The sequence below is a fragment of the Canis aureus genome, chromosome 24, assembly GCF_053574225.1.
Source record: "Canis aureus isolate CA01 chromosome 24, VMU_Caureus_v.1.0, whole genome shotgun sequence".
Taxonomy (NCBI): Eukaryota; Metazoa; Chordata; class Mammalia; order Carnivora; family Canidae; genus Canis; species Canis aureus.
Window position 1 is genome coordinate 32,183,405 of NC_135634.1, and position 288,358 is coordinate 32,471,762.

Consider the following 288,358-nt stretch of genomic DNA (forward strand, 5'->3'; position numbering starts at 1 on the left):
AGGTATCTTGCTAACTGTATGATACATGATCAACTTCCAGAGGAGCATATAAATCTCACCTTGGTTCAACACTAAACTATACCTTCAATTTCCTCTCTACCCTCCTATTTTCCAGCCACAATGACCTTCCTGTTCTTTCCAGAATATATTTTTCATGTGCCGGTTTCTGCCATTTCCTTACAGGCACACTCTTGATCCCCTTTTGCACTTGTTGGACACTTACTCACCTTTCAATATATCACCTCTTCTGTGAAAAATATCCTGATGCCATCTGGCAGAACAAAAGTTCTAAATAATGTGGCCCCATCATATTTCACACACGCTTCTCCGATAAATGATTAATATGGTATAGTGACGGTTTCTCTGCAAGCAGGGAACTTGGGAGTCAGGAATAGGATTCACTGCCATGCACTTGGCACACTGATAGGCCCTCATGTATTTGAGGAACTTAGTAATGGAAAACTTCTGTGTGGGCAGGTGAGGCCTCATCCCTAAACTCCCACGCAACGCACGTGACATAAAAAGATGCTGACAGAAAAAGTTTTGTGAGAGCTTTAATGGCACAAAATGTTTATAGCTACAAGTTATACATGTCTTGTAAACTGTATATAATGATACAAAGTGCTAACTAAATAGATGAAGAATGCATAATCACTTTGGCTCAGTTAATTCCAATAATTTCAACAACTGGTTCATTTAGAAATGCATCCGACTGGCTAAGTCTTCAATTTTCACTTTTTTAGAATAGTAAATACTTTTACTGCAAAATAACTTGTTGCACTTTTCAATGTGCAAGTTTGTGCAGTTTTGCTCATGATTTTATTTACAAATATTTTTAGCCAGTTTTCATCAATCAAGAAAAATGAAGCCTGCCTTTTCGTCCCCCAAATTGTAAACAGGTGTAAAGCTTTAAAACATTAATCTTAAAATGTCAACTATTAATTGTTGAAGTCTCCTTTCCAATCATGCAATCTGTTTCTGTTCAACACAAATCTGGGTAGGAGCATAAACATGTATTCCATATGTTAGGGCTATCAATAAATACTGCATGATTTCATCTTAGGAGAAGTTTTACTGTGATCATGTACTCATGTTTTAAGTAATAGTCCAAAATTTCACAGATATTTTAAGAAAAAGGGAAGAACTAAATTTATTTTCAATGTTGAAAAAAAATCATAAATATACCCAAGTTCAACCATACTAATAGAATTGCTACTGTAGTTCAAAAGAGGGCAATGTGTTGCCAGTAAAAAAAGTTGCTCTTATTTTTAAGGTTAATTTAACTTTTCCCTCCCAGGATACCAACTGTAATACTAGTTGCATATTTAGCAGTTTAACAGTTTAGTTCTTTCAACTTTATCAGCCTTTCCAATTTTACTCAGGCTTTTCAAAATCAGCGGGCCGTCAGATTCACTTTCTTTCCAAAGAAATCCAAATATGAACACTTGAAATAAATAGATTACAGAAGGCAAATCAAGTGTTACCAGGTTTGAGAATAAGATAGAAACAAGATATAATAAAAAGATATCTAAAATCATTTAGACATCAAGTACTAGAAAGAAAACATAAAATAATTCAGAAAACTATTTTGGATATATCATCTTTCTTAAAGATAACCAGCTATATTCTTGAAAAAAGATAGTCAGAAATTAAATTTTTTGTTTAACCTGTAGATTATTTTTCACTATAACACATCCATTTTACAAAACTTGATGTGAAAGACAACAGAGTTAGTTTCTGCAAACTGGCAAAGCTGGTTGCCAGTGTTCTTATCCAAGGCATATCTGATGTGCTTTATTTAATGAATAGATGGCCAGTTTTAAAATTAACAATGGTTCTCTAGTCAATAGTAATGTCTATATCATAAACAGTAATTATTTATATATAAAACATATAATAGTATCCCCTTCAGAGCCATGCTAGGTGTTCCAAAATCCACCAAATCTACTTAGAATAACTGGTAATCCTGCTGTTTTCTAACAGTTTGGTCCTAAAGCTTCACATTTTAGAAATGAACAAACAAAACAGAAACAGTCTATTATTGAAGGAAGCTGCCGAGCACTCTGGAACTGCAGGAGTCGAACACGACTGATCAGACGGCCCCGGAGAACATGACCGGTGCCCGCACGGTTGCGGGCACCACCTTGGGAAGCTTGTGCAGGTAAACATTAAAAAGGGAGCAATCCAAAGAAAATAAATGGCATCTTTTTAGAACTTTGTCAACTGTTCCCACAACCCAAGTCTGTTTTTCAAAGTTGCATAAGGGCTTGGAATCACTCTGAAACAATTATCTTCAGAGTTTAAAGGCTTCAGAGTATAAGCGGGGCTTCCTAAAACAAGAAGCCTGTATTTATACCACAAATTGGAACTCATTCCAAAGCCCCTTCTTAAGAATTAAAACAAAAAAACAAAACTTAAAGTCATGAAAAATTCACATGCAGCTAAAGCTAATATGAACGTAAAAATACAAACACACACAAATACCCAAAGCAATTTCATATGTTTCTAGGCCTGAGACGGTTCCTTAGGAGAAATAAAGATTTTACACCATAGAAAAGACAGCATTACAACATACTAGAATTAAAATCTGCTGATGTAGTTTAGTTCTTATTCTACTTCATACCCATCACTTATGTAGCCCGCCTCCTATAAATTAAAAGGCGCCATTAGGAGGCTGTTTAGACAAAAAGTGGCTCCAAAGCTTGTTTAAAATAATTTTTTTATTGCCCAGGATATTTTTTTTTCTTGTGTCTTATTTTGTTTGTTTGTTTTCTTTTTAAACAACTATAAATTCAAGCTTAGGGAAGCTTGCTTTGTCTTGGAAAAAAAAAAACAGTAATGAGAAAGCTGTTCTATCATTTGCTAACCTTATCTCATTTTAAGAGAGAGATGGTAGTCATCTTGCAAGAGTAAAATTTATACCATGAACGATGCAGGTCTAAGTCTGGTGGCACTAAAAGGAGACAATAGCATTGTTGACAAAATTATAATCTGCTGGTGGCATTTGCGGAAAAGAAGCCCTTGCAAATTTCTAAATAACAGTAAACTCTGTTAGGAAATTCTAAAGTGTCTTACAGGCCAAAAAGGGAATGAGGTTAGTAAAATGCCTCAACAGAGTTTGAATAAAATACTGGATTGGAGAGTTACTGGAACTTGGATATGTAAAAATAGGGTGGTAGGTTGGGTCATGCTTACAATGGTCTCAAGTTCAAATAAACTACTGTGACAATACACCACTTCACAGGTCACACGCTTTTCCGGGGCTGTTCTTTCCTTTCCTTCAGTAGGTGCTGGCAGAAGGTGTGCTCAGTCGCTTTCCAATATAGATGCTGAAAGGAAACAGAGTGCAACGTGTCTCATTGGTTTCAACGGCTGCATACCAGATGTCCGCAGGCTGAACTGTACCTAACAACTCTAAAGGTATATGCGCACAGTTCCCTAACACCCTGAAATCACTGCTGACTTACTTAAAACAAGTCACCAGCCAGCCAAACTGGTTTCATGTAATTATGTTTACTCATTAGGCAGGACTGGACAGTATAGGAGCAGTGATCAGACAAAGTAAAACCAGAGAGAACACATCCCTCCAAAGAACAAAGCACAGCCAACTTCCTTTGAGATGCTCCCTTAGAGTGGGCAGAAAATTCTACTGATATTTCACATACAAAATACAGTAACATGACAAATTACAAAGCTGCCAGTGCTTTATAGTAGGCTCTTAACTAACCATTTAACTCTTTAGGATGAAGGCCTAGTATTACTCTTCCATGCCACGCAAGTATTTTTCTTAAATAACATAAACAGAAGGAAAGGTAAAGCAAATAGGAAGCTAGTCTCACACCCAGTGTCATTAAAACCAACCTTCTCAAATCCTTTTTTTCTACATTCATCTATAACAATACTTATTCCAGCAAGGGAGAAGATCTGAAGACTCATGAAAGGAAAAGATACTCGAGGTACAAAAAGCAAGTCCTTGAGGGCAAATGAACTACCTGCAGTCAATACTTAAGGGGCATTTAAACTCCTCCCCCTGCCTGCCCTCACACCAACCCCATTCAATACTCACACGCTCCCTGCCTCTACAAACCCCTTCCATCCACTCTGCTGTTTGTGATCACAGCCTTCACCATCACAAAAATAGATCAAGTACCCAGAAAGACAAAAGGAGTCTATGGGAAAGTCATGTGTATGTTTCCACATTTATGACTATAAATCTCTCTCCCATATGCTGAGCTCTCTACAGGGGAAGTAAGGGGTCACATAGCTTTCGCATATTATATAGAGAAAATGACTCTTTGCACATGCTTACAGTCTTTAAAAAAAAATAACACCTAGTATTTAACTCCTAAAATCTTATAAAAATGGGTTTCCTCAATTGTTCCATCAAGAGAAAAAAGAATTTAAAAGACATGCCAGAAAAATTCATCAGTTACAGGTAAATGTGGGGTCACCTTTAGAAGAATAAATGAAAATGCTACAAAGAAAAAAAACAGGATCCCAAACTAACCTACCAGTTTCACTCAAAGACTATTCAATAAAACGGTGTATTTTCCCATCTGGGGGAAAAATATTCTAATCAACCTCAAATTTATATACTTAAAGGTTTGTTTACTTTAAAACTTAGCTAATCTTGGGATGCCTGGGTGGCTCAGCCATTGAGTGTCCACCTTCAGCTCACAGCATGATCCTGGGGTCTGGGATTGAGTCTCACATTGAGCTCCCTGTGAGAAGCCTGCTTCTCCTTCTGCCTACGTTTCTGCTTCTCTCTCTGTGTCTCTCATGAATAAATAAATAAAATATTTTAAAAAGTGTATTAAAGAAAAAATTTAGTTAATCCTGATGAATCACTAAATTCTACCCCTGAAACCAATAATACACTATATGTTAACTAAATCAAATTTAAATAAAAAAGAAAAAAGAAAAAATAAATAAAAATAAAACTTAGCTAATCTTGAGTAATTATAAACAAGAATAAAACACAAAAGGAAAAAATCAAGCATGGAAGAGCCCACCTAATGATGATCACTGAGAGGATTAATCTGAACAACTTATTTTCAAATAAGAAAAATCAAACTCCACTGTTAAAAATGCTTACCAGTATAACAACAGTGTATCAGCTTCAACAACTCTTTTAAGCTCTCCCTATTTGCACTAAAACATTAAAAGCAAAACAATATAAACTGTTTCATGCATATCCCTTACATGTGGAAACAGAACAGGGGAATGAAAGGAAAGAAAAACCCGTCAGGAGGCCACCAGTACTTACCCTAGCCCCAAAGCCAAAACATGAGAGAGGAAGAGAGACGGAATGAACACCTTAAGGAATTCTGCGGAGAAAATACCCCCTTTCTTCATGGCCCCACTTTTCCTCATGCTTAAAGAGACGGAGCGTTTGGGATGTCTGAAGTGGAACTCCCTGGGGGAAGAAAGGCAAAGGAAGAGGTCAGAATTGCACTTGCTGAGAACTTCCTGGGACCAAGCAGGTCGACAGCCTATGAGTGTTCACCGAGGAGACATGTGCAAGGACTTACTTAGGTGGAATGTTTTCAGGTCTACTGGACCAGTCGGACACCCAGTCTACACTTTTCTTCAAAGCATCAACCTCTTTCTCTCCTTCTGCAGCTTCTTCTTCTGACTGCAAAGAAGAATTACAACTTTAAAAAAGAAAAAAAGGAAGACCAACTGTTCCTACTACTAAAGACAAATCTAGACAGAAAATGTAGGAAAACCCTAAGGCTGTGTGTCAGCAATGTTTATGTAAGAAACACGCCAGTTTTCTAAAAAGGCTGACCAAAGGATTTGTGATCAGGGCGTTCACTATCTTAAAAGGAACCTGAGTGGGCTTCATTGTTGTTCTATCTAAGCAAAGGATGTGAACCTAAAAAATGTGTATTTGGGCTGCAATGGTAACTAAAATGTGGAGAGTATTAATAACTGTTGCATCTGGGTGATGCTTACACAGAGGCCCTCTGCCAACAGTCTCTTTACTTTTGTTTGCACTTAAAATTTTTCATTAAAAAACAAAAAAATCTCCAAAAGTACATGCTAACCAATATAAAGTGATAAGAAAAGTAGGAGATATGATGGGGTAATAAATAATAATAGTATTTATTAATCATTCATCAAGAGACAAGCATCATTCTAAGCACCGAACATGCATTAATTTTTACCTGCAACAACACTATAAAAATGAAAATTGTTAATATTCCATTTTACAGATGAGGAAATGAAGAGAAATTCAGTAAGTGCCTGAGGTTCAGTAAATAGTAAGAGACAGGGCCAATATTTAAACCTGGGCAAACCGTCTCAAGAGCACCCAACTCCTAAGCGTTGTTTTACTGCCTGGAAGGAGATTATATTCTTTAGGCAAATCACTATCTAAACATTTCCCAGGGGGATCCCTGGGTGGCGCAGCGGTTTGGCGCCTGCCTTTGGCCCAGGGCACGATCCTGGAGACCCCGGATCGAATCCCACGTCAGGCTCCCGGTGCATGGAGCCTGCTTCTCCCTCTGCCTATGTCTCTGCCTCTCTCTCTCTCTCTATGTGACTATCGTAAATAAATAAAATTTAAAAAAAATTAAAAAAAAAAAACAACAAATAAACATTTCCCAAAGTTTATTCAAAACTACTTAAGCTAAAAATTTTTGGAATCATTTACTTTATACTGACTTAGAATTTGACATTTTTTACATCAGATAAATGACAAAGAGGTCCTTATTCTTGCTAATGATAACCTACAGTTTCAGGGTGAGAACAAGCAAAATTCCCAATAATAGCTTCTCTTTTACGAGAACCCACAGGAATGAGGTGTTTCTAAAAAATAACAGCAATATTCCCTCAGCTTTAAGGAATGTGATGCTAGGACCTCAAACCCAAGGATCTCAAAGCTAAGAATTGTTTTGATCTGTTACTTTGTTTGAATAGGATTCCTTCTTTGACCAAAGGTTTCACTCTTTTCCATAGATAACTATGAAATGCAGGGCTTGATACAGCCATGTGATTCTTTTTGACAGGGCTAGTTCTCTATGAGCTACGTGCCCCAGGAAGGCAGTTCAGAGAGTAAAAGGGGCTACTCTGTATCTAGAGACTATCAAACCGAAAGTAAAATCCCTGTGGATTTTTGCTACTCTGGTAGTATCATTCTTATTTAGTTCTGTCAGACTTGGCAAATTCCACTGAATGACACAATGTAGCCTTTAGGATTAAGCTTTTTCCATTGGGTATTGAGATTACTCAGAATCATGAGTTGGCTCTTTGTGGATTACATCTGAAAACATCCTAAATAAAAAACAATAGGTTGTTAAAATTTACTTATAGATCAGTTTGTGTACACACAATATCTAACTATATTCATCACACTACATGTCACTTCTGCTTAGTTTCCAACTCTGGCCTCACATGCCTCTCCTCAAAACTGCTCAAAGACCGAGGTTTAAAATTGTGAACAAGTTAATATTTCCTATTTTCCAAGAGGATGAAAATGTAATAAGATTTTATGTTCTAATTTTTTTTTTAAGACAATGTCACTTTCTCTCAGTTGAGTGAAGCAAAGTTATCTTTGGACTACTAGTAAAAAATTCCCCAAATCAGTTTAGAATGCTTACCTTCAGAACCAAGAATCCTACGCTATATCCTCATTTACTACTGCTGTGTGCTTCCATTAATCTTAAATTTACCAGTTTCAAGTTTTAAATTACCTTCCAATCCTGAGAAAAATGCACTTAATATGGTAAAAATGCACTTAATCTAATTAAATAAGATTCATGCTTTTAATTAAATCAATAACCCTTTCTCTACACCTACATCTAAAGAGTCTGATCACTTTAGCCTGTTCTCTGTCCCCTACCTTCAAAGCACTTACATTTTCCTTCCCTGGTCCACGTCAAGTTCTCTAGGTCTCTATGTGTGGCTATGCACAGAATAGGGTCCATGGACAGATAAACCCCAGTTTTACAAGGGGAAAACGGTAGGTCATTTTCAGTCTGTATCAGTGACAGTGATATCCAACACTGTGTTGGCCTCTTCAGTCCCAGAAACACACTGCAAAAATGACTTCAAGAGACCTCTGAAGTCTATTTGGTGCCTTAAAACGGAGGCTCCTGAGGACTATGGTCATAAAAGTATAGTCTGAATGACCCTTTCCTAAATGTATTACACCTTAGGCTTCCTCATACTGTAACTCACCAGGAACATCTTAGTTCATTCTCATGACCTTGGGAGCTCTCCTGAAATCAATCCCGTGCACCAACTTATTTTAGTACATGGCACAGGGGCTACAGGCTCAGACAGCCCTGGTTTCGATCCTGGCTCTATCATCCACTGGCCTTGTGATCTCAGATTAGTAATTAAATGAAGACAAAGCCCCACTTCTCCTATTTGTTCTTGGAGCTAATATCATCTCTTTCACTAGACTGAAAACACTGAAAGTGGGAAAAATCTTTTTTAAAAATAAATTTAGCATCTAAAATATATCTAATATATATTAGTGTCTTTCCTTCCTTCTCTCAGAAAAGGCTGAAAATGTCCTACATTCCTTGTATAGACATATGTAAAAATGTTCGGTAAGAATAAGTCCCATGACAGAGTCCTGTGGTAAATGCTTCTGTTTGGTAATCCTAAATTTGCTTCTCATTTAAGAAAAATATCCACTCTCCCAAACCCTAATGTTAATTTTTATTTTATTTATTTTTATTTATTTATTTTTATAGATTTATTTATTTATTCATGAGAGACACAGACAGAGAGGCAGAGACACAGGCAGAGGGAGAAGCCCTTTTTGAAAGTTTAAATAAATCACACTATGGATTTCTCTCTTATTAAAAGTCTTACTCTAAAAAAACATATTTTTCTTAAAGGACTTAAGACTGCTTTCCCAAAGACTTAACTGTTTAAATGGACTGCTTTGTTAATATCGCTTACCAACAACGTTGATGATAACTAACGTTCCTTTAGGTACCGGTTTCTGAATTGGGACCACACTAGCAATATGACCATAATCCAACATGGAAGCCAAACATTTTACATTTTCTCTCCTGAATTTCACAAATTCTTTTGGAATTCTAGGATGGATGCAGTCAGCTCTACGATTCCATTTAAATTCAATCATCAGTTAAGGCTAATTGTTCACTGCCACTCCATGAAACAGGATAGCACTTATCAAAGTATTCCATTAGGTTGTTAGGGGAAAAAGTATGTGTGGAAAGGGAGGGAGGTCTAAGATCAAATAAGCTTGGGCAACACTTGGTTTAAACAGATTATTCCAGTGCTCACTTCGGCAGCGCATATACTAAACAGATTATTCTACTACAGAGACTGTCAGAGCCTTTAATGTGCTATGTGCTGTAGCTACTGGCAGGACAGGGGGAGCAGGGTGAAGGAGCCCAGGGACTGTATTATTTCCACTTAACTTGACTTCAGAACTATCACATGGAGGAGCTTCCCATTAAGCAAATTGTTCCTCAAAACACATTCAAAAGAATGCTAATTTAGATTTTCAACTTGTGTGTACAAAGGGCAGTATGAATTGAGGACATCTTCCTAAGGGAAGACTATAACAAAGAATTAATTTCATTTCTCTTCCCTGGAATTCCTTAGTACACTTTTGCCATGGAAACTATGTATTTTCTTCTTCACTAGTTACAGCTTATGCACATGGCAAAACCGACATACATTAGTCAGCAATTCAACAGCAGTCAGAACATCTCCCTACATGTGAGCCTCCTCTATGATACAAAGCTCATCATTAAATAAATTTATATTCAATCTGTAGATTTTCTAGGTTTCAGAGAACAGTATAAGTAGAATATGGGAAAAGCAGGGAGGAACTGTGCAGCCCCATGAAACAGAAAAAATACTGGGTGGACCCAAAATATTATGCACAATATTTCTAGTGCGAAGGCAGAACAGGACATTGTATAGAGCAAATCCCACAGAACAAAGTTTCTGTCCGAATGCATTTAAACACTCCTTTAACAAATACTCTGCTAGCACATGAACTCGGTAGAAAAAGGCACTGGTTCTTGTCCTCATGAATTTGCACTCTGGCACTTTTAGGTGAGCTGACACATCACTAAAGTCAAGGGCTGGCCATGAGCATTCTAAATTGTTAACTACAGGGACGCCTGGGTGGCTCAGGGGTTAAGCATCTGCCTTCAGCCCAGGGCGTGATCCTGGAGACGTGGAATCAAGTCCCACGTCGGGCTCCCCGCATGGAGCCTGCTTCTCCCTCTGCCTGTGTCTCTGCCCCTCTCTCTCTCTCTCTCTCTGTGTCTCTCACGAATAAATAAATAAAATCTTTAAAATAAATAGTTAACTACAAGTACTTACTTATCATAAATTTCAGAATATTAATCATTGTAGGCTTTTAATACTATTATCCATCCATTTTATTAACAATGTCAACTCCTAGTAAGCTACATTTATCTTCTTTAAGGAACCCTGTAAAATTTAGATGAATTTTATCTCTAGCTGTTGAAATTTGTCTCAAGTCACTGTTTTGATTTCAGATGCATAGAAAGTTTTCATGCCGGGTTCTACAACTTTCCTTTTCATTCATCTTGTGAGCTTAAATAAAATATCTGTTCAGCTATTTATAAATTCAAGAAACTAGCCTGGGATACTGGAATGAAATATTATAGACAAGAATTTTCCAATTCTTTTAGAGTGATAGGGCCCTAACCTCTCAGGCGTAAAGGAGTACAATAAGGGCTGTATCATCCTAAGTAAATTCCACAATCAGAAACTGAAAACAGCTTCAAACTACTTTTTAAAGTCTTCTTATTCTTTACTTTAGTAAAACATACTGATTTAGAAGCTCACTCTTTTCCTAATTATCTAGTGTACATTAGAAAAACAAGCACAGACACCCCATCTGCATGTGCGCGCACATACACACACCATCTGTGTGTGCACACACATACCTGAGAGCTATGGTCCCTGCTGGTGTGCATCTCCACATCAAACATAATCTGCCCATCTTCTTGTGGGGAAGGGCTAGAAGACAAAGAATTTAACCATTAGTTTTAATTCTCATTTTGTCAAGTAAATTAACCTCCACTGGAAATTAGAAAATTGAAAGTTACAGTAGTATGCCTTTGAAAAAGCAGCAAATCAAAAAGTATTATCTTGACCCTAAAGAAAAAATGAAATTGAGCACTCTTATTCCCAAAATGTTCTGGAATTTTACGATGGTGATAAATTCCTTTGCAAGGATAAATTTTCTTATTTTTACTCTTTTTCCAATAAAGGTACAATGATCTTCAAATTCAGAAACCTAGTTGGGTTTTTTTTTTTTTTCCTCAAAGTTCTTTCATCATTAAATAATTCATCATCAGTGAGTCTTAAAATGTGAAAGCAGTTTTCCTGAGAGTTCAGCTGGTTGCCAGCCTCCTGAGCTTTCTGAGTATAATCTGAAACCGGCCCCTTTATGAGGGCACAATGAGAGGGAAAGAGGCAGACCATTCCAGGGTGGTAGGTGGCAGCTTTAAAGAGCAAGGGAACTTATAGACAAGGCTTGTCTTGGAGTGACATTAAGGTGAGCAGACCACACAAGCCTGCCAAATCTTAGAAGTTTATAGAAAGGCCTTAATTGAGTTTAGTCACATATACCATTCAAAAAGTCTCAACACCACATTTCTGTCTCAAACCTGTATTCTTGAGGCAGCTTCTGGGAGCAGGGAAGGGAGTGGAACGCACATTCCAAGGACAAAGGAGGGGATGGGGAGCCTCTAATTGCCCAAGTCCAGCTCCAGGGTCAACCTGCGATCACATATTCTCAAACACCTTCCCCCAACACTCTTTCAAAGGGTCTTCATGGTTAAACTGTTTTCATGATACTATTATGATTTATTTGCCTTTTTCATTCTTATTGTCATATCTGTCATTCTTATTCTATGTACAGTGAAATTTTCCAAAGGCTACATGTGTTTTATCATTACAGACTGAATGCAAAAGCAAATGAGAATCTAGCTGTTATTTATTAAGTTAGATAGAGAGATTTGTAAAAATGTAAAATAATGCTGCCAGTTCAATTTTTTTTTTTTTGGTTATGAAAAGGTTATTTTTCATTTCAAAAAGTTACTTATACTGAAATGTAATGGGTTCATTACTGTTGAATGAATCGTATTTTTAAATTTTGTTTAATTTCTAGTATAGTTAAATATCAAAATAACCACATAAACAAAAGATCTTTGGGGGTCCTAGTAATTTTTAGGAATGTAATGGAGTACTGGAGACCAGAACCACTATTCTACTTATTTCAGAAATATCTGCTTTGAAATATTTCAGTTATTATATAAGCTCATATATGAATACAAGACCTTCAATGAAAAGTATAGGATATATTCCCAGAAGTGATAACTTACAGATAAACTTTTAGATAAGAACACATGCTCCGAAATACACTTGATGTGATAGATGAATACAACATGCTAAGTTCTATGTTTAATGTTATTAATGATTTCTTGTGTAATCACAGTAGGTAACTAGATTTTCCACTACACACCCCACCCTGCCAAAATCTAAGACCAAAGGAAGGATGAAAATGCTCCAGGCTTAACTGGTTTAAAGGAGTAGATGTTATCTGTTAAAGCTATCAAGAGTACGTGTACAATGTTAACATATAGAGATGATGTAGAGACAGACTCCAAAATAAATAAGATCATCCAAAATGTGTCAGACTGATTCGGCCTAGGAGCCTCAGACTATTCTAACTGACATACAAGAGCCCCAAATCGGGATAGCAAAAGAGAGAAGCTGGTTCTGTATCATATAAATACGTTAGCATATTTAGAAAATTTTTTCTTGAGGTAGAAATCTCAGGCGAGAGTACAGGAACCACGTGGAAGGAGGCACTCTTGTCCTCAGTTTACGGTCGTTATGCTCATGTATCACTGTTTCGTTCACAGCCAGAGATCAAGTTAAGGGCCAGCCTCACATAGTCAGGAGCAGGTCAGGGCAGCAGAATGACATGGTCAAGAACCCTACAGATGCACTGCTCTACTTCTATATTCTTATTTATCACTGGCACCAATCTCACTCAGAGAAATACTAAACATTTCACTGGTAAACGGTTTACTACTTCTAACAACTGGGAATGCATTAGAGTTTCAACCCTGGCTCATGTTAGAATTAGCCAGGGAGCTTTTAAAATATCCTAATGCCTCTACCCCACCCCTGACAACAGACTAAGAATCTCTAGGGATGTGGCCTGTGCGCTGGTATTTTTAAAAGCTCCCTGGGTGTATCTAGTGTGTAGGCTGAGAACTCCTGCAATAGGGTAAAATGCAAAACAAAACACATAGGGGATATGATGGAAATATACCTCTGGAATAATTTTTAAATTAAAAATAAGTTTGACCCTTGAACAATGCAGGGTGCCAACCCTACCCTGCACAGTCAAAAATCTGTGTACAACTTCTGACTCCCCCAAACCTTAATTACTAATAACCTACTACTTTTGACAAGAAGCCTGACAGATAACAATTTACACATATCTTGTATGCATTCCTACAATAAAGTAGGCTAAAGGAAAAAAATGTAAAAAAAAAACCCTTAAGGGAAAGAAACGACATTTACCATAAAATACTGTGCTTTATGGAAAACAATCCACATGGCTGTGCAGGTCAGACCCATGTCATTCAAGGGTCACTGTATATATAAACTAGCCTTGGGATGAATATCCAACAATCCTAAAAATGTTTCCACCTACAAAAAACATTTCTCAGCGACTTCAGATATGGAGATGCAAGCCCATCCAAATGATATGAATTTTGAAGACATTTTAAAATGTTAAGATGTGTTAGCATAGGAGAGTATTACTGAGTTGGAGTCACAGGCCCTCTCTGAAAAATGACCAGGAACCCAGATCCTAAACATACATAAAGTGAGGGACAGGAAAATGTTCAAAAGCACATGCCACGCCTCGCTTCAGGTGTTTAGAAACCTAACTTAAATGTGGTCACGGGAAGGTAAATTCGTATTTGATCACAAGTATAACTACTAACCAGGAATGAAATGAGACGACCAGAAAAGCAAGCAGGTGACTTTTTCTCTGCTCAATGACAACAGCAAGTGAACAACAGGTTAAGAGACACACTGATACCAATGCTCAAGGGTCTTGTACTTGAATGCATAGTAAGAGCCTCATAAAGAGGCCTAGAACAAGCAGAAAACTTCAGAAACCTATTACAAGTCCCAAAATATAAATGTAATATAATATAAACTTCATTCTGAAAGACAGACGAATGCTGTTGCAACTGGAATCAATGGCAAGCTGTTCAGCAAAGAGCCATCTGCTCTGCTTCTGCTTAGAACAAGAGCCATCCCAGGCTACTAAGAAGCACAGGGACAAAGGCAGGGATGAGATGGGGTGGCGGGGGTGCACAGTGTGCTAGAGCCAGCAAACCAATCCTCTGCTTCCTTGGTAACATCACTGGATTATAAGATATCCAGGAACTTCAGACATGACCGAACTTCTGTTTCTCTTTTTAAATTTATTCTGACAAATAAAATATGCTATATATGCAATTTTTACAAAGTACAAAAATATTCAGAAGAAAAATATCCATAATTCCATCTCTTAGGGATAATCACTTTTATTTTTAGTATACATTTTTAAGTGTTTCCTTAGTCTTTTTCCTTATGCATCTGCATTTTCTACATGACTAATGTCAGTTAACTCTTAATTAACCAGATCATCCTTTATCCCATAGTGCTAACAGTATGGCTGTCATCAGACTAAGTGGTGTCAGGTATACCACCATGTATTTAACACCTATCCCTCAAGAAAAAAACAAAGCTTACACTGAAAAACAAATGAGCAATTCGGTTTTATTCCACTCATACATATCACTGTATCCTTACTCTTTCACCAAAAGCAGCCCTTCATCAATGGAATTACTTTCCCCAAGTCAAAAGTAGAAAAATGAGGTCTGAAAATAAGGTTCCGCTGAAGAAACAGGATGGTCTTCCAAATTAGCTATCTTTACAGACCTTGTGTGGTCTGCATACACCATACAAATACTGCTGTAACTTGAATCAACCACCAGTTCCTACGACTCAAACATGTTACTGAGGGTCTGCTACACACCAGTACCATGACTGTCAAGGGTACACAAGAGATGCAACATGCCTTTTGGAGCCTCATCGTCTGGAAGGGGGGACAGAAACATAAGAGATAACTGACAGAATGTCATCTGTGAAACAGGGTCACAAAGGAAAATTGGAGAAAGTTTGTTAATTCTACAAGTAAACATTTATGCCATTGACTTTTAAACTGATAAACATCAAAAAATGATACAATCTGAATAAGGAAATTGATTTAATCTAGGGAAAAACACCAGGCACTCAAATATTTGCCAATTAGCTATCTGATTTAAATATACATGCTGCAGTAAATCAAGAGTCCTTTTTTTAAAAAAAGATTTTATTTATTTATTCATAAGAGACACAGAGAGAGAGAGGCAGAGACACAGGCAGAGGGAGAAGTAGGCTCCATGCAGGGAGCCCGACGTGGGACTCGATCCTGGGTCTCCAGGATCACGCCCTGGGCGGAAGGCAGACACTCAACCACTGAGCCACCCGGGAGTCCCAGGAGTCCTATTTTGTCAAATGAGAATGAAACCAGATTTATTTTTTTTGGTGAGAATTAACCTTATAACCCATCTGTATGGATCTCACTTACCTGTCACAGTGAGAACTGGCTCTTGAACTACTCTGTCCTGATTCATGCTGTGCATCCAAAAGAATCTTCTCCATGTCTCCATTGTGGATAGAGGATGAGGAAGGTACATGTTCTAGCCCCCCATTTTTCCCATTGCCATTATCATTGCCATTGCTGCTGTTCATGGGTAGCTCCACCCAGGAACCTGTTGGACAAGTCAGATAGCTTAAGTTAACCACAGCAGAACCAAACTCTGTCATGTGCACACAGATGCGAATGTGGTGAATTCTGATAAGAGTTCTGTCTCGCCTCAAAGCAAATCCAAGAGTATTCCGAAGAAAATAAATAAGGAGCAACAGAAGTCTAAAAATACATATAGTTTCTCTTCCTGAAGTGGCTCACGCAATCAACCAATTTAGAAGAAGCTGGAACTCTACAACGAGGATCTTAGAAATGTGCCTTTCAGCCAATTTTCTCTCTAGTTAAAGCTTAGTTTATATCACTGAAAACTTTGAGAGTGCTTTTCAAAAAATAAATGGTTACTTTATTATTACTTATCTTTAATATTTTAAACATATGTTTAAAATAATATATACCTATTTTTCTCACAGTTTACTTCAGCTAGTTAGTTGTATCCTCCCCAGATGAAATAAACCAATGGCTTAGAAACTTTATAAAAAAATATCTAAAGAAGTTAACAATTGTCCTAATTAGCACAATTGACAATCTCCTATAGAACTTAAATTCAATCATAAAATTTTCAATTTGTGTACAAATGTGCAGCACAAAATTAATGCTCTTAATTTTATTTATTTATTTTTTTAAATGCTGTTAATTAAATCCAGGGATAACACCAAAAATTTTGAAAAAAGCTTTCTCTCTATCCCACAAATTAGCTTCTTCCATTCCTTTATACCTCACCTCATTTCTATCCTCTCCCTTATGCACTAGCCATACCTTGTAGATTTGTCCTTTCTTCTCTCCCACGACTTCCTATTTCCTAGGTTTCATTAAGCCTTGTTGGTTTGGGGGGAGAAACTCACATCTGTACAGGAGACAGGTTTTCTCAGGCCAACGGTCAAAGAGGGTGGAGCCACAGAAAAGGGGATGTGGCCCTGGTAATTTGGATAGCTCTTGAAAATATTTCTTATTGGCTCAATGAGTTTGCTGATCACATTAAGGTGCTTTAATTTTAATAAAAATTGATAACAGTAGCCACCAGACCAACTTCACAACAAAGACAGTGGAGGATTTTCTTCATAATTTCCATTCCTTACAACAAATTTTGTTTTAGAAAATATCACCGAGCAGTTTGGGAGGGCCATTCCTCCAAACTCTCAAGAGAAGTGTAGAGTTTTGTGACTGAACAGCCCTCCACCAGTAAATCAGAAAAACCACCCAGAGAGGCTCAAAACCTAAATGCACTCTCAATGAGGTAAAGACTATTCTAGATCCAAAGTGAACTCAACATCATCCTCATATAAAGGAAAAGCTCAAAGGGAGACCTGGCTGGAAATCTGACTCCACCACCTACTCTCTGCCTGTCTGAGCTTCAGTATTCTCATTTGTTAAACAGATATAAAAATACAGACCTCTACCTCTCAGAGCTGCTCTGAGGATTAAACATAGGACATAGGTAAAGTGCCCAGTAGGTAGGAGATATTCAGCTACCCACTAGTTAAACAAGTTTATATTTGTCAAATACTTAGAACAGTGTTTGCTAAATAAAAATGAGGTTACCCTTTCCTTCCTTTCCCTCAAAGGCAGTTCCAGTGGGTGTCACAATCCCATAACTGCCACCAAATCTCTGGGACTGTGCTGCCAAACAACACAGTTGTAGGACATCTGTGTGACCTCATTCTATACACAAAAATGGACACACACAAGACAGAACTTAAAAGGGATTAACAAATTCAACTAGCAAAGCTAAGACAGATTTTTAACAGTAAAGGTAATTTAACTAAATAACTTGGGAGTGTCCCTGGAGTATATAAGAAATATGCCAAAAGCATCCCTAAATTTAGAGTTCTACAAGCATTTTAACTGGAAAGACAGAAAAAGAAAGAGGTCTATGATCAATTTTTTCGTACTCATAGTGTTTTCTAGAATTTTCAAGCTCTTTTTAAACCAACAAATCCGTTCTTGTACAAAGGCCCAAAGTGCAAAATAAAACAAACAAAAGACCTGAGCTGCTCTGAGTAGAAGAACTAAGGAACCAGGAGTTCCCTGATGGGTCTCTGGGGAAGCCAGTCTTCCCAAAAATATTATTCATGTTCAGTTCGAGTAGCTGATCAAAGAGAAAACCCACTGTAACAGTATCAGCTTTTCCAGACCTTACTTTTTTGAAGGACTTCCAGACCAGTATCCAAATTCTACTTTCTGCATTAAAAATATATGAGCAATCATCACCTCAGGGACTTGAGAAGACATAACTTGGAAAAGCTTAGTAAAAGTGATCTCTGTAACTGGCTTTACATTCAGCATAATTGAGGCCATTTCTACTTAAGGCAGACAATATTAATCTGGCACATATTAATACGGTGATTAAGAGCACAGATGGAAGGCCAACTCCCACTCTATGACTTACAGCCTAGACAGGTTACTTAACCCCTTAACAGTTTTCTTGTCTGTAACTTGGGGATAATAATTATATCTACTTCATAAGGTTGTTAGAAGGTTGAAATGAATTCAGCATGGAGAAGAATAAGGAAGGTCACTAGTACATGGTAAATGCTACATATTACCTGCTATTATACTCTTTGGTTTTAAAGAAATTTTTCTTGTTGCAAAAATGTGTTTCTTGAAAATAAACCCATGTAAAGGACAAATACCTTTCCTCTCAATCTCCTATTCCTACTCCCAAAGAAATCCACTTTTAAGAGATTCATATGTAAACTTTCAGAGCTTTTTCAATTAAATATAGTTCAGTTTCTTGCTGTTTACAAAAAATTGAATTGTATTATACATATTTTTCTGTAAGAAGTGCTTCTTCCCTAACAACTTATAAATGTCTTTCAATGTCAATGTATATTATCGTACTTTATTCTTTTAAATTGCTTTGCACTCAACATAAGGATATGCCATAGTTTAACCATTATCCAAATGTCAATGGTTAACCATTACACAAACTATTTCTAATATTATGTTACTACAATCAGGTCTTCAATGGAGGATAATTTGACAATATGCATTAAGACACCTAAAAAGGGGAGGCCTGGGTGGCTCAGTGGTTGAGCGTCTGCCTTTGGCTCAGGTCGTGATCCCAGAGTCCCAGGATCCAGTCTGGCTCTGCCTATGACTCTGTCTCTCTCTCTCTGTGTCTCTCATGAATACATAAATAAAATCTTAAAAAAAAAAAGACACCTAAAAAGGTATAATTCCCCTAACAATTCTCTTCCAGATAGATCATCTATGGAAATAAACATTATTGCAGAGAAAGTTATTCACACATATATTAAAAGTTTCATCTTTTGACTACACTGGGGTGGGGGGAAACTTGTCTTCCTCAAGAGATGGACTACACATGCTTTTCATTACCTACTTCATTCCTGATTTACAGCTTCAGAATTTCTTAATGTTCTAACTCTATCAAATCTCACAAAGTCCCCTTCTACTTGGAAAGGAAACAAGACAAGATATGAGGATTGTGCTGTTCAAGCAATACAGAGTAGAAAAAAATCTGAGTAAATTTCCTTCCTAATAATTAGGCTTAAAATGAGAAATGGCAGGCTCTTCCTGTTATGTTATTTTAAAAGATTTTATTTATTTATTCATGAGAAACATAGAGAGAGAGGCAAAAAGGCAGAGGGAGAAGAAGGCTCCCTACGGGGAGCTTGATGTGGGACTTGATCACAGGATCCTGAGATCACAACCTGAGTCAAAGGCAGACACTCAACCACTGAGACACCCAGGTGCCCTCTCCCTTAAAGATTTTAATATACTTATTGATGAGAGACACAGAGAGCGAAGCAGAGATAACAGGTAGAGGGAGAAGCAGGCTTCCTACCGGGAGCCTGATGGGGGACTTGATCACATGACCCCGGGATCATGACCCGAGCCAAAGGCAGACATTCAACCACGGAGCCACCCAGGTGCCCTCTACCTGTTACATTAAAAGATGACTTACAAAGTGAAAAGTGTTTTTATGCCAGAATCTATATATATACAATACATGAGACATTTTCTAGTTTAAGTCTTTAAGAATTGCTAAGAGAGTCAAAATTGCTAAGAGATTCACACTTCCACATTTTGTAATATAGCACATCGTGAAGGTTGGTCCAGTAATTGTAATCATTATATTCATGACTGTATGTTGTATATACTCTGTATAGTTTTATAATCACTAGTTTAATCCTCTTGCAAGAAGGGGAGTGGGAGAGCTGAGGGATAGAGGAAGAGAAAGAAGGAAGAAGTCTCTCATTTTTTCCTACAACTTTCCAAGGTCCCATGTGTAACTCTTCTCCTAACCAGGGTAACACATTTCATTATGTCTTATATTCTTTCCTCAAAGCCTTTATTTTATTTCAAGCACCTGATGCTCCAATCCAGACCAAGAACAGTCACTGACATTCTTCTTTAAAAAAAAAAAAAAAAAAAAAAGAAGTTGGTCATTTTGCACAAGTGGGTACTTACACCCAGTAACTTAGGTATTCAAAACAGTATCATGAAGCAATGAAGTTTCACATGCCATAGCCTTAAAAGCCTCCTCACCATACTGGGGAAGCCAAGTAATCATGGTTGAAGATGTGTTAAAAAGGAAAAAAGAAAAGAAAAAAAAGTCTGTACTTCCTACATTAAATAATAAGAATTTTACTACTGCCTTGATTTTTTTTTATTACCTACAGGATTATATAGCATTAATGCCCTATATAAATATTCTTAAGTAACTTGATAGCTTTCTCAAGAATAAAACTAAGACTGGAAACTGGAAAAATATCATTTTAACTTTGCCAGTTCAGATATTTGTCTACTGATTTGTAAGGAAAGTGAACAGTTCCCCTACAATGGGGAACTAAAAAAAAAAAAAAAAAAAAATTAAATTAAATTAAAAACTCAGAAAAATATTTCACTATTCCAAATATTTCCATAATTTGCTGTTAAAACTCTGTTTTGACTCCTGAACTGAAGAAAAATCCCAAACCACAGATAATCTGTACAATGAGTTCATCTCCTGTGTTTCATAGTTGTGCAACTTTACCCAACAAAGAACTTCAACTTATCAGCAATTTGGGTAGTATTAGATGTCTGAATAAGTTGTTTTGCCCAGTGCCCAAAAATCACTTGAAGGAATCAGGAAAGCTTCTTGTTTTGTTTGAACCACTGTTGTATAATGAACTGGGGGAAAAAAAAAACCAAACAAACAAGCAGAATAAAAGGCTAAAGGGGAGAAATTAAATATGGCACTGCCTAAAAGCTTTTCAGTAACTTTTCAAAGCTCACCCTACCCAAAATAAAATACTTTATATCTATCTAGATTTCCCAAAGCAACATTTTGATATCACACAGAGACTGAGTGTTCTTCCACTTTTGTTAAGAGCTAATATAAACGTAGCAGCAACTGATTGGCCAAAAACATCAAATACTTCACAGGTCTGTCAGACACAGAGATAAACATCACATACAGCTCAACAAATCCCATTTGTTGCTGTTTTTGTTAAATGGTCAAAGGAAACTAAAATTCCTTTTTTTTTCCTGTGCAATCATGTAATCATACCAACCAAATAGCTAACTTGTAAGTACTGCAGGAAAACAGTGAGTACAAGTAAACAGTACTTTTTACTCAAGTAAAAAGAGCCAGATAGGCAGATCACCTCTGTACATTAGGTAAAATAACATACTGAGGGAATAGGAAACACACGTAACCAGGAGATTCTGAGCTACTGACGTGTCCTGAAAAGTACACTAGATCTTTTGAAAGTAAAAAAAAAATCTCAGCTCTCGATCCTAGCCTGCTGTGAACATGGACAACACACTTTTCTCTCGTTCTCTTTACCTGTAAATAACAGAGACAAGCTACCTCTAAAGTCTCTTCCCATTCTAAAAAATTCCATGCTTCTAAAAGAGTATGCTAAAAACGGGTAAGTACTGTTTTAATTGCACATTAACAGATGAAGCAAATAACGTTTGAAGATACAGAAATTATTCCTTACTGTGGGAAATAACATCTTACATTCCAGAACATAAAAAAGACACTCGAGTTTCAAAAACTCAACATCTAGGAAAGTTATCCATCAAAAGATGGTACAGTAGCAACAAACAATGAATCTTAAACATCTTGAAATACTCAAATTCTGGGTGGCTCAGTGGTTGAGCCTCTGCCTTCAGCTCAGGGTGTGATCCCCCGGTCCTCGGGAGGGACCAAGTCCTGCATCAGGTTCCCCTGCAGGGAGCCTGCTTCTCCCTCTGCCAGTGTCTCTGTGTCTCTGATGAATAAATAAATAAAATCTTAAACAAAAAAAATAACAAAAAACCCCCCTCAAATTCTAACCCCATCTTGTGGGGACAGGAACTCTTTTCTCTAAAATAATTTTTAGGCCATGTTGGAACACCTCCTTCTTACGAAGGAGGTTGCAATGCCTTTGAATGCTATTTAAGCATCCAAATGATTTTTAAACGATTTCATCTAGCCATATGCTAACTGTCCCAACTGCCTCTTTCAGGAGATCAATTACAGAAAGGTTAGGCAAGAATCTTTGCAGACGACTGAGCTTTCAAGACAACTGGGAAGAACCTTATGGACAAGATGTCTGAGCACCAGAATGTTATGATAAGCAACTGGAGTTGGTCGTAACTCAAATACTGCATATTAACTTCCAAGAGCCCGACGGGATCGGTGTGGTTTTAATCCCGTTCCTGAATATTCCCTGCCCCAGATTCCACGATTTATGCTATCTTGGATCGTTCAAGAGGCTGTTCACAAAAGGTTTCCAGGGCACACAACTCCATCGTTTCAAAAACAAAGCAAAAAACAAAACAAAACAAAAAAAACACCTGACTTGGGCCAACCCTAAAAAAAAAAAAAAAAAAAAAAAAAAAAAAAAAAGTAGCAGAGTCGCCTGACCCCCCCCCCCCCCCCCCCCCCGCGCAAGGCGATACAAGTGACCACCAAATTACCAAATGATTTTCCTGACCCGCCTGTGGTTAACAAAGGAAGGGGACAGGAGGGCTCAGGTTCCGAGCCCCAGGGGAAGGGCGAGCGGGAGAGCTGGGGTCGGCCGGGCCTGAGCACCGCCGCACACCTGAGCCCCGCGCGTCCCCCGGCCGCCCCCTTCCCTAGGCCCGCGCCCGCGTCCATCCCCCAGCGTCCCCGCTGCACGTCCCCATCCCTGCCCACGTCCCCTCCACCGCCCGCTCCGCCCACCCCGCTCCGCGCGCCCCGAGGCCCGCCCCCCCGGCGCTCCGATTGGCTCTGCCCGGGGGCCCCCACAGGTGGGAGCGGCTCGCCCCCCTTCCCCTCCCACCCACCTGCCCGCTCAGGCTCGAACCCAAGCAGCGCCCCCACCGGGACCCCAGGACCGAGGGGAGACAGGGCCCGAGGAAGACAGGAGCGCCTCCTCCTGACAGGTGACGGGAGCTGTCAGTCACCCGCACATCCTCAGCGCTGGCCAATGAGCTGCCTTCTCCTCCCCCCCCCCCGCCCTCCCGCGCGGAGCTGGCGGCGGCGGCGGCCGGAGCAGCTCCTCCTCCCCCATCCTCTTCCCCGAGCCCCCCCCCCCGGCCCAGCACTCACTGTTGAGCCCGGCTGGCGGGGGCAAAGCCTGTTCACCTTCCTCGCAGTTGTTGTTGTTGTTGTGCGGGGGCGGCGGCTGCTCTACTAAATGAGACGACATCGTCGCGCTGCTGGAGGAGCCGCGGCCGCAGCAGGACCGTCTCCGGTTCTCGGGCAGCAACACAACAAGCCGAGTCCCCCGCCCCCTTTTGTGCGCCTGCGCAGTCCCTCCCCCGCCTCTGACGTCAGGGCCCGCTCGGGCCACGTGATGACAACACAACAAGCGGCGGGGCGGGGAGGAGGCGTTCCCGGGCGAGCTCGGGACCCCGAGACGCGGGAGTCGCGCTGACACGCGCGCCTGGAATGAGTTCTTGCGTGTCATCTGTACAGGCCTGGGGGAGTGACCAACGCGGCTGGCACGGAGATAGAGGTTGGGGAGAAGCGTGTAATGAGGAGGCGTGGAGGTAGGTGCTCCTGTGTTGGCGCCCACATCCCCTGCAGCATCTCCTCCGCCGTCTCCTAGCCAATCCCGGAGCGTTTCTTTTCCCACGTCCAGAAGGACTCATTTCTGTGATAGGTATCCTGGTGACACAAAGGAAGCAAAATCCCCGGCGCCTCCCTGTCCTACACCTAAAGCAGAGCTGGCGGTATATGAATGCTCTGATGGGGGAACAGTGTCAGGCAGGCCACAATTTTTACTTCTTAAAGATTTTTTTTTTTTTGTAAGTTTTAGATTACACGTGTAACACGTGATCCTTGTTAAAAAAAAAAAAAAAAAAAAAAAAGGAAAGTTCCAGGAAAACATACAGAAAAGAATAACCACCTGAATTCCATCAGCCTATTTCTGGGGCTTGACATGGGAAGCCATGTTCCCCATACCTGGGTGACGGTAAACTGCTTTATGATCGCCAACACTCCACCTATTTCATATATCCATGTCTTTGTCCTTTCCTTGGTCTGAGCGGCATGCATTTCTCTCAGTCACTTGTCTTTTAACTTTGCTTCACTCTGCACAAGTTCAAAATTTTCATGCAATCAGCTCTATTATTTTCATGTAATCTGGGAAACACCCTCACACCAACATTTCAAATCTGTTCCTTACAGATTTTTCTGATCTTGTAGGCTTGATTCTTATATTTAGGCCCTAAATCCATCTGAAATTTATTTTTGATATGTTGTGAGCTAATTAACTTCAATTCTTCCCAATTGGGTAATCAATTGACCCAACAACGTTTACTAATTTTTTTTTTAAGATTTTATTTATTTATTCATGAGAGACAGAGAGAGAGAGGCACAGACACAGGCAGAGGGAGAAGCAGGCTCCGCGCAGGGAGCGCCACGTGGGACTCAATCCCGGGCCTCCAGGATCATGCCCTGGGCCAAAGGCAGACGCTCAACCGCTGAGCCACCCAGGCATCCCTTATTACTATTTTTTAAGATTTTATTTATTTATTAGAGACACAGAGAGAGAGGCAGAGACACAGGCAGAGGGAGAAGCAGGCTCCACGCAGGGAGCCCAACGTGGGTCTCGATCCCAGGTCTCCAGGATCACACCCTGGGCTGAAGGTGGCACTAAACCGCTGAGCAACCAGGGCTGCCCCATTTATTAATTTTTAAGTCATCCTTTCCACACTGATTTGAAATTCTATCTTTATCACGTTCTAAATTTATTCAAAAATGTGAGTCTATTTAAGACCTCTCTATAATAGCTCCATTAGAAAAAAGTAAGAGAAAGCTTGTCCTCCTTTGTCTTTTCAAATTTTTTCATGACTACTTTAATCATTCTTTAGATGAACTTAAAAATTGGCAGTCCAAGATTGACCCTGTGTTGGTACTTACTGAAGCTATTATTCTAGTTTTGAATACATTTGAAAAATTCCATACAAAAATATGTTTTTTTTAAGGATTAATTTGTCAAACAGCATTGCAAATTCTTTTAAGATTTTGGTCAGAAATGTAGTCAATTCATACATAATTTGGAGGATAACTGACATATTTACAAAATTGCCTTCCCACTCAAGTCTATTGTCAATCATTAAAAGAAAAAGGTAAACAGTATAGCCAGCAAAATTGAGTTTATTCAGGAATAGCAGAGGAGTTGCAAACTATGATGAACCATAGGCAAGTCTGAAGAAGAAAGAAGAAAGTGATTTTTAAGAAGGAAGAAAGAGGTTGGGAGGGGTTATTTTGAACAAAAATTCATTAAGGAGAGCAAGAGTTTGAGGTTGCAGCAGCTTCTCATTGGGTGAGTTGTTGCCAAGCCAGAGGAAACTCTTCCTTCTTTCTGGGGATGTAAAGTAAGCTTATTCCTCCTGAAGTATGTAAGGTAAGCTGCCAGGAGTAGTACCTGCATAAGAACCCTTCCTTCATTGAGGCTTTTCTCCATTTTGAATTAGATTTCCTTTATTCATTTTCACATTTCCCTCTTTTGATCAAGATCTTTCCTTGAAAGCATTGCTGCTCACGCATTTGGTTGGCTTTTTATTTACTAATTAAGCATTTTTGTCTGTGCCACTGAGCGGCAGAAAGGAGTTCTTGTCCCATGTTGCAGGGAGAGCATGAGGTGATGGAAACCATATTTGCGCAACAAAGACAGTAGAAAGAGTTTTCAGGTATTTTCCACTCTTGGGGTCATATCTTGTCTGGATTGTAAGCTTTGGAATCATCTCAAAGTGTTGAGCAACATCATTCTATCTGGTGCATCACTTCTGTTGAGATTTGACAAGCAACAAATTTAAAAATAATTATGGGGATCCCTGGGTGGCTCAGCAGTTTGGCGTCTGCCTTTGGCCCAGGGCGCAATCCTGGAGTCCCGGGATCGAGTCCCACGTCCGGCTACCCGCATGGAGCCTGCTTCTCCCTCCTCCTGTGTCTCTGCCTCTCTCTATATCTATCATAAATAAATGAATAAATCTAAAAAAATAAAAATAAAAATAATTATGCAAAACAGAATTAAAAGTAATGTAACAAATCCCATATGCATAATCGTTCAAAACCATGACCCAAATCTGAAGGTAGCCAACTAAACTAGTCAAAGGAGCAGGGAGATCAGGTGCAATTTGTTGTAACCAGTGTACTTATTCCCCATCTTGTGTAATTGAGTTTCTACCTCTCCGGAGGCATTTAGCCAGGTGCAGCAGGTGGTGTTTGCTATTGCACAAACGCCTTCTTGTTCAGCAAGTAACCAAGGACTATGCAATTGTCCAAAACTATCTTAGCCAGAGTCAAGTGATCATTGTTGGGCTGCTACTGCTTTGATGTGGAATTGGCTACCTCTCCTAATATTAGGGAGAGATTTCTGATCATCTGTTCATTGGTATTTACACCAATCCAAGGAAGAAAAACTTTCCCTATGGAGTCATGGATGTCTTTTAGAAGTTCCCATTTAAGGCAGCCACGGAGTCTCAGTGGATGGACAAATGAGAGGCTTCTGATTTGTTAGGCATGTTAACAGGGATGGTTAAATGTCCCAATAAGCTTTGGCCTCCAATTCACCAGCTATCTAAACATTCATATGCCCATAAAAATGCCATCCACTGAAGACAAAAATTAAAGCAGGGGGAGCACAGAGGACTTCAGCTGTCTGGTTATTGACAGATTCATTAGCTAGAATTTCCTACTTGAAATTTTCAAGCCAGAGATCTTGAGGTACCATCCCATCCTAAAGCTGTCTTTTCCAAAAACCTTGCAAAGAGGAGTTAGCCCATTTGTATTTCCCTTGGGTACAGAGAACAGATCATATTTCACTTAGGAAAAGACATAGATTGGGAGGAAGCAAAGATTGTATGATTGGCAAAGGTGGAGGTGTCTAGTTGAGCTAGCATGATTATGATTGTGGAAAGTATGGGAACACCTGGCCGTAATACCCTGCCCCATATAGGTAACATTCAAAGGCTTGTGGTTATAATTAGTAGTGGTATTTGAGACTAAGGAAAAATTGATTACAGGGAAGACCAAGGGGTCTCTGACATTGTGAATAGATTGGAGTTTCTGGTGATGGGTCCAACAGTCAGAAAGATTTGCCCCCCCCCCCTTTTTGCCCCTTTTGCAATAGATTGGGAAAGGTGAATAACAGCATTGTCTTTCCAAGGAAGAAAGAAAATAAGGTGAGAAACAATAGCAAGAAAAAAATATACAGGCCTAGTCCAATCATCTTGGGAAAGTTGTCTGCCTTGGTTGTCATTTGCTTCAAATCCTGGTCAGGTCCCTTCCAGACAGCAAGGTTGGAGGGAATCTTTCTGAAAGGGTCTTTTCTAGGTGATGAAATCTCCAAGCTGCAGATTATGATGGTGTCTAATGGTTTTGTCTCCTGGGAGCACCATGGAAAGATTGTTCTACTAAGTATAATAATTCTCTAAAGATTTTATTAGACCTTTGCAAAATTGAAGTATATCCCCTTTTATCAGCTGTAGATCAAAGGAAGCAGGGGCGAGGTAGGTGCATCGGGCATACTGTGATTATCTCAAAAAGGGAGCTTACCAGTGGGTAAGGGTTGGATCTGAGATTCAGAAGAACCAGTGGCAGTGCTTTTGGCCAGGGTGTTTCAGGGGTTTCTACAAATTTTGCTAATTCAGTCTTAATGATGAATTACCAACTCAACTGGTTCTGAAAATTGGGGGTGGTAGGCACAGTGAACATGTTCTAAAACTGGCCAAACAGCACAAGTCTGTTGAAGCACCTGACCAGTAAAGTGGATTCCTTGATCACTAGGAAGTTCAAATGTGGGAAGGGGGGTGGTTTCCCAAGTAGGAATGATCCTTTCTAATAGGATCTTAGCCACGAAGGAAGTGGTGGCCTTTTTACAAGAACAGATTCTTATTGAACTCATGCAAATAATTATACTGTCATGAAAAAAAGTACTCAAGTTTCTGAATTATGGAGGGATCATTTAGGAAGAAAAAAATCATTTCATCTTTTTTTACAAAGATTTTACCCAATTGTTGTAAGCCATAGATCACTTAAGAGAAATTTTCTTCAACCCAGTTCAGTTATATGATCCTAAAGCTATCAGAGACCTATATCCTTGGTACTTGTCAGAGTCCTTTTCATGAATTTCTCATTAGATAAAATACATTTGCAAAAGCATTAGAGTAAAACAATAACTGTCTATAAATGACAAAAGACTTAAAAATGCCCATTTTTAAAGATCTGCTAACAGTTCATTACAACAGAATTGACAAGAAAATTTGCTTATTTCTATGACATATATTTTAAAATTATGACTAATATATCAGGACACACCTGAATTTTAGGAATTTCATATAAATTTTGCAGCACCTAATCACATACACATATACAAATATAAGGTAAAGAAGGTTTAGCATTACTTCTTACTTGACAAGCTTCTCATGTAGTTTAACATACCATATAAGCCTAATAAGTTTAACATTTCCCTTTTTGTAGGGAGAGAGAACAAATATTTTGAGATATTCTAGGAACCTCCTGGAAAAACTCAAGATAGTTCAAGGTCAAAAAGATTTCACCCAGAATTTGAATTTTGGCAAGTTTGTAAAAAATATAAAATTTTTTGAACACTTGACCAAATGGATCACAGAAAATTATGAAACAAGACTTAATTATTTTAACTAAAGTGACAAAAGCATTTTAAAGGCAAATACAGAAAGTTCTGTAGTTGCAAAAAGCCTTAGCTCCTTAGCACTTTTTAATAGGGAAGACTCTGTTTTTCTAAGTAATCAAAGACCTTATAAAGGTAAAACACAGAATCTTTGTTTCCTAGGCAGATTACATTAAAGGTAAAGAAACTTTCTTTTACAATTTCTTACTAAGAGCAAACAAATAATCTAAGAAAACTTTGTCATTTTAATAGAAAAAGTAAATTTTAATTCGGTAGAAGTATACTTTTTTTTTTAAGGATTTTATTTATTTACTCATGAGAGACAGAGAGAAAGAAGTAGAGACATATGCAGAGACAGAAACAGGCTCCATGCAGGGAGCCCAATGTGGGACTTGATCCTGGGACTCTAGGATCACACCTTGAGCCAAAGGCAGACGCCCAACCACTGAGCCACCCAGGCGTCCCTTTAGCAATATATTTTTTATATGAAAATTCTTTCTCTTTTTTTAAATTTAAGTAAACCCATTTCAGTTTTAGCTGGACCACACAAAGAATTTCTTTCTAAAGATTCATTTTTCACAAACCTACAACTTAACAAATCTATTCAGCTTTTGTTCTATGTTATTCCTTATTCTTGTAATCATTTTACGTTAGGATAAAATCACTATCTTTTTCCTCAACAAAAAGATGAATTATCTATTCCTAATACTTCGTGTTACTGAAAACATCCTACTTTTCTTGCCTACCTTTCATATACAATCATTTTCTTTTTTAAAAAGTATTTTAATTATTTATTCATGAGAGACAGAGAGAGAGGCAGAGACATAGGCAGAGGGAGAAGCAGGCTCCATGCAGGAAGCCCTATGTGGGACTCAATCCTGGGTCTCCACGATCACTCCTTAGGCCGAAGGCAGTGCTAAACCACTGAGCCACCCAGGCTGCCCCAAAGTAGATACATCTATGTTCAGTAACTAATGTTTTAATATTTGATCTTGATGGAAAATGATCTAGATATTCAATGAAATTCCATCATTTAAAGTTTCAAGTTACCAAAATGATTTGGGGAAGTTATGTTTTAAGCACATATACCATAAAACATAATTATGGCACTTTAAAAGATTCTCATCCCACTTTTATCTATCTAAATAATTTGTTCCTCAAAACTATGTCTAGATTACTCACAAAACCTAATGAGATATTTGACAAAATCAGCCATCATCTCAAGTGAATTTTCCTGCTGACAAATTTTGCAACAGAAATAACATGAACTTATCTGATTACATTTAATGTTGATAACTCTGAAGACATGCTTGTTTTTATGAAACCAACAAACTTAAACTAGCTTTTAGTTTATCTCAGACCCTGTGAACTCAAAAAACATTTGGTTCACTCTATTTAATTTATAGGACTTATTTTTTAAGCCAATTAAGTAGAATTTTTTACAAATTAATTTTGGCAGTATCATCCAGAGATAGAAAATGTATGTATGTCTACATACATACATGGATATGTAACATCCATACATAACATATAGATAGACACAGAGATCTTATAACTTTTGTTTTAAAAATTTTAAAATATAGACCTACATAACATATAGATAGACACAGAGATCTTATAACTTTTGTTTTAAAATTTTTAGTTATGTGTCAGGTACAAAACTTGAAAGAATAGTTGGATCCAAATTATGTTTCTGGTAATGGCCTAAGTTAGGTTTACCTCTTCAGATGGCCAACGTTTTTTACTAAATATTTTTTTATTGGTATACTATAAGGATCCTTTTAGAGTTATTTTTGGAGCCATTTTGTTTTTCAGGACCTTCTGCATTCCAATCTAAGAATGCATTCCATTGTCACTGAGATGTTTGGAATCTTCTCTTTTAAGGCATCCCTTTAAGGTGGATTTATCTAAAACAAAGTTTTCCCAGAATGGTCATTACAATTCCAAAGTATCCAGAAATTTACCCAGTTTTCAGAAAGGTACAAGAATCTGGTCCAAGGATTACATGGAACCCATTTTGCCTTGGATTCTCTAAAACATACCATGAGGGGCCCTGTTTTCCAACAGCTGTTTTAAAACACTGGGAATCACGTGTATTCCCACATTTTGAACAGGATGGGTGAGTTACCAAGAAGCTTCAACAAACAGAAACAGAAACAGAGGAGAATAAACAAAAATAGAGACCAAGTATGCACAGTAACATTGGAGAACTGAGAATGCAAACAAAACAAAACAAGCAGAAATTTAGAAAACAAAACATACTCACCAGAAAGGGTGACACTTTCATAAAAACAGACCCCAAGTAAAATCCAAAAGCTTCACCAAGAGGAGAAAGCTTGAATGGAGAGGAGACTCACCCAAACCAAAATCGAAGAAGACTATGCACCTTGTGAAGAATACAAGGGGTTCAAGTGGATACTGTGCATAGTCCTGGCCGTTGGTAGTTCCTCAGAGGTTTGTCTCCTTTGGATCCAACCTGTAACACCAAGAAATGTCAATCATTAAAAGAAGAAGGTAAACAGTTTAGCCCCGCCCCCCCAAATCGACCTTATTTGGGAATAGCAGAGAACTCAGAACAAGCAAACCTTAGCTATCCCTAGGCAAGTTCAAAGAACAAAGGAATAGAGCACCCTTTAATAGAGGAAAGGAAAAAGTTTGGAGGAGTTTTTTTGAACAAAAATTCATTGGAGGAGAGCAAGAGTTCAGGATTGTGGTGATTTCACATTGGTGGAGTTGTTGCTGGGCAAGGAGAAAAACCTTCCTTCTTCTCACTGATGTATGTAAAGGAAGCTATGACTAGCAGCACAGAAGTGAGAACCCTTCCTGGCTTCCTGTCTCCATTTTGAATTAGTTTTTCTTTATTCATTCTCTTACTATGATACCCCTCCTTGCACTATTTCTATTAATTTTTTAAAAAGGTGCTTCTTCAAAAAAGTCTTAAACATTTCTAAATCTATTCTGAGTTTTGGCATATTTTATAAACACTTAATTGGAAAGTTTGCTTTTCTGTGGTCTTAAGTAGATACAACTGAAATTACTTTTCCTTAAGGGTTTGGTACAATTACCCTAAGGAAGCATCCAGACCTAGTGTTTTGAGGGAGGTTAGCTTTATTTCTGTAGGATGGTGCCTTTATTTCTTATTTTGTGTTAAATGTCCTCTATTTTTTCTTGATTATATTACCTAATGGTTTATCTATTTTATTGACTTTTAAATCTCATTTCTTCTTCCTAGCTGTATTATTCTTAAATCCTTCTTTTTTAATAGCTTAATTGAGATCTAATTCACATACTCTACAATTAATTCATTTAAAGTTCACAATTCAGTGTTTTTATTATATTCACAGTTGTGCAACCATCACCACAACCTCATTTTGGACTTTTGTCACTCTATACTCAGCCACCCCTCTTCATCTTTTCCTAACTTCTTGCATTTGATACTTATTTTATTCTTTTTTATTCACTTGGTTATTTAAGGCTTTTTCCTGATCACATTATGTTTTTGTATTATTTTTAGTTTGGAGATTTTTTTTTTTAGGTTGTCTTTGAAACCTAATTTATGGCTTCTTTTGGAGAATATCCGTTAGTATTTGAAAAGAAGTAATCATTTCTGTGTTCAGAATATCAGGGTTGATGTATCTATTGGAATTATCTTAATAATAATATCATTTAAGGGCACCTGGCTGGCTCAGCAGTGGAACATGCAACTGTTGATTGTGGGATTGAGTTCAAGCCCTGCATTGGGCATGGAGCCTACTTTAATAATAATAATAATAATAATAATAATAATGTCATTTAAGTTTTTAAATTTTCCCCCTCTTTATGTGTCATGGATTTCAAGAGGTCATTTAATCTTTCCCACTCCTAATATGATTATATTTTTTTCTGTCTCCTTTTTTATACTTGATGCTTCAGTAGTTGATTCACAGATATTCATAACTGTCTCTTTATCAATCATGAAGTGGTCATAACTGTCCTCAGTTCAAATTTTTCTGATGCTAACATCATAAACTTGGCTTTTGTTATTGTTGTGGTTTCTGTTTAGTTGCAACATTGTAATATGCCTTGACCTACACTTTTAACTTTCCACTTTTCTGAATCACATTCTATTAGGTGTGTCACACGACAACAGCAAAATGTCTTTGCTTTAAGACCTAATCAGAATTTTTTGATACAGTAGTTTAACACATTTATATCAGATAATATAAATGTATTTGGATTTAATATTGTTATTTTATATCATGCTTTCTGTTTGATATCTCAAGATATCTTTCATTGTAGGTCTCTTTGTTTTATAATATATTTCATCCTATAACTTAGAAATTTTATTTTTGTTCAATAAGTTCCTTTTACAACTATATATTTAGATAATTTCTTTAATCTTCCATTTCTTCAGTTTCTTTTAATACCCAGAAAGGAACAATAATGAAATTAGTATAATTCTCTTTTCCTTCTCCTTTTCCCTTTACTACTCATTTTAAAATCATATTCTCTTAGTATTTATCTTTGTAGTTTTAGATATAGTTGTATATCTAGCACTTGATTTATCAACTTAATCTAATAAATTTTGACAAGTAGAAATAAAGTAGCATACCTGCTCTATTTCTTACTTTTCTCCCTTTTCTCTACCACCACTACCATTTGTTACCCACTTTGATAATGTTAGCTTCTACATCACAGTATATGTATGTGTTCAATAGCTATTACTAGTCATGCTGCATAATGAACCGCCCCAAACTCACTGGCTTACAGAAGAAACATTTATTCTCTCTCATGTACCCAAAGGATCATTAATATAGACTCAGCTCTAGTGGATTTGGTTTCAAGATGAAAGCAGATCCTGCTCTGCTCCCCTCTCTGTCATCTTCCTTGGTCCATGGGTTGGCCAGGTCATGTTCCCCTCATAATGATGAAAGAAATTCAAGAATAATGAGCAGATGTGGCTCTGTACTAATCATTCTGTACAAATTCCATTGGCCAAAGCAAGTCAGAGAGCCAACTGCAAAGTCACATTGCAAAGGGAATGAATTCTAGGAGGCTAAAAAAAAAAAAAAAAAAAAAACTGGAAACAATAGTATAATCTACAAAAATATGTTAGCATAATTCCCAGATTTGTTTTAGCTCATTTCTATAGTTACAGATTCACTGCTCATTATGGATCCTATTGCCACAGTTTATGCAATTATCTCTGGCTTGCTGAAGTTTTCTCCCTGAGAATAGTATCCCCTAAGATAATTCATGTTCTAAAATGTTGGCCTGTTGAGTGTGAATTTTTTTTTCTTGAAACATTTTTTGCACAATAATTAAAATATAACAAATCACATGTTTGTAAGTACACAATTTGATAACTTCGAACTTATGTATACACAGTGAAACCATCACCACAGTCCAAGATAGTGGACGTATCCCTCATCCTCAACATTTCCCTCCTGCCCTTTTATTCTGTCCTTCCTGCCCCTCCCCTCCTTTCACTCCCAAGTAATCAACAGTCTGCTTTCTGTCACTATAACTTGCATCATCCAGAGTTTTATATAAATGAAATAATACATTACATACGTTTTGCCTGGTTTCTTTCACTTGATATAACTATTTTGAGATTCATTTATGTAGTTGTGTATATGAATGGTTGCTTTTTATTGTTAAGTAGCATTACTTTGAATGGATATACCTAATTTGTTTCTCCATTCATGAACTTGTGGAAAATTTAGGTTGTTTCCACTTTGGGGCTATTACAAATATGGCCACTATGAGCATTTATGTACAAAGCCTTGTATGGACATATATTTCCTTTTCTCTTGGGTAAATACCTAGGAGGTAAATGAATGGATCATATGGTAGAAGTATGTTTAACAGAAACTGCTTAGAATATTTTCAAGAGTGGCTTTATATTTCCACCAGCAGTGTTTGAAAGTTGTTTCTTCAATAACCTTGTTAACAATAGGTATTGTACTAATTTTAATTGAACTTTAGTTATTCTTAAAAGGGTGTAGTGTTGTTTTGTTATGAATTTAATTTGCATTTTTCTAACGATAAAGCTATTGAGCAGCTTTTTATATCCTTATTATCCATATATCTTATTTGATGAAATGTCTATTCAAATCATCTACCCATTTTTTAAATTGAGCTGCTTTCTTATTTTTGAATTATGAGAGTTCTTTTATATTCACAATACAAATATTTTCTTAGGCATATGATTTGCAAAGATTTTTTCCTCTCAGTACACATCATTGTCTTTTATTCTCTTAACAGTGTCTTTTGAAGAACAGAAGTTTTCAGATTTGATAAAGTGCAGTTTATCAATCTGTTCTTGTATGTATTGTCCTTTTGATGCCATATCTTACCTAATTCAAAATCACAACGATTTTCTACTAGGTTTTCTTCTAGGATTTTGATACAATTGTACTGAAGATGTAGATTGCATTGGGTAATACTAGCATTTTAAGAATATTATCTTCCAATCCATGGACATGGGATGCCTTTTTATTTATTTAAATATCCTTTCAGGGGGATCCCTGGGTGGCTCAGCGGTTTAGTGCCTGCCTTTGGCCCAGGGAGCAATCCTGGAGTCCCGGGATCAAGTCCCACATCGGGCTCCCTGCATGGAGCCTGCGTCTCCCTCTGCCTGTGTCTCTGCCTCTCTCTCTCTCTCTCTCCCTGTGTCTCTCATGAATAAATAAAATCTTTAAAAAAAAATATCCTTTCGTTGCTTTCAGCAATGCTTTATATTTTTCAGTGTACACATTTCTCACTTTCTTGATTAAATTTATTCCTAGTTATTTTATTTTGTGTGCAATTGCAAATTAATTATTTTGTAAATTTTGTTTTCAAGTTCATTGTTTATATATAGAAAGACAATGAATTTATTTTAAAGATTTTATTTATTTATTCATGAGAGACACAGAGAGAGCTGAGAGGCAGAGACACAGGCAGAGGGAGAAGCAGGCTCCATGCAGGGAGTCCGACGTGGGACTCGATTCCAGGGCTCCAGGACCATGCCCTGGGCTGAAGGCAGGTGCTAAACCACTGAGCCACTGGGGCTGCCCGACAATCTTACCTAGAAGAAGACATAAATAAAATCTTTAAAAAAAAAAAAGAAGAATTTTTGGATCTACATTAATAAAGAATATCAGTCTGGATTTTTAAAAATATTTTATTTAATTTATTCATGAGAGAAAGAGAGAGGCAGAGACACAGGCAGAGGGAGAAGCAGGCTCCATGCAGAAGCCTGATGTGGGATTCGATCCCGGGACTACAGGATCATTCCCTGAGCTGCAAGCAGGTGCTAAACTGCTGAGCCACCCAGGCATCCCTGTCTGTAGGTTTTTAATGGTATCTTTGTCAGCCTTACTTTGGTGTTGGTGTAATACTTGCTTCACAGAATAAGTTAGGAAGTCTTCCTTCTATTTTTTGGAAGAGTTTGAGAAGGATTATTTTTCATTCTTTCTTAAATGTTGGGGAAAATTCGCCAGCAAGGCCATCTGGACCTGAGTTTTTCATGTTTAGAGGTTTATGATTACTGATTCAATCTGTATACTTGCTAGAGTATACTATAGGCCTACTTGGATTTTCTATTTCTTCTTGAGTGGGTTTTGGTAATTTGTATCTTTCTAGGAATGTGTCCATTTTGTGTAGGTTTTATAATTTGTTGGCATATAATTGTTCTTAGTATTCTCTTATTATTATTATTCTTACTTCTGTAAAGTCAGTAGTACTATCCCCACTTTTATTTCTGATTTTAGTTATTTGCTTGTTTTTCCTTAGTCTAACTAAAAGTTTGTCAATTCTGTTAATCTTTTCAAAGAACCAACTTTTGGTTTCATTGGCTCTCTCTGTTGTCTTACTAGTTGTTTATATGTTTATCTCTAATCTTTAGGATTTTAATATATTTATTTATTTTAGAGGGAGAGAGAAAAAAATCTCAAGCAGACTCCATGGTGAGCCCTGACCCTGATATAGGGCTCAATTTCACAACCCTGAGATCATGACCTGAGCCAAAATTAAGAGTCAGACACTTAACCGACTGAACCACCCAGGTGCCCCATCTCTAATCTTTATTATTTATTTCCTCTGCTAGCTTTTGGTTTAGTTTGGCCTTCTTTTTTCCAATTTCTTGAGTTGTAAAGCTAAGTTATGGGCTTCCAGTTTCTTCTTTTTTAATGTAGGCATTTACAGTAGTAAATTTTCCTCTGAGCATTGCTTTTGCTGCTTTCCATAAATATGTTATCTTACTATTCTCTTGCCTCTGTGGTTTTTGATGAGAAGTCAACTTTTGTCTAGATTTTCTAGATTTTCCTTGTGTCTGGCTTTTGAATGGAATATAACTGAATTGAATTGAATATAATGTATTGCTGTGTAGATTTCTTTTGTTTATCATTTTGGTTTAATTTATCAAATTGATTTCCAAATTTATCAAATTTGAAAAGTTTTGGCCATCATTTCTGCAAATATTCCCTAGGACTCCTATTATCTATAAGGTAGTATGTTTGATGGCATCCAATAGGCACCTTACACTCTGTTCACTTTTCTTGTTCTTTTTTAAAAAATAGACTTCAATTTTCAGAGCAGTTTAGGTTCACAGCAATATTAAGCAGGGACAGAGATTTTCCATATAACAACTCATGTGCTCTCCCATGCATGGCTTCCCCTGTTATCAGCATTCCCCACTGGAGTAGTTAGTACATTTGCTACAATTGATGAACCTATATTGATGCATCATTAGCACCAAAGCCCATAGTTTACATTAGGAATGACTTTTTCTGTACATTGTATGGCTCTTGGCAAATGTGAAATGAATGTATTCATCATTATGTTATCATACAGTATTTTTACTGTCCTAAAAATCCTCCATGCTCCTCTTACTCAGCCTGCTCACCCCAACCCCTGGCAACCACTTTTTTTTCTTTTTAAGATTTATTTATTCATGGGATCCCTGGGTGGCGCAGCGGTTTAGCGCCTGCCTTTGGCCCAGGGCGCGATCCTGGAGACCCGGGATCGAATCCCACGTCGGGCTCCCGGTGCATGGAGCCTGCTTCTCCCTCTGCCTATGTCTCTGCCTCTCTCTCTCTGTGTGTGTGACTATCACAAATAAATAAAAAATAAAAAAAAAAAGATTTATTTATTCATGCAAGACACAGAGAGAGAGATAGAGACATAGGCAGAGGGAGAAGCAAGCTCCCTGCAGGGAGCCTGATGCAGGAATCAATCCCAGAACTCTGGGATCACAACCTGAACCAAAGGCAAATGCTCAACCACTGAGCCACACAGGTGTCCCATCACTGATTTTTTTTTTTTTTTTTTTTTTTTACTGTCTTACAGTTTTGCCTTTCCGAAAATGCCATATAATTGAAATTGTGTAGTATGTAGCCTTTCATATTGACTTTTTTCACTTAGTAGTATGTGTTTAAGATTCCTCCATGTCATTTTTGGCTTTATAATTCATTTAAAAAAATCACTGAATAATTTTTCATTGCCTGGATGTACCACAGTTTATTTATCCATTGGTGAATGGATGATGGAATGGTGATGGAACCTACCAAAGGACTGCTTAGTTGCTTCCAAGTTTTGGCAATAATGAATAAAGCTGCTATAAACATCTGTGTGGATTTTGTGTGGACATAATTTTTCAATTATTTTGATTAAATGCCAAGGAATGCAATTGCTAGACCATATGCTACAAGTATTTAGCTTTGTAAGAAACTGCCAAACTTCCAGTACAAACTGGCTGTACTATTTTGCATTCCCACCAGCAATAAATGAGAGTTCCTGTTGCTCCACATCATTGACAGTGTTTGTCAGTGTTTAGGTTTTTGGCTATTCTAATAGGTATGAGGTGGTATCTCATTGTTTTAATTTCAATTTCCCAGATGATGTATGATACAGAGCATCTTTTCTTTTTTTTTTTTTTTTTTTAAATTTATTTATGATAGTCACAGAGAGAGAGAGAGAGAGAGAGGCAGAGACACAGGCAGAGGGAGAAGCAGGCTCCATGCACCGGGAGCCTGATGTGGGATTCGATCCCGGGTCTCCAGGATCGCGCCCTGGGCCAAAGGCAGGCGCCAAACCGCTGCGCCACCCAGGGATCCCCCAGAGCATCTTTTCATATGTTTATTTGACATCTGTTTATGAGGTGTCTGTTAAAGTCTCTGGCTAATTTTTTAAAAATCAGATTGTTTATTTTCTTAGTTGGGTCTTTTTTAAAACAAAATTTATGTATTTTTTCATGAGAGACACAGAGAGAGGCAGAGATATAGGCAGAGGGAGAAGCAGGCTCCCCGTGGGGAGCCTGATGCAGGACTCGATTCCAGAACCCTAGGATCATGACTTGAGCCAAAGGCAGATGCTCAACCACTGAGCCACCCAGGTGCCCCTCTTAGTTGGGTTTTGAAAGTTCTTTTTTATATTTTGCTGAGCTGTCCTTTATTAGATATATCTTTTGAAATATCTTTCCCCAGTCTGTGGATTGTCTTTTCATATTCTTGATTCTGTATTTCAAAGAACAGACTTTTTTAAAAAATGAAGTCCAGCTTATCAATTATATCTTTAATGGATTGCACCTTTGGTATCATAGGCAAAAAGTCATTGCCAAATGTAAGATCATTTATATTTTTTCCTGTGTTGTTATATAGTTTTATTGTTTGTGTTTTACATTTAGGTCTGTGATCCATTTTGAGTTCATGTTTGTGGAGGATATAAAGTCTGCCTAGAATCAATTTTTTCCACGTGGATATACAGTTATCTGGCACCATTTATTGGAAAGACTATATTTTCTCCATTGTATTGCACTTATTTACATGTGTCTATTTCTAGGCTTTCTATTATGTTCCGCTGATCTATTATCTATTCTTTCACCATTACCACACTGTCTTGATTATGCTGGACTTTGAGTAAATCTTAAAGTGATAATCTTTCAGTTTTATATTCTTTATATTTTTAAAAAAGATTTATTATTTGAGAGAGAGAGAAAAAGAGCTAGAGTAAGCAGGGAGAGTGGCAGAGAAGGAGAGGATATCTAGCAGACTCCACACTGAGTGTAGAGTTTGACTCAGGCGTTGGTCTCATGATCCATGAGATCATGATCTGAGCCAAAGCCAAGAATTGGACACTGAACTGACTGAGCCACTCAGGCATCTCCCCACCACCACCACCAGTTTTGTTCTTATGTTCAATATTGTGTTGTCTGTTCTGGGTTTTTTGCATCTCCACATAAACATCAAAATAATTTTGTCGATATCCACAAAATAACTTGCTGGATTTTGGTTGGGATTGCATTGAATCTATAGATCAAGTTGAGAAGCACTGTATTCTTGACAATATTGACTGTTGCCATCCATCAGCATGGACTATCTATTTATTTAGCTCTTCTTTAATTTCTTTCATCTGATTTTTGTAGTTTTTCTCATTCTAGATCTTATACGTATTTGGTAGATGTATACTTAAGTACTTCATTATTTTGAAGTGCTAAGAAATGATATTATGTTTTTTAATTTCAAATTCCACTTGTTCATTTCTGGTATATAGAAAATTATGGACTTTTATACGTAAACATTGCAGTATTGCTATAACTGCCTCTTAGTTCCAGGAGTATTTTGTTGGTTATTTTGGATTTTCTACATACACAGTTATATTATCTGTGAACAAAGACAATTTTATTTTTTCCTTCCCAACTTGTATGTTTTATTTCCTTTTCTTGCTTTATTTCATTAGCTTCAACTTTCAGTACAATGTTGAAAAGAAGTGGTGAGCGGGGACATTCTTTACCTGATCTTGGAAAGCTGCAAATTTCTCACCATTAAGTATGATGTTATAGGGTTTTCCAGATATACTTTATCAAGTTGAGGATGTTCCTCTCTTAGTTTACCAAGTTTTTATCATTAGTGGATGTTAGATCTTGTCAAATGCTTTTTCTACATCTATTGATATGATCATGTTATTTTTCTTCTTTAGTGTATTAGTCTGATGGATTACATCAATTTTTTTCTTTTTTTTTCACTTTTTTGTTGTTTTTATTATGTACTACATTAATACACTGCGTTACCATCTAGAAGGGGTAGATGAGCATAACCAAGTTATTTTTCATCAATCAGGAAAATTATTCTTTAATCAGTATTTTCCAAACCCTTTGATGCATAGTAAGTAACAACTAACTCCAGAGATGTGCCTATCTCTTTCCATCAAACTCCGGTGATATGAATAATAGGCAGCCCTTTTTTCCTTGCCCCCATTAGTGAGCCTGTGGATGTGTGTAGTGGCTATATGGAGGATGAACAAGCACATGGCCATGAACCCAATCCCAGGTAGAAACTCAAACCAAATCACATGTTGGTTGCCAAAGCTAAACCCTTCCTTTCTGGCCTCTTAAAGGAGACCCAGCCTTATTAATTGATTTTCTAATCTGAATAGCCTTACATACCTGGGATAAATCTCACTTGTTTGTGGTATATAACCCTTTTTATGCATTATTGGAAAGATTTGCCAATTTTATTTTGAAGATTCTTGTGTCTCTGTTCATAAGAGATACTGATTTGCAGTTTTCTTATGATGTTTTTGTCTGCTTTCAGTATTTTGTATTTGGTTTTAGGGTATGCTAGGCTCATAGAATGAGTCAGGAAGAATTCTCTCTGCCTTTAACTTCTGAAAGAGATTCTAGAGAATTGATCTGATTTAAATGTTTCATATAGTTTACCAGTGAACCCATCTTGGCCTGCTACTTTCTCTTTTGGAAGGCTATTAATTTTTTTAAATTAATTAATTAATTAATTAATTAATTTATTTATTTATTTTCCCAAGCCAAACTGTATCCAGCGTTATTAAAGATACTTTTCATAAACAATCATAGTATTTCAGGCAGGACATGGGCGGACGATCGTTAACAGTATACAGCAACTTTCAAGCTCCCTTCTTCAATGGACTACCAACATCAGAAAGCCACTATAAAACCCAGTGAAGCCTTCATGTGGTGCTCTGAACAGGGAAAGTTTAGAGTGAGGGTTGACAATTCACATTTAGAATGTTGTTTAACAACTTTTCACAAGCTGACCCTGACTTTCAGGAAATGAAATGAAAATGGCAGAATTATCAATCTGAAGATCCACAAGCTAAAAAAAGGAACTCTTTTGAGGGATGCCACCTCAGTGGTGACACTGTAAAGTCTAGATTGCCTGACATACTGGGAACCATTTCATGGGGTCAGATTCCAACAGGTCTCTGGGCTTAAGGGAGTCAAGTCTATGTTGAAGGCAGAGGAAAAAGAGGGCATAAAAAATGAATTTTAGTTTTTGCACACCACCAAGGTGCCTCATGTGTGTCAACATCAAGGAGTCCCTCCTCCTGGGAGCCAAGAGGAAGTTTCTCAAAACTAGAAGGGAAAGGTGTTTTTCCCCTTGCTATTAATTTAGCTTCGGAGATATTCTATTAGTGACATATGCCCTTCCCCCAAAACAACAAGGAAGTGTTCCGTGTGCTAACAACCTAGCTTAAAAAAAAAGGAAAACAAAATTCTGCATTTTTATAAAACTTGATAAAAAGTAGTGTTTCAAACTGTACAATCACCAGAGGTACAGTTATCAAAAATGCACATACTTCATTTGGCATCTCCAGCACCTTCAGCTTTCTGTGCCTGGTCTGTTTTGGCATCTCCATTTTCTGCAAGGTTATTTCCATCTTTGCCAGCATCAGCTTTCCCTTTTCTCCCTTTGGGTACCTTCTCTCCCTTCTTTGCAGAGGCTTTTTAGGCTTGGGCTCTGTCTTTGGAGGAGCAGGTTTAGCAAATAACCTTGCGGATCTTCTCTGTGGCTCATCCTTCACCTTGCCTTTATCTCCTTTAGCATCCCTTTTAGCCTTTCTCTTAGGCATGGTGGCCACAGGGGCGGACATAAGCACTGGACACGGAGATGCAGCGGCAGGCGGGCTTTGGCCGGTCCGGGGGTTGTTCTCGCCTTTTCTTCTAACGCCTATTAATTTTAGATTTGATTTTTTAAATAAATATTGCTTCTCTCTCTCTCTCTCTCTCTCTCTCTCTTTTGAGTTGCTTATCTCTTCTTGTGTGAATTTTGGCAGGTTGTATCTTTCAAGAAATTCATCCATTTTGTCTACGTTATCAAATGTGGGCAGATAGTTGTTCATAGTATTCTTTTATCATTCTTTTAATCTCCATGGGGTCTGTATTATTGTTCTCTCTTTCATTTCTGATATTAATAATTTGTGTCCTCACCTTTTTTTCTTAGTTATCCTGGCTAGAGGCTTATTGATTTTATTGATTTCTTCAAAGAACCAGCTATTTGTTTCATTGATTTTCTCCACTAATTTCCTGTTTTTGATTTCATATTTTTATTATTTATTCTATTTGGTATAGTCTGGGTTTAATTTGCTCTTATTTTTCTAGTTTCCTAGGGTAGAAGCTTAGATTATTTTTAATCTTTCTTCTTTTCTAGTATGTACATTCAATACTATAAATATCCCTCTGAGCAGTCCTTTCACTATATCCCACAGATTTTGAGAACTTGTGTTTTCATTTTCATTTAGGTCAAATATTTTTAAATTTCTCTTGAGATTTCTTCTTTGACCCATGTGTCACTTAGAAATGTGTTGTTTATTCTTTGAGTATTTGGATATTTTCTAGCTATCTTTTCTGTTATTTTTTTAAAAGATTTTTATTTATTCATTCATGAGAGACACAGAGAGAGAGGCAGAGACACAGGCAGAGGGAGAAGCAGGCTCCACACGGGGAGCCTGATGTGGGACTTGATCCCGGGACTCTGGATCATGACCTGAGCCAAAGGCAGATGCTCAACCACTGAGCCACCCAGGTGTCCCTCTTTTCTGTTATTAAATTCTAGTTTAATTCTACTATGGTCCAGAAGAAGTCATTATATGATTTATATTCTTTGAAATTTGTTAAGGTATGTTTTATGGCTTAGAATGTGGTCTATCTTGGTGAATGTTCCATAGGAACTTGAGAAGAATGTGTAGTTTCTTGTTGGATGAAGTAATCTATAGATGTGCATTATATCCAGTTGATCAATGGTGTTGTTGATTTCTAGTATGTATTCAGTGGTTTTCTGCCAGCTAGATCTGTTCATTTCTGACACAGGTGTATTAAAGTCTCCAACTATAATAATGGATACATCTATTTTTCCTTGCAGTTCTGTCTTTGCCTGATGTTGTTTGATGCTCTGTTGTTTGGTGCATACATGTTAAGTCATGTTATGTCTTCTTGGAAAATTGATCCCTTTAACACTACAATAATGCCCCTCTTTATCCCTAAAAACTTTCCTTTTTATGAAGTGTTCTCTGTTTGAAATTAATATTGCTTTTCCCACTTTGTTCGGTTTAGAGTTGGCATGTTATCTCTTTCTCCATCCCTTTACTTTTAATTTATATATTTTTTATATTTAAAATAAGTTAATATATAGTTGGATCCTTTTTAAAAAAGATTTTATTTATTTGAGAGCATGAGTGTACATGTGTGCATGATAAAGAGAGCAAGAGAAAGCTTGAGTGAGGGGAGAAGCATAGGGAGAGAATCTTAAGCATTGCACTCCTCACTAAGCATGGAGCGTAACTCAGGGTTCTATCTCAGGACCTCGAGATCATGACATCAGCCAAATTCAAGAGCCATATGCTTAACCGACTGAGTCACCCAGGTGCCCTGGGTCTTGTTTTTTGATCCATTCCAACACATGGCACAGTTAGACCATTTATATTCAAAGTTATTATTGATACAGTTGGATTAATATTTACCATATCTGTTGCCTTTTTCCATTTGTTGCCTTTGTTCTTATTTTTTGTCTTCCAATATTTTTCTGCCTTTTGTCATTTTAATTAAGCATTTTATATAATTTCATTTTCTCTCCTTTTAGCATATAATTTATACTTTCCCCCTTTATTCAGTGATTGCCCTAGAATTTGCAATACATTTATAACTAATTCAAGCCTACTTTAAATAACACTGTGCTGTTTCCCAGGTAGTGTGAATACCTTTTAAAAAACAAATAATGGGGATGCCTGGGAGGTTCAGCAGTTAGGCGTCTGCCTTTGGCTCAGGGCGTGATCTTGGAGTCCCAAGATCGAGTCCCACATCGGGCTTCCTGCATGGAGCCCGCTTCTCCCTCTGCCTGTTGTCTCTGCCTCTCTCTGCATCTCTCATGAATAAATAAAATCTTAAAGAAAAAACAAATAATGCTAATTCCTCCATTTCTTCCCTAATATCATAAGTGATATCATTGTTATCACTTATTTTATTTATACATAAGCATATATATACATTGTTGTTCTTATTATTTTGAACAAACGTAATCTGTTAGATCAGTTAAACATAAGGACAATAACTTTTATTTTACCTTCAATTTATCCAGTGCTCCTCCTTTCTTTTAGTAGAGCTGAGTTTTTGACTTATATCATTTTCCTTCTCTCTAAAGGAAGGTTTTTTGCAAGGTAAGTCTACTGGGGAAAAAAAAATCTATCAATTTTTGTTTGAGAAAGTCTTAATTTCCTTTTCACTTTTGAAGGATAATTTCACAGGATACAGAATTCTAGGTTGGTGAGTTTTTTCTCTGAGCCTTTTAAAGGCACACCACTCTTTTGCATGGTTTCTGAGGAGAAGTCTTATGTTTAGATGTATCTTTGTTCGTCTATAAGTAAGGTGTTTTTTCCCTCTAGCTTCCTTCAGGATTTTCTCTTTATCTCTTGTTTTCTGTTGTGTTTTGTTTTGTTTTTAAAAGTAATGTTCCTAGGTATAGTTTTTTTTTGGTATTTATCATACTTAGTGTGTTTGTGAGCTTCCTGTATCAGCAATTTGGTGTTCAGCATTAATTTGAGGAAACTCCCAGTCCTTGTTGTTTCAAATGTTTCTTCTACTCCTTTTTCTTTTTCTTCTCCTTCTGTTACAATCTTCTGTTTTAAGCTGTATGTGTTACACATTTTGTAGTTGTTCCCCAGTTCTTGGATACTGTGTTACCCTTTTTTCAGTCTTTTATCTGTTGGTTTTGCAGTTTTGGAGGTTTCTATCAAGATATTCTCAAGTTCAGAGATTTTTTTTTTCCTCAGGTATGTGAAGTCTATTAATAAAGCCAGCAAAGGCATTCTTCATTTCAGTTATAATGTTTTTAGTCTCTAGCATTTCTTTTTGGTTCTTTACTAGAATTTCCATCTCTCTGCTTATATTGCTCGTATGTTTCCTATCTATTAGGGCCTTTAGCATATTAATCATAGTTGTTTTAAATTCCCAGCCTGAAAATTCCAACATCCTTGCCATATTTGAGTCCGGTTCTGATGTTTACATTACTCTTCAAACTGTTTTTTGCCTTTTAGTATGCCTTTAATTTTTTTTAAATTTTGTAACTGAGTATGATGAACTCAATAAAAGTATCTTCTGTAAATAAACCTTCAGAAATGTACTGCTAAGGTGTAGGCACGGGGAAATGTTCTATACTCCTATGATTAGGTCTGTCTTTTAGTGAGCCTATGCTTCTAGACTATATTTCACATATTATCAATTTATTTTTTCATTTCAATTATTGTACTCTATAGTTCCAGTACTTTTGTTTGGTTCCTTTTTATATTTTGTGTATCTTTTTTTTTTTTTAAGTTTTATTTATTTATTTGACAGAGAGATAGAGAGAGCCAGACAGCACAAGCACAGGGAATGGTAGAGGGAGAAGGAAAAGCAGACTCCCCACTGGAGGAGCCAGATGCAGGGCTCTGTCCCAGGACCCTGAGATCATGACCTGAGCCGAAGGCAAACTCTTAACCCACTGAGCCACCCAGGCACCCCTAATTTGTGTTTCTTTATGATGTTCCCTATTCATTGAGATACTATTCTTCTTGTTCCCTTTAGCTCTTCATCTGTGGTTTCCTTTAGCTTTTCAAGCATATTTTAAACAATCTATTTAAAGTCTTCATCTAGTAAGTTCAATGTCTCTGACGCAGTTTTTAAAAAATTTCTTCTGTGAATGGGCTATACTTGTTACTTTATATGCTTCCTAATTTTTGTTGAAAACTGAGCATTTGAATATAAATATGGCAACTCTGGAAATCAGATTTTTCTCTCATTTTAGGGTTTATTTTGTTGCTAGCTGTGGACTATAGCTATTTAGTTTTTCAGTGGCCTTTAAAAACTATTTCTGTAAAGTCCATATTCTTTGTCATGTGAGATTTCTGAAGCCTCTGTTCCTTTTAGCTTGTGATCAGTTGGTGTTTTGACAGAGATTTCTTTGAGTGTCTGGAACTAAAGGAAAAGACAAGAAAAAAAAAGAAATGGGAAAAATACTTTCAGACTGTGTTGGAGCACTCCTTCAGTGCTTTGACAGGTCATTTACGATGCTGAGCCTCTATTTCTTCCTCGTGCTGCGGTCAGAGATCAGCCAGGGGTGAAAGTTTAGTGTCTTTCTAAGTCTTTTCTACACACATCCTACTTTGGGCATATACATGGCTTTCTTGGTTTCTCAATAAATGTAGTCACTTTTGAATGTCCTAATTTACAAAAATAAAAAACAAAAACAAAAACTCTTCCCAGCTTTTCCTGCCAAGCTTTGGGCACATCACTGGGCATATCACATGCCTCGGCTGTAATCTTTTGCCAAGGAAACAGCAGTAGTTCATTTGCCTTGCAAGGATTACAAGGAATTCTGACTGTAAAACCACTTTTCTGCCCCGAGTGACTTCCAAGTTAGGGCAAACAAAAGCAAGCACTTTCAGGTAGCCCCCACACAGGTTAGAACAGACAAACATATTTCTTTGAAAATGAAAGACAACGTGCTCTTCTCTCTAAAACCAAGGACCAGGGTCTCATGGTGATAATGCAGGCTGCCATCATCCAGACTATCTACCCCTGAGCCAGGGATGCATGGGGCCAGGATAAATAGAAATGCCACAAAGCATTAATACCATTTTTTCAGTTGCCTTTTTCATAATTCAGCATTCTTTTTGTTATTAACCAGAGTCCTGAAAATTTTGATTCTGACAATTTTTACTTGGTTTTCCAATGTTTCTGAAAGATATTTTGCTTGGTATAGAATTTAAGGTTTACAAAGTCTTTTTTTCTCTTAGTATTTTATTTATTTGAGAGAGGGAGAGAGCAAGCGAGAGAGAGCAAGAGAGAGAGAGAGAGTGAGAGCGCACGAGTACACCCACCCGAGTGCTTGTGCATACACAAAGGCAGAGGGAGAGGGAGAGAAATAATCTTAAGAAAACACTACTCCTAGCACAGAGTCTTACATGAGGCTTGATCTCAAAATCCTGAGATCATGACTTGAGCCCAAATCAAGAGTCCCACCCCTAACTGACTGAGCCACTGAGGCGCTCCTCTTTCAGTATTTTTTTTTAAGATTGTATTTATTTATTCATGAGAGGCAGAGAGAGAGAGAGAGAGAGAGAGAGAGAGGCAGAGACACAGGCAGAAGGAGAAGCAGGTTCCATGCAGGGAGCCTGATGTGGAACTCGATCCCAGGTCTCTAGGATCACGCCCAGGCTGAAGGCAGGCACTAAACTGCTGAGCCACCCACTCTTTCAGTACTTTAAAAATGCTTTGGTGGCTTCTTTTTAGCATTATTTCCATTGAGAAATCTGATAGCATCCTTTTCTTTGTTCTCCTGTATAACACTGGTTTTCTTTCACTGCCTATAATATTTTCTCCTTTTTATTGATTTTCAGTCATTTGATTATATGGTACCTTGATTTAGTTTCCCTTATGTTTCATATGCTTGGGATTTATTAAATATTTTGGATCTCTGTTTATAATTTTTATCAAATTTGGAAAAATTTCAACTATGATTTCTTTAAAAAATATTTTTTTTAGTCTCCTGCTCTCTCTCCTCTCCTTGTGAATGCTATTTATCCATATATTAGGTTGCTTACTGTTTCTTAACATTAAGAAATGGTGCTCTTTTCATTATTTTTTCCCTTTATGTTTCATTTAGAATAGTTTTTATTGGTATTGCTTCAAGTTCACTAAACTTTTCTTCCATAATATTTAATTTACCATTAATCTCATCTGGCATATTTTTCATGTTAGACCTTATAGTTTCTAACCCCAAAAAGTATGATTTAGTCTGTTTTATACCTTCATTTCTCTTATCTTTTTAACATATAAAATACAGATTTACAAGTGCCTGGCTCGCTCAGGCAAAAGAATATGACTGACTCTTGATCTCATGACTCTTGATCTCAGGGTCATGAGTTCGAGCCCCACATTGGGTGTAGAAATTACTAAAATAAATAAATAATCTTTAAAAAAGACTTAAAAATTATTTTATTTCACTTTTCTTTTATCTTCTGTGGCTGTTCTTGGTTGTTATCAGTTGGTTGATTATTCTCCTCACTATGGCTGTGTTTTTACAACTTCTTTGAATTCCTGGTCTTCTTTGATTGTCTTTCAGACATTATGACTTTTGCCATAGTGAGTCCTGGATATTTTTGCATTCCTATAAATCTTCTTGAGCTTCATCCTGTGATACCATTAAGTTACTTGAGAATGGTTTGACTTGGGGTGGTCTAGTTTTGATGATTTTTTAGGTGGATTCAGAGCAGTGCTTAGTCTAGGATTACCTATTCTCTTTTGTTGAAGTGAGACCTTTCTGAGTCCTCTACTCAAAACTATATGAACAATGAGCCTAATTGATAGGAGTTGACACTATTCCCAGACCTCTGTTATCCTGTCCCTCTAATCCTCTGATGACTCTTTCACAGGCCTCTATTAATTTCCTTACTGACCGAGGGCTGGTTAGTACTCTGATGAACACTTAAGGTGATCCTTCTTTAGATCTCTAGGGTTTTCTCTTTGTGCGGCTGTCATCACTATGGTACTTTATCCTGTGAATGTAGCCACTTTGGTCTCAGAAGCACCACCTTGCCTCAGAGGGTTTTCCAGGTTCCATTTTAGTTCCCTGTCCTTTTGCCACAGCCTGGAAACTCTCACAAGACAGTAAGGTGCAGCACTCATAGGCCTCACCTTCTTTGACTTCTCTCTTTCAGAGATCACTGTCCTTCATTGCCTAACATCTGGTGTCTTTTTTTTTTAATTTTTATTTATTTATGATAGTCACACAGAGAGAGAGAGAGGCAGAGACACAGGCAGAGGGAGAAGCAGGCTCCATGCACCGGGAGCCCGACGTGGGACTCGATCCTGGGTCTCCAGGATCGCGCCCTGGGCCAAAGGCAGGCACCGAACCGCTGCGCCACCCAGGGATCCCACATCTGGTGTCTTTAAAACCATTGTTTATGTGTTTTGTCTGTGTTGTTTTTTAAACTGTTTTGCAGAAGGGTAAATCTAGTTTCCTTTACCCTATCTTGCCTGGAAATGGCTGTTTCCTTTAGATGGTAATACAATTTGTCTAGTGTGCCAATTATTGGTCTCTTGTCTCTCAGCTTTATTCACAGGCTTCCATGTTCTCTTCTGAGCATTGGGAACAGAAACCTGCACATTACATTTCCACATCTCTTTGCAATCTGGCTTCCACTTAGGTTCTGCCTATGGGGCATTTTGGTAGGAAATTGGAAGGTGGGAGAATGGTGGAATATTTTTTTGGATTATTCACGTACAACTAACATGTACTGTTATATTAGTTTCGGGTGTACAATATAATTATTCAGCAATTCTATACATTACTTAGTGTTCAGTATAATAAGTGTACTCTTAGTCCCCTTCACTTATTTCACCCATCCCTCCACCTGCCAGTTCTGGCAACTGGCAACTCTGGCAACCACCAGTTCGTTCACTATGTTTAAGAGTCTTTTTTATGTTTTTTTCACTTGTTTTGTTTTTAAAGATTTTATTTATTTATTCATGAGAGACACACAGAGAGAGAGAGGCAGAGACACAGGCAGAGGGAGAAGCAGGCTCCATACAGGGAGCCTGACGCAGGACTCGATCCTGGGACTCCAGGATCATGCCCTGGGCTGAAGGCGGCGCTAAACTGCTGAGCCACCCGGGCTGCCCACTTGTTTTGTTTCTTAAATTCCACATAAGAGTGAAATTATATGGTATTGTCTTTCTCTGACTGACTTTCACTTAGCATTATACTCTTTAGATCTATCCATGTTGGTGCAAACGGCAAGATTCCATTCTTTTTTGTGGCTGAGTAATATTCCATTGTGTGTGTATGTGTGTGTGTGTGTGTGTGTGTGTGTGTGAGAGAGAGAGAGAGAGAGAGAGACATCTTTTTCATCTATTGATAGATACTTTGGTTGTTTCTATATCTTGGCTATTGTAAATCATGGTGCAATAAACATCTTTTCGAATTAGTGTTTTCATTGTTTTTGGGTAAATACCCAGTAGTGGAATTACTGGATCATATGGTAAATCTATTTTTAATTTTTTGAGGAAACTTCATACTGTTTTCCAGAGTAGCTGCACCAATTTGCATTTCCACTAGCAGTGCATTAGGGTTTCTTTTTCTCCACATTCTTTCCAACATTTTTTATTCAGCAGAAGCATTTCTTTATTTTGCTTTTAGTAAGTGTGTCTGGCAGTGGTATCAGTAGCAAAGGCAGGTAAATCTTGACCACTGCTTCCTACCCAGATATTATGCTTCCCAGAGTAACAGCCACACAGATGCAGTCTTGCCAGCATAGCATCTGTGGGCTCTTAGCCTGGGAACAGCGGGCACTTTGGACTCATGGGCTTCTGAAGCATCAGGAGGAATATGCATTCCTGGGTATAATGTAGTGTTGGCAGTTCCAAGAGCTGCCCCACCATTACAGAAATAACTGTGGGCTCTGGGTAAAACCATTGCCTACTCTGATTCTTTAGCTTCAGGGCTGGTAATGGCTTCTTGAAGTAACTAGTCTAGATAGAACTCTTTTTGTATAATTAATATCTTGTGTTAAATTTTCTCTACAATCTATTATATTTCTTCAAAACATCCACAATACTTTCTTTTTCCTAACTGAACACTAAGTGTAATAGGAAGATATGAAAAAATTGGATTATACTTCATTTATTTAAAGATTCTGTCAGAAAAAATAAAAAAAAAATAAAGATTTTGTCAGCATTACTCCACTGTCTTCTAGAACTCAATATTATTTTGAGGAAATTTGAGGTCAGCTTGATTCCTCCCTTCGCGTTATAATTTGCTTTAATATTTTTTACTGGATACTCATGAATTTTTTTCTTCATTTTTGACATCCATTAGTTTTATCCATATGTCTGGAAATGGATTGTTCTGTATCAGGTTTTCCCAGACATCTGTACATCTCTTTTTTTTAAAGACTTGGGTCTCATTTCTAGAAAATTTGCTTGAATCATAGAATGCATTTATTCCATTACATTATTTTTCTCCAGATACACAAATCAGGTATATGATAGTTTTATCATATGCCTGTCTTTGCCTGTCTTTAGTATCTATAATTTTTTTTAATCTTTTTGCTTTTTTCCCCTAAATATTATACTTCTTTTCCTCTGAATATTTTATACTGTAGGCAGAATAACCCTCTCCCTCCCCCCACACACACACGAAAATGTACAGGTCCTAATCACTAGAACCTGTGCCTGTGTTACATTATATGGCAAAAGGAACTTTGTGAATGCAATGAAGGTTATAGACTCAAAAAAAGGGATAGTATCTTGGATTAGCTGTCTGGGCTCAATCTGATCACATAAGCACCTAACAGTAGAGAATTATCTCCTTAAAAAGAGATGAATCAAAAAAGGAAGTTAAAGGGACTACAAACAAGAAAAAGAATCAACTTTCTGTTTTTGGTTCTAAGACATAGGGACCCACATAGGGCAAGTCCTCTAGGAGCTAAGTAAGGAAGGCCCAAGTTGCACAAGCAAACAGAAACCTCAGTCTTAACCTACAAGGACCATTCTCCCAGCAATCTGAATGTATTTCGACATCATAATAGTGACTGTTTAGTGCCATGGCCTATCCTAAGCACTTGCATATGTTTAACTCAGTTGATCCTCATTACTAGCATCACTTAACCAATGAGGAATCTGAAACTTACATCCATGGGGTAGCATGGGTAAGGTTATGGAGGGCAGGATGTATTCATTCAGTCATTCAATAAATATTCTTTGAGTGTCTATTAAATGCCATACATGTTTTAGGGTCCAGATTACTACAGTTAAGGAGTCAAACAAGACCTCTCTTTTGTAGTTGCCTGTCTCACTAGGGAGACAGATAATTATCAAAGTGAATGACTGACACAGTTTTGGATAGTAACCAGTGCCATGAAAGAAATTGGAGGCCTGGTGGTTGGTGATCGAGGCTCCCTGAAGGGATGCCAACTGAGCATCAGTCTGGAGAGAGCTATCTAAAGAGTAGATGTTTGAACTAAGGCCTATAGAGGCAACCTTATGCTAACAGAACCCTGGCATGCCTAGGGATGGAACAGAGGGCCTGGGGGCAGAGTTGTGGGGAATGAGAAAGGAGTGGGAGATAATGACCTATGTTGGTTAGGGATCTGTGAGCTACAGCAGGTTTCCTTGGTGTAGAGAAGCAGGTTTTCAGTTAAGGCAAACCAAATTATGAAGTAAAGCCTGAGTTCCTCCCCACTGACCTGGTAAAGGTCTCCCTCCCAGGGAGGGAGGTTTATTACAATGACACAAGTCACATGTAACTGAGATCCTAGTGAGGGGCAAAACATGTGGTCTGGCTGGCTCCGCTTTGGAGGAAGGCCTGAATTTAAGTCTGGAAAGTGTGTTATCAGGAGGGGAAATTTGTATTTTACATGTTAAACAGGATCTGGATGCTAGAGAATTTGTATATACCACATTACATGTTATTTCCCCACTGCCTTTATCAAAACCAGTTAGGTAATACAACAGGTAAGGTGGGGGTCAACCATGTACAATAGCAGCTAACGTTATTGTGCACTTAATATACACTAGACTCTATAAGTACTTCATAGAATTAATGTCCTATTTAATTCTCTCAACAATCTCATGAGTTAGGTGTTACTACTATTTTACAGATGAGAAAACTGACACACTTGCAAAGTACCATACACAAGATGGCAGTGGTAGAGGAGGACTTGAATCCAGAACCATTTGACTCCAAAGCACAGACTCACAGCTGCTATGATTCCTTTGTATTATAACACAAATGTGATAAAAAGTGACTACTGTATTATAATTGTAGTCTAGTTTCTCAGCCTCCAAGGCACTGTCCAGAAAAATGGCTCTGGGTGGTCCGGATTCTTCTTTATCCAGATTTACAGAGATCCCACCTGGCCCCATGCTGAGTTATCCTACACTATCTGCACCTTCATGTACACTTCCTTCAGAATCTCTCATTATCAGAGTTCCTACTTTTTATTTAGGGGCTTATGCAAATTTCACTCTATGAGGTTCAATTATTTAACACTTCTCTGTAGGAAAGAATTTGTTTCCTTTCATATGCTTTAAAAAAGGAAAAAAGCTGGCTGCCTGTGCATTAATCCAAGGAATTATCTCTTTCAAGTTTCCCGTCAAGAGAAAGTTAAAAGCCATAGTTATATTGTGCAGAAAATGTTTTACCTTGATATCTGAAATTTCATCCAGTTCTAGAACCTTGCAATATTATTAGCCATGGAAAAATAAGGGCCAAGCTTAATATAAATCAGTAACGAAATGGACATTTTTATCCACTGCTTTGGCACCTGTCACATTGATATTTAAATTAGGACCTTAAGCTTGTTTTACTTCCTTTTTTTTTTTTTTTTTTTTAAAGTTTGTTTTACTTTCTAACAAAGCTTCATCTAGAACCTTTCTGGTAGATAGTTATAACACTGTATCCAGATTTAAAATGTAGCTTGTTGATCTAGAACTTTCATTTTCAGGAAATCGGTCCAACGAAATGATCAGAGTACTAGATCTCTGTGCATGGATAGACGTTGCAGAATTACCTGGAACAGGAAAAAATCTTGGCAAAAAAATCTAGATGTGGCCAACAGGAAGTCCACTTAATACACCGTGGTATATCTTTGTAATGCAGTCATTAAAAATGGAAGTGTTTGTCAGTGGTGGGAAAATGTAGGCCATAATGTGAGAATAGCTTATAAAACAGTGTGAATACAACCCCAGTTTTTGTACATATGAAAGCAAAACAAATGACCTCTGAGAGGTGGCATTATGGATGAACTTTATTTTTATTCCAGGAATCTAAAGTTATGGTTAAGACTATGGGCTCTGGAGGGGCGCCTGGATAGAGTCATTGAGCATTGGACTCTTGGTTTGGCTGGGGTCATGGGATTGAGCCCCGCCTGGAGCCTGAGCCTCTCCCTCTGCCTCTCCTACTCATGCTCTCGCTAAAATAAATAAATCTTAAAAATAAAGAAAAAAGCCTGTGGGCTCTGGAGATGGCCCAAGTAGGTTTAATCCTTGGCTCTACTATTTACTAGCTGTGTGGCTCTAGGCAAGTCACATTTATGAAAATTATGTCAGTTAATTTATGTAAAATCTTTAGTACAATGAAAAACTATCATCATAAAATGGAAATGAAATTAAAAATAAAAATATCTTTAATATCAAAGAGGGAGTGTGTTTATTTTATTTTTTTTACAAAGATTTTATTTATTTATTCATGAGAGACACAGAAAGAGAGGCAGAGGGGATCCCTGGGTGGCGCAGCGGTTTGGCGCCTGCCTTTGGCCCAGGGCGCGATCCTGGAGACCCGGGATCGAATCCCACATCAGGCTCCCGGTGCATGGAGACTGCTTCTCCCTCTGCCTGTGTCTCTGCCTCTCTCTCTCTCTCTGTGACTATCATAAATAAATAAAAAATTTAAAAAAAAGAAAAAAAAAAAAAAAGAAAGAGAGGCAGAGAGACATGAGCAGAGGGAGAAGCAGGCTCCCTGGGGGAAGCCTGATGTGAGACTCGATCCCAGGACCCCGGATCACGACCTGAGCCAAAGGCAGACACTCAACCACTGAGCCACCCAGGTGCCCCGGAGTGTGTTTAATATTATACAAAAGGACACATGGGAATGAGAATAAGAAAAACTGGGTTTGAACCCAAGTCTACCAAGTGGTTAGACTTTGCGCAAGTCACATCCTCTGAGTCCTGATTTCAAGGGTCAAATGGGGAGAGTAACACTTTCACCATCTCAGAAATGAAGTTGGGATCAAATGAGAGTTTATACGAGGACCACGTAAACCATGTTACACTCTGCAAAATATTTTATTATTATATTGAGTGTTGACTCCTTAATATCGTACACCTTAATATTGTAATTACAAACATTCTGTCCTAATTCCAAAGCAGCAGAGGCACAAACTTAAATGGTCACAGAAGAAAAAGAAAGGGAAGTAACTTGGTGTAGTGGAATAAGCTTGTTGGCAAGACAAGTTGGCACTTGCTGCCAGTGGTGTGAAGAAAGGATAAGAGGAGAAGAGAAAGAACTTTATAATAATATTTTCTTAGACTGGCAGGGCTCCTAGTTTGGCAGTCCATTACATCCTAACTACTTCTTCGTTGATATTTAAGAGAATATCTAATCTGATCAGTGGATCCTCTCAGGCATTACTGAGTAAACTGCTGGGCAACAAGAGTTTGATCTAGATTTGGGCCAATAGATGAACTTTTTCAAAGATATTGGGAAGAAGCAAAAATGTCACCAGTAAAAGTTCAAATGATGGTGCTTCATTCTGCTGACTCTGCTGGGTGATTCAGAGACTAATAAAGAAATAATACATTTCAATTCCCACAAGAGACATATGTTACAATTCTCTTTGTAGAGTGACTCATAGCTACGTGACTCTTGACACAACAATTGTATGTTTTGCCATTTTTCAACTGAGGAGGTTGGCTGAATAAGGTTTGAGGTCTCTTTAAGGAATAAAATACTTTTTATTGATGTAGGTCAAGATCATGCTACTAGGACATATTATGTGGTAATTTGGAGTGAATTCTTTACCTGTAATAATTTTAAGTATTATAACCTTGATGGAGTTCAGAATTAAAATAAGAAGGACCCTTTGGAGAAGAGAGTAACCACCACAAAAATAAATATCACCTTACCTTCTGCCACCCCACTCCCACTCCGCTGGAATTACAAAGGGTACGCTTGAGTCAAAGCAGCAAAACCATGCTAATGCACTGAGATGAGACCATGTCATTTAATTTTATGAAGCTGGCCCAACCCTGACAAAAACAAGTACACACAAAAACTAAAGATCAATGTTATCTAGTATGAAGAAGTAAAATTCCAAAAATATTATTCATCAATTTAGTAGTTTCAAAGGAAATTAAAACAAACTGATTAGACAGCCATAGCATTTGATATTACATTTGATTAAAAAAAAAAATCTCGGTAAAAATAGGACCAGGGAGATTTTTCTTCTTAACAGGATGAAGAGTACCTCAATCAATGGCCCACATTATACTTAACAACAAAACCAAAGGCATTCCCGTGCAGTCATGAATAAGACAAACAACTTTGTATCTGTCTTTTATTTAGCATTATTTTGGAAGTTATGCAATTAAAGCAGAAAAATAAGAGATTCAATATTGGAAAATAAGTGAAATTGGGATCCCTGGGTGGCGCAGCAGTTTAGCGCCTGCCTTTGGCCCAGGGCGCGATCCTGGAGACCCGGGATCGAATCCCACGTCGGGCTCCCGGTGCATGGAGCCTGCTTCTCCCTCTGCCTATGTCTCTGCCTCTCCTCTCTCTCTCTGTGACTATCATAAATAAATAAAAATTTAAAAAAAAAAGTTTTTAAAAAAAAAAAAGAAAATAAGTGAAATTATGTGAAGGCAGTATAATTACACAAAACACCAAAGAATCAACTGACATAAAAGTAGAATTGCTAAGTGCTCTAGTTAATGGCTAAAATTTAAAATATAGTGAAATTAATAGCTCTTATGTCATCATTAATAGAAGTGAAAATTCAATGAAGAAATAAAATGATTCATAATAAAAGCAGTAAGTGTTAAAAAATGAATATTAAAGAACTTTTTCTCATTTTCTAACCATAAATGAAGGGAAGAACTTTCTAACCCTAAATGAAATAGACTCTTTGGTTGGAATACAGAAGAAGAACAAGAAAGAGGAGGAGAAGGGGAGGGGGAGAGGGGAAAAGAGGGAGGAAGAGAAGGGGGAGGGGGAGGAAAAGAAAATAAGAAAGAACCACCTATGGTACTTTGTTATAGCAGCCTGAGCAGAATAAGACAAAACAGAATGTTATGAATAACTCTGCTCATAAGTTTGATAACTTGGATGAAATGGACAATTTCCTTGACAGTCAAACTGCTAAAACTCAAGAAATAAATAATCTGCATAATTCTACTTAAAGAATTGAATTCAGATAAAAACCTTCCAATAAAGAGGGCCAGGGATCCCTGGGTGGCGCAGCAGTTTGGCGCCTGCCTTTGGCCCAGGGCGCGATCCTGGAGACCCGGGATCGAATCCCACATCGGGCTCCCGGTGTATGGAGCCTGCTTCTCCCTCTGCCTATGTCTCTGCCTCTCGCTCTCTCTCTCTATCATAAATAAATAAAAATTTTAAAAAAAAGAGGCCCAAATGGCATCGTTGGTGAATACTGTCCAACATTTAGGGAAGAAATTATATTAATTCTACCCATATTCTTCCATAAATATACAAGAGGAGGGAAACTCATTTTATAAGAGCAACATTACACTGACCGGACAATGACATTAAAAGGTAAGGAAACCACATATCAATATCCCTTATGAACAAAAATACTCAATAAAATACTAGCAAAGGAATATAACAATACTCTGGAAATTCAAGGCTAGTCCTACAAAAAAAAATGGATGTGATTCATACACCAATATTATGAAGGGAAAAATAAAAGACAAGATCGTTTCGATAGATGGAGAATAAACATCCAACAGAACCCAACGTCCATTCATGATTAACAAGTCTCAGAAAACCAGGAATAAAAAGGAATTTCCTCAGCCTTAAAAAGGCCATTTACAAAAATCCTTCAATTAACCTACTTAACGGTAGAAGACTGAATGCTCGCCTCCTAGGATTGGTGACAAGACAAGGATGTGTCTGGCCTCACCACAGCTTTGATCAATAGCTGGAGGGTCTAACCAGTGCAGTAGGACAAAGAAAAGAAATAAATGGCATTTGAAAGGAAAATTGGAAAGATGGTAAAGAAAGGAAACATTTATTATAAATAAGCTGCAGACAACATGACTAAATAGAAAACTTCTAAAAATCTACATAAGTGGATCTGGCAAGGTGTCAGGATACAAGGTCAATATACAAAAAATCAATTGTATTTCTAGATACAATGAACAATTAAAAATAGAAAACTTTCTAAGAATGAACTAATTCACAGTGTGCATGCAAGATCCGTATGCTAACAACTAAAAACACTGATAAAAGAAATCCACGACCTACATAAAACAGAGCACTGCGCTGCATTCATGGAGTGGAAGACGAATATTAAGACGTCCACTCTCCCTCAAACTGGTCTATGCATCCGATGCAATTATCATCAAAATCCACGAAGGTGCTTGTTTTGGTTCCTGTCAAGAGGCCAACTCTAAAATGTCCAATGGAAAGGCAAAGGAACCAATATGGCAAAACGTTTTTGTAAAAGAACAAAGTTGATTTACTTTGTGCTTATGGAAAGCTACAGCGACCAAAGCAACGTAGAATGGGTGAAAGCACAGACCCAGAAACTAATGGAACAGTTTAGAAACAGACTAACACCTTGTCAACTGATTTTTGACAAAAGTGCAAAGAAAACTTTGATCTGTCTATGGTACATATATAATTCTTATACACACCATATGTAAAAAGTGACTCAAATGGATCCCAGACCTAAATGTAAAAATGGAAAACTGTTAAAGTCCTACAAAATAAAAAAACCTTTGTCACCTTAAGTTAGGCAAGTTTCTTATTAGATATGACACCAAAACTATTATCCATTGAAGAAAAAGGTGCTCAAGTGGACTTTGTGAAAATTAAGAACTGCTGCTCTTCAAAGAGCTGGGTCAGGGGAATGAAAAGACAAGCATAGACGGGGAGAAAATATTTACAGAGCACATGTCTTATCTAGATTATAGAAATTAGTATCTGGCTAGAAATATGAAAACAAATTGGCTTACCACTTATTTTTTCAAATTAATAAAGATAGAATATGGGATTTTTGTTCATTAGTGAGAGTCAAGGATACAGGTAATCCCATATACTTTTTAAAAAGATTTTATTTACTCATGAGAGACACAGAGAGAGGCAGAGACAGAGGCAGAGAGAAAAGCAGGCTCCCTGTGGGGAGCCCCATGTGGGACTAGATCCCAGGACTCCAGAATCACGACCTGAGCCTGAGCCGAAGGCAGATGCTCAACCACTGAGCTGCCCAGGTGTTCCTAATCCCATATACTTGTGATGAACTTCCAGTTTTGGAAAGAAATCTGACAAGACACATCAAATCTTAAATATATCTGTACCCTTTAATACACTATATTTCTAGAAATGTATCCTTAAAATCTTACATTCTGATACTTCTATTTACAAAAATGAAAACAAAAATCAGTCCCACAACAGGAACTGATGAAATAAATCGTGTACTATCCACCTATGGGAGGCTCTGCGGACAGGGAAATCTTGCTTAAAGAGTATTCTCAAGACACAACGTTAAGTGGAGAAATAGGACATAAAACTGTATACAGGATTCCATTTTCTGTGGGGAAAAAAGAAAAAAAGCCAAGTATGTTTTCTCTGCATGGTGAGATTACCGGTGAGGTATTTTTTCATTTTGTACCTCCTGAAAAACACATTTCCAAGATATAGAAGTTATTTTTAAAAAGGAAATGGTGTTCTAGAGTTAACATGAAGTTCAACAGAAATCAACACGAAATTCCGGGTCTCTCTGGAGAGGAGAAAGCGAGCATGGCCTGCAAGCATCGGATTTCGCCAAGCGCTGGGCAGACCGTGAGGGCGATGACGGACAGCTCACAGCTCTTCCCTAAGTTCATTTTTGGTGCTTTCCCAGCAAGACAGGACCGTAAGAGACATGGGAACGGACACGTGGGAGCCCCCCTCTATCCCCGGGCCCTCAAGCACTGCTGGAATACTGGTTTGATTTGGACACAAATACGACTCTGAACTTTCCCTTTGTTTGGTTCCCAATTTACTTTTAATAATTAAGCTCTTACAAAACTCTCCAGTCGGTGCATTCTAAAAATACCTGCTAGGTTACGTCCGGGACTGGACCATTGCCCCCTAGTGGGAAAGCCCTCAAATAACCCGTTGCTGTTCACACACTAGAGTGTACGCGGGCCAGGACACCGAGAAACAAGCGCGGGCTTTCCTCCTTATGCCAGTTGGTCTTTTGCCAGGTTTCTCCTCTTGGAGAAAATACCTTCTTCAGTACGGCCGGTTCTATGCTAAAGAGGAACTTTTCACATGTATGAACTTTAAGCCCATAAGGTGGGCACTTCTTTTATTATCTAAGGTGGCCGTTTCTTAATGCTTACACGGGTCACAAAGTCGAATGCAGTAAGAGGTCAAGGAGACAATTTATCATTATGCTTATAAAAGTATCTCCAGCATTTGAGAACATCCCAAGACTTTGTAAAGTTATTATTCATCTGATAATACTAACGAGTTAGGATGTTTTGACCTCGTGCATTTTTCCATAATGAAGCAGGGTCAGGTTCCAAAGTCTGGGGAGCAAGAGGTGTGTAAAAAACCTTTCTGCCATAGTAAAACACACACACACACCACTTCGGTTACCAACTGAAAAGATACCCCAAATGGTAGTGCTCTCAAATACTAAATAATTTGACTTCTCGATTACCTAGCATTCACTTTTATTTCTTGGCTTGGGTTTATTCTTCCAGAAGTGTACAGTACTATCTCCACATGAATGTATATGGGATTAAAAAAAATGCTGAAAGTGCTCCCTAAGAAGGTAATGATTTATGATCCACTAAAAATACTTGTCAGTAGTGTTTAGGTTTCACATATAAATTTTCCAAGACTAAAAACCTATTACTTGAAATAAATCCTGTTACACACACAGGAAAAAGAACCTGTTTTCCTATTTCTCATTTTCTTTAGGAGTATCTGTACCCAGAATCATCCTCACATCGAAAGTTTAAAAAGATCCTCACTTAAAAAAAAAAAAAAAGAATCCTCACAATTTGAAAGGAAAAAAAAGTGCGTGGATGTAGTATTTATTCCAAAAGACTAAGGGCTTCACAGAAGAATGCTTAATATCCAGTAGTTAGTTATAATATAAATGTGTTTACATAGATACGGAGATTTATAAAGTAACTATTGCCCAGCCACTAAATAAAGATCAAAGGAGATTTTTTTCCTACTGTAATTAAAAAAAAAAAAAAAGGTTAAGACAGAAGGCATAGAATATGAATGTAGGTGTCAAGACAATAGAATACAAGCAATTTGACAAGACTAAGTTTATTCTAAGCAAAATTTTTATTAATAAAAAGATTAACCATGACCATATGAGATGAGTGGCTGGGCTTAGACTTTGCTACATCAAATAAATTAAAAATTGATACTTGAGAATATCATTACAATTTATAATAGCATTCCTTTATAGAGGCATTTTAGTTTTAGCAATGTTTCTCTTAAACATAAAAGACTAACCCTTAAGTGTCATGGGTGAGAATCATTATAGCTACTGTTTATTCAGAAGAGAATTTCCAAGAGCTGTTTGGTGGTATTATCTCAAGACCTACACCCAAACTTTAGGGAAACAATCTTCCAAAAAGGTCTGGAACACTGCATGATCAGAGACAAGTATCAGCGCTTGATACTGTGGCAGGAAGATATCCCACTCCAAGTCAAGTGTGAAGAACAAATAACACAAATTAAGAATGCACCCAAGACCCCCAAATAAGTTAGTAAAAGTGCCATTACTTTAAGAATTATCAGACATATCATGTGTTTAAATACAAATTCAAATTTGTTAAGTCCAAAAGATACAGTAATTTTATTACATAAAATTTCTCCTGTGTGCTAAAAATGTTAACTTACAAGAACATAATATTTGTATAAGTGTAGAGGGAATTAAGGTCAAATTGTCTAATCATTTTTCATTGATGAGAATAGAACAATAGGTAGTGGACATAGAAGAAGCACTCAGAGTCCTCTAAAATTCCAGGTTGTCTATTACTGCTCAGCCAAAACACACTGACCATTCTCTAATAATATAAATGCCTACTCAATTTTTATTTTTAAAAATAAAGTCCATTTGTTTCTTCATTAAAGCTTCTGCAAGACTGACAAAGGTACATTCTACCTATTAAAAATAGGAGTACTCTTCATCTTTGGATAGGTATCACCACTTAAGGGAAATGTAATCATATACAGATTACTATATTTTTATTTGAGGCAGCTGTTGGAGTCCATTAAGCACTTTTTGAACACTGTACCTTTAAAGTTTGTCTTTAATATTAATACTTTGGAAAACCAAAAATAGAGGAAAAACATCTACGGCAAAGTACATTTCATTCAGATTTGATAGCAGTAAAATACAAAAAAAAATAGTGCAGTGTCAATTTTATATCTGTAAATCACTTGAGGATAGTTTTATGTTTTATGATTGAATGACAAAAAAAGTTTTAACCTGTTAAAAAAGTTTAAGTCTTTGACTTAGTAAGGCAAAAATGAAATTAAGCACTGTAAAAAGACTTTAAAAATGAAGTTCTACAAATTTGGTTTCCATTTACAACAATTTCATTAACAGATGAGTTAAGTGTAGATACAATGTATCCAATACTCTTATAACCACAGTAAAAAAAAATCTCTAGCAATTTATAGATTGTGAAATCCTTAGTAATACCAATATATATTTAAAACATGTTCATACAGAACCAAGACCTCTCCTTCACCATGTAAAAGAACACTTCTTAGAGATAATTAACAAAAATACCAATTAAACAATGGAAACTCATTTCATTTCACTGCGCCCAAAAGTATGACACAAAATATTGGCTTAAAGAGGTAGATTAAAAAGAAAAAAGAAAACCAGATTCTCCATTCTTTGTCACTTTTATTCAGTAGTAGTATTTTTTTCCTTATTTTCGGTGCCAGACACGGCAAGGAGTGATTACAGCCAACTGTTATTAAAACATTTGTTCGCAACATATACCCCCTTTACCACTGACCCCAAACTGACTCATTTTGTGTGCTTTCGTTCTTTCATTTTTTAATATACCACCACCAAGACTGGGTGGAGGGGGCAAGGGTAAAAGAGATGAAGGGGAAGAGTCCAGGAGGCCAGAGAGGAGGAATGCTACAAGCCACAGTAAGAATGAGCTGTATTTAATTTAAAAAAGGGGGGAGGGGTGTACCCCACAAATGATACAGTAATGAGGATACACAATTAAATCCCATAAGCATGACTGAAGGCTTTCACTGTGTTTGACGTCATCACAATGGAAGGCATAAAAAGTGGAGTAAATCAATGTTGATACAGTCCAATCTAGTCCATTAGGCAAGATGGTGCAAGAAGTCATTTAAATTAAAAGTGCCCTACCCTTACCTACATGGCTAGCAGACATGGAGAACACCACAGTGATGAATCCACAGAGATCTCTCCATGTAGCTATAAAAAATGTGTTGTCGAATGGCACATTGTCAAACACTGGAAAAGGGCGCCACAATGGACCTCTCTCTTTTTTAGGTACGAATGCTAGATTCAACTATCTCAACTAAGCAGGAAGTGGGCTCTTCTGTTGGGAATGCCAACCCTAATTCACTTTGTCTTGAAATATATACAGATTGTTTGTAGTAGCTACAGCAATGATATTTTCCTTGGGGTGCCAGGCTGTATGAAGGATTTTCTTGTTGAAGTCTAGGCTGTCAACACTTATTTCATCTTTCTTTCGCTTGCCACTTGCACAGACTTTACGTGGCTTCAAAACCGTGCGAGGTTTGTTGTTCTCGCGTGATGCCTCTAGGGTTATGTCTCGCTTGGTGTTCCTGTCAAACATTCTGAAGAAATTATTGTAAGATCCGGTCATGACAACACTGTAAAAGTAAACAGAGTATGAAGTCAAATAAATGAACAGAAGTTTATCTTCAGTAAAATGATTCAGTGATGAAACCTAGCCTATTACTCCACAGGAAATAGCTACTTCAAGCAGATTTGGATTTAGGGGGAGGGCTGTTGACACCAACCAAGGGACCAATCATTCAAACAAACTAGAACTAGTCTGGTACTAGTTAGTGCTAGTTAACTTGGATTTCTATTAATGACTCCTTTTCATGACGACCAAAACTATCACTAAAGCTGGGTGTATTCTCAATTATTGCTTTTTAGTAGTACTGAAATAACCTCTGCTGAATGTTTTCGCAACTACAGGCTATGTGATTAACCACACTGGTACATTCTTGAAGTATCAGCCAACTGTTGGCTCAAAGGTTCTGAAACCCTTCAAAATTCAAAGTATGTAACTGTTCATCAGAAACCAATGCTTTATTTTGTGATTTAAATTATAAACTATGGAATTCATTCCCAGGACCTTCTCTGGCTGGGATAATCCTAGCTTAAGGATGCTTTCAAGAAATCTCCTACTGAGAATATTAAGAGAGTAGAAAATAAATTTTGTATTAGCAGGAAATCATTTTACCTGTAACATCAAATACAATTTAAGCACTTTTTGCGGGGGGACAAATATTTTTAACCCTACCCAAGGTAGTTCTGTCAGTTCAACTTTCCATCCATCACTGCTCAACATTTGCTAAGTTTTAAAGTAGCCAATAAGCAAAACCTCACAAGTTTGAAACTGTTCATTTAGAAAGGGCCTGGGGTACCTGGGTGGCTCAGTGGTTGAGCATCTAACTTTGGCTCATGTCGTAATCCCAGTGTTCTGGGATTGAGTCCCGCAACAGGCTCCCCACAGGGAGTCTGCTTCTCCTTCTGCCTGTGTTTCTGCCTCTCTCTCTTTCTCTCATGAATAAATAAATAAAATCTTAGGGAAAAAAAAAAGTTAGGAAGTGTCTGGTGCTATGGTTACTTACCACGTTCTTCCCCCATGGTTTAAATTGCTATCGTGAATAAGGTTATAGAATATCAAGGAACTGTTTAATGCTTTAAAAAGACTATTTACAAGTATCATACATTATATAGGTCATACGTGAAACACAAAGGATTACCATCTATTCAGTAATGTCAATTCCTCCAAAGGACACTTGACATTTTAATCAAACTCAAACTGGTGTATGGACCTAAGGGTAATACAACTGTATTTATTTTTAAATGATTTATGTAATTTGGGTTGTCATTTTTGTATTATTTGAATTTGTGAGGTTTTAATGGATTAGGACACCTAGGTCTATGGCTATTTGTGAATTTCAGAAATGCTGTGGTATACCTGCCCAAAATGTGTAACCTGAATTAAATCATAAGGAAACATTTGACAATACTCAAATTAAGCAATATCCTATAAAATCATTGGCCTGTTTTTTTTTTTTTTTTTTTTTTTTTAAAGTCACAGTTGCAGAAGACAAGGAAAGTATAAAAAACTATCATTCCAGATTAAAGGAGAACGAGATAGGACAACTCAATGTTACTTTTGGACTGGATATTCAACTGGATTTTTTTCTCTGCTAGGAAGGACATGGCTAAGAGGACTGGTGAAATTTTAATGAACTCCATAGATTTGATGGGAGGACTGTGCCAACAGGAACTGTTCTGCTTTAGAGGTCTGCCTGTCATTACATAGCAGAGACTCTTTTAGAAAATACTCATTAACAAGTTTAAGGGCAATGGGGCACCAAGTCGGAGTTTACTCCCAATTGGTTCACAAATAAAGTATGTGTATCTTTTTGTGTGTCTTTATAGAGATAGAAATAAAGAGAAGAGACTGACATAGCAAACAGTAACAGGAAAACCTGAGGAAGGACTAAATAAGACTTGTGTCACTCTTACAATTTTTCTCCCCATCTGAAATTACTTCAAAACAAGTTCTTAAACGTTAAGGGAAATCAATATTCCTTTTTGATAATGAAACGTAACTTAAAACTGCCAACAGTATGTTTCAACAACATGAGGAAGAGCTGGTTGTAGCAGTGCCTCAGATCGTAGTGTATCAGTATCTTCCTTCTCTTCCTGTCTGCGAATTTCTCCTTTCTCTTCTTCCCTTTCCCTCACCCTTCCTGATGCCTTACGGTTATAGCAGTGGCATTCAAAGGCAAAAGCTTGCTTGTTCCTAGTCTGGTTTACTGTGGCCAGCCTATTTGTGGGTGTCATGTTAGATTCAGATAAAGGTAATATTAAAAACCATACTAAAGACAAATGATCCAAGTTCTAGCATCCTCTATAACACAGAACACATCATGAAACCTGAATGCTATCAAGCTTCACTGACTGAACTATTAAATAAAAAGTACCTTAATGACCTTGAAAGGCAAGTTTAAGTAATTCCAAATTATGTTTTCTTTTGTTATTATCTGTTTTATTGGAACACAATAAATAGTAAATACTGATAAGGAAAAACTGAAAGATTAAGACTTACTTTATCCTTGGAAATAATGGCATACATTTCCATGATATAGTAAAAACGAATCATACACCATGGCAAAGTTGTGGCTTATAAAAACCCTAATTACTCATGGTAATATGGTTAAAATTACAGAGAGTAATTACCACTTCTATGAGATATTAATGTATTTGGAAAAACTGGTGTGTAACATTCCACATGAACTATCCACTGCCAAAATATTTCTCAAAATTGTTTCATAGGAGATGGAACCACCAAAATGAAATTTCACCATTTTAATTATTGGCACGTCAAAACTGTCATTAATCTGATTCATAAAAGGAAAGTATTTAAAGATATTTAAATCTAAGATATTTAGACTTTTTTGTGTATTTTCATATTTCCTAGTGAAACACAATGTTTAATTTTCATCTGCTATTATTACTACAAGATTACTGAATTTATTTCAAGCAAACTGAGGGAAAATGAAGAGGATTTGTAACTTATGTCAATCTAAAAAAAAGCTACGTTTTTTTGTGAATGTGGCAACCATACTAGAAGTGAAATAGCATATTTCCTTCCTGCAGTAAAATGCACATTTGAATGAGAAGTTCAAATTAAAATCAATTACCTGTCAGATCCATTCCAACAACATTCAAATTTGTCAAATATGCAGTCATTTTCATACAGTGAACAAAGTTTACTTCTGAGGTATTCATGAACCTGGGTTTTAAATGTAAATATATTACGATAGATATACTTATTTACAACTCAAGATCTGTTAAGTGATATTAGAAAAATGATTTAAATAACTCATTTTTTAAGGATATATAGACACATAATACTCTGTAATCTTATTAAAACTCAATTCTTAGTAACAACAAAGGCATTTTATCCTTTTCACAAACAAATGAGCTCCCTTCCATGAACACACATTTTCCTACTGTAGGACAAAGAAAAATACCCTTTGGGCATGACACATGAATTCTTTATAAGTTGGACTAAAATAGGCTAGAAAAATTTTTAAATGGTACAGATAAGAAAATAAAGACTATTATAGCAATAGTTGAATATGTTATTTGTTTTTTTCAGTCCATTAACTGCTGATAAATAACACTCATTATTATGTTTTACTTCCTTTTTAAATACCATTTTCTGGGTATAAATGACTGAAGTCTACATTATCATTATGCACAGCCTGGTTTGGTGATAAATCATAACGGACCCTTGAGCAGTTTGAGGATTAGGGGCACTAATCCCCCTGCACAGTCAAAAATGTGCATACAGCAGCGCTTGGGTGGCACAGATGGTTAAGGTCCCACTCTTAGGTTACAGCTCAGGGTGTGATCTTGGGGTCCTGAGATTGAGCCCTCTGTCGGGCTCCATGCTCAAGATGGTATCAGTTTCAGATTCTCTCCCCCTTTTCCTCTGCCCCTTCCTGCTCATGCTCTTTTTCTCTTTCTCAAATAAATAGATAAATCTTTTAAAAATATATAAATATCCCCATGTAACTTTTGGCTACCTGAAACTGAACTATCAATAGCCTACAATTGGCTGGGGAAGCTTACTGATAACAAAGTTAACACTTATGTTGTATGTTATATGTAATATGTATTACATGCCATATTCTTCTAACAATGTAGGCCAGAGGAAAGAAAGTATTCAGAAAACCAAAAGGAAAATACATTTGCAGTACTGTATTTATTTTTATAGGAAAAAGCCCATGTATAAAGTATATCCACATGGTTCAAACCATGTTGCTCAAGAATCATTTTGTATATAGTTACTCAATGTATGCATCACTGAAAAAAATTTATCACTTGATATTCTTTTAAATTGTAAAATATTAGAACTTAATGAAAATGGACCTATTTTTTGAGGTATAACTCTATACTTCCTAGTATTTCACAAGGGGATAAACTAAACAATAAATCTGGTATTTAAAAATATATTCTGAGAAATAAAGCATTTCAATCTTAACATTGAAATTACAAAACAGGAAAGTTCCAAAGTTCTTGTTATGATGGGGGGGGGGGGTGTTGTCTCAATCTTACTGTTTTTACTTACAGAGAGCCTTAAAAAAGAATCAATGATAGAAAATAATTACTTTCTAAATGCTTAGAATTCTCTATTCTTTATAAAACAACCTAAAGTCACTTTAAGTGTCCATTTCAACTTTTTAAGTATACTGGAATGATTCAGGCCATGTCTATGTGACATAAAGCACAAATTTGTAAACACTAAGGAACTGCAGCCCACATACGGTCAGGATAGAAGGCAAAAATCAAAATATTCTTTAGTTACACACAGCTCAGTAAGTTGTTCATATAAATCCAACAACAGTTGAATCTGCATACACTGAGTATAAAATGGGACTCTACTCTGAATCACTAATCAATTTCAGTATAGGCAAAAAAATCCCCTGCAAATCAGGTAAAACATAATTCAGCAAAGTTTTAGAATGCACAGACAATGCACATACAAGGGTTTCTCACCAATTTTAAAAGACTATGAAGTTAGGTTCAAATCAATTATTCACAATGGCAACCAGGGGGTGGTGGTGGCAGTGGCGGTGATAGTGAGAACCACCCAGGACACAGATCACAATCTTGGAAGTTACACAAATGTAATTTGAAAACAAAGCAGGATGTATCCCTTTGGCTTTTGTTTCAACATAGCACTTATTTTAAACTTTCAAATACCATTAAGGTAGAGTCTTAAGTAGTTTACGTTTGTCAAAGAGGATTAAAAAGTTTGAGAAACATCGTTCTTATTTTATGGAAAACACACAACATAAAGAAGATACCATTTATAAATTCTGTATTCTTACACAGTGTTCAAGTGTCTTCTACACTGTAGTCTAGGGCTTACCTCAGGCTTCTGTTTGCCCCCACCTGGGCTCCTGTCCCTGGCTGTGCATGTCTTTATTCTTTATTCTCTTTTCCAGAAGAAAAGGATAGGGGAATCAATAGTAGTGTGGCTGGCTGAACTAACATTCTACAACCGACAGCTAAACAACTCAAGCCATCCTCTGGGCTTTCAAGCTCTTCTCCTTTAGCTTAAGAGCCAAAAGGCAGAATGCCAGTCTATTTCACTGGGCATGCCAAGATTAATAAGCTCTAGTTCAACTATTCCACATATTCCAACCAGGACATCTCTACTAGGACTGGCCATTCTCCCTAATTCTCTTCCCCACCTACACCTTATGAGAGTACTTTTCCCTCCTCATTTTAAATGTAATGTAGATAGGGAGTCTGGGTAGCTCAGTGGTTGAGCGTCTGCCTTTGGCTCAAGGCATGATCCCAGGATCAGGGACAAGTCCCACATCGGGATCCTTGCAGTAAGCCTGCTTCTCCCCCTCTGCCTGTGTCTCTCAAGAATAAATAAATAAAATCTAAAAAAAAAAAAAATTAATGTAGACAGTGGTGGGGGAAAAAATGGTCAATATTGAACCAAACTGGTAGCAATATCACACTTTAACTGAAGAGACAACACAAATTATAGAAAAAGCCTAAGGGTCAACCATGCAGTATTGGGATTAATGCATAGTACAAAATCCTCCTCTATAAAGACTTAGAAGTAAATAGGGTATATGCTAATTGAAAGAAAACTATAAATACCTGGTATGTTTCCACAGGCCTGTTTTCCATATTTAAGTCCCAAATTTTGACTGACAAATAGTCTCTAGTCATCATATATCGACCACTATGGCTGAATTTTACATCGGAAATCGAGGAGATGATTTCAGAAAAAAAAGACCTGTTACTGGGATCTTCAGGTTCTTCAAACACTAAAAACAAGAAAAAAAAAAAAAAAAAAAAAAAGCAAGTTGTAGAACATTCTGGCTTCAACAAAGCCCTTGCTGAGACAACCATTCACAAACCTCCTAAGAGTGAGCTAGAGATGATAGGCTAGTACAGAACTGAAAAACATTGACTATAAGAACATAACCTCCCTGTAAGTTTCTTAAGGGGAATGACTTAACATTGACTTCAAAGATACAAAGTATATATAGTATGCTCCAGGGGCCTACAGCTGATTTAGCAGAACCAGGCACATCCAGGACTTCGGACTTCAAAGTGCACTGGGTTTGTTCTGTATATACCTCCATGACTTTGCCTGTACTGTCACCACAAGGGAACACACCACCCAAATGTATACCACATTTTATTTTATTTTTACATTTTATTTTTTTTTTATGGCCAGGTAGAACTGTTTTGGTAACAGACATGTACCAATTTCCATGAATTTAAAAAATACTCAACAACATGAAGACAATAATAATGCAACCCCTTAATTTTTTAACCCAGTGCTTTTTCAAACTTTTTTTTTTTTAAACCAAGGAAATCTCTTCTCAGAAAAGTCTTCCTAGAAAGCTCAAAACAGAAAGCAATAAAGAAAGGGTGGGAGGAAAATAGAGAAGGGAGGTTAGGAGGGAAGAAAAGAACTACTTTACTTGAGACCTGGAAAGCCCAACCCCAAGTTACTCGAAAATAACATTCCATTTGATCCCTGGGTGGCGCAGCGGTTTGGCGCCTGCCTTTGGCCCAGGGCGCGATCCTGGAAACCCGGGATCGAGTCCCACATTGGGCTCCCGGTGCATGGAGCCTGCTTCTCCCTCTGCCTGTGTCTCTGCCTCTCTCTCTCTCTCTGTGACTATCATAAATAAATAAAAAATTAAAAAAAAAATTAAAAAAAATTCTTATAAAAAAAATAAATAAATAAAAATAAAAATATATCCACTGAGACATCAACAGACATGCTCCCAAGAAAGCCTTTTATGTTCTTCCAGTAGAATAACATACAATGTCTCATGTAGAGTCAGAAAGCTTACCAAAAGGTACAGGAGGCCCTGCGCACACAGGTTTTTAGACTTGTAAACCTATCTAAGTTAGTCACAGTTTCAAAAACAGAAAACAGCACTTGAAAAAAAAGACACAGTATACTTACGTTTAGAATGCCTATCACAGAGGGCAGAGGCCCGCATGTCACATAACCGAATAGTTCCTTTACTGCTGCTGTATACAAACGTGTTGCAGCTGTTTGGATGGAATTCTGCTGCCGTAATCACCTCAGTTAGCTCTTCCATATTGGCAGGCTTGATATCCACAATATCTGAATAGCATTTTATTAAGGAATTTCCACTTAAGAAAAAGGGCAATATAATTCTACATTTCTCAAACCTAAAATTCATTCATAAACTTAAACACAAATATTCATTCTGAATTGGATTCTACTCCTTATAGGAGTATAAATCCCAGAGGAATCAGAACTTCTAATGCTTGGGGGAAAAAAAAACCTCAGAAGAAATCATGTTAAAATAAGAGGGGCCTAAAAAAAAAATAATTAAAAGAGGGGCCCTTTTTTCTGAGTATGATACAAATCTCAGAAGCCATAAGGAAAAGACTGGTAAGTTTATTTTCCTAAATATTAATAGGACTTAGTGTACATTCCAAATAAAACAAAAGTAAAAAACTTTAAGGGGGCAAAAAGGGGAACCTATCTGCACCACAAAGGAGTGGATTCATTTAATAACAAAAAAGGTGCTTTAAAAGAATTACCCCCCCCCAAAAAAAAGAATATATATAAACCCAATTAAAAAAACTAGAAAAGAACAAAAAAATATATAAATGGTTAGTAAATAGGACTTTCCACTAACTAGACTGGTAATGCTACACAGAAACAAGCTCTTTTAGATACTGTGGATAGAGTATAAATTACAGTAAACTATTGATTTTTCAAATGATGTCTACTTAAAAATACATAAAACAGTAACACTAGCAATAATAACTGCAAACACTTCATAACAGATATGAATTTCTTTGGTAACTCTACTAAGAATATTTTTGTAATTACATTTTTAATGAATAGTACTCCATAAATTTGTTTTATAAAAAACTCAACCATTAAAAAAATGCCTATTTTTATAGGTATAACAGTATTTAATATACACGGTATCATAGCAAAGTACTTAGTATGAAGTACTGAACTTAGTCTAATAGTACTTAAAATACTAAGAATCCTATTAATACATTATGCTCTTTATCAAAGAACTTCCCTCACTGTCTAGTCACTTAAACACAAAGAAAAAGGGGCATAAAGTAAGAAGCTACTATAAAGAGAATAAATAAAAGGAGAGATGAAAATAAATGTAGTATGGGCACAACATGCCTTCTTTACCAAACACCAAAAAAAGAAACCAAATGGATACTAAAACTCCTGTCTGTGATCTCCAGATGCCAAAGATTAATCCGTAAATCGTCTGCAGATAAATATGTTTCATAATCACTATTAATAGAAATTGAGTTGATGTGATATGTATGAGCATTGGCAAATATTCTTCGTGGACTGGCCTCAACCATTAGGTCCATGGGCCTAAAGACTGGCACCTGTCAATAAGACACAGGAAAAAAATGGTCATTACAAAATGCTCACTATTTACAACAGCATTTAAAGTTCAGTTCTTTATCCTAGTTTTTGAGGTAACAATGTACTATATTACACAGATTTAGTTTTATAAAGCAACTGATGCTGATCCTTAAAATGTTAAAATGAGGGAGAAAAATTAGTAATTTGGTCAATTTATTGATTTCTTTTATTGATAGGAATACTATTAGGATTTACTGTGCTTTCTATTTCTAGTTCAAATCTTTGGCTGGAGATTTGCAAAGCTAAATGTTCTGGTTTGAAGTGGCTAAGAAGGAAATTAGCTCAAAGCATCTAATTCCTGGTAATTCTTAGCTGCAACTACAGTATCTGGTCCATTTCTACTTTTCTGATCTCAAAGAAAATTAATCTTGAAACTTAAAGTTGTAATAGCTGACATTCAAACCATGAGGACAAAAGTGTGTGGCATAGTCTGTATTGGGTCCTGGGTCAGCCCCTGGCACAGTGGGACCTCTCTGCGAGACATAGTTGTTTAAAACAGAGGAGTTTTTAATGTCCTATCTGGTTATAAAGTTGTTGGGGGACGGGGGTGCAGATTATAGTTAATCCTATCCAAGTTCTGCTCAGGATCTAGAATATATAATATAGATACTGAAACCTAAGCATCAGAATTACCATTATTTTTTTCTTAAGTACTTACTCGTAGTGTAGTGACTGTAGTAGGATCTCTATACCTTCCATCTTCCTCTTTCAAGTTATACCCTTCTGGTCTTTTGTCCCTTTCACTGATTTTCCATAATTTTATTGTTTTATCTGGAGAGAAAAATGAAAAAAGTCCTCAAAAAAACCCCAGCAATACTAATAGAAGAAAAACATTTAAGGCACATTTAAACATGCTATTTCATTTTTTACCTAAAAGGATTTCAAGAATAAAATCTCTTACATGACTTAATAAAAAACAAATTTCCTATTACCCAGTGAATAAAAAACACATATACATAGAAATACAGTATAGACATCACAAATTTTATGTTAATGACAGTCAAAGTACTATTTGATATTAAAATCAAGTTACAGTCAGGCTCTTGTCCTTTAAAAATAATTAAAGCTAGAGGGGAGAAAAGTTGTGTGTGTGTATATAAGCACCTATATATCTGTACATACACATACATATATATACTTAATATTTTATTTTTAAAAGAAAATAAATGGCAGACTTATTAAGATAGCCTATAATTTAGAATAAAAATGAGAGAGGAGTATCTATCTCCCTTGGTCCCATACTTCCTAGCAGATCCTACCAAAGACTCAACAAATTCCTTTACAGACTGGATGCCTCTGTTTAAATCCTTCCCTGTTGTATTAAGGATTCAAGTCAAGTTGGCATCAGAGTCTGAAAAAAAAAAAAAGACCAATTAAAGCTATGTCCTGAAGTGTCTGGGTGGCTTAGTTGGTTAAGCTCCTGCCTTCAGCTCAGGTTATGATCCTGAGGCCCTGGGTTCAATCCCTGCATCAAGCTCCCTACTTCTCCCTCTGCTAGCCACTCTCCCCACCCCTGTTTATGCTTTCTGGCTCTCTATCAAATAAATAAAATCTTTAAAATAATTAATAAAATAAAGCTATGTCCCCAAATTTTTAAGACAAAATTTGTGGGTATCAAGAATATATAAAATAGTATTTTTATAATGAACATTTATTTTGGAGCAAGTTTAGACTTACAATAAAGTTGCAAAGATAGCAGTGTTTCCATTATACCTTTCATCTAATTTCCTCTAATGTCAACATCTTACGCCACCACAGGTATGATTGTTAAAACCAAGAAATTAACATTGTATGTTACTACTAACTGAACTCCAGACTTTACTCAGAATCCACCAGGTTTTCTACTTAACATCCCTTTCTATGCCAGGATCCAAACAACAGTGTATTAAGTTGTCAAGTTTCCCTAGTCTCTCTCATTTTAACAATTTCTCAGACTTTTCTTATTTTTCGTCATCCTGACAGTTCTGAGAAGCAGCAGTAAAGTACTAAAGAATGTCCCTCTACTGGGTATATCTGCGGTTTTCTCATGATCAGACTGGGATCACTGGGTTTTTAGGAAGAATACCAGAGGTGAAAAGAAGGTATACATGGTATCAACATTACTTTTCCACTGGTGATGATAATTCTGTTCACTTGGTTAAGGCAGTATCTGCCAGATTTCTCCATTGCACAGTTACTAATTTCCCCCTTCTCATACTCTATTCTTTGGAAATGAATCTCTAAGTCCAGTCCACACTTAAAGAAGAACCAAGTTACAGTCCCTATAAGGAGAAGCATCCATCCAAATATTATTTGAAATTCTCCTGTAAGAAGCATCTCCCCTCCCTGCTTATTTATTCAACTAATTGTTTATTTAAATCATTACAAAAAAAAATCATTACAGACTCATGCATGTTTATTTAATGCTTTGTGTTATAATCCTAAAATTGCATTCATTATCATTCTTAATGGTCCTTTCATAAGCAATTTGGTACAATTTTTAAAAATAGCGTATAGAGATACTTTATAAAATTTTATCATATAGAGAGGTAGCAGGGACTCCTGTAGCCCTGCCACCTCTCTCCGTCTGGTGGTGAAGAGCATGCTAGCTACCTCTGCGAATAACCTTTACAAAGAGGAGTATAAGCAGAAAAGAACTGCTAACTTTACTAACTTGTAATCTAATATTTCATCTAAACCCTAGTGATCTTGGTTAGAATTATCATGAAGTTAAGTTGTATGTGTTTTCTATGTACTATGTTTATTTTATAGATATACATATAAAATATAAGTTAGGTAAAGATCTATATATTTTAGGATATTTTACTTGTCCCCAAATGTTATTAATAAGTCAAGCCTAAACTCATTATTTTGGGAGTATCTAAAAATAAGGATGAAAAGCTTCCCTTCACCCAACCCCCATAACTGCCTTGTGCCCTGTACAAATTCATCATCCTTACCAAAGGTCCAGATAAATCACCATGCACTTATCAAAATTTTCAAATAAGATGTAATTAGTTTGTGGTTTCTAATAGTGTTTTAGGAAGAAAATTAATTTTTTTTAAATCACGAAGAACTGAATAAACAGATTTTTAAAAATATGCTACACTTTAAAAAAAATTTTATGTGATAAAATTTGTCACTTAAGAGGTTTAAAAAACTTAATAGCATAAACACAGGATAGAAAAGTACTATACAATTTCAGTGCAATGCTTGGAAACAAGGCATGTCAGAAATAAAATATTTTAATAATTAGGACAAATTTTTAAAAAGTCAAAATTAAGCTCTATAGTAGTGATTTAATTAACTGTAGTTTTTGGCCAACTAGAAGTATGTGACAATAATCAAACTCCATAGAACTACATGCAAAATTATGTAAATATATGTATTTTTCTGTAAGAGTATTATTGGATTCCTTAAAGAAATCTGTCATTTCCAAAAGGTTAAGAGTGCTCTATGGTGTTTCCCTACATTGTCAATACTAATGAGTAAAGAGTATTCCAGAAGTCCAAAAGTCCCAGTGTTTCTCTCACCATAAAGAGAGAGTAGGACAGGGAAAACCATCTACCAAGTTTCCTTGTGGGAATGAATGTAGCTTTGTTATTAAAAAACTTATTAACAGCTGTTAAAACACAAGGTATTTACTGGTAAACTCTGTATTACTCATATATTCAAGATCCACGGTCAATAGGTTAGAGGTGGACATTTTGCAATGTGGAAGAATTGTGGAAAACTCTGAGAAAGCAAAAGGAGATGAAAGAGAATAAAGTTACGTGAAGATAAATTAAATGAACCAAAATTGTAAGGAGGCCACTGTGAAGTTCTGTGAATAAAAATGACCTGGGAAACACTGGACGGTTGATGATGACCATGGGAAATCCATATAAGACCAAAGTGAGATTATTTTTAGTCAATCAAAGGTGGGGGATGTTTCATGCTATTTTCCACCACCTCCCTTTAGGAGTTCATCTTTTATGAGCCAAAAGGACTGTTACATGTAGGGGAAGAGGAATTGTTATTCTCAATCTTACAGAGGCAAACATACCAGATAATATAAAGTTATGACTTAGATTTAAGAGATACTGACATTCTCCCATTATTTTCTTTCTTTGTAAACAATAAAGCTCTCCAGATATAGCTTAAGTTCTATTCCTTCCATCCTTTTCCCATCCCACCACATCCAGACACAACAGTCTGTAAAATTCCCACTTGTATCATTCTTGTACAGTGGGTTCTGTTTTTTATCACAAAAAAATAATGTAGCCCCAAATAATTGTATTTTATTTAGTGCTCATTAACAGTAACAACAAAAGACAGAAACCTACAATGCACTGTGTAGTGCCCTTTAAAATAATTTGTATTATTAATCAATGACTTAAAAATTCACATGGTATATCTATTTGGGAGACACTGTTGATTGTCTATAGAAAATACTACACAGGATAGGATCACATACCTAAGACCCAACGACTAGAATTCCCAGGGCCTCTCCCTCTACTGAGCGTTTGTAGAATTTACTGTCTAGAAAGGCTCATCTGGTTACACACATGCAAGTATGAACAGAGAAGTGAGGGGTAATTAAGATTTAATCCATAAATGAATCGAAATGGGATTTGTTCCCAAACAATACTGAGGAGGGAAAGCAGAAGTACCTGAACAAACAACTGGCTTCGAACTGAGAAGTGCTAAAGCTGGATGATGGGTACATAGGACTTTCTTATTCTAGTTCAGCCTTTATTTTAAACATTTCCCATTATTAAAAAGAAAAATACTTTATCCTGTAAGAAGTGAACTGCCAAAATTACTAAGAACAAATATCCCAATACGTGAATTATGTATGTCCCAACACATCTGCTTGGGGCATTTATCATCATCATCATCATCATCATCATCATCATCATCATCATATATATCACATTTACTACCCATAACAATACTATTACATTATTACCATCATCAGTTTGCTGATGAGGAAAATTTGACTTGTGTTATAATGTGCCAAAGGCAACTAAACCAAGATGTGGCACAAATGGTACCTGATCTAAAATCCAGTGGTAAAGTCCTCTTTTTTCACTACAGAGTGTGTATATACCAAGAGAATATGGACACCTGAGATCTTTTTCATAGAATTTAAAAACTAAAAGAAAAAAGGGAAGACAAAGAAGAATTTACACATCATGTATAGGGAAGACGTCTATTTCCAAGTGTCTATTTGTAGAACTCTCTGAACATCTATTCCTCTTTGTAAAAGTTAAGTATTGTACAGGATATATGTACACACACATATATAAAAGGCATATAAAAGGAAAAAAATTTAACACTTACCATTGGTAGACAATAAAAACTGAGCAGCATTTTTCTGGGGTAACCACCTAATTTTGTTGATCTTTTCTTCTATTTCTAAACTTTTCAAGTAGTCAAACTCTGGTTCATGGCTCTGAAAGGTGCTGTAAACATTATATTCTCCTCTGCTATGAGACTGGATTTTGTTCTAAAATGGAAACAAAAATATTTGGACCATTGTTGAGAAATATTTCAAAACATAAACATGCAATCAATTCCAACAGACCTTGCAAATTCTGGTTAATTAATTACTTGCATCTTAAATACAACTATAGTGGTTTGTTTTTTTTAAATATTTAAGGCCTTTAGGAATAAATAAAACAGCTCCTCACAAAAAATGGAAAAGCTTAATAAAAAGCCTGAGCCCAATTCAATAGGAAAATGACATTAAAATATTGATCAATCTGATTACTAATTTATCATTATATAATAAATAGTAGAGGACTACTAGTAAAAAAAAAAAAAATCTAAGCACCCTTAATGAGGGCGCTCACCTTTTTAAAAAGGGAAAATTAAAATAAAAAATTAAAAGGGAAGAATAAATAAAAGCTTGTTAGAAAACAGCTGGCTGCGGCACACTTTCTCTGTCCACTGTAGGGTCAACCATAAATCAGTTATTTATTGGATGTATTGTCTTCCTCCTCTTCCTTTCCCATGCCTGTCTCTAGGTCATGTCACTGCTGAAAAACTCTTATTTAAGAACTCCATCAATGTAATAGTATCATCTGACCCCAGCTTCTCCCAAGACCACAGTTACAGAGCTCTGTGACTCATTAAGTTCACATAAAGCATTACCCAGCAAACCTCACCCCACAAACCCATCGACAATTTCTTCCTCTCCTTAAGTTAGCCTTATGAGCCTAGCACACACTGATGATTTATTTCAGTTAGTATCTGGGTAAGTGAATACAGTTTAAACTATTAGCTAAAGCAACTACTTGTCAACTTCTTCAGTTAACACTAGTATCTTCACAAAAGTGAGAATTATAACCATGAGAGAATTTCACCTTTTAACCTATTATCACATGATTAAAAATCTTTCCGTCAAAAACATTAAAAGTCTAGTTCAAAGAAGAACCTATGGAAAAATAGTTTAAAGGAAAGATATTACTGATAGCCAACTATTCAAAAGTAAAAGTGAATTTATCAAATGAAATGTTTAAGATGACTTGATTAAAAGAATGGCTCATTATTGTTCTACATATAAAAGAAAACCTTAGTGAATCATCACCTTAAAAGCTTGTTTTGGGTTGTTTTTGTACAGCAGCTTGGTTATCTGGTTTGGTCATTCATGGTTCCAGTTATATTTGAACCCTCTGATAGCAGTATCAATTATTATTGAGTTTGCCAATATTAAGAATGCAAGGCATACCAAAAAACATAATCCCCACTGGGGATTAAAACCCTAGTCTCGGGATCCCTGGGTGGCGCAGGGGTTTGGCGCCTGCCTTTGGCCCAGGGCGCGATCCTGGAGACCCGGGATTGAATCCCACGTCGGGCTCCCGGTGCATGGAGCCTGCTTCTCCCTCTGCCTGTGTCTCTGCCCCTCTCTCTGTGTGTATGACTATCATAAATAAATAAAAATTAAAAAAAAAAAACCCTAGTCTCATTACCACAGTTTCTTTTTTTTTTTTTAAGATTTTATTTATTTATTTATTCATTTATTTATTCGTGTCTTCATGAGAGACACATAGAGAGAGGTAGAGGGAGAAGCAGGCTCAATGTGGGACTCGATCTCAGGACCCTGGGGATCATGACCTGAGCCAAAGGCAGATGCTCAACCACTGAGCCACTCAGGTGCCCCTCTTTACCACAGTTTTATGCCAAATCACATAACCTAATCTATTAAATATGTATACGCTATTGCTTTATAAGAAATTCAATAAATCTTTTACCGAAAATTACTGTTTCTAAAGGTCTGTTGTGCTACTCTCAAAAAAACCCCTTAACAGCAATTCAATTTTTAATATGAATGCTGTTTTTTGAGCTTAAGAAACTACAGCACTGTGTACATCAAGTCCTACAAATATAGAGAGATTTATTTTTATTTTTTTTTTAATTTTTATTTATTTATGATAGTCACAGAGAGAGAGAGAGGCGCAGAGACACTGGCAGAGGGAGAAGCAGGCTCCATGCACCGGGAGCCCGACGTGGGATTCGATCCCGGGTCTCCAGGATCGCGCCCTGGGCCAAAGGCAGGCGCCAAACCGCTGCGCCACCCAGGGATCCCTATAGAGAGATTTAAAACCTACTTCTACCTTTAAGTAACTTGTGTAAGGTTTTACTAAAACCTTAGTTTAATAAAAAAAAAAGTAGGTCCACTTGATTCAGGTAAGCGATATAGAGAACGAAAGGCAAACACATACAGTTCTTTATGCAAAAACTGGGTTTATATGGGTCACAACATAAAAGATGGTAAGAAAAACACAAACATAGGAACACACCCTCTAAAACAAATGAACAAAACAACCCCATCACCCTAAAGACTCAATAATTACCACATGGTCTAAACATCTATTAAAGAATGCAAAAACAGAATCATAGAGGCGATTAGAGATTAGCAGTCTTAATGGATTTCAAGAAGCAATGTTTCTTTTCAACAGAGGAAAAGAATACACTACACAAGAATGTTATGCCTACAAAGTTAGAGATGCCAGGCTGGACTTGTATATTAATATCCATACTCCTTAAACTCTACTAAAATTACAGTGAAAGAATTTTTAAAAAACAAATCAACAAGAACAAAGAACAGCAGCAGATATGACAGCAGTAGTAACAAAGAGAAGAAACCATAAAAAAGATGCATGAATGGAGACTGACTTTATGGACTGCAGAGAGCTGGACTCGTAGCCAAAAGTGGGTTGAGATTTTGCCTAAAACTCAGGGAGAGATGTTTCTATTATTACAATGATCATGACAGCGAGCAAGTATGAACTAAGTACAGTGAGCAAAATATGAAAAGGAAATGCAATTCCCTGTCAACACTGTGTCAAAGAAGAATGCACTTAAAAATGCTTTTATGTTTCAAAATTTCCCTACAATCATGGAGAATTGACACATTCTAGAAAGGCTGCATATTTGTGTTTTACTTGCAAGGCTGTTTACAACTCCCTTTTCTGTAGCCTGTTTTCACTAACAGAGGACCTACTTTCTTAACCAATCTATTTATATAAATAAATATATATACATTTAAACATAAATACAAAAGTTTAAAAGAGCTTTATCTTCAAAACATGTAATAGTGTCTGGCGTATAACAGGGATTCAATAAAGATTTTCTAAATGACCAGAAAGAGTAAAAGGTGGTGCTGGTACAGTAAAGGAGGTTGGAATTAACCTGGCAATTAAGAGTATAGTGCAGACATGAGGAGAAATGGGTTAGAGGTACATATAGCAAGACAAAAAGATCTTGAAAACGTAGCCCTTAGTTTAAAAACAAACAAACAAACAAAAAAAACAGGAAACAAAATGAGATGTGAGATATAGTATTCATGTGCACTGAAGACACAGTACATAAAAATGCAAATTAAACATCTCAAAAAATAAAATTAATAAATATATAAAGGATACTATACATGACCAAGTTTTAAAGCAGAGTAATAAAACACTGTGGTACTCACACAGTACTTACAAATAAACCAATGGAACAGAACAAAGGGCCCAGAAATAGCCCTGAATTATGACAAAGGAGCACTGCTGAGACAGGACAGTTTTATCATTAAATGGCTTTGGTCAATTTGCTATTCATATGTAAAAAAAAGTGAACCTTGACCTCTACTACCTACCTCAAAGCACTTCTATAAATTGATTCCACGTGAATCAGAAATACAAACATGAATGTTCAATAATCAGGTTCTAGGACAACACTGGCCAAGACAGCTTTCTGTAATGGTTTTAAGAGTCTATTATCTGTGCTGCCCAATATGGTAGCCACTAACTACATGTCATTACTGAGCACCTGAAATGTGACTACAGTGACTGAAGAAATGAACTTTAAATTTATTTAATCAAAATTTAAATGGATGCATGGAGCAAATGACTACCATACCAGACACGCACACATCTAAAAGAATCTAACACATATGTATATATGTATGTATGTCATCTGGGACCTTGGGATAGAGAAGTATTTCTGATGCAAGGCGCAAAAAAAAAAAAAAAAAAAAAAGGAATAAGCTCAAGGAAATCATTGATAAACTGTACTGTACTCTTATATTAAACACTGGCAAAGTTATTGAACAGTCAGAATTTTCATATATTGTCCACGAAAATAAAATTGACAGAACTTCTTTTTACTCTTATACCAAATGACATGACTTTATGCATGATTGTGTGCATCAAAAAATATAATCAAGAATGTTCACAGCTGCATTATTCTTTTTTTTTTTTAAAGATTTTTATTTATTTATTTGACAGAGAACACAAGCAGAGGGAGAGAGAGAAGCAGGCTCCCCACTTAACAGAGAGCCTGACTTGAGGGCTCAATCCCAGGACCCTGGGATGATGACTTGAGCTGAAAGCAGATGCTTCCCGGACTGAGCCATCCAGGCACCCTGCATTAATAGCCACAAATGAAAACAACCAAAATGTGTCCATCTACAACATAATGGATAAACTGTGGTAGGTAATACAAAAGAACATGAGCAAATTATATCTGCAAATGCAATATTGAGCAAAAAGACGAGACATGACACTTAATGATTCTATTTATAAAAAGTTCTAAAACTAGGGGCACCTGGGGTGGCTCAGTGGTTGAGTGTCTGCCTTCGGCTCAGGTTCCTGGGATCAAGTCCCACATCAAGCTCACCAAGAGGAGCCTGCTTCTCCCTCTGCCTATGTTTCTGCCTCTGTCTCTCATGAATACATAAAATCTTAAAAAAAAAAAAAAAAAAAAAAAAGAGGTTCTAAAACTGTTAAGATCAAACTAGGTGTTAGAAGACAGGCTTACAAACAGGCTTATAAGGGGAGGAAGGACAAATTAGTGACTTAGAAGGGGAACGAGAAGGGTTATGTGGAAGGGTGGGTAGTTCTATTTCTATTTTTTATTTCAAGATTTATTATTTATTTGAGAGAGAAAGCATGAGTGAGAGCGAGGGCCATGTGCAAGCGGGTGGAAGGGCAGAGGGAGAGAGAAAATCTCAAGCAGACTCCCCACTGAGTATGGAACCCTATGCAGGGCTTCTCATGACCCATGAAATCATGATCTTAGCTGAAATCACAAGATAGACGCTTACCTGACACTGAGCCACCCAGACTGCCCATCTATTTCTTGACTTTACATATCTGCTATGTGATAATCTACTAATGTTTTGTATGCTTTTTTGAGTTTATTCCAATCAAGTGTAAAAAACATATACATAGGGATCCCTGGGTGGCGCAGCGGTTTGGCGCCTGCCTTTGGCCCAGGGCGCGATCCTGGACCCGGGATTGAATCCCACGTCGGGCTCCCGGTGTATGGAGCCTGCTTCTCCCTCTGCCTATGTCTCTGCCCCTCTCTCTCTCTCTCTGTGACTTAAAAAAAAAAAAAAAAAAAAAATATATATATATATATAGCACATAAAAGGTTCAGCCACTTTGAAAAGAGTATGGAGGGTCCTTGAAACAGAACTACCCTGTGATCTAGTTATGCTACTTCTGGATATATATTCAAAAGAATTGAAAACAAGATCTCAAAAGAGATTATTCAAAATAGCCATGTTGTGGAAGCAAACTAAATGTCCACTGACGGATAAATGAATAAAGAAATGTGACATACAAACACACACCAATATTATTCAGCCATAAAAAGGAACTCATGCAGGAACCATAAGGAGTTAATGTTAAGTCAAACAATCCAGTCAGAAAAAGACAAATACTTTATGAGCCCACTTATGAGGTATCTTAAAGTATCCAACTTCACAGAAAAACCAAGAATGGTGGTTCCAGAGGCTGGTAGGAAGTTGTTTGGTGGTTACAGAGTTTCAGTTCTGCAGGATGCGGGTGTGTGTGTGGGGGGGGAGGGTGGCGGGGGGGTCCCTAGGAATATGTTGTACAATACTGAGTATATGGTTGGCAATATTGTATTATATACTTGGAGATTGTTGAGAAATTCCAAGTTACATGATATTTTGCTACAGTTAAATAACTGCACAAAAACAAAATACTTATTACAGAACACATTCAAATTATTATCCATGTTAGGGAGAGGTGAAGGGAGCATGTTATGTGTACATTTGCTCCTTCCTGCACAGCTATGCACACAGGTTTGTTTACTGAAAGAGAGGATCTTATTATGATATGTCATGAACTCAATTGCCCCCTCAGCTTCAAACAAACTAAAACAAAATATAAAATAATAGTAAAATTCAGTGGTGTTAGAACCAACCATTTGACAAGGGGACTGGAACTTCATTTCTTATATATAAAAGTAAATTCCAAAGGGAACAATTAAATGCTTAAAAATAAGTAATAGCAGCAAAAGAAAAATACAATGATGAATTTCTATTATTTTGAAGTGAAAGAGAACTTTTTTGTATAAAAACAAAAACAGGGGATCCCTGGGTGGCTCAGCGGTCGAGTGCCTGCTCCTGGAGTCCCGGGATCAAGTCCCACCTCGGGCTCCCTGCATGGACCCTGCTCCTCCCTCTGCCTGTGTCTCCGCTTCTCTCTCTCTCTGTGTCTCTCATGAATAAATAAAATCTTTAAAATAAATAAGTAAGAAAGTAAATAAATAAATACATACATACAAAAACAAAGAACAGAGAAAGGCTTGTATCTGCTAAGAAAATATTTAAAGGTCAAAAAATATATATAATGGCAAGAAAATTTTATCTTCAAGATAGCAAGTTACTATCTTAAAAGGTCCTTAAAAATCACTAGGAAAGGGATGCCTGGGTGGCTCAGCGCTTTAGTGCCTGCCTTTGGCCCAGGGTGTAATCCTGGAGACGCGGGATCGAGTCCCGCACTGGGCTTCCCGCATGGAGCCTGCTTCTCCCCCTGCCTGTGTCTCCGCCTGCCTCTCTGTGTCTCTCATGAATAAATAAATAAAATCTTTAAAAAAAAGAAGAAAGGAACATCTAAAATATTAGATGTTCCATATTAAAAAAAAATCACTAGGAAAAATACTAATACTTTACTCTGAAAGATGACAAAGGTCAAAAGCTGGCAATTTATATAAAAAATGATCAGTAAATATACATGTAACTGCTCATTATCATTAGTAATCAAAACTAAGGAATACTGTTTTGTCCTTAAACTAATGAATAAAAATGTTCTAATGTTCCTCGAAATAGGCACAAAGTCATATACTACTGGCAGAAGTATAAATTTATACAGCTTTTCTGGAGGCAAATTTGTTAATACATATTGAAAGTCTTAAAAAATACAGATACCCAACAATTCCACTTCAAAGTATAACCTAATAGAAAACAATGTATGCAAAGATGTATCAAATTAATGCATAAAAAGCCTCAATGTCCATCAAATGAAGTAAATTGTGAAATACCAGAGTCGATTACATCCAATGGCAGATCAATGTTTCTCAATCATATTAACTTATGCACAATGCTTTCTGCTACCCGTCTTCCGCAGTTCCCACAATCTACGTATTTATTAAACTTCTGTCACCTAAGTTATAAAACCAGATTGGAGTGTTCTTCCAGCTACATATGCACTCCTTTCCATTCAATGGTTGCAATGAAGAGACCATTCACTTCCCTGAGAATGAGACTAACCTGAGTAAACATCAACAGATATAAAAGCTGAAAGTTATAGAATGATTGACATGTTCAACATGATTCTAATTCTGCAAAATAAAAACAAAAACCCCAGAACACACACAGACACAGATTGGTCTTAACTCATGAGATGGGATGATTTTGTATGTTTATCTTTTCTTTGTGAAAATGATAGTTTTCATATTTTCCATGATAAACATATTAAGAGAATCATGAGGAATTAAAAACAATCTCTGAAAAGAATGTCACTTGATAGTCTATTAACAGCTAATTCTTTTTTTTTTTTTTAATTTTTATTTATTTATGATAGTCACACAGAGAGAGAGAGAGAGGCAGAGACATAGGCAGAGGGAGAAGCAGGCTCCATGCACCGGGAGCCCGACGTGGGATTCGATCCCGGGTCTCCAGGATCGCGCCCTGGGCCAAAGGCAGGCGCTAAACCACTGCGCCACCCAGGGATCCCTATTAACAGCTAATTCTAAATATAAATTACTGCACTAATTCTCTTTTTAAATAAAACTCTGAAAATGTAGGATTTCCTGTGCTTCTTGAAAACAGAAGTTTTAAATAAAACTAAATGTATTTTTACTTTGATCTCCTATAAATGAGAATAGGTTTTTAAGCTTCCAAACAGAACACTGCTAAAACTTAGTTACTGCTTACTAATGCTCCTTTAAAATCATATTTGTAACAGGTAATCATTTGTTTTCTATTTCAAGGTACTTTAAAGAGTTTTATTAGAGTCTTGTGAAAAGGGCCATTCAGGGGCAATGAGAGAAATGGCACACACACAAAAAAATCAATTCATATCTGATAACAAACCACTATTGATGCAAACAGTGAAACTTTCTATAATAAAGCAAAATACAACGCAATCAATGGTATAAATAGAAAACAAAAAGAAATTTCAAGTGTTTTCTCAACTGATTACAATGACGGTGATGGAATACTTCAAGATTTTGTGGGAAGTTATTAAGTTACACTCAATAGTAAGTTGTGCCCCTTCACTGAATGCCTACTGTATCAACTATACCAAGAAACATCCATTTTAGACAACTTGGGACTCTTTAAGGAGTTGATTTCTCTGATACAAGACTCAGCAGATGGACCCCATTTGGCATTAGGTTAAAAAATAATAATTCTACTAATTTTATCTATTTTTACCTCACAGATTCATTAAATAATCCTCAGACCTCAATTTCCTCATGTTTTAAATAGAATTTATTGTTTCTACCTTTGGTGTGACAGAGCAGTTTTGAGAATTAAATGAGAAAATGAGTAATGTTCAAGTATCAGTTTTTCTTTCAGATAGGGACCGAGTCTCATCAATCCATATTATGCCTTTTAGAGACAAGATGATACAGCTAAACATACCATGTCATGGAATTCAAGGAATCTAAAGTCAGTTTCTCAAATAGGGAAACCTGCAACACACTTTATTCTGACCAAGTTATTTATTTTGAAAAGAACATAAAAAGGTATTTTTTTAAAAAGATTTTATTTATCTATTCATGACAGACACAGAGAGAGAGAGAGAGAGAGGCAGAGACACAGGCAGAGGGAGAAGCAAGGCTCCATGCAGGAGGCCTGATGTGGGACTCGATCCAAGGACTCCAGGATCACATCCTGGGCTGAAGGCAGGTGCTAAACCGCTGAGCCACCCAGGGATCCCCATAAAGCGGTATTTGAGAAAGAAACCAACATCAATAAATTTCAAAACCTGTATGTCTGTATGTAAGTGTGTGTGTGTGTGTGTGTGTGTGTGTGTGTGTCTGTATTGCTTCTCGGCCTTTTGGCTAAAATCAAGTGTAAAACCTGTATTTACAACTCAATTACAATATGGGAAAAATGAGAAAGATAAGTACTTCAACATCTTTAGGTTTTAAAAAAGTAAAATATAGTAAAGATTAGATACAACTCTATAAAAAATATTCTGTCTGATAAAAATGCATTTAAAACAATCATTGTGAAAAGATTTGCAATAAATATGTTAGAATAATCTGCCTGCCAATTTGGGAGTGGGTGGGAGAAGTAAAGGAGGGTAAGATTTCTAAATCATATTAATTAGGGTAATACATCTCAAACAGATAATGAAATGGAAACAAATGAAATATGAGTAAATGTCTAAATAATACAGGCAGGAAACCAACAACGTAAACAAAATTTAAAGGCAGCCAATCTACAAAACTGAAAAACACAGCCTCATGAAAAAACATATTCTGACAACATGTGACCTATACAAATCAATTTAACAAATACACCATCAGAAAAAACAGGGCATAAAGAAGGTAATTTTAATAATTGCAAATATGAAGAGGTTAGGTAAAACTAAAACCCAGTGAACAACACCTTTTCAACCAATTTGTTATCTTATTTCTTATCTATATGTAGACATTTTTGAAGTATAAATTGGTAAAATTTACTCAAAGAGATTTGGCCAATATAAGACTTAAAAATGTTCATGACCTTATATCCTGTTACTTAACTTCTAGAAAGTTCTAAAGAAGTAATAAGTACTTCAAAGATTTCACTACAAGAGTGTTTTTATAGCGTCTTTATGACAGAAAATGTAAAATGAACAGAAAGCAAGAAATAAACACTCTGGGTTTTATCTACCAAGAGACTACATGAAATGAACTTCAGTACATGTCTGTAATGGAATATCATATAATACTTAAAGATGATGATTTACAGTATATAAAAGGTCGTTATATACAGTATGTATATACAGTATGTGAGGGGGAAAAATACCATCCTAAAAATATTATAACCTCATTTTAGAAAGACAAAACTTTAATGCACACCATTAAGTGTTTGTCTTTTTTTGGTGGAGATAAATGTACTTTCTTTGCCCCTTTAAATTGTCTACAACGAACATGGCAACTTTTTAATTAGAGGGAAAAAATTACTTACAAGAAAAATACAATGAAGTAGTATTGTATATGTGAAGTTGAGGAAAAGATGGCAAGGGGAAGCAAAAGTAAATTCTAAAATTACTGGGTATTATTAGTTTCATAGATTTGCATCTACTTTTTGTTGCTGGAATTGGGGGTACAATATAAGAAATATGGTTAAGTCAAATTTCTGGGCAACAAGTAAAGTAAAAAAATAATATTACTTTAACATGTCAAAACCCAGTGAACAATACCTTTTCAACCACCAATTTGTTATCTTATTTTTTATCTATATGTAGACATTTTTGAAGTATAAATTGGTAAAATTTACTCAAAGAGATTTGGCCAATATAAGACTTAAAAATGTTCATAACCTTATATCCAGTTACTTAAGATCTAATCTAGTGTTGAGAAAAATAACATTTAAAGGAATCCTACTTTGTCTAAGAGTTGTTTAGTGGCATTCATACTGATATGATCAGTAATCAACAAAGATACTTTAAATGATAATCAACTTCTGAAAAATATATTCTAAATAAACTTGAACCTCAAAAGTTAGTAGGTAGTTGATAAGTGTGTGACAGCTGGTTGGATAGAAATGTGTACAACAGACATCTTAAAAAGAGAGGTGACCACATGAATTCACGAACAAATAGAATGAGGACTAGATCTCCAGGTACTTAAGCTCTCAATTTAAAACTCTTTCCAACTTTTCTCTCCTTAAACCTACCATAGGAGACAACATCATTCATTAATGGCTACTATTAAAAAGTCAAAATCAAGTAGTTTCTTCATTACTATAAAGTGACGGAAATTATTTTCCTGCGTGATTTACAGCACTTAGACTCATTACTTAGAGAAGTCTGATTTTTTTCATTTGTTAAAAAATATTCAGCGTGTGGGTATTCATTCCAATTTATACAGAATTAGCTTTTACCCACTTCACTAGTTGTGGGATCTTAGAAAAGTTACTTCTCTGATCTCAATTCATTTATAAATTGGTAATAAATTGAGATACAATAGCAAGTGTGCATACATCTTCACTGTTTTGCTGTGAAGATTAACTGTACGACTTTGGATGAGTAAACCTATTGTCTGGGCCCCTACTCTCTATATTGGTAAAAGGAGACCGCATTGCCAGGGGTTGTTAATTTGAGGTCCACATACTACCTATTGACACACAGAACCCAGAGATTTTGTGAACTTGGATGTAGTGGAGGTTTTTCTGACTAATGTCTGGCTGAAATTCAGTATTTCTTTCAATTATGGATAGAGGCAATAAACCACCATATTAGCATTATCTGTGACTTTGTCACTATAGAAATGACATGCTTTAAAATCACACCCCAGCTGCTGTCCACAAAAAAAAATATTACTCAATAAGTGTTTAACATTGAAAAATATTTTTCAATAAAGGTGCCTTCTAATTTTATGTACCAACTAGGCTGCTGAAGAAATCCATGACACCAAAGGTTGAGAACTCTTGAAAAACCCTATAAATTTTAGCACTTAGGGGCAGCCCTGGTGGCTCAGCGGTTTAGTGCTACCTTCAGCCCAGGGTGTGATCCTGGAGACCCAGGATCAAGTCCCGCATCAGACTCCCTCCACGGAGCCTGCTTCTTCCTCTCCCTGTGTCTGTGCCTCTCTCTCTCTCCGTATCTCTCATGAATAAATAAATAAAATCTTTAAAAAATTAGCACTTAATTTCTATGAATGACCATATACATATAAAGTTCAATACAGGCAAAACAAATTCATCACAGTTAGCTTTGGTAGAGCATAGTACTAACAGAAAGGACAGAGAAAGCTTCTGAAGTACCAGTAGTATATCCAATTTCTTGATCTGGGGAAGAGTTACACAAGTCTGTATGTTTGGTGAAAACTGACAGAACTATACACTTGTGATTCTGTGCATTTTTCTGTATGTATCATTTGATCTATCTTGGGAAACCTTTATTTTGTTTTAAAGATTTTATTTATTCATAAGAGACACAGAGAGAGGGAGAGACATAGGCAAAGGGAGAAGCAGGCTCTCCATGGGGAGCCTGATGTGGGACTTGATCCCAGGACCCCAGGACCACAACCTGAGCCAAAGGCAGGTGCTAAACCACCGAGCTACCCAGGTGTCCCTCTTGGGAAAACTTTAAATGTATTTTTAGGTAACACAAACATGAAGCTGTATTTTGGAGCTTTTATCATTATTCTGGTACTGCAAGGCAGACAATTTCAATTTTACATTTTCTTCTACCAGGTGAAGTCCTCAAAGGACTTTAAAAAAAAGGGGGGGACGCCTGGGTGGCTCAGCAGTTGACCATCTGCCTTTGGCTCAGGGCATGATCCTGGAGCTTCCTGCATGGAGCCTGCTTCTCCCTCTGCCTGTGTCTCTGCCTCTTTCTTTCATGAATAAATAAATAAAATCTTAAAAAAAAAAAAAAAGAAAAAAGTAAAAGTGGAATCTCAGGCCTCCAGATATTCTAATTTAGTGGTTCTAAGATAGAGTCTAGGAATCTGCATTTGAAATACATGTTCCCATGTGGTTCTAACATTTTACAATCTGAAAAACACAAACTTAGATCAAAGAGTGAGTGAAAAAGGAAGACCGGGAAAGCCTGGTAGCTTAGAAAAGAAATCTCATTTTACAGATACGCTGATTTGGAAGATACCACAGTGGTATTTTCTTGAACTTCTCATGTATTCTTTCCCTAATATTTCGGACAGACAAGTATCCAACTCCTGTGCACACATTTCCATATACAAAAGAAACTAATCGTTTCTTCTCACACGAATCTCTAAATAGCAGAACTCTTAATATCATCCCTTCTGGCTACTACACAGTCTTGGTTCCTTTGACCATTCCCCGCTGACATTTCTAAATTTGCTATTCTGATTGGTGCACCAGTAAATACCATGTGAAGTGAATGCTGCCACATCACCCTACAACAATGAGTGGGTTCTATTTCTTCACTTAAACATCAAACTAAATCAACTCCTTTGTATAGATGGTAGAAATTCTGTTAACATCTTGTTGCTTTTGAGCCCCATTCTAGTCTTTCTAAATAAGTTTAAAAGAAAATACAATCATATTAAAGCCCCACTTATCTTTCGTGATAACCGTGATTTCTGGTTTCTTCTCTATCTTGTTAAGGGATTTTAGGAATACCAGATAAGAACAAAGAGAGAGAGAGAGAACGAGAAAAAGAAAAATCCTAGAAAGTTACCAGCACACCTAGAAAACAGAAAACAAAGGCCATGTAATAATCTAGGAAGAAATGAAAAAAGGACCAATCTTCCTTCTCACTTTCTCCTTAATTATCCCTTTGAAAAAAAAAAATCATCATCCCCCACACATTTTAACTTACCATGTACATCAGAAAGCCTCAGAGAAAACTGAAGGTCTGAGCAAACCAAGGTCAATAGGAAAACAACTGCTGATGAACTAATTTGAGCACCCATAAAACAAAGATCCCTCAAAAAAAATACAGAACACCAACCACACCTATTCTAACAGTTCTTTGGAATCTCCCAAGAAACCTGTATTAATATTTTCATTATCAAAAAGAATAGATCCTATCATTTACTTTGTTGTCTATGAAAATAAATCAGTAAGATTGTTCACTTATTTTAGGACGTGCTATAAAAACTAGATTGGATATCAAAGCAGGACAGGTGGGATACCTCATGGAAATCATCTGATCCTTGTGCCTCAATTTCCCTACATGATCTGCTTCTATCAAGAGATTCTATCCAATAGAAAACTGTAAGAACATATTAGTCATAAAAATATTTTTAAACGACAGCAAAAAATGTTATAGGATCAACAGACTGAAATATATTGGAACTGAATGAGGACCCTCTCTCTAAATGACTACTCAGTTTCTTTGACAGGGGAACAAAGGGACAAGCAGCAAGAGGTACTCAACAGGATGACAAGAAGGGGATGTGCCACATTCAAAGAGTAACACAGTGAGACAGAAAGAGGAGTTAAAGGTGTCATCAGTTCAAAGTGCTAGTTAAGTGAAGTTTAGCAAGGAACCCAGCCAATGGATGAGAAGATAAAGCTACAATAATGCAAACGTCACCGTGTTTTGCAAACACAGCTAGCGTCATTATCAGAGACTAAGAAATTTCCATGGATAAGCACCAGTGTGCCCTGAAATGTATGCATAATAGCTGTGATTGTTAGAAGGTGGACTGAAATTTAGAGATTGAAATTCTAATTCCAGAGTTCTGCTATTAAACTAAGGAATGTAACTTTCTGATATAAACCTTTCCTGTCATTATCTAAAAATTAGGAAAAGACCATCTTTTAAGTTCTCTTCCACTTTTCAAACTATAAGTTTTACAGATATAATAGGTGTGGATTCATAAAACTAATCTAAATATATTAGGTACTAATATAAAAGGTGCCTCTAGATGTAAGCATATAAACAGTGACATAGAAATTGACTATCCTGAAGACAGCCCCATACTAGAAGATCCAGTCTAAAATATGGCTTAAAAATGTGGAAAATAAATTAGGTAACAAGCGCCAAATTAATATTAACAAGATCAAGTTTCAAAGGAGGAAACCAATTATAACATCTTATTTATTTTATTTACTTATTTATAAAAAGATTTTATTTATTTATTTATTCATGAGAGACACAGAGAGAGAGAGAGAGAGAGAGGCAGAGACACAGGCAGAGGGAGAAGCAGGCTCCATGTATGGAGTCCGATGTGGAACTCGATCCCGGGTCTCCAGGATCAGGCCCTCGGCAGAAGGCGGCGCTAGATCACTGAGCCATCCAGGGATCCCCACATCATTGTTATTTAACCTATCACTTTTTAAAAAATGATACTTAAAACTAAGCAATTCTTAGATGACAGACACACCACTAATCTGAGGTTCTAGATAATGAATTGGTCTTAAATTCTTAAATGCAGTTAAGAATGATAGATACCAGTGGTCCTTCTCAAAAGGGCCAAAATACATAAAATACATACCCTTATGTATTTTAAATATTAGCACTTTAGAATCTTCAGTAGAATTTCACAAAAGAAATCCCTACTTCAAATTTTTGGCCTTGTTTCCGAATACAACTAAAATGTTCAAGTAGTTTCAATAACTCCATTGTAGACCTTTTATTCCAATTTAAGGTATTACTAACAGGCTTCAACTATTACTCTGAGTACATTTATAGAAAGCTCCAAACACCTTTCTTTAAAACAAAAGCAAAGTGTAGACGGTCATTAACTTCCAGTAAAACAAAACAAAACAAAAACACTCAAGGGCAGAGAATGCCTATGGGAATGCCAGCTAATTTCTGAATAACAAAATTAACATTCATATTTGGTTATTTAATATAAAAGGCACTGAAGAATATTGAAAAGATAAGTCAAAAGTTTTGGGTTCTAGTTGGTAGTTCTGCCACTAATCAAGTGATCTCTTAATATCCTAACCTTCCATTTGTAAAGAAAGGGAAACTGTAATGATCTGTAAGCTTCCATTTCAACTCTAAGTATTTTCCTATGGTCGTGATTTTAGTAGCTTGAAAACAGGAACAGAAAACTGATTTTGCCCCCCACCGCTTCCCACAAGAACAGTCTTTGTCAAGAAAAGCCTGAGTCTTTTCATATTGTCTTCCAACCAAAAAAATAATAAAAGGAGACATATTTAGGGTTTGTGCATCTTCTAATCAGACACTATTAATCATTTCTTTTAAAATTAAATTACCTACCTCACTGGGGTGTTGTGAGGATTAATTCATTAGTGTTTGTAAAGCACTTTGAGATCCTCAGGTCAAAGGCGCTATAGAAGTGCAAAGTAGTAGTATTATTACTAGATTCTTTGCTTATTTAAGGAACTTCACAATCCTTTAAAACCTAACTCTCTGTTATGATTTAGACATCTATTTGTAAAACCTTGCAATTTATGCATTACTTTAACTCTTTTTGGATAGACAGGAACAGGATGTTTCAAAATAAATGATTTTAAATAAGGTTTAACTTTGATCTACAAATGGAGGAAGAGAGCAAGGGAAAATCTCTAGTGTGACAAATTTTGTTTAGCATAAGATTTTTGTGTGAAATCTTGTCAATTAGATTTAGAAGTGTGCCTAAACTATACCCAAAACAAAACCTCACTTTAATCTCAAGAGTCTGCAATGAGAAATTCCTTTCTTCAAAGAGAAAAGGAAACAGTTTTAAAATCAACTCCATTTTAAATGGGTACTGGGTTTATAAATTACATTATATGGGTATACATGCAATTGTCATTTAAAACTACTTTATTTAAACTACAGTAACAATATTAGTATGAATTGATGTCAAAATAACTGAGCAGTTTTTTCTTTAAACTAGCCTCCCACCCCCAAGTACACAAAGCTAACTAGGCATTGAGAAGAGATCAAAGCAATTTTGCTTTATGGAGTTTTAAGAAGAAAAAAAAGGGGGGCCAAGGCTTCAAAACCAATTAAAATCTTGGATTAATTCCACCACTTCCCATTCCTTTCTCTAACCAAATCTTCTAACAATTAAAGTGCTGAGTTTTTTAATCAAAACCACACACATACACACAAACACACAAAGCTAAGAGAAACAGAGCTATCTATCCGTTGGACATTCTGCTTGATAAACAGATACTTCTTAAAAGAGGGGGGGAAAGTCATCCTCTGATGAAATACTTCAGGGCAACACAAGTTCTAGCCCCAAGAACAAACTGAAATTTAGATATTAAACTTTAAACACTTACCTCCTGCTCCTGTTGAAAGATGACAACTCTACCACCTTTATCTCCTGTTGCTAGTAATTCTCCAGAATGATTAAATTCTACTGTAGAAATTATATCTGCTGTATAATTGAAAAACAAAGAAAAAATGATGTTAGTTTTTCTTTCCCAAATTACTACAGTTTCAGAATTTAGCATGTTTATCCTAACACAGTCCAAGCCTATAGATCAACCTGTCATCAGAAATAAGTAAACCTAAAGCTCTTTTATGAATATTTTGGTGTTCCAGAGAACACCTCTCTGGAATAAATATGACACTACTTTAATAAGAACACAAGAAATACTGAAATACTAGTGGTTTACTGGTATTCCATTAAAATCATTAATGTAATCAACAATTTGTGAAACACTTGATAGCATCATTAAACATTAATAATTATGCTAATTTTCTTTCTTATATCTTTTGATAAGCTAACTTTATCCAAAGGTGGCCTACAAAATTAAAGCAGATATAACTGAAATAGGTAAATTTTATTTTATTTAAAGATTTTATTTATTTTCTTCATGGGAGAGAGACAGGGAGAGGGAGGCAGAGACACCAGAGGGCGAAGCAGGCTCCATGCAGGGAGCCCGACGTGGGACTCAATCCCGAGTCTCCAGGATCACACTCTGAGCGGAAGGCAGGTAGGTGCTAAACCGCTGAGCCACCCAGGGAACCCCAGAAATGGGTAAATTTTAAATGAAAAAATAATTTCAGATGGAATTTTAGCAGCCAAACTATTAATTCAAATTATGGCCTCTCAAACAAAAGTCTGCAAACAGAACACAGGTATAGCAGAAATGCTTTTGCTATGCACCTTCAACTCTTCTTCCGACTCCCAAACACTGCAAAGGCTACTAGAATCAGTTGTTACACCCAAAGTCAGTGCTAACTTCACAGTAAAATCAAATAAAATTACAGGGTTTTCCACTTGCTTTTTGACACCAGAGCCATTTTTCTAAGGAAAAAATAGCTAAGTTACAGAATTAGGCATTGAAATAAAGCAACTACACTGTATAATCACCACTGTCACTAACAAGTTCTTCACTATAAAGTATGATGCCAAGTTAGGAAAAACTCCATCTATATGTACTTGAAATAAGTAAACTTTTTCTACCAGAAAATGGTAATTTTCTGGTCTATATTAGCTCACTTAAAAATGCTGACTTGATATAAAAAAAGAACACTATATACCTTAAATTCTTAACATTACAGACCAATGTATCTTTATCAATAATCTGCCCAAAACTGCATTTTACAGTTTTTGTTTGTCTGTTTTTTTTACTGATTTTTTCCAAGACCAGCTTGATTTTGAAAAGCTTTCTTCACTTTCTCTACTGTCTAGGTCCAAGGCACTTTACCTTTTTGGAACACTCTGAGAACTACCAGAAGCTACACATGCTATGCCAATAAACTGCCTATGTTTTAAGCGTGCACAAAAATTTGCATATAACTTCAGAAGGTATGGACAGCACCTCACTTCCAGGTTAAAACCTTATCCCAGAAGGCCACCATGGTCAGTGGCATCAGGAGAAAAGAGTAAGTTTAGTGTTTGTATATGTAACATAAAAGTATAAAACTGAGTATGTTGGACTGCAAAGCCAAACATGTGTAAATACTTAAAAAGTCATTCTATTTTTCTTAAGTTTTTAATTTTAGTTCTAGTATAGTTAACATCATACAGTGATGTATTAGTTTCTGGTGTACAAAATAGTGATTCAGTAATTCTATACAACATTATTCAGTGCCAACCATGGTAAGTGTACTCAAAATCCCTTTCACCTGTTTCACCCATCCCCTACCCACCTACCCCCTGGTATGCTCTATTTGAAACGAGTACATTTGGTTTATTTTCTTTTTCAACAAGAACATTTTTTATTTGAAGCATACTTCAGAATATATGGATCTAAAAAAAAATATATATATATATATATAACATTCCATCCAAGAAAAATAGAATACACATTTTCTTCAAGCAACACAGAGGAATCCCCTGATTAAATCACATAGAGGCCTAACAAATATTACAAATTTATGAAGACTGAAATCCTACCAAGTGTATTTTCCGATCACAATGGTACAAAACTAAAGATCAACAATAAAACAATGCTGGAAAAGCTACAATGTAAATATTAAATATTTAATGTGTAAACAGCAAGCAACACACTACTGCACAAGCAACGGGCCAAGTAAGAAATCAAATGTAAAAGCCATTCTATTGGGTGCTCTGTACTGCACTTACTTCTGTGGTGAATATGTTAAAGGCTTAAAAACATACACAGTCCCTGCACTTAAAAGTACATTAGAGTACATGTCTGCGACAAAACCTAAGTAGAAGCTAACAATATCAGGCAATATATGGACTTACTTCTTATTTGAAGATTAGGTTCTAAAATTAGGGAATAAAAATCATAGCTAATAAAATTATCTTTAAATTCAAACCCCTCACACAAGCATCACTTGGAGATGCAAATTCTTTCTGCCATCAGTCCAACTCTGCGAATTTCCCCTACTGCGTTACTAGTTTATGGTTTCTTTGGCTAACACATCAAATAAGCTACTCAATTTGAATATAAAAATCATGCTGCACCAAAAATATCTGAACTCTAGAACTCTTGACTTGGTAAAATGCTAACCTAACATCAGATTTCATTTTCCTGTTCACCCAATGAATACAGGCAGAGCTGGCTCAGTATTTAAATTATTTCATCTTCTTCCCAGGTCCAAATTGTTGCATTCACCTAAATTAAAGAAATCTTAACTGCCTGTTAGGTAGATAAGCTGCCATGGCTATAACTTAATAGGGATAAGTCAATGATGATGGTATGACTAGCCTGACTAGCTAGCTTCCTGGCTGAGTAGTGAGAAAAGCAGGACAGATAGGTATGCTGCAAGATGGGTCGATTTCTAATGGGAGAAAGATCTTGATCTTCCTTAGGTAACCTGAACAGGAAAAAAAATATAGAGATGATTAAGTCAGAAAGGAGATCATTATAGTAAAAGGACTGAAGAGAGATGTAGGATGGGGATTCTACAGCTGTATTATCTTTAGAAGACAGAACAAGAACCAAGTAATAAAGCAGCTTTAATTACACTACCCCCAGGTACTGAAGACTGTACTGGTTCACGAATGCAGTCATTGAATATGTGATAGGGAGGGGAAGAGAAGTGTGTAGGTCTCCATCTGCGTGCATGTAAGAGAGAGAAGAAGGAGGCAGAGAACAAAAAAAAGACCAGTATTTTAGTGCAAGCTGCAACAGGAATAATAAGACATCTGTTCTTACATATGGTAACTAACTAGAATTTAAATAAAAATTTGAAAAAGAAATAAAGACATCTGTTCTCACAATGGTCACTCATCTCAGGAATGGTTATTTTACAACAACTAGAACTCCAGAGTAAAGTCATGTTATAAATGCTTAATACTGAACCACCTTTGCAGAAAGGTTACAAAACTTTAACAGGCACAGTTGAGATAAACTTAAGAATCCTACAAAACAACTAACCTAGCCTAAGTATCAAGAGAGACCATACACCACTTAAGTCAACCCACTTTAAATCCTTTGGTAATGGGGATCCCTGGGTGGCTCAGCGGTTGAGTGCCTGCCTTCGGCTCAGGGCGTGATCCTGGAGACCCGGGATCGAGTCCCGCGTCGGGCTTCCTGCATGGAGCCTGCTTCTCCCTCTGCCTGTGTCTCTGTCTCTCTCTAGGTCTATCATGAATAAATAAATAAATAAATCTTTAAAAAAAAAATCCGTTAGTAATGAAGAGAAACACTGGATGAATGGCACACAATTTTCTCAATTTACAGATATTCTTAAGATACTGGTGTTTCTTACTATTCATCTTGCCAAAAGACAACAAAAGAAAAAATTTTGGAAACAGCCAACCAGGGATGCCTAGGTGCCTCAGTCAGTAGGGCATCTGCCTCAGATCAAGATCTCAATGTCTCCGGATAGAGCCCTGCACTGGGCTCCCTGCAGGGGAGGGAGCTGCTTCTCCATCTCCCTCTGCCTCCTGCTCCCCCTCCTTGTGTTCGCCCTCTCTTTCTCTAACAAATAAAAAAATAAAATCTTAAAATAAAAAATAAATAGGCACTGTATCATGGTGTTCCTTCCTCCCTTCCCCCCAAAACAAGAGATACTGTGATTTCTGGATACTCCGTCATCTGTATAAGTGTTAAGAACTATCACATAGCTAAGCACCTATTAAATCTCCAAGTTTATGATGATGCTTTTTGAGTTATTTTGACTTGTAAAATGCCACGATCTCACAGGGTCTCACTGAGAGTACGACATATGAAAGGAAGGAATAAAAGAACAAAATCAAGTGCTGCTTAGAGAATAATAAAAATATACAGGAATCACTTATGAAGAACACTAAGAAACTGAGATTTGAAATGCATGTGCCATGGCCTACTGGAGTATCAGGAATGGGTTAGGAGTTTGACTAGATGCTGCAAAAAAGCACCCAAATCTGTAACCTCCCATTACGAACACCTATTTACCTCAGTGTCTCATACTGACCTAACTGCTTCCTGGGGATACCATGATCTGCAAAAGACGAGGAAGCATGGTTCTAAAAACAGTGCTCCTATATATATCACACTATACCCAAGCTAGGTTGGCCAAATACTGGTATCAGTTTTTGAAAAATAATAATAAATCTATTCCTAGAAAATAATCCTCCTAATATTCCATACCATTTAAAAAAATAGTAGATAATTGCAGAAAGTATACCATGTGCTGCTCAACAGAACTTTGTTTCAATGGAAAGACACTATTATCTACACTGTTTAATGCAGTAATCACAAGCCACATGTGGCTCCTTAATTTCTAATTTTAGCCATACATGGCTAGTAGCTACCACACTGGACAGTCTAAAACATTACAGAGTGGACACTGACTTCTACTGCAAAGCCAAGAATACTGTACCTAAGATAATTTTGAGCCTTTAAATACTAAGCTATGGGTAAAATAAAACAACAATCTTAACAACACATGGGATTGCTGCCCCAGGAGCAGCAGGATGAAAACATAAATGTGTTTCATGAGAGTTTAGATTCCTGGACACTACTTTTAAAACAAACTATTAATGAAAACTTGAGAATATTTTACTCTGAAGAGTAAAGTAACTATAACATGCTTTAAAAAAGCAAAGACATTAACCTCACTGTTAAGAGTCAGAACACTAAATCCCTTTCATGAAGATGGCGCCGAAAGCGAAGAAGGAAGCCCCTGACCCTCCCAAAGCCGAAGCCAAAGCAAAGGCTTTGAAAGCTAAGAAAGCGGTGTTGAGAGGTGTGCACAGTCACAAAAAAAAGAAGATCCGTACATCACCTATATTCTGACGACCCAAGACCCTGCGGCTCCAAAGGCAGCCCAAATATCCTCGAAAGAGCGCCCCCAGGAGAAACAAGCTTGATCACTATGCGATCATCAAGTTCCCCGACTACCGAGTCAGCCATGAAGAAAACAGAAGACAACACACTTGTGTTCACTGTGGAGGTCAAGGCCAATAAGCACCAGATCAAACAGGCTGTGAAAAAGCTCTATGACATTGATGTGGCCAAGATTAACACCTTGATCAGGCCTGATGGAGAGAAGAAAGCGTATGTTCGACTGGCCTCCTGACTATGATGCTTTGGATGCTGCCAACAAAATTGGGATCATCTACACTGAGTCCAGCCGGCTATAATCTAAATATAAATTTTTTCACCATTAAAAAAAAAGAGTCATAATACTAAACTCTAGGGATGGCCCATTACAACGTATCAACTGGGTCATGTTCTCCCAAACCAATAGCAACAAACAGCAAAAATCAAAGAACAAAAACTTCCTCTTTTAAAGAAAAAAATAAGATCATTTCCCCTGGCCCAAAAAAAAAAGCTTATTTCACAATGAAAAAACTGCCTGTGTTAATCTTATAAAATAACATTCTAATACAGTTCATAAAAAGAGAAGACTCCCTCTCAACTGCCCACCTGTGTATTAAAACACACAGCAATTTTAGGCAGAGACTAAATTTCAAGCAACACAAAGATTGTGCTTAAAAGGCACAATTTTTTATTAGGAATACTTAATAAGCACAATGTTTTTGACCTTTATTGATATATCTTATATACTGTTAATAAAAACCAAGGATTTATAATGTATTATATAAAATGGAACTCTTCACTTCTTCCAAGATCTCATTCTAAACCATCAGCAGCCAGGTTTCATTCTAAAAAGGCAAAATAACTGCTTGCTTTTGAGGGCGAAGTGGTAGGTAGTTGGTGGTGGTAAAAGTGACAATAGCAGTATTACTGGGGTCTGTTTTTATTTCATCACCCATAACATTTCCTTCTTGTTACCTACCTTCCCTATTATCTTAAGTGATTATGATAAATGGCACAGACAGCCAAAGATTCAAAATTGTAAAATCCTCAGCATAAAAATCAGACAAGGGAAAATTAATAGATGGCATGTATATATATATGTGTACACACAAACGGTAGTAATTAATAATAATTGCTATATATTAGGTGGGCAAATAATTATTAGCTCTGACATGTGAGTTAGGGTGAGGATGAAGATGTGGGTTGGGATTGGTCTTCTGCTTCTGGCCATGAAGGAGAATAAGACATCTGGATGCATCCTCTTGCTGGGAAAGACTAGAAAATGGAACAAAATACTGTGGACTGTGAACCCTTAGACAAGAGAAAGAAATTGAGTCATATATTTAACTCACTTTACTTTTGGATGCAGTTAGGAAGAATTCAAATACAGAGCAACACTCTCACTTAGCTGTGGAGACAGAAACTGGGGGTTAAAGCAGAATCAGCTGGAATTTGTGGCAGAGTACCAAAAGAAAGTTGGAGGGATTTACAGAGGACACTTAGGATCTTTAAGTGAATATTCATCTGAGCATTCCCTAAGGCCTAGGAAAGAACCACCAGAAAGCTTATGAGGGCTTAGAATTGTTAAGGATCACTGGAATAGAGAAACCTCATAATGAAGCATGAGGTGAAGTCTTCAGAAGAGCATCACCTTAGTAGTGGGATCAGCACTAAAGACTGAATTTGTCCTACCAAAGAGAATAAAAGTAAACTTTACAACAATCAAATTTGCCTCAAGTAACTATGTGCTAGAACAAAATCCAACATTCAACAATGTAAATTCACAATGTCTGGCATCCAATCCCAAATCACCAGAATATAAAGAAGAAGAAAAATAAACCAACAGAACCAGCAATGACAAAAATGATGGAATTAAGGTCCCAGCAGACAAGAATCTTAAAATAGCTGTTGTAAATATGCTCCAGAACATAGAATCATGAACATGTTGAGAACTATAAGAGAAAAGACAAAGAAGGCAAACCTAGAAATGAAAAAATACTATCTGAAAGATACACTGAATAGCATTAACAGACTACATACTGCAGTAAAAAAGATCAAGAATTTGAAGGGCTAGTAATAGGGGAGAAGGAAAAAAATGGCAGGATCAAAGCAGGAAAAAAGAACAAAGAGCTGACTTGTAGGATACTAACAGGTGTTCTACCATATAGGTCACTGCAATCCCAAAAAGAAAGGCGGGAAAAAAAATATATTTTAAAGATTTTATTTATTTATTCATAAGAGACACACAGAAAGAGAGAGAAAGGCAAAGACATAGGCAGAGGGAGAAGCAGGCTCCGTGCAGGGAGCCCGATATGGGACTTAATCCCAGGACTCGAGGATCATGCCCTGGGCTGAGGGCAGGCACCAAACCGCTGAGCCACCCAGGCTGCCCGGAAAATATTTTTTTAAAAATGACCAGCATGGGGGGCACCTGGGTGGCTCAGTGGTTGAGCATCTGCCTTAGGCTTGGGTCATGATCCCAGGGGGCCTGGGATCGAGTCCCACATAGAGCTCCCCACAGGGAGCCTGCTTCTCCCTCTCCCAATGTCTTTGCCTCTCTGTGTCTCTCATGAATAAGTAAATAAACAAAATCTTTAAAAAATAAAAATTAAAAATGATCACCATGTAAATGTTCAAGCATGATAACACTATATATAGAAGAACCACAAGAGATCAGTTATAAATGCAAACTTATACTATATACAATAATGGTCACTCAAAAACCATCAATAGCCTTGCACTGGTGATGTGACTTTGCAAAAGCATTAAGAATTCTTTTTAAGATTCTAATACTTCAGGGGTGCCTGGGTGATGCAATAGGTTGAGTGTGTACAACTCTTGGTTACAACTCAGGTCACAATCTCAGGATCCTGGGATCGAGCCCCACACCGGGTTCAGCATCAGGCTCCACACTTAGTGTGGAGTCTGTTTGGGGCTCGCTTTCTCTCTGCCCCTCCTCCCTGCTCTCTCTTTCTAGAATAAAATCTTTTAAAAAAAAATCTAGCATTTCAAAGCAAAATCTTCCCTTGATTTACAAGCAGACCTCAGTATACACATTAAACCCATGAAAAAAAAATACTTGATAAATAAAACAGAGTTATATTTTAGGCTCAGAATATAAGTTTTTTTCGGCACCATGAACATTTGGCAGAATTTTCTAAATCATGCAGAACAGGATGGTCTTTTCTTGTTCAAGATTGTCCTGCAAACTGCCAAATAGCTAACACACTTGGCTCATGCCTACTAAATGCCAATAATGCCTCCAATCATTGGTTAATTAAGTAAAAAGGAATTCAAAAGGACAAAAGAGTTTATAATGTGTATGCCTGATTAAAAAGTGTGATAGAGATGTTAATAATTGTAAATCTTTATGCCCACAGATTTTCACTATATATGTTTCAGGGTTATCAGAAGTAGAGGAGTTGACACAAATTTTAACTATAAGACTGACATATGCCTCTCTATGCCTGACAGATTTTTTAAATGGGGCAGGGAAGAAGGGGGCGGGGTAGGAAAAAGTATACTTTTTTTTTTTTTTTTATGATAGTCACAGAGAGAGAGAGAGAGAGAGGCAGAGACACAGGCAGAGGGAGAAGCAGGCTCCATGCACCGGGAGCCCGACGTGGGATTCGATCCCGGGTCTCCAGGATCGTGCCCTGGGCCAAAGGCAGGCGCCAAACCGCTAAGCCACCCAGGGATCCCAAGAATACATACTTTAATCATATAATTGATATACACTTGAAGAGAACTTTATACCAACAGGAAAAATAATGTATCTTCTAAAGAGCTATGCAGTTTTTAAAAAACTCATCCACTGAACCACAGACAGTCCCTTAAAGAATTCTAAGCACAAATTTTAAAAAGTCTCCAACTACAATAAAACTACCTAAAGATTAAGTAAGAATTACTGGTTCTAACTAACCACTTGGTAATCTTACAACTCTAAGGCAAAGGATCAAATAATAAAGGATAAAAGGCAAAGGATAAAAACCAGTATTGCAATAAAAACACTTAAAAAGATTTGTAAGAACATAAATATATAAATATTGAAAGCAGAATTGTTTTTGTAAAAAAACAAAACAACAGCGATCACTTTAACCAACTTAAAAAAAAACTGAAAGCATAAACCTGGAATAGCACCAGTAAGAGATAACCACAGGTGATAACTGAACAGTCTTTTTGCAAACTTGTGCAAATTATAAAATATCTATCTGATGTATTTAAAATACACTATGATTTCTGTAAAATGTTTTTTACAGAATCTTTGGATTACTTTGTTTTAATCACACAAATTGCTTTTTAGAAAACAATCATTACTCTTAACCTCACTTCTGAGAGAACCACTATGATTATTTTAGTACATATCCCTCCAAAGTTTGTCCATGTATACCTTACATTTTGAGTATAAAAAAAATAAAAATCTGTTTGTATTAAGAAAGAATGTTGTCAGGGCATCTAGGTAGCTCAGTTGGTTAAGCATCTGCCTTCAGCTCAGGTCATGATCCTAGGGTCCTGGGATGGAGCCCCACATTGGGGCTCCCTGCTCAGCGGGGGGCCTGCTTCTCCCTCTCCTCCTCCCTTGTGCTCTATCTCTGACTCTATCTCAAATAAAATCTTAAAAAAAAAAAATCTTGTCTACATTATATCACTGAGTTAAAAAAATATATATATATAAAGAATATTTTATATATATATATTTTTATAAAGAATATTTGATCTTAATTGTACGACAAAGCAATCAGAGCATTATGGAATTCGTTTCCAAAGTTCAGGCAAGAAGACCAGGTTAACACATCTATAGCCATTACCCTAACAGTAACTTGAAAACTCTTTTGACAAAAGATGAATCTCTACAAGGTAAAGAATAAGATACTACTACACACCATCTGAATTAAAAAAAAAAAGAAAAAAGAAAAGAAAACGCCTATTGCTAACATTGAGCAACAGGAACTCTCACATTTAGCTGATGGGACTGCAAAAGGCACATTCACTTTGGGGAAAAAAAGTCTGGAAGTTTCTTATAAAGTTAAAACACCATGTGACCTAACAATCACAATAGTAGATACTTACCCAAGAGAGACAAAACCTATGGTCACATAAAAATCTGGATGCAAATGTTCATAGCAGCTTTATCTGTAATTACTAAAAACTAGACACAACCCCAAATGATCCTCAATTGGGGAATAAACAAAATGCAATATAGCCATACAATGAAATACCACTCAGCAATAAAAAAGGAACTACTAATGCAAGCAATCTCAAATCTCAGAATGCATTATGATAAGCTAAAGAAACCAGATTCAAGGGCCACATACTATATAAATTCATTTATCTGCTGGAAAAGGCCCAACTACAGAGATAGAGGACAGATCAGTGTTTGCTTAGGAGTGGGGTGGAGGTTGACTACAAAGAGACACAAAACATCTTGGAATGATGAATTGCTTTCCATGTTGTTAGTGACTATACCTCTTTCTGTATGTTTTCTTTTAAGATTTACTTTTATTTTATATATAGAGAGAGCACATAATGAAATATGCACAAGGTGGAAGCCAGAAGGAGAGGGACAGTCTTAAGCAGACTCGCTGAGACCAGAGACCGATGAGGGGCTCGATCTCAACAACCCTCAGATCACCCACCACCTGAGCCCAAACCAAGAGTTGGATGCTTAACTGACTGTGTCACCCAGGCATCCATCTGTATGGTTTTTTTTTTTTTAAATCAAACCTTGAGAAACTGTATGCTAAAAAGGATGAATTTCATGTTTGCAAATTATATCTTAAGAAAACTATATCAACACTTTCCCTAATATATACCATCTTACTTTCTAGTACCATAACATCAGCCAAATTCTCTAGGAAGACTGATGTTTTATATACAACTTCCACATTTATACTTATGCCCACCCTTATGCTTCCTTCTTTAGCTTTCATGTGCTATCTGCCTTGCTTGAATTATCACCTTTCCTCTCATTTCTTTAGCCCTCTGTATGTGGCCCATCAGGAAAAAAAAATTCATTATTAGATCTTTGGAGGGGTAGAAATACACAAGGATAACCTAGACATAATAAAAGAAAACTGTGATTTTTTTACACAATAACTAAAGACAACCAGATTAGGAAAAAGTATTTTTATTTCCAAAAACAGCTCATACAACATAGAAAGACAATTGACAGAAGAGCAATACGGGTAAAATATCAAGAAAGTATCCACTCAAAATTAAATTAGTGTTTAGACAAGACACCATTTTCTACCTCTTAAACTAGAGGAAAAAAATAAGTTGTTATATCTACATTGTAAGATAGAAGTAGATATGTTTTTTTTTAAACTATCTCATAATTTATATCAACAGCCATAAAGCATTCATTCTCTTGGAACTTCATGTCAGTTCCAGAAGCCATCCTACTGAAATAATCAAAAATATTTTTAAAAATGTATAAAGATGCTCACTAATGTCTTCCAGTTATCTAAAGTGTTAGAGACTATGTGGGAAACATCAGATGTTCTTATTCTGCCAGTATCCTTTCACATTTTGCACATTCTCGAAATCCTCCTCCCTTTCCACTCTTCCGTTAGCCTTTCATTAACCATTAGGCAAGAAGACATCTGGAGATGCAGTCTCAGCTCTGCTATTAAGAAATAATTTGACCACGAGTAAGTCAATTATGAACTTCAAAATTTACAAAGAAATTTCATTTGCAAAAAAACATCAAAAAAGAAGATTTCTCTCTTCAGAGGGTTTATCTTTCAGAGCATATACCACATGTATTCGATTACTTAACACATCTAGAAGAGGAAGGAAACAGAATAATGGTTGGAGAAAAATAATGTGCTTTTGTCAGGCAACTTTCAGTATGGAGAATTCAAGACCTGAAAGGATAACACAACTGCAAATACTCCATTAACTCCACCATAACCATGGATCTCTATTAGAGATCACAGTCTGACAAAAATGGATCTTAGATTTCTTTGTAACCTGGAATTCACCAACCATAGTGACTTAACACAAGTTACTTTCTGTAAGTTATAAGTCAATCAATGATGAAATCAGGACAAAACAGGTAATGAAGTATGATTCTGCTCTGCTCAACTCTCACCACCGCTATAGCAGTAAACCACGGTACTGGAGATTCTCATGTCATTGATCACCTCACCTGCCTTTTATAAGATGGGGTCTTTCTCACTTTTATTTATTTATTACTTTTTAAAAGATTTTATTTATTTATGAGAGAGAGAGAGAGGCAGAGACACAGGCAGAGGGAGAAGCAGGCTCCATGCAGGGAGCCCAACATGGGACTCGATTCCGGGTCTCCAGGTTCACGGCCTGGGCTGAAGGTGGCACTAAACCGCTGAGCCACCTTGGCTGCCCTCACTTTTATACATGAAAGTCACACACTACTTATCTGCAAGTCATAATGCATATACACGATAACAGAGAAGTTCCCCATTTTTCAAATATCACTAAACAAAAGCTACATAGCACAAAAGTTAACTAATCTGTTTTCCATAAATTAATTTTAGCATACCTTTAGATTTACATAAGATCTGCAAAGACAGTATAGAGTTCCTGTATACTTTCATCTAGGTATTCCTTATTTGTTAGCATCTTACATTGCTATGGTTTATCTGCCACAACCAAAGAACTCACACAGGAATATTAACTAAAAACTATACTTTATTCAGATTTCACTCATTTTTCCCTAGTGTCCCTTTTCAATTGAAGGGTCCCATATTACATTTAGTTCTCTTTCCTTTAGTCTCCTCCAGTCTGTGACAGTTTCTCAGACTTCTCTTGTTTTGGATGACCTTTGTGGTTCTGAAGAATACTGGCCAGGTGCTTTACAGTATGTCCCTACATTTGAGATCGTTTTTCTCATGGCCACACTGCAATTATCACTTACTGGCAGGAAGATCACAGAGGTGAAGTGTCATTCTTATCACATCAGACAAAGGTCCATCTTATCAATATGACTTATTAATGATAACCTACATTATCTGGCCAGGGTGCTGCTTGCCAGGTTTCTCCACTATAAAGTCCCCCTGTCCCCCAAGAAGGTACTCTGGTAGGAAGTCATTAAGTGCAGCCCACATTTAAGGGATACTCCTTTGAAGAGGAGTAGCTACGTAAATTACCTGGAATCTTCTGTAGGGGAAATTTGTCTTCTCCCCTACTTATTTACTTGGTTATTTTCAATATGAAGTCATATTTATTTATTTCATGCTTTGGGTTATAATCTACTATGTCATTTATTGTATTGTTCAAATTATTCCAGATTTGGTCACTGAGAGCACTTTCAGGTTAGCTCCTGTGTCCCTTTGTAGGATGCTCCAATTCTTCTGGTATTTTTGAGCATTTCAGGAACTTTAAGGAAATCTGTAACTTTCATATATTCTTAATATTGCCACAAATTAAACATGACTTCTAACTTTTTCATTCTATAGTTACTAAGTTTTAAGAACTGAACTCTCACCGTGGGTTCTGAAGAGAACAATAAACCATACTGAGAACAAAAGGAGAAAATACAGTAAAGATCAACACCATAACTAATTTTCATCCATGGAGTATCTGGCTAGGACTAAGATTTCTGTCCTGAAATAAATTTTTCATTTGACCAGCTGAGGTTCTAAAACTTAAACTGTATGTTAGCATTCTTAGAAATTTTAACACATGCCTGTAACTTGGACTTCAGATTAATCTTCTGGTACTCTTTGAGAAGTTGGGGAGGTAGGTGGGGGTGAGAACACAAGGGTATACTGATCATCTTTATCTCTGTTAAACTCAAGGGCCTGCTGCTGTCAGAACATTCTGATAGCACAGAATTCATTCCCATCTTGTTCCTATTTGCTTCAATACTCAGAGCTCCTATTAAGCATCAAGCTATTTTGTTTGGACACAGTCTATTTTCATGATCTTTTCTCTTTTATTAGTTCAATGTACCCTAATACAGCAAACACTGAATTTTAGGACTGACCCACACACAGCTAATTAGAATATGATTAACCCAAATTTATCCTCAAAGGTAACTACTCCTCAAAGTAAAAAAGTGTTTTTCTGGGTAATGCATCTATAAAATGCTAGTTTGTGGCTGAAAGGGGTAGGCTAGCTTTAGGTTCAGTTTATTTCCCATTATGATGCTTTTTTTTTTATCACTGTTGACCTCTAGAGGGAGCTCAAAGTTTTTGTTACCTTTTCTCAAAGGTCGGTCTACTCCTCCCACAAATATGACATAGTCAAGATTAAGAACATTTTATTATGGGCAAAATAGAAGTTAAGTCTATGCCATCCCTTTAGGAATCTCTTATTCCTGTTAAGTGAATAATGTTTGACCCCACTCACCTGTTCCTTGGGGAGTGGGCTCCAACTATTTCTTCCTGTCTCCCTTCCAGACTCTCTGAACATTCTCTTTCCCACTTGGCATTGAGTAGGGCATATTACTGTAGCCTGAGAGGCTGAAAGGAGGATAGCTGTAAGAAGTAGGGGCAAATGCTTCCTCTTGCTGGCTCTTGTGACTTTCAGTGGAGCAGGCCAGTGTGGCTCTATTTTCTTCACGTCGCATACACAGAATACAGTATTTGTACGGCACACTAGTATAAAAGTAAGATTAAGGCTGTTCATGTTTGTTCAGTCAGGAACTCTAGTCAGCTAAGCACTCTCCTGTCCAGCTCAGCAGGCATCCCCAGGAACTGAGGAATCCTTATCTTAGCATACTCAAAATATATTCTTAGGGCCACATTTGTAGAAACTTGAGCAGGAAATGAGAAGACTGGACATTTCTTCACTTCACCTGCCTATATGACCCTGAGGTTAAATAACCAAGGCTCTTAAAGACTCAGTTCCCTCATCTTTAAATACCTATCTCACAAAGTTGCTTTGAGGGCTAACACCAAGTAATAAATGTAAAGAAATAAGCCTTGAATATGGCACATGCTAGGCACATTGGTAAAAGGCTGGCCAAGGTTTTGGCTTTGTGGCACAAAGCAGAAACCAGCATTTACTCTGTCTGTCTGTTTTTAAACTATTGAGGCCAATCTTCAGGTAAAGGTCTCCAAATGGTCCAGCAAAGCTCCAGGAAGTGTGAGGCTAAAGCCCAAACTAGTTAATAAGGCATTACAGCTTCCCGCTTTGCTGCTTCTTTGCATATATAGACACTCTTGACCTAAGATGGGGTTACAGCCCAATAAACCTATTGTAAATTGAAAATATCTTAAGTTGAAATGCATTTAAATGCATCTAACCATCCAAACATAATAGCTTAGCCCTGCCTTACATGTGCTCAGAACACTTACACTAGCCTATAGTTGGCAAAATTATCTACTACAAAGCTTGTTTGATAATTAAGTGTTGAATAGCTCATGTAAGTTACTGAATAACTGTACTGAAAGTGAAAAACGAATCATTGCATGGGTACAGAATCATTGTTAAGCGTACTGGCTATTTACCCTTGTGATCATGTTCCAACTGGAAGAATCATACCACATATCACTAGTCACTAGCCCGGGAAAAGATCAAAATTCAAAGTACAACATCTACTAAATGCATACAGCTTTCATACCATCATAAAGTTGAAAAATCATAAATCAAAGCATCATTAAGTCGGCGACCATCTATACACTCAAGAAGCCTCAGGGTGAAGCAGGACTGGTCATAAGATTCTATACTCCTAGGTCTCTGGATCAAGATATCACTTTGATTACACCATGATTTCCAACAATAAAGTAACTGTGAACAGCCTTTATATAATAACCTTTTTTCAACCTCTGACTCAGTGAACAGGAACATGTTATGTGTTAGGCTCAACAAAGACCACTGGCTATTGACGCTCATACAGAACCTACATTGTAATGTTGCCATGAGAGTCAGGGTCCATAGGGTAATTTCCAGAGATGTGTTCTGGAACCAGTCTCCCTTCTTTTTAACTTGTTCCTGGATAATCTGATATCATGTTTGGATAAAATGGAATGGAACCATACCCTCCTGCAACAAAGAACAGAAAGATAAACAGTTGCTAATACATTTACTCTATAGGTGTGATCTTAACAAACAAGCCTTGGTGTATTAATGTTATATATAATGTTAGAATGAAGAGCTCAAAATAGACCATTCTAAACCTAAAATTATCATCTTTGTTAGATGTTCACTAACTCTTAAATGGCTCATAATTCATCCCACAAAGCAAAGCACCTCATTAAGTTGCCTTATCAAAATATAATGCAAAGTGTTTCCATGGAGATTATACAAACAAAGTAGTACTGCACAAAGCTTGTGCATCTATGCATGCCTTAAGATATTTTTATACCCTGAATGGGCATATGGTTATTAAGATCGTCCTAAAATCTTTACAAACTAGGATTATTAGGGCCACGCTTTAAGAACCAGAAAGCCCTTCATCTTCATTTTCCATCTGTCCTGGCAGAGCCATAACCCAACTCTATTTTAAGAGGATTCCTCTCACTCACCTACAAACCCCAGTAGCAGCCTATTTACACAAAGAAGTAGGAGATCATTAAGGTATGTTACCCCAATGATAAAAGGGAGCCCACCGGGAGATTTTAAATACCAGTAAGTTTTAAATCCAAGTAATCCAATTAGATGTGCCTTTAGATTACTGAGGCTGAAGTGAAGAGTACAAGGAACTGGGAGCAGAGAGGAGTCTGGAGACAAATACTGGTAAGCAATGATAGTGATACGAGCCAGTATCATACAGTAACAATATTATCCTCAAGTAGCAAACATTTAAAATGAACTTACAGTATGTTACGGATTTAACCCTCAAAACAAACCTATAAAGTTGGTTTTATTAATATTATATATTCCATTAACTAAACCCCAGGGTGAGAAAAGAGGGGACAGAAGTACAGAGATTTTAAAATCTACATTTATGAAGTATATAAGGCAAGGCCTGGCCATTGATAAGGGGTGAAGAGCTAAAGATGAAAGCAAGAATAATAACATCCAGCTTCTCATGATGGTTGAATATACTTAGTATCATTAGTAGATTGATATTTGTCTTATATAAGTATTATTTAACATTATCTAAATGGCAGATACAACTTTGGTTTAAAGAAAAAAGTTAATCTCCATTGGCTAAATAATACAAAAGATTATGTCATGAATGACAAAGCATGAGTGGTCAAAAGACCATTTGGCCTGACCAAAAGAAACACATCACATACTATTACAAAGAAAGAAACTTAGTTAGAAAATTCTTTTTGCCCATCTTTTCCCTTCTTTTTAATTCTTTTTTTCTCAGCTCTGGCATGTTAGTTTGCTCAAGGTGCTACTCCTGAACTTCTTTTCAATTGCACTTACATTCCAATTCATTGTCTCCACCATACTTTTTAAATAATTGCTCTTATTTTCAATAAGTGTTTTTAATGATTTGAAATTTTCACAGTACTGTTTTCAAAGATGCAATTTCTTTCATGAACCTCATTAAAAGAGAGTTAAACATTAAAGGTTTTTCTCCACTTACTTGAACTAAACGTTTATTCCTCTAATTTTGGAAAATGATATATTTAAATCTCATGCACTTATACGGTTTTGCTTATTTTTAGGAAAGCCATTCCTTCAACAATACTTTTTTTTCAAAGATTTATTTATTTATTTACTTATTTATGATAGACATAGACAGAGAGAGAGAGGCAGAAACACAGGAGGAGGGAGAAGCAGGCTCCATGCCAGGAGCCCGACGTGGGACTCGATCCCGAGTCTCCAGGATCACACCCTGGGCCAAAGGCAGGCGCCAAACCGCTGAGCCACCCAGGGATCCCCAACAATATTTTAGAGAACATCTATTACATGCTAGACATTCTGAGAAATGCTAGCATTTCTAGCTGCTAGGGATACAGGAGTAAATAAGAGACAAAAAACTCCCTGCATTCATGGAACATACATTCTAGTGCTGGGGGCACATTATAAACAAATATAAAATGTAGCAGATAGTGTTAAATACTGTAAAAATAGAAAGACCAACAAGAGAATACAAGTAATGGGGGTGGGCCATGTATTTCAGGTAGAGTGGTCGGAGAAAAGCCTCTCAAAGAGGTTGACTTAAACAGACCAAAACGAACTGAGAAGCAGTCATCCAAACTTGTAAAAGAAAATATTCCAAGTAAGCAGCCTAAGTAGAAATGAGTATACTAAATTTAATTAAAACCAGTACAGAATAAGGTGGTAAAGGATATGGCTCATTTACCAGAGGCCCAACCATATACAGTCTTGTAAGTCATGGCAAAAGGACTGTGGATTTAAGAAGCTACTACACAGAGTTTGTACTTTGTGTTAAAGTGATTACCTGTCATGTGAACAGTGCAAAATCGGGGGGAAAAATGGAGACTGGTTCCTAAATTACTACAGGAGCATAAGCAAAGACCATGATGGACTGAACTCGGGCAGCCAAAGAAATGGATAAACTCAGAATACGTTCTGAGGATTTCACCGCCAGTATTAAGCTGGTGGAAAGAGGTGTCAAAAGAAAATTACAAGGTTTTAGAACCAAGCCCAATGAGGAAAGGCAGTGCCATTTACTGGGGAAAGACATGCCAGAAAGCAGCAGGTTTAGGGTAAAAAAGGAACCAAGGGGCCTCTCGGTGGTGCAGTCTGTTGAACCTTGCTTCCAGGTCAAGTCAAGATCTCAGGGTCTTGAGATCAAGCCCCACCTCAGCAAGGAGTCTGCTAGGGTTTTTCTCTCCCCCTCCCCCTGCCTCTGCCTGTCCCAATGTTCTCTAAAATAAATACATAAATCTGAATCTTTAAAAAAAAGAGAGAGAGAGAGGGAGAGAAAGGAGCCAAGAATTTCATTTTCACATCTTTGGGTATTGATTTCAACCAAGTAGAAATGTCATATAGGCAGCTGGGTGAATTTGATGGCACTTTAGGCAAGGAAGAGGAAATGTAAATTAAGGTATCATCAGCTAATAGAAGGCATCTAAATGCTAAATGTGATTTCTTAGTGAAGGATTACAGAAAACAAGAGGTCTGGCCTGAGTGAGGACTGAGCCTTGAGGCTCTCCCATATTTAGCCTTGTGAAGGAGGAAACGGTAAAGGAGATTGCACGGGGAACAACAGGTAGGGTAGGAAGAGCTTTTCTGGAAGCCAAGTAAAGTGTTTCTAAAAGGATACAATGATGAACTGTGCCCAAAAAGTGCACAGAGATCAAGCAAAGTGAGAGCTGAAACGTAAGCGTGGATTTGGCGGCACGAAGATATTCTGTGTGATTTCAACAGAAGTGGTTTCAATGGATTAAGTGTCCTTAAAATAAAAGCTGTTTTCTGTGGCTTTATTTAACAACTATCAGAAGGAGAAGCAGCCCTGAAGTTGAACTGTAGGTTGAAATCACTACTCTGACAGTTTGCAATCTGGATGATGAAGGACATTCTCTTTAGACCTTCCATCGATGACGATTTCCCCTTTTATATATCTTGGTTATTCTGAGAACTAAGGGTTAAACAAACAGGGCTCTGAAGCTGATTCATCAGGCTTCTGAGTTGATTTCTCAGTTCCCTGGATATACTGAGTAGGATTTTTTTTTAAGAAAAGTACTTGAGTGACATACTTTCAGTCATCACAAGCCTAAAAATGGCCATTTTGTTATTTTGCCTATGTGAAGGATAGTTTCACCAATTTAAGATTCTTGGGTTTTAATAGCTTTTTCCTCCGGGTTTTCTAAATGTCACTCCACTACCTTTTAGTACAGTGCTATCCAACAAAACTTTCTATTATAATAGAAATGTTCTATTCTGCACTGTCCAACATGGTAGCCACACGTCACAGTTATTTATTGAGCACTGAAACTGAGGAAATGAATTTATTCTATTTTAACTAGCTTAAATTTAATAGCCATACATGCTATCGTTTAATAACACAGTCCTAACATATAGAAGACAAATGAAATGCCTATTCTGATACACCTTCCTTTGCAAGGTAACCTTATCTGGGCACTTGTACTACTGATTTCTATATCCTAAAATTTTAAAATCCACTAGGCTATTCCTCATTTATTTTGCTTGGTATACACTTTAGTAATCTGTAGAAGAATAACATTAATAGACCCTACCACATATGGGAGTTGTAGAGAATTTCAAATGAGTTTCAAGGTGAAAAATACTTAGCACAAAGTAAGTGTTCAATAAATGTTAGCTATATATTCCTTGAACCCTTTTGATTTGTTTCTCTCTAGGTTAGAATAATTTTTACTGTTTCTCTGACTTTATCTTTTATGTTTGTTCCTGATCTCTCACTCTGAACCTTTATGATACACTGGATCTATTCTTTGTTTCTTATACTTGTGCCTATAGTTTCCAACTCGTTTTTTCCTCTAAATCATGGGAATATTTCCAAAGCCCTCTGCTAACTCTCCAAAAAGTCAACAGTTAAAAATCACAAATTTCACTTAAGAACTCTTTTCTGCTCTGACTGATTCTTTCTTCAAATGTTCATGAGTCTCCTTGAGAATATTAATTAGTTCTTTAAATTGCAACATTTTCTCATTTCTTGCAATAAGTCTGTATCACAAGATATCACTTGCTCACATTGGTCATCTTCTTTTAGACTACTGACTATGTATGTGTCTACTTTTTTGGTACATTCAATTTTAAAGAGAAAGATCTGTGTTTATGTAACTTTTGGGAATTGTGTTAGGTTCAATGGGAAAACTTTCAGAACCAAGTTCAGAACTTGGGGGTGGCAGTGTATGTGTTCACATTGTTACTTCCTGTCTTAGTTCTCAATTGCTGCCTAACGATTTACCCCAAATTTAGCGTCTTAAAACAATAAACATGTATTCTCTCAGTTTTTGTGAAATCAGGAATCTGAGTATGGCTTAGCTGGGGGCATCCTGCTCAGGGTGTTTCAAAAGGTTGCAGTCTATGTGTCAGGCAGGGCCTCTGTCATCTCAAAACTTAATGGTGGAAGGATCTGCTTGCAGTCCAAGCTCATACACATGACTGCTGGCAGTCATCAGGTCTTCACTGGCTGTTGGCCAAAACACCAGGTTCTTGCCTCATGAGCTCCACAGAGCAGCTTACAAAATGGAAGACTGTTTCTCTCAGAGCAAATGAGAGAGAACAGCCCAACATGAAAGCCAAAGCCTTTTTGTAACCTAATCTCAAAAGTTTTGTGGCTAAATTAACCCTTCACTTGGAGAAGCAAGTCAGTAGGTTCAGCCACACTCAAGGGGAAAGAAATCAGATACAAGACAGGAGGCAAGGATCATTGGGGGCTATCTTAGAGATGCCTGCCACATTTCTTTAGTCCATAAGACTAAGACCATAGAGATTCAGTAATATGTAGTCAAGGGGCAGCATGCAGACCAAAGGCAGCTTTTAGAGCAAGAAGTTTCAACTTTGTGCTTCATGGTTAGTCTCTCTCCTGAAACCATGGGGTGCTAGCCATTCTTCACTGATCATATTCCCCTTAGTAAGAGTCATTTTGTTTCCAATCCTCGCTTCAAAGTATCATACCAGCCATCTACCCCATGGACAACCCTTAAATCCTAGCTCAAAATAGGTCTTTACCCACACCCTCCGAGGGCTTCTCAACCACATAAATGAATAACCAAGTTAACCAGAGGGAGCTTTCCTCACTACATTTCTCATTTCTACCTTTGCCTGCCAAAATTCTTTGTTTTACGGCAACCTTCCAGGGTTTCCACGGAGACTGAACTCTCCCATTATCTTGTTGGTCATTTCACAGTGTGTGTTTGTCTGTTTGTTTTAACATATGGGCTTAGATCATCATCTCCCATGGAAAGTCAACACAGCGATTTGTTTAAGTAAAGCATTTTACACATAGAAGACTCTTGATAAATATGACAGGAAATGCCTTTAGCTTTCCTACCCATGAATTCAATTTTATTGTTGGATAAAACAAAAATGTTTTAATCAACATCATTAATCCCCAGGATATTACTATGGTAATTTAAGTAACTAAATTTTGATGATTTCCAAAAAAATACAATGTAACCAACCTTTGCATAGACACTTTAACAATATACTTATAATCTCAGAAGCCCCTACAACTATGTGCCCAGGAGTAGGTACTTTAGTACTGTGAAAAGAATCTAACATGGGTGCCAAGTCATGATTCCAGAGTCCTGGGATCCAGCCCCACAAAGGCTCTCTGCTCAGCAGGGAGCCTGTTTCTCCCTCTTCCTCTGCTTGCAGCTCCCATGTGTGTATGCTTGTTCCATCAAATAAACAAACAAACAAACAAACAAATAAATAGATAGATAAATAAAATCTTAAAAAAAACAAAACTAGCACTTAATCAAAGGCAAATCTCAAGTTAGAATATCAACAGCATTGTAACTCACAAACCAAAATATGTTTTTGGTTTAACAATGAAAAATTTTTTCCTATACTACATTACTCCTCTACCACATCCTCATTCCCCTGAAGATAATTTATTTGCCCTGTTTTCTTAGAATACTAAAAAACAGGGTAGGAGGAGAATCAACAAAACTACACAGATGTCAACAAATTTTCTCATCTGATGATATCTGGTACAAAGTGTATACTCTCCAGGATAATCAGAATTCAGATTTCTTGTCCTCTGCTGATAAATATGCAGGAAACGGAATTAAGGGACTTAATACAAATAACATTAAGCACAAATAACATACTGCTGCATGGGACGCAACCTACACAAGCAGCCAACCTGCACAGACATCTAAGGCAGAGTCCCTGAAGGATAAACCATGCATCTAAGCTCTCATCAGATTTCTAGTTGATATGTTCTTAGTCAAAGAAAAGAGATTTTCAAATATTTTAGCACTTTACTTAAGAAATAACATTATTTGTTATCTCAGCCAAGTTGCAGGACACAAAATAAAACACACAAAAATCAGCTGTGCTTCTAAACACTAGCAATGAACAATCTAAAAAGAAAATCATATAAACACATTCATTTTACACTAGCATCAAAAAAAATAAAATATTTAAAGATACATTTATTCAACAAGGTGAAAGACATACACTGGATAGTGTTGCTAAAAGAAATTTTAAAAGTAAATGGAAAGACATCACTTGTTCATAAACTCTAAGATTTAAAACTGTTAACAAGTCAACACTACCCAAAGTGATCCAGAGATTCAATATAATCCCTTATCCCTGATGGCATTTTTTGCAGAAATAGGAAAATCTATCCTTCCATATAGAATCTAAAACCTGAAGGGATCTGAATAGCCAAACAATCTTAAAAAAAGAAAAAAAGTTGGAGGTTTCACACTTCCCTGTTTCAAAGAATACTACACAAAGATACAATCATAATAGTGTGGTACTGACATAAATGCAGACACACAGACCAAGGAAATAGCAACCAGAGATAAACACTACTCCATCTATGGTCTCATGTGATGGACTGCACATATGGTCATCAAATGCTTTCTGGTAACATTGTTTCTATACATGGTGCTGGGGAAACTGGATATCCACCTGCAAAACAATGATGCTGGACCCTTACCTTAAACCATCTACAAAAATTAACTTAAAATGGATCAAAGACCTAAACATAAGACATAAAACTTTTATAAGAAAATCAGGAAAAGGGTTCATGCCATTGGATTTGGCAATAGTTTCCTGACTAGGATGTTTAAAACAAAACAAAACAAAACAAAAACAAAAAAAACAAAAAAAAACAGGCCAAAGAAAAAAACTGATAAATTGAATACCATCAAAATTAAAATCTTTTTGTGCATCAAAGGACACAAAAGTGAAAAGGCAACATGAGAGAAAGTATGTGCAAATCACCTCTGATAAAGGAATTATATCCAGAACATATAAAGAACTCCCACAACTCAACAACAAAAAATCAAACTAATTTAAAAATAGGCAAGAGACTTGGAAAAACATTTCTCTTAAGGAAGATACACAGCCAAAAAAGCACATAAGATGTGAAACATAACCAGTCATCAAGGAAATATAAATCAAAACCACACTGAACCACCACTTCACATCTATTAGCATAGCATGTCTATGATCAAAAATGAAAACAAAATAAATAGTGCTGGTGAGGATATAGGAAAATTAAAACCCATAGACATTGCTGGTGAATAAAATGGAGCAGCCACTATGGAACACAGTATGGTGGTCTTTTTCAAAAAGTTAGAGAATTGCCTTACAATTTAACAACTGCACTTCTGGATATATACCCAAAGGCCCTCAGAGTAGAGACTTAAAACAGATATTGGAATACCAATGTTTAATAGCAGCATCATTCAGGATAGCCAAAAGGTAAAAACAATCCAAAAGTGCATCAACAGATCAATGGATAAACAAAGTAGTATTACAATGGGGGAAGGAAAGGACACACTCTGTAACATGGATAAGCTCTAAGTACTGTTATGAGCTGATTTTTTTTTTTACCTCCCCCATTCTATATTTGTATCTTTTTTCTATTACAATGAAAACCTCAGTTCTCAAAATCTGTAGCTATCTTTTGACAGAATAGGAAGGTGAAAAGAACCAGGATCTCTGATGAAATAAGCCCAGAATTCATGCTGAAATCCTAACCCTCGGTGTATGAGGATGTGGGACCTCTGGGAGGTGATTAGGGCATAAGGGTAGAGCTGTCATGAATGGGTTTAGTGCCATTACATAAGAGATCCCAAAGAGCTCTCTCACCCCTTCTGCCATGTGAGGACACAGAGAAGACAGCCATCTGTGACCAAGAAGCCAGCCCTGATCAGGTACAGAATCTGCCTGAGCCTTGATTTTTGGACTTCCCACAATTGTGTGAAATAAATTGTTTAGGCTACCCAATTTATGGTAGTTTGTTATGGCAGCCTGAACAAACTAAGACAAAAGACATTATGCTATGTGAAATAAGCCAGTCACTAGAGTATAAACACTATATAAGTGCATTTCTATGAGGTACCTGGAGCAATCAAATTCATAAAGACAGAAAGTAGAAGGGAGTTGCCTGGAGCTGGGAAAGGGGAGAACAGTAAGTTATTGTTTAATGGGTGTGAAGTTTCAGTAGGTAAGATAAAAAGTTCTAGAGATGGATGGCAGTGATGGTTTGCACAATGTGCATGTACTTAATGCCAATAAACTATACGTGAAAAATGGTTAAAATAGTAAATCTTATGTATATTTTATCACAATAAAAAATTATTTGTTATCTCCCATAAGAAATCCCAAGATAGGGCAATTATTATTATTATTATTTTTTTTTTTAAGATAGGGCAATTAAATGCAGGTTAGTTACTTCATTGGCTTATTTCAAAGATCCAGGTTCTTTCCATCTTCCTATTCTGACAAAAGATAGCTTACAGATTTGGGAACTGAAGTACTTAGGTTAAGAAAAAAAGATACAAATATAAAAGTGGGGAAGGTAAAAAAGAACTCTGTAGTAGTGAATCAAAGTTGGCAGATCAGTACAAACTAATATTTTACAAATTTCATCACAAATTATTTTAATCACATACTTAAGTAGGTAGAAGAGAAAACTCATGGCCACTCTTATTTCATCCATAAAATCACCCCATATTATTTTGTGCATATCCCAGATTCCTAATTATTTCACCCAAAAATGTTTCAAAGGTATTTCTAAAAGACCCACCATATTTAATATAACCAAATGCCATTATATCTGGGAAAACAAAACAAAGCACAGTACTTCCTTAATATCAAATATCCAATATACCATATACATTCAAATTTTTAATTTTTGTGTAAAAAAAGAGAGTGTTAGCTGTCTGAATTACAATCCAGTGAGGTTTTCAAACTACAATTGACGTATTTTTTAAGTCTTTTTTAATCCATAGGTCCCCCCTCTATTTTTTTGTGCAATTTATCTTTTAAGAAACAAAATACTATAGTTCATCCTGTATGAATCCATAACTTAAAGAACCCACGACCTCTTAGAAAATCATTGATTTCAAGTCTCAGAAAAATTACAATTTGAAACATCTATCAGAAAAATAGGGAGTGATCAAAGATTGACTGGGGCACAGGAGGGACTTGATGGGGTCTCCTCCCATACCTCAAATTTAGGACAATTTGAGCCTCAAAAGGAACAGTGTCGTTAACAGATTAACACATAGAATAACTAAAGAACCTATGAATCCAGAAGGATACTAAAAAGGAGAGGAAGAATTGCGGGATAAGGAAAACACCATTCTGCATCCACCAATGGAAAATAACTCACTGCGCCTCAGCAATGCTTATTAATTACAAAGAAAAGAGTTTCTTTCGTGAGAGATCTGGTTTACAAGTGATGGAACTAAGAACATCAATAATGATACAAATTTACATGATGTGAGGCACCAGGAAGTACGCATTATATATTTTGCTAAAAATGTTTAACCTGGATTTTATTATGAGGAAAGTTGTTGAAATTCAGAATGTATGGTATTTTAGATAGTAAGTTTGACTCCTCAAAATTAATAGAAGCTTTGACTGGATCCTGGATTGAAAAAAAAAATTAAGGATATTTTCTGAGTCACTTGGGGAAGTTTAAATATGAACTATAACAGAGAACATTTCTGAATTAATGTTAAATTTCTTGGATCTGATAATGTTATTGTGTTTGTGTAAGAATACTCTTCTTAAGAGGTTAATGATATATTTAGGGGTAAGGAATATGCTTTTTCCAACATATTTTCAAAAGATTTGGGGACAGGGACACCTGGGTGGTTCAGTGGTTAGGTGTCTGCCTTTGGCCCAGGTCATGATCCTGGGATTCTGGGATCAAGTCCCACCCTGGGTCCCTGCAGGGAGCCTGCTTTCTCCCTCTGCCTATGTATCTGCCTCTCTCTGTGCCTCTCATGAATAAATAAATTTTTTTTTTAAAGTGCAAAACAAAAGATGTGGGGACAGAAGTGCAAGTATAAGAGGAGAGATAAAGCAAATGCACCAAAATGTTTATAACTGGTGACTCTAATTAAAGAATGAATATAGGGGTGCCTGGGCAGCTCAGTTGGTAAGTGCTTGACTCTTGATTTTGGCTCAGGGCATGATCTCAGGCTGCGATGGGCTTCATGCTCAGCAGAGTCTGCCTGAGATTCTCCCCCTTTCCCTCTGCTCCTACCTCCTCCCCCCACCCCGTGTGCTTTCACTCTAAATTAATACATCTTAAAAAAGGGGGGGGGGGGACAGCTCTCTCTTCCTTGAGTTTCTTTTTAAAGCCTCTACAAAGCCTTTCATGGAACCACCTCCCTTGCTTCTACCCCCAGCAAACAGCTCTTTATATTTCACTGTATAGATCTAATATTATCTGTCTGACCCCATTTCATATTTAGCTTAGTCCTAAAACCATGAATACATGTACAATGAAAAAAAAAATGTCAGACTGGACATTTCCCACCTAGCCAGCAGGAAAACCAAGATCTAAGCTGGCACTGTTTCTCTCATACCATTACTGGAGACAAAATCTCCCCGGTACTCTAACTAGGCTATATAAGGGCACTCTTAATTGGGGAAGGAGGATACTTGCCTCTTAAAAAGGAGATATAGGTGGTTTCCATCCCCTCAGCAAATAAGACACAACCAAACCAAAGTTGAAGACTTTATTATTCTGTCACTATTCTAGAACTTAACCCATTCTGGATTAACAACATTTTATCCAATAAGGAAAGCTGAAGTAATATTTTTATTTTTTAATTTCCTGAAGAAATACCTAATGTTAGGTACAGATGAGGTAGGAAGGAAAGAGCAATGCAATAAGGAGTCAAAAGGCCTGAGTAAAAGTTCTAAGAATTACTAGCTATAGAAGAGACTAACTATCCCTGCATGTGGCCATGTTTCCCTTTTCTCCTTTTAGTAGAAAGGGTACCCTGTAACCTCTTTTCTCCCCAGCAAAACCATACAGAGTTTTAAGGGGTATTAGAGGTTACATTTCTTGGGCTCTCCTAAGGCCATGTGACCAAATTCTGAACAATGGGATAGGAGGGTAAAATCTCCATGTCACATCCTTAAAAAGAAGCTACTTGCCATCCCCTCTTTCTCCCCGCTGTAGGCTGAACACAGGTATGAGTCACATCTGATCATGCGGAGAAGAGCATATTAAACACCAAGACAGAAGAAAACTGGGATGCTGAAAAGTCTCTGGCAAAAGCAGCTTATCCACCTTGGACCACTGTCTACCACTGGACAATTACATGAGGAGAAATTAGCTAATTTTCGGAACTATTATATGGGTCTTTTACAGCAGCTTGGCCCATAATAGCTTGTATGACTCTGGGTACTTCTCTGGGCCTCATTTTCCTGGTTTACAAAACTGGGAAGAATGGCATCAGTGCTGTAACTTCTTCTTTAGCTTACTATATTTTCTATTTTTTAAAAAAATATTTTATTTATTTATTCATGAGAATACACAGAGAGGTGAGAGAAAGGCAGAGACACACAGGCAGAGGGAGAAGCAGGCTCCATGCAGGGAGCCTCACGTGGGACTCAATCCTGGGTCTCCAGAATCACACCCTGGGCTGAAGGTGGCGCTAAACCGCTGAGCCACCCGGGCTACCCTATTTTCTATTTTTTAAAAAAACAACACAAATATGCACATTTGGCAAAATTAAAAAATTGAAATTTCAAATATTTTTAAATGGGATGACATGTGAAAACACCTTGTACAATTTACCTACCCATTTAACAGATAATTACAAAATGCCCACTAAGCACCAGATACTGTTATAGGCCTGAAACTACTCAACACACTAAGAATAAAGTAGTAAAACAAAAGAAATAGAGTTCATTCACATGTACAACAAAATGTGAGAGGAAGTCCACAATATGCAACCAAACAATAAACAGGATTATTCCAAATAGCAAGGTTGTTTGAAAAAGAAAAGAGCAGAAACACTGAGTTATCTAGGGCTGGCAGGGGAATCAGTTAATTTACACAGGGCCACACAAAAATCTGGGTGAAGTATATTTCAATTTAAAAAGGGCAAGTTCAAGGCCTTCAGCAAGAACTAGATAGTGTTTGTTCACAAACCACCAAGAAAGCCCCAGTACCTTGGAGCCACTAGCAAGCAAAGGAGAAAAAGAACTAAAGCAGGCAGAAGCAGTATGGTATTAAGTGCACAAATGTTATAGTACTAATATCAGGGGGCAAGCAGTTCTCATGAAAAACGGAAAAAACCATAACTCCCTTAATTCTATGTCTTGGCTTCAGGAACAAATGATATTCCTAATAAAAATTATGATCTTAGCTTCCCTGCTATCAGTGACTATAATTTTAGATTCTACTTATATCTTTACTCAGGAATAAATATTTTAATTAATTAAAAGCGATTTTAGGAGTAGAATAAAACTTAAAGCTCATTTAAATCCAATAAAGCTAACACTTTCTCTGATATTTTAAATATATGAACAAATCACACATACACAGTCAACAAATATTTCACGAGCACCTACTATGTATGCCAGACACAGTTGCAAATGCTTTTTTTAACAGTAAATAAAGACCCACTCCTTATAGAATTTAATCAATATATTCCAAAACTTACAAAGGGTAATAAAATTTTTAAAATCTCACTGCTTTTGGCTGATTCCTTAAAGGTGTCTAAAATTTAGATTTGAAAATCCAAGTTAGTATCTTTTGTCATCTGTTACTATACTTGAAAGAATTCCAGTTCTCCAAAACTTAGTAAAAAACAATAGTACAGAACCTTAGAATTTAGATCTAAGAAAACAACCTTACTTTTATATAGAAAAAGAAATATGAATTCTGTGAATTCTCCTGTTTCATGGTAGATAAAGCGATTATCAAATGTTCTGGGACATGCAGGAAACATTAAACATTTTATTGATATGCTTGTTAAAGTCAAAACTCCATTCTTTCTCCACTCTATATCCCACTAAAATGACAATGAGTAAAAACAGTTTAAGACAATAAGAGCAAAGGAGCGTGCAGGAAAAAAAACAAAAGGAAGACAACAATGAATGTGATGGAAAATAGATAACTTACAGAATAAAACAGCAATGCAATAAGGAGTCAAAAGGCCATGGAAGGGGTTGCAAAGGAGAAGCAAGCCAATTCACCCAGCAGACCTTGCAAAGGGCCAGGAAAGGACAACAGTGAGGGATGGTGCTCAAAACACTGCTCCTGGTTAAAACATCTGTATAAGATGCAGGGAAACCCACTCTCAAGAAAGAACTGCTTTACTTTCTGAAGTATCTGTACCAGAGAAGACAAGAGTTGGAGCTGAGGATAATGATGAAGTATCAAACTGAAAGATTAAGTGAGAGCACACTTACTAAACAATGAGCTACTCAGTTATCTTCCTGGCTCCCATAATGCCAGAAGTCAGGCTTGAGTATAACCCCCACCCCCCCCCCATACATACTTCCCCCTCAGACAGCAGGCTGGAAGTTCCTTCTCACACTGAGACAGCGAGAGTCCCTGGCTCATCACCTTACTGGGAAGCTGCCAGCTGATTAGCTCTCTCAGTAAACACAGCATTTCCAATCTACTTCTTAGCTCCTCATTTTTTTCTAAGTAGGCTCCATGTGGAGCCCATGGAGGGCTTGAACTCACCACCCTGAGATCAAGACCAGTTAGTGTTTCATTCTTAAATGCTACTGACAACCAAGGATTGCCACATACTATAGTCTGCTGACACAAATAAAAAGGAAGCTTAAAAGAAATGGAATGCCAAGACGAGAAAATTTTTTTAAAAAATTAATCTGCTCAAAAAGAAAAGCTGCTGAAAAAGGAACAGAAGAGTTCTTAAAAACATAACTGGAAATGTAAAAATCAGTAAAGGAGTTGGCAACAAAACTGAAGAATTCTCCTAGAACATAAAACATGTAGAGGAGAAGAAAAAAAAAAACAAAAACTGGAAGATCTGTGCAAAAAGCCCAAAATCCATATAATAGGAGTTCCAGAAAGAACATAAACAGAGAAGAAACTGGAAGAAATGAATCCACAAGTTGAAAGGGCCCAATCATGACTAACCTGTAGAAGGCACATTCCAAATAGAAAGAAGAGTAAACAGAGTGACATTAGACTTCTCAGATTCAACAATGGACACCAGCAGACAAAAGAAATGCCTTCCAAATTTTGAGGAAAAATGATTTCCAATAACCAGCCAAAGACCTCTTTTCCAGGGTGGCAAGACCTCAAGAACTGTATCACCCATGAAATCTTTCTCATGAAACACTGATGCTGTGCACCACTAAAATGAGGGAGAAAACCAAAAACAGATAAGATATGGGATCCAGGAATAAAGAGATCCAACACAGAAGAAGCAAAAGGAATCCCTATGATGGTGAAGTAAAAATAATAATACAGGAAAACCCAAGGACAACAGCTACCCAATGAACTTAAAAAAAAGCCAGACCAGGCAGCCCGAGTGGCTCAGTGGTTTAGCGCCGCCTTCAGCCCAGGGCCTGATCCTGGAGACCCGGCATTGGGTCCCATGTTGGGCTCCCTGCATGGAGCCTGCTTCTCCCTCTGCCTGTGGCTCTACCTCTCTCTGTGTGTCTCTCATGAATAAATAAATAAAATCTTAAAAAAAAAAAAAAAAAAAGCCAGACCAAACTGAAGGATAGAGCTCAAGGCAAAAGTAAAACTGATAGAACATTTGACAGACTTCAATATACCGACAGGAGATTGAGTCACCTGTCAGAAAAACCGAAGGATGATTTAGTGATAGATCCACAGAAAACAAAGCAAATCACTTTAGATTGAAATACCCTAACAGAGAACTCCAGTAAGGGTGTGTGTGCAAGTGTGTTACCTGATTCTTTTGACAATGTAGAAAATTATATTGAAAGGTGCACAAAGAAAACAGCAATGAGGGATCCCTGGGTGGCTCAGCAGTTTAGTGCCTGCCTTGGGCCCAGGGCGTGATCCTGGAGTCCTGGGATCAAGTCCCACATTAGGCTCCCTGCATGGAGCCTGCTTCTCCTTCTCCCTGTGTCTCTGCCTCTCTTTCTCTCTGTGTGTGTCTCTCATGAATAAATAAATAATAAAATCTTAAAAAAAAAAAGACAACTGAAAAACAAGGTCATTATTAATCCTATAGAGAAAATAATGTCATAGAAGAAAGGATATAATCCTATTCAATACCTGGCAGCAGTGAACAAGTATATGGACATAATAGCATCCATTCTAATATTAGTTTCCTATGGCAACTGTAACCAATTACCACAAATTTGGTGGCTTACCAGTATACAAATTTATTCAAAGTTCTGGAAACCGGAAGTCCCCAAAATCAGTTTCACTGGATTCAACGTATCAGCTAACTCCTGAAGGTTCCAAGGAAGAATCTGGTTTCTTTACTTTCTTAGCTTCAGGAGGCTACCTCTACTCCTCGGCTAGTGACCCTTTCCCTGCAACACTCCAACCTCTTGCTTCTAGTATCACATGTACTACTTCCTCCTTAGATCTTACCTACCCCTCTTTTCCTTGTAAGGATCCTTATGATTACATTTAGGGCCCACGACAATCCAAAATAATTTCCCTATGTCAAAATCCTTATTTTAATTGCATCTCTATTCCCTTGGCCATATAAAGTAAATTCACTTGTTCTGAAGATGAGGATGTCGATCTGAGGGGTAATGGAGGGTATTATTTAGCCTATCACAACCTTAAACACCAGTTCAAACAATAATGGTATAAGAGCAGTAAGAGGGGTAGAACATAATCCAATTCTTGGCTACCATTTACATCTGAGGACATCTAAAATTGATGAACAGCTGTAGGAACACTGTTTAGAAATAGGAAAATAAATACTAGAGGAAATCAGCTGAAAGTCTTGGGTAGGGAACTCAAGGTGATTTACAGGTGAGGGAGACAGAAAACTGTCACTTTACTTTTCTTCATAAGCATTTTGAAATTACTTACTTGTTTTTTTTTTTTTTTTGAAATTACTTACTTGTTGAACTATGTACATGCATGAGCTATAGAAATAAAATGAAAATCAACTTAAACTAAAACTAAGATTAGGTGATTGGGGAGGGAAAGAAATCCTGACTAGAGACTGACAAGGTATCTCCAAGACTAAAGAAGCACATAGAAAAGTCACAAAAATTAAAAAGTTAATCATGTATACTTATTAAAAATCTGTTAAAGATTATAAAACAACCTTAAGGAGTGAAGATTTTACTTCCTAAATTCATCTTTTTCACAGCACTAGGAGGGCAATCTATTTTAAAAGGCAAATCACTAGCAAAAATAAACCTTTAAGTATACTATGATATCAGTCTGAGCTAAATTTGAAATACAAGCACAAATCTAATCTGACAATTAGGGGTGGCTAACTAGTAGTACACCATGATGCTAGCTGCTCTTTAAACAGTATAAAGTTCCCCAGGAGGTGTTTATTCATTTATTGAACAAATGTTAAATGATGTGAGAACAGCAACAGTGAATCTATTCAGTCTGTCTATTCTTTACAGCTGAGTAAAAGAATTAAGATACTACCTACCTGTTCTCCCTTCCCTTAAAAAAGGCTATTAACTGCCTTTTCCCTCAAAGCGTAGAATGTAGTAGAGCAACAGAGCAGTAGTAGCAACAACATGGCCATCACCAGAGTTAGAAAAGTAAAATCAGGGCAGCCCAGGTGGCTCAGCGGTTTAGTGCCACCTTCAGCCCAGGGTGTGATCCTGGAGACCCGGGATCGAGTCCCACATCGGGCTCCCTGCATGGAGCCTGCTTCTCCCTCTGCCTGTGTCTCTGCCCCCCCCCCCCCCGTCTCTCTCTCATGAATAAATAAAATCTTAAAAAAAAAGAAAAGTAAAAGCACAGGCTCCACCTCAGATCTACAAGCAGAATCATAATCTGCATTTTACAAGATTTCAGGGAACTCCATAAGCACTTAAAGCTTGGGAAGTACTGATATCCAGCTGATAGAATTCCTTTGACAAAACACAGCGCACTTCTGAGTAAGGAATCAAAGAGATAGAAGGGTGTTCACTGGTACAATAAAATGTGCTTTCTCTTCAGATTCCTGTAAAATATTTTTAGGGGCTCTACATATATTCATCAGCCTACTCAAGGTCTGGTAAAGGATTCAGATCATCACAGAAACAGAACACTCACTGCCTTAGAGGGGAAGAAGTACAGGACTTCTTAAAGAGCCTCTGCAGTTAAGAGTCTATACTTCTAATGGGATTTTTCTGAGATCACACTTTCAGGTGCCCCCAAACTCCACTCCTATCAGCTAGGGAAAATGGAACTAGTAGTATGAAGGATGTTATGGTTCTAGTGTATTTTGAAAGCCCCACGCTGATGCAGAGTATCCAATCACAGGAAAGAACAAAACAATGGAGAGACCTGAGAATAGGAAAATGAAACAAAAGAATTAAAGAACAAGCTTGAACTTTTTTTTTCCCTAAGATTTTATTTATCTATTCACAAGAGACAGAGAGAGAGAGGCGCGCAGAGACCTAGGCAAAGGGAGAAGCAGACTCTGTGCAGAGAGCCAGATGTGGGACTTGATCCCTGAGTCAAAGGCAAATGTTCAACCACTGAGCCACCTAGGCTTGAACTTTTATTGTAAATTAAACTAGTAAATCAAAGTGCCACACCCCAGCCTAACCCAAATTCTGATGAACCAAATCTTCCTACTTCTGTCTTTGGATTCCCCAAATTCCTAACTCAACAAAGCTAAAGCTGCATTCATGAATGCAACATATATTTATTCAAAGTGCCTATCACCTGCCCCAAATCTCAAAAACTAGTTGATCTTGATTTGTGGACTCGAATAGGCATTCACTCTGTTAATTGTTAATCTGTTGATCATGCATTAAATAACTAAGTAACTGCACCAACTAAATTTTCTGAGCACTAAGTATATGCCAAAACTGAGTACTCAAGTACTTCAATTATTTGAATAACAATGTAAGTACTATTAATTATGCCCATTTGCAGATAAGAAAACTAATAGTTCTCAAACTTTTTTTTCTTAAGATTTTATTTATTTAAAAAAAAAGATTTTATTTATTCATAGAGAGAGAGGGACAGAGACACAGGCAGAGGGAGAAGCAGACTCTATACAGGAAGCCTGACATGGGACTCAATCCAGGGTCTCCAGGATCGCACCCCAGGCTGCAGGTGGCGCTAAACCGCTGCGCCACCGGGGCTACCCCAGATGTTTTTTTCTTACCCTCTGCCTTCTACTGCCTGCCAAAAACGGACAAAATCACTTCATTTCGAAAGACTTTCCCATCTACTCTAGACCCAAATTATGTTTCTGAGCTTCCATACAACTTTGCTCAGTTATGGTGATGAGAGGGGGTAGGGGTTTAGCTATTACAAATGAATAAGAAAAGCACCCACAAAGAATAACAAAGGACATGAACAGATTCTATATACTTAAACATGTTCAAACAAGTGAAAAAAAATTGTACTGAATGGTAATATTGTGCTAGACATTGTCAACAGATCAGGAAATGGGTAACTCCTATTCACTGCTAACATGAAAATCAACACCAACTTTCTAAGGCAATTTAGTAATACATTCTTTAAGCCACAAAAAAGGTCACATTTCTGACCAGCAACTCCACTTCTAGAAATATACCCTAAAGTAGTAAGATTCTCACAAGGATGTTCATCATAAATTTACAGTATCAAAAGCTATTGCCCAAATCAAGTAGAAGAGCCATTTATCTTCTTAGATGTTAATTCGGGGAAAAAGCATTATAAAAAACTACACATGTAACGCTAATTTTTAAAATACATATTCACAGCAGAAAAAGAACAGATCTATGTCGAAATGTTAATAGATCTTATCTAAAAATGCTGAGATTATATATGATTACTTACGGTAATCCTCCTTTGTTTCTGGATCTTTTTAAAAAAAAACAAAAACAAAAACATTTTATTCATGAGATACACAGAAGAGAGAGAGAGGCAGAGGCAAAGGGAGAAGCAGACTCTCCATGCAGGGAGCCCGATGCGGGACTCAATCTCGGGTCTCCAGGATCATGCCCTGGGCTGAAGGCAGACACTTAACCACTGAGCCACCCAGGCATCCCACTTATGGTAGTTCTCAAGTCAGAAGAACCAAGGCTCAACCTCTGGCTCCCCCACTTACCACTGTGTGACCCTGATCAAGTTACTTTATCTAATTCTTGATTTCCTCATCTACAAAATGAAAATAATAAATAATACCTATCCTCAGAGGCTGGCTGTGAAGATTAAATGGTAACGCACGCAAAACACTGGTTTGGCAGTTACCTAAGTTTCTTGAGTACTTTTTTTTAAAGATTTATTAATTTTAGAGAGAGGATGTGTGCACAAACACAGGGGTGATGGGCAGAGGGACAGGATGAAGGAGTAAGAGGAGTAAGAGTCTTACAGCAGACTCGGAGCTGAACCCGATATAGGGGTTGATCCCACAATCCCAAGATCACAACCTGAGCCAAAATCAAGAGTCCAACACTTAACTGACTTCACCACCCAGGCGCACAGCACTTACTTTTAAAATATGTTTATGTTTATATGGAGTTATTTTTCCTTAAATAATAAAAATCCTTAATATTAAAGAAATACCACAGAAGAATTTGATGAAACTGTATTAACAGCAACCTGAGCAGTGCAAAAATCATGACATAACAAAATTTCCAAGCAATCTGGTTCAGAATTAGAGATGGTGGACATCTGAACAAAAGGAGCTAAGTATTTACTGAGTAGTCAAAAAGACACAAAAGGAGAAGGGGAAAAAAAGACACAGTAGGTCTTTAGGATCTAGCCTACTTTATAATATGTAAGTTAGTTATAAATCATCACCTGAAAAAAAAAGACCTAGTCACTTCAAACATCACATCAAGCACAATAAGATTCAAATGGAGAAAATGCAAGGTCTACTTTAATGAGGGAGTAAGAGACAGACTTCAGGTATCAATGGACCCAAATTATTATTTTTAAAGATCTGGATACCTTAGACATTATTACTTCATTATTACACATTATTTCATAAATTTTACTTAGCTGTAGAGTCTACTAATTATACATCTAGATGCACATCCCAAACACATACAACTTCCTCAGCAACTCTTCCAGACTACAGCTATAGAAATCACAGGACAGGGAACACCTGGATGGCTCAGTGGTTAAGCATCTGCCTTCAGCTCAGGGTGTGATCCTGAAGTTCCAGGATCAAGTCCCACATTGGGCTCCCTGCATGGAGCCTTGCTTCTCCCTCTGCCTATGTCTCTGCCTCTCTCTTTCTGTGTCTTTCATGAATAAATAAAAATATCTTAAAAAAAAAAAAAAAGCTGAGAATCTTATTAAAAAAAAAAAATCACAGGACAGTTAAAAGAAAATGGTAGCTACTTAGGCAATTCATTAGATCCTCTCTAAGATAAGTCCTATACATACTTTGCCTATCATGGATCTCTGGAATGTATTTCCCCACTTTCAAATAAAATGCTAAAACATGCTCTGTTAAATTAAAAACATGCAACTATGAAACACTTCTGAAACCGTATGTAAGAAATTTGTGACAGTTATCTCTAGGGACATAGAACCTGGGAGAATGGGGTTAAGAGGGAGACATACTTTCACTCTATACCTCTTGCACTATTTGGATTGACAATCTGTAAGTGTAAGTAATCTAAAAAGTTTATTTACTATTATTCGTTTGTCAAATTCAGTGTACAATTCAGTATTTAACTACATTCACAGAATTGTGCAACCATCACTAATTCCAGAACATTTTCATCACATAGTTAGAGAAATGCTGTACCCACTGGCAGTCATACCCACCCTCCACTGGCCCTACCAACCACTGATCTATTTTGTCTTGATAGATTTGTCTCTTCTGGATATTTCACATAAACAGAATCATATAATATGTGGTCTTCTGTGACCAACTTCTTCAACTCAGCATACTGCTTTCCAAGTTCATCCATGTTGCAGCATGTAACAGCACTTCACTGCTTTCTATGGCTGCATAATATTCCATTGTGCAGATACACCACCACCTTTTCTTTATTCGTCATCAATTAACAGACATTTGGTCTATTTCCACTTTTTGGCTATTATAAGTAATGTCGCTACAAACATTCATGTAAAAGTTCTCTGAAGTATACACTGAAGAAGAGAATTGCTGGATTATATGGTTAAATCTATATTTAACTTTTTAAGGAACTGCCAAACTGATCAAAACACATAGGATAGAGGGAAGAGAGAAAAAGGCTTACAGGCTACCACATTTATCTGGAAAGATCTCCAATAATTTCATTAATAAATTCAACTCACACCATTTAAAACCACAGAAAGAGTCGTGTCTTAGAAAAACTTGAGATACGTGTGATTCTTTCATATTTAACTCCATGAACAACCAAGTATTTATACTATAGCACCATCTCAATATCAAAAAGCATGTCAACTTGGAAGAAAGAAAACAATTTATTACTCACATTCTAACATCACTTGTAAATTTTTTACATAGGATTAGCCAAGACTCTCCCAGTAATGAGGACAGGTTAATACCAGAAGTCAGAAGGTGTGATGGAAAAGGCTTACCGTAATAAAATTGACCCTCATAATATACCTAAAGTGAAGGATATATAAAGCTACGGCCTCACATTCTCCACAGCACTGGGTACTCAACATATTCTTGCTGACTTGTGGATAAGTTAAGTAAGGTGTCACCTTAGTTCTCTGCTCTTTCCCTATGAAAACCAGAGATTTGGGTTTTTAGTCAAATAGTATTTTTAAAAACTGAACCACAGAAAAGGAACGTGGAAGCCTAAAAAGCAGACAGAATAACTCACAATCTTAGGTTAACATTGCACAACTTTGAGCTTCACTGTCCTGTCCTTGGGTACAAAATGACAATAATGTCAAAAAAGACAACCTTGATCATTCCTTATCTACAATTTCATTACAAAGAAAAACAATAGTTACCAAATATTCTTATCACGATGAAGATTTTGCTTAATTAAAACATGAAATAACATACTGGTTGTCTTCACTGTTAATATAAAGAGGCTTACAATAATGAAATGTGATTTACAAAATCCATGGGATTTTCTATTTTTAAACTAGAAATTACAAAACAAATGAGGTAGAACTTTGGTCAAAAACTTAGACTCTGTTTAACCCTATCCTGAAATAGCCTACAAAATAAAGTAATCCAGTTCTAGTTTGAAAACTGCTAATCTGGGATAAACAGATATGTAGCACAGCAGTACCAATCTGTATTATCATCTTCTACTCTGGTATTTTCATGTTCTATCCAGGGCTCTGTCCACCTCCAGTCATTTAAAGGAAGCACTTCTGCTGTTCCTTCCCACAGAAACCCCAGTTATATATAAAAAGAGTTGAAGCAACCTAAATGTCTATCAACGCATGAATGGATAAACAAAATGTGGTATGTACATACAACATAGTATCATCCAGCCTTAAAAAGGAAGAAAAACTTATCAAATGCTACAACATGGATGAACCTCAGGACATGAATAAGCCACCCACAAAAAGACAAATACTGTATGATTCCATTTGTAGGAGGTATCTAAAGTAGTCAAATTCATAGAAACAGAAAGCAAAATGGTGGATACCAGGGGCGGAGGAGAGAATGGGGAACTGCTAAACAGGTCCAGTTTCACTTTTGCAATATGAAAAGTCTAGAGATAGCCTCACAACAATGTAAATACAGTTAACGCTCGAGTGTATACTTAAAAATGGTTAATATGGTAAACTTTGTTATGGGTTTTTAACAATTAAAAATGTTTTAAAATAATTTTTTTTATTTTATAAGCTAAGAAGCATTTTGCTTGAAGAATTGGTTCTGCCACTAAAAAAGAATCATTTCTCCTTTTATGTCAAGGGGGAAAAAAGACTAGGAGCAATCCCTTTCTCAACTACCAGGTCCCATAACCATTTTTGCATGCTGCATCCCTAAAGAATTTGACAAGAATTATTTACTGCCTACAACCTTCCCAATCTATATGCCAACAAGAATGTATTCAAGATTCCTCTTATGCTACCTTAAAAACACATCTATTGCAGACCCATAGGACTCTTGTGGTAAGCTGGAAAAAATAAAGACAGGTAACACCAAGAAGGTTCTATCTCCACTTTCATACAAAAGAGACTTGACACCCTACCTACAATGCCAGGTTCTAAAAGTTAACATTTTCCCAGATCTTTAGAAAACTTAGAAAATTTTCTCATCAATCTCTTTTATCTATACTTTGGTTTCTCTCTTATTATGGGCTACCGAAGAAGTTTAGATTTCTTCTGAATTAAGTATAAAACAAAAAACTGATTCAAAACCCAATATATTCCTCTAATGATTTTACCTGTGGTTAAAGAGACAGAAATTTTTAATTAAAAAAAAAAAAAAAAAAGATGAGAATATACTAAAGCTGTCAAGTCCAGTATCTTAGAAAAGATTCATCCTTCTAATATCATAGCAGGAACACTAAGTACTAAGAGGACTCCTAAGAAAAAAAATACAGTCCAAAAGCTATTATTTCCATATAAAATATCCTCAACTCTTCCAAATTTCAGCAGGCATATAACCACAGGCAAAACTTTAGGTTAAAGCAGAGGTTTTTAAATAGGGTCACTGGTCTATGAACCTCCTTGAACTGGATAAAAGAAATAATTCAAAGGTTCCAGAAGAGAAAATCCCAACTGATATTGAAACATTCAAAAAGGAAATCAACGAAAAGAAACAAAAAATTACAAAAGCATAACCTCTTTTGTATAGCGACTTATAGAAAAGCATTCCATCATGATTTGCCAAGGATTCCACATATGACTCAGGCAAAGACCTGGGTGACATTTTAATTAACGACGAAGATTAACTAAATACGTTAAAAATAATTAGTTGTTTCTTTTTTAACAAACCTAACATTTAAACGCATATGGGAAACTGGTGTAGCCAGTTTTAAAAGGCATACATACAGTACTTTGACAAGTGTTCTCTAAAGGATAGAAAAAGAGCCAAAAAAAATACTGAAAATATTAAGCAATAAAAGGCTAATACTGCATTCTTAGAATGGGAAATTCAGCAACTATTTTAAGAATTATGCTGTATTTATTTATTTATTTATTTATTTATTTATTTATTTATTTATTTATTTATGATGGGGGGGGGGCAGAGTGCACAGGAGGAGGGAGAAGCAGGCTCTATGCCGGGAGCACGACATGGGACTCGATCCCGGGACTCCAGGATCGCGCCCTGGGCCAAAGGCAGGCGCTAAACCGCTGAGCCACCCAGGGATCCCCTATGCTGTACTTTAAAGTAAAATTTAGGGGTGACTGGCTGGCTCAGTCAGAAGAGCACGCGACTCCTGATCTCAGGGCTGTGAGTTTGAGCCCCACAGAGTGTAGAGATTACTAAAAAATAAACTTTAAAAAAAGTAAAATTTAAAGAAAACAGTCCTCTTTCCCTTTCCTCCCTATAGTAATTAATAGAGTTGGGAAATAGAAAATTACAGTGCCAATTTTATGCCTTTCTTACAAGAAAAAAAAGAAAAAAACACACACACACATCAAAGTGCTACATGTTGGGCTCAAAATAAAACACAATTCCAAGGTCACCAACTCATTTCAAAGAACCAGGCAGCAACCAGAAATGGCAGCACACCAGGCTCTAAGGAACTCAGTAATCCTACAGTAAGTGTTAATGTTAACTGGACTGAGCAGATAGTGGGAAATGCCCTAAAAAAAAAAAACACCTTTTAGATCCAAAGTATTTTGACAAATATAGTATGTAATCTCTGCAAGGGAGGTTAAGTTTAAAAATAGGTATTTTAAAATCCTAAAAGTATCCTTCCTTCACCAAAATCACCAGATGAAAGAGCTTAAGGTACATCTAATTTGGTATCTAAAGTGAGGGAATAGGCTGAAACAACAATATCGAGTCACAGGAGATATCACTTCAGATATTCATGCACAAAAGCAGCATACTGCTCTGATCACTTATCTTGTGGTCTGTGAGACTTTTTTAAAGCATTAATACAGTGAAACCTTTGACCAGACTAAACCAATGGCTGTCAGCTATTTCTAGAGGGCAGTGATTTCTTTACACTTAAAATCCGAGGACCCCAAAGGCCTTACAAATTTTAAAATACTTATCAATTTAAAAATATTAATGATAAACCCTACACATTAACAAAAAAAGATGAATGACTTTACTCTCAGCAAAAAATTAGCAAGAAGAATGGCACTGTTTTACAATGCTGCAAATCTAATGTGTGGCTGAAATGAAAGACACCTAGATTTTGACTACTACACTCAACACACTCCACTGCATTGCATTGGTTAAATATACAAAGAAAATCCACCCTCATTCAGGTATGTGATTGAAAAGGTAGGAGTATTTTAATAGGCTTTTTAGGCAGTATGGATATTCCTTTGATACTATACCCAAACTGGACAAGTGGTAGTTTCTTAAAAGTTTGTGGAATCTGAAACCATTGTCTGTTACATTAATATCCATTGCTGTACCTTGCACTTTTACTTATGCATTTTTTTTTTACCATCACAGGCATTGGATAGTTGTGAAACACCGATTCAGAGTCATCCAGATATTCAGAGCTTCCAAACGTTGATACATTTCATTACATTTCATCAAAAATTACAGTCATTAATACTACTGATCTCATCTGAAAAATCTTTAAGTATTGGGAAGTTATCCAACTCAAGATGATCAAAACATGTTTTCCAAAATTCTCACTTTTGCTTGAAAGCTCAAATTCCATCATGGGCAACAAAGACTGTGTCCATTGAGGCAACAAATTCACTGTTCATTTGAGAAGATGTCTGCTAAATATCCAAATCTGAATAACCATCCCTTGTCAGTAGTTCTAACAAAAATAATGTTCCATGAAAGGAGCAGATAGCTAGTTCAGCTTAATACCCAAATAAGCACACGAATGCTTTTCCTCCAAACAACACGTATTCTGATCTGTAGCAGAGTGCTTTGGTGTACCTCATTTTGTCACACAGAATGTTTAACACACATGTAACTCAAAGAGTCAAGATTTAATAAAATTAGTTTTTACTGCTTCACCAAAAACATTCATATGTAAAACTGGCATTTTTAAACTGCTGGTACATGGTATAGATTACCATGACTACTGGGACCATTTGGTGCCAAAGACTTGATTCACACTAAGACACCAGCAGCTTTACCCACATTGCTTTTGTACCAGTGCTGCAAATATCAACATTGTCAAAAAGGCAAATATCATATTAATATACAAATAGTTTTGACTTCATACACCTTTTGAATGAGTTGAGGAGTCACCAGACCACACTCTAAAATAGCTATTTCGATAATAGTTATGGACTCTCGCTGACTTATGTACAAGTATACACAATACAACTTTACATACAACCTCAGAAGGTTTATAAAGCCTGTACAGCCCAATTACAGCACATCCTATCTTAAAATATCTGTTAGAAAAATCCAGAAAATCTCCAAATTGAATTACTTCAAAACAACCGCAATCCACTGGGCATTATAAGTAACTCTGTTATAAACAAGTCACATTCCAACAACCTCAAACACCTTCACATTAACCAAAAAAAGTAGCAAGTTTTGAAATAAGTAAAATTACATTAGGGAGATTAAAAGGAAAATTAAATTTGAAGTATGAATCCTAGGTTCCAACACCTGCTCAAAGACACACAGTTAATAAATTAAACTTCCAAGTTTGTAATATGGAAAAACAGCATCTACTTATTTCACAGAGATTTTGTGAAGTTTAATGAAACATATAAAAAGCACCTAACGTATAAAAAGTACCTGGCACATAGTTAAACACTCAATAAACTCTGGCTGCTATGACTACTTAAGATGACCAGGCCATCTCTTCCTCATACTGACTATACAGTGGTAATAATCAGATTCAATTATTTACTTTTAAAAAAAGTAATAATTTAGAAATTACCAAGACTTTCTCTTTACTTCTACTAAGAAAGCAACTTGTGGATCCTTGATTGCTCAATTATAATTTCCATGATCACTTCAGGGGAAAAGAGATCATAGTTGAGGAGATTAGCTAAAATATCTATGTCCAACTATTCAATTTTCCCATTTAATGACATAAGAAACTTAAAAATATAGCTTAGTTTTCTTTCTGCAATTCAACTAAACCAGGCATATACCGATGCAATATCTTAAAAGAAAAAAGGATACTGCCTAATACTAGAGAGTCATTCACATTATTTAATGGGCAACTTTACACTAAGTGATTGTATCGCATGAGTATGAGACTTCTATCAGTAATACCAGTGTTAAGAGCAAGGAGGAGTGTCACGTGTGATACAAGAATGTTAAATGAGGCCTCTACCATGGGTCATTAGGTTTTGTTGTATTTTGAAATCTGCAAAAAACAGGGTTCTACAATTTTTTTCCTACTGATTGGCCTTAGTGCCTAAATCTAATATGCATACCACTCTAAGAAACACAGAACACAGATGACATTAAATTCTTTTTATATTGTAGCATTAGACATTTAAAACCATTAAATTTAATGTGATATCCCAAAAACTGTTTTTCACAATTTTATTTATTAGGTCTTTATTTGGGGACTACTTACACTCTACTACTGAACTCCCCCACCCCAAGAAAATCAGTCCATTGGTCTAAATCCTACCAAAAATAAACAAGATCAAAGCATTGAAAGATGCAATACATATGGATCCAAGTTTCATAAAAACAAGGTTTTATGTAATAAAACCATATCCTAAAATAACTTCCTATAAAAAAATTAAGGTTAAATAATGGAGATAAGGAAATACATACTTGCATTAAAATATTATAAACTTAAAATTAATACTTAATACTCAACAATATTGAAAATTTACATTAATTAACCATCTTGAATGATAACAATTGTTCCATATGTTTACAAAAATTACACACTTCAGATTATCCACATGTATTTGAATTTTTAATATTTCCACAACTAAAACTTAAGCAAACAATAGATTACTAAGTATTGGTGCTGCAAAAAAAAAAAAAATTAGGAAAAATTATTTTTGTTTCACTTTAAACACTTTAAACTGATGACCTTGGTTTTCTAGTTTGTTGAATCCTGATTATAAAAACAAAATCAGTAATGTTTCTACTGCTAAATACAAAGGGCTGGAAAGGGATCAAGTGATGTATAAAAGGGGCAGCAACGGCCATGGGTTGATGATGCTGGGTGATGGAGGTTCAATGCACTATTCCACACATTTTCTGTAATGTTCAAAATCTCCCATAACAAAGTGTTTTTTAAAAAACGCAAATATAGGGCAGTCCAGGTGGCTCAGTGGTTTAGCGCCGCCTTCAGCCCAGGGCCTGATCCTGGAGACCAAGGACCGAGTCCTACATCGGGCTCCATGCATGGAGCCTGCTTCTCCCTCTGCCTGTGTCTCTGCCTCTCTCTCTCTCTCTCTGTCTCTCATGAATAAATAAGTAAAATCTTAAAAAAAACAAAAACACAAATATAAAAAATAAAAATACAAAATGCAAATACAAAAAAAACTAGGCAAATTAAAAATGGGCAATTATTAGCTTTAGGACAAATGAACTGGTACACGAGGAACAATGTAGAGTAGTCTTGGTTCAGCAGTGAACATGTGCATGCTCCTAACAATGTAAGCACCAACTTCTAATTTAACCATACTATATGTTAAAACATTGGGGCATGGGGTTGATAAGGGGAACAGCTTAAGCTTCATCTACTAGAGAGGAAAGTCACCTGGTTATGTCTAAAATGGATGAGAAATATTAGTATCATTTCACTCACAAAAAAATAAGCACCAGGGAATACAGTTGAAAGAGTCCAATATAATCGTCTTTAGAAGGATGAGGGAGGATTAGGGAGTAGATGAAGGTAGGGATTGCCAGTTTTCACTCTAAACCCTTTTTTAATACAGTATTGATTTAAACACACGCACACTCTTTTGGGGTGAAATCTAACAAATACAGAAAATCAAAAATCAAAAGAAAAATGTCCAGGGGGTGCCTGCGTGGCTCAGTTGTTGAACATCTGCCTTTGGCTCTGGTCGTGATCCCAGGGTCCTGTGATCGAGTCCTGCATCAGGCTTCCCACAGCAAGCATGCTTATCCCTATGTCTCTGCCTCTCTCTGTCTCTCATGAATAAATTAAATATTAAAAAGAAAAAAAAAAAGAAAAGAAAAGAAAAATGTCCAGGATAATCAGTTAATCAGTACAACTGTCACCCAGTCAGGATACCATCTCCATGAGGCTCCCAGACTCCCTTCCAAGAACTCCCTTCCATCACTTAAAGGTAACCACCACATACTGGCTTTTATAGCAATTATTTTGTAGCTTTTCTTCAGAGTTTTACCTACCAGTTTAGTATGTGTCTCTAAGGCTATGGTTTAGTTTTGAATGTTTTCTGAACTATGTGTCATTGGAATTAAAGAATATGTGTAAAATATACATACCATCCCCACTTTGAGAAGAAATCCTTAGTAGCCTTTAAAAACAATTGCCCAGTTTTCTCCTTCTCCAACTCTTATTTGCCATAAGTGTTCAAAAAAATAACAGCTAAATCCTTATAACACCCTTACTATGTGTCAGGCTTCTGCTTTATGCATATTAACTCATTTAAAAATCACAAAAACACCACCATAAGATTTTATTGTGATCTTAATTTTAGAGAGGAAAATGGCACAAAGGTGAGTTAATTTGCCCAAGATTACAAAGCTAGCAGAGGGCTGAGTAGGATTCAAACTATGTGGCCTAGCACCAGTGTCTGTAACTACGCACTGTCTCATGAGAGCAAGTAGTCAATAAAGGAAAATTTTCAATTACAGAATATGATAAAATCTTATTACCACTACCACAAAGATTAAAAGGAAAACTGCAGGACATGAGACTGAGGGATAGAGATTTTAGTACCTCCCCTTCTAGACAAGTGACTATACCAAAGATAAACCACTTCAAGTGCCTAAAGAGATGTGTGCATAGAATAAGTATCCCAGTAAGAGCCTACATTGGCCAAAGGTCAGACTATTTGGTAAAACATCAAAATTCTTAATTCTGCAATATACTTAATGACAAATTGAGCCTTAATTAAGTCCAGTAAAGACTTCTTTCTAAATTCAGTCCCCCAAAGAGCCCTTTATCTCCCACACAATTTAACTTTTTTTTTCACACAATTTAACTTACCAGTAGTAATAACATTGGACTGTTTCTTTCCTAAAACAACTTTGAGAATTAACAAGATTAGAGTAAAAGAACAACAACAGAAACCACTCGTTTGTCACCAAGATAAAAACTTCTTTCCATTACACAGCTGTATAACATCAATCCCGTTATAAAGCCTGCCAAGTGGATACATCCATGATTTTCAGAAGCATATCACAATCCTCTTTTCAACGTATCTCTTTCCCCCTTCAAAGCCTCATAATATTAACACATTCCTTCATTCAACAAATACTCAACACCTACTATGCACCAGGCGTTGTTCTAAGCATAGCAGCTTGTATAGGATGTTCTGCATAGAGCACAAAGATGCATTAGTCCTGCACAGTGTAACAGCAAAGGTTTAGGATAAGTAATAAATACAAAGCACTATGAAGAAAGATTTTTTAAAATACTTCCAAAAAAGGAAGATGAATAGAAGAGTTACAGATGTGACTTGAAGAATTCTGATAAAAGCAATAAATTGTGGGAGGAGTGTATAAGGCATTCCAAGGTGGAAACAGCAAAGACCCAATAGTAAGACTGTACAGGATTTGAAGAACAGCATCCATTTAGCTGGATCATAAACCCTCTTAGCAGATGAACTTAGAAACAGGGGTCATACTGGTGAAACACCTCATATTCTAGGCTGAAATACTTGAATGTAATTTATAATCCTGGGGAAGCAGTGACCACTGAAGATTTCTGAGGAACATAAAAATGGGATAGCATTTAAGATTAACTTAGAAGCAGAACAGAGGACAAGAAGCAGGAAATCATTTAGGAAGTTACTGCAACCTGGATGAAAAATACTAAGAACCTGAACTAAGGTGACAGTGGGTATGGAAAGAAGACTAAAGCATTACAGAAGTAAAAATGGTATGCTGTGACAGCTACTGCATGTAGGAGGGGAAAGACAATTTGGAGCCTTTGATGGGAAAGAAGCTGCAATGCATCATTAACAGAAAACAGGCAAGCTAAACTGAAGATTTAGCTAGATGTAACCTGTTTAGAGTTTACAGTCTAAAACAAGAGGGGAAACATATTCATCCTATTTAAGAAAAGCAAATCTTCCCTTAGTAACATAATAGACTATGACATGCAAAACTACAGTATGCAAAAAAAAAATTAAAAGTAAAATTTGAAAATTAGGTGTTTAATACTACAGCAGCATAAACAGAAGTACTAGAGTTAAGTCATGTTTTTACTAAAATATACATACCAAACCTCAGCATGTTAAGACACTAGGAATGCACTCACTATATGTTAAAGTGTTATTTAACAACCTCAAAAAAAAAAAAAAAAAAGTATTTCATCAATCAGGAGCAAAATGTAGCTACTAAGTATCAGCAGAAGAAAACTACAACTGATTCCATCATACATATCACAAACTATCATTTGATTCAGTTAGGTAAGTTTAGAACCACCAATTTCTTCTAATTAAATAAAATCTATGTGGTCTCTCTGCCTACTTAGTTTAGCAAGTAAACCATGAGCTCCTTCAGGGCAGGGTTTATGTCCCAGATACTTGGCAGCCCCAGTGCTCAATATTTAGGAAGCTCAACAGATCTTTGATATAAAAAATAAATGGAAATTAACCCAGGAATAGTTTCCAAGTATATAGCATTCTCATAACGAGTATTATACAACAGCACAGAATAAATGATACAATATCTGAGTGCCTAATATTCAACAGGTAATGGAATTATAAAATGAGTAACACGAGTCCTCTTTTGAACTTAAAGGATTTCTCTCAACAAGTCAACCACCACAAGCTTCACCAGAAAACCTTGATTTGCACTATTTGTGTGACCATAAGTGAGTCTCTTAACTAAGGCTTCTGATTTCTCATCTGAAAAAGATGAGGATTCAATAGAAAAGAAATGTGATACTGCTCTGTAAAGTATCACAAGTACAATGTATGCCAACTGGCTCCAAAAAGGACACATCAAGCTGATCAGACACTTCACTGAGAATGACAGAGACACAGGCAAATCCAAGCATCTGACTGGCTCAACACAAGCCATCATCCTACCATCACCTGAGGAAATCCTCAAAACAAACAGTACTGCAGACAGTAGGTCAGAAATAGGATCTTAAAAGGAGGACAATACAACCTAAAGAGAGAAGATTTGTAAACTTTCACTAGACAAATTTTTTTAAACTAAAAGGACATTTTAATTCATTTTAGTTTTGTTGGGAAATTCCTACTGTAATTCAAGACAGAATGCCATTAAAATCCAAACTTTATAAATATTTCTGAACAATGAAATGACACAACTACTTTATGGGAAATAATGCCTCCACCACCTTAAGACCATCTCAAATTAAGTGCAAAACTGTAACATTTCAAAACTTTTTAAGTTTTTGAAATACACTAATAAAACAAATTTGGCAAAGAATTAAGACTTAAGTACTTCAACTGATCAAACCCAGCTTCTAACTGCACAAGAATAAGCTCCCCAGAAGCCATGCTATATGTCTACAGCACTGTTGCTTCCTCATCCATCTAAATTAATCCTTACAAGACAATAAAATGTATCATTTGAGCCAGCATTTCTTCACAGAATGTCAACACCACACTTTGAAAGTATGCCAGTTAAACACTAAAAATCTTACCCAAAAATGAATGACAGTCATTCAAAAATGTTTCTGAGCTAAACGTTGATGACGCCTATTTTAACACGATTATCTAAAACTGACGTACGAACATGAAAATGCATCACCACTTATTTGTACAGGAAATTTACAGTCAAGAAACCTTTACCATATGAACCTTAGATTTTTCTTGTGACAAGTTTTATATACATCATCATCTAATGCTCCTTTCACTTAATAGAGATAAAAAATGATACAAGGTATTAATAATAAGGGTATTATTAATACAAGGTATTAAAAATAGAAGACTGAATGTCTTCCAGAAAGATGACTTTTAAAACTGTTCCTCCATTGGTCAGACAATAAACGCAGTATATTCTTAAACTAGCTACAAGGAAATCCTTCAATAATCAAGATTCTGAAGATTCCATACTCAAATTTTGCATTATTCAATGCTTTCTTACCTTCCGCTACATCATCATCTACTGCTCCTTTCACCTGAGAAAAACACCACTGAATATCATTCCCTCCTCCAGCTCCTGGAAAAAGAAAACATACCAATTAAAACTGAGTTCTGTTCATGTTTACTCTCGTAAACACAGAGATGGTATCCATGGTTGGCATGATACTAATAGCCTACTACTGCCCACACATACAACCACAACCAGCCCAGAGCACTAATTTGGAAGAAGGTTAGTCTCCAATAGTTGGTACTGCATTAAAAAAAAAGGGGGGGGGAGAGAGAGATTCCAGGTATGAAATATTTAAAGGCCATGTGCTACCATTAACATTGTGCATGTGTTCAAAACTTCCATTTGCCCTTCCCTCAAATACAGCAAAAGCCTGACAGTCACTCAAGACCTACCAGAGAAAAGTAAATACCAAAAGTTAAGACAGTTTTCCTTTAAGTTTACAAAAACCTGCAGAAGGGTTAATAAGGTTAAACTACCATAAAACATGGACCGAAGAGAAAACTTCAGGAACATTACTGCCTGGGTGAGGAGTAATGATTCATATGAACCCAATCGCCAAAGCGCACACACAGCAAACACAACAACACTCACCACCCATTTCTTTGCATTTCATTACCAGCAAATCACTGGCTCCAGACAGGAAAAGAAAACGAGAAAAAAAAAAAAAAAAAAACAATGCGGGTGTAGAGACTGTCAGAGGAAGCTTGCTCTGCCTCCCTTCACCTTATCCCTCAGAATCCAAAGGACCTTACAAACAATTTCACTAGTTGGTCGTCATCTTGTGCAAAAACAATTTTAATTTCATTTAATCATTCAACAAGGCCAAAGAGCCAACTTATTTACAGCAAGACGTTAAGTCCAACCCAACACACCTCAACTTTTTCTTAAAGGTCTTATCATTTAAAGGTTCTTATCTTGGGAGAAGCATGAAAAATTGATTTAGTCCCTGAATGTTTCTATTTCGCTCCCAAGCACTGGGGAGGGAGGAAATGTCCTGGTTCTATGGGGGGGGGGGGGGGGGGAGGAGGGAACGACTGAATCAAGCTCTAGAATTGGTTCTCCTAAAAGAACGAAGACGTTCAGCGACATCAAAACGTATTTAAAAAAAAAAAAAAAAATCATCCTCAAAGCAATCACCTTTCTCTCCCTTCACCTTCCTTCCTTGCTAAATATTCCAAGCTGGTTTTTCTGTATGCATCCTTTCCCACCCACCCCCCCCCCAACCCCCGCACCGCCCCGCACCAGGCTTTTACCTACATCTCTCTCTCCTCTTGGCTATTTATAACACTGAACTCCACAACTATTTTAACTAACTCTACGAAACCCTTTTGGGAAAAGGACATCTGCGCAAAAAAAAAAAAAAAAAAAAAAAAAAACCTAACACACGAAAACGCAAAGTTTAAATTACATTTTTCATGCAACTTGGGGGGTATGAGGGGGCCCTGCACTCTTTGGACACGAAGGGTGAGAAACGAAAGGGAACTAGTTCGAGACCAAAAAAAAAAAAAAAAAAAAAAAATTTAGGTTCATGGTCTCAAAAATAGACGTACCTACCCACAGTTGCAAGGGGGCAGGGGAGGGGAGGGGAGGGGGGGAATACACATAGGTCCCCATTGTATTTTAACTTGTAAAGCACTCTTCTCAGGGCAAAAATACATTAATATAAACACCCAGAAGGCTTGCAGCAGGGGAGGAAAAAAATAGGAATTAAATGAAGGAAGGGCGCTTAAAATAAGCCCCGGGGAGCGGCGGGGGCTGGCCGAGGAGGGGGGGCGAGGGGAGCGGGCCCCAGAGCGGGAGGGCCGAGTCGGCGCTCGCCCCCACCCCGCCCCACCCACGCCTTACCCCCGGCTCGCCGGCACACTCCCCACCCCCACCCGTGCCGAGCCTCCAGCCCTCGCTCCGGAGCCCCGTCGCGCTCACTGCGACCCCCGCCCCCCCACAGCCCTCCCCGCCCCCACCCCACCCCGCCTGACCGACTCCCGGAGACCCGAGGGGCGCCCCGTGGCTCTACGGGAGGCGCCGGCGGTCGCTAGGGGGTGATGGAGGGAGAAGGAAGGAAGCGGTGCCTTGTCAGTGGACGAGGGTGATTTCTCCTTTACCTGCCATGTTGCGCTGCAAATGGTGACCCTGCCGGGGTCCTCGGGGTCTCCGCTTCCTGAACTCACCCCCCTCACCTGGGGATGGGGGGGTAGAGAGGGCGGATGGCGGCGGATGGCACCTGTGGGGGGAGAGGGCGGGGGTCGGGGGAGAAGGAAGGAGGGGCGGGCAGACGAGCCAGCAGGATGGTGGATTTCACTCTGGGGCTTCCCCGCTCTCGCTCTTTCTCCGGCAGCGGCGGCGGCAGCTACGACAGCGGCGGCGGCGGCAGCGGCAGGGGTAGGCGACTCCACTTTCAAAATGGCGCCGGCTGGCCTGGCCAGTGACGTCACCGGGGGCGGGGCGGCCGGGCCGGAGGGGCGGGGCGGGGCGAGGCGGGGCGGGGCGGGGCGGGGCGGAGACCGAGGGGGAGGGGCGGGGCGCGGCCGGCCGGGCTCCAGGCCCCGCCCCTTCCTCCGGGCCCGCGGGGCTTCCACGCCGCGCCCTCTGCCGCGCGGGGTGCTCGGGAGCCTGGCCGCGGCCTCTGCGGACTCCGGGGCGGGCTCCAGCCGCGAGCTCCGGGGGTCCGTGCGACGCTGCGTCCCCGAGCCCACCGCGTTCCTCCTTAAACTGGTGACCCCGTGGCCCGTGCAGCAAAGGACGAAGGGTGCACGCTCGGCGGCTCGGCCCAGGGGGAAAGTTCGCGGCCCCGAGAAGGACGCAGCTGGGCCGGCTCCGTCTGGGCGAATGAAATACTTTCTCCCGGGCCCCGGGAACTGAGGCGACAGCCCTTGGCCACTGAGAGCGGCTCAGTGTTTTCTGGACGGAAAACCGAGTTTGCTAGTAGCGGACCGTGGCCGACCAAGTGGCCCGGGTCCGTCCTGCTGGAAGATGGAAGAGTGGAAGCGGCCGCCCGGCTGCCGAATGCTCCATCCTACCTCGTAGGATGGTTTCAAAGATGAAATGACTTAGAGTCCGTGATAAGAATTTGCTGCTGTTATTATTAGATTTGTGTTGAAAGCAGCTTCAGCCGGAGTGGAGAGGTATAAGGGGGAGAGAACGGGAACCCCAGTCATCGGCCAAGAGGGAATGTGTATGCACGTCATTGAAGGATGCAGCAGGGACACCTGGATGGCTCAGGTCATGAGCCCGGAGTTCTGAGATCGAGCCCCACGTCGGGGTCCCCGCGGGGAGGGAGCCTGCTTCTCCCTCTGCCTGTGTCTCTGCCCCTCTCTCTGTGTATCTCTCATGAATGAATAAATTTAAAAATATATTTTTTAAAAAAAGAAAGATGCATCAATGGGGGATCCCTGGGGGGTTCAGCGGTTTAGCACCTGCCTTCGGTCCGGGGTGTGATCCTGGAGGCCCAGGATCGAGTCCCGCATCGGGCTCCCTGCGTGGAGCCTGCTTCTCCCTCTGCCTGTGTCTCTGCCTCTCTCGCTCTGTGTCTCTCATGAATAAGTAAATAAAATCTTAAAAAAAAAAAAAAGGAAAGATGCATTAATGAGGCAGTCATTGAATCCTGGACAGTTTACATATCTCTGGATCCCCACAATACTCCTCGCAGACAGATACCCACATTTTGCACATGACAAATACCTGTAAAAAAAAAATCCAGAATTTGATCTTAAGGCTGAAAGGAGTGATCAGGCATTCAGAGAGCAAGGGGAAGTTGACACCTCCTCTCCTTATCTCCACTTTCTATCTTGTTCTTGATTTCTAGAACAGTTCAATTGTAAAACAAGTTTCAAAATGTCTCCACACAGAAATAGCTGTACCATTGGATTATTATTCCTCCATTTCTTCCTTAGTATTCCTCACTTAACCAATGAACAATCCCAAAACTAAAATTCCGCCTTGTATCTGTCATCTTTCAGCTACCTGTACAGAACACTAATGCACCATGTGCTGTATTACTTCTATTTTCATTGGTTTCTCTGCCTATGATTTTACAAACTCGTTTCCTTTTTACTTTTTCCTTTTTTTTACTTTCTGTGCCATTGTTTAATAATTCAATCCAAAAAGTAAATAAATAAAATAATTCAATCCTAGACTCTCTAGTGAATCTTAACCAGAACTGAGAGAGAGAGAGAAAGAGAGAGAGGGAGGGAGCATAGACCGCTAAACTAGAGGACTGGACCCTATACACAAGTCATTTTCCCGTTTTATGCTTCAGTTTTTGCTATGTGTAGGATTTGTATCTTCACACTTCCTGGAGAATGATTTGGTCTACATAAATGATTCGTTCTTCTTAGAAGCCAATAAAGCTTGCCTAGAAACTGGGATAATTATAACAGAAGTTCATATAGCACTATGTGCTGGGTGCTGTTCTAAGAACATCATATGAAATCTTGAGGGTACTACATGCCCATGGGACAAACTGAGAAGGGTCTAATAAACAAGGATCGGTGGCTCTAAGCAGTTATTTCAGCAGGCCACGAGCTGCCTCCCTTTCTTCTGAATGGCTATTAGGAAGAGAGACCAGAATACCTAGTAGCCCAAAGACAAGGGTTACTCTTGCTTGTCTCTCCTTCCTTGTCTTATTTTCTATCTTCTATCTTCGGTACTAAGGCTCTGTCCCTACCATTTCACGGAAATGTTCTTCTGTCAAGGTTATTAATGATCTCCATGTAACCAAATCCAATGGTCAATTCTTTGGTTTTCTCTTTCTCTACTTCCAACAGCATTTGAAACCACTAACCACCCCCATGCTTTTTTGAGCCCCCCTTTTGTTTGTTATATGATGAGTATACCCTCAATCTTTCTACATACCCCTTTCAGTTTCCTTTGCTAGCTCCCCCACCCCAGACCACCCATTAAATATTAGGGCAATATATCTCCCTGGCCTCTGCCCTACATACACTTCTCTACCCCAGGCAACCTCATTTAGTATTTACAGATATAAATATCATGTATATACCAGTCGCTGCCAAATGTAGATCTCCAGCTGTCCTTACCCTGGAACTACAGGCACATACCTCTACCTGCCTGCTTGGCATTTCTACAGATGTCCAATAAGCATGTCAAACAAGCACTGCCAGAACATAAGTCTTGATTCCAGGTCTCCTTCATACCTTGGTTGATGCTGGTTTTTCTCTGGAATGTCACCATCCGCTTAAACCCACCGTTGCGTCAACAGTCTGACATGCCCTTCTCTCTTTCTTTCCTCAGCCAGTAAAAATCTTTCTGGTTCTTTAAAAACCAATTCTGATGTAACTGCCTTCAGAAAGTTTTCTCTGATATTTCTCCTTATTTCCTATCCACCTTAAGCTGGGCTGGGTGCCCTTCTGAAATATTCTCATAAAACCTAATGTACGTCTCCCTTTTACTAGGTCATGTTAAAGGTACCTAAATATGTATCTGTTACTAGACAGAGTTCTTTGAGGTAAAAAGTATGTCTTATTCATCTCCATATCACCAGCCACATGATTTGTTAGATTAACGGATGAATGAATAAAGCTCTCTGGCTTGGGAAGAAAACCAATGAAGTGTTGCCTCCTTAAAGCTTACCCTATCATAAATGTTTTCACTCACCCTTCTTAACCCTGGAAAAAAAGGGGCATTTTACAAATTATCTTGGTCATTCTGATCTACATCTGTTAGGCATAGCTGGTTAAATATGTAAGTTGCTTTAGATAGATTTATCCCAATTACTTCCAACTGCTCCTTTGTCCCTGAGTACATACTATCCAAGAGAATCCCATACACATCATTCCTCATCCACATGATACACACATATTCATGCAGTTTGTCATGTAAGCCCCTCACCAGAACTTCAACACCTGACCATGTGTAAGATGCATAAAATAATAATAGAACTGCAGAACTGAGTTCAGCCTAGGCACACCAAGAGGAAAACTCAAGGTTTTCCTGATGAGACCTGGAGGATCTAAAAGACCTTGGACGTGTTTGGTTCCAATCTAAGCTGAGAGGTACTAAGGGCACCCACAATCTCGCCAGCAGAATGGGGGTAATGGGACCAGTGGGATTTTGCAAGCTGGCTCTTTAAAGAATTTCATATAAGGAGGGGAGAATCACTTGAAAGTTGTTTGTTTCCTTGGAGTTAAGATAAATACAAACCCTCGTCCACACTAAATGAGAAGTGGCACTGTCTAGATGCTTCTCTCCTCTAGGCAGTTAGAATTAGAGATGTCTAAAAAAGGCCATGAACTCAAGAGTAAAAGGACAGGTTCCCGATTAGAAAATGATGCAATTTAAAATTTTGGTAAACTCACGACAACTGTGCTTTCTAACATGGAACAAGTTCAAGGGCTTTATCGGGAAAATTATAAGCAGATGTCAGCCTTTTACGTACTTTCTTCATATCTACAAACTTGGCCTAAAAAACAATTGTCCAAAACCCAGCAGAGTCTAGACTATATTGACAATTCACACCACAATGCTCAAGGTATAGAACGCACTATCAAATCACTAAAATATCCTACACTAGCAGGTGTTTAAAAAAAAAAAACAATAGTGAATCTACCAAGAGGATTATTATGTAGTCAAATGTTTGTAAAAACAGAGGAAATTGCTTATGCTTTACGAACAGGATACAAAATACAAATACAATATGATCATAAGTTTGTACAACAAACATACACAAAATACTTAGAGCTGAAAAAGACAGGAAGGAAATGTACCAAGGTGTTCACAGAAATGTCTCTAGGCAGTGGCACAATGGTAATTTTTTTCTTCTTCGACATTTGTGTTTCTCCCAATTGTCTATAATCAATAAATATTAAGGGAAAGAATAAAATTAACTTTGAAGATTCTTTAAAAGTCCACTTTAATGCTGATATTAGAGCCTGATGGTAAAATCTGTTATAGATAGTCTACATTGAAGTAAAATTTGTAGTCCATTATAACTGTATTCACAGATGTGATTTAATCCGTGATTTTACTGTAAAACAGAGAAATATTTTCTTTTGGTCTTTTAACAGTGTGCATAATTTATTTATTTTTTTAAAGATTTTATTGATTTATTCATGAGTCGCAGAACCACAGGCAAAGGGAGAAGCAGGCTCCCTGCGGGGAGCCCTATTCGGGACTCAATCCCAGGACACCGGGATCACGACCTGAGCCAAAGGCAAATGCTCAATCACTGAGTCATCTGGGTGCCTCAACAGCATGCATATTTAAAGATGAACAAAACATCAGTAAATTCATGCCATTACCTTGAGTTTGTAAATTGCAACCAAAAAGCTTATTTTATGCTTTCACTGGAGATAGTCTATAGACACATAAGCTGAATATCTCTTTGATGTAAAATGCAAACTTTGTGAAATTAAACATTATCTCTGAAATCTATTTTCAGCATTGCATCATAAATGCTCTGTGATGTAGACAAACTATTATCCAAACAGCCTATTTGATTGATGTATAAGTCTACTTCCATGCTGTAGATATTTTAGGAGAACTTTCTGTTTATCTATGACACTGGTAAGTGTTTTATGCCTAAATAACAGAAACATATAGGCTCAAGGTTGGAAGGAACTTTAGGGACTAACTAGCTCCTCTCACATTGGAAGAACTCCCTATTCAGCATGCCTTCCCATGTTCATTCAGCCTTTGCTTGAAAACCTCCAAGTAATCAAGAACTAAGATCTTTCTGATTTTAGACAGTTATAATCACTAGGTGATTCTTCCTTAGATTGTATAGAAATACACTTTACTGCAACTTTATTCTACAGACCCTGGCTCTCCCATCTGGGCAACCTGAACATGAAAGTCATTCGAATATTGGGATATAACTATGTCTCCCGAGTTTTCTTTTCTCCATAATCATCACCTCAGCCTCCTTAAAGCTTACTTCCTTGATCTATGTATCAATGGATTATCTCAGTCAATATCCTCTACATACAGTCCAATTGTTCCAAATGCCTTAAATAATCACGGCTAGGACTAAATATAACAATTCAGGCCCAACAATCACACATCCGTTACCTACTCATCTGAAACCATATTTCCATCAATGTAGTCAAGAGTCCATTGGATCTGACAATCATGTATTGTGATCTGGGCCCTTTTCTTTTTTTTAAAGATTTTATTTATTTATTCATGAGAGACACAGAGAGGGACAGAGAGAGGCAGAGGGAGAAGCAGGCTCCATGCAGGGAGCCCGACGTGGGACTCGATCCCAGGTCTCCAGGACCACGCCCTGGGCCAAAGGCAGGCGCCAAACCGCTGAGCCACCCAGGCTGCCCTTTTCTATGCTTAGCTGTTAACACAGTCCCTAATAGTCTTCCCTAATGGCTCATTTTTCAGATTGATACATCATCTGGAACATAGTAGGAACTTGATAAATATTTGAACAAACAAATTACAAGGTCTTATTCTCTATTATTGTTTCCTTCATAATTGGAATTTTATTGATTATAATTTGATGAATGGTTCATAGAAAATGAAAAATGTGTAGAGAAAATCTAAAAAGCCATGTTTGCAATTCTAGAGAATTATTCCCGTGACTTTTTATTTTTTTTAAAGATTTTATTTATTTATTCATGAGGGACAGAAAGAGAGAGAGAGAGAGAGAGAGAGGCAGAGACACAGGCAGAGAGAGAAGCAGGCTCCATGCAGGGAGCCTAATGTGGGACTCCATCCCTGGTCTCCAGGATCAGGCTGCGAGCTGAAGGCAGCACAAAACCGCTGAGCCACCCAGGCTGCCCTTCCCATGGCTTTTTAGCTTAAAATTTGGTAGCAAAATATTTTTTAAAAGAGAATTTCAAATATATTAAAGCTTTGATCAGTTCTTACATATAAAGTCCCTTGAGTTCACAACTGATGATCAGTTATATTACATACTCAAGAATTTACACATTACACACTAGCAAATTATTAAGAAAAAGTAGACTATGACAACCAAAGATGTTACAGGAAGTTCACATGTTTGACAGGGAAGATTTTAGGCCCCAACTCCAAAGATTCTGATTTAGTAGGTCCTTTGAGAAGCTTCCAACCATAAGATCCAGCAATCCCATTTCTGGGTATATATCCAAAGGAAATGAAATTAATACCTCAAAGAAGTATCTGTTTTCCCATGTTTATGTAACAATATTCAAAATATCCAAGATGGGAATCCTTGGGTGGCTCAGCGGTTGAGCACCTGCCTTTGGCCCGGGGAGTGATCCTGGGGTCCCGGGATTGAGTCCCACATCGGACTCCCTGCGTGGAGCCTGCTCCTCCCTCTGCCTGTGTCTCTGCCTCTCTCTCTCTGTGTGTCTCTCATGAATGAATACATAAAATCTTAAAAAAACAAAACAAAACAAAAAACCCCCAAAATATCCAAGATATAGAAACAACCTAAACATCTGTCACTGGAAGAGTAGATTAAAAAAAATTATATATATATATATATATATGTAATGGAGTGTTATTTAACCTTAAAAAAGGAGATCCTGCCATTTACAGCAATATGGATGAACCTGAAGGACACTATGCTAAGTGAAATAAGCCTAACACAGAAAGACAATACTGCATGATTTCACTTATATGTAAGGCTAAATTCAAACTCATAGAGGCAGGGAGAATGGTGGTTGCTAGGGGCTAAGGGGAGAGAGAAGTGGAGAGATGTTGGTCAAAAGGGTACAAAGTTGCAGTTACATAAATGAACTATTTATTCATTTAGTTAAGAATTAATTCTAGAGGTCTATGTACTGCGTGATAACTGTAGTTAATAATAGTGTATTATATATACTGGAAATGTGCTAAGATAGATTTCAGTGCTCTCACCACACAGACACACACACACACACACACACAGAGCAGTGACTATGTGAGGAGACAGATATGCTAATTAACTTGACCAGTAATTATTTTACTCTCTCTATATATATTAAAACATAATGTCTTAAGGACACCTGGCCGGCTCAGTCAGGAAAGCATGTGACCCTAGTGCTCAGGGTCATGAGTTTAAACCTCACATTGGGCATGGAGTCTACTTAATAAATAAAACATAATATTTTGCATTTTAAATAAATAAAACAAAATTCTTGGTGAATCTAATATACAGTCATTTTGTGAATCACTGATTTAGCATATTCACACATTTGGCCCACATGCTATAAAGTATCCAACTGAAGTCATTAATAACAAATGCTGAGGGACAGGGTACTTACAGTATACTCACAGAGCAGTGTTTTTTCAATCTATTTTCCACAAAATATTAAGTACTCCGTGGGGTGAAAAAAGGATTCTACAGTCAAGAAAGTTGGTGAGGGATCCCTGGGTGGCGCAGCGGTTTGGCGCCTGCCTTTGGCCCAGGGCGCAATCCTGGAGACCCGGGGTTGAATCCCACATCGGGCTCCCGGTGCATGGAGCCTGCTTCTCCCTCTGCCTGTGTCTCTGCCTCTCTCTCTCTCTCTCTCTCTGTGTGACTATCCTAAATAAATAAAAATTAAAAAAAAAAGAAAAAAAAAGAAAGTTGGGGAACGTTAGGTATAAAAGGGTTCTTTACTATGTAGTTTCTTAAAAGCTTTTATTTACTGGGATGCCTGGATGTCTCAGTGGTTGAGCATCTGCCTTCAGCTCAGGTTCTGATCCCAGGATCTGGAATCGAGTTCCGCATCGGGCTCTTTGGGGAGAGCCTGCTTCTCCCTCTGCCTATGTCTCTGCCTCTCTCTCTCTGTGTCTCAAGATTCTATTTATTTATTCATGAGAGACAGAGAGAGAGAGTGTGTGTGTGTATGCTTGCACAGGAGGAGGGACAGAAGGAGACGGAGAAGCAGACATTCCACTGAGTGCAGAGATCTCTGCAGGGCTCCATCCCAGGACCCTGAGATCAAAGATCATGACCTGAGCTGAAGTCAGATGTTTAACCCACTGAGCCACCCAGGTGCCCCATTACCATGTAAGTTTTAAATGTACATCGTGAATATGCAGCAAATGAGATCTAACATGAAGCATTACCCAAACTTATGGACAAAAAACAGTAATCCATAAGTCAGCATTATTTGAGCATTATCACTCTCAAGTATTAACTTGAATGGAGCAGGATCTAAACCCATATTTCTCTGCATTTTTTTCATAAATAAAAAAATATCTCACTGCTATTCCTTTCTCTTTTTATCTTTCCCTAAAGATGGTCTGATGTTCTTTGACTCCTAGGCAATGGTGTGCTGGACCCACATCATGTTGTCTCTTAAGAGCTGATTGTTACATTTTTAGGAATTTTGCAAACTGATTGTTAAAGACATTTTAAAAATTATATGCTAACAATCAAATCATTTATATTATAAACAAAGATAATAAACACTCAAATCTCATTACTTCCTAATTATTTTACCATTTTACTATTTTCTACGCTTTTGGGGTTATTTACATCTATTGTATCTGTATGGTAGAAATTGGTCGGGATGCCTGGATGACTCAGCAGTTGAGCATCTGCTTTCAGCTCAGGTCTTGATCCCGGGAACCGGGATCGAGTCCCACATCGAGCTCCTTGTGGGGAGCCTGCTTCTCCTTCTGTCTCTGCCTCTCTCTGTGTGTCTCTCATGAATAAATAAATAAAATCTTTAAAAAATTGGTCATGATGGGGATATTCATACCTCAGAAAACAGCAAGAGCTAGAAATTAGCCCATCCCCTTCACCCCCCTCCACCCCTTCCTGCCCTCACCAGAGAGTTAGTGGTCAGACATTTATTAGCACATCACCACTCACAGATTCAGTGACTTCCACATAAGTAAATCTCTTTTTTTATTGAGATGGTGAAACAGACATGTTAGAATGTGTGTTGTCATGACTGATGACCAACCAACCAACCAACATCAAAAGAAATCTATGCTTACAAATAAAGGTTGTTGTTGCAATAAAGATCAATTTGTGTGTACTAGAAGCTATTCCTTATTCGTTTCTAACTATTCTCTCAGCCAGTATCACTCCTGTATTTCTTCCCAGAAGTCAGTACACAACTTTGCCCCAATGTGTGATAATGCACTTTTGGGCTTAAGCTGTTGTTTCTGTGCGTTAACCTCATTTTGGACATGCATTATATTAGGTTTATTGGGGCTTGCCATTGCCTACTCCCTATTCATATCTAGTTCAAGGCATTCTGTAGCAAGCCACGAGAAACTCTTCAGTGCTAATAGTTCTTCCAAGCCTCCTGACTAGACATCCTGCATTTTCCTTCATTATTCTTCTGGACTCATTGACAACAGTGATGAGACGGTACTTCCATGAGTCCTCATTACACACATTTCCTTCCTTACATACATTCTTAGCCATGGAATATTCAACTCAAAATACCAAATCCTTTGACGTGTTTCCACCAGACCTTCTATTCATCAGTTTTGCACTAACTATTCAGGTAAGCTATTGAGTCTGAATACATTCAAGAACCTAGAGGTCCTCTAATATTGATTACTGGATCTTGGTCTACCATATTCAAGTCCAGCCACATTGCTTCTAGGCCCTTCAGAGCAACAAAAGGTTCAATTGTCTTGTAATCATTCAGAAAATAGCCTTTGATAGCAACATACACTTCAAATGTTTTACAATAGTACTTCTGAATTTGAAGCCTGGTGCCACACTGAGTCTGCCTGGAACGCTGGAAGTGTATGGGGGAAGGTGTATGCAGGTCTTCCTGGGTTTACCTTCCAAATTTTTGAGTGAGCCACAGGTCTGCCCATTTCAGTTTTTACACATTTCATATTTCATGTCATTATGCATGACAGTAAGATCAACGATGGTTTTCTGCACTGGGAAAACATACTAGCTTTATTTGTCATGTTTGCTATCTCACAGAGACCTTTACTGAGAGAAATGGGAACTCTGGGGTTCTAAGAGATTAAGGTATTTGTTATTAAATACTGGTGGCTTGCTTGAGGTCACCCAGCTAGTTTGTGGAGAGTCTGGGAACTAGGAGCCAGTTTTTGGCTCATTTGATCTAATGTTTCTTCCATTATCCCACCAAACTACTGATTATCTCAGTACATTCATATCCCTTGACCCAGAGCACTTATAGAGGATAGATCCTCAAATATATTTTGAAGACAATCAAACTATAAATGGCCGAGGAAAACCCCCTAGTTGGTAAAACATATGAACAAAGCCCCCAAATGTGGCCTGGTATGACTGTATGCCTCATCCTTAGACAGACTTCCACTGCCTGAGAAAGGCTTCCAAAAACACTTGACAATGGCTTTGGAAAAAATGGAAAGCTTAATGAATCAAATCCGGCTTATACTAATAGACCTGCAAAAACCTCTCTGAGAGGGTATGTTGGTAGCTTTGCAATCAAAATTTCAATTTAATAACTTCTTAATTTGGAAGGCAATAAAGCTACAACAGAAGTTAAACTTCAAAATTGCTTTCAGCAAGGGAAATTAGATAAGACACCATTCTGCAAATGCTATTTGAAGCACCCACCTCCACGATCTAACCTCCTCCACCCCAGCGAAGTTCACCTTCCCCACCAACTTGCAGAAGGAAAAATGTGTGATTTTTTTGAAGGTCACATGAGAATGCTATTGAGTGTCCACCTATGTTCCCCGCTTTCCAATCTGAGAAGACTTCCCTCTAGCACAGGTACCCACCTCTGCAATTGAACCTCTCACATCAGTGTAGGCTTCATGGCCCCAAGCAAATCATCCAAGGGAAAGTAAAGCCATGTCTGAAGGAAGCTAATAAAATCAAGACAACATAATCATACAGTGACAGTTCCATTAAAGTTGGAAGGTAGTTCCTCAGCTAAAATCCTGACACATCCAGGAATAAATGGGCTTAAGCTACTTCCGTAGAGCAAAAGTCTACTGTTAACAGCAAACCGAGGACTATCAGAGGTAAGCCACTGAAAATTAAGATAATTGAATTAACCAGCTGCTGTGTAAAGAAATCTGAAAATGAGACCACAACAGCTGGGTGGACATTGGCTGAAATCTATGTGTTATAAGGATTGTGTAAACTTGACAGAGTCCTGCTCCTGATTGGTCCTAAGGCTGATTAAAAATGGAGTTCCAAAAGCCTATGTCAAGTTTTATAATAGGAATTCACTCTATATCAGTACAGGGTGATTACAAAGGGGTTTACCAAATATCTCAGAGTCTGGTAACTACCTTGGATCCTTTTAGAAATAAAAACAGATGGTGAAGGAGACATATATAATTAGCCATTTGGAAACAGCATTACTCTCACATAAGGAAATGCACTCTGTTCTTGGAAGGTCCCAAAAGAGTAAATTTTTAACAGCCTGACATAAGAGCGGTACCTACAGAAAACCGACTCGAGGTGCCATTGTCATCACTGACCAATATGCAGCAGATATTTAAATCCAGCCTAGGAGCATCAGAGTGGCTTAGTCGGTTAAACATCTGACTTTTGGTTTCTGTTCAGGTCATGATCTTATGGGTCATGATCTCAGAGTTGTAAGATCAAACCCCATGTGCTGGGCATGGAGCCTGCTTAAGATTCTCTCTCTCTCTCTCTCTCTCTCTCTCTGCCCATGCTCTGCTCACATATGCGTGCATACGCATGCATGCTTTCCCAGAAAAAAGAAATATCAGCCAAATTTTCTTTTGATTGACAGCTCAGTGTTCTTAACTGGAAGAGCTGGGAGATGAGTTGGAGGTCATTGAAAAACTGCTAAAAGCAACTTTCCAATAGGATGACTGATGGTACAATTATCAAGAAGAGGAAGAAGGGTGGATCAGCTCAGGGTGTGATCCTAGAGTCCCGGGATCGAGTCCCAGGTCAGGATCCCTTCATGGAGCCTGCTTATCCCTCTGCCTATGTCTCTGCCTCTCTCTCTCTCTGTGTCTCTCATGAATAACTAAATAAAATCTTAAAAAAAAACAAAACAATTATCAAGAAGATGACAGGTAATGCAAAATAAGATAGATGACAAATAAGTTTTAAAAAGAAAAAAAAGTCCTAGGCTTGCCTGTTTTTGTCCCCTTTTACTCTCAAAAATGTCTAGGTTTAAGGGCGCATGGGTGGGTTTGTCGGTTAAGCATCCAACTCTTGATTTCCACTCAGTTCATGATCTCAGGGTGGTGGGGTTGAGCCCCAGAGCCCCACAGTGGGCTCTGATTCGGCAGAGAGTCTGCTTGAGATTCACTTTCTCCCTCTCCATCTGCCCCTCCCTCCGCTTGCGTGCATGCTCTCTTTCTCTAAAATAAATACATAAATCTCTCTAAAAAAAGTTTAGGTTTATTTATTTATTATTATTTTTTAAGATTTTATTTATTTATTCATGAAAGACACACGGAAAGAGAGGCAGAGACCTAGGCAGAGGGAGAAGCAAGCTCCTTGCAAGGAGCCTGATGTGGGACTTGATCCTGGATCCTGGGATCATGCTCTGAGCTAAAGGCGGACGCTCAACCACTGAGCCACTCAGGCGCCCCAAAAGTTTAGGTTTAGATAACAAAGTGTGTGGTCACCCTATTTAAGGAGCCCCAGACATGGAAGATGAGAGAACTCTCTGCATTCAGGAGGTGTGAGCCCATGCCTGCTCCCCCTTAATACCAGCTGAGGCTTCAGGCAGGGACATCACCAACCTGGGTTGCTTTTCATCTATAAGATGAAAGACATAGCACTAGAGTATCTCAGTGGTCCCTTCTAGCTCTCAACTTATGACTTTATAGGAACTTTCTTTCCCCCTGCCTACTTAATCCCACCTACTCAGTCTTCATCTTACTCTTCACCTCTTCTGATGAAAGGCACATCACTTCTTAGATGTTTCTGCCTTGTTTCTGGACTTCTTCACTCATGCAGATTTAACTGAGTCATCTACCTCTTCAAAATCAGCTTCAGGGATTTTTTTTTTGGCCACCACCTCCTCTTTGTCTTCTGTTCTTTCAGTAAAGCATATCCATGAGATTGGATGGAGTTTAATAATCCAGGGTAGCTTTTGTTTTCTTCTGCTTCTTGTTCTCCCCATCATAACCTCTGAGTCAAATGAAATCTTTCTTAAGTGGTAGCTGAACAATACATTTCTTAGTGACATCCTAAATAACGAGGTGAAAGGCAATTATTAGCTTAAAGAGGGAATTGTTATACCCCACACAGAAAAGACACTGAAAATGTCACAGAAAGACACAGGAGTTTGCAGGGGCTGGAATGCCCAGACTAACAGAATTATTCTTGTAAGTATGGAGAGGCAGAAAAGCAGTGTTTCTCAACCTCAGTTTAATATCCAAATTATCCAGGAGCTTGAAATACTATTGATCCCTTGCTCCCACCTTCCAGAAATTGATTTAATTGATCTGGGATGTGGTTTTGGCCACACATTGGGATTTTAAAAAATTCTACATATGATTCTAACCTAGGGCAAGGCGGAGAACTATTGCAAGAAGAGAGATTAAAAATGGTGGCAGAAATAACTGGACCTCAAGTTTCACCATTTAAAGATACGGTCCTAGAACCTGGAATTTTAAATGCTCATCATGGAGATGTGCCTCAAGGAATTTTGGAAAGAAGATCCATTCCAGAATTTTCTTTTTCTATTTCTCCTATGTCTATAGAAAGGGAATTCTAAGGGCAGCCGGGGTGCTCAGCGGTTTAGCGCCGCCTTCAGACCAGGGTGTGATCTTGGAGACCCGGGATCGAATCCCAGGTTGGGCTCCCTGCATGGGGCCTGCTTCTCCCTCTACCTGTCTCTTCCTCTCTGTCTCTCATGAATAAATAAAATCTTAAAAAAAAAAAAAAAAGAAAAGAAAGGGAATTCTAACTTGAGGTGAATAAATCCCATGATTAGTCATGAAAAATATTCTATGCAAATGAGTATGTGCTCTGTTCTAAGCAGAGGTTCCATAGTTTTCATCAGTTTTTTAAAGGGGCCCATGGCCCATAATATTAAGAACCATTGATTTATTGGGGGGAAGGTCTTATGGGATGATTCATACTAAATAGTAAATGTCCTTATGCTGGTAGATTACAGGCCCTTTACAATTATTCCCCGTGAATCAGTGCTGTTGGTTAAAAAAGTATCACAATCAAATGTTGTCTTTTTATTAGACCTTATACCCTGATGAAATGGAGGTGAATACCACATGTTCTGTCCAAGAATTAGCAACAAATGTTTTGGAAAAATATCACTAGTGCAGAACAAGTGTGGCTTTTCATCCGCCTTCCCATTAATACTGAGCTAGAAACGCAAGGTCACAAAATACAATAGGATGTCTGAGGATCACAATACTAGAGTTGAGGGAACTAGAGTACGATGAAATAAGATGTGATCTATTTCCATTTATTTACAAAGAGTTTCCACTCACTCAAAAGTTGTTGCTAAGAACATGACATTTCTCTCAACTGCTCACAAGAGATATGTTTTTGAAGAAAGGCAGAATGGTTATTACAAACCTTGCAGATGACATGCAGGCTACTTTGGTTTTACATGGAAGAGTCATCCCCAGTCTTCTTCATCCCTCTGCAGAAAGTCTGAGAGTACAGTCCTGAAATACATGCCTTTGTATGCCACCTCCATCAGCCAACGCTCCTTAAATGATTCCATGCTCAATACAAATCCTACTGGTTACCAGAGGAGCAACTTCTCCCAGGTCATGCTTGGAGACTTTCTTCATAGCTTTGGATCTCAAAGGAAGAACTTGGGTGCCCTTCAGTGTGAGTTTCTAGTCCTTCCAGAGAAATCAACTCTGTGGCCAAATCCAAAATGTTGATGACCTCCATTTTGTCACTCTAGTTCCTAAAAATTGATGAAAAGTGCTATGGTCTTTGTGCATGTCTCTTTCACTTTTTTTGTTTGTTTGTTTGTTTTTTTCTTAGTCAACCAAAAGTTTGTAGTCTGGAATTTTCCTATTAAATCCTGAACTTGGGATGCCTGGATGGGTCAGCGGTTGAGCGTCTGCCTTCAGCTCAGGGTGTGATCCTGGGGTCTGGGATCAAGTCCCACATCAGGCTCCTTGCAGACAGCCTGCTTCTCCCTCTGCCTGTGTCTCTGTCTCGCTCTTTCTGTGTGTCTCCATGAATAAACAAAATCTTTAAAAATAATAATAATAAAAATAAATACATCCTGAAGTTTCTTGCGAAACTTAATAGCATGCACTTGCTTGGCCAGTGACTCACCAGAAGACCTCTCCCCGGTATCCCTGTGGGCAACAGTGTTGAGAAAATGCCCTCCTCTGTCACCACACAGAATATCCTTGGGGACTGTGCAACTATATTACTGACCTTATCTGCCAGTGTGACCAGAAGTCACATAGTGACATAAACAAAGCACAGGGAATTAGAAAGGCAGACATGTGACGTTCTTAACCATCCCTGAGGAGTTGAATATGTTTCTGTGTCAGAAACATGATAGAACTGTCAAATGTTGACTGAATGGCCTAGGTGTTGTGAAATGTCACAAGTTTTTTGTTTTTCAGTAACAATGTAAAAACTGCAAAATTTTTCTTCAAAACAGAAAAAAAAAATAACAAATAACAAAGAGTAACTAACTATAAGCACATTGGTGTAATTCAACAGACGACCACAGCACCTTCGTTGTCCCATCCTTACTTGGCTGCTAAGAGATGCTGAATCACTAGAGGGTTCCCTTGGATTCTTCCCCCAGGTACCTGGCTTCTTAGGGAATGCTGGGCTATTGAACAGGAGGGAACTTGACCCAGTTTAAACAGTCCTGCTTCTCTCTTCCACCCCAGCCTCCTCATCCCCCACCTGTACCATTATATAACAGATGAAGACCAAATCTTTGATTTGGGAGAAAGGGAAAAACATCTTTATGGTGGTATAGAAGTGATCTTTTGCCATTTGATTAGCACGCCTCAAATGGGAAGAGGACTATGGGCCAGCCAGTCAGCATCAATCTAAAAGGGGTGTTCAACCATCACTGGAGTAAAGTCGAATAATCCCAACCAAGAGAGAATACCCAATTGGTGAAATATAAATTGGTCCTGCCATCACCAAAGTAGAGTGTGCCCTGGAAGAAATACAAAACCCTGAACTGCCTGGGTGGTTCAGTTGGTTAAGCATCTGACTCTTGGGCAGCCCAGGTGGCTCAGCGGTTTAGCGCCACCTTCGGCCCAGGGTATGATCCTGGAGACCCAGGATCGAATCCCATGTCAGGCTTCCCTTCATGGAGCCTGCTTCTCCCTCTGCCTGTGTCTCTGCCTCTCTCCCTCTCTCTCTCTCTCTATGTCTCTCATGAATAACTAAATAAAATATTTAAAAAATAAAAAAGCATCTGACTCTTGGTTTCAGCTCAGGTCATGGACTCAGGGTCGTAGGATGGAGCCCATGTCAGGCTCCCAGCTCAGTGCAGTCTGCTTGTCTGTCTCCTTTCCCCTGCCTCCCCAACCCCCCCCCCCTCCGCCCCCTTCACTTGTGAGCTCATGTGCTCTCTTGTGCACTTTCTCTCTCAAGATAAATAAATTAATTTAAAAAATATATAAAACCCTTCCTAGTTTTGGTACCTTTAGTAACTTTAGCATTTTGTGGCACATGTGTATAAGGTCCAGGGGCTGCTTTATTCAGGGCCTGCCCCAACCCTGACAGCAGCCAGCTAATGGTTGACAAGTGATGAATGACATTGTGTTGTTTACCTGAAACAACTTATTCTTACTTAAGTTTGAAACTGTGCTATCTGCCTCCTAAGAAGTTGTCTGGTTCAGAAATCAGAAAAACATACATGTCAAAAATCTCTTATTTTGAACAGAAAGAGGTATGTAATACATATTTATTTCTTTAAAAAAATGTGTTCCTCTCTAACTTCTCTAAGCACCTGTCAAAAAAAATATATCAGTTTAAAGGGTGCGTGATGACTACTTTGCCTGAGGCACTCTTTGTTTAAATAAAGCTCTATACATTCACTTTTTATCAGCCTTGTAAACTCCTATGATGATCTGCAGTCTTTTGAAACAGTGATATACCAAATCATTCTACATGAGAACTGTTAGGAATATCTAATACATTTAGTGAGGCCTACATTTTGTCCTGACCAGATTCATCTGGAAAGATTTCCTCTTTTTTTAAGCTACAAATGTATGGATCCTAGCTCAGACCTATTGAATCATTCAAGAGTGGAGTCTGGGAAGGGAATTCGTGTCTGTTAAAATCCCAGTGCAGGGATGCCTGGGTGGCTCAGTGGTTGAGCTTCTGCCTTCGGCTCTGGTCGTCATCCCAAGACCTGGGATCAAGTTCCACATTGGGCTCCTTGCATGGAGCCTGCTTCTCCCTCTGCCTATGTCTCTGCCTCTCTCCCTGTGTCTCTCATGAATAAATAAATAAAATCTTAAAATAAAATAAAATTCCAGTGCAATTCTGGTGTGGGCCATTGGAGAACCAGGATTTGAGAACTGCTAATTTAGTCCACTGACCCCAGTGAACCAGCCTCATACTGATGAAGAATGTGCAGCCCAAGAAGGCCCCAAGGCAATCACTCTACACATGTCTAGGGAGCGCCTGCTATGTGCCAGGCATTATTCCATGTGTAGAGGCTACACCAGTGAATAGAAGAGACCAAAATCTACTAGTTCATGGCTTGTTCAAAGTAACTGATGAAACAGTTATTATGTACCTATAATGTACTTTGTTAAGCTAAGTTCTAGAAATACAGAGATAAAAGCAGCATTGTCCCTGCCTTCAAGGAGCTTCTAAACTAGCAAGAAACAAGTATGGAACCAGGTCATTACCACATAATAAGAAAAATCTTCCATAGTAGAGATACACACCAGGCAGGATAAAACCAGTCGTGGGAACAGAGAGGTCTGGAGGCCATTTGTGCCTGTGTTGTGTTTCACTCCACTCTCTATTTTTATGCAGTTTTATTATTCTGTTAGTACAGCATTTAGTTAGTCATTTGGGAGCCGCTAATAAGATGTTCGCCTGGAATGCTGATTTATGTTTTTGGCATGACTGAGGGAATGAGGCCTGTATGATTAAACTATAATATAACTGCATAAAATTAAATGCTAAGCTGGTAAGGTACTGATAAAAAGTGCCATTAAGGGGCTGGCAAATGGTAGTGTGGGTTGGACCTGGGGGGGTGGGTTGGGGTGGGTGGGTGGGTAGGAAAATGGACTTCTTTACATATTTACAACACTCTAAGCACTTCACACCTGCTACCTTATTAAGTCCTCATTGGAACCTACAAGGCAGTTATTATTTCCAACCCACTGCCTCCCTTTATAGAGGAAGATACAGAAGGTCAGAGAGGCTGCATAAGTTGCCCAAGGTCACACAGCGCAAGTTCAGGCCTTCAGGGCTACCTACCTTAGGATTCTCCTACTTCACAGCTCTGGGGCCCCCTGCACGGCATTCCCGAGATGCAGGGGCAGGAATGAGACCCCTTTTCTGGAGGAACAAAAGTCTAAGTGAGTGCTACCCTCAGAGCTTGATTATTCATTGGATGGTGCACTAGAAAGGAACATGAAGCACACAGGTTACCCTGAACCTCTAAACACGGAGCCGCCTGGGCCTTCTAGTCCTCGCCCAGGGTTCATTCAGCCAGAGGAAAGCATTGTTTGAGGAACCAGGCGCCCTCGATGGATGGCCGGGGTGAGATAAGATTGCTGACGACTGCTGAGAAGCTGCTGCAGGGGCCTGCTCCATTCAAGCAGGAAAATGTGTCACTTCCTCCCGGCTCCTAGATCCTTTCTCCGCGGGGGAGGAGGGGGGAGGGCCCCGCGCCTCGAAAGAATTTAGAATGGGTCCAGGCGGGGTGAGGGGAAGGCCAGGCCGAGTGGAAGGGTAGGCTTTAACCGGCTCTGGCTACACCCTTTTTAAAAGCCCCAGCATATTTTTACTTCTTGGCTCATTCTCAGCCTACCCTTCTGTGTCCTCATTCTTTTTTTAATCTCAGCACATTTACTCCTCCCCCACCTTCTATGCAAAAATCTCACTCCTCAATCTTTGCTGCATCTATTTTTCTGCAAAGCTGAAGCATTCAGAGCGGCTGAATGCTTTTTCCCCTCCACACAGCCCCACCCAGTAGAAATGTACACACACACACACACACACACACACACACAGCACCCAGTGCCTGATTCCCACAGAATAGTTATTTTAAAGAGTCCTGGCCTCGCTCACAGCCACACTCAGTTATTTCTTTCTTACTGTCTCATTGGAAAAGTCATGGAAGGAGAGGAAAATGTGGGGTTAATGCTAATCCAATTTGAGTTTGCAGTGGAGCTACGGTACAGACGGCCCCCGACTTAACCAGGGTGCGACTTAACATTTTTCCACCGTATGATGCTGCGAAAGCGATATGTATGCAGTAGAAACCATACTTCGAATTTTGAATTTGGATCTTTTCCCGGGCTAGCAACGTGCCACACGATCCTATCTTGTGATGCGGAGCAGTGGCAGCCAGCCGCAGCTCCCGGTCGGCCCCGCCATCCATCCATCCATCGAGAGGGTGAATGACTGATTTACTTCCAACCCTTCTGTACCCGGAGAGCCATCCTGTTTTTTTGCTTTCAGTACAGTAGTCAATCAATTACATGAGCTAGTCAACACTATTATCAGATAGGCTTTGCGTGAGATGATTTTGCCCAACTGTAGGCTAATGTTGCTGTTCTGTGCCGTTTAAGGCTGAGCTCTGATGGTGGGTAGGTTAGGAGCATCGAATGCATTTCGACTTCGTGATGTCTTCAATTCGTGATGGGTTTACCTGGACGTCACCCCATCATAAGTCGAGGAGGAGCTGCACTTTAGAGATGGAAGCGCTTATCGTGTCTAACTGTCTTTCTGCAGGCGAGAATGGGATGGGAGGACTTACTCCAAGCCTCCCAGCTGGTTAGGAGCAGAACCCGGGCCACCCCTTGAATGCCCCCCCGTGGACTTGGCACTGTCACTACAGATTGGGCCAGAGGTGGCTTCCCCACAGAGATGTTTCCAGTGCCCGCAGCTCCTGTAATTCACTACGTGTGCATAATTGCACCACTAGGGCTTTTGTGGCTTTAAAGGACTTTCTTTCACCCCACCTTAAATCACTTCTTTCCTCCAACATCCCTGAAAGCCAGGCTTGCCGCTCAGATGCACAGCGAGTTTCACCAGCAGCAGCTCCACTCACCTCTCCACCTCTGAAGCCACCTAGATGTTGGCAAACACTGATTTTTCTATTTGCCTTGTTCCTTATTTGGAAGCAGCTGAGCTTTCCCCAAAACATGTTGGGGCAATTCTAATTGGCAAGGTGTGTGTCAACACTGCTGAACTCACCAGCCAGCTTACATTGTTCACCTATCCAAGTGGTTCCAGGGGAGAAGCCGGTTCCCTTCCCAGCCCTCGCTCGATGCCACACACACCCCACCCACGGGATCAGAAGGGCTTGTGCAAGGAGAATTTCCTGTTCTGCTGACTCATCTCCTGCAATGAGATGGAAGGCAAGCTTATATTTTCTTTTCCAGCTTTTAAAGGGAAATGGGAGCCTTCTGAGTTCAGATTGCTCTGAGACGAGATCAAGTAGGGGCAACGGCTGGCACATAAAACTAAATAAATGAGCATCGAGTGTATTTATGATAGCCCAAATAGCTGGCTCAGAGTAGTGGGCACTGGGGTGTGATGGGGTGCAAGGCTAGCTCTGGCTACCGCACAACCGAGGGGCTCTGAGCTTTCAATTTGTGGGGAGGCTTGCTGGCAAGAAGGACAGTTGGAAGGGGGCATGCCCGGGTTTCACTTGTGCGTGGGTAACAATGCAGCAATCAGACTTAATATCCCATATGCTTTCTAACAGAGAACAAAGGCATTCCACTTCTGGCCGAACCTAAATTGAGGGAAGGATGATTCAACTCAGTGTAGGAAACAGCAGGAAATCCGTCAATAGCATTTACATTTGGGAGGCAATTGAGCCAGATTTTTGCCAAACAAGATTGGAATTAAGAGAAAAAAGGGATTTGGATAAGGCTTGTTCATTTCAATGTATGCACATTTTACCTTACAACGTATATAGAGATATTGGTATATGAAATAATGGAATGGGGGGGGGTGATAGTGCATGGTACTGATAGGTACTGATATTACGTGGGAGTCCATTATAATATTCTCTTTACTTTATAAATGTTTGGATTTTTCATAATAAAAAATATTTTAAACCCTTGGATCCTATTTTTGGCTCTAATTTTCAGTGTTTCCTTTGTGACCTTTATACTTCAAAATCTTCATCTGTAGCCTAGAGACACCCGAATGTTATCACTTCTGGTTCATGGATGTTTGGAGCATTTGTGAAATCATGTTTTGGAAGGTAATTTGTAAATTGTACTCTTCTATTGCAAAGTAGTGTCTACTTTATCGTAATAAAGATAATATACAAAAAAAAGATAATATACATACATAATTTAAAAAAATTCAAGCCATACAAAGGACATGAAAGTTTCCCCTTCTCAGCACTCTCCACGAGAAGCAATTACTGTTATCATAGAAATTCATTAGATATGAAATTTCTTATGTTCATGGAAGTAACTTGAAACTTTTAGGCCAAGGGGTCTCAGACGTTAGGAAAGTTTGGCTGAAGTGGAACCCAGAACTCCACATTTCCAATTGGCTGTTAAAGAGCATAGCAATCCCCTGGAGATCTTGTTGAAATGCAGATTCTAGTCTGTAGGTCAGGGATGGGACCTGAGACTGCATTCTAACTGGGTCCCACATGCTGCAGGTCCAGGACTACACTTGGAGTATCAAGGTTCTGCAGATTTCTACTCTGCCCGGAAAACACCTTACATTTATTTCAAACACTTGCAATGAGGCAGTAAAGTACGTAGAATTTTAAGAATGAAAACAATATTAAAAAATGCCCTGAAATAGACAAATGTGCATTCTAAAAGTAACTCAGACCAGCATCTCTGCTTCTGAGCACCAGGAAGCATTCCCTCAAGAGGCCATGTTCTTATAGTATCATTTCTTCTGGGCTCTAGAATCTAGAGCAAAAATAAAATCCTCTGGGTCCCCCACAGCTGGTGTCTCCCAGGTGTAAAATCACACTTTTGTACCGACATACAGCCCCCAATTGCCTTCACAGCCTTTTGCCGATGACAGTTGATCTCAAAAATCTTTCGACCTTTTTTTTTTTTTTTTTTTTTATTTATTTATGATAGTCACAGAGAGAGAGAGAGAGGCAGAGACACAGGCAGAGGGAGAAGCAGGCTCCATGCACCGGGAGCCCAATGTGGGATTCGATCCCGGGTCTCCAGGATCGCGCCCTGGGCCAAAGGCAGGCGCCAAACCGCTGCGCCACCCAGGGATCCCTCTTTCGACCTTTTAGTCTCAGCTTTTGGTGGACTAAAATTGAACTTACAGGTAAAGTTTTTGCAAATTTGTGTATGTGTGTGCATATATATATATGCATAATTCATAATTTGGCGCCCCTTGCAAGGAGGGAAGAGGCTAATTTGGTGTACATATTTTTAACTAAAGTTTCGGGAAATATTACAAACAGGACCTTTTTTAATATTTGCCAGGACACTTACGAAGTAGTCCAAATTACACGACAGTGGCATAAAAATTATTTTGAGCTGAAGACATTTGAGAATCAACAGATGCAGAAAGAAGCTTTGTCTGACTGCCCGCCCTCCCACCCCCATTCCCCACACACTTATCTTGCTAAAAGCAGAAACTCCTGGGAATGAGACAGTCATAATTCCCCTCTTCTGGGCAGTTGCACTCCCAGGAAGGATACCTAAGATGAAATGATCATAAATCGCCTCTCCGGGGGGAAGTTTCAGGCCCCAAAGAAGTTAAAGAAGACCACTCACACTTTCATAAACAATTATTGTCACAAACTCTCTTATCTCCCATTTTTTTTTCTGCTAAAAGCCTGTTTGTTTTTCCTAAAGAAACCATTTGTTCTTCCCATAGGAGCCTTTTCCTACCCTTGCCTTTTCCTCTGTTAAGTTAGGTACGTAAATCCTTAATTTTAGCCGTTGAGCTGAGCCACTTTCTTTCTAAGCTCCCAAATACCTAAATAAATAAAAATTGCTTTTCTCTCACCAATCTGGCTTTTGGCAATTTAATTCACAAGCCCCAGTCTTAAACCCAAGAGGGTAGAGAGGAAAGACTTTTCCCCCTGTGACACCTATATGATTCATATATGATGGAAAACTCCTGATGGAGAACATGTATTATACTTCATTTCCATTTAAAAATTTTTCTTAAATTATGATAAAATACGGGGCACCTGGGTGGCTCTGCGGCTGGGCGGCTGCCTTTGGCTCAGGTCATGATCCTGGCGTCCTGGGATCCAGTCCTGCATTAGGTTCCCTATCCGCAGTGAGCCTGCTTCTTCCTCTGCCTAGGTCTCTGCCTCTTTCTGTGTGTCTCTCAGGAATAAATAAATAAAATCTTTAAAAAATTATGATAAAATGCATGTAATATAAAATTGACTACCAGAATCCATTTTAAGAGTATAATTCAGCATTATTAAGTATATTCACATATGGTGCAACCAATCCTCAGAACATTTTCATCTTGCAAAACTGAAACTGTATCCATTAAGCAACAACTTCTCATTCTTCCCTCCCCCCAAGACTCTGGCAACCACCATTCTACTTTTTGCGTCTGTTCCTTCCACTGCTCTAGATACCTCATATGAGTGGAATCATATAGTATTTGCCTTTTTGTGACTGGCTGATTTTACTTAGCATGATGTTCTCCAGGTTCATCCATCTATTTGAATTTTTTAAACAAAATGAATATTCATTCATAGAGATATTCCAGAGTCACTGTTCCTTGGAGTTTCTTATTGTTAGATTTTATTTTTGCAGGGATAAGTCTCTACTTCCGTGTGCGTATGTGGCATGTGCACGTGTGCATTTGCACATGCGTGTGCTTTTGTGCCTATCTGTGTGGCTTGTTTTATTTTCTAGCAAGGGCTGGTACTTCACCATCTGAAAGGCTTTAGGTGATTCACGTCATTTTACTTCACACTATTCCTGTTAAGTCATGAAGCCAAAATATATAGACATTTCAGGAACAGTAAGTCGTTGGTGGAAAGTCAGATTCCAGGGCTGTTCTGTTTATGGCTCAACTGGCTCTAGCACTGTTCTAGGGGAGATAAGTCTTGGTTGTGATCCCTGAGTGAGTCAGGTTTCTGGTGGTGTGTGTCTCAGGGTGACAGCACCCATCGAGCACCCACCACCCTCTTGATTCACAAGCGGGTGCATAACCATGAGAGGGCTAACTATAAAACTAGTCAAGGCCGTGTCCCGTGGGGTTTGGGACAGTGACATCATCTCTACAAATAAGGACACATTCACGTCCCTGGCTTCCTCCCAAATATCATTCAATTCCTGCCAGAAGGGACTAAGAAAAATGAGGCTCCATCTTCCTGGAAATTGTTTTATTTTTATCACTCTGAATGCTAATCCTCTGAGACAGCAATGGCAGAGGTCCCCCAGAGGGGACTGTAGTGGAGGGTGATGGGAGAGAACAGAAAACTTGGATCCTATCCCTGGCACTGCCACACATGTTCTTGGTAGAAACCCACTGGTGGCTGTACCCCAGGGCCTGGGACATGCTGGACACGTGGTAGACACTCAATAATGACCTAGTAAGAGTGAATTTTCCCACATGACCTTGGACAAACCAGTTAACCTTTCTAGCCTTCCATTTTCTTTCTGTTAAGTGAAATAACAGGGTAGAATGAGCTCTGTTTTTCCTCTCAGCTTGAGTATTCTTTGATTTGAGAAAGAACTTTCTAAATTTAACTGTTATCACTTCTATGTCAGCATGTTCGGGGTAGGGATAAATTCCAAGAGAACAGTTTTAAAAATTTATCTTCCTGGAGAAATAAAATTGTTTTTCTCCTTAGGGTAAGACTTCGGTGTTGAGGTTGGATGGGGAAGAGGAGTAGAATTTTGGAGATTAGTTATTAGCCTAGTATCCAAGTCTATAGATGATGGATTGTCACAACCTCAGGTCATCTTTTGGGACATCAGGAATATCTTGTTAAGAAAGATAGATAGATGTTCTTTTTTTATTTTTTATTTTTTGAAGAATGTTCTATTTTTAAAATTTCATTACAAATGAGAAGAATCAATAATCAAACTATCCAAGTTATCCAGATTATCCAACAAGGATAATATAAGATTACATGCATTTGGAAAGGCCACTAGGACTTTTACAGTTTATGAAATATATCAGTTATACAGGATTTTGATCAATTTTTTCTTAAAGCGATTTGTTTTTACAGTGAAAAGGGGGGGGGAGCAAAGCAAAGCAAAAATGGGGAAGTCTGAGAAAGGCCAGGTTTTCTAGCTTGTTCTGTGAAGTGCTGGATAACTTACCACTCCTGCTGCCATCTAACAGGACAATGAGACATCCTGTTGTGATTGTATCTTACAGGGATATTTTCAGTATAGGCAGGTTCGGTATAAAATGAAAACATAATAGTAGTGTTGCTCAAAGTGATGTTATTTCACCCCTGGAGAAGAGTGTGTACTTGTTACCAAACCCCAAGGAAGATACAGTGAAGCTGGGAATAAAACGACTTGGGAGCTCTGATTTGAGCACTATCGTTTTCTGCTTAATTATCAAGTGATTTCATTATTTAAAAGCTCCTGAAGGAGGCACAGAATTTTGTTGGACAGATACTCAAGACACTTGGCACAAAGCACACATCTGGGGGAGGGAGTCAGTGACTGGCAGACTGGTGTCGGAGTTGAGAAATAGAATATACTTTTTATATTTGAATTTTCAAAACCATGTGCATATAGCACTTTCACAAAGAGCTGTACATCATTACTCAAGCTGTCAGGATAAAGTTTGGTCTAAACACATGGACCAAATTGTCAACAGGCTAACATGTTATAAAGCATAACAAAATTGTGTAGAATAAAAGTTGAAAAAGGCATCATGGCTTGGTGTAAACAATGTTATTCTAATAGCAATCAGGAGGGACTCTATCTCTGTCTAGTTTGCTCATCTCGACAGGTGATGTCTCTTTTTTGGTTCATGTAGGTCACTGGTGCTCAGTCCTGGCTATATAGCAGAAAAACAGCATCAAAAGAATTGTGTGTTTGGGGCAGCCCCGGTGGCCCAGCGGTTTAGCGCCGCCTTCAGCCCAGGGGGTGATCCTGGAGACCTGGGATTGAGTCCCACGTTGGGCTCCCTGCATGGAGCCTGCTTTTCCCTCTGCCTGTGTCTCTGCTTCTCTCTCTCTCTCTCTCTCTCTCTCTCTCTCTGTCTGTGTCTGTCATGAATAAATAAATAAAATCTTAAAAAAAATTGTGTTGTTTGGATCCTACTCCTCATAGATTCAGACTTCATTGATCTGAAGACACTGGCTTATTGGTGTTTTTCAACGTTTTGTTTTCATTGTTTCTACCCTAAGGTCCTTTTTAAAGATATATTTTCCTAATTGCCCTCTTCCATAAAAATTTACCACCACTGGATATAATGTATATCTCTTTATGTGTTGTATGTACATCTATACTTTATGCATCAAAAAGAGTCAGATTTTTTTGCTTATGCTGCAAATTCATGATCTAGATGAACTTTGAGGTCTTTCATACACTTAAGAATTATATAACTTTCTAAATTTAACTTATCTGAAATAATGGTGGAAAGAAACAAGAAAGAGGATATACTACCCTACATATTCTAACATCCACTTTGCTATTCAGGCATACAACACCTGTATGTATGTCCATACCCTGCTCAGTGAAGGAGGCAGACAGAGGGCAATTTCATACAAAAATTAAGAAGATCCATCCCCACTGTGGGAAGATTCCTGACTACTTTAGCTGGGCACAGTGGGTGGGACTGCCTCACACAAGAGTTATCTGCCAACACTGGGAGTGGTCTGACACAGGCCAGATGTGAAAGCAAATCCCAGAATTTGCTGGGAGTTTGAGCCATATCATCTTGAAGGGCCCTTTTAAGCACAATTCTATGCCTAAAGCAAGAGCAAGTCATTGGAATAAATGATAAAGCAATCTCCCCACTCCAGGACTTCCATGGCAGGTGGATGTGCATAGGTGGTACTAACCACCTTCACTTGTACTTAGCATTATTTATAAACAAGTGTATTGTCCTCTCACTAATAAAAGGGGCTTGGAAATGTTCAGCCAATGCCCATTTAGGAGGCAAGTAAAAACCACAATAGGACTCAGAGAATGTCTTAAATTAAGTCCTTTCATTCTGAGAAAACCCATTACATGCATGCTGGATCCCCCACAATAGCGTTTGTTGGCTTTAACAACAAAGCAAGACTTAAAAAAGCCTAAAAGTTGTAGATACCTAATTTTAAAAACCAGGCTTGGGATCGCCTGGGTAGCTCAGCTGGTTGGGTGTTTGCCTTCAGCTCAGGTCATGATCCCAAGGTCCTGGAATTGAGCCCCATGTCAGGCTCCCTGCTCAGGAGGGAGTTGCTTCTCCCTCTCCCTCTGCTGCTCCCCCTTGCTTGTGCTTGCTTGCTCTTTCACTTCTCTCTCTATCAAATAAAGAAAATCTTTTTTAAAAAATCAAGCTTGATTGTAGGTTTTTATGATGCCATCATTTGTGGGCGTTGATCCTGAATGCTGGGGCTTCCTTCCCCTCTAGCTAGAGAGCAGCAATATGTTCCTTACCTCACTTTCATTTGAATGCACCTGTGAAAACATTTTTGATCTAAAGTTGAAGATTCAGGATAAAAGGAGACAGTGAGAAGTAGAAGGGAGATGTCAACTTAAAAAATAAAAGGTAACAAATAAATAACAACAATAATAATGCATTTGGAAACCCAGGCTGGCTTGTGTGCCCTCAAGGGTCTTACAGTACAGTTGGTGAATCAGATCATTTTTATGAAAAGCTAAGTAATAATATAAGGTATTATTAAATAGGAAGTACAGGTATTAAGGAATTTATAGGTGGGAGTGCTCCCTGAGATCTGGTGTCACAGAGGTAGAGGAATGATGGGGGTGGATATATCTGCATATATATAAGACAAAAAGAAAAGCCAGCTAGGGATTGAAAAAGAACAAAGTAAAGTAATTGGGTTGAACAATTCAAGAGAAGTTAGAAGTTTCTTAAGTCTGATCCTTCAAGCTGCTGTTTCTGGAGCTGTTCCTATGACTAGTAGTACAAGTCTAGAAGAAGATGATGTGATGTCTGCACAAAGGTACCTGGACAATTTTATGGCCTCCAGATGTCAATGGAAAGAACTCCAGTGCTCAAAATGAGAGTCATTAGCAACTCGGTGGTAGATAAAATCCAGACCATTCAACAGGTCTTGGGGCTAAATATGCCTGAATGCATTTCTTCTTGCAATGATGTACCCACCTCATTGTGAAGGGTCCAGTGTTCACCTATCCAGGATGATGATGGGGAAGCCAGTATGGACAAAACGTCATATCAACAATGGAATCAAGAATTACACCCCTGACATGGTGTAGAAGGGTACTGACTATGCCATCTAGAAGGCTTTTCAAGTATGGAGTGATCTGACTCCCTGAAATCTAGACAGATTAGACCGGGTGAGGCTGACATTCTGATATATTTCACACATGGAGTTCACAGGGACTCCAATCCTTTTGATGGCAGAGGTTGGACCATTACCCATGCTTATGGATGCAGAGATGGTATTGGAAGGGATTTGCATTTTGATGAGGCTGAAATCAAAATTAAATACACCAAAGGCATAAAGTTGTTTCTCCTTGTTGCTCATGAGCTTGGCTATTCCAAAGATCCAAAGGCTCTCATGTTCTCTCTCTATAGTTATGTTGACTTCAACAGACTTTGACTCTCTAATGATGATGTCTATGACATTCAGTCTCTAAGGACACTCATAAAAGCAACAACCTGTGTCACGTCCTTACACTATGGAACCAGCCACCCGTGGCCCCAATTTGAATGTTGATACTATCACCATAATTAGAAGAAAAATCTTTTTCTTTAAAGGTGGGTGCTTTTGGTGGAAGCTTCCTGAGCTATCAGGAAGGTTAGGTTAGGTTTATTCACTTGTGAAATTGGAGCCAGGAGGCAAGTTTTTCTAAAGATGACAAGTGCTGGTTAATCAGAGATTTCAACCCACAGTCAAATGATCCCAAGAGCACACATTGTCTGGGCTTCTCTGATTCTGGAAAAGATTCCTGCTGCTGTTTTCAATCCACTAATCTACAAACCCTTTCTCTTGGTGTGTAAACAATTTGGGAGGTGAGATGAGAGGAGACAATTTGTGGGCCTTGGTTATCCCACCTTGATTACCGAGAAATTTCCAGGAAACTACTCCAAAGGATACAATTGTTTCTTCCAAGGATATAATCAGCTTGAATATAACAAGCTATCCAATACATCACCAAAAATATAAACTGAAATTTTTATAACATTTTTCAGTTTTGAGAACCCTGCCAGCACATAGTCTTTTCATTTTCAATTTTTCCTGTTAAGTTTGAAAATAGAGATCATTAAAGGCCAAGAGGATACCTTTTGGAGAATACTCAGTAAGTTGGTTCTTAAAAAGCTTTGTACAAAGAAGTGATACTTATTCCTTTCTGACTTGTCAAAAAATGAGAAATGATGTTTCAGTGACCATTACATTTTTCAACAAGAGCATCATTTTAATAAAGATTAATTACAGAGAGGTGATTGGCTGGCTCCATTGGACGAGCATGTGACTCCTGATCTCATTGGGTATAGAGATCAGTTAAATAATAATAAAAAAAGAGTAAATACAGAATACATCTTGGAACTTAACTGTCAATTGTGTAAGCAAACTATTTAAATGGTGATAATATCATTTTATTCTGTTTCAAGATTGACTCTCTTAGTGTTACATATGAAATATACATAAGTTAAAACTTTGTATCTTTTTTTTTTTAATTTTTATTTATTTATGATAGTCACAGAGAGAGAGAGAGAGAGAGAGAGGCAGAGACATAGGCAGAGGGAGAAGCAGGCTCCATGCACCGGGAGCCCGACGTGGGATTCGATCCCGGGTCTCCAGGATCGCGCCCTGGGCCAAAGGCAGGCGCCAAACTGCTGCGCCACCCAGGGATCCCCATAAGTTAAAACTTTGAAAGGAAAAAAACCCCCACTGGATCACTGTTCTGATTGGATCCCCAATCCTGTTAACATCCCTTTCACTTTGATCTATTTAGATCCCCAGTTCACCCCGGGCCTCTTATCACCTCAGCCCCCTAATGACCACCTTTGGCCTTTGCTGGTAGACAGCTCCCAGTGAGGTACTCCCAGGACACACCTCAACGACCATCTCTCCTGTGAGGCAGTGGCAGGAAGCAACCAGAGTTGGCCCTATGGGTAGGTTAAGGCTTAGGCAGGTGTGCTGATCACAATAGGGCATTTCATGCATTTCATGCAGGGACTATGATCTGAAGAAGAGTGCAGAATAGAAAATGTGAAAGGTCTCTGGGGGGCTATGTGTTGGTCAGCTCACCTGGCACAGATGATTTTCAGCAGGCATCACTGAAGTCAGGCTGAGAAGGGAGCTCAGAGTTCTATGGTTGGAAGCTTCTAGATGAAGCTGAGGCCCTCAAGACAACAGAATTGACTCTCAGCCTCTAGGTACTGTAAAGAAATATAACTTTGGGGGAAGGTTGACATCCAGTACCCCCTCCTATTGCTGAATCTTTTTGCCCAGTTTTGTAGTCAGATCCTTCCAGAAGGAAAGGAGCATAAGTCTTGTATGCTTAGTCAGTTCTCCAAATGTATGAGGCAAGCTCATGTGTTGCCAAGTTTATATAATCACAGACTCTAAGGGAAAGAAAGGGCCTTACAGTCCTCATACACCACACCCTCACCCATTGTTTAAAAACCTGCAACATCAAAAGCAGGGCATGGGGCCTAGGATGGAACCAGTGCTGGCCGGTTCCCGACTTCTCAGAGCAAACTATACCTTCATCCACCTCAGCTAGTTCAGCCTCCACTGGGGTACACAGAACCTCACTGCTAATCCCTCACCCACCCAGGACACCCCGCCCCCCAGGCTTCCTGTCTTCCCTTCCCCTCACCTTTCTAGCTTGAACATCCTCAGGTCCTTGCAACATTTCTCATGCCTTTTGGTCTCCTCTCATTCTCATTTATGCCCTTGCAATTTCTTTCTTTATGAGGAAGAATATTTTATGGATAATGACTGAAGAAAGCATTTATACGGTATTTTTTTTAAGTTACATTTTGTGAGATGTAGTACACATACCATAAAACTCATTTCAAATACTTCCATCCCCCAAAGATTCTCTTGTGCCAACATGCACAATTTGCACAATTTGCACAATTAATCCTCATTTCCACCTCCAGCTCTAGGCAACCTCTGATCTGCTTTCCATCTCTATAATTTTGGGATTTTTTTAAAAAGGGTTGCTTTTTATATAATTTTTTTTCCTTATCAGCCATCTGAGAACCCATGAAACAGCTTTGTATTATAGAACATTCCTTTAAGACAGCCTTTTCAGCTTTGAATTTTTTTTTTGAATTTTTGCCTATAGATGCAGATAGAGTTAATAATAACTCATGAATGATTGTTCCAGAATGGGTTATTATATAATTTGTCTTCCTTTTTTTTTTTTTAAGATTTATTTATTTATTTGTGATAGGGAGGGAGGGAGAGAGAGAGAGAGAGAGAGAGAGAGAGGCAGAGACACAGGAGGAGGGAGAAGCAGGCTCCATGCCAGGAGCCCGATGTGGGACTCGATCCCAGGACTCCAGGATTGCGCCCTGGGCCGAAGGCAGGTGCTAAACCGCTGAGCCACCCAGGGATCCCCATAATTTGTCTTCCTAATCACTTAAGAGTCATCCAAATAGTACAACCAGAGGCTCTCCCAAAATATACCCTGGAGCTCTGGTTCAAATCTAGAGTACTGAATGAACTATTGATCCACCCAGCATGGCACTTTAAGGTTTTGATGCCTTGCCGGGGGTCATGGGATGAGGCTGCAATGGAGCACCATGAGCCTTGGCTCTCCCCTTGTCATTCCTCTGCCTCGCAGACCCTCCAAGCTCCAGCCTGCCATTGTTCCCATCCTCAGGCCTACAAGGAACCCCTTGCCTTTTCTCCCCCAACTCAAGTCCAAACCCACTCTTTGAGATCCAGCCCAGGTCTCTGAAGCTTTCACTGACCACTCTCTTCAGGACCTTGAAATGCCACATATTCCAAATATGCCTCAAATGCCACTTATTCCAGTTGCTCATGACACTGTCTATGACCATAAACGGCTTGAGAGGGCGACCTCGTGGTTAAACCTCCCTTACGGTTCCCACAGCCTTAGACAAATGGGCTGTCCTGACCCTTAACCCCTGCCCCCTGCCCCTTGACTTCTCCCTCCTTCGAGCCCCTCTAGGTCTTTGAACTTCTGACTTATTTCATAGTCTTTTGAGTGCTTCATTATGTGGCCAGTGTCCTGTGGACAGTAGCTTACTCATCTTTGGTCTTCCTCTGGGGCCTGACGACACTGCTTTGTACATAATAATAACAGCAAAATAACAACCACCCACATTTGTGTATCACTTCACAATTTTGAAAGTGCTTTTATATCTTTTCTATGGTCTGACCCCATGTAGTCCTGTGATAAAGGTATGATTATTATACTCCTTTTACAGACAAGAAATCTATGCCCAGGGCTCCTACTTCTAAGATATTCTGGTGCAAAGTGCCAGCACTCTGCTATACCACCCTACAACACAATAAATCATCGCTGAATTGATTTAATGCTACTTTGTTGGCTATGTCGATATGGATGTGGGTACAAGAAGTAAGGACCAGGGTAGGGTTGTTCTTTGTGCAGATTTTGTTGCTGTTCATGTATTCATTATATATTAATCCGCTTATTCATTCAACAGACAAGTCCAGAGGGCCAACTCTAGCCCGGTACCAGGCACTGGTTAAGCATTGGGAAAGCACATGAACTTGTGCTCAGGTTGCTTGCTGTGTTATGAAGGAGACACACAAGTAAAGCTGAAATGGGAATATAAAAAATATATCGTGTTGGGACTGTGGGAACCTAGATGAGGTCTTGAACCTAGATGACAGCTTGGGGATGTCAGTGAGGATTTCTCAGCAAAGATGTCTCTTGAGCTGAGTCTTGAAAGGCAGGAAGGAGTTAGCCAGGTTTTCTTTTCTCTTCTTCTTTTTTTTTTTTTTTTAAGATTTATTTATTCATCACACACACACACACACACACACACACACAGAGGTAGAGACACAGAGGGAGAAGCAGGCTCCCTGCAGGAAGCCCGTTGTGGGACTTGATCCCAGAACCCCGGGATCATGACCCGAGCCAGCCACTACCTTCCCCTGTGTTTCCTTGGAGCTATATAGCTCCCCCCACCTCACAGGGCAGAAGCACCAGGCCCACCTTTGCCTGAAAAAGCCCACGGTAGCAAAGAGGAAGGGAGTGGAGGGGAGAGAGAGAATCAAAGCTCCAAACACACAGGCTGACTCACTGAAGCAAGATCCAAAGCATCACTTTGAGAGTAAGGGCACAAGAAGTGGGAGATTTTAGGGAAAAAAGAAATCTATAAAATTCAAAAGCAAAATGTTCCTTTTCCACTGAACTTTAGGAATGCTTTCAATAAATCTTGCCTTAGGCAGGAAAATTGGTGCCACAGTTCTAGAGTTTGGGACCTCAGGTCCCCTTGTGTGTCTTTCCCCCAGATGGTTTATTACTCCCAGTTTGCAAAACACTGTCACATATAGTGTCTCATTTAAATCTCACAACAAGCCATGATGTCAGGCTGTCATGACAACAAGGCTGCTGCATTTCACAGGTGAAGACACAGAACACCAACTGCTCTGAGTTGAAGTGGACAAAGATAATCTCTATTTAGAGCTTCCTATAAAAATATCCCTCAGCTAGGTACACCAAAAGCACCTATGCCAGGCTCCTACCCAGAGAAAACTCTTTGAATCAGAACAAGGAAGGCCAGAAGAAAGCAAGCATGTTCCTATCTATCATCACTGAGTTTATGGCTCTCTCTCTCTCTCTCTCTCTCTCTTTTTTTTTTAAACTTTCTTGAGTTTATGGCTCTTTAAACACATCTGCTACCAAAGGCTGCAGGAGGGTAAACACAACATGTCCAGGAAGTCCTGGGAGATCACTGAGGCCAGCACTTGACCACAACTATGTGAGCTTGAAGAGCCTGTCTTGATCAGAAAGACCAAAAAGTAGATCCACTGTGACTGGTCTTCAATGTACTTTCTTGGCTTTAGTTTATATGGATTAAATGTCTTCTTTGTTGTTGTTGTTGTTTTCTGAACTTATTGAGATGCAGTTGACATGTAACATTGTGGAAGTTTAAGGTGTGAGATGTGATAGCTCAGTACACATATACATTGCAAAATGTTTACCTCAGTAAGGTCAGAGAACACATGTTTACCATTGCATAATTACCATTTTGTTGTTACGAGAAGAACATTAATGCTCTATACTTACAGGCACTTTCAAGTGTACAGTACAAAAAATTTTTTTAAAGATTTTATTCATTTATTCATGATAGACATAGAGGGAGAAAGAGGCAGAGACACAGGCAGAGGGAGGGAGAAGCAGGCTCCATGCAGGGAGCCTGATGTGGGACTTGATCCCGGGACTCCAGGATCACTCCCTGGGCCAAAGGCAGGCCCTAAACTGCTGAGCCACCCAAGGATCCCCCGTACAAAATATTTTTAAAAGAATAATTTATGGCTGAAGCCATAAATATGATGATATGGTCCTGTAGACACTGTGGAACAATCTGTGCCAGAAGCAGGTAAAAGAGGAGCTTCGTAGGTATGCACAGTTTTTATTTCTATGGCCCATACTATGTGTAATGTTCAGTGCCTTCTAAAGTACCCTACATGTTTTTCTCACATAATCCTCACAGCCTATGAGGTGAGAATTTTTATATCCGTTTACAAGTAAGGAAACTGAGGCCTAGAGAGGCTGTGACTTTCGCCATGTCACAGAATGGATGTGTGGCGGCAATGGATTAAAAATCAGGTCTGTTTTTCAAAGCTAGAGTTTGTGCTTTTTCTCCTTCATTCATTCTCTCTCAAGGAATTTAGCTCTTGATTAGACACTTTGTGTTACTCTTTTATTATTCTTTGATTTTCCTGTCTTGCCTTCCATATCTTCTGCACCACAGAGCACAATGATTAATTTGCAAAAATAAAACTAACTTTTATTGAGAAGACAGTACTCGGGGCACCTGGGTGGCTCAGTTAGTGAAGTGTCTGCCTTTGGCTGGGGTCATGATCCCGGGGTCTCGGGATCAAGTCCCTTGTCTGGCTCCCCGTTCAGCGGGGAGTCTGCTTCTCCCTCTTCTCTGCCTTTCCCTCCTGCTTGTGCTCTCTCTCTCTCTCTCAAATAATATTTTTTTAAATAAAAAAAAAAAAGAGAGAGAGAGAAGGAAGTACTTGTCAATCACTGTGCTAGGTACTTTCTGTGTGGTAATTTATGAGATGGTTATTGTTTGTATCCTTTATTTGTTAGGTCTTTACAAGCAATCCCGGATGAAGTAGAAGTACATCAAGAACAAATAGAAGCCAGCCATTTCCACTTTCTTCCCCCAAAGTAACCATTTTTAATAGATTTGTGGGTATTCTCTCAGATGTGTTCCTTAGCATTTAAAAATATGTGTTGAGGACAGGTACAACAGGTACAAATATATCATGTTACTCCCATTTACAGATAAGGACAGAGGTTCAAAGAGGTTGAGCAATTGTCCAAGATAGAACAGTAGGCGAGGGGATCCCTGGGTGGCTCAGTGGTTTAGTGCCTGCCTTTGGCCCAGGGTGTGAACCTGGAGTCCCAGGATCGAGTCCTGCATTGGGCTCCCTGCATGGAGCCTGCTTCTCCCTCTGCCTGTGTCTCTGTTTCTCTCTCTCTCTGTGTCTCTCATGAATAAATCAATAAAATCTTAAAAAAAAAAAAAAGGAACAGTAGGCGAATGACGGAGCCGGGTTCACAAGTCAGGTCTTCAAATGCCCGGCCCATGACTCAACCCATCACCTCTCCAACCAACCTGTGGTCTCAACCCAAGAGCCACATGGAACGTTGCTCCGGGGCCAATAGCTGGCTTAATGCGAGCACATATGACATGCTATCAGATAAACTGCTTCAGATTCCTTGTGGACTTTGGTTTGTCTATTTGAGAAAAGAAGGTAAACATGACTTCACCCTACTTCAACCACAGTGGTGCCCAGAGAATGAAGTAAATAATGTCTGCAGCACACGCCCGAGCTCCTAGGTAGGAGGCTCTACTTGGATGCAGCGGGTAGGGGATGGGAACACACCGTGCTCTCATGCAGACATGCCTATGCAGCCTCCTTTGGAGAGGTACACCCTTGTTCTAGGGTTTCTTTCCAGCTGACTCATCCTGTGACCTTGAGAAAGTTCCCCGTCTCTCTGCACCTTTGTTTCACACTCCACTGTAAACCAGGGCTAATAATACTTTCTACCTTGCTCATAAGAAAGGAAATGAATAGACAAGTTCATAGAGCACATTCTTATATAGCTGGGGCCTGAGTGCTGCATCTGCATGAGGCAGGTGAGGTGACTGGGGGACCATCTAGCTCATTTTAGATGAAGGGACCTGTGGAAGAAAAGAAGACAGTTCAGCAGAAATGCATTTCTCTAAGGAAACTGACTGTTTCTTAGATCCCCGCCTTTGTGAAATTTTTACCTCATGCCTTTGTTAAAATGCTTTGCTTCTCCTGAAACGTCCTCCCCCATCTCTTCTTGTGAAACTGTACCTGTCATTCAATGGCCCGCTGAAATGCCACATTTCCATGACGTTTGCCTCTATTCTTTCAACTAAGCACCGTATCTCTTTCCTCTAGATCCTCCAAACAGTGTTTATCTTTTCTTAACCTCATATATTGCCAGGAATTTCAGTGATTAAAAAAAAAACCCAAATCTCAAAAAAAAAAAAAAAAAAAAAACCCACAAAAAAAACCCAAAAAACAAATCTCATTCTCTTAGATTATAAGTATATTAAAGGTAAGAATAAGACCTTATTTCTCTAACTTCCTAAGCTATGAACACAGCATTTTGCACATAGTAGCTGCCTAATAATTAAGAAGCAATAATTAATTGCTGAATGAATACATGAAAAGATGGAATTTTTGTATAGAGGAAAAGTTGGAAGTAGTAGTGAAGTTCTGGTGAAGACGAACTGCATGGAGTACCAAAGAATTTTTGCTGAACAGTGTTGACCTTTTAACTTCCTGCCTATCAATGGACCCATCAATCCATTGATCCTTTGAACAGACAGTACCTGAGCATCTCTTAGTGTAGGATGCTGTGTGAGATTCTTCAGTAAAGAACTCTGCAGGTCCTGAGTACTTGTGGGCCTTTGCTGGTCTCATGTTGCCTCCAGTTTCTGGGCAGAGTTAAGGAGCCGCATTTGTGTCAAGACACCTGAGTTCTAATCTTGGTTCTGATTCCTGCTAGCTGTGCAACCTTGAGCAAGTCATCTCACAAATCTCAGTTTCGAATTAGGTATAACGTTAAATTGATAAAGAGGGGGATAATACCATAGTGCTTATTTTGTCTGACTCCCAAAGGTATTGGAGGCAATCACAGGGTGACAATATTTTGCCTTCTTTAAGATATGTGTATACAATATATGTGTGTAATGTGTACATACACATAGATTTTTAAGTTAAGTGTGCAGTGTATCATATACAGCCATCAAATTTTAAACAGTGCCCTGAATTATCTTAGAAAAGCTCAGGGGACACCTGGGTGGCCCAGCGGTTGATCATCTGCCTTCGGCCCAGGGCATGATCCCCGGATGGAGTCCTGCATCAGGCTCCCGGCATGGAGCCTGCTTCTCCCTCTGCCTGTGTCTCTGCCTCTCTCTGTGTCTCTCGTGAATAAATAAATAAAACCTTTAAAAAAAAAAAAAAAAGAAAAGCTCAGTAGGTCCAATATGTGATACACGCTTTTGGGACAATACATGGCAATTATTTGTTATAGATCTTTATAGTGAAAGCTAAAAAAACTTTGAAAAAGTACAATTCTAAATTTCACTGGAAAACATCCACCATATGGTTACATGACATGACCTATTCTGGTCATTGTCATTATACACACACCATGTTGCATATCAATGTGTGTATACTAGCTGGTGTTCCAGTTTTATTTTTAAGATTATTTACAACCCACCTTTCCATATTTACAGTTTTAATGGCAGTATTCTTCATCTATCTACCTACTATCATAATCAATTTCATTATTTCCTAATTGTTGGTCATTTGAGTAATTTTCAGGTTTTCATTATTACACATGGCCTATTTTTAATCACATACAGATTCCTACCCGCCACCTAACACATTCTTGGCTTGGCTCCCTCTACTGTCAGTTGATATATACCCAAGAAATGCCAACTCATTTTATTATTAGCCCAAGCAAAACAGAATTAGGAAGGAACCACAAATGTTTTGTTTCAAAAATTAGACTGTGCATTTCCAAGATGATGTGTGAACGATTTCCTTTGGGTGAAGGGAGATCTGGACCACTGCACCACAGCCTCAATTCATACTACTATATGCCAGGGGCTTTATATATTTATCGACTATTTATTGGGAACCTTCAAGATATCAGGAACTGTTCTGGGCTGAGGACAAAAGGAATAATCCTTACCCTCAGGGAGCTTACAGTTTAGTAAAGGATCCAGTCCAGCAAACAGGCAATGATAAGGTAGTGTGACAAGCACTGCTCGAGCAATAAATTCCACATGGGGGAGCAGATTAATGCCAGTCTTGTTGGGGGCTCTGGGGAGAAGTGTCACAGAAACTGAGGCCTAAGGACCAGTGGGCATTAACGTGGAGGAATCATCCAAGCATGGGAAACAATGTTTACAGAAGCCAACTGAGCCAGAGGAATTGTTTTTTTTTTTTTTTTTTTAGGGAATACAAAGTAGATACAATCAAAGTAGTAAGCAGTTTGAATTAGGGTACAGATGGAGATGAGAATGGAAAGGTAGGCTGTAACCAGATTAGGAAGGGCTTTATAAACCCCATTAAACAATTTGGATTTGAAAATATCTGGGGTTAGCTACTTTAGAAAACAGCTTGGCAGTTTCTTAAAAAGTTAATTTGATAAAGAAGTTATATGTGGCCCAACAATTTTACTCATGTCTAGCCGGGAGAAGCAAAAATATATATCCATGCAAAAACTTACACATAAATGTTCATAGGAGCATTATTCATACTAGGTAAAAGGTAGGAACAACCTAGTGAACAGATAAACAAAGGTGGTGTAACCATGACGGAATAGTATTCAGCCATAACAAAAGGAACAAAGTACAGATGCATGTTACAATGTAGATGAATCTGGAAGATGCTTTGCTACGTGAAAGGAGTCAGTCAAAACACTACATATTGTGCGATTCCATTTCTATAAAATTGTAGAATAGGTAAATGTATATAGATGGAACTAGGGGAAGTTGGTGAGAAATAGGGAGTGACTACTAGTGGGTATGGAGTTTCCTTTAAGGTGACGAGGATATTCTAAAATTGATTGCTGATGGTCGGACAGGTCTGTTGATATACTAAAACCAAGGAACTACACACTTTCAGTGAGTAAATTATATGAGATATGGATTTTATCTCAATGAAGCTGTTAAAAAAATCTATGGAATACAGCCATATAATATATGCAAGATTGGCTTTCAGCCCCCTTCCAGCAGACTCAAACAGAAATATAGCAGTATGTCCTGAGTCAAGCACCCAAGGTCAGTTTCTCCTATTGGCGTATTAAAGCCAGTATTTGAATAACTTCAAAGACCATATTTTTTAAGCTCAAATTAGGAGCGGTCTTCTGTCCAGGGTCAAATAAGATGCAAAGAAAAAGAAATATTTGAATGCAAGACTAGCTTAAAATGCAGCCTGCATAGCCATAACATGTTTCCCTCTCAGTAGCAAGTACCAGGAAGCAGTCTGGTTCCGCGGACAGATAAGTGGACAGACAGGTGGACAGACAGGGTGGCACTCACCACTTACTGCTGTGTGTTCTTAGCAAGTTCTGACTCTCATCTGAAAAATGAGAATAACTGAATAAATACATTTTCCATATGGTAGATTACAGATAAAAACCATGTAAAGCGCCTGCTGGGTGCAGGGTAGGATCTCGATAAATAGTAGTTGTCATTATTAATATGACGATCTTAAGTTTTCAAAAAGAGATTTGATGCAGTGCCAGAGAGCAAATGTTCTGATTCTCTGCTTTTTTGTACTCTCTTCTAGTTCCTAGATCTGTTCTAGCGACATACATCAATCCTGCCTCTTGGTAAATGTTATTTTAGACTAAGTATATTTTAGGTTTGTTCCCTTAATGAATTGGGTGATTTCAAACTGACAGCAATTTGATCTAATTTGCTGGCAGATTATGCAAGAAATAAATATTTTATTGAAATGCAAAAGCTAGTCAGTCAGTTTTTGCACCACTTTCCTCCCCACCCTTGCGTGTGGGGAGTGAGGAAGGGTAGTAGGCATGGAAGTGGGTAAGGTTTTGTTTCTGACTCAGATCCAGTTGGCACGAATCTGAAAGACCTCCCTGTATGGCTTGATCTTGGCCAGCATGCTCTCTTCCAACCTGTTTCTGCACTGTCAGCAACTTCTCTTCCCTGTAGTGAATCTTGACCTTCCCTAAACCTTTTCTCCTCTGAGGTGTCCATCACCCTCTGGGGTTTCCAAATGGCCCACAAGGGTAAACCAGAGATCCATGCAGACAATGTAAGGGCAGAGGGGAGTAGTTAGGGTTTCCTCCAGCCTAGGGCAGGGAGGCAGAGCAGGTGGGGGAGGGCCTGGCACTCCCGCTGAGGGCCCCAGGGGGACTTGGCTGGCTTGGCGGCATTCCTTTTGTCTTTTCTCCAAAAGATGCTCCTGGGAGCCAACCAGAAAGCTTTCTGTGTTCATTTTGTATCTGGGGAGCAAACACACAGCTTTGGCAAGGGAGCATCAGACCTATAATAATAATTCAGATCTCTGACATTAAAGTGCAAAAAACATTTTCCATGACAGCTTAAAATTAATCACCACCACTTGCTGCTAGAGATCCCTCTCCTTTATGCAGTGCCAGCTTGGGGACAACTGTTAAGGCAGCCACATGGCTTCCAGGGAAAGAGCGTGAAGTCTGCACAGACAATCCACAAGCTGATTCTCTCCATTCTCTCTTTTGTCCCAGGGAGGATGTGTCTTCCACTAAGAGAGTAAGACGGGGCTGGTAATTGCTCACAGAGAACAAGCCACAACTGACTCTTACGGGTGGGATTTCAAATGCATCTGAAGCTCTTAGTGACATTGATAAACCACCAGAGACGCCAGCTTTGCAACTGAATGTTCCGGAAATTGTTCCTATGGTCTTTGAACTCATGTCAAGGGAAAAGAAGGGAGTCTGTGCATGATCATTTTCTTTATCTTGCTGATGAAAATTAATAATCAAACAAATTCTACCCAGACAAGGTCAAAGTAGAATTGTTCAACACACGCTTATTTTTTATTATTTTGAAAAGATTTGAATTAGTTCCTGCTGATGGTAAAAAGTGGAAATTGTTTCGGAGGGCCAACAGTAAAACATGAAAATTCTTTCTCTTTCTCCCAATTCCTTCGTCCCATTCTGTAGAGGTTACCACTATAAACAGTTTCCTTTATATCCTTCAAGAAACTGTTCTTGCACATATAAGCCAATGTGTATATGTGTATTTTGTGTGCATGTGTATATATATTTGCACCATACAGGGGCTTTTTTCACTTAGTGATGTATATTGGACACCTTTTCACACCAGAGCCTAGAAATCTACTTCATGTTTTTTATGTTACATAGTGTTCCTTGGTGAGCGTGTACATTATTTATTTATTTGGCCTTCTGATTCTGGACGTTTGAGGTGTTTTTTGTTTCTTTGTTTGTTTTCTTGGTTTGTTACTATGAACAAAACCACAAAACTCATTTTTGGAGATTAATCTGTTTACACTTATGCAACTTTGTTTGTTAAATAAATTCCTAGAAGCGGAATATTTAGGTCAAAAGGTACGTGCAGTTTAATTTTTGAAAGATTGTGAAGTTATTCTCTAACCAGACAAGAAATGTATACCGAAAGCTCTCTCTGTGCTCAGCATTGTGCTGGGTGCTTGGGATAAAAGGTCACAGTCCTTTTCCTTGACAAGCTCACAGGAGACACACAGCCAATAAATTATTATAATGTAATGTGGTAGGCACCATAATAAGGGTTTTATGACGCTCATCACTTTCCTGTGTTAGCCACTAGTTTTATTACCTCCCTGTGAATTTTAAAAGAGATTTTTGAAGTGTTCTTCATTCTAGAGTAAATTTTCAGGCTATGATATGTTTCCCAGGTTAAACAAGGAAAAAACAAGGGCACCTGGGTGGCTCAGTCAGTTAAGCATCTACCTTCAGCTCAAGTCAGGATCTCAAGGTCCTGATGTTGAACCCTGCATCAGGCTCCCTGCTCAATGGGGAGTCTGCTTCTCCCTCTTCCTCTGCCCCTCCCCCTGTTCATCCTTTCTCACTCCTTCTGTCAAATAAATGAATACAATCTTAAAAAAAAAAAAAAGAAAGAAGGAAGGAAAGAGAGAAAGGAAGAAAGAAAAAACAAAAGCAAAAGGTCAAGGTGGAATTGGCAGGAGCTTCATGGATGAGATCCAATCAATATTTAAGAATCTCCCAGGCCCAAGCATCCCTGTGCCTATTACACCATTTAATCTTTATGAAGTTCTGATTATTCCAATTTTACTGATGAGGAAGCTGTGGCCAGAGGTATATAAGGAATTTGCTCAAAGCTGTACTATTAATGAATGATGTAGTTTGCACTGGAGTCTGGGGTCCCTTTGATGGCAAACCCAGGGCCCTTTCTACAGAGCAGCTTGGCCTTGCCACAGTGAGTCACGCTGTCCCTGAGGATTTTACACCATGGCCTTCACAACAACCTTGAGTTTACCAAGCAAAGGCATAGTGCCAAGAATGGAGAAAAACAAGTAGGAGGAAGACCCACTACATGCTTTTGTAAAGCTCACTGCTTAATAGGTAGAAAGTCTCCATTTGAGTATACATGAACCATAAGACAGTCATCCTGACCTATGTCATTCCAGACCAGTGCCGTGGCCCTGAGGAGAGGTTGATTCTTGAGAGTTAAGAAGATAGCTTTTTTGAAGGAGCAGAGGGTGGTTTGGGAGGAGGTGGGGAGCATGGAGCTGTCAAGACAGCATGGTCAAGGCATGGGGACAGCCAGTGTGGTTAGGTGGCCGGAGCTTGAAGTGCGTGGGACTTATGTAGGAGATAGGCAGGGAGGCTAGGTTGTGCACATAGTACAGAGATGTTCAAGGCCACATCCACAAGTCTGAACTTTCTTTGTTAAGTATGAACGTGTTTTTGAACAGGAAAGTGACATGAACTAACCTGTGTTGCAGAAGAATGAAAGTCAACGGTATGCAGGAAAGATTGGACAAGGGCAGGCTTAGAGACAGGATAATCAGTTAGGGGATCATGGTGGCAGTCTGCATGAAAGTCTTCCTGGATGGAGGAGATGGCCACAGAGAAGGGATGGACAGGGAAGGGTCTGAGCTGTGGTGGAGCTGGATCCCACATGATTTGATCTAATAGGTTTGTTGAAGGGAGGGGGGAGAAAATGAGAGATTTCTAGCCTAGACTGAGTGGTTAGGCTATTAATGGAGATAGGGCACACAAGAGAGAAGCTTTTGACAGACAGGTGGAGATTAGGAGTTCAGCTTTGGTGTGTGGACCTTGAAACCAGGCAGGGACATACACGTGGGGTGTCTAAAAAGCAGTTGGAAAATACAGCCTGGAGTTTGGGAGACTACCAGAGCCAGAGATGCAGATTTAAGTCATCTACAGAGATTGTATAAAGCTAAGGGTGATTGTTTGGAAGAAGAGGACCAAGAAGCAGATCAATGGAGAAGGCCTAAATTTAAGCAATAATGGGGGAAAGAAACTAAGGAAGACAACTGAGGGGTGGGTGAGGATTCAGGTAGTATGGCAACCAAGGGAAGGAATTTTGAGAGACAGCAGTCAAAAGTTTTTGTATTCTAGAAATTTAAGAAGACATGAGTCGAATGTCACTAGTTAATTAATATGTTGAGTGTCATAATTGGGAAACTTTTAAGATAATGGGCCTACTGGAGTGGAAAGTGAAGTTCGTTAGAAACAAATTTGCAAGTGAGTGGAAGAGGGAGGGAGAAGTAACTTAGGTTAACTCTTTCCTCAGGGACAGTGGGAAGTGGAATCGAGCTGACATTATCTGAACTACTTCTGCTCCATCATTGTGACTGGCTCAGAAATCAGGCCAAGAATAAAATCTATGGTTGGGGATATCTGAGGATTTAGCTCCAAGGACCTGAGTCCAAAGTGCAGAGCTCAAAGAGTATGGCATGCTTCTCCTTCCCTCAAACAGTGTTTCAGAGTTTTTCTAATAGGAGACAGCTGAGTCATAATCTATTAAGCCAAGTACAGCTTGAGGGGAGAGTCTGGGACAGCTGGTTCTCAGAGGCCAGCAGGGCAGTCATGATCATTCTGGGCCAATAGGCCTTTCTGTAAGAGAGTGAACCCACCATCATGCTGGGGTTCTTTATTAGTGAGCAGTCAAGGCTCTGGAAAAAAGAACCATCTAGAGTACGATAGAGGGCAGAGACAAAGCAGAAGCCCCCCTGGGCCAGGGATGTGGGAGAGACCTGCACAGTGGAGATCATTTGTGGGTCCCATTGGTAGCAAAACAGCCTCTAGGGACATGAGAACACAAAAGAACACCCTTTAGGGTATAGGCTGATGATATACAACCACAGAGGAAGATTTATAGTCAAGCCAATGAATCTTAAGCTTTGGGGCCTCTCCCTTACTTAGTCCTCTTCCAACACCCTTTGGTGAGGGGGAAGGGCCTGGAAATGTGTTTCCAGGAATATTACATGTTTTTTTTTTTTTTTTTTTAAGGGAGATTTTCTTTTCTTTTTTTTTCTCTTTTATTCATTTATTCGTGAGAAATACACAGAAAGAGAGAGTCAGAGACATAGGCAGAGGGAGAAGCAGACTACCGATGTGGGACTTGATTCCGGGACCTGGGATCAAGACTTGAGCCAAAGGCAGACGCTCAACCTCTGAGCCACCCAGGTGTCCCACGGACATTACATGCTAATACAACTTTCAAAATTAAGGCATGTTGGCTCCGGTTGACTAGGGCTGCTGTCCATGGGCTTGTTCTTGCTCTCAGTCATATTTCCCTGTTGGTAGTGTTGGTAGTATTGGGATGGCTGTGGGCATTTTGGGGATTTGGTTAAGGGGGAATTGACTTGTGAGTGTAATCTGGGTTTAATGGAATAGATTTCTGTGGTTCACAGTCACTTCCACTTCTACTAAGTTACTGCTGGCCACCAGGTATGGTGACATGAAGGTGTGCAGTTAGAAGACTTATCAGTGTACAGATGTGTCCCACTACACCCACTACAGATGTGTCCCTCCAGATGTGGGAGGAGAGTGGAAGAGAAACAAGCCTTGAAATATAAAGTCAAAATTAAGTCTGTGGAAAATTCTTCCACATTCTATAGCTCATATGAAAGGAATTTGATAAAGGACCTTAAAAATTTAATGACAGCTCTAGAAATTAGGATTATCAATAATAAAAAAACAAATTTCAAAGAAATTTCAGGAAATGTCAGGAAAAAAAGAGGGGTTTATCTTTCTCTTCTCTCTATAAATTATATTGCAAAGTCATTTTCAGATCAAGAAACGATCAAAGATAAGGCAGTAAAAAATAGAGGAAAGATGCATTATAGAGGGATATTAGGCAGAAAATTGACAAAAACATATTATTACTCTCTCTGGATTTTTTTGGGTCAGCTTTTCTAGATGCATCCACTTTTAAAAATTGCTGTTTGTTGTGGTTTATTTTCTTGTTTTCATGAAATATTTATTTTCATGTCCAATTTTAATTTTATTCTTTTTCTTTGAAAGTAGTTCCCCTAAATTATACTAGCATAAGACTTTATAAAACCTGGATCTGCCCTCCTTGATGTTGCTTATTTATGGTATCAGAAGTGTTATTGGATGTGAAAGGATCTTTGTGTGTCTAAATAAGGAAGAAAATCTAGATATTCAAATATGTAGTCTCTATTCTACTGTAACCTCTACTTGATACCACAGAGAGAGGCAGATCTATGAGTCATTCTGCATAGTAATGAAGCCGACTAAGAGTGAATTCTAAACACTTTAATAGGCAAATTTTTTGGAAGAAAGGTGTACTTAGCACAAGTGCACAATAAATATTTGCTGATTTGAGGAAAGATGGTGTGTAAATATACAGTGTTTCCTGTGAGAAGATAGGGAACTTTTTTTTCTTTTTTTTTTTTACCCAAGGGAAGCTAGTAGCTGGTAAATATAATCATCACAGTTCCTAGTGACCTTCTCATTGCTTCTCGTCATCTAGCCGATTTTCCTCTAATTAACTGGTATCCTCTAGGGTAAAAGGTGGGCCCAGACAACGGGGTAGAAGAGATTACAGCCTGCATTCATTCATCAAACGTTTGTTGACTATCTACTAAAGCTAGCTAGCATGGCCTGGTCAGCAGCTTAGGTGTATAAATATGATCACATCTCTTCTATTTTTCCAATTAATCATGCAAGATCACATATGCCCAATGTAACAGGAAGTACATCTTCTTCCTCTTGAGGCGTCTCTGATTTGTCCAAGAGCATTAGATCAGTCTAAAATGCTAGACTAGTTCTGGTTCTGCCAGCAGGGAGAACAGTAGTTAAATCAGTGTACTGCTAACATTGCTTCTTTAACAGCCCCCCTATTGCTGTTAAACTGGTCCCACTCATACCTATGGATGCTCATCCATTATGTTGATGGTGCATGGCTTATCCAGACCCCCCCATTAGTGGTAGTAGTACCTCAACTTTGGACTCCAAGTTTAGAACTCTTTTAATTAACACTTGCATACTTAGGCATTACTCCAAAGCAGGACCCTGTTGCCAAGGAGGTTAACTTCATAGCATTACCTATTCTTCTAGGAAGCTCTCCCCCAGAAAGGTGGATCTAGGCCACCAGTTCAGATTCCCCTCCCTATGGTAGGTAGTCCACCTCTGAGAGTTTCCTTGCCAGCATCAACTTCATCAGATAGTTTCTAATAATGTTGAACTCCAATAAGAAAAGAATTGGGGTCTCAGTCCATTTGCTTGCTCCCAAAAGAAAGCTTAAACTCTTTGTGGATTTATTCATTTCGTCTCCTCTTAGACCCCTGAAATAAGAACAACTACCAAATAGCTTTGCAGACTGAGGAGCATTCAGTGGACTCAAGTCCATTCAGCCCACAGATTGGCAGCCTGTCACACATATAAAAATGCTAGGTTCTGAATCCCCAGGTACCCCATTTCATCTATAAATCAGTTCAAGATAAAAGACACAATCTGGCTTTCAAGGAGCACACAGACTATAAATAAATAGTTTCAATAAAGTGTAATACATGATTATGCAGCTTGCAAAGCATACATGGAGTGCTAGGGAACCACAAAAGAGGGGCTGGTAAATTAGCCAGGACAAACAACAATCTGAGTGACAAAGACAGACAGCCACCATCTGTGCTGAATTCTGAACTGTCCCTCCTCTCTGAGTCTAGTCCATTATCTTTGAACAAATAATGTACCTCTCTGCTCATTTCCTGGATGATTTCTAGCAGTAGGAGGTTTCCCTTGGGTTGGGACTAAGATGAAGCAAATTTTTAGGGGTTACAAAAGCTTTAGTAATTGAGATTAATATGTGTTTTTGAAAATAGTGATAAATTATGGGTTATAGGCAGTGCCTGACTTTATAAGTAGAGTTTTATTGGAACCAACATCAGGATTAGGATAAGGTCAGTGAGGCAGGGTTATGAAAGTACAGGTTTGGATCTTGTCTTTATTTAAAATTGTGATGTATTGTCTGTCATGGATTTTTGCCTTAATTTTGAATTTTAACATCTTAAAACATTGTTTATCTTGATTTCTGAGGTTTTGGTGCCCTGTAAGTTATGTGCCTTGATGGAGAGAGGTGAGTGGGGAATGGACTAGATGGGTATTAAGGGGTGCACCTGTTGTGAAAACTGTGTGTTGTATGTAAGTGACGAATCACTAAATTCTACTCCTGAAACCAGTATTACACTACATGTTAATTAACAAGAATTTGAGTAAAAATTTGAAAAAAAGAAAAAAAAAAAAAAAAGAAAACACATGAACTAAATGCCCTTGAGTGAATAAATGGATAAATACACTGTGGTACATCCATACAAAGGAATAATATTTAGAAATAAAAAGGAACACGTATTGATATAAAAAAAAATTATGTGCCCAAGGCGAATGCCTCACTTGCCTCACTCTAGTCTTGGTCCTGGGTCCACTCCTATCAGCCTTTCAGATGGATTTTGTCATGTCTGTGTCATCAGTTAAACACGGCTGAGATGGCTGACATAGCTATAGAATTAGAAGATATGCTAGGTTCTACAAATGAAAAGAACAGCTTCCTAGGAGAGAAAATATTAGATGACTTCTTTTGATTTGACAGTTTGGGAAGATGTCTTTGAAGAAATAGCATTTGAAATAATCTCAAATTTCATGGAAAGCTATAATAAGAATGGCACAAAAATCTATACCCTTTACTCAAATTTGACAACTTCTTTTGTGCATATTTTAATTTTTAAATTTTTATTTCTTTTAAAATTTTATTTATTCATGAGAGACACACACAGAAAGAGAGGAAGAGACACAGACAGAGGGAGAAGCAGGCTCCATGTAGGGAGCCTGACGTGGGACTCGATCCTAGGTCTCCAGGATCAGGCCCTGGGCCGAAGGCAGTGCTAAACCGCTGAGCCACCCAATCTGCTCCATCGTATATATTTTTAAATGCTTATTTTAATAGTTGGTTTGCTAGCTTTGAGGAATGTTCTTTTTTTTTTTTTTTTTTCAGTAGTCTCTATACTCAATGTGGGGCTTGAGCTTACAACCTTGAGATCAAGAGTCACGTGCTCTTCCAACTGAGCCAGCCCCAAGGAAAGTGTTTTGACTTTCCATTATTACGGACATAGAAATCACTAAACTTATTCTGCTTCTTACCCACTTTCTCTTTTCCTTTACAAATGTTTGTTAATTACATAATTTTTGTGTCAACAGGAAACATAATTTTACATCCTTTCCAATTATTCTAATGTGTAGAATTATTTTACGCAAAAATTTTTATTTTTAAATATATTTTTTCAGATTTTATTAATTTTAGAGAGAGAGAGCAAGCACAAGCAGGGGAAAGGGCAGAGGGAGAAGCAGACTCCCCTCGTGAGCAGGGAACCTGACACCAGGCTCAATCCCAGGACCTTGAGACCATGATCTGATCTGAAGGCAGATGCTTAACGGACTCAGGCATCCTAGAAATATTTTAGTCTAGGGTGTGTTTAAGTTTGCTGCCAATATTTTTTTTCACAATTTCCCTGATTATCTCTTAGTTGATCATTCCTTGGTAGTTTCCCCAAGAAAAGGCTCATAGAATTGATATTCCCTGAATTCTCTCACATTCAGGACTATCTGTTGTCTTTATAGTTGAAAGATAATTTGCATATAAAATCCTTGGGTAAAATTTTTTTCCTTGATGATATTTTAAATATTGCACCACAATCTTCCGGCATTGACTATTGCTGTAGGGAACTCTGAGGCCAGCCTGATTTCTCTCCCCTATAAGTGACTTGGTCATTTTTTTTTAAAGATTTTATTTATTATTTAACAGAGAGAGAGAGAGAGAGTGAGAGAGAGAAAGTGTGTATAAGCAGGCAGAGGGAGGAGAAACAAGATTCCTGGTGAGCAGGGAGCCAGACATGGGGTTCAATCCCAGGACCCTCAGATCATGACCTAAGTTGAAGGCAGACACTTAACTGACTGAGCCACCCAGGCATCTCATGACTTGATCATTTTGTTTGACATATTCACCAACTTTTAATACATTGCCACATGTGCTTTCTCTCTCTCTTTCTATTTTTTCCTTTCTCCCCGGAAGATTAAGGAAAGAGAGGTGATAAACAATAGTTTGGAGTCTCTGAAAAAATGAGAGAAGTTGGGATTAAAGACCCACCTGGAGGAACTGGATCTGGGAGAAGAAGGTACGCTGCAAGTAGAGAGGAAAAAATGGATGTAGTAGCAGGTAGGAATACAGATTTAATGGTGGGAAAATGAGGAAAGTTTTGTTTGGTGACTTATATGTTCTAAATTAGGAGTAGGGCAAGGCTAGTGCTATGAACTGATTGTGTCTTTCAGTCCAAATTCCTAAGTTGAGTCTTAATGACCAACGTGACAGTATTTGGATGGGGAGCCTTTGGGAGAAAATTATGAGAGGCAGAGCCCTCATAATGGGATTAGTGTCCTTAGAGGAAGAGATGTGAGAGCTTGCATCCTCTCTCTTTCTCCCTGATGTGAGGATACAGCCAGAGGCCGTGGTCTACAAACCAGAAAAAGGGCTCCGCCGGAAACAGAATCTGTCAGTGCCTTGACCTTTGATCTCCAGCCTTCAGACCTTGAGAAATAAATGTCTGTTGTTTAAGTCAACCAGACTATGGGATTTTTGCTAAAGCAGCCTGAACTAAGATAGTTACTAGCTGAGGGTGAAGGAGGATGTGGAGAAGGTATGAAGTCATTTCTGTGGTGAGGAGGGTAAAACTCATTGTAACTTGGTTGAGTGGATCCTGAATGCCCATTTGATGTCAGTGATCAAGAATTTAAAGGATCACCGATATGCCAAGTTGGGTGATTTTTCTCCTGCCAAGCCCAAGGCACCAGTGTAAGTTGAAACAAAGCAAATTGTTGGACCTGTCCAGGGTTAGAGTGTCATAGGAGAAGGACAGTACTGGGGAGGTAAGAGATTTTGAGAAAGTGAATGTCATACCCCATGGGACACGGCACTTGAACGGAACATTTCCTCCACCCCTGCTATATTTCTTCTGCTGGGCCACCTGATCTTCTGAACCAGATTAGAGTCCAAATCAACCACAGTCTGTGCGGGAATTCCTTTTGCAAATTTATGGTCTGGAGGAGGAGTACTCTGAGAGAAAAAGGCTTCCCTGACAACAGAAATATTTAATAGGGATTTCTCTCCCTTTTGAGCTTTTCAAGGATGTTTATATTCATATTTGGAATAAAAATAATTCCATTTCTCATAAGCATATAATTGTTTGTCTTTCTTTAAAAAGCTTGGAATAGTTCCCAAAGATGATATTGTTCATCTTTATCTACTAATGAGTGAAGAATGTGAGTTGGTAATTTTAAAGTGGGGAAATTGAGCATTGAGATAACTTGCCTGATGTTACCAAGCAAAGTAGTCACAGAGATGGAAAAAGAACACAGACATTCGGCTTTCTAGTTTCTATTTACCAGCTCATGTTTCCATGGAGAAAAATTCAGAGAACTCCAATCAAACAGATGCTGAGCCCACATTCTATTCCTAAAGATACATGTGGACCATGTTCATCAAGGCTTGCAAAGCTTTCGGAGAGCTAGGAATGATTTTGGTGGGGGCGTGAAAGACAAGATAATTTTAGTTCGATTTTGGAAAGCATCCCATCCCACCTTGTGAGAAACTGAATTGGGTGTCAGTTTGGTGTTCACTCATTGCAGGTTTTCTGTAATACCACGTCGGCCCAGTGGGCATGCCTTGCCCCTGCGATCACCCCTTTTTATGTACTGTGCTCTTTCTTCTCCAATATGCAAACTTGACCTAGCTCCTCCCAAGAGACCCTCTTCCAAAGAGCTGTTCCTGAAACTTTGCCTTAGTAATCTCTCCCTGTAAGTCTTGTACTGAATTGCACCCAAGTTTCTGTTCATTATCAAGGGGCACACATGTGTTCTTCTCCTAAGATGTAGGGTCCTCTCAGTGGAAAGCTAGGAAATGCTTAACAGTCAGTACTTTATTATTTTTTTTAATTCCTTGATTTGTAGGGTTTGCCAGTTTCCATGGTGTAAATACTCTCACCACGACTGATTGTAAGCTACCAACATGACAGTGCTGAACACTGAATTGGGAAGGAATGTGCATGATGGTTCTAATAAGCCGCCACAAGTTGGCTTTGACATATCAATGGCATGTTAGAGACACAGTATGCACTTCTTCCTTCTTCAGACTTTCTTGGACTCCCCCATCTCCTGGACTCACAATTGCTCTCTCCACCTTCGCTGCTACCACCGTCTATGAGGGCTTATCAACTGAAGTTGGCAAGATGCCTACCCTGAGCACTCTACTTAAAACTGTTGGTCATAGTTCACTCTACATTCCCTTTCCTCGTGCCCCCTTCTAGTTTTTCCATAGCATCCTCATATATATATTATATAATTTATTCATTAGATTTATTGGTTTTTATATGCCTCTTCCAAATAGAATGTTCTCAGGAGGGCAGGGATTTTTTTTTTCCTAAGGTTTTTTGTTTTGTTTTGTTGTTGTTGTTGTTGTTTTTTTGTTAATGTACTCCAAATGCTTTGAACAGAGGTGGTATTCAATAAACATTTGTTGAACGAGCGAATGAGGGGCTATGGATTCTACTCTCTCACTGCCCACCAAGTCCCTAGGATGGTGCAGATCACTTGGACTGAATAAATCCTTGTGACTTGACTGACTTCTGAGAAGCTGAAGAGCGAGTCCTTGACAGCTAAAGTGGAAACAGACAGTTTTTATCAGACCCTGAAACTGCTCTCACCGAACAAGCACACAATTCTTCAGCAGGGGAAATCCAGTGCCTTCTCAGAATCGGAGAGCTTGGCAAACAGTTCTTGTTCACAGTGTGATTAAAGCATTATCTGAACCCTCCCCCTCCCCCAGGAACAGGAGAAAGAATTCATTAAGGGCTCATCAATTTAAATTTGTTTTCAGGAAGCAAAAATCAATCTGTCATCCTAAAATTCACTTGGGCTTGCACACAGAATGGTTCAATGCTGCAGAACTCACCTGCTGCTGAACTGATTAGATCCAATAATTGGGAATGCTGACTGTGGTTCACGCAGCCCCAGCAGAATATCTGAGGGCATGTCTGGCTTGAAACAGGAGGGCCATGCTTCCTGTAGACAGAAGGCATGGAAGCTGATGGATTCCCTCAGAACGGATGAATGGTTTTGGTTTTTAGGTTGCGACATTTATTCTGATGCAACATTTACTGGAGATCTTCTATTTGCTTAGTGGTTCAGCATGCCTATGGGCGGGGGACGAAGATTATGATTCCAGTTTTACAGATGAGGAAACTAAGACTCAAACTGAAGCTCTATGGTGCTTATATCTGCATCATAACCACACTGTAAGTTAGAGGCTTAGAACAACAATAACCACTTATTTACTTTCCCCTTTGCTTATCAGCAATTTCGGTTAGGCCCAGATAAGTGGCCCTTCTTTTCTCACCTGGACTCTCTTAAGCATCTTTGGTCAGCTGCAAGTGTTCTGGCCATTGGCTGGGTTAATGCGGGCAACCAGACTATGTGTTTTTCATTATGCAACAGACTAGCACAGGCTTATTCACGTGGCAGCAAGAGGGCTTAAGTGAGAGTGACTCGCTTGAAGTCTAGGCTCAGAGCTGGCACAAAGTCACTCCCACTTTATTCTTTTGGTCAAAACAGGTCATAAGCCAAGTCTAGATTTATTTTTATTTTTATTTTTTAAGATTTTATTTATTTATTCATCAGAGACACAGAGATGGAAAGAGGCAGAGACACAGGCAGAGGGAGAAGCAGGCTCCATGCAGGGAGCCTGATGTGGGACTCGATCCCGAGTCTCCAGGATCACACCGCGGGCTGAAGGCGGTGCTAAACTGCTGAGCCACGGGGTCTGCCCCTTACTGCATATTCTTGAGAAAGTTACTTAACTTTCCTGAAACATAGTCTCCCCATCTATAAGAAGAGAAAAATAATACATACTTCCACAGTTGTAAAGAGTACATGAAATAAAAATATGTAATGCTCATGGCATCTATTAAATGTTTAAAAGCACTTTGTTTTTTTTGCCTCAAGCTCTTGTATTTGCCTTAACAGAAATCCCCAAATCCTTAACTTTTTTCATCTTATGTATTTCATTAGTTGTTGAAGAACTTAACTCAGAGAAGGCAAAGTCCTGCAGAGATCTCTGAAAGATAATGATGTAGTGTGTTTATAATTGGGAAGCAATGTGCCATTATAGGAATTCTATGCACAATCTTTCCAGCACATAAAGGGTGGGAATGCTGGGACCTCCAGTGAACAAGTGGTGAGGCAACACTATTCAAAGAGTTACAATCAGCTCCAACTCTGTGTCTTGGTTGACCAGTTCTATGCTCTTCCATTCTTGCCCTCAATGGTTGGTAATTCCCTGTCCCTGGGTATTCTGAGAACCACTGTCAGCCAAGATCTGGGTGAGTGCCTCTAGCAGGAATAAGAAGAAGGAGAGGGAAAGAAAAAAAAAAAAAGAGAGAGTGAACCTCAAGCAAGAAAGAGAGCAAACCAAGAACCCCAAAAAGGAAAGAGTTGGAATTGGTACTGTGTGGTGATTTGGAGTTTACACAACACTCTCATATACATTGAGCTTCTCAGCAATCCAGGAGAAAGGTATTATTGTCCACATTTTTTAAATGCATAAGTGGCTTTACCAAGATCTAGTAAATGGCAGATGGGACTTGAAAGTCATCCCTCCCAATTTCCCGCATGGACCCACCAGTGCATTGTACCTATGTTGTTAGGGAGAGGTTGGAAAGGGCCATCCACACTGGAGTGAGAGTCATCATCAGTGTCACAGACCATTTAGGATAAAAGACAGCTCTTCATTTGTCACCTGTATATGCATTCAACCATTATGTGGTGATCTTTATGATACAAGTTGGGGAGAATATAAACAGCTAGTTACAACGGTACGATAGTTATAATTTTGGAGAGTCTACATGGTTCTAGGAGAGTAGATTGGGGGCTACACCTAATCTAGTTTGGAGACAGTCAGCTAAATTTCCTGGATGAGATGCCATCCAAGTCAAGAGCTAAAGGACCAGCACGAGGTGTTAGGCAAGATGAGGAGGTTTTGGAAGAATATGCTAGAGGCTAGAGAAAGCAGAGAAACTGAAAGTAGTTTGAGCTTGAGAGCTCGCTCTAGAAAGGAAAGCAAAATTCATACAATAACTGTCTTTGTAATCCAATTAAGAGCATTGGACTTTAGCCTGAGGGCAATGCAAAGGCCTCAGGGAAATTACAAGATTCGATGCACATCTTGGACTGATTGCTCTGGCTGCAGTGTGAAGAATGGATTAGCCAGGGGCAGGACTGGAGGCAGGGAGACCAGGTGGGAGGCTTTGCGGTAATCCCAGGAAGAGATATTGTAGCATGGAACCGGGGATGGAAGAAGTGGGCTGATTAGAAAGGGAGTAATAAACTAGAATAGCTGGAGCTTGGTGATTGCTTGGATACAGGGAGCAGGGACGTGGGAGATAAAGGTCCCATTTGGTGAGTGAGGGAATGCTGGAGGAGGAGCAGACTTGACTGAGGGAGACAGACAGGCCCAGGGAGATCTACTCAGGTTGAGATGTAATCATGCCACATAATGCTTCGTCCACACCTCCCATGGGCCATATATTGTCTTATTTAATCCTCATAGCACTCACATCTCTGAGCCATGTTATTTCCATATACCAGGCACCATGCAAAGAACTTTATATAAATTGACTTATTCACTGTTATCTTGTGAGTTGAGCTACTAGCATTAACCTCTATTTTACAGTTGAGGAGATTGAGGCACAGAGAGATTGAGTAACCTATTCCAAGCCTCACACTTACTAAGTGCCATGGTTAACACTAGAACCAGTTTATGGCAGAGCCCTTGCTTTCAATCATGCATCATACTGCTTCCATGTTGAGTGTTCAGGATCTATGTGGTATCCAAGAGAATATGCCTAGTGGGTCGTTGGAATTCCAAAATTGAAGCTCAAGCAAGAAATATGAGTTGGGAATATAGGCTTGCAATTTATCAGCCTATAGATGTTATTTAAGGCCATAGAAGTGAATAGCTCTGCAGGTTCAAAAGAGAAAAGGGCTATGGGTAAAACTCTGAACATCCCCACCATTCACAGGCCTGTGGAAATGGAGCTTGGCTGCAGTGCCTGGAAAATGTGAAGACATGGAAACCTAGGAAGGGGAGCCTTTTAAGGGTGGTGTGGCCTCACGTGTTAATGCTATGACAACCCTGAAGAGGATGAGGAGGTGAGCAAATGGTGTCAGCACTATAGAGGTGACCCTAGCGAAAGCCACTTTAGTGGACAGCTGAGTGCATTCCAGAAGTCAGGAGTGGAGACGGTGAGTGTAAAGCACTTTGTTCCCCTTTGAAAACTTTTAAGTATGAAGAGAAATACCATGTTGACCTGAGGAGGGTTGGGCTAGAAGGGGAAGCTTTTTCTATAAGATGGGAAGATTTGAGTATGAGTACAGGTTGGTGGGAAGGAGTCTAGACTGGAAGCTGAAGATACAGGGAGGACTGAAGAATAGAGGAACAATGGGGTTTCTGAGCTGTGGGTGGTTTCTGACCCAGAGTTCAGGTTCTTCTTTTTCTAAAGACATATCCCGTGGGGTACCTGGGTGACTCAGTGGTTGACTAGAGTCTGCCTTTGGCTCAGGGAGCAATCCTGGGGTCCTAGGATCGAGTTCCTCATCGGGCTCCCCGAAGGGAGTCTGCTTCTTCCTCTGCTTGTGTCTCTGCCTCTCTGTGTCTTTCATGAATAAATAAATAAAATCTTAAAAAAAAAAAAAAGACATATCCCTTGAGTGTCTACTCCATGGAGGGTTGGGCCTCAGAGGTACCTCTTCATCTTTCCCACTGTTACTGAAAGGGAAGAGAGGGAAGATGATGAACCTGATTCCTGGTGTTGAGGGAGGTTTAGGGGGAATGGGGAACGAAGGAAATGGCCAATCTGGTGACTGGGGAACAGAAGAAGAGCTGTGTTGTGTTGAGGGCCTGCTGAACACAGGAGGCCATGGAGTGGCACCGGTTTGCTCAGGTACAGTGATAACCTCCAGCAGCACCCAACTGCCTGGGGATGGCATCAGGTGGATGCTTGACTTGAGCCATACTTTCATCTCCCATCCTGTAGGTAGAAGCAATAAAAGGAAGATAGGACAGAAGAATGAAGGTATTGGCAAGAAACTAGATGAACTGATGGACCAGCTGGGATCTAGAATATAAGTGGAAGGTAGTGAGAAATGGACTGGGCCTGAGAAATTAGAATCTACAAATTGTTTGGGACTCTCTTCAAAAGGCAGAGTCGAATTCCCCTCTCCTTGAGCCTGGGCTGAACCTAATGCTTCCCATCTAATATAGAGGGAAAAAGCAGAAGGTGCTAGATTATAAATGGCACTGTGTGGGGCACCTGGGTGGCTCAGTCGGTTAAGTGTCTGCCTTCAGCTCAGGCCATGATCTCAGGATCCAGAGATTGAGCCCCACCTCAGCCTCCCTGCTTAGAGGGGAGTCTGCTTGCCTCTGCCCCTCCCCCCACTTGTGCTTGTGGTCTCTCAAATAAATACAAAAAAATCTTTAAAAAAGAAAGGCACTGTGGCTTTCTGCTTGCTCTCTCTTGGATGGCTTGCTCTGGGGAGCTTAGTTGGCATGTCTTGGGTTCCTGTGGTTGAGGAACTCAGGCCCTTGGCAACAACCAACATGAACTTGCCAGGTGTGTGAGTGAATGACCTCGGAAGGAAGAAGATCCCTTCAGCTCTGCCAATTATCTTGGCCACAACCTCTCAAGAGTCCGTGAGCCAGAACCATCCAGCTAAGCTGCTCCTGGATTCCTGATTCTCAGAAACTGTGAGAATTAATAAAGTTTTATTGTTTTAAGCTGCTATGTTTTGGGGTAATTGGTTTTGCCACGGTAGCTAACAATACAGGCCCTAAAAAATACCAGAATGGGAAAGGTTAGTAGAACGTTGGGAGGTTGAATGGTTGTGGGTTCATGGCAATGGCTGTCTGGAGTAGGCTGGACGTGATGGACACTAACCGAGAATTTCAGGAAACTGAGGCATTGGCCAGGTCATGTCAATAGGCAGCAAAATCATCCAAATAAAGACAGAACTCCTAGGAGCTGCAGGCTAGGTCTTGAACAAACAGGGATAATCAGGATGTGGGCAAATGATGTCAGTGAGTGGGGGCAGATGGCCACAAACAGGAATTTTACACAAGAGTGAAGGAATAATGATTTGAAAGTAACACCTGCTAGCGAGAGGGACCCAGGTCCATCTCTGGATTCCAGGTCTTCGTGGTGTGGCAGGATGAGCAGCTGCACTTAGAAGTTTGGAGATGGCTGGGTTTTACTTAAAGCCAGAAGCTGGGAATCCAATCAGGCAAAAAGCTAAGAGGGTAAAGGTAGGAAAATATGTTACCGGTGAAGTGGGGACGCTGGCAGGCACAATGAATGGTTTGGAAAGAAAGGGAATGGAGGGTGTGTGTGTGTGTGTGTGTGTGTGTGTGTGTGCGTGCAGGACTGGGTGAGGAAGTGTGGTAGTAAATTAAAGCTGAAGCACATCAAAGAGGATTCAGGCAAGGTTAATTGACTGGCTTGTGAGTTTTCCAGGACACTCCTCCAGTCCCTGTCAGAAGCACTAATTCAATTTATCAGTAGTTCATGCCTATAATATGCGCATTACTGGAGTCTCACAAACACAGAGGCCCTGCATGTTAGACACGGCATTTGGGTCACACTCATGCAAGACACTGAGGTTATTTTCTCAGCTAAGATTCAACTAGAAGTTTACTTTTCTCATAGAAAATATTGTTCTTGGAAAAGTACAATGTATTCTTCACTGTGTTTGCAAGAATGTACTCAGATAAAGACCTCTAAAGGTAATTTTTTTGCAATTCTATACAGGGTAAGGGGATGAATATTGGTTGCTATGTGATTGATGTCTTTTGTAGTTGTTGTTGGTTGAAGAGGTTATTTTTAAAATTTCTCATCCAAAAAATTAAGTTACCCCCCCCCCCCATTTTCTATTCCTGAGGTATCCTATAGAAAATAATTCAGTGTTTGGGACTTACTCAGTTTTCGTAGAACAAGTAAATATTGCTTAAATATACAAATATATATGTAACAGGAATATTCTGAGTTAGTATTTACAAAGATGGTAACTTCAAGTCCTATAAGGGATTGAGATGATTATGTGCACACGCACTATATGAAAATATATATTATTTGAAGGGCAGAAAGAAATACAAACTCACAGAAACTTCCCTGGTATCAAGCGACAGTTCTGAAAATGGGCAAAAAGATACAAGATGAGGAGGGGAGGTTACTTAGTGTTCACTTAACATGTAGAAACAGCGAGAACTAAAGAGTCCATTGAGTGCTTTCTGCAACAGAACAATGTAGCATTCTAGACGCTGTGACATCATTTTTTAAAAATAGCTGCTTTCACCAACAGATAGCAGTTTATAATGAAAACGTTTTTTCATTTCTTTTGGGAAGAGGGAGAGGAGAGTTGGGGGAAGAGGAAGACTAGTGACTATGTGAGATAAATGTGCTAATTGTCCCCCCGTCTCCATGTAAATAGAAATGTAACTGGCACGGAGCTGCAGAGTCACGTGCACATTCTCTCATGAAAATATTAAGCCAATAGTTCATTCGATTGTTTGGCTTTATGACGAGTAAGTCATTAACATGATGCATTTTATTATTGGCCTACTTTGAGCAGATTAGAAACATTCAATGGTAACAAGGACAAGAATCTCCCTGGATGCCTTCAGGATGACTTTGATGAGGATGTTGAAGGTGTGACCCCCCAGAGATGTGACTGGGGCCAGGGCTATGTGTGGTGTGCGGGGGGCATGGAGGGCTGGCACCCTCCAGGGTGGGCCTCAGCCCGGGCAGGTGGTGACTCTGCTTTCAGGGTCCCTCTGTGCCTCACACTTGTGTCACTCGGTGTGCCAAATTTCATTGCTTTCATAGTCACGGGGAAACCTTGTTGCCAGTGATGTGCTGGGCACCTTGGCTCTCGAGGAAGGTTCGGTGGTATGAACGCTCACCCCCATTGCCAGTTTTAAACTTCCCAGCTGGGAATAAGGATAATTGGCTCTTGGGAGCCAGGGTGAACAGGCTCCTGTGACACCCACTGCACCCCCAGACAGCCCCTTCCCACTACATGCAGTTACTGGTCTACCATCAATGCCTTATTTATAAGGTTTGGACTTCCTTTAAGACAGAAATCTTGGGGTGCCTGGGTGGCTCAGTCGGTTAAGTGTCTGCCTTCGACTTGGGTCGTGATCCCAGGGTCCTTGGATCGAGTCCTGCATGGGGTTTCCTGCTTAGTGGGGAGCCTGCTTCTCCCTCTGCCTCTGCCACTCGCCCTGCTTATGCTCATTCTCTGTGTGTCAAATAAAATCCTTTAAAAAAAAAAAAAAAGAAATCTCTCTAGAAAGGCTGGGGTGTGGGAGTTCCTCCTCTTCCCTTCTAGGTTCTTCCTTCCTCCTACGTCTTCTCTTCCTTTTTCTACTTCTCTTTCTCCTTCCCCTCCTTCAACCCTCTTCCTCTTCTCTTTCAGAATTTACCAACAGCAACTCCATGCTAGACATCTTGCCAGACACTGGGCTGCAAAGACGAGTCAGTATTCACCTCTGACGGTAGGAACTTATGGTCTAGCTGGTGGAGACCCACGTAGGAGGGCAAAGAACATTTCCATATTTGGGAGGACTGCATAGGGCACAAGTGGACTCAGAGGAGAGTAGTTAATTCTGTGCATTACAGGAGTGAGGACATGAGGAAGGGTTTCAGGAAAGTGCTGGTGCTTGAGCGAATCATCAGAAGTGTCCCTGTTTGAACTGGTGTTTTTTTTTTTTTTAATTTTATTTATTTACTCATGAGAGACACAGAGAGAGGCAGAGACATAGGCAGAAGGAGAAGCAGGCTCCCTGCGGGGATCCTGATGTGGGACTCGATCCCAGAACCCTGGGATCATGACCTGAACCAAAGGCAGATGCTTGACCACTGAGCGACCCAGGCGTTTTAAGATTGAATTCGTGTCAAATGACAGCCAAATGGTGAGAATAAAAGCACAGCAGCAAGCATATACCAAGCACACCCTATGTGCTAAGCACTCTTCTGAACCCGTGTATTATCCCTTGTGCCCCGACAGCAACTTTATGAAGATTATATTCTTAGTGCCCCTATTTTATTTTAATTTTAAATTTAAAATTTTTAGAGTGGTTGAGAGAGGGAGAAAGAATCTTAAATAGGTGCCACACTCAGTGTGGAACCCGACATAGGGCTAGATCCCACAACTCTGAGATCATGACCTTAGGTGAAATCGAGAGTCTGATGCTCAACCAACTGAGCCACCAAGGAACCCCTTAGTGCCTCTGTTTCAGATGGTAGGATTGAGGCACAGGTTGCTGAATAACTTAACAAAGACTACGGGGCTAGTAAAATAAGGAGCCAAGGATGAACTCAGTCACTTTGACTTTGGAGTTGTGATCTCAACCCTTTAGAACACACTGCTTCAGGGACACCTGGGTGGCTCAGTGGTTGAGCATCTGCCTTCGGCTCAGGCCGTGATCCCGGGGTCCTGGGACTGAGTCCCACATCAGGTTCCCCCACACGGAGCCTGCTTCTCCCTCTGCCTGTGTCTCTGCCTCTTTCTGTGTCTCTCATGAATAAACAAATCTTAAAAAAAAAAAGTTTAGAATATACTGCTTCTAACTGTATATACTGCTTGTCACCGTATATAATATAACTGAAAGGTTTTCAGGGTTTGAATAGAAGAAATAGGAACAGTTCAAACCACCACACATGCCCTCAAAAGCCCTGGGCCAGGACATCAGTCTTGTATTGACAGAGCAATCAGATGTTCTGAGTGGAGCCGATCACTGAGCACGCCAGCTTGGCAACAGTTCATTAGCTATAAGTGTAGTGGTAAATGTGCCATGAAGAAATTTTCTGTAACCAATTCCAGTAATAATTGGATTAGATACTTATTTAGTACAGATTTCAATAAAGCTGCAATGTTAACTTCACGTTCAAATGAACAAAACTGCTTTGCAGAGATCAAATGACAGCGTATTAAATTGGCATTGAAAATCGCCCGCTGGCAGAGTTTTGGTTAAGCATGGGGTCGGATTATCTTGAACTAGCAAACAAAGCTTTGAAATTATTAATGCCATTTTGTACAACATACTATGCAAATAGAGGTTTTCTGCCTCTCTATTATGGAAGTCAAATTAGAGGGCATTTTATTTTTTTAAAACATTTTATTTATTTATTTGACAGAGATAGAGTGAGCATAAGCGGGGGGAGTGGCAGGCAGGGAGAGAGGGAGAAGCAGGCTCCCTGCTGAGCAGAGAGCCCTGTGCAGGACTTGATCCCAGCACCCTGGGATCACGACCTGACCTGAAGGTAGATGTTCAAGCGACTGAGCCACCCAGGTGCCCTACAGAGCAGTTTAAATCAAGAGATGGACCGGGGGCTATAGGGTCTTATTTTTAAAACAACATATGTGAGGCAATTTAACAAAACATGATCTAGCATATTACATTGATAATGTTCATTTAGATATTATTGGTTTGTATTTTGGTTTGGACTTTCTGAGGAGTGTGTTTGCCTTGGTTTTATGGCGTGCATAAGCAGCATGAGGAATTTGCCTCTTTTAAGTTAATATTGCAAATACCAACTTCTGTTTCATCCTTCATTTAATGTTTTGGTTTGTCCAATTCTTGAAACTCAGATTTTGACCATTGGCTGAGACGATTTGTGGGCATCCAGTGCATGATTCACTTGTTCTTTTGGAATGCTTTCTCTGTCCCTTGTGTTCTTTCTATTACCCCCCAAGTGGTAATGGCTCTCAGTTTCAGGTTGTGAGCACTTAGAAATGTATGCAGGCTGCAGGCAACAGAGAATCCAACTCCAGCTACCAGGGAGTTTGCAAAGGCAAGTATTTGTAGTCGATGATACACCCCTAAACAAAGCTGGGGTATTGCTGGCAAGGAAGAAACAGAGATTTGGATTGGGTAAGAAACTAGCAGAGTCTGTTGAAGTGAATGAGTCAAGGAAAGAAAAGACAAAATCATTCCTACAGTTTTCTATTCAATCCCTCTCTCCCACTGTCTTTCCTCGGTACCTTAAAAAACAGTTTTGAGCTGGTCAATATTTCACACGTGGCTCTCTGGAGGGACAAGTTTGATTTCTAATTTTTGCCAGTTTCTGTGGTGGAAATATTCCCATCATGATGGGTTTCAAGCTCCTAACCTGGTGTTACCCATTGTGCATGGTGCGTGGGAGAGGCGCCCAATGTTACACCATCACAGAGCATTTCCACCAGACAGATACAGTAGGAGTTGGTCACCTCAAGATTATGGAAAACAGTACAATGTTGGACCAGTCAGCTTGGGCTACCATAACAAACTATCACAGGCCAGGTGGCTTAGACAACAGACATGAATTTTCTAACAGCTCTGAAGGCTGGAAGTCTTACCAAGGTATGGGCAAGACCTCTGAGATCTCTCTCCTCAGCTTGCACACAGCGTTTCTTGTGCTGCCTCTTCACATGGCTGTCCTGTCTTTCTGTGCATGTATGCATCTCTTGTGTCTCTTTTGTGTCCAAATGTCTTCTTCTTACTAGGACCACCAGTCAGATTGGGTTAGGGCCCATAGTAATGGCCTCATGTTAACTTTATCTCATCTTTAAAGGCCCTATTTCCAAATACTGTCACATTTGGAAGTGGTGGGAGGTAGGACTTCAACACATGAGTGATAAGGGGAGGACACAATTCAGTCCATAACAAATGTAGTAAAATAACTAGGAAGTGATGAACCGTAAATATTTCATTTTTAATCTCATTTAATGAATCATAAATTCATAGAATTTAAGTTTAAATAACACTGGTGTTAAAAAAAAAAATAACACCGGTGTTTAGCAGCCGAATTGAAACTTCTCTGAAGAGAAGATATTTGCAAGTGACGTATCAGATAAAGGGCTAAAATCCAAGATCTATAAAGAACTTATTAAACTCAACAGCAAAGAAGCAAACAATCCAATTATGAAATGGGCAAAAGACATGAACAGAAATTTCACCAAAGAAGACCTACACATGGCCAACAAGCACATGAGAAAATGCTCCGCATCACTGGCCATCAGGGAATATAGATCAAAACCACAATGAGATACCACCTCACACCAGTGAGAATGGGGAAAATTAACAAGACAGGAAACAACAAATGTTGGAAAGGATGTGGAGAAAGGGGAACCCTCCTGCACTGTTGGTGGGAATGTGAACTGGTGCAGCCACTCTGGAAAACTGTGAGGAGGTTCCTCAAAGAGTTAAAAATAGATCTGCCCTACGACCCAGCAATTGCACTGCTGGGGATTTACCCCAAAGATACAGATGCAGTGAAACGCTGGGACACCTGCACCCCGATGTTTCTAGCAGCAATGTCCACAATAGCCAAACTGTGGAAGGAGCCTCCGTGTCCATCGAAAGATGAGTGGATAAAGAAGATGTGGTTTATGTATACAATGGAATATTACTCAGCCTTTAGAAATGACAAATACCCACCATTTGCTTCAACGTGGATGGAACTGGAGGGTATTATGCTGAGTGAAGTAAGTCAATCGGAGGAGGACAAACATTATATGGTCTTATTTATTCAGGGAATATGAAAAACAGTGAAAGGGAATAAAGGGGAAAGGAGAGAAAATGAGTGGGAAATATCAGAGAGGGTGACAGCACATGAGAGACTCCTAACTCTGGGAAACAAACAGGGGTAGTGGAAGAAGAGGTGGGCGGGGGATGGGGTGACTGGGTGACAGACACTTGAGGGGGGCACTTGACGGGATGAGCACTGGGTGTTACACTATATGTTGGCAAATCTAACTCCAATAAAAAAATATACAAGAAAAATAAAGAGAGAAACTTCCCTGAAGATTTAAAAATCAGCTCTCATGAGCTAGTGTGAACTGTTTTAAAATAAAACAAAATCTTAAGCAAACCCCCTACCCAACGAGAAAAAGATAAACCATGATGTGCCACGGTGTCAATTTTCTTAAGGATCTTTTCCTGGAAGATATCTCATTATTGCGAGGGGACAAAATAGTTCCCAAGATCATTTGAGCTCTAATAGTCTTTTGTTTTGTAGAAGATCTTAATAGTAACCAGATATCTCATGATGCTTTCCAATTAAAAAAATATCTTACCTTATTCCACACTGTACTTTAGAAGTCTTTGTTGAGTACATGCTATGAACTGAGTATTTGTGTCCCTCCCAAACTCATATGTTGAAATCTTAATCCCCAATGTGATGGTATCTGGAGGTAATTAGGTTTAATGAGAACAGGAGGGTGGAGCCTGGTGAATAGGATTAGTGCCTTTATAAGAAGAGACCTGGGACAGCTTGCTTCCTCTCTCTCTCTCCACCCCTCCCAGCCCCCCCTCTCGTGTCTCTCTTGACTTGGCTGTGGAGGTTACTACAGTCGGAAGGTGGCCATCTGCAAGTGGAAAGAAGGCCCTCAAAAGAGCCCTGATCTCGGACTTCCCGGCCTCCAAGAACTGTGAGAAATAAATTTCTGTTGTTCAAACTGCTCAGTCCCTGGCATTCTGTTATAGCAGCCCGAGTGCACTAAGACGGTACCTTCTAGGTGTGAGGCACTGTGCTAGCAAATGGGACACAGAGAAGACTACGGAGACATGACCCCTCCCCTGATGGTGCCTATATCTAGAGGGGGAGCAAGATGTAGAGCGACTAGTCATTTAAGTAACTAATTATAGTAGCTGTAACTGCTAGTAGGAACATGTATAGGGCACCGTGGGAGCATTTGTCATAGGAGGAACTAACCTCACCTAGGAGATCACAGAAGACTTATCTTGGGAAGTGACATTTAACCTGTGTTATAGGCTGAATTCTCTACTCTCCCCCCTCCCCGCCCTAATTCAGGTACTGAAACCTTAATCCCCAGGACCTCAGAATGTGACTGGGTTTGGAGATAGGATCTTTAAAGAGGTGAGTACATTAAAATGAGTCTGAAGTGTGAGTCCTAATCCAACTCTTCCTTATAGGAAGAGGAAATTTGACCACAGAAAGACACCAGGGATGCAGGGATGTGCATACAGAGGACTCAGCGAGAAGGCAGTTATCTAGAAAACAGAGAGAGGCCTCTGGAGAAATTAGACCTGCAACACCTTGATTTTGGACTTTCAGCCCTCAGAACTGTGAGAACATAAACTTCAGTTGCTTAATCCACTTGGTCTGTGATATTTTGTTATGGTAGCCCCAGCAGGAGGCACTGGTGAGATGAGGGGAGGCAGGAGGGCTCTCCAATCAGAGGAGGGAACATCTGGCTGGATCCTTAAGGCAATAGATAAAAGGCCCATAATCTAATCCAGAAGAGTGGTTAGAAGTATGGGCCCTAGAGCCAAAGGGCTGAATTCAGCCCTGGAAAAGCTGTATGACTTGGAACCTCTTTTCTCACCTGTACGGTGCAGCTAATGCTAGATTTTCCCTGCAGCATTTTTAGGGAGAGGGTTAAGGGACTTAGCTGTGAAGCAGTTAGCTCAGTGCCTGGCACACACTACTGGAAATGCTCAAAAATGTGAGATGTCACTTATTATCTGAGAATAGCTCACCATTCTCAAAGTGTAGTTGGAATGTTACTTACAGTGGCAAGTCTTTACTGGTTCCACTCCAACCTGAGTAAAATCATTTTCTCTCTCTTATTGGGAAGGAAGACCATCTGTTTCTAAAATCTGGATTCTCCATTTTATGTTCCTGGGGGTTTGGATTTTGTCCTAATGTCTTTTGCTATAGGCCACAGAAACTGATCACTTGGGAAAAAAAGAAGTAAAATTAGGCCTTTGGGCATGAAGACTGACCAGGGTGTGGGTGGAACCCATGATGGTTTGGGGGACAGTACCAGGAGAGGGGACAGGTGTTTGGACCTCTATCACCAAGGTCTCATGGCCTGAGAAGTTCCAGGGGCCAGGAGAAGAGCCACTTTGAGGGCACCATTAAGTGCCATGAAAATTGGGGCATTTTGAGAGGACACCACCTTACAACACCAGGAGATTTGTAAGCTCCTTGATGACTGGAGATTCAGCAGGATGGTGGTGATGGAGAGAAGCACTTGCACCCCCACTTCTGAGCCAGGCTGGAGTACTTTATGTGCACCTCAAATTAGAGACTTCAGGGACAGGACAGCGTATTTGCCACTAACGACACCATGATCTGTAAACTCCCTCACTGGACCCAGTCCTTATAGACAGCAATTATATATTTCTCTCTGCATCCTCCACACTTAGATTCGTGCCGAACACCTGTATTTGCTGAATGAAAGTTTTGTTTATAAATTAGGCACTTGGGGTGGGTTGAGTGATTGAGGTACTCGCTTAAGGTCATCCATCTTGTAATGGACCTGTACCTAAAAGCTGAAATGTCCCTTGGTTGAGGTTTGCTCTTGCCAACCACGATAAGGGCAAGGGATGTGTCTTTTTTTTTTTTTTTTTAAGATTATTTATTTATTTATTCATGAGAGACACACAGAGAGAGCCAGAGACACAGGCAGAAGGAGAAGCAGGCCCCTGTGGGGGGCCTGAAGCGGGACTCAATCCCAGGACCCCGGATCACGTCCTGAGCCGAAGGCAGATGCTGAACCGCTGAGCCACCCAGATGCCCCAAGAGATGTGTCTTATGCTTTCCCGTGGTGCCTGGTACCATGGTTAGCCCACAGTCAAGCACAGGAAGAACCCGAGAAGCAGCAGTGCTGTCTAGAAGGTTGGTCAGTGGGATGATTGATGGAGCCGTTTGTGTGGAGGCCAGAGCAGATAAGCATTCTCATCCAATCCCGGCCCTAGGGAAGCACCACAGCCATTCATATTCATTTAGTCCAAAGACATTTAGGAATGGGGATGTCACACATGAGCGTTTTTTCCCCCTCTACATTTATGCTCTGCAAGCTAGTGATCAAAGCATGGCCTTTTAGTCATTCATTCAGCTTATATTTATCAAGCAGTGTTCCGAATATTCACTGTCTGGCTGTGCAAGGGCCCACTGGTCTACCTCTGCATTTCAGTTTACACACATATAAACGGAGGACAATAACACCTATTGCATAAAGGTTGCCATTAAGTTCAAGGGGGCAAACACATAAATGCCAGACATGAGGCAGCCCTGGTGGCTTAGCGGTTTGGCGCTGCCATTGGCCTGGGGTGTGATCCTGGAGACCCGGGATCAAGTCCCACGTCGGGCTCCCTGCATGGAGCCTGCTTCTCCCTCTGCCTGTGTCTCTGTCTCTCTCTGTGTGTGTCTCTCATGAATAAATAAATAAAATCTTAAAAAAAAAATCTGGGCATATGTTCATGTCACCTAGCCCTCCCACCAGGGCCAGTGACAGCTGATTATTGCCCTACTCTTTTGTTGTGCTGGGGAGCCAATGGGAGCTTTTGAAACGTGGTGGATTGGCTTCTTGTGCCCTGACTTGATTCATTCATTACGGTAAAACAGGAGGAGCAAGACTTCCTTGGGCCTCTCCTGTGCCTGGCACGTTAATAATGCACAGTAAATATACATTCACTCAATCAATCATTCTGGCCTGTGGAATGAGTGTGATGTTTTGATTATGCAGGAAGTTGAGTTTCGTTATACAACTTTCCTTGTTCTGGCCGTGGTTTCTTCCTATACATGAAGAAAAGAAAGTTCCCAGTAAAATAAGATTATGCTGTTTCAACATAAATTCTTTATCAGTTAGGATTAGGTTCATCTGCATAAGGTAGAAACACATCCTCCTTTCACACATCCTTCCTTTCCCAATTTAGCCTTAGATAAGATAAAACCCCATTTCTTTTTCATGTGAAAGGCTAGAGTTAGGCATTCCAGGAGTTGTGTGACAGCTCCACCAAGTCCTCAAAGACCCATGTCCCTTCCAGCTCCACCCCTACGATGGTCTCCTGGTCCATGGTGATGGCTAATGCTCCTGCAACCATCACATCTCTGTTCCACGGAGAAAGATGGAAGAATGGGGAGAAGAAAAGAGCATTCTCTCCCTTTAAAAAAGACTTTCCTAAGTCCCACACAGCACTTCTACTCTTCAGTGAGAAATTAGGCACATGGCCAGACCTCTGCATGCGAGACTGGAAAATGAAGTCTTTCAGCTGGGCAGTGATGTGCTCAGCTGAAAACTGGAATTCTAACGCAAAGGAAGAAAACAAGGCTGAGGTCTAAGACAGGCAAATTGCAATCTCTCTCACCTCTTCCCTTCTGGAGAAGACACATAGCTGTTTCTCCCTTCTGTGTTTCTGCCACCCCACGCACAGGCTGTCATTAATGTCTTGACATCTTACATTGAGGGAAACAGATGTGGTGATGCTGAGATTTTTCATCCTACGCCAGAAGGAAAGAAGAAATGATAGCATTCTTCCACGTGCACACTCACGCTCCTTTTCTCGCGTGTGGTTTCATCCTCTCTCTGTCTCTTTCTCTGTCTCTCTCTTTCTCTGTGTCTCTCCCACCTAAGCGCACGGAGCTCAGGTTAAAACTGACCTCTGGACTGCAAATGATTGTTATCCTGAAGGTGATCACTGGGCTTTGTGCACTTGGTCTGGGGAAATCCATGGCCAGCTGTGGGCCAGAGCGCTTCCTCTGGTTCATGGTTCAGGAGGAGCAGCTCTAAGAGCGGGAAACCACTCCACTTGCTAGTGTCTCCCAGGTGAAGAGTGGGGTTCTGTTGGGATTTGGACCTGTAGTCTTTCATTTAGTGTTTACAGAGAGTACTCTTCTCCCGAGATACTTCTGTCCTCTCATTTTGAACATAGAATAGTGTCTGCCTCTTAACTTTCCCGTAATAAAATGGAGATTAATAATAAACAACTAGGTGTAGCAAGTTCTGGGTAAAACATTTTGGAAGACACCCATTATCTACGAATCTAACATTGGCTCTGGCAGCAGTGAAGTCTGAATTTAAGATGGTGGTTGAGGTGAGGTTGGGAAGTGTTGGGATCAGAAGGCTGGGCTCAGCCCGGGTGTAGCCATTGGATTCTGGGTGAACTTGGGTAGTGTCTTCATCCTTAAAAACGTCAATAGAATGTCTGCTTAAAAAAAAAAAAAAAAAAAAAAAGAGAATGTCTGCTTCACAGCACCACTTTCCATTCTTTCCATTAGATAACATACCTCCCAACACTGGGCCTGCCAAAGGGCAAGGATTCACTAGTTTGTTTCCTTTTCCCTGAGGGGAGGAATAGAGAATAAAGGATCAAGAATGGAGAGGAGGGGAGTTGAAGTGGAAGTTGCTTTAAGTAGGTTCTTACTAACCCAGGAGGTTGAGGTCCATGGCTGCTCTGGAAGCCCATTCCACTTTGTTTCATTCTACTTTAAGATGAACTCTGTTTGGCAGATGTAGCTTACTCATAGGACATATTGAAGAATTATTTTTTAAGCTGCCAAACTCTAAATATTTTTTCCAAGGTTAGAAATAATACTGGAGCTTTATATTATTTTATTTTTTTAAAAATTATTTTATTTATTTATTCTTGAGAGACACACAAAGAGAGGCAGAGACATAGGCAGAGGGGGAAGCAGGTTCCATGCAGGGGATCCTGATGTGGGACTCGATCCCAGGACCCCAGGATCACGCCCTGAGCTGAAGGCAGACACTCAACCACTGAGCTACCCAGGTGCCCCAATACTGAAGCTTTAAAAAAAAAAAAACCTTGGAACCTTGGGGCACCTGGGTGGCTCAGTTGGTTGTATTTGCCTTTGCCAGATCAGGTCATGATCTCAGGGCCCTGGGATGGAGACCTGCATTGGGCTCCCTGCTCAGCAGGCAGTCTGCTTCTCCCTCTCCCCGTCCTCCACTCAGATAAATAAATAAAGTCTTTAAAAACAACAACAGGGATCCCTGGGTGGCGCAGCGGTTTGGCACCTGCCTTTGGCCCAGGGCGGATCCTGGAGACCCGGGATCGAATCCCACGTCGGGCTCCCGGTGCATGGAGCCTGCTTCTCCCTCTGCCTTTCTCTCTCTCTGTGTGATTATCATAAAAAATTAAAAAAAATATTAAAAAAAAAAAACAACAACAATCTGGAACCTTAATAATAGGATTTTACTTTCCAAAAAGGAAACAAAGGTAAAGAACTTGAGTGACTATATTACGCAGCCAATCAGTTTCCCTTCCCTCTCATCCCACCCTCTCCTCCCACCCCCAAGGACAGTGGGGACCACAGTTTGAAAGTACTTGGATCACAGAGGTGAGCTCAGTGAATCCCCTCCCTGCCCACTGTGGGGGTTCTCTGGCTGCTACTGGGCTCCTCCTTGAGGAACAGGCTGTGCTGTCTGTCCCGACCCCCCTGTGGCGGGTGGGGGGGGGGCCTGCCTGCTGTGTTACACACAAGTGGGGGTGTGGAAAAGGGGCAGCAAGATGAAGAATTCAAATGATTCAGAGCAGAAGCATTATGCTACTGGGCCTGCAGACTGGGCTGGGGGAGAACCAGGGAGCATCACTCTCCTTTTTTTTTTTTTGATTTTATTTGTTTATTCATGAGACACACACACACACACACACACACACACACACACACACACACAGAGGCAGAGACACAGGCAGAGGGAGAAGGAGTCTCCATGCAGGGAGTCTGATGTGGGACTCGATCCTAGGACTCCAGGATCACACCCTGGGCGGAAGGCAGGTGCCCAACCGCTGAGCCACCGGGGCTGCAGCATCACTCTCCTATAGACGCTCTGTTCTGTAGTCTTGAGTTTTTGTCGGAAGATGCAGGTATTAAAGCTCAACTGAATTGTGGGTTTTATTTATTTATGTATTAAAGATTTTGTGTATTTATTTGAAGGAGAGAGAGAGAGGGAGCTCACAAGCAGGAGGATCAGCAGGGGCAGAGGGAGAGGGAGAGGGAGAAGCAGTCTCCCCGCTGAGCAGGGAGCCCAATGCAGGACTCGATCCCAGGACTCCGGAATCACGACCCGACCTGAGCCAAAGGCAGACACTTAACTGACTGAGCCACCCAGGCACCTCGAGTTGTGGGTTTTAAACAAGAGACTGTGAAAGTGCCAATGCAGGGTTCATTGCCGAGAGCAGGTTCACCCGGCCTCCAACCCCCAAACTCAGCCCCGGATTCTCTATGCAGTCCCTCAGCAAACACTATGAAAAGTCTACAAGGTGCTTGGTATGTTTATATATATATTATTTTATCTACTCCCCAGGGTTTTTGATTAGGGTGAGGTGGTGAGGTGCTTGCTTCTAGTGCAAAATTTAAAAGGATGCCAAAAACCCCCACCCAACTCGGTGATTAAGAGAAATAAGATTTCAATGCAATATTTAAAAAATAAAAATTATTGCAAAAATAATCAATGATGAGGGAAACATCAAGATTTTAAATATAGTATATTCAGGTTTGTGATTTCTTTCTTTGGCTCAGCTCCTAAATGGCTTGTCACGGTGCTGCCCATCCTTTTATTTATATTCTTGAGGTAGGGCCATTTCATAGATTGGGGCTCAGAACAGCTGCATAAACTTAACTCTGGTGGATGGTAGGGAGGGAACTCGAACCTGGGACTCTGTTGTCTGTATTCTTTTCCTAAGACTGTAGCCACCTGCCTGTTTTGGAGGAATGATGTCTGCCTCCTTCAAAGGATTTGTTAGTATGTGTTCCAGGCAGCTGGTACCCTTAGCCTCTGAAATAACTGCTTTTCAGAGGTGCCAGAAGGAGATAATTTGTGCAGCGCCTTGAGGGATAAACCACACTGTAAACCTAAAATCATCTTGTTGGGGGAGGGGGTGGAGTGAGCAAAACATTTACTTCAGTGTGGATGACAAACATGCTGAGCAAGAATTAGCCTAACTCTGAGTTAGTTCTTAAAGCCATGTAATCCTTCCTTTTAACCTCTCCCTGGTACAATGGTTTTCTCAGACCCAAAGCCCGCCCATGGAATCGGTTAAAGGGAAAACAAGCTTCGAAATCCCAAATCCTTTTGAAAGTAAAGGGTAGGTAATGGTGTTTACAAAGTCAGCTGAGGCTTTTTCGTGCTGTGTTTTTTATTGCATAGGTGCCCCTGGGCATCCTGGGTTTGTCTCCAGCACAGCAGGTTGACCGGGAGCAGAAGGGGCGGCCAGGGCATGGGCGGCTGGAAGGCATTCGGATTGTGGTATTTCCCTGGGTGCCTGGTGTGGAGCTGGGCTGGGGTCTGGGCTGGGCTCCGGGTCGGCCACGCCTGCCTTCCGTCTCCAATGCTGCACACACACTGCCACCTACGGAGCTTGGGAGGCAAGTCAGCCTCACCGCCGGGCCCTTTCCTGCCACCAAGGCTAGCCTGGCCTGGGTGGAGGAGCAATCCCCCCTCCCCACATTCCCATAACAGAAGCTTAACCTTCCCTGGGGCCACTGAGGACCTTCTAAAGAGCACGTCTCATTTTACAACCCCCTCCCCCCCATCTAGGTAACCCTGGGCCCTTCCCAGAAAGAGGCTCTGTCCTTTCTTTGCTGGTAGGACTCCTTCCCCAAAGGAGGGCCCATTGAATTCACCCTGTTGCACCAAGCTACAGTCCTCTTTGCTCCCCCAGCGATCATCATAATGAAAAAATTGATTGTATTTATTGAACATCCCTGGGGTACTCGGTTCAGCACTATGTGTTTTACATAGATCATTTTATTTAACATTCTCCCAACCCTAAAAACTAGGTACTAGAATTGTCTATGCTATAGATGATGGAACAGGCTTAGGAACATTATGTAAACTTATCTAAGGTCATTTAGCTAGCAAGCAGTGGTGCCAGGTTTTAAATCTGAGTAGATTTTAAATCCAAGGCCCACATCCTTACTCCCTTAAATTAGATCCCCCAGGAGACTCTGAATGGACCACATTTAGTCATCAAGTATGGAGCACCGACCCAGGGGCCACTTAGGGCTTGCATATATTTTATCTTGTTTAATTCTTACCGTTCCATAAAGTACATACAGATGACAAAACTATTTTTCAGATAAAGAAACTATGCTCAAAGAAATTCAGTCTTTTTTTGTTGGCCATTGTGTCTGGACATAAGGCCTGGAGTAAGGTGGGGCAGAAAGCTGAAAAGAACTCAGCCAGTTATTCTCAGCCAGCCACCTGGAGCTGCTCTACTCCAGCTACTTCTGGATTCTTTGTCATGAAAGTGACAGATATATTCTTAGGATTTGAATGAAAGTTTCTGTTATTTGTGGATGAAAGCAAAGCAACTGGTGTAACTAGATTCAAACACAGGTCTATCAGACCCAAGAGCTACTGGATGTGTTTTCTACGTTACTTACCTGCCTCGTATTATAAAATTATTAAAAAGTTGCAGGTTCCTCAGGGATAAGGGGACTTTTACATGTGCTTTTACATTTTTACATGTGGTAGAAAGAATCAGGAGACCTAGAGTTTCATCCTGACTCTTCCTTAGGTTGCTTGCTGACTCACCGGGGAAATAAGACACAAATCAATGAAATGCTAAGAAAGGTGGAATACTAAAATGGAAAGGTCAAGTCAATGAAGGCTTTCTTGGAAAGTCTTAGAGGGGCCTCTGGGTGGCTCAGTCAGTTAAACGTCTGCCTTCGGCTCACAGCATGATCTCGGGGTCATGGGATTCAGTCCAGCATCCAGTTCTGCATTGGGCTCCCTGCTCAGTGGGGAGTCTGTTTCTCAATCTCCCTTTGCCTCTCCCCCCAACACTCTCTCTTTCAAATAAATAAATAAAATCTTAAAGAAATATATAAAAGAAAATCTTAGAAAGCAGAAATTAAGCTGGCTGGAGGGTATTCTACAAAGGTAAAAGATCTAGGTTTGACAAAGAAATGGCCTATCCTTAGTGACAGAAACATATTTTCTAAACTCCGTGCAGGTTGTTCATTCTTGTATCCAGTCCCATCTGGAGCCCAACGAAATGAATGTCACTCAGCAACACAGAAGGGCAACTGGACCACAACCAACTATGTTTGGGGAATGATTTACAAAATAAATATGCTCTTGTATAATACCCCGTTACCATGTGTATGTTATCAATTTTCAAGGAAATAAGATTTGGTAAAGTTTGGCTCATGTCATAACCATATAGAACAGAGGGGTCGTCCTTTGTTGGCTGAGCAAGATTTGTTCCTTATGAACCATGCAGAGTCACAGGGTGGCTGGGATCCTCACTGCAGGGTATGATTGGAAAATAATGGTTGCAGGTTGATGGAATGCTAAACACAGCAGCTCCGACCTAATAATAATCGCCGGGAACACACTTTAATTGCTTGCTAATAAGCCAGTATTCATTCCCTCTGCACGCCTCTAAGTGAGTGGTTTTGATCGACTTACTTCTGGGGCCATAGGCTCTGAATAACTGGTGGGCTGGACCTAATCTACTACGTAGAAAGGTGGTTGAGAGCCGTATTTCATGACAAACTCCCGTCTTTTAGATAACTCAAATCACTGCCTTGTGCCTGCCTTCATTTATTTATTTACAGAATTCATATTAAATTATGTTTCCCTGCTTCCCAGAGAGTGTCGAGTCTGTAAAATAGCTTGAGACATGGGCATCATGTGGATATATGGATTTTCCTGTACTGTTTGTTTTCTTTGGATGGCCAGGCCATTCTGAAAAAAATTGCTTTGGTCAATTCCTTTTTTTTTTTTTTTTTAAGATTTTTATTTATTCATTCATGAGAGACACAGAGAGAGAGAGAGAGAGAGAGAGAGAGAGAGAGAGGCAGAGACACAGGCAGAGGGAGAAGCAGGCTCCATGCAGGGAGCCCGATGTGGAACTTGATCCTGGGACTCCAGGATCAAGCCTTGGGCCAAAAGCAGGCGCTAAACCACTGAGCCACCGTTTCAGTCAATTCCTAACCATTGACTGGCAAATGAATAATCATGATGGTCTCATCTGGGACTTTTAGGCTTATCAAATAAACAGAAATCCAGTATCTCACAGAAGTGTGGTCTCCAGGTGGTCTTTCAAGTCACTTGAGAGGGGGTGGGGGCTACATGATTTAAAATACATATTTCTAGGCCTTATGCCAAACCCTCGAATCAGTATGTGGGTTTAGGGGGTTAGGATCTAGGAGTCTGCCTTTAACAAGCTCCTCTGATACATCTTGTATATATTGAAGTCTAAGAGTCACTGGTTTAGTCCTTGGAAAATACAGGTGTGCGAAACCTGAAGGGTAATCCATGTATCGCTGGACGTTATCATAGGATGTTGTAGTGGGAGGCTCCTTTACCTCTTTCTGCACGCGGTTCTTAAATCTGAGTATAGAGGGCCGCTGAATGAGCCTGGGGTTCTATGCCATCTGAGAACCTCAGCAGTGGACAAGGGCAGATGCACCACTGATCCCCATAGCTTGCCCTCATCCTGCAAAATCTGATTTGGCCATTGTGGCCTCTGGCGGCCTTGCCCTGCCTTTGTTGCTCTTCCATGTGGTGTAATTTTTTTGTTGGTTATTTTAAAAATTATTTTTTAGTTATGCTAAAATACACATAAAGTTTATCATCTTAGCGGTCTTTTTAAAAAGATTTTATTTATTTATTTGAGAGGGAGAGAGAGAGAGAGAGAGAGAGAGAGAACAAGCAGGGGGAGGGGCAGAGCAGAGGGAGAAGCAGCCTCCCTGCTGAGCAAGGGGGGGTGGGGCTCAATTCCAAGACCCTGGGATCATGACCTGAGCGGAAGGCAGACACTTAACCAATTAAGCCACCCAGGTGCCTCCATCTTAGCCACTTTTAAGTGTACAATTCAGTGGCATTAAGTACATTCACATTGTTGTACAACCATCACCACCAATATCTCCAGAACTTTTTCATTGTCCCAAACTGACTCTGTCCTCATTAAACACTGTCTATTCCCTCGTTACCCCAGGTGCCCGGTAACCTCCATTCTGTTACCTGTCTCTACAAATTTACTACTCTAAGTGCCTCACATGAGTGGAATCATGCAGTATTTGTCCCGTTGTGACTGGCTGATTCCACTTAGCATCACGTCTTCAACGTTCATTCAAGGAACAAGTGTCAGAATTTCCTTCCCTTTTTTTTCTTTTTTTATTTCTTTCCTTTTTAGGGCCAAATAATATTCTATTATATGGCGAGATTGCATTTTCTTTATCCTTTTATTCTTTGATGGACACTTGGGTTGCTTCCACCTTTTGGCAATGGTGAAGAATGCTGCTACGAACACGCGTGTACAGATATCTTTTTGAGACACAGCTTTCCATTCTCCTGACTACACACCGTGAAGGGCAATTACTGGATTGAATGGCAATTCTATTATTAACTTTTTAGGAACTGCAGCCATAGCGTTTTCAATAGTAGCTCTCTGGTGTGATTTTACATTGATTTGTGTGATGATTTGATTGTCTGTCCACCCACCATGAAAGCAGAGATCCTGTTTATTTTTACTGCCTCGCCTCCCATATCTCAGTATCTTGAACAACAATGTCTGGGACAGAGTCATCACCGAAATATCTGATGAATTAATGAACGAGTCAGCCTGATGGGAACAGGGCATTGGAGAGAGACTCAGTCTCTGCGCTTAATGAGTTTACAAATTAGTCGGTGAGACGTGACCCACACAAGGCAGTAAGCAAATAAAGGAAGGATATAATTATGTACTTCCCACCACCAGTGCACAAGAGGCGGAAACAGTCTTCACTTGTGATTCTTTCTTGGGGGCCAACACTGGAGGGCTGGGTGCAGGGTTAGCTAAGGAGTCTGGAGACATCAGCCCGGGGAGGGCAGTATGCAATGTGGATTAGGAGGGCACAGGAGGTCCAGAGTAAGCTGGTCTATAAGTCACTGAAATGGGGGATCCAGGAGGCAGCCGCCACTTGACAATTAAGTGGGCAGGCGGTGCGGGGGGGAATCTAACATGTCTCCCTCCACGCCTGGGCTGAGGGCCTGGCAAAAGCAAAGCATGGCCCAGTCTAATAGGGCTGGGAGCTCAGGCAGGAACTGGGGGTGGGGGTGGGGAGCACGGCTTGATGCTAAGAACTCAGATATAAGATGTATAAGATGAACACTAGTTTTAAAATTGTGAGTTGAGCCTTCTTTAGCCATAAACACCATAAATCCTGCAACTGGAAGGATTCTTCATGCTAAGGGGCTATAGCTCTAAAGCCTTATTTTATTTTATTTTATTTTATTTTATTTTATTTTATTTTATTTTATTTTATTATTTATTTTTGCCCATTATGCTCAGAGCAGCACAGGGCTGAGTTTGCAAGGAGGAATAGTAGCCAGCCCACTGTGGGGAAGTGGGTGGAGGCAGAGAAAGAGGAACTGGTAATAGGAGGGGCATAAAAGGGGGAGCAGGGTGGTAGACAGGTGCTTGGGGAGCACTATGGAAAGGTGGCCTGCCCGGCTAAGATGGCAGGGGCAGGCTATAATGGGAGCCAAGGCTAGCCAGGCTGGTGTTGAGATAGGGTGGGGAGAACCTGGGAGTCAAGTGGAGGCATGCTCCTATTTCACTTGCCTTCTTGAGTGAGGAGAAAAAGAATCATTGCCTTAATATTTAAGCTTGGAATTCCTAGGGGAGAGAACAGTCTATTTAACCTTGATGGACTGACCTGGTCATGAAAAGATAGAACCCAGAGCCTCTGTGGCCAGGGCCAGGTATGAATCAGAGTAGGTTCATCGGCTCTGCCAAAGAAATGAACAGAAATGCTTGGTTTGAGGAGTGAGAAAGCTCTGAAAGAGCTCTGAGTGAAAGGGATCTTGCAGTTGGGGCTTTCCAGGAAGCAGGTGCTCAGATACGGAGTTCAGGATGTGTGTCAAGGAGGCCCGTGGGCTCAGGACTATGGGAGGCAGGAGGATTAACAGAGGGAGAGACTAAACTGGACCTGGGGACCTGGTGGCAGTCTGGACCTGTCGTGGTCTGTCAGGGTTGTCCCTGACAGGGCTGAGTGCCTGGGCCTTCCTATGTTCTCCTCCGTCAGTCACTGGATGTGGGCTACCTGGGAAGGTGTGGCCTCAGGTGAGGTGTAGTTGAGGCACAACCTGGAGGAGATGAGAGTGGAGGTGTCACACAGCATTCTCAGCAGCAGGGACCATGGGTCCTTCCTTGAAGGGGATTTGGACTGAGCCTCTCTATGTCCAACACAGGGCCCTGGGGCTTTGGGACTAGATGCAGATGTTGGGATGGTCATTGGGTTTTCTGTCATGGGTGGGATGCATTTTTAAGCAGAGTTTTAATTCTATTTTGAAGGGCAAGAAAACTCCAGCAATGTAGAAGACTTGAGATATTGAGGGGCCGACATCTGTCGGGTCACTGTGGTAGCCACACTTGGAGAAGGCCCCCAGTGATCCTTGGCATCTGGTGTTCAAGCCTCTCCCACACTGAAGAGCCAACCTGTGTGATTGGTGGGTTATTGCAGAAATGATGAAGTGTGACTTCTGAGGCTAGGGAAGAATAAGACATTGTGACTTCCATGAAGTTCTTTCCTGGATCCTTCCCTCCAGGGAAACCAGTTGTCATGTTGTGAGGACACAAGCAGTCCTGTGGAGAGATCCATGGGGCAAGAAGCTGACGTCTGCCAATGACCAGCACCAACTTGCCAACCTCGAAGTCAGATCCTCCAGTTCCCGTCTAGCCTTCCATGGTCACAGACCTGCCTGTCACCTTGACTGGAACTTCATGGAAGACCCCAGAGCCACAAGCTGGCACAGCCACGAAGGTGCTTCCAAGTTTTTGACACACAGAAACGGAGAGACAATACACGGTACCACACTGTTTGTTGTTCATGTAAGTCATCAAGCGTTGGTGTGATTTGTTATTGATGAGGAGATAACTAACATATTGTGCTCTTAGTCAAAGCTTTTTATTTTGAATGATTATTTCAATTCTCTGTCCCTTCCTCCCCACCCCCTTACGCACGCAGACTTCTACGTCCCTTTTTTCCCAGAGGCTTTGAAGCACTACTTTCAAGTGATACTTCCAAAGGTTGATGTTCACTAAAGCAACCTGAAAACTGAATTCCAAATCCTTGAGCTGAATATATTTCTAACATAGACCACACACAGGAAAGCAACAAAAACATCTGCTCATAAGCATAAGGTTTGTATTCAATTCTCACCCAGGTTTTTTTTTAACTTTTGACTTTATTTATTTAAGCATTTACCAAAAACCCCTAAAATTTATAAAAGAAACACCAATACAATACTGCAATATATTAGCAATAGAATTTTTAAACAGTACAGATGTGATGTAAAACATGCAATGTATGCACCAGGACTTGAACTTCTAAGTGATTATTGTGCTCAATTGTGCATCACTGATTGCTGTTTAGACCAATTGGACCTCAGATCGATTCAACTGGTGAAAATGTCCAGGTTGGTCACACACCGCATTGTTTACACCAGTAGTTGGAAACTAAGCTATAGTGTAGATGACAGGCTGCCGCTGCTGTTGAAATAATAGGAAAATGAATTATCCATGGCTAGTAATTGCTAACAAAGTAATAAGGTTATATACATTCTCAAGATGTCTATGAATAAGAAGAAGGATAAAAAGGGCAGAAAATAGGAATTGAATTATGTCAAAAGGACCCAAGTAGAGTATTTTAGAAAAGCAAAACTTGCTACATGTATGGCTGTACCCAAGACTGTGTTAACTCTAAAGGAGCTTCAAATGCTAAGTTTGGACAGTGTGAATGAATCCAAAGTCAGTTGGAGGAAGGATGAATTAAGGGTGCTTGGGTGGCTCAGTTGCTTAAAAGTCCGTCTTTGGCTCAGGTCATGATTTCAGGGTCCGAAGCCCTACATGGGGTGCCCTGCTCAGCAGGGAGCCTGCTTCTCCCTCTCCCTCTGCCTCTCCTCCTGGCTTATGCTTTCTTGCTCTCTCTGCCAAATAAATAAATAAATAAAATCTTTTTTTGTTTTTAAAAGATTTTGTTTATTCATGAGAGACACACAGAGAGAGAGGCAGAGACAGAGGCAGAGGGAGAAGTAGGTCCCATGCAGGGAGCCCAATGCGGGACTCCATCCCAGGATCTCGGGATCCCGCCCTGAGCTGAAGGCAGATGCTCAACTGCTGAGCCACCCAGACCTCCCAAATAAATAAAATCTTAAAAAAAAAAAAAAAAAGAAAAGGTAAGTTAAGACAAAGTAGTATTATTGGAGGGCTGAAAAGTGTTAACAATCCAGTGAGTTGTGGGTTGGCATTCATGTGATCTACGGTCAGGTCAGGGACCAGTATCAGGGCCAACCAAGAGGCCCTCCATCAGGAGGCTGTGATTCAGAGGCAGGAAATCCCACCCCCAGGGTGGAACTGCCAGCTATTTTTGCCGGGACCTCACCAGCTCTCTGTCTGCTACCTGGTTCCTAGATGCTGTTTCTCATCCAGAAGCATGCTGTGTAGCCCAGTCCCTCCAAGTAAGTCCTTGCTGTTCTCTGGTCCCTGAATTCACTGAGAGCTCTCTGTGTCCAAGCAGGGGTGGCCCCTCCAGCTGGGACTTCCTCCCTGCTGTCTGTGGGAGGTCTAGCCCCCGAGCTCCCTGAGAGTTCATGACTCCATTCAAATTCCCAGAGGTAGTCTTGATCTTTCAGACATACAGCTTCCTTTGTCACTAACTTAGACCAAGTTCCCATGAACTGGGAAGTAGACTCCTTGGGGAAATACAGCTCTGTGCCGCACCAATTATCCTCTGCTGGCCCAACTCCCATAATGAGGACACAGGTTCTTCCTCTTTCAAGGAGGGCTCCATTCACTTTTCTTTCAGGGGACTCAGGGCCTGTATTTTCCTCCTCTCTTTTGTACAGGAATCCTAATACTTATGCCAGGGATGTGACCACTGACTTATAAGTCCCTTTGCAGTTTCTCCCAAGGCTCACTTGTGAGGAGGGATATACCAGTTCTGAAGTGGGAAAAAAGGTTACATTAACTCATTGTCAGGCTACGTTTATTTTAGGGAATGGAGTCCTCTTTTATTTATTTTTTCTTCCTCAAGCTCCTTTCCAAAGCATTGTTTATAGCTATTGTGTCTTTTTTTTTTTTTAAATGGAAATTACTGCCTTTAAGTTAGACCCTTGCAAAAGATCTAAATCTGTCCTGGGGACTAAGGGTTACAAGATAGAACAAGCCTGGGCAGATAATTTATAGTCTCACGTGGTCCAAAGCCAAGCAAGGAAATATGCAGTCCTGATGCAGATCTGAATGAGGCATTCTTTAATCAGAAAGCATCTAGGGGTGCCAGGATCAAGTTCAAGGTCCTCAGCACAGTATACAGGGATTTTCAAGACCTGGCTCCATCCACTTTTCCAAACGCATCTCTCCATCCACAAGTAAGTTGTCCCCAGGCTCGCTTATGACTTTGTATTATGCCCTTTGCCTTGTGTGATAGTTAATTTTATGTATCAACTTGACTGAGCTAAGGGATGCCAAGGCAGCTGGTAAAACATTATTTCTGGGTGTGTCTGTGGAGAGTGTTTCAGGAAGAGAATAGCACTTGAATTGGTAGACTGGGTAAAGCAGATAGCCTTCCCCAATGGGGCTGGGCCTCATCCAATCCAGTGAGGGCCCAAATAGTACAAAAAAATGAGGAAGGGCAGATTCACTCTTTCTGCTTGATTTGGGACCTCCCTCTTCTTCTGGCTTGGTTGTCAGACTTTGGACTCAGACTGAATGATACCACTGGCTTTCTTAGTTCTCTACCCTGCATATGGCAGATCATGTGACTTGGCTTCCATGAGTGCGTGAACCAATTCCTATAATAAATCTCCTCTTCCATGTATTTCTATGCATCCTACTGGTTCTGTTTCTCTGGGGAACCCTGACTAATACACCTTGAATGCCTTTCTCCACCTCTGAGCTCTTATTTATCTTTCATGAAGCAGATTAAATGTCACTACCCTAGTGATACTTCGCCAGATCCTCTTACAAAGAGTAAGTAACTCCTGTTCTGCTTCCACTTTGTCCACACCTCATGTAGTTGCATTATAATGAATTATTTAGATGTCTTGCTGCCCCAATAGCTTATGAGCTCCTCCAGGATGAGCTGTATTCATATCTGTATATCTAGCACAGAGTAGATTCTCAATAAATGTTTTTTAGTGAAATGAATGAATGAATGAATGAATGAAATATTGATTATTTTGGGTAATTTTGGGTATGCAAGTCTAGCATGGGTTAATTAGGAGCATGGAGAAGGGAATAAGAGAGGCAGAAGACCATGTTCTTGAATAGGAAGATGGGGAGACATCTCCCTATTAAGGTGAAACTTAAAACAAAATTAAGGTGAACTTAATTTTCTTAGTAATTTTGCCTAAGATTTGCTCTGCCTAAGGGGGTTGGCCAGGTGCCTTGTATGGGAAAGAATTCCATTTGACTCCATCTTTGACCATTGACCCTTTATGGATATTTCTTAGGAAGGATATGGTCCACATGACCCAAATCTCAAAATAGGTGTGATCATATTTAGATTTCCAAATTTACTGTGTAATTTATTTAATTCTAATATAGTAATAATACCTTATAATTACATAATACCTTTCATCTTCAAACCTCAAAGCATTTTCTAAACATTAATTGACAGGAAGAGCTCCAAGCATTTGATGCTACTGAATCTATTTCTCTGCTGGGCAAGTGTATGATGGAGAGTTAACTAACTTGCCAAGAGAATGTATAGATTATTATTTTTCAAAAATACTTTTCATTATGGAATATTTTAAGCACAGAGAAATAGAGAGAAGAGTATAATGAACATCTATGTACCTACCACTCAACTATGAAGTCATGGCCAATCTTATTTTATGTATTTCTACCCTCTTGTGATACTTTGATGCAAATCACAGGTATTAATCATTTTCATCCATACATTTTTCAGCATCTACAAAAGACAAGAACTCTTTAAAAAAAAAACATGACCATGGAGGAGACTGGGTAGCTCAGTCAGTTGAGTGTCCAACTCTTGGCTTTGGCTCAGGTGATGATCTCAGGGTCATGAGATGGAGCCTTGCATCAGGCTCCCCACTCAGTGTGGCGTCTGCTTGAGATTCTATGTCTCCATCTCCTTCTGCCCCTCCCCCTCTTACTCTCTCTCAAAAAACCAAACAAAACATGACCATGATAACAGTATCACACCATCGACAATAGACAATAACTTTTAATAGTAAGTATTCAATCTATTTTTAATTTCCAATTCTTGCATAAGTTTTAAAATTTATATAAATTATAAAATTTCAAGATCTAAGTATGGCTCACATATTGCCTTGGTTGATATCTTTTAGTTTTTTTTTTTAACCTGTAGGTTCTTCTTTTTCTTTTTGTAATTAATTTGGTGAAGAAATCAGGTTTTTTTTAAAACTTTTTTTTTAAGATTTTTAAAATTTATTCATGAGAGACACAGAAAGAGATAAGTAGAGACAGAAGCAGAGGGAGAAGCAGGCTCCATGCAGGGAGCCCAATGTGGGACTCAATTCCGGGACTCCAGGATCATGCCCTGAGCCAAAGGCAGATCATGCCCACTGAGCCACCCAGGCATCCCAAGAAATCAGGTTTTGTCCTGCAGAGTTCTCACTGTCTAGATTTTTCTTTCTTTTTTCTTTTTTAAAAAATATTTTATTTATTTACTTGAGAGAGAGAGATAGTGAGAGTATAAGTAGGAGAGCATGAGCAGGATGGAGGAGTACACGGAGAAGGAGGAGCAGGCTTCCCACAGAACAGGGAGCCTGATATGCAGCAGGATCCCAGGACCCTGGGATCATGACCTGAGCTTAACGACTGAGCCACTCAGGTGCCCCTGACTGGATTTTTCTGATCACATGTTCATATTACCAGTTAACATGTCCTTTCTTCCTATTTCCTGCAAACTGGGAGTTGGACCTAGAAGTTGATCCAGAATTGGGTTTAATTTTTTTGGCAAAACAACTTTATAAGTGGTGGTGTGTTCTTCCATCAGGAGGCCAATAATGTCTGGTTGTATGTTTCTTTTTTTATGTTTGTAGTTGTTGATAATCTACGTCTACAATCATTAATGTATTAGGAGTTCCTTCATTGTTTATTAATAGGAATATACCTATAAAGAGAAACTTCATCTACTATCTGGTTATTTTAAGCACAGTTTTGGCAATCCTAAAGTTTGTATGGAACCACAAAAGACCTTGAATAGCCAAAGCAATTCTGAAAAAGAAAAACAAAATTGGAGGCATCATGATTCTGGATTTCAATCTATATTACAAAGCTGTAATCATCAAGACAGTGTGGTACTGGCACAAAAACAGACATATAGATCAATGGAACAGAATAGAGAACCCAGAAATGGACCCACAACTATTTAGTCAACTAATCTTTGACATAGTGGGAAAGAATATCCAATGGAAAAAAGATAGTCTCTTCAACAAATGGTGTGGGAAAACTGGACAGTCACAAGCAGAAGAGAGAAACTGGACCATTTTCTTACACCATGCACAAAAATAGACTCAAAATAGATTAAATGTGAGACAAGAATTCATCAAAATCCTAGAAGAGAACACAGGGAGCAATCTCTATAACCTCAGCTGCAGCAAATTCTTGCTAGACATGTCTCCAAAGGCAAGGGAAACAAAGGCAAAAATAAACTATTGGGATTTCATCAAGATAAAATCTTCTGCACAGCAAAGGAATGAATCAATGAAACTATAAGGCAGCCTACAAAATGGGAGAAGATATTTGCACACAACATATCTGATAAAAGGTTAGTATCTAAAACTTTTAAAGAACTTACAAACTCAACACCAAAAAACCAAGTAATCCAGTTAAGAAATGGCAAAAGACACGAACAGATATCTTTCCAAAGAAGACATACAGATAGCTAATGGACACATGAAAGGATGCTCAGCATCACTCATCAACAAGAAAATACGAATCAAAACCATAACGAGACACCATCTCATGCCAGTTATAATGGCTAAAATTAACAACATAAGGAACAATATGTGTTGGTGAGGATATGGAGAAAGGGGAACCCTCTCGTACTGTTGGTGGGAATGCAAACTTGTGCAGTTTGGAGAACAGTTTGGAGGGTCCTCAAAAAGTTAAAAATAGAACTATCCTATGAGCCAGCAACTGTACTACCCAAAGGATGTATTTACCCAAAGGATGCAAAAATACAGATTCAAAGGAGTACATGCACCCCAATATTTATAGCAGAATTATGAAAAATAGCTAAACTATGGAGAGAGCCCAAATGTCCATCAAATGATGAATGGACACAGAATTGGTATATATATACACAATGGAATATTATTCAGCCCTCAAAAATGAAATCCCGCCATTTGCAGTGATGTGGATGGAGCTAGAGTGAGTGTATTATGCTAAGTGAAATAAGTCAGTCAGAGAAAGACAAATACCATATGATTTCATTCATATGTGGAATTTAAGAAAGAAAACAGATGAATATATGGAAAGGGGGAAAAAGAAAAAGGGAGAGGGGGAAACAAACCATGAGTGATTCTTAACAATAGAGAACAAACCGAATATTGATAGAGGGAAATGGGTATAGGGTGAGCTAGATGGGTGATAGATATTAAAGAGGGTACTTGTGGTGAGCACTGGGTATTGTATGTAAGTGATGAATCACTGAATTGTGCTCCCAAAATCAATATTGCATTGTATAACTAACAAAATATAAGTAAAAAAATATACAGTTTGTGTTAGAAAAGAAAAATGCTTCATTTTCTTCACTAATTATTCAAAATAATGAGTGCATTTTTAGCATTATCCAATAGTAAAAGATTTAATTATTTAATCTATATATTAATATGAATATTAAGGTATAATGAAGGCAAATTTCACTTAAAGTGTATAATTTGATGAGTTTTGATAAATGTACACATCTGTGGAACTCACTATAATTATGAAAATGAACATATAGCTCATGAATCAGGTTTTTAAAGTATTTTATAAGCTGATAAATTTAAACATGTTGATATTTTCAACCACCTTAGGTATTACTCTTTTGAAGCTCCAATGGTTCCATTTTTTGCACAATAGGAGCTTATTTAGGTTATCCCATGGTCCTTTGGAAATGACTCCCATAGTCTTTGTTAATTTCCTTGCCATCTTGTCACGACAGGATGCTCCAGATCTGACATCAGCCCTGGAGCCGTGATCCTTTCAGTGGGAAACAGGATGTGTCATATATTATATGATGGTTAAACAGAGCAGCAAAATCCAATAAAATTTTTGGTCTGAGTTCACTGTAGTCAGAATGCAATAGCGCTTTACCAAGCAGCTCTATAATTATGTCTTTTGTTTCTGTAGCTCCTTTCACTGAAGTGTTCAAAGTGATTTTACAGCATCAAATTTATCTTTGGGGCAATCTAAGAATGGAAGAAAAGGTTAGAGAGATTATTATCCCATTTTATAGTTGGGGAAACAGATGCCATTGTGGTTTGTCCATTAGTTTGTAGAAAATGGAGTACAAGTTTGAATTGAATCCACCTTCCTATCCGGGAAAACAGGGATTCTCATCTTGCTGCTAGCCACCCTGGCTTGAACAACCTCAGATAAACTTTTTTCTTCTTTTTTAAATAAATAGGGGATAAGAATCATTAAGCAATCAATGGGAAAGAAGGGAAATAAGAGTTTTTCCCTTTCTTTTCTGTTGCCTTCTTCCCTTCCTCTCTTTTTTCCTTCCTTCTTCTTTTTTTTTCTTTTTTTTTTTAATTTAAACATCCTCAATGTCTCTCCTAAGGAGATGAAAATATATGAGGAATGGAATGAGAAATCAGGGAATTGCAGGATCCTGGGCTTTGAAGAGCCCCTGTAAACCTCACAAGCCAAGCCTCTTTCATCCAGATAGCACTGCATCGAGGCTAAATCCAGATAAATGGGCAGCTCTCCTTTTAGGCAGATGCAACGAAGTGTAGTCCACTGTGAACTAAATCAATTTAGACTTACAAAAGCAAATCCCAAAATAGCAGCCTGGAGTTTATGAAAATGAATCCAAGTCTGAGTGCTCTGGGAAAAATAGATGACCAGGAATAGACCGTGCTGCGAAACCATGAGAGCGCTTTGCAGCTGCAGCTTCCATTTCGCTGTGGTCCTCGCTGAGGAAATGAGAAGGTAGCCTACTTTGTGCTAACGAAAGAATTAACGATTCCATTAATTAGCTTCATGGATTTTCTTGGCAGCTTCAATGTAGGCCATGGAGAAATATTATGGATTCATCTTCCCTAGAGGTCTTTAAAACTTGTGTAGTATCAGAGAGAGGATCAGAGGCTTTGGAGACTGGGCACAGGTTGTAGGAGCTGGAAGCACTTTGTGTAGCATCCAGGACAGTGTTTCCCAAACTGGTTCCAGGAAGCAGTAGTGTTCTAGGGAAAATGGAATTTCATGGTAAAATAAGGGAAATAAGGCTATATTGCTGTCTCAAACATTCCTCAAGCATATCATTATCTTAAAGGCTTTTAGAAGTTCTGCAATAAATATCTTGGTCTCTGTTTAAATCTGTTTTCTCAGATGTATTTGACCGTGGAATCCTCCACCACTTTTTTTGCCCTATGCTGTTAACATATGGACATGAATATACCAAGAGACAGTAATATTAGAAATGTTGATATAGTCCCTTCTACAGATGAGGAAAATAAGGACCAGGGAGGTGGGACAATGTATTTGGGAGCCATAGTGTGAGTCACTGGGATCCAAGGTGAAATAGAGGAGAAAATGGGGCATTTGGATGGGGCAGACCTGGGTTCAAATCCCGGCTTCATAGCTGTCCAACTATGGGATCTTGGGCAATATCTTAATTTCTTCTGAACCTTGAAATTTTTATTTGTTCCTTTCTTTAAGATTTTATTTATTTATTCATGAGAGACACAGAGAGAGAGGCAGAGACACAGGCAGAGGGGAAGCAGGCTCCCTGCAGGGAGTCTGATGCAGAACTCAATCCCATGACCCTGGGATCACGACCTGAGCCAAAGGTAGATGCTCAACCACTGAGCCACCCAGGTGCCTGGGGGGTATCCTGGAATTGTTAGCTGTGAAATGTGTTGTGAGTTGGTGGTTCTATTAGAGAATAAGTCTGAAGCTCAAGTATCAGAACAAGGACAACAGTGAGATAACTGAAATCTCATGGATGGGGGCCTGGGTGAGTTATGGGATTGACTCAAGACTAGAATCAGGACAGTGAGCGCTAGTTTACTAGGAGGAGGAGGTGGCAGGGGCTGGGAACCAGACAGGACTAATTGGTAGTTCCCCACTAGGAAGTAGATTAGAAGGTAGAGACAATGCTTCACTTTCAGACGGCACAACACCCGCTTCCTCTTTTACCCCACGTTACAAACTGAAGCAGCTGGACTGGAAAAGGGGGAGGTTGGGTAGGAAGTAGCCTAACACAACGGTGAGAGATGATCATTGTTCATCTTTGTTCTTTGTTTCTTTGCTAGTGAAAGCTTGAGGTATTTTACAGTGTCACATACTAAGAATGGTGATTTAGGCTTTATTAATTATAAATTAATAGCAATTTGCATGGATAATTATGTTTCATGCTCTATTAGGCTTTGGATAAATTATAAATAGCCTTTCTGGGGGAGTTGGGATATTTTAAACTAGGATGAGGGTGTTGCAGCATGATCTCCCCTAAGGCAACCTAGTGCTTATATTTACATGGTAGGTTTTCCCATCCTGCTTATCCTGGGGAGTGTTCTCCCACAAAACAGGCCTTATGTGGGTCAACTCCCTTCTTTTTTTTTTTTTTTTTTAAGATTTTATTTATTTATTCATGAGAGATACAGAGACAGAGAGAGAGGTAGAGACAGAGGCAGAGGGAAAAGCAAGCTCCATGCGGGGAGCCTGACGTGGGACTTGATCCTGGGTCCCCAGGATCAGGCCCTGGGCTGAAGGCGGCGCTAAACTGCTGAGCCACCCGGGCTGCCCCCCTTCCTATAAGTTCCTACAGCAACTCTGTAGCTTGCTTCCTCGAAAGCACTCAAATAGCATGGCAATGATCTATGTGTCTCTCTCCCCTCCCCATCCAGTGTATGAATACTTTAAGAGAGCAAGAACTGAGTTTCATACATCTGTATCCTCCTTCTGCCCCCAGGGTAGCGCTTGCTCCAAGTCAGTGCTTAATACCTGTGAATTGAGTGAATGAATGAGAGTGAACAAAGGATGCTCTGCTCTTTTTCACATTCTCCTTATTCAACCTCCATAGATCATTGTTTTTCATTTCATTTTATTTCATTTTATTTTTTAAAAGATTTTATTTATTTATTTGAGAAAGAGAGAGAGCAAGAGAGAACATGTGAGCATGAGTGGGAGGAGGGGCAAAGGGAGAAGCAGAGTCCACACTGAGCAGGGAACCTGATGCTGGGCTCGATCTCAGGACCCTCGGATGATGACCTGAACTGAAGGCAGACAACTTAACCAAGTGAGCAACCAAGGTACCCCTTGTTTTTCATTTTAAAAATAATCTCCATTTCTTTTTTTCCAGCTGAGATATAATTAGCACGTAACATCATGTAGGTTAAAGTGTACAACATGATGATTTGATACATACATATATATTTGCTCATATGTACATATTTTATACATATGATCATATATATATATATTTATATGTTGCAAAATGGCTAGCAGAATAAGGTTAGTCATCACTTCTATCACTTTGCAAAATTGCCATTTATTTTCTTCCCATAGATCATTGTTCTTTTACAGATGGAATCCTCATTCTTATTTTACAGTGGAAGGCAAGGAGCCTCCCCTTTATATAAACATGCCAGAATTAAGTATATCTGAATGAGTATCTTCTCTCCTACAGCATCCTCTTGGCATGCTCAATGCTCGTGGCAGAAGTGACTATTGCTGTAGATGTCGGTGTCAGAGGCACCTCCTCTTACCTGTCCTCAGTGGTCATAACTCTGTGTCATTTTACAGCAGATTTCATTTTTTGACATCAGTTCCGAGTCATTTGGAGTGAAAGCTGGTAAAAGAAACTGAGCGACCCTACTTGAGAATGTCATTTTAGTTTCAAAAGAAAGTCTTAGCTGACACAAATCAGAGGCAATCCCAAGGAGAAATTCCAAACACCTTGTGAGCAATGATAATGTCAATAGAATAAGTATATAGACTTTAGTGGTCATTTAGATTCATAAATTCTGAAGTTGTGGTGTGAAAAATCCCTTTAGCGTGGAATCAAACCTTTCAGAGCTGGGTTCAAATAACAAATGAGAGTGATAAATTCAAACCTTTGAAACATACTTTCTTTTCTGGCCAGGCCCCAGTTCAGCCTCCCAAGCTGGTTCCCCTACAGGCACTGATAACATCGTGGGCACCTCCAGAGCTCTTCCTGGCATTGTTCTGGGTGTCATTGATGTTAAGCAAATGGGGAAGGAAACGCAATCCAGAGCTCACAAAGCTAAGGGGAACTGATTTTCAAGTTCATGACTTTCAAACCTATGGTACAAAAGCATATGCATGTTAACTAACTAGGTATGTGAAGATGAAGTTATTGCTCTTGGATTCGTTCTTCCCTTTCAATGGGGGATGCTTGTTAATTAATGTTTTTGAAACTTATTTTATTGCATGAAGAGGCTTGTTCTCATGCATTTTTGGTTTAATGCCTTCCTTCATGGTTATGTGAAAATAATGTGTAAATAAGTCTCTGGAAAATCAAAGGTCTCATTAACTCTGAGCCTATTTCATCTGGCAAATGTTTATATTAAACACTTGTGTGGGATGCCTGGGTGGCTCAGTGGTTAAGTGCCTGCCTTCAGCCCAGGGAGTGATCCTGCGGTCCCAGGATCGAGTCCCACATCGGGCTCCCTGCATGGAGCCTGCTTCTCTCTCTGCTTGTGTCTCTGCCTCTCTGTCTGTGCCTATCATGTATAAATAAATAAAATCTTAAAAAAAAAAAAAAAACCCAAACACTTGTGTGTTCCAGGCAGTGTGGTAGGACCTTGGAACAGAAGAGGAGCAAGACATGGGGCATACATTAAAGTAGTTCACCACTGGATAACAGGATTTACAAGTACACAAATAAATGGCAGAAAAAAAGTGCTAGAAGAGCAGTGTGAACAAGAGAACAGTAGTAAGTAGAAGAAGGATGGGAGAAGACATGAGGGCAGAGCGATATTTTAGTTGAGTCTTAAAGGACAGATTAAATCTTAAGTGCATTGGAGATTGTGGGCAGGATGAGAAATTCAGATAGAAGAAAGAGTAAATTAGGAGTTGGAAAATGCAGAGGATCCTGGTGACATGGTGCCCGATCAAGTCTCTGACCATTGAGGTGGGAGTGGGGAAGTAGAGGTATAGGCTCTGAGAGAAAGAATGCCAGAGAATGAATGCCTAAACTGGTTTCTCATGCTCTCCTGACATGAGGTCCCCCTTTCCTTTGCTTTCTCTCAGATCCAAGTGATTTCAGGTACCGTCTTGCAGGTACTGTCTTGTTTTACACACTAATTCATACGAACATGACTTGATTCTTCCTGAATATGTTTACATCTTAAAAGGAAACACTTTAATAACACAATGATGGAACTGATAGAGTTACTTTTTTACAGGGGAATTTTAAAGATTTATTTATTTGAGAGAGAGAGAGATAGAGAGAGAGAGAGATGGGGGTGGGGTGGGAGGCAAGAAGGAGTAGAGGGAGAGAGAGAGGGAATCCCAAGCAGACTCCTTGCTGAGCCCAGAGCCCAACGTGGGGCTTGATCTCACCACCCTGAGATCATGTCCTGAACCAAAGCCAAGAGTCGGCCACTTAACCAACTAAGCCACCCACGTGCCTCTATAGGGGAATATTATACCTTGAGCAAGGCGCCTGTAAGGAATATACTGGTCACAGAAAACTATTGCTGAAGACAATCACTTCATCACAGTGGGTAAGTGAGCACTGAAAAAAGGGTCTCTCTGCAGAGGTGTGCATTTGGGGGAGTAGAGGAGGGAGGTGGTAGACGAAGGCCTGAGTTGGGATCTTATCTTGGTATCTCCCAGTGAGCTCACCAATAAGCTTTATTCCTCCCTGCTGCTTATTTATGTGCCAGTCTCCCATCTTAATCCTTTCTCATCTTCTTCCTTTAACTCCACCCGCTTTTTCCAGATCCAGCATCGTCATACATCCACCATATGGCATGATGTTATAATTTGGCAAACACCAGTAAAATGAAATCAAACTCTCCTTTACATTGCCCTTTTCTTCCTTTTCCTTCTGTTGCTAGTTGTGGTTCTGTGGGAGGCTCACACAGCTGGTAGCCTGTTGAAGGAGCCATAAAATGATGTAAGATGTCGCTTCGGAAATAAACACATTGATCCTGCAAAATGCCTGAGTTTAACTGTGGAAGGGAAATCCAGCAGAGACCTGAGACAGATGAGTTCATTGTGATTGTGTTATTTGGCATTAAAGCATATTGGTTACGCCATATGTCGCATACCCACTCTCTTGAAGGCATGAAGTATTCCACTGAAATGCATTTTCAAAATCACTAAAGTTATCATGTCAGGGATAAAATTAACACTTTTCCGTTTGAATCTTTATAGAACACAATCACTCTGTAGCCTTCATTTTGTCTTCAATCTTCAAGTACATTTTTCCTTTGTTTTAAACTAGAGCAAATTTACAGAAAAGTTGGGGAAACTGTACAAAAAACCGTGTTTCTCCCAAACCATTTGAGAGTAAATTGGTGAAATAATGCCCCACCATTCCTCTTAATATTTGTTATGGACTGAATGATGTCCCCTTGAAATTATTACGAATCCCTAATTCTTGGCACTTTAGAGTGTGATGAATTAGAAGGTAGGGTATCTATTTATTTATTTATTTATTTATTTATTTATTTATTTATTATTTACTCATTCATGAGAGATACAAAGACATAGGCAGAGGGAGAAGCAGTCTCCCTGCAGGGACCCTGATGTGGGACTCGATCCCGGGTCTCCAGAATCCTAGGACTCAGATCACGACCTGAGCCAAAGGCAGATACTCAACCACTAAGCCAACCAGATGCCCCAGGAACCAGAGCCTTTAAAGAGACATTTAAGTTAAAATGAGGGGATTGGGATGGGCCTAATCCAATGTGACTGGTATTCTAATAGGAAGAGGAAATTTGGACACAGACATGATACAAAGGGAAGATGATGTGAAGACACTGACAGCCGGCCACCTACAAGCCAAGGCTTGGAACAGATCCTTCCCTCACAGCCTTCAGAAGGAACCAACCTGCCGACACCTTGATCTTGAACTTCCAGCCTTCAGAGCTGTGAGACAATATATTTCTGCTGTTTAAACCACCTAGTCTGTTGTACGTTGTATGGCAGGCATAGCAGACGAATATAATGTGGACATTTCCTGCAAACAAGAATATTTGTCCATATAACCAACAATACAACCATTGAATCCAGAGAATTAATACTGATACATTACTACCATCTAATACTTAGCTCTCATTCATGTTTCACGGGTTGTCCCTTTACAGTAAAGGATTCAGTTGAGAACCACGTCTTGCATTCAGTAGGTCAGTCTGGAGTGGTTCCTTAGTTTTCCCTGAGTTTTGTGACACTGGTGCTTTTCAAAATTGCAGGCCATTCATTTTGTAAAAAGTCCTTCATTTTCATTTGTCTCATATTTTTTCACTATAATATTCAGATTTTGTTCTCTTACAGCGAAGACAGTGTATGATTTCCATTTGTCTTTTTCCAGGTGATGTTCACTTTGTCACTTGATTAATGTGGTATCTGGCAGGCTTATCTTCTGTAAATATTTTCCCTTTACAAATATCAAGTGTTTTGTGAAGAGTTATTTTGAAATTGAAAGTATATTACTCCTTCTCAAACTTTTTCTATCAACATGGGCTCTTGTTTTTTTAGCACAAAGAGATATTCCAGGCCCATCTTGCAATTTCCCTGCTTTAGGCTTGGAATTGGCTATTTATCCAAGGAGTTCTGGTTGCTTTGAGTGGACAGTGGTATCTACAATCCAAAATTGGGAAAGTAAGTATGGTCATTCCTATATGGGTGTCCCTGCTTTTGTGACCTTTCAGGACAAAACCATAGAACACGTGTGCATATATATATATATATATTCACACACACACACAGTTTTGTTTACTTCTTTATCTATGCATATATCTGTGTATCTACCCACATCTGTCTATCTATGTACCTAACTTGAGAATAATGAGTTCACTGATACTGTCAATTTCAATTCACCATTATAGGGCTCTGACTTCCCACACTAGGCTGCCCACTCTCCTCACCTTGCTCAAGGTCTGATCCTCACACTGGGCAGCCCATACCATGGGGATACCCTCCTCCATTCACTTTTCTCCCAGGCTCTAACACCTCAAATAAAGGACCTTCTTATGCAGATGCCCTCCTTATCCTGCTTGGGCTCTGGCGCCTGCAGTGAGCAGCCCTCTCCATGTATGCACTTCTCAGACTGCTTGGACTCTGAATTCTGCTCAAGTGCTCCTCTACCCTCACCCCTACCTCATCCTACCACCTTCCCTGCCCCATCTAATGGATTTGGGATTGAGTTGTTCAGGATAGGAAGAGGAAGGGAAAAAGAAGAGAAAAAGGAATCTTATATAAGCTCACTCACTTATTTTACGTAATTTTCATTTTAGTGTACTTTCTATCTTGACCTTGCATATATATGTATACATATTTTTCTACAGTTGTCATAGAATAATATGATTATTTTATATTTAAGGTTAACACTGAAATTCTGATTATTTTTCTACATAGCTTTTATAAAATTATTAACCATAGAAGATGCCTCAAGAAGATAAGCCTTAATTTACTCAATAATTTCTCTCTTATTGGTTATGTTTTTCCTAGTTGTTCCCAGGTAGATAATGCTGTGGGGAACCTCCTCATGAAAATGACTTTCCTAGTCTGTTAGATTAATTTCCTTGGATGATGCCCAGGAGTGGGATTATGTGGTTGGAGGATATGAATGCTTTTGAAAATGTGCAAAGCAGTTAGCTAAGGGTTTAGCACCTAGTAAATCCTCAACACGTTTGTTGAGTCAGAATAAGGACAGCCCTTTGCAAAATTATCGTGCTAACAACAGCATTTGAAGGGTGTTTGTTTTCTTCCTAAACAATTTGATTGGTTTGGATAAGTTGCTTCACTTTTCTAAACCTGTTTCCTCATCTCTAAATAGAGTAATCTGCAGTCGAATTGTACTGCTAACTCTCACCCCCTCTCACGGGAGATGCAGTGGAGTCCTTTCCCTGTAAGTGGCCAAGGGAACTGGTACTGTATCACCCACAGAGCATGTCCTTTGTCCTTCACAGGTACTTCCTGGTGTCATAGCCTCTAATCCTTTTTTTTTTTTTTTTTAAGATTTTATTTATTTATTCATGAGAAACACACAAAGAGAGGGAGGCAGAGACACAGGAAGAGGGAGGATAAACAGGCTCCATGCAGGGACCCCGATGTGGGACTTGATCCCAGGACCCCAGGGTCACGACCTGAGTCAAAGGCAGATGCTCAACCACTGAGCCACCCAGGTGCCCCCAGCCTCTAATCTTAATTGTCAAATTTCTTAGAATGCCTACTGTTCTATGCTTCCTGCCTCTGTTCCCACTGTCACCACAGATTGTCCTTTAAAGACTGTATTTATTTATTTATTTATTTATTTATTTATTTATTTATTTATTTATTTGAGAGTGAGAGAGTGTGGGCAAGCAGGGGACAGGCAGAGGGAGAAGGAGAAGCAGGCTCCCTGCTGAGCAGGAAGTCTGATGATGATGATGATTATGATGATGATGATGACGACGACATAAGCTCGATCTCAGGACCCTGATATCATGACCTGAGCTGAAGGCAGATGCTTAACAGGCTGAGCCACTCCGGCACCCCACTACCAGATTTTTCATAGAAAATGGCAACTCAAAAAAAAAAAAAAAAAAAAAAGAAAGAAAATGGCAACTCTTCTCCATCTCTTCTTATCTTGATTGCTGCTTCTTCTTCTTCTTCTTCTTCTTCTTCTTCTTCTTCTTCTTTTTTAAAGATTTTATTTATTTATTCATGAGAGACACAGGGAGAGGCAGAGACACAGGCGGAGGGAGAAGCAGACTCCATGCAGAGAGCCCGACATGGGACTCGATCCTGGGTCTCCAGGCCCAGGCCCTGGGCTGAAGGCTGCACTAAAACGCTGAGCCACCTGGGCTGCCCATCTTGATTGCTTCTAACTCTTTTAGCTATTGTTTTTCTATATTTTCCTCCCTATTTCTAGGTAACATTTTAAAATACAAGTTGCATTGGCTCTGGTTCTTAGTAAAACAACTAGAGTGAGTTTTGTTATTTGTTAAAAAGAAAACAAATATATTAAAGGACTAAGGGACTTACTGAATTTGAGGGCATTCTGGAGAAAATGGATTGAAGCTGAACTTCCAGAAATAGCATCACAGACCACACCGCAGATCGGCCTGCTGAGGAAACTGTGGCTACTGACCACAAAACCACACTGCCAGGTCCATCCTTCGGAAGCATGCCAGCCAGAGGTCTCTCAACCAGTGTTTATGTGGGAGCCCATCAAGGCTGCATGTCTCTGTACAGATAAATGAGTAAATTAAAACTCATGGTGTGGCTCCCCTTCAGCTCACCTCTGCCACTACCCATGCCAGCCCCTCACCAGTGTTAGTTTCACTTTCTTCTTTCAAGTAGGTATGTGTGATTGGTGGAATCAATCTAGCCGCAAGCTTAAATGCGAAAAGTTGTGTGTCATTTTTCTCACAGAGAGCTTGGTGACGCAGTGCGTGGGTGGCATGCAGTCTACTTTTTCCATTAGAATATAAATACTATACTATATTAGTTATAGTATATTAATAAATTGATCATAGTTGTTTTTTGATGCTCTGATAATTCCAACATCATTGCCGTATCTGAGGCTGGTTCTGATGCTTGCATGGTCTCTTCTAACTGCCTTTTGCCTTTAAAGAGTCTTGTAATTTTAGGTTGAAAGCTGGACATGATGTACCGGGTAAAAGATGCCGCAGTAGATGGGCTGTTAGTGTGGTGGTGAGGTGTGTGCGGAGCATTCTACAGCAGGCTTTTAGTGAGCCTGGCCTGGGGCTGTGAACTTCACACGTGCTTCTCAGTTTTTCCTTCTCGTCTTAGGTGCCATAGGGTGGTTAGAGTCAGTTGGAGTTGGGTATTTCCCTTCTTCAAGGTCAGTTAGGCTCTGACAAAACCCCTGCAGATTACATTCTGGCTAAATAGTTTCTCCTAAAGTTAGGTCTTGTCAAGAATGGAATGTTCCTTTTCTCCTGCTGGAAGCAAGAGAAGAATTTTTTCTGATCTTCACAATGAGAACCTGATAGAGCTCCCAGAGGCAAAATTTACAAAAGTCTTGGGTCCTCTCATGACAGAGTCCCTCTTAAGTTTTACTCTCAGACTTGTCCACTCTGAGCCTCCTCCAATTTATCAGTTACAGTTCAGGTTTCCTATTCTCTGAGCAGTGGTTCTGTTTTTTTCTTTTGGGGGCGGGGTGGGGGTGGGGGTGGGCAGTGGTTTCTGATGAGGTTTCTACCTCGGTGTGTTGTGATTCTTTGGACCTGCCTACCTATCTCTCCAATTTGGGGAGATGCACTTTGCCCTTGACCGCAATTCTCTGATGGATCTAAGAAGACTTGTTGATTTTTAGTTTGTTCACTTTTTACTTGTGAAGACAGCTTGATGACTTCCAAGTGACTTACATGCTGGACCAGGAAATGAAAGTCTCCTGCTGATAGTTTTGGGTGTTCTAAAATATTTCTCTGCCAGAAGGTGACCAATAATGTTAGAAAAACTTCATTCAACATAGCAGATTAATTTCATATAAGTTTAGTAGGTTTTACTTGAGACAGCCTGAAAGACTAGCAATGACATGGGCTTTGGAGTTGGACCTGGTTTGGAAATCTGATGTGAGGGATGCCTGGGTGGCTCAGTGGTTTAGTCCTGCCTTCTGCCCAAGGCGTGATTCTGGAGTCCCAGGATTGAGTCCAACATCGGGCTCTCTGCATGGAGCCTGCTTCTCCCACTGCCTATGTCTCTGCCTCTCTCTCTTTGTGCCTCATGAATAAATAAATGAATCTTAAAATAACAACAACAACAAAGAAAGAAACCTGATGTGATGTCTGCTTGTGTGATTTTGGACATATTACTTACTCTCTCTGAGTGTCAGTTTTCTAATACATAAAATGGAGGTTGGATTATATTCCTTATAGAATCACATTACTACTGTTATTTTTATTCCTAATTTAGAGAATAGGAGGGAGCTGGGCAGGATAGTAAGGAAGTCTCTTCCTCCTTTACTGTATCCTTAATTTCTGTTGTGCCCTGCTCTACTAGTTTAGTTTTAACAGTAACTGTCTTTACTACCTCTTCTATTTTTCATGTTAAGCCTTAAATGTCATCCTTGTCTCTATATAAAGATAGAATCTATTGGGCTATGGTGTAGTATTACATTCTTCCATGACCATCAAGGAAACCCTGACATAGGCATCTTGTCTGTAAATTGGTGATTTCTGTTTCCAGCCAATTTTCTCTTCTGAGTCATCAGAATAATTTGAAACTCCCTATTTGTTCCATTGGTACCATGCTAAGTAGCACTGGATTTCAGTGACCATGACAGTAGTCAGGACATTACTAAGGATGGAGTTGGGTTAGGCTATAGGAATTCCACAGCTTCTTTGCCTTGCTAAGATCTTGCTAAGTGAAGTACTCAGACTCTCAGTTCCTCATTATGAATATTCTAGTACACACCCCGATGAGTACATTCAATTTGTTTCTAGTAATCTTTCCTTGGCAGATGAGCTAAAAGGTCAACTGTTAATTAAGGTGGAGCAAAAATGAGGTGAGCACTGGCTGAGTCATGGGTTGGGAGTTGGAGCACTTCAAAGCTGACGATGGTTGAGTCCAAGTAAGTTGGATCTATTTCCTCTGGTTGTTATTTCCAAAGCCATGAGAAGAGAAGGAAATGAGAACCAAGAGGAGAAAGAGCAGGGATAAGGAGAGGAGAGGGAAAAGGTTAAGGAGGAAATAAATATAAGAAGGAAACAAAATTTTATTGAGTGTTCCTCACAAATCAGTAACCATCTTATGCATTTCATGCTCTTGCTCCTTAGAGCCATCCTATAGAGTAGCTATCACTCCTGTTTGTCCAGTGTCTGCTTTGTGCCACGTGCTATGTGATGGGCCTGGTGATGTAATGATGAATATTTCATTCACATCTGCATGAACAGGAGGTATTGACAGTCTAATTGGGGATTCTGACATTGAGAGTTTCCATACAGGGCACTAAGTGCCTTGGGTTTGTATAAGGACAATGAAGAGTTTTCATACAGGAGTGATTAGTATTGCCTGGGGAAGTAGGTCTGGAAAGAACAAGGTACATGTGGAGAGGATCCTCTAAGTGGGGGGAGCAGTATGTGCAAAGTCATGAAGGTATAGAACATCATCATACAAATTGTTTTAGCTGGAACACAGGGAGTAGAGGGGGGAGAGGCCTGATCATGATGGGTACTCTGGGCCAACCCACATTTGTGCTTCATGTTGAGGGGGGGAAATAACTCAGCAGAGGAACAACTTGGGAGAATCTGTCTTTTAGACAAGCTCCTCTGGCAGCATCTTACAAGATGAGTTGGAAGTTGTTGAGAATGAAGTGCAGGCAATTCCAGAGAAAGTCTGTATAAACAGTCTAGACACAGACTAATAATACATTTCTGAATAAGATATTGAGGATGAGAAAAGTCACAGACTCCAGTGACCATTATAAAATAATAGAACTTAATGTGAAGCATATCTTAATTAAGTTGTTTTTAATAAAATAAAATTATAGAACTTAATGACCGATTGGATGGTTGTGGGAAGGATGAGGGAACTTTAAGATAACAGTCAAGCTTCTGGGTAGGGTAATTGGGATCATTGTGGCCCCCTACCTTGTGTTAGAAATTGGTGCTGGCAATCACCCTTTCCTGCTTCTCTGCTGCAGTTGCCAAGGAAGCAGCAGTGACAAGATTGTTCCTATTGGAACCAGTACTGGGGCTGGAGCATATAGATGAGGGTCTGCCTCCTCTTCCTTTGAGTCTCAATATTGGAACATCCTACCTAGATGTGGGATAGAAGGGGAAAGCTGTCCAAGTCAATTTGCCTGTCCAACCACATTCACAAATGAGATGGAAGAGTAGGAGAGTGGAGGATACACACAATTAGTTTACAGTAATCTCATGCCACCAGCCAATGTGCTTCAGTCTATGTCTTGGATTAGGACCAATCTGTTTTGTAACTTTTCCACTTTGAGTGCAGTGGGTGGAAAAGTAGGAGGCAAATGAAAAAAAGGAACAAGAATTTCCTCTTCTATATCCTGGAGAAGAAGTATGGGAGAAACAGGCTTGATTTAGAGAGATGATAATCGTTTCATTTTTGACATGCAAAGTCTGAGATGATGGTAGAAAATCCAAGTAGTAAAGTCCATTACAAAGTCAAAAATAGGATTTTAGAGTTCAGGAGGGAGGTCTGGGCTAGGAAAATGGGCTATTGTATTACCAGAAAACAGGTGATAGTTGAAGCCTTGTCTGTGGTTTACAGCAGGGGACAAAGAACAAACACCTGGAACATGAAATTTAAGGGACAGATGAGGAATGTGAGTGCTGAGAAATTAATGGGTAGGAGAAAAACCTGGAGAGTGTGAGGTCTGGGGAACTACAGGAAGAATGTCCTCAAGAAGAATTGTCAGTAGGTTGTAAGGACAAATAAGGAGCATCAAGAGAATGGCTTGGAACAGCTATGAAGAAAAGGTGGAGAGAACAGAAACAAGATGAGTAAAAAGCATTTTCAAGCTGCCATGAGAGCACACCTGAAAATGGAACCCCATCAATCATGGTGCCAGTCGCCATGAAAACGCCATTTCAGCAACAGTCAACTGTCAGATTACTAGGGTTGGGGATTTTCTGGGTGAATGTTATAGGAGGACAAAAGGACCAGGAGCTGAAAATGTTGGGTTCCAGTTCAAAAGAGAAGATGAAATTTTGATTGGGAGACTCTAATAGCCTTCAGAGTTCAAGCGACTGTCTTGGGGTGTCTGTGAAATTAAGAGAGTAGACTAGAAGGTTGGTAGTGAGAAGGCAGAAAGATAAAAGGAGGCTGTGGTTGATAGACTGAAATGCTGGGGTTTAAGTTTCCAGAGGTAGAACTGCTCCTCATGATGATAAGGGCCATTGTGGACATGGGAGTAGATTGTAGAGGGGGAAGAGGGTTGAAGTTTATTGTCATTGAGGTGAAGAGACTAAGAGGCTAGGTTATTAGATGTGCTGCCCATGTGGAAATTGAATTCATTTAAGAAGACAACAGATCTAAAGTGGAGAGGAAGACAATCAGGTATCAAGGTGCTCGATGAATATAGAAGAATGATGCTAGCTTTGGTGGATTGTTAATTAGAAGGGTAGAAGGAAGAATAACAAAATGGCCGGACTTGAAGAAAAAAGGGATTTGGCACAGGAGAAAAAAAAAATGTCTTGATAGCATTATTAGAGACTTAAGAGAATGCTGATAACTACCTTTGGTGTCCCTGTAAGGGAATGAGCAGCCTCCATGGAAAAGGGAATTAATATCCTCAGGGAAGAGACAGGAATGAAATAGTCAAGGAATTAGAGAGAATATTACAGAAAGAGAGTATCATCCTGGAGATGGCTTATATTGCATATGGTGTTTTTGGTTTCCTTGACTTTTTTCTATTAAGTGTTATTAATATATTGTTTAAATTATTATGACTTGGGCAGCCCCGGTGGCGCAGCGGTTTAGCGCCGCCTGCAGCCCAGGGTGTGATCCTGGAGACCCTGGATCGAGTCCCACATCAGGCTTTCTGCATGGAGCCTACTTCTCCCTCTGCTTGTATCTCTGCCCCCCTCTCTCTCTGTGTGTCTCTATGAATAAATAAATAAAATATTTAAAAGAAAATTATTATGACTCTAGAATAAAATTTAATTTCTGGTGTTTGAAGTCCAATTTTGTTCTTTTTTTCCCCTCCAAATTTTCATAGTTATTATCACTTAGTAAAATTATTTCACTGTTATTCTAACAGAAATTGCAATAATGTATATAATGGACCTTAGAACAACACAGGCTTGAATGGCACAGGTCCACTTACTTGTGGATTTTTTTTCTTCTCCTGTGAAAAGTTTTATTGTTTCCATTGGATCCATGGCTTGGGAGAGGCCTCCAGGGTGGTTAAAAAACCTGCGGGGTAGCTGCAGGGAGAACCTCAGGCCTAGGCCCTGGCACCAGGGGGATCCCAGTGGGGCCCCTCAAAGAATGCTAGGCTCCTGAGGCTCCTAGGTGTCCTGGAGGGCAAGGCTTTCCAAGAGATACTCATTCAGCCCAGCCTAGGGGCCAGCCTGCAGAAGTTAGCCAGGGGGTCACCACCTTCTTGATGGGTTTCACCTGCTTACTCAGGAAGCAATTCTCCAGGAAGCTACAGAGATGAAGGTCTGAGTGGTCTTTGGATCCCAAGGCATGCAGATCCAAAAGGGCCTGCTTCAGGTTTTCTCCAGGACCACCAGGCTTCCATGGCATCCAGGGCTTTATCCCACTCATCTTGGAGCAGCTTCTGCATGTTCTGGAAATGGATGCAGCCCTAGGCTAGTTTTGCATCTTCAAAGGATGCTGAGTGTCCTCATTTTTCTCCTCTGCCAACTCTTGGAAGAAGTGGTCCACACCCTCCAGAGCCAGATCCCTGTGGTCAAAATAGAAACCCAGAGAGAGAAAAGTGTAGGAGGCCTGAAGATGCATGTTGACCAGGCGGTTGATGGCAGCTTCCAGCCTGGCGGAATGATTCTGATGAATCTGGGAGCTCACGGTTGATCAGCAGTAAGGAGCTAAGCTCAGAAGGTGGTGTTGGCTGGTTTCGGAGGCAGAGCATGGCTGAGAAGATACCTCTATAGGTTCTGACTAGAGGGTGGTCAGAGGCTGAAAGAAGGGGTGTCCCTGGGTCTGGTTCTGTCCAAGCAATTTTGAAGCAACAGACAGATCCAGGAACCATCAAGCACATTGCCTATACAAGGATTTTTATAGTGCAGTGCTATAAATGTAGCTTCTCTCCCTTATGATTTTAATAACATTTTCTTTTCTCTACCTCACTTTATTATAAGAATACGGTATATAGTACATATAATATACAAAATACAGTGTTAATCAACTATGTTATCAGTAAAATATCAGCTATTAGTAAAGTTTGCAGGAAGTCAAAAGTTATGTGCAGATTTTTGATTGTGTGGAGGAGTCAGTGCCCCAACCCCTTGTTGTTCAAGGGTCAACTGTACTTTAATCTGGGTCTAATTGATACTCTCACCTTTTCTTGTAGGTCAAGTTCTCTGGGAAGCAGACTCTGAGAAGAAGATTTGTACGTAGTAGGTTTATCAAGAAGTACCCTTGGGGGGTGCCTGGCTGGCTCAGTTGGAAGAGCATGTGACTCATGATCTTAGGGCCATGAGTTTAAGTCCCATGTGACATGTAGAGATTACATAAGTAAATAAAACTTAAAAAAAAAAAAAAAGAGGAAGTACCTCTGTGGACATGAAGGAAGTGGTACCAGGTAGAGCAAGGGGTTGAACTGTAATGAAGTCATGGACAGGGGCCTCAGCTGAGCCCAGGAGAGTTTGAGGGCCTAGGATGGAACTTCATAGTTGCCTGTTTTCCAAACTATTGTCAGAATGATCATATCATCTTATATTCTCAATAGCAGTAAATGAGAATTGCAGTTCTTCCATATTCTTTGCTAGTACTCAGTGTGCTCAGACTTTTTAATGACCAATGATGTCAAGCATCTTTTCATGTGCTTATTGTGTTTCTCTTTACAGATTTACCTTAATTCGGGTTATTTCTAAAAGATATTTATTTATTTTGTTGGGTTTTCTAGGTACACAAAACATGTGTAAGTTGTGCTATTTATCTCCTTTCAAAAATACTGTCTTGGTTCTGTTTTTTGTTGAGACTTAACGAATAGTGGTTTCTTTGTCTTTGCCCTGACATAGTTTCAAGTTGCATGCTGATATTGGTGTTAGAATATTTAATTCTTTAAATATACTTGTTTCCATCCAAATTTGCTAAGATTTTTGTTAAGAAATTTACCTTTAGGGGCTCCTGGGTAGCTCAGTCGTTAAGCGTCCAACTCTTGATCTCAGCTTAGATCTTGATCTCATTGTCATAAGTCCTTAAAAAAAAAAAAAAAGAAATTTACCTTCAAATTACATGTGTTTCTCCTTTTTCCTTTTTAGATATAAAAATGGATTCAAACACTATATATTGTTTTCTAATTTTCCTGTGGACGTAGCTTTTTATGATGAGCATCTTCCCATGCATTGACTATCCTTCTATAACATTATGATTAAAGGCTGCATAGTATTTTATTTTATAGAGGTACTGTAATTTAGTTGGCCAGTCTCTATTATAAGACATTTTGGTTTTTATACTTTCTTGTTTGCTATTACATATTTTGTTGAAATAAATATTATTGTAAATTAAATCTTGGTGTACGTGTAGGTCTGTCTATCTAGCTAAAATTTCTAGATGTGCAATGTTAGGTCAGAGTCTGAATATTTTTAAGGCTTTAATATTTACTATAAAATTTCTCTGAAGAAAGTCAGTGGCCACTTAGAGTTTACCAAAATTCTAATCTGTTCTTATAATTTGATAGATGACCAGTGCTGTCTCATGTGCTATCAACATTTGCTTTAGTAATTTTCATTTGCCTTTCATTACACTGATCATTCTGTTTAATTTTTAAAAGTTATTTATTTATTTATTTATTTATTTATTTATTTATTTATTTATTTATTTAAGAGAGTGAGAGCAGGGTGGTGGTGGTGGAGGCCTGAGAGCAGGGGAGAGGGACAAGCAGACTTCTTCACTGAGTGTGGAGCCTGACATGGGACTTGATCTCAGAACCCAGAAATCATGACTTGAGCCAAAATCAAGAGTCAGCTGCTTAACCAACTGAGCCACCCAGGGGTTCCTGATTACACTGATCATTTTAAATGTGTATTTTATCTTTGGTTTTTTATTTAAGTTCTTTGTTTTCCTTTCTGACCCTTATTATTTGTGGGTTCTGTAGTTGCAAACTCATCTACTAAGCAAATTGATTTGTAATCTCAAAGTCCACATGCAAGACATTTTTGCAGTCACAAATAAACATGCACAGAGCAGTAAAAAACTTGAATCAACTGACATACATGTTTCCAGCTGAGGTCAAACAAGGAGACTTTGCTTCTTGTTTCAGTTCTCATTTTGCAAACAAGGGTATTTTATGTAGTCGTGCCATGGTTTTGCATTGTTGTGCCTTTTGGTGGTGATTTCACTGTTTGAAATGACTCCCAAGGGCAGCTTGGGTGGCTCAGCGGTTTAGCACTGCCGCCTTCAGCCCAGGGTGCAATCCTGGAGACCCTGGATGGAGTCCCATGTCAGGTTCCCTGCATGGAACCTGCTTCTCCCTCTGCCTGTGTCTCTGCCTCTCTCTCTCTCTCTCTCTCTCTCTGTCTCTCTCATGAATAAATAAATAAAATCTTAAAAAAAGTGAAATGACTCCCAAGCATCATGTTGAAGTGATGTTTGGTGTTTCTAAGTACAAGAAGACTATGATGTGCCTCACTGAGAAAATACTGTGTTAGACAAGCTTCATTCAGGCATCAGTTATTTTTTTTAAATATTTATTTATTTATTTATTTATTTATTTATTTATTTATGATAGAGAGAGAGAGAGAGGCAGAGACACAGGCAGAGGGAGAAGCAGGCTCCATGCAGGGAGCTCGATGTGGGTATGGGACTGGATCTTGGGACTCCAGGATCGTGCCCCGGGTCAAAGGCAGGCACTAAACCGTTGAGCCACCCAGAGATTCCCAGGCATCAGTTATAGGTGCTACTGGCTGCGAGTTTAATGTTAATGAATCAGCAGTATATATTTAAAAGGTCTCTTTAAACAGAAACAAGTAAGATAAATTCATGTGTTGATCAGTTGATGTAAACATTATGACCAGAAGCTTGTAGGAACCTAACCCTATATTTGCCCTAGGAGCAGCAGCTTAATTGTGCTAATTCACTGTTTTTGGATGACTTTAAAAACATAACTACTGTAAATAGTGAGACTTGACTACTACGTTTTCTAAGGATTTCTCCTCCATGATGTAGATGGTCTTCTGTAAGCTCATTGTCACCTTATCCCCTTCTGAGCACTCATTTACCAGAATCAGTTGCCATCAGGGTTCCAGTTTAGGTTTTACTGGTGAAAAGTAGTCGTGTGAGATTAAGAAGGTGGAGGAGGAGAAGACGTCTATTTCTCCACCACCAGTGGCAGACCGGTACGTGGGCAGATTGTGGCATCCTGGTTTCTGTGTTACATGAAGCTGGCAGCAGCTTCACAGTGAGATCTTGCATGATGTTTGCTTTGATGCTTCAGTGGGCAGAATCATTAAGAAATCATAATTTCCCAACAGCCTACCACAATATCCCTGATCTCTATTTCCTTCACTCTTCCAACAATTCTTTAAGCACCCAGTTCTCTGCTGCATTCCTTATTTGAAATCCTAGACCATTTTTTGTTTTCTTGGCTGATGTCTGACTAAAACAGTTTTGATACTGGAAGAGGGTACCTTCTCTCTGAAGGATGAAGGAAACACAAAAATTGGACGACCAAACTGCTGGTCTTCATCAGAATCCATGTCCTCTTCATCTTAGGCATTCAGCTAAGCAACATTTCTTGCTTTATTATGTCTACGTGAGCCTTTTTTAAAAAAATATTTTATTTATTTATTAATGAGAGACACAGAGAGAGAGAGAGAGAGGCAGAGACACAGGCAGAGAGAGGGAGAAGCAGGCATCATGCAGGAAGCTCGACACGGGACTCGATCCTGGGTCTCCAGGATCACGACCTGGACTGAAGGTGGTGCTAAACCACTGAGCCACCTGGGCTGCCCTTTTTTTTTTCTTTTAAGATTTCATTTCTTTCTTCATGAGAGACACACAGAAAGAGGTAGAGACATAGGCAGAGGGAGAAACAGACTTCCTGCAGAGAGCCTGTTGTAAGACTTGATCTCTGGACCCTGGAATCATGACCTGAGCTGAAGGTAGATTCTCAACCACTGAGACACCCAGGTGCCCCCTTGACTCATAGTTCTATATTCACCAATGACAAGAATGAAACAGTATTTGTTAATTCCCTCCTTAGTGAGATGAAAAACTTACTCTGCATTTACTTCCATTTACTTTTACTCTTATCCTTGTTGACATAATCTGAAATTACATCGAGGTATAATTAATTTTTTTGACATTTGCATTCTATCTTATAATCATATTTCCAATAATTAGTTAGGCTTCGTTCAATATATAACAGGTGTTAGTGCTCACCATTCATCCTTTTACAACATAAATTAGCCTTTATTGAGTTCTTTCTTTGTTGTTAATGTCTTGGTTTCTGTAAGAAGCCTTCTGGAACTTGTCTAGGAGAGATATAGAGAGCAGATAATGTTTTCAGAGTCTTTGAACAGCTGAGACTGTTTCTTTGTTGTTTTTATACAGGATTCGACTGAGTCCATAATCTTGATCACCTATTTTAATCCCTCAAAACTGTAATAGTTGACATATCTTTTAGCATTTTAATGTGGCTTTATAGGAGAATATTGAAGTTAGGTGAATTTTCTTCTTTTTTAGATTACCTTTCCCTCTCCCTCGAATGTTTATAAGGTTTTTTCCCCCAAATCTTGATATTTACAAATACCATTACATGTGTCTATGAGTTGGTTCTTGTCATTAACTTTGCTTACTCAGTGAGTCCCTTTGAAACATTGAAACTTCCACCAGATCCAGTGCTAAGTGCTCTATATGTAATGTATTACTTTATGACAACACTGTAAGGTGACAGCTATTATCCCTCCCTATTTACAGATGGTGAAATTGAGGCTCAAGGACTTAGAGGAGATCATCAACAGAGTTGGGATAGGAACTTAGGTCTACCTCGTATAGAGTCTGTGCTTTTAGTCACTGTACCATACAATTTCTTTTCAAGGGAAAGAAAGATCTTTTTTACTGTATAATCTCTACAATTTTGCTTTTGCTTCTTTGGTTTCTGATTCTCCTTCAGAGACAAGACAATTGTCCGTATGGCAGGTCTCTCGTGTAGTTCTTATATATGCTAGTTTTTATTTTGTCATTCTTTTATATTATCATAGAATTTGGCAAACTTACTCTTTATATTTGGATTATGTTTTCTGCAGCTTTGTGCTTGTTCATTTCTGATACTAATGCATCTAAATTTTTTAAATAGGATTTTTCACTTTTCATTTTCCCTGCCTCATCAATTTTCTTTTCTATTTCTCTGCCTTTTAGCCAGAGTCACTGACATCTCTATCCTTCCTCAGTTTTGTTAAAATCTTGTTTTACAGTCTGTTTTCTAGCATTTTCTTCTGTCTCCTGTATTAAACAGTGTTCAAGGGTATGTTCTTCCTCTTTGCTGAGACTGTGCTCTCCATCCTTTATGTCTCAGGATATTTTCATAAGCCTCATGACAGTTTTGTTGGTGTTAATGACCCCCTGGCTGGTGGGAAGTCTGCCCAGCACCTGTGGTTTCCCATAAACAATGGAAGTGGATGCTGTTTGAATCCTCCTCTCAAATCATAAGGAGAAGGGATCGTCAACATAAATGTACATTATCTGTCCAGCAGTACATCATTCTGGGAAGAAAATGGAAACAGTTGATGCAGAGGTGGGTCTGGGGAGAGGAAGGGAAGATTTCACTTCCGTATCATTTCTTTTGTCACAGAGTCATCTTTGGGACATGTCTCTCTGCTTGGGCCAGCCTCCACACTGGTTTTACCTGGTTGCCCTCCTGGAAGGAGAACTTGATATATTGGTGTGGATAATGGTGATGGTGGGACAGATCATTCCTGATAGGGTAGTGATTGGAGGTTGAGCTCCTATTTCACACTATTCTTGAGGATTGAGGCTATGCCTGCCATTAACAGAAGAATAACACAAGGGCCCAAGCATCACAGAATCTTGCTCCCTTCAGCAATGGTTCAGTAAGATAGGCCAACAGAGATTCAGAACAGTCAGTAATGGCTCTGCAGCCATTCCCCTGCCAGCAGATAACAGGATGGTACTATGACCTCTAAGACCTTGAGCTCCTGCCACATGGTATATTAAGTCCTGGCTCCACTCCAAGACTCCCATTTCTAGTGAATCACTCCTCCTTCCTACAGGATCCATGCCTACCTGGCCACAGGGTTGAGCTATTAGGTGAAGTTAATCGAAGTTTGAGAAGTACAACTCCCTACCTCCACCTCCTTCTATCTTTATTAGCAACATAGTTATGTATGGAAATGCAGACACTTCCCAGCCTAGAACGGAATCTATACCTCCCTTTCTCCCTCTCTCCTTTCATTCTCTGTTTCATTCCCTCTCTCATCTACATTATTGACCTGCTAGATGATTATTGGATTAGACTGTTCTTTATTAGCCTTGCAGATGGCAGTTCTGTTGATAGTGAGGATGGAGGCACCAATGCCCTTGTTCCAAATATCAGAACCCTTGGTCTGGTGTTGGCAGCTGCAGCATGGGCAGCGACACTAGCACTGGATATCTTGTTTGCCTTTCCAGGTCTACTCTCCATCCTTTCCCAACCTGCTCTGCGTCCTGGGAGGCTGACCCATATGGTCTACTTCAGTGATATGGGAGCCTGCAAAAGCTGATTTTGTATATCTCTTACTAATTCATGCTTGGTGGCCATAGTAGGAATATTTACATATTGGAAATTGGCAAACACTACAAATAGGCATACACACAGCTACCTCAGAGCTTGTTGTTTAATATTTATTTACCAGCACACCACTGCGGCTCCATCAGTATATCAATAGACTCCTTTGCCTGTGACTTCTGGTTGAGTTTGGCCATTGGGAGCCCCTTACAGATGAAAGGGCAGAGAGTGTGGTCAGAATATTAATTCTTCTGGCTCCATCCCTATCAGATTCCCACAGGTTGGCTGCCTCCCTCTACAAACACAGCAACTGCTATCAGGCACCCTCTCTAAATGTCCATCCTTTCTGGAAACCAGACACTCCTTCCCTTCCTCTCTTTGGGCCTGTGGTATGTTCTGATTGGGTGGGGCTGGTGGTGCAGTTAGCAAAAGAATTCACCTGAAGCAGAATGAAAGGCATTGAAGTTTATTGAATACACTGCAAGGGAATAATGGGCAGGACAGCTAAGGAGAGACCATGTGCCATGAGGTGGTGATGAGGGGCTATATTTATAGGGCAGAGTAAGGAAGTATGGGGAAGCATGCAGTTTTCTCCTTTTTGGTAACTGTCTATGCCTGGTTGTCAGCATCCCATTGGTTGGTTAGGGCCTACGGCTCTTTTGAGGTGGATCATTTAATGAGCCTGTTTGCATTCAGCTCAGTGGTCTTTGTGGGCTCTTTTAGCTTGCCCAAGTTTCCATTGCTCAAGCCTATTGCCTAAGAGCAGTCTCTATGAGTGGTAATGGCTCCCCCAAACCCTACCTACACCAACGGTCTCCTCATGATGCCCTTTTCTAACAATGCATTGGAGTTGTGCCACTGCTTTCCTTCCATGACCTTGACCAACACAAAACCTAATCACATTCAGTCACATAGGACTACTTACTCGCTTCCGGGGTGCATTTCCTTGGTCTAGCTTGGTTCCAACACCACCCGTTTTCAAACTCTTTATAGACTTTCTTGGGATGTTTTATTCAGATGAAATCTTACCTGAAAACCACAATGTATACATTAGATAAAAATTCTTGTCTTGAGTGGGGTAGGAGCTAAAGGCTGCCTGTTCCCTATCCTCCACACTTCACCTTTCTCAACCATCATGAATATACATCACTGGAGCCTCCAAGGATCCAAGAAGCACAATATTAATACAATATCCCTGGAAGACAGAGATTGTGATTTGAACTTCCCAGGGCCCCTAGAGAAGATGTGGGTAAACTGCAGGCATATTTTCAAGCTACCACTTACAGAGTACTTATGTTATGCAGGGCTCTATTCTGAGCGCTTTCTGTTGGTAATCCTCCCAGCAACCCCGGGGAGGTAAGTGTCTCCATTACTTACACTGTATGAACGAGACAACTAAAGCACAGTGTAGTAAAATTCACTCAGGAGCTCGTGGCTGGTATAGCCAGAGAGCTTAGCTGTAGAGCGTGCTCCCAGGTACTCTACATGCTCCCATAACGATGCTTCTGAGTGATTAAATGAGAAGCATGTGAGCCCAGGTGTTAGAAAAACCTCACAACATCAGAATCCCACTGAGGAATGTTCCCTGCCCTGTGGGTTTCCTTGGTGGCTTCACACAACCTCCAACTCTGACAGCTCAGTAACAGGTGGACAGTCCCTGATACAGGAGGGACTGCCCAGCACCTGTGGTTTCCCATAAACAATGGAAGTGGTTGCTGTTTGAATCTTCCTCCGCTGCTACTCTAGAAATGTGGCCAATGAGGGATTTTATTCTCCAGCTGGCAACTCGGTTATGTGTTGAAGTAATCAATGAAACAAGACAATGACTTTTTTTTTTTTTTTTTTTAAGCTTTTAAAACTGTGCTTGTGGGGTTAGCAGCTGCCATTGGGCTCTGGCTATCTTGCCACTGGTCTTTTCCCCCAGTCCAGGTGCAGGAAGATAGGACTAAGCTTTCCAAGCTGCTGTGGGCATGGGGCAGGTCTTCCTGAGGACAGTACAAGATTGAGACCTTTGGACCTTGGACCTTGGGACTGAACCATTAATACCTTGAAAGTTCTGTTTCTGGGACTTTGATAGCACCTCTAATCAGAAATGTTAAAAAAAAAAAACAAAAACCTCCACCAAAATAATAAAAGCCAAGCAGACCCCACACAAGGATGTGAGGATTGTGTAGAAGTCTCAAGTTTCTGATCTGCCATATATTTGGGAGTGATATCAAATGCTGTCTTGGAAGACATTATCCATTTCTCAATTAAGAGTTCTGAAAGATGTGAAGAAATCAAGCATATCTGAATAATACATAACCCCACTTCCTTCACCTATTTGTCCTTTCTTTATGTAGAAAAACAAACTATCATTAGAATTTTGGGGGGGAAGTCAGGGGGATGAGGCTTGGCTTTTAGTAAATAGCAGGAGTGAATTATTATTTCGTGTGAGGAATGAAAGCACATTCTTATACCCTAAATATTTGGAATTCTACAGCCCAGCCTGTGCACTTCCTAGCAGCGGGACTGGCTACACAAAATGGAAATGAGGGGCCTCTTGCTTAAAATTGTTCAGAATTTTAGACAGCAGCAGCAGATTTTGAAGTGAGGCCTGTTGGAGTGAGGAGCTCTGTGTAGACAGCCGTGGAGCTGGCCCTACCTGGAAACAGTGACCCACATTTGAGCCCTGGAAGGGTGAGAAGATAAACCTCCCACTCCACTAACGGATGCCCGAGAAAGCAGCAATTGTGTGTGGAGTCACCCGAAAGACAGCTGAAGTCAAACCACTAGTCCTGATATTCCCTTCCTTCGTGCTTGTGTTTAGAACAAGAATACCATGCTCCACCCACTGATCCCATGTTTGTGTCACTATTGTATGAGACCTACTTTCAGGAATAAAGGGGAAAGGATTGGTCTATGCAAGAGGATCATCAATTTTTAAAAATATGTTTAATTTATTTTATTATTTATTTATTTACCTATTTATTTAATATGCTTAATTTTTTAGAGCAGTTTTAGGTTCACAGGAGAATTGAGAGGAAGGTACAGAGATTGTCCATTTACCCCAACCCCACACATGCAGAGCCTCCTCAACTATCAACACCCCTCAACAAAGTGGTACATGTGTTATAGTTGATGACCCTTGACTGACACATCATTGTCAGCCAGAGTCATAGTTCATTAGTGTTGTACATTCTTTGCACTTGGACAAATGAATCACGTCATGTCTCTACCACGCAGAATGATTTCACTACCCTAAAAATCCTCTGTGCTCTGTCTATTTATCCCTCCTTCCTTCTAATGATCCTTCACCTTTTCATGGTGCCATGGACCCCTCCATTGGTCTGATGTAGTCTTTGGGCATCTTCCCCAAATAAATTTTCTTTAATACATGATTACTAAAGTACAGAGGAAATAATATAATAAGTCAAGTTATGAAAACATTACAAAACAAAATCATGTTGGCAATATATTTGCTTCTTTATTAGCACATGAAATTACTAGGTCTAGCAGTGGGTCTAACACCCATAATTTTGAAGAAGCGATGATAAACATAAATGGTATTTTGAAATATCTGCAGCAACTCTAATGTGCAATGAAAACACTGGTGATGGAATTACAGATACTGCTCATCCTACTGTGGTTTTTATCCATTTATTTTTGGCTCATACTCATAAGAGAAGGAAACGCTGGCTCTCAGAGACAGGACAATGAAAATAAAGATGTGACTGTTTTTCCCACCCGGGCTTACATGCCCCATGCAGGTTATTAAGCTCTCGTCTCTCAGCTCCCCATCCACCTGCCAGAGTCAACTCTGCAATGCTGGGGTTTGGCACACCGTGTTTCTCCCTGAGAGAAACCGTCCAAGGAGCAATCAAGAGGGAGACTGGAAAGCTGGAGGAGAGAGAATGTGATTAGGGTTTGCTTGTTGTCTCTGTCAGCATCAGGCCAACAATGGTGTTCCTGCCTGGCAGTAGCAGGTGACTCTAGTAGCCGTGGTTCTAGCTTCCAGTTATTTCCATTCTCTCAGAATCAGCCTCAGGGTCTCCCCTCAGAGATAGCTCCAGCCAGCACCCTCTTCTTCCCTACCCAAACAAAGTACCTATAGCTGAGAGACTGCAACAGAGATTCATTCTCTTGCAGTTCTGGGGGTCAGAGGTCTGAGGTCAAGTTGTCCATGGGGCTGTGCTCCTCCAACAGCTCTAGGGGAGAATCCGTCCTTGCCTCTTTGGGTGTTAACAGCAATCTTTGGCCTTCTTTGGCTTGTAGGGACATCACTCCAGTCACATGGCTGTCTTCTTCTTGTGTGTCTTCACGTTGTCTTCCTTCTGAATGTCTGTGTTTGTCCATGTCTCCCTTTTCTGTAAGGATGCCATCATATTAGATTAGGGCCCCTCCCAATGACCTTATTTTAACTTGATTACCCAATAAGGACCCCATTTCCAAAGAAGGCCATGTTCAGAGGTCCTTGGGGTTAGGACTTCAATATACTGGGAGAGGAGCACCATTAAATCTATAAGATTTCTCAGAGGTCTGGGTCCCAGTTCTGTGGATCCTGCAAGCTTCTATGATCCCCAGCCATAGGTTGGAAACTGTCTCCTGCTCAATCAGTTCCTTACATTAACTTCCCTCTGTTAAAATAACTGGTGCGGTTTCATTTTCCTGATCAGGCCCTGGCTGGCCTAGACCCCTGAATCTTCAATGTGGTCCCCAGATGAGAGGATCTGATGTCTTAAATGGGTATCTGGTAATTATTTCAAGAGAGAAGCAGGGATTCTAAGTAAGGATTTATAACTAACTAAACTTAGTAAGACTTCTAAAGTTTTTGCACTTTTTCCCTTATTTTAATTGTCTTGGTTATTTTGTTGTTGTGTTCTTGTAAGGGATGCTTGAAAATGAAGTGGACCTATGGGTTTGTCTCTGGAGGCAGTGAGAAAAGAGGGGGCTGGCAGGAGGTGGGGTGGTCTTGGATGGGGATCAACCCGGGGAGCAGACAAGGGATGGCACTATAAAGAAAGTATAAGTGGTTGAGCCCCTGGGTCTGGGGTAGGGTGGAAAGAAGAACATGGTAGCTGGCCCTGAGAACTGCCTCCGGTTATCCCATGGGGTAAAAATGAAGCTTCAGTGCTCTTTAACCCACTCATCCTGCTTCTAGGAAGCTCTCCTAGGAAATAACCCAAAGGAAGTTGTGTCTAACCCCTGATTCTTTCCTGTCTGTCTGGTCTGTGGGTACAAATATGAGTCCTTAACATTGACGTCTGTCATCCTTGGACTCCTGGCCACGTGCATAACTGGTCCATCTCAAGCCCCTGCTCTTAGAGTCCCCTGAAGTGTCCCACACGCGCTAAGGACTAGATCCACTTCCGTCCTGCTCCAGCTGTTTGTGAAAGTTCTCAACCTGTAAGCCCGGGCAGGTGACACTGTGCTCCTGCCCCAGCTGTTCCATCCAGACAAAAAGGCTGCATCTGGGCCATTTTCCAGAGCATGGCAAGCTCTGCCAAGGTCCCCTGCCTCCCTGGCTGACAGTCACTGTGTCTTTCACACCTGAAACAGGAAGTGACGGTGCTCCCGGGTCTCACAAACCTTTCATCCAAAAGACACGTCCTGTTCCTGTCTATTCACCCCGTCTCTACAAAAGATCAGAACCATTGCCTCTGGCCAGACATCTTCCATTTCTCTTATCTTCCCCGTCACCCTCCCCCCCCCCCACCAAGGCCACCCCTCTGAAGCCAGAACGGGCCCACTCCCCACTGTGGATCATGTCACGCAGAGAGTTGCCTGCAAAGTTGCTAGCACCTATCCCCCAATCCCCCCTTAGGCTTTTGGACTCAGTATTGCACTAATGCGTTCATCGTCACATTAGGCATGATCATGCAAGCCGAGAGCAATCTAAGAGAGCCCTGGTAGGGAAGTGATTTGGTAAACAAGGTGGTATAACCTCGTGTGAGGTAGATGGAGCCAATAACAATTATGAAGACTCCATAACAACATAAAAAAAAGTGCTTATGACTTCATTTTAAGCGATAAAAAGGGTACATTATACATGACCATGATTTCAGCTACGTAAAAATGGCATATGCCTATGCAATGAAAAGAAATTTGAGTAACTAAAAACCGGTCCAGCCTGGAGTGTTGATAGTGTGGGTCCATTTTTTCTTCTACTTGGTGTTCCCTTAATTGATCTATAATGACATTTATTTAAGAAAAAATAATGGTTATTGGTAAAAAGTATGAAAACGCTTGCTCCTGCTTTGAGAGCCTCTTTGCACACACAGCAGGTGCATCTGAACTCTGGCGAGGGGGCTTGGATTTTCCAGAGAAATGGGGTTGATCATATCTTCTCCCTGGGAACATTTCCAGTTTGAAATTCTAGAAGCGATCCAAAGACCTTTCCAGTCTATAGTGCCACTCATGCGATCCCAGGGCTTCAGGATGGAAGACTAATAATGTCTGAATATAGAGTGTCCCCAACAATATTCTGATTGGTCCCCAACCATTCAGAATGTGGACATTCTGACAGCTGCCTCCTTCCAAACTGCCCCAATCAGCCTGCATCAGTGGGGTCTAGAAGAGAAAGCAATTGAGTTGATTGTTAAGGGATTAGAACTCTTTTTTATTGGCACTTACACCTATTTGTTGTGTGAATTTAGTGTTCCTTTTGCGTCAGCAAGGGAAACCACTGATCCACACTTGGGTCACCATAGACATGCCCCGTGAGAAAATCAATCAGGTGCTTCTTTTGGTTTGCCTTCACACCTGGCTTTTTCTGTTTGGATTCATGATTCCCTCTAGACTTTTCCCTCTAGCTCTAGGCATTGCTTTCTGTGATGAAGCTGGCGGATCTGCTTCTCTATTCTGACAATACCAAAACCATGGGGAGAGTGTCCAGGAGCCGCGCTGGCCTGACCTGGAGGACACCAAATCTCACCCACCTGGAGCCTAATTCCTGGACTCCTGGCCTCTAACTCCAGGAAGTCCTATATATAGATTTACTTTGATTCCCCATCATTTCCAGTGTGCTTGGCTTGGCATTTTGGCTCACCTGCCTTGCCCTGCCTTTTTGAATTTCGACGTTGCCTCCAAAGTCTGTATCCCTCACCTTTTATAATGACCCCTTGGCTGCAAAGACTACACTGGGGGCAAGAACAGGTCTGGGCCCTCCCCAGCTGGACTCTCCATCACCCTCCTGGCCTAGGGATCCTGATGGGACCTATGGGTAAGGATGAGCCTCTCTGTTGCTCCCTCAGTGGAACAGGAAACATAACACCGGCTCTTACAGTCTTACTGAAATTCTGTAGCTTTAAAGTGGTTCATGGGTGCGAAGTTATTTAAATGCTTTGCAAGCAAGTACAAAATCTTGCTACTTTTTAAAGGAACTGCTAAAGTACTTTGGACACTGCTTTCAAGTAGAACGATTTTTCCAGACACTCATTCAGAGGACTCAACAGCAGCACATGACTCTCCTGCTGAGGGCACGGGCATGGAAGGAGGGGACCTGGATTCAGGACCTGGTTCTGCCTCATTCCAGGCATGTGACTCAGGCCTCATCTTTCCCCATCCACAGAATGGAAATAACAATAACATCTGTCCAACAAGGTTGTTCTGAGGATCAAATGAGGTGCTGTGAAAGTGTTTTGAAAAAAAAAAAAAAAAAAAGCTAGTTGCCTTAATTAATAGTGCTATGTACCCGATTATTTGATTAATTACAGTGGAGCCAGGGCGAAGGTTAAAAGGACATAGAAGACGTGGCCCTGCCCACAATGATCTCAGGCACCGAAAAGAAAATGAAGGTGCTGGCTGTGCAGGTAAAGGGTTAAAGTTGAGGGATCCCATCAAAGCGTCCTCCCCGAGGCCCTGAATCAGGTGTCCCCCTCCCCCCTCCAGCCATGGAGGCCTCCGGGCCTGCTTCTGTGCCTGAGATCCCAAGCTGGGGCTCAGAGAGGAGCCTCCTGGCGCTGGGACCCCCCGGCGGGAGCATCTGGGAGGAGCCCCGCCTCCCGCCTCGCCCCCCCCCTCCCCCGGGGCACCGGGATGCGCGTCGCCTCGCGCAGCCGGGCTGGACCCCGCGCCCCTGCACCTGCGGACCCCGCTGGCGTGGGGGTTGGGGGCGCGGGAGCAGAGGGCGCCGGGGCCCCCCCTGGAGATCCGCCGAGGGGGACCATCTGTCCGGGAGGACTCTCCGGGACGCGCCCCTGCCTCGGTCCCGTGACTCGGCTCCCTGAGCTCCTTGCGACTGCTGCACTCGTTCTCTCACCTGTAATAAATGGGTGTTAACAATGCCATGAGGGGGGGCCCCGGGTGGCTCGGCGATTTGGCACCTGCCTTCAGCCCAGGGCGTGACCCTGGAGACCCGGGATCGAGTCCCGCGTCGGGCTCCCTGCGTGGAGCCTGCTTCTCCCTCTGCCTGTGTCTCTGCACCCCCTCCTCTATGTCTATCATGAATAAATAAATAAAATCTAAAAAAAGAGAAAAGAAAAGAAAGCCGTGAAAAAGACAGTAAAGAACTCGCACACGATTCAAAGAACAGCAGCGGTCGCCCGGGTCACAGTGAGCCCCACGGCTGCAGCTGCAGCGTCCGCGGAGGCGGAGTCCGCCTGCCTGACCTGGCGGCCGAGGCTCGGTAGCTCCACCGTCTGGGGGGGGACGGCTATGGCCCCGCTGCCCCGGAGACCCCGAGCCTGCGAGCAGGGTGGGGAGCTGGAGCCCGCTTTCAGCTCCCAGTTCCCGCAGGCTTCTCCCCAGCACCCCCGCCCGCCCCCCCACCCCCCAGGCTCCGCGCGGATCCATCCAAGACCTGGGTTTCTGCAGGTTTCCTCGCCCAGCACCCTAGTCCCCACCGGGGCTGCAAGGCACCCCCTGGGCCCCGCCTAGACCACCTACCCGGCTGTCCTGCCTGCATCTCAGGGATTCCCAGGAGAGGAATTGGAACTTGGTGGGGGCATTTAGTGAGGTTGGCCGGTGATGCTAGACACCTGTAAAGTGTGGGACAGTCTTGCTCAACAAAGAATGGTCTTGCATGACTTTCAAATGTCTTGCAGGGCATTCGTGTAAGCGAAGGGACATTTATTATTAATTATCTGAGCTAGTTCTCACTCTATTTTATGGATAAACAAGACTTTTTTAAAGGTATTTTTTTATTATTATTTTTTAAGATTTTATTTATTTATTTATTCATGAGAGACACAGAGAGAGGGGCAGAGACATAGGCAGAGGGAGAAGCAGGCTCCCTTTGAGGAGCCAGATGCAGGACTGGATCCCAGGACCCTGGGATTGCGACCTGAGCAGAAGGCAGACACCCAACCACGGAGTCACACAGGTTCCCCTATTTTATTATTGTGGTAGGAATACATCACATAAAATTTCCCCTTTTAACTATTTTTAAGTGCTCAGTTCTGTGGCATTAAGTCCATTCACAGTGTTGTACAACAGTCACCACTATTTCCAAAACTTTTTCATTACCCCAAACAGACACTGTACTCATTAAGCAATAGCTCCCCATCTCCCCTTCCCTGAGCCCTTTGTAACCTCAAATCTACTTTGTCTCTGTGAATTTGCCTATTCTAGGTACCCCATATAAGTGGAATCATGTAGTTTCTGTCCTTTGCTTCATCAAAAACTTTACCAAGAGTCGCTCCTCATATTGGAAAATTGCCATCACCAGTGACAAAGCCGGGAGTGGTGTTTGAATCATCAAAAATATTTACATGTGCCAGTCAGCTACATTCAACAAGCATCTGACACTTTAATGTTTCCTAATATAATTATGTCCTCACATTCACATATTGAAGTACATATTATTTTATTATATTTTACACTCCTTTTTATTCCCAAGTTAAGGCATTATTTTTCTTAAGCAATTATACATTGGTAGCTTAAATAACTCTTAATTTCATTTTAGGTTAGTAAAGGGCCCATTACAAAATATTTATTATAAAAGAAGGCTTTGGGCCCAGTGGGGCTGGGAATCAGGGATTTCTGTCTTATAGTCACTGACGGATGACCAGGTGTGAGAGAACATATCTCTGGAAGTGAAGTGCTATTGACCAACCCCGAATACTGCCTATGCTTTTCAACCTCACACAGCCCACCCCTCAGACAGGAAATCCTCAGACTACTGAACTGGTCACCTCTACTGACTGCTATGGTCTGGCCAGTGCAGCCTGCTAGGGAATTTTGCTCCTGTCATCAACGTTAGCCATTGCAATTACCCATTCCTAGATTTAAGGTTGTGTGTGAGCATCCGAAACAAATTGTCATCAGACCATATCTAGGCAGGCACCCAAAAGTAAAGCTGGATTTTCAGCATTCAACAAAATGATTGATTCCAGTGTAAATCCTGGGTCTCTCATGAGTGGGACTTGGGGGCCATGCCGTATTCATATCCCTGTTTCAGACTGATCTCCATCTAGCTAACAGCATCCAGATATTAGATTTCTTCTAAATAAAAAAGGCTAGAAAAAGTATAGATACTGTTTCCTAACCAACTGCCCCCTTAATATTAATACTTCCTTAGATTAGCCCCAAGGTCTTGGGAGTGTGTAATACCACAAGACTTTAAATGGGCTAAAACGTGTTGCTAAAATTAATTCTAGAAATTATAATTTTATAAATAATGACATATGTCAACCTGTAATGTGGGGCCTTGGAGTTTAGCTGCTGTTGTACTGTGAGAAGAATATAATGTGACCCCTGGATAATATTACATTTTATCCCTATTCCTGTATTCCTTCACTCAAATGCTTTCTGGCTCTTTGCTAGGAGCTGATTCCACGTAGATAAATAAGATCCTTGGTCTCAAGGAGTTCAAAAGCTAACACAAGAGAGTGACAAACAAAACATGGCAAAGCAGTGTGATGGATGTTTTCTCAGAAGAGGAAGGAATGGTCACACTGAGTCAAAAAAGTTCTGGGTAGGCTACTCAGAGTAGAGAGTGGAGGGTGATTTACACACACAGGCCTATACACACCTGTCAATCTACTAAGTTCTTTAACACACACTCAGTTGAAACCCCTGTGAGAGCATGTGTCATGAAACATGAAAAAGACAGTTTGAGGCCGAGAAATGTCAAGGGCTGAGCGCCTACTGTGAATACATATAAGCCAATTTGGTTGTTTGCAATTATTATTTTTAAAGATTTTATTTATTTATTCATGAGACACACACACACAAAGGCAGAGACACGGGCAGAGGGAGAAGCAGGCTTCCTGCAGGGAGTCCGATGCGAGACTCAATCCCAGGACCCCTGGATCACGACCTGAGTCCAAGGCAGACACTCAACCACTAAGCCACCCAGGCATCCTGCTTGCTTGCAATTATGAGGTCTTTTTGGTAGAGATCAGGAGCTTCGGAGGTTGCAGCTACAGGCATTCTCCCTTTAGTCTTGCTGTCACGTGGTATGCTCCAGCAAAACATGTGTCAGACTGAATTCTACAATACATATTGATGTTTACTAGCAAGGAGCACAGAAAGTCATGTAACGGGTGAATTTGACCAAGTTGCTGCTCTCTGTCCCTTCCTACATTGCAACTGTACTTTAATGAAGTTTATGGGATGGAGTGCTGTTTGAGTCACATGTTTCAACCAGTGTTCCAGTTGGATGAGGAGTCACAACCCCCTGCTAATGGTCTATCCCAGATTCTGACAAAGTTTGAAGGCCAGGGTGCCATTCCAAAGGGCATAGTCTTCTGGGGCAGCCAAATTCTTACCTCCTGTTCATGCAAAGGTGAAGGTGCCTATTCAGTATATATAACCAATCTATGTGTCTTGAATACCACATACTTCATCAATTAAAATTAGAAATATTTTTTTGAGAGAGAGAGCGCACACGTGAGTGAGCATGCACATGGCGGGGGTGGTCAGAGAGAAAATCTTAAGCAAGTTCCAAACCCAGCATAGAGCCCAATGTGAGGCTGGATCTCATGACCTGAGCTGAAATCAAGAGTTGGATACTTCAGCTACTGAACCACCCAGGCACCGCCAAATTAATTTTTAACATCACTATGCTAGTTAATAAGCCCTCTATTGCAAAGGGAAATTTAAAAAAAATAGTTGGAGTAGCTGTTCAAGTGAATGTGCTACTGGGTCCTGTACATGGTAACTGCCGGCATGATTAAGGGTACTTGGAGTGTTAACTCACTGCCTCTAAACTGTAGAATAAGACCAACTAACACACACACATTTATCACATTTCCTATGATAAAAATATTTTAAAGTAAGTAAAATAGCTCTCAAACCATAAAACAGCCTGGTGAAAATCCTGGAAGAGTATCTGACTGAGGGGCCACTAAGTTGTGATGTACCCAGAAGAAATGAGCTCTCCCTCTAGTTAGTTGATAGAGAGAATGTATATGACGTAATAGGCAAACACTGGTGAATGTGGAGTACATATGGACACATTGATTTTTTACCTTTATATTTAAAAGATAATTATAGATTCACAGCAAGTGGCAGAGATAGTATGGAAAGGTATCTTCACTCTATTTCCTCCAGTATTTCATTTTTTTAAGTTAATGATTTTTATTATTTTTTTAAAGTTTTATTTATTTAAGTAATCTCTACACCCATGTGGGGCTCAAACTCATGACCCTGAGGTCGAGAGGCGCGTGCTCCTCTGACGAAGCCAGTCAGGTGCCCCTAAAGTTAATTATTTTTAAAATTTTTCTTTGAGGTCAAGTACACATAAAATAAATGTTGGCTATTTTTAAGTGTATATAGTTCAGTAGCAGTACATTCCCACAGTTGTGCAACCTATCTCCAGAGCTCTTTTCTTTCTTTCTTTTTTTTTTTTTTTCCAGAGCTCTTTTCATCTTGCAAAACTGAAACTCTGTATCCACTAAAAACCAACTCTTTATTTCCCTTCCCCCAGCTTCTGGCAGCCACCATTCTACTTTCCAACTCTGTGAACTTGTCCACTCTAGGTACCTCCTGTGAGTGAAATCATAGTATTTGTCTTTTTGTGACTCTAATGGTGTATTCTATATGGGTATAGAACAATATGAAAACCAGGAGATTAACTTTGGTGCAATGTGTGCATATGATTGTGGTCCATTGTATCACATGTGGAGATTCCTGTAAGCACTACCAGAGACACATATCTAGAACATTTCCACCCCCACCATAAAGGGATAACATGGGAGCCAGTATTTCTCTTGCTGCTCTTCTGAGTCATACCCTCTCCACCATCCCTAACCTTTGACAACCAGTAATCTCTACTAGCTCTATGATTTTATCATTTCGAGGTTATATACAGTAGCATACACAGATTTTTCTCTCGCATTGTTGCAATTATAATAACCAAGTTAATGTTCTGGCTTGAGGAGCAAGTTCAGTTGTTTTTAAGGCTGATTTTGGTTCCTAGTAATACAGCCATGCCATTAGCAGAGCAGGGCTGCTGCCCATCGCCCATTTGGCTGTAGCCATACACACAGTTCATCAAACTGGCTGTATCTTGCTCTTAGATGTGAACTTAAAAACACCAGAGAGATTGGGGCACCTGGGTGGCTCAATTGGTTAGGTGTCTGACTCTTGATTTGGGCTCAGGTCATGATCTCAGGCCCTGCATCAGGCTCCACTCTGTGTGAGGAGGCCTGCTTAAGATTCTCTCTCTCTCTCTCTTTCTGGCTCTCTCCCCGCTCAAAAAACAAAACAAAACAAAATAAAACACCAGAGAGGTTAAGACTGAGTCCTGTTACCCCTTAATACTTACCTGTCAATTTGGTCTTTAAAAAAAGTCTTGACTGCTCTGATGTTCACAGGCATGAGGCTCTGAACAAGTTATCAGGGGCTGGAGACAAAGACTCTGACCAAACCTTAATCAGGCTCCCCTGAGCGCCTTTTCTTGACCAGGCCTCAACCTTGGCCTATAGAAGCTCGACCAAACACTAACATAGTTTCTGACAGCTCAAGGCCACATCCCTAGGATGACCCCACCCTCCTTAAAATCTGAGAAAAATTAAAGCCTGAGAAAACTCAAGACTGCCAAAAAAATTTTTTTTTTACTGTTTGTTCCAGCCAATACCTAAAGATAAGGACCCACTCCCAGCCTCTGTGGGAGGTGTGAGTGCCAGTTAGCAAACCCAGATATTTCCCTTCCTGCTTTTAGTAACTTCTCATTTCCCCCACTCTATAAGCCCCTCCCTACCCTCATCCCTATCCCCTGATTCTCCCTTTAAAACACCCAGACACCTCTGTACAAATAAAAATTCACTTATGCTGCACTTGTCTCCCTACTGCAATGGTATATTGCTGATGGAAATCTGTCCCTGCCTCTTCAGTCTGGCTTTGTTCATCCTGCCAATATAGAAAGATTCTTCAGCTTGTCTACATCTTTTCCAGCACCATCTCTTTAAACAAAAATCAGTGAGTGCAGCATGACATATCAGGCGGATCTTGGCCACTTGTCAGTTATACAAAATGTTGCAAAAATGATTGGCCATATCTAAAACCTGCTTGAATCCTCTGGTATGACTTTATGAGAAACTGTCCAATCAGAAGAAAGACTGGTATGGATTTTGAAAGACATGACCCCCCTACCCCCCAAATAATTCAGCCGTGATTTCAGAGAGACAGAGGGCTACCATGTGGCAAATGGGGTCAAGTCAACTCTATATTAGTCAGTCCTGGGAGATTTCTATAACTTGAGAGGGAATGAGAGTAGAATTTAGCCAAGGTTAGGGCTAAATAATTCTGGATGGAACAAGGGTGACCCTGACCCTTTTTGCTTTAGGTGATGGCAGTGGTTGTAAAACATGGCATTGGAATCATCTTGAGGGGTGATTAGAAACTCTTGGGTTCTTCAGATTCTGATTCTGTGGTGCTGGTTGGGCCTGATTGTTTGTCTGTAGTTAGGTCTGATGGCTATCTCCCTTCTTTCCAAGATGATCTATTTGGGGAAAAATGTTTTGGGCCTTGCAGGTGCTTTCTGGGCGGCTCTCAGCTAAACTGTGGGAGGCTTGGGCTTTACTTCTGATCACCATCCCTCACTGTTTGGCTGGCAGTGGAGGGTGGACATGGGCAGGACACTCTTGGCTGTCAAACCTCTCTATCCCCAGTGTTTTCTCTCCAAAGAAATAGAGGTTTACTCTTAGAACACAAATAACTCTGCCTTGAATGTTAGACACCACTGTGTATTCTTTGGCCACTGATATGGGCTGAACTGTGTTCCTCCAAAAAAGATATGTTGGAATCCTAGCCCATTTAGAATATGAAGTAATCAGTTAAAATAGGTCATTAGGGTGGATCCTAATCTAATATGACTGGTGTGGTTATAAGAAGAAGAAATTTGGACATAGGCATGCATACAAAGAGAACATCATGGGAGCATGTAGACAGCCATCTACGAGCCAAGGACAGGGGCCTGGAACATTTTCCCTCATGGTTCTTGGAAGGAACCAACCGGGCCGACACTTTGATCTTAGATTTGTAGCCTCCAGAACTGTGAGAAATATATTTCTTTTAAGGCACCCAGGGTGTGGGACTGTGTCATGGCAGCCCTCTCAGACGAATACATCCACTTATCACTGGGATTGTCCCCCATCCAGCATGCCTTCCACCTCAGGCTCCCTCCTCCTCCTCTGACATCTGGCTCTTCTCCTCCCCCTCCCTTCTTGTCCCTACTCTTCCCTTCTCTCCTGTCTCCCAGTTCCATCTTATTTCTCATGCATGGCAGTTAGCTACTTCTTTGCTCCCAGTCCTCTAATCTTGGCCTTTGGAGGCTGTTACCCTGCTTGCCCTTTATATTGCAACATGTTTTCCTAAGCAGAAAGGTCCCTCCTCCAGAGGAACTCTGTAGCAGCCATCAAGATAAAGGCTTTTCTTTTTCTTTCCTTTCTTTCTTACCTCCTACAAGTCATGGCTCTTAAAGCTCTGGAGGTGATTCTAGTGAGCAGCCAGGGTAAGCACCACTGCTCTAAGGTGAATTGTGTCACTGTCGCTCACCGGGGAGAACCCTGGGCTTAGACAATATGAAGAACCTGCCATGTGAGTGAAAGTTCATGTGACCTACCTGCGTCCATCAACTGAAGTTTGTATTTCTGTAATCCTTTGGCAGAAAGCGTGCCAGCAGCAAAAATATAAAATCTTTATTTGATACTGGCTTTGCTGACTATTATGGTTGGAACTGTGTCCCAGGCAAAATCATACATGGAAGCCCTGACCTCCGTTGTGAGTGTGTTTAGAGAGGGCCTTTAAAGAGGTGATGAAGTCAAAATGAAATCACCAGGGTGGGCCCTGATCCAATCTGACTGGTGTCCTTATAAGAAGAGGAGATTAGGACACAGACATAGACTCACACAGAGGAAAGACCATGTGAGGACACAGAGAAAATGGCTCTCTGCAAGCCAAGGGGAGAGGCCTCAGGAGAAACCAACCCCGCTGGCATCGTAGACTTACAGCCTCCAGCACTGTGAGAAAATAAATATCTGTTGTTTAAACCACCCAGACTGTGGTATTTTGTGATGGTGGCCCAAGAAAACGAATACAACAGCTTAGTCCAAAGCTGAGGGATAATATACGGTATAATGTACGATAAGGCATAAGATGTCATGTACTGTAAGGTATAATATCACGTACAGGTATGATTCTACTGAGGTATATATAACCTTTTTTTTAAGAATGAAAATGTTTAGAAAGAATTTTCATTTAGCAAAGGTAGCAGGAATAATATTTTGAAATATTAAACTGACATACTTTTCATACCCTTGTAAATCATGTAACCCCACAGCCTTCCACCATGAATGTGAAGCCATAAGCTGCAGGGAAGGTGAGGGTGGGTTAGTGCCCGGAATAAAAAGGCCATTGATGAGCTTTGACTTTCAAAAGCTGACTTTGTGGATTCCATATTGAGTTATAGTTGTAAAAGCCAGGCTTTATGGAGAGGGAAAATGTTTATTTTCTGAATTTTAAAAGCTCTCTTTATATTATGGAAAGTTAAAGCTGGCATTTAGACATATAAACCTTAGGTAGAGAGAACGCAGTTTATTTCATAAAGGGGGTGCCAACCAGACAAGAAGAGGAAAATAATCAGACACTTGCGTCCTGGCTCCATCCCCTGAAGGAAGGCCATGTTAGAAACATCGAGGTAGTTTGGGTGAATCCCAGAGCAGTGGCTTCCCTTGCCTTTCCAGGTTTAGACTGGGGAAATGTCAAGTCCAACATGGTGTCTTGGTGAGTTAGAAAGCGCCGAATGAAGGACCTAGACAGAGAGAGGACAGGGATAATGCCCCCCTCACCCTGCAAGTGTTTCTAGGTTCCTGTCTGGCATAAAAAAGTGAGTCCAGATGGTCTTGCATGCTCCTGGTGGAAAATGTAAAAAGTAGCTGAATTGAGAGCAAGAGACTTGCTATGAAACCTCCTATGGCAGCAGGGACCTAGTAGAGGCTGTGGGTGGACAGCCAGGTCAGGACACTGTCAAGATTCAGAGCGCTTGCAACACCATTGAGAGCCAGATAGAACCAAAATGGAGAAGTTGGGAGGAGAGATATGAGCAGAGCACTCAAGATTGGGTAGGATGAGAAACTTTGACTCTTGTATAAGGACCCACACTTTGATCTGAGATTCTCCTCTTGTGGCTAAGCTCATGAAAAGCTTTTTCCTATGGTAACTGAAGGGCAGGCAGTGGTGGGAGGGGGCCAGAAATTTTGAAAAGTGATTTTACCTGGAAGAGATCAAAGAAACTCAAATAAGACTGAGATATATTTAAATACTCCTTCACCAGCTTCCAGCCTTTGCTACTCCAAGGAAGGGTGGAGCGACAGTTTTGGAAAACAAAGATGTAGACTTTCCTGGCATCTCTAAATGCACCAGACAGAGTTTTCAACCTCATTGATTTCTTCTGATTTCTCTAAGGTTTTGATTCACCAGCTTTTGCTAGACATCTCTGGGCTCCTTTGTAGGTAAATAACATCAAGAACGAGGGTGCTTATTCCTTGGATTTTTTATCTACAATCATTTATGCTCTGTGCTATGCAGTTACTTTGAACACTAATAGTGCAATGTATCCTAATAATATCATGTGAGCAACATTTTTATTTTTTTTCTTTGCTTATTTTAATGGGCTAACATAGGAGGTGGTGATTTTTTTTCTAAGGACCGATAGTAAATATTTTAAGTTTTGTGGACCACTTGATCTTTGTTACAACTATTCAATTTTGCTGTCGTAGTGCAAAAGCAGCCATAGACAGTATGTAAATGCATGGGCATGGCTGAGTCCCAGTTAATAATATGGATACCAAAATTTGAATTTTATGTAATTTACAAATGTCACAAAGTGTTCTTCTTTTGATCCCCCCCAACAATTTAAAAATGTAAAAACTATATTTAGCTTGCAGACTGTACAGAAACAGTTCATGGATTAGATTTGGCCTGCAAGTTGTAGTTTGCCATTCTCTGGGCTAATGAATGACAATAAATGTTTTATATATAAACAAAGCACTTTTCTATATCCCTATATTTTTCAAAAATAAAATGGCAGGATTTTTTTTTGGGAGGGGGTAAGGAAAAGGGGTTGCAAAAATAATATATTTGGTCTAAGCTTAGCTATTTGATTGAAAAAATAAATCAGATATTGTCAGATTAGCGCAATTTCCTTTTTTTTTTTTAAGCCAATTCCTGCCAATGGTTATGTGAGAAAATGCTATTTTGATGAGGAAATAATGAGATCATTTCGGTTATCACTGACACATGATGCCTGTGAGAATAACCTTTCCTAGCTGCCAGGCCTTGGAGGATTTGAAGAGAAGGAGGATGGGTTAGTTTCTTTGATGTTATTTATTTCTTTTTGCTGTTTGTAGCATGACAAACACATGCGTGTGTGTGTGTGTGTGTGTGCATGTGCATGTGTGTGCGTGTATCAGAGAGGGAGAGAGAAGGTGGTGTGAGGGACTACAAGGGGCGTCTTTCCTTTTCCACAGGCACTAATCCAATCTTTGCTTTGCTTCAGTTTTTCATTGTGCAATCTGCAGACCGCCATTATTTATTACTCATGCTTGGCTTGTAGACTCCTCCACCAGAAGAAAAATTGGCTGGCTGCTGTGGTCAGTCATTAGAGACAAAGGTTGACAGTAATGTAGCCCTAGAGTTCCAAGATATTGCAGAGATAAAAATTGGGCCACGTCCATTTGTAATGGTCTGGAAGGAAGAAGGGAGAAGGGAGAGCAGGTCAAGCAAGGGAAGGGAAATGCCATTGGCCAGGAGCACTTGACAGAGTTCCCAACTTCCCAATGAAATACAGCCACCCCTTGGTATCTAAATCTAACTCTTGAGAATGTGCTGACTAACAAGTTTTTAGAGAGTTGGAGCCTTAATTTTTTTAAGAGGGAAAAGTAATAGTGCTTTCCTCATCACCTAAAACCTCAACTATCTTTTTTTCTCAAAATTAAAAAAGACTTGCCAAGATACTCTTAAACACCTATACAAAACCCCGTTAAGACTTTTAGATAAAGGGGAGCCTGGGTGGCTCAGTGGTTGGGCATCTACCTTTGGCTCAGGGCATGATCCTGGGGTCCTGGGGTCCTGGGATCGAGTCCTGCATCGGGCTGCCCAGAGGGAGCCTGCTTCTCCCTCTGCCTATGTCTCTGCCTTTCTGTGTCTTTCATAAATAAATAAATAAATAAAATAAATAAAATCTTAAAAAAAATTCTAAATAAAGCGTTTTGAAGCCTCAGTAAAGCCTCAGTTGCATAACAGTTAATGAACTCAATTAGTGGGTCTCTTTGTGGGACATACGTGACATTACTGAACCATATCAGTTCTAATTTTGTTTTCCCTCCAAACCTCGTAGGGGACATATACTGCAGGATAAGTCAATAATGAAATGATATGTCCAAAGCATTAAAATTTCTGTCCGCATTAGGCCCAGGTTGTTAGTGCCCTCAACCTGGGGAATCTAACATGGAAATCATGAAGGACTTCATCCCGAGAGTGAGGAGGGTGATGATGCACTGCATCCTGTAACCTGGACTCAGGACAACCTTAATGAATCTGCTCACTGGGTTAGGTATGCAAATCTCCTATAGCATAGGAGATTTTAGATTTGAAAAGGGAATTTGGGGTGAAAGGTACCATACCTTATGAATAGTGCACGTTCAGGCAAAGATAAAGATAAAGTCTATATCTATGTGGACACAGGAAAAGACCAAAACTTGGCTAATATCGTAAACTAGTATCAACAGCCAGACTAATGCTTGAATTTGGAAGGGGCATCTACTAAGAACAGGTCACAGGAATCACACTGAAAGTAAATCAATGAACCAACCACTCATGCTTAGTCTGCTGCTAACTTGAAATAAGTGTGCATGCCTCTTAGTCCTTATTCTAGACCAAAAACTCAAGGTGGGGGGATGGGTGAAATAGGTGATAGGGATTAAGGAGGGCACTTGTGATAAGCACTGTGCATTTTTTTTTAAAGATTTTATTTATTTATTCAGTAGAGACACAGAGAGATAGAGAGATAGAGAGGCAGAGGGGCAGAGGGAGAAGCAGGGTCCATGCAGGGAGCCTTATGCAGGACTCGATCCCAGGACCCTGGGATCATGCCCTGAGCCACAGGCAGATGCTTTAACCGCTGAGCCACTCAGGGATCCCGAGCACTGTGTATTGTATGGAATTGTTGAATCACTATATTCTACAGATGAAACTAATATAACACTATATGTTAACTATACTGGAATTAAAAAAACAAACAAACAAACAAACAAAGACCCCTCAAGGCTTGAATCAAACCAAAGAATGGTGAAGCCATCGCTCTAAGATTGCTCTCTGAGCCAACTATGACATTATCACAATTCCATTCTCAACCCTTGCCTTGTATTACTGCAGTTCAGAACAGCTCTATACAATGAGTGCAGCTCTCAGAGATGGATAGGAAGTATGTGTGTGTATTGGGGGGGGGGCAGGGGGCGGGGAAGAGTTGATGTTGGGGAGAACTCCCACTGCATCCTGGTTCATCCTGGAAAGAACAATCAAGTTCCCTCAAAGAAATCCTGCAGGCGAAGTCGGGAAGTCCTGGTGGCAGGTCTCTAGGATTCTCTTTTCATATATTTCAATTGATAATTAAATCCAAGAAATAGGCAGTGGAAGTGGGAGAGGATTCCATTTGAGTCCTTCGAAGAGAGTGGATGAAAATGAAAATTGGATTAGTAGCTATGTAACATCATACAAGTGATGGTCTGAGAAGTCCTTGATAGGTGAAATAATAGATTTTCTTACTGTGTAAGTTGAACTGAGTCAGAATTTTTGAATAATTGCCTTTGATGACTGCTGAAAATCGAGAAGGTAATTGGAGTATCATTAAAACCATGTGAAGCAGCAGAGGATGGAGCTGGCATAGTGGATAAGCTAAAGCAATGATGTGGGAAATACATCTGAAAAGCTCTTGAGAAACTAAGAAAAAAGACCACTGTGAGGGATGATTAAAATAATAGATATGGATAACAGAGTTTGGAGATCCAACCCAAGGTTTATGTCAACTCCTTAAAAAACAGAACAATTCAAACTAAAATAATAATCAAAGATGAAATTGAAGAAAGCTTCTTGGAAGAAAAAACCATTAAGTGTTGAAATAAAAAAGAATTGTGTTTCAAATTGAGTCTTTGAAAACAGCATCTCACTTCAAGGAAAAAGTTTTGAATGATAATGAAAAGTATCTTGTATTTTTTTGGACTCAAAAACTGATGTCTTAAAAGGGTTTTGTCTTTAGACCAGATAAAACTAGACTGGTCACAGACTTTTCTTTTGCAGAATGGAATGTCAGAAAAAGAGTATCAGCAACAATAGTATTCTGAGAATTTTGTATGTTGTAAAATTTTCTTCATGTGAGAAGGTAAGATAGAGATATTCTTTGTTATGTAGAGCTCACAAAATATACTAACCATGTATTCTTCTTGAGAAAAATTGCTTAGTACTGCCAACTTAAGCATAAATCAAAATTAAGAATTCAAGCATGCGTAAGTTATCCTATAAAACAAAACAAAAACACAAAACCTCCAGGTGAAGAACTTTCTTAGTTTAGGCTTGACCTCAGGAAACCATCTGGACTGCATGCTTCCAGGTGAGTACTCTAGGCTGGACACAAAGCTCAATGTGCCAGTTCTTCCCCAGACATTCCTCCTCTGCTTCAAGTCCTCTCCAGGGCCAGGAAATGGGTTTCTTCCTTCCTATCCATGGGTAGAAACCCATGGTTAGCATGTTTTGCTATGACCACTGAAAGTAACAACTTAAACTGATACACTCTACCTAAAAATGGCTTTATTTTGCATGTTTGGACTTTGGGCTAAGATAATTGGGGGAAAAATTCACTTTCCCCCCATATCCTCTTGGCAAAGTTGCATAGACCAAGATAATAATTTTCTGCATCTAAAGAACTCATATTACAGAAGTTGTTAATTTGTATTTTAATTAATTTGATTTTTAAATTTTAAATTTTTTTTGATTTTTAAAGACTTCTAATTTAAGGTTTAATTTTTTAAGAGAAGTCTTAGCTTCACAAATTGAGAGGAAGATATAGAGATTTCTCATTGATTACTGTCCCTAGACACACACAGCCTCCTGCATTATCAACATCCCCCATCGAAGTGGGACATTTGTTGCAATTTTGAACCAACAGCAACATTTTATAGTCACCCAAAATCCATAGTTTACCTGAGGGTCCATGCTTGGTGTTGTAACATTTTATGGGTCTGGACAAGCATATAATGACATGTGTCCCCATTATAGTATCCTACTGAGTATTTTTACTGCCCTTTTTGCTTTGCCTATTCATCCCTTCCCTCCCTCATCCCCTGATCTTTTTACTGTCTCTAGCTTTGCCTTTTCCAGAATGTAATATGGTTGGGATCAGACAGTTTGTAGCCTTTTCAGATGGGCTTCTTTTACTTAGAAATATGCATTTAAGTTTCCTTCATGTTTTTTCATGGCTTGATAGCTCATTTCTTTTTAGTGTTGACTAATATTCCATTGCCAGATGTACCATGATTTATCTTTTCACCTACTGAGGGATATCTTGGTTGCTTCCAAGTTTAGTCAATTATGAATAAAGCTGTTATAAATATTCATGTAGAGGTTATCGTGTGGGTAAGTTTTCACCTCTTTTGGGTAAATAGTAAGGAGCACAATTGCTGGATTGTATGGTAAGAGAATGTTTAAAGAAACTGCCCAACTGTCTTCCAAAGTGACTGTACCATTTTGCATTCCCACCAATAATTAATGAGATTTCCTGTGGCTTCACATCCTCACCAGCGCTTGGTGGTGTTGGTGTTCTGGATTTTGGCCATTGTACTAGATGTGTGATGGCATCTTGATGTTGTTTTAATTTGCGTTTTCCCTGATGACATAGGATGTGGCATATCTTTTTCTATATATGTTTGCCCTTTGTATATCTTCTATGGCGAGGTGTCTGTTAAGGCTTTTGACCCATTTAGTCAAATTGTCTGTCTTTTTACCTTTGAGTTTTCAGAGTTCTTTGTATATTATGGGCAGCAGTCCTTTATCAGATGTGTCTTCTGCAATATTTTCTCCCAGTCTGTGGCATGTATTTTCATTCTTTTGACATTGTCTTTCACAGAGCAGAACATTTTAATTTTAGTGAAGTCTAGCTCATCATTTTTTCCTTTCATGATCTCGCTTTTGGTATCATATCTAAAAAGTCATTGCCAAATGCAGGGTCATCGAGATTTTCTCTTATGTCATCTTCTAGGAGCTTTATACTTTTGTGTTTTCATTTCTGTCTGTGATCCATTTTGAGTTAACTTTTGTGAAGGGCGGAAGGTCTGTGTCTAGATTAATTTTCTTGCATATAGATGTCCAAGCGTTCCAGCACCATTTGTTGAAAAGCCTATCTTTGCTCTATTGCCTTGTTTTTGGTCCTTTGTCAAAGATCAGTTAATCATATTTATGTGGGTTTTTCTGGGATCCTCTTCTGTTTTGCTGATAAAATTTATTTTAACTTGTTTTACTTTTGACAAATTAATATGCCACCTGGTGGTCGTTATGTTCCTCCTTTTCTTAATATAGCTAACCTATTTGCTGACTGCTGGAGCTCAGGGGTATAAAACACTGATTTGCTTATCCCGTGTTGTCACTCACTTGCCCCTGTGGAGCTCATTCCTCCTAGGCCTCTAAATGCTCACTCTCCCTGGGTGTCCTCCCTCTATGCCCTCTGTTCTCTCATGCCATGGCCTTGTTGACTCTTCTACTGCCCTTCCAGCATCCAAGGCCCCTCCTGGGTATGGGTGTGGAGGCAGCATCAGACCCTAAAGCCCAGCCTGTCATTGGAGAGACATCAAGCCCTTCCGATTCTTTAGGGTGACTCATCCCTGAGACAATGGACCTTTTCCTGGCACTACTCACCTCCTTTCCCTGCAAGCTTTAGACATATTGAGGCTGCCAGGGTCTTTGGCCAAAGACCCACTTCCAGAAAAGAGGAAGAAGAGGAAGAAAGAAGGGGTTTAGGAGTGAGGAAAACCAAGAGAAGCAAACCTTGAAAACACATCTGTAAATTGAGATGACTGTCACTTAAATAGTTTTGTTTTATTTCTCTTATTACTAAATTAGTATTCATTGTGGACGATTTGGAAACTTGACAAGTGAAAAGAAGAAAGTAATCCTACCAGCAGGAGACGGTCACCGTTTATATCTTAGTTTAGGGACTTAAATACATATTTTTCTACATGATTAAACCCCTCTTTCTATTATTGTCCATCTTAGGACTTGTGCATCTTCCTATATTAACCATTGAAAAACAAATTTATATGGTAACATTAAAATACATTTTAAGTGTGCAGATGGGAGAAATGAGTGAAAGAAATCAAAAGGTAAAAAGAAAAACAAATGGGAAACGTATTGGTGGTCATACATACATATATTCAGGAAAGCTGAAGGAGTAACATTTGATTGGAATGGTCAGAAAAAAAAGAGATTTTAGGGGAATAAACCAAAATGCTAACCGTGATTAGTTCTGGGTGACAAAACTCAAATGATTGCTATTTTCCCTTTTAAAAGATTTTAAAACTTTTTTCTTATTACAGGAAATATATATTATTTCTTTGGTTAAAATAATGGTGTTTAGGGATGCCTGGGTGGCTCAGTGGTTGAGCTCCTGCCTTCAACCCAGGGCGTGATCCTGGAGACCCGGGATAGAGTCCCACATCGGGCTCCCTGCATGGAGCCTGCTTCTCCCTCTGCCTGTGCCTCTACCTCTCTGTGTGTGTGTCTCTCATGAATAAATAAATAAAATCTTAAAAAAAAATGGTGTTTAAAATTTAAGATGTATAATTTTATATACTGCAGAATCTTAATGGAATAAAACAATGTACCCAGCAAAAAGAAGGGAAAAACAAGAGCCTAATGGGAAGTTATTTCCCGGTGGTGAGATTAGGGATACTTTTTTTTTTTTTCTTTCTGCCCTTTTGTTTCCTTTCAATGTTTATAATGAAACAAAAATTAATGAAGAAATGTAATGAAGGAGCTTAGGCGTCCATAGAAGAAACCGTCTTTATGAAGATGGATGAGTTCTAGCATAATCTGAGCTGACTTATCTAGATTCTGACTGAAGAAAGTCCGTCAAGTAATCCGTGATGGAGGTGGGTGGGGGGCTGGTGGGGAAGATAAGCTTCCACCTCAAACTTGGGTCCTAATAGAAGCTACAGAGTTTCCTCCAATGATTTTGGTTTGTGGTCTTGACCAATAGGAGAGGAGTAGACCTCTAAACGCAGCCACCACTTCCCAGTGGAAGCAGAGCCCCCAGAATTATGTGCCTGGCCAGTGCCTCTGACACTGCACCCCAACTTCTGAAAGTGATCTGCAAAGGGTGACTTCCAGCCCACTCTGCTGTCTTGTAGAATTTTCTTTTTAGGGGGCAGAGGGGCAGAGGGAGAGAGGGAACCTCAAGCAGGCTCCATGCCCAGCCATGTCTGGCAGCATTTGAAAGGAAAGTCCCTGCACTGCTCCTTCTCTGGGCAGGTGCTATGTTCCTGCCTTTGTCCCCACCAGGCAACGTGGACTGGAGTAAGTTCCAGAGGTGACAGCGAGAGGCGGGTGGGAGGCAGGGTTGATTTGGGAGTAGACAAGAAATCCAAATGTCCACTGACACACGAAAGGATAAGGAATATGTATGTGGTACATACATACAGTGGGGTATTATTCAGCCTTATTTAGGAAGGCCTGTCACATACTACAACACGGATGAACCTAGAAGACATGCTAAGTGACATAAGCCAGTGGCAGGACAAGTACTTCCTGCTTCCACTTACACAAAGTATCCAGAATAGTCCAGGTTAATAATACAATGGTGGTTACTGAGGGATGGAGGAGGGGGGATAGGGAGTAGCTTAATGGGCTTAAAGCCACAGTTATACAAGAGGAGCAAGTTCCAGAAACCTGCTGTACAGCACAGTGCTGAGAGTTAACAATGAGGTATTGTGTACTTAAAATTTTGTTGAGGGTAAATTTGGTGTTAAGTGTTCTTACCACAAAGTGAAAGGAAACAAAACCCCACAGCAACAACAAAGGGACATGAGGAAGCTTTGGGAGGTGATGTGTATGCTTTTTTTTAACTTGATTGTGGTGATGGTGACATGAGTGTATACTTATGTTCCGACTCACCAAATTGTGTACACTAATCATATACAGGGTTTTTGTTTTTGTTTTGTTTCTCTTTATAGCTCCGTGAAGCTGGGGAAAGAAGCATGCTCACCTCAAGCGCTGGGGGAGGCATTAGGGAATGGCTTGGGGACCTCGAAGCTGGTGCCCAGCTGAGGGTGCTAGCTTTTCAGCTGGGGGCGATCTTACCATCTTGCTGCAGGTACTCTTCTGGGACCTCACACTGTAAGGAGGGAGAGGCAGGATGGTACAGCTCTCGGGAGGAAATCATCTAGATGAGCAGACAAGGCCCATAACTAAAAACAGGAGGTATCAATTTATCCTTGCTGCACCGCCCACCCCCCCACTCCCAGGCAGACTGCTTCCTGCTTCTGTGTGTCTCTGAGATGCTCACAAAGTCCTATCACCCAGAAAGAGGGAATGACAGGTGTATTACAAACTCTGCGTTCCAAGAGAGGGAAACTGAGTCAGTCCCCAGGGCAGAGGTGGAGGTGTGGGTGAGTGACGATTTGTTCAGGGCTTCCAGCAGCAGGCTGGCTGTAGGATTGAGGAGTCAGAGCCTGAGACTCTCACCACTATGTTCTCTATTCATGCATTTGTGCCTCTGTTGATATCAAACGGTGGACGTTATTGGTGGAAGGAAAGCCCAAGTTAAACAGGAACCAGTGAGAAAGGAAGAGCTTCATTATTCACCAATTCTGAGTTCACCATAATTATTGCCACCTGGTATTACAGAGGAGTCTACAGAAAAACCTCTAGTATGCTTGCAGAGGGAGGCACAAAAGCAATTCAGATTCCAGCCCTTATCTCTCACGGCCATGGCTGCCCAGTGGGCACCGCAGCAGCTCCTCCAATTTGAAGGCCTGGTGTATCTTCACCACGTCTCTGGTTTCCAGCGCTCATTACGATGCCAGCCTCAGCCGTGCGGGAACAGAGCTTGGCCTGCAGCGCTGCCCTGCCCCAGGAGGTGCCCAGCATGGGGCTGGCCTCCTGGGCAGAAGGCTGGCCTCACAGGCTGGGCCCAGCCCAGATCTGCAAACGCAGGGCCACAGTGGCCTGGAGGGGGGAGGCAGGGGGCTGGAGAAAGTTCTTGAGTCTGCCTTCACTGATCTTAGAAGGGTTAGAGGAGTTGAAGACCCACACATCTGGCCAAATGTCCCCGGAGTTTTTGTGAAGTGACTTTCCCTAGTCATGACCCATCATTTGGTGTATGCTCATTCAACAACTATTTATTGAGCGCCTACTGTGTGTTCAGCATCAAGCTACAAATCAGAGATACAAAAACTAAAAATCAGCCCATGGTCTCAATGAACTTGCCTCAGGTCCTAGTGGGACATTTGTGTTCTTCTTCAGGGATTCTTGACCTCCTTGCTCTCCTGCCACCTCTTTCCGCCCGTATTTGAAA

At 39.6% G+C, this 288,358-nt stretch overlaps 3 protein-coding genes, 3 long non-coding RNA genes and 1 pseudogene across 28 annotated transcripts; 2 read left to right on the forward strand and 5 right to left on the reverse strand.

Moving 5' to 3' along the window:
- Window positions 1-538: 538 nt before the first annotated feature.
- On the reverse strand, window positions 539-23,590 carry BNIP3L (BCL2 interacting protein 3 like). Of its 2 annotated transcripts, none has more exons than XM_077868781.1 (6): window positions 23,391-23,590; window positions 15,683-15,866; window positions 10,920-10,992; window positions 5,532-5,635; window positions 5,267-5,416; window positions 539-3,329 (listed from the first exon to the last, which is right to left on the reverse strand). In XM_077868781.1, exons 1-6 carry the CDS (start codon window positions 23,488-23,490, stop codon window positions 3,281-3,283), a joined length of 660 nt encoding a protein of 219 aa, XP_077724907.1. In that variant the 5' UTR covers window positions 23,491-23,590; the 3' UTR covers window positions 539-3,280. The 2 variants fall into 2 exon arrangements, with proteins under 2 accessions (XP_077724907.1, XP_077724908.1); XM_077868782.1 differs by lacking the exon at window positions 23,391-23,590 and adding an exon at window positions 16,619-16,721.
- On the forward strand, window positions 23,404-100,445 carry LOC144296012 (uncharacterized). The gene is made up of 3 exons (XR_013363160.1): window positions 23,404-23,833; window positions 97,742-97,935; window positions 100,209-100,445. It is a non-coding gene; the product is annotated as an uncharacterized LOC144296012 (long non-coding RNA).
- On the reverse strand, window positions 41,041-41,220 carry LOC144296512 (NADH dehydrogenase [ubiquinone] 1 alpha subcomplex subunit 1 pseudogene; annotated as a pseudogene).
- Window positions 63,839-149,315, reverse strand: PPP2R2A (protein phosphatase 2 regulatory subunit Balpha). 4 transcript variants are annotated; one of them, XM_077868778.1, is made up of 11 exons: window positions 149,008-149,315; window positions 146,897-146,971; window positions 112,607-112,745; window positions 96,381-96,478; window positions 79,025-79,190; window positions 74,379-74,491; window positions 73,503-73,680; window positions 72,242-72,406; window positions 70,912-71,081; window positions 67,923-68,014; window positions 63,839-64,838 (listed from the first exon to the last, which is right to left on the reverse strand). In XM_077868778.1, exons 3-11 carry the CDS (start codon window positions 112,620-112,622, stop codon window positions 64,559-64,561), a joined length of 1,278 nt encoding a protein of 425 aa, XP_077724904.1. In that variant the 5' UTR covers window positions 112,623-112,745; window positions 146,897-146,971; window positions 149,008-149,315; the 3' UTR covers window positions 63,839-64,558. The 4 variants fall into 4 exon arrangements, with proteins under 4 accessions (XP_077724904.1, XP_077724902.1, XP_077724905.1 ...); XM_077868776.1 differs by lacking the exon at window positions 112,607-112,745; XM_077868779.1 differs by lacking the exons at window positions 146,897-146,971; window positions 149,008-149,315 and adding an exon at window positions 124,207-124,281.
- A 12,870-nt stretch (window positions 149,316-162,185) lies between these two features.
- Window positions 162,186-171,926, reverse strand: LOC144296013 (uncharacterized). The gene is made up of 3 exons (XR_013363161.1): window positions 168,147-171,926; window positions 164,280-164,915; window positions 162,186-162,925 (listed from the first exon to the last, which is right to left on the reverse strand). It is a non-coding gene; the product is annotated as an uncharacterized LOC144296013 (long non-coding RNA).
- An 11,107-nt stretch (window positions 171,927-183,033) lies between these two features.
- On the reverse strand, window positions 183,034-209,129 carry LOC144296011 (uncharacterized). 3 transcript variants are annotated; one of them, XR_013363158.1, is made up of 6 exons: window positions 209,001-209,129; window positions 202,746-202,986; window positions 189,774-189,813; window positions 188,960-189,011; window positions 187,050-187,665; window positions 183,034-186,365 (listed from the first exon to the last, which is right to left on the reverse strand). It is a non-coding gene; the product is annotated as an uncharacterized LOC144296011 (long non-coding RNA). The 3 variants fall into 3 exon arrangements; XR_013363159.1 differs by lacking the exon at window positions 183,034-186,365 and adding an exon at window positions 199,890-199,922 and having other exon boundaries at window positions 186,372-187,665; XR_013363157.1 differs by lacking the exon at window positions 183,034-186,365 and having other exon boundaries at window positions 186,372-187,665.
- Window positions 209,130-209,152: 23 nt separating this feature from the next.
- LOC144296010 (uncharacterized) lies at window positions 209,153-254,220 on the forward strand. 17 transcript variants are annotated; one of them, XM_077868787.1, is made up of 12 exons: window positions 209,168-209,285; window positions 209,471-209,547; window positions 210,317-210,395; window positions 212,613-212,694; window positions 215,187-215,311; window positions 215,695-215,760; window positions 228,945-229,481; window positions 229,618-229,793; window positions 231,063-231,109; window positions 243,747-243,910; window positions 244,563-244,640; window positions 253,999-254,220. In XM_077868787.1, the coding sequence occupies exons 9-12, from the start codon at window positions 231,085-231,087 to the stop codon at window positions 254,104-254,106; spliced, it is 375 nt and encodes a 124-aa protein (XP_077724913.1). In that variant the 5' UTR covers window positions 209,168-209,285; window positions 209,471-209,547; window positions 210,317-210,395; window positions 212,613-212,694; window positions 215,187-215,311; window positions 215,695-215,760; window positions 228,945-229,481; window positions 229,618-229,793; window positions 231,063-231,084; the 3' UTR covers window positions 254,107-254,220. The 17 variants fall into 17 exon arrangements, 9 of the variants coding, with proteins under 9 accessions (XP_077724910.1, XP_077724912.1, XP_077724909.1 ...); XM_077868788.1 differs by having other exon boundaries at window positions 212,619-212,694; XR_013363151.1 differs by lacking the exons at window positions 209,471-209,547; window positions 212,613-212,694 and adding an exon at window positions 242,873-242,931 and having other exon boundaries at window positions 209,153-209,423; window positions 244,518-244,640.
- The last annotated feature ends 34,138 nt before the right edge of the window (window positions 254,221-288,358 follow it).

What these genes read in the sequence shown, in the direction of transcription:
- PPP2R2A (XM_077868776.1), bottom strand. An exon ending in CTGTGATAGGCATTCTAAAC is followed by an intron (nt 71,082 to 72,241) that starts GTAAGTATACTG and finishes TCTTGTTTTTAG; the next exon opens with TGTTTGAAGAACCTGAAGAT. An exon ending in TGTTGGAATGGATCTGACAG is followed by an intron (nt 64,839 to 67,922) that starts GTAATTGATTTT and finishes TTACTTTTACAG; the next exon opens with TGTTGTCATGACCGGATCTT.
- BNIP3L (XM_077868781.1), bottom strand. Translation starts at nt 23,490, where the DNA reads ATGTCGTCTCATTTAGTAGAGCAGCCGCCGCCCCCGCACAACAACAAC. An exon ending in GCCAGTTCTCACTGTGACAG is followed by an intron (nt 10,993 to 15,682) that starts GTAAGTGAGATC and finishes TTTGTCTTCTAG; the next exon opens with CCCTTCCCCACAAGAAGATG. An exon ending in CCTGAAAACATTCCACCTAA is followed by an intron (nt 5,417 to 5,531) that starts GTAAGTCCTTGC and finishes TTCTTCCCCCAG; the next exon opens with GGAGTTCCACTTCAGACATC.
- LOC144296010 (XM_077868784.1), top strand. Translation starts at nt 231,085, where the DNA reads ATGCTGTGTAGCCCAGTCCCTCCAA. An exon ending in GTGTAGCCCAGTCCCTCCAA is followed by an intron (nt 231,110 to 243,746) that starts GTAAGTCCTTGC and finishes GTATTCTAATAG; the next exon opens with GAAGAGGAAATTTGGACACA. An exon ending in TACAATCCAAAATTGGGAAA is followed by an intron (nt 244,641 to 253,998) that starts GTAAGTATGGTC and finishes CTTTTCTTGTAG; the next exon opens with GTCAAGTTCTCTGGGAAGCA.